The following is a 244,234-nucleotide window of genomic DNA, read 5'->3' on the forward strand; positions in this document are numbered from 1 at the left end:
TTAATTTAATTTACAAAATTACCTTATCTGCATTTCTTGTTACCAGACCAGGACCATTCTGAGTAGTTGAAATAGTTACATAACATTCTTGTGGTAACTGACTTCCATCATATGCAAGGGTTATATTATCATTCAGCCCGTTAAGTGAGTAACCCATGCCGCATGAAGAACTCCTTACAGTCACTTTACTATCTGAAATAATAAGATACAAGCAGTGCGAGAAATTGCTTGTTGTGTGCACGTTAACTTGAACAGTAGGCCTATAAGGTCAGTAACCACGGCAAAAAAATTAAATCGCTTACAAAACTACTGAAAATTTGAAAAAATATATTTCAATTTCAAATTCAATTCCTAATTTCTTTTATGGAAAATTATATACATGTATTATCTATTATTGTTTGTCTTAAAAAAATTGATAATAAAGATGTTTTCAATTTTTTGTTGTTATGGAAAATTATATATTATCTATAACTGTGTGTCTTTGTTCAATAAATGGAAACAGCAATAAGTTAAGATTATGCAGTGCTTACCAAAATTATAGGGAACGATCCTGGTATTCCTACCCAGTGCATGTACGTTGCACACTTCTTGTGTTGTTAATGTTTGACTAGAAATATTTTGTAATTAAATATATATTTTAAACAGGGATTTCAGACTCGCTTTGTAGAGCACTGGAATGCAAATCACTTGACTGACCACATAATGTGTGTGGTTATGAAAGGCCATATGTGGCCATTTCCCCCCAACCTGTTTTAAGAAGGGAAATGGTCAGTTACTGGCTTAAGTATGTGCACATAGTTTAGCACACCGGCTAACCCACTATTCATGAGTTGGTTAAATTACTGTTGTCATTTGACATAAATTCTGTTGAAAACGAGCAAAAATGGAACTAAAGAAACATACACACTGAATACTCAATTCCTAGATAAAACAATCCTATACATGTTTGCGAGAGATAAAAAGCAGAATGCAACATTTGCAACAAATGGCCTGAAGGTCTTAAGTCGCTCAACTTAATCATGAAAACACTAACCTTATATGTGTATATTTTGCGATGTGTCTATTAACTGTTGTTTATTAAAAGGTTTTTTGACGATGCTGGAACAGCATCGTCGAAGGTATGATAACCATAAAAAAATCTTCACAATGGCGACCTATGTCAAATACCGAGCCAGTCCGATTGAGATAACTCGATTTTTCTAATCGAAATACCTCGACCTCGTTGATTTTCATTGATAACATTCTCCTAGCAGTGTTGTGGTTCGTGTTTCAACATTCAACAATGGCCGCCCCCATGAGATTCTCGAGTCAAAACTTTCTTACTGCATAAATTGGCTTCTTTCGCTATTAAGAAGCTGTCATTTATGATATATGAATTATTTATTCGCTAAATCTCCGCTAATGACAACAATGAATGGAATTCGAAGGATATTCGATGTGAATGGATCACTTTTTACAACAATGGCTTAGCCCATGAGAGACTTGATAACACTCGTGTACAAAACTTTCTTACAGCTTAAATCGGCTTGTTTCGCTATTTAGTAATGCAACAATAATGGAATTTGAAGGATATATTCAATGTGAATGAAGCACTTTCTGGATCTCGATAGCTTGACAAGGCAAAACTGGCATACTGATGATACTGGTATTTTTAGTTATCAATTTAATACACATATTGCTTTATAAATTTTGTTCGAGCATTTTGCGACTTATTGAATGGCTATGATACCCTGATATCAACATGATCATACTGTAACTTCAGTGATGAATTTCAGTGAATTAAATTAAATCCAAATATAAGTAACTCGTATATTTCTCCCGCAGCGCGCAATCCTAAACATCCTAAACATCCTGCTGTGTACCTATCCAGATCCAGATAAAAAGATATGATACATAATTATGTATCATATTGTTCAGAGTGGATGATTTTACCTATGTTGTATCAATGTATTGTTTCACTTTAATCAGTGTGTTTGAAGATATATAAACATAGTTCCAGGGTCTTTACTTCAGGCAATGAATATTTCATATCCTCATCTCTTTTTCTAATGGATATTTTAACTTGTTCCTACATTCAATACAGTCAAATATATGTTAATTAGTATCTGTACACATTGGTAGATTAAATTTGTACATCAAATATTATTTTTAAATTGTTTTAAAAAGATATAGTTCAAATGTTCATATTAGATTAATTTAGAACCTTAGTCACGGAGATCTAGAGTCCGTGGTCATGTGGTAATTAAACATTTCTAAATATAACCACTTTTATATGGAGTCCTGACCAGATCTCAAATGCATATCCCTTTTCTCTGTCACCCTGGTCATCTCCTATCAAAATGGCAAATTATATGCAGAACCGTTCTTTATATACAATGGTTGAATGAAAAAAATGAATTGACATCCTTTTCACATGGAAATTTAACTTTGACAGTCATGGAAAAAGAGCCTGCACAACACAGATCAAAAATACTTTTTATTTGTGGATAATCCCATATCTTGAAACTCTATGTGCATAAATATCTCAAGTCTTCATGAAATCAGGAAAACACAAATGTTTTTGTAAGTCCTTAATTGACCTCGGCTATAGTAATCAGATTATTATAAGCTCAATTAGTCTATTTATGTCATATGCTTTGTGTATTGTAAACATACACACAATATTGCAGGTACATGTTAGCAATAAATAATAACAAAGCCATCCATACTATAAAGGTCAATGGCAAAGCCTGTGAGAAAAATTTGAACGCATTGAGTGTAATATCACAACGTGCTCATGGTGAGCTTTTGTGATCGCTTTATGGCCGTCATGAGCCGTCAACATTTGCCTTGTTAACTTTGTGGATGCCACGTTTATATTCCAATCTGCATTAAATTTGACCAGAATATAAGTCTCAATGATATCTTGGATCAGTTCGAAAATGGTTACAATTGGTTGAAAAACATGGCTGCCAGGGGTGGGGCATTTGTCCTTATATTGCTATAGTAAAACATTTATAACTCTCGAGAGGTCACAGTTTTTTCCGATCTTCATGAATTTTGGTCACAATATTTGTCCGAATAATATCTTGTTATCTCAGGTGAACGACTTTGGGCCTTTCAGGCCCTCTTGTTTGTTCATCTTACCATTTAAAGAAAAGATACCATTGCACAGATGTCTTTTAGAATGTGTTATGCTGCATTTCTTATGCGGCTTGTTCGGGGTATATTGTTTAGCACATGTCGGTCAGTCCGTCAGTCGGTCAGTCCACCAGATGGTTTTCGGATGATAACTCAAGAACGCTAAGGCCTATGATCATGAAACTTCATAGGTACATTGATCATGACTGGCAGATGAACCCTATTGATTTTCAGGTCACTAGATAAAAGGGTAAGGTCACAGTGACTAGAATGCTTAGGCCTATGATCATGAAACTACATAGGCACATTGATCATGACTGGCATATGACCCCTATTGATGTTCAGGTCATTAGGTCAAAGGTCAAGGTCACAGTGAGTCAAAACAGTTTAGCGATTTCCGGATGATAACTCAAGAATGCTTACGTCTAGGATCATGAAAAATGCATAGGTAAATAGATCATGACTTGCAGATTACCCCTATTGATGTTTAGGTCACTAGGTCAAAGGTCAAGGTCAAAGTTACTCAAAACAGTAAAATAGTATCCGGATGATAACTCAAAAATGCTTACGCCTAGGACCGATTAAACTTCATAGGTACATTGATCATGACTGGTATATAACCCTTATTGATTTTCAGGTCACTAGTCAAAGGTCAAGGTCACAATGACTCATAACAGTTAAAAGGTTTCCTGATTATAACTGAAGAATAGTAAGGCCTAGGATCATGAAACGTCATAGGTAAATTGATCATGACTGGCAGATGATCCCTATTGATTTTCAGATCACTAGGTCAAAGGTCAAGGTCACAGTGACAAAAAATGTTTTCACACAATGGCTACCACTACAACTGACAGCCCATATGGGGGGGGCATGCATGTTTTACAAACAGCCCTTGTTTGTCTTATGTTGGTATATGTTCATCTCGGTCAATTCTAGGTAATGTTTGAAAGTAGGTCATATGTAGGTCCAAACTAGGTCAACAAACCCAAATCACAGAAAAGGTTACTGAACACTCCAGAGGTCACATTTTCTTCCAGATCTGCATGAAAATTGGACAGAATGTTATCTCGATGAAATAAAGTTTCAGTTTGAAAGTTGGTAGTTTGTCAAAAACTAGGTCATTAGGTCAAAATATAGAAAACTTCCTTTACCTTTCTACAGGGCACATTATCTTCCTGATTTTCATTAAAATTGCCTACAATGTCCATCTTAATCAAATCAAAATCTGAATTTGCAAGTTGGTCATGTGCAGGCTAAAGCTAGGTTACAACTTAGTCAAATCATACACAAGTTTTTGACACTATAGAAGGAGTTTTGGGTGAGCGATACAGGGCTATCTTGTTTTAGAACAGCCTGTAGTAAGAAAGGGAAGGTATTGTATTTGTTTCAAAAGTAACATTTTATTGTTATTGGAAGTAACTGAGCAATTATATGATGTCATAGTTTTGGTTATTTTGCTCACTTGTTATGATGTGACAAGGTGAGCTTTTGTTATCACTCTTTGTCTTTTGTATATTATCCAAAGTTTATTGTGAACACATAAGATATCATTTTACAATGTTTAAATTTGGGTGTCACCTCTTTGCCAGATTCTTATGAAACTTGTCACCTCTATGTCATTTTGGGTTTCATATTCTATCAAAAATTAGGGCACTAGGTCAAATATAAGGAAAGTTCTGTAAATTCTTTAGTGGTCACATTCTCTCTCTGACCCACTTGTAAATTGGTTAGAACATTATTTTAAATGATTTCAAAGTCAAGCTTGAAAGTAGCATATTCAACATTTATGTCACAAGGTCTAGTCTCAGTGATTAACAGGTCAAGTTCCAAAGTGGATCATGTGCTTCCAAGCATTTGATCAATAACTAAAATCATTAAAATCTATGTTAAGACTTACATTTTTAACCTGATCTTATGGCAGTTGATCAGAATGTTAAAATAAATAAAAGTAGGAACTCGGTAACAAGGCTCAACTAGATCGGATAGACGCAAATAGTTTGTTCATACTCACAATGCCTTTTTCTCTAGATCTTCATGAAAAATTAGTTAACACCACTAGGAAACAATCAGTTTCAGCTGAGCCACATTGTGCTGTCAAAGCTATCTATGTATAGTATAGATTGTTACAAAACCTTGTTTATCAATAAAAATAAATTTAAAAAATGGCTTTCTAAAAGTTGTGGTCTTGGATGATATATTCCTCAACTTATAATCTACGACAATCTTTTTAGAAGAAAAACAAAATTTGACTATTATTATACCCCAACATACTGTGAGTTGGGGCTAGCACAGGAATTCTCAATTATGTTCCTCGAAAAATAATGGGTTAGCATATTTTTGCTGTTTATCCAGTTGTCTGGACCATTGCTCCAAAAAGAATTGTAAGTTCAAATATGAGATATTCTATCATAAATAAATCTCATTGAAGGGAGTGCAGTGTCCAAGAACGAAAACGATTGCACCACAACCATTAACTATTGACCTGCGGATAAATGACAAGCAATAAAAATTACACAATAGCGGTGATGTAGATAAACTTAAATGGATGCTTATTTATTTTATTTTATTTTATGCTTTCCGGTGATTTATACAGAAATATCAGTGAATTAAACTGGTATTTCACTGTTTTAAACAGTAAAAAATAACCGTGAAAATATCGATATTTTATTTTATGCTTTCCGGTGATTTATACAGAAATATCAGTGAAATAAACTGGTATTTCACTGTTTTAAACAGTGAAAAATAACAGTGAAAATATCGATATTTTTCGCTGTTTTTCTGGGAAAATCGATATTCCACCGAATCCAACAAATATCCGCTATATATCCATCCTCTTCAAAAGCATCGTCAAACCAGGACTTTCAGTACTTTAATTATTCGTATGACACAGACTTAATTTGGTCTGAAAAAGTCTTAGGTGTGGCCAGTTTTGGCGAATGAAATATGCCAATACCAAACCTATTTGCCTTAAAGTTTCGGAAAAGACTTTTTAAAAACATTTTACGCAGTACATATAAGGTTTACAGGCCACCCACACGGTAGGGCCAATTTAGACCTCAGGGGATTATTTGAACAATTTTGTAGAGGTCCACAACATTTTGGTACACACACAGATATGAAACTCTTGACCCTTGCCATTTAATTTTTTTATTGATCTTTTATATATGTTTGTATAAATAAGGTAATAAATAATGGACCAGTCTTGTCCCTTTGGTCATGATTTGAACAAACTCAGTAGAGGACCACAAGTCGATGTTACAAACCAATTTTAAAGCCAGTACCCGTCTGGTTTTAGAGACGAGTGACCGGAACAATCTGAACAGCTTTGAAAGAGGGTATATTGAATATCATTCATGTGAAGTGTCATTAAAAGTCTGTCCAGTGGTTCAGGAGGATGAGTTGTTCAAATGAAACAGTAAATAGACAGACACACACACTCACAGACGACTCGGTACTGCAAACGCTTCCAAAGAGCAATATGTGCTCGGCTGAGCAAAATTAAAATTGGGATGAGGAGGCCACTCTTTGCTGTGTTGATTTTTTTAAAGAGTCACAGTTATCTAAATTTCATTTCATGAAATAATATTTAATAAAAAAAAACAAACACAATTTATGTTTATCATATAAGAGTTATCATAGTACGATGTAAATCTAGTAAGCAAATGACATACGGAGATTATGTGTGGTTCAATAATGTCGTTTCACATCAACACGACTGTTTTCACTGCAGACTTCTCAAAGTGTTCAGGGCACAGTTGGGAGTATTTGTCTAAAATTGTGAAACCATGCAGTCAAATATAGTAAACTATAAATATCCCAAATTAAGGTTGAATAGCTTGTATCTTCTAGGGTGATTTACCTAGACAATATTTTTAAATTGGGCATCCTATCACTTTGCTAATACAATTTGCAACATTTTAGCCAGGTGTAAAGAAAAAAGGTGATAAAGACATCTTAAAACATTTGTTAATAATAATCAAAAATGCTTTATTAAAGCAAGATTTATAGACAAAAATATGCGACTTTTTATGATGTTCACTTTAACCTGAGAACAACGGTCAGTCAATGGAAAGCGTTAAAGTGGCCGTTGCAGACAGATCACCGCTGTTCTCAGATGACCAGTGTTTAGATGGTTGGTCAGTTGATAGTATTGTTAAGTCCCCAACCATTCAGTTTGAACACATGTAACATCAACAACGGCTTATTTCCGATAAAAAGTATGATAACTTAAATTATTTCTTTTGAAGTAATACATATTAATGTCTTAGAAATTGATTTCAATTCATATATATTGATAATCTAATCAAATTATGAACGATACCTTTGTCGATTACCCAAGGTATTCTGTTTATATAGTGATAAATAATAGTCTATTCGTGTTACGTTCATTGGAAGATATTTTTTAATAACAGTTGTCACGTGACATTGACGTCACATCCAAAAACACTTATAATAGCGTATTCACAAATTATTTGTCAGAAACAGATACGATTTATTTTGTTTTGATAAATTTTACATCAACAAATTCACTTGCTTTCATGCCGAACGTTTGTTATAAAAGTTGGATTTCAATTTCTGTTTTGCAAGAATAAATGATCAAAATTCCTTGTCATAAGAGTTTTCTATACTGAACCACTAAAACGAAAAAACAATTACAAAGACTGTTAACGACAATGAGAAAAATACAAGTTATAAGACTTTTTATGGCTTTACTAAATCCTGCAACAGATAACTTAAACAAGATTTATGAGCTTTTTTTTGTTTTTATGGCTTGGAAAATTTTAGCAAAGATAAACAGACAGTTTTTAGTTCTTGGATTACAATATAAAGAAACGAAACACAAGACTTACATTGGAAATTGCATATAATTAGAGCTTCCATTGATTGGTATAAACAAAAGGTTACCACAAATAGAAAATGATTTATGGAAAGATTCATTAGAAGTATGAGTTCATTTGTAGACAAAACAAATGGCAAATAGCAACATAATGTTCTACCCACTATTTTACAAAATAAATATGGGTTATAGCCAGCATACCTGTTCATGCAATAACCGATTTAAGAAAAGGTTTGTAAGCTATGTCTTTTCATGGATATGATGAGTTGTGTAACAATTAAATGTTCCCAAAATATCATTATGATCAAGGAGTGACTCTCTGTACAAATATATTTTAAAGGCAATCCAGGTAAGAGAGAACTGTACTTAACCATCAAGTCAACGAATTTATCCCTTATTGTTTATCTAAAGGAATCCATCTTTGTATTGAATTTTAAAAGAATGCAAAGGTCATTCGCCTGCTTTAAAACATTTACAAACGTACTGAAAAATTATCTTCTAAGTACATTATATGAGTATGATGGTTTACATTTGTGCAAATTTATTGGATACACAATCTAGATATTAAACTTACGGCTGTTCAAGAATTTATTTTATGGTCAAAGTTGACCATTAACATCATAAGAGTGGTCGTTGAGTAGACGGCGGATGTAAAGTCGTCCGATGATGGTTAATATTTGAGCAAATTTTAATTTTAATTGATTACGTTGTTCAATCATGTGTTGGTTTATTTCGATAATTATATAAGGGAAGCATTAGGATCACAAAAGATGCAGCTACTGATGATAAGGGGCAGCAAAGGAATGCCGACCTAGAAGAGTGATACGTATGCTTAAAACAAGACATGGTTTATTCTGTATCATGTAAAATAAATGTATACACATAAAAGTATTTATTCACCATTAAAAATGTGCCTTATAATGTATTATTTAAAGAAAAACACTTCTGATGTTCACTAGCTCAGACAAGCAGTATTGCAGCAAAACCTCATTAGGGCTTGAGAGTCAAACTAGTTTTAATACCAGTTGAATCTTGTCAGACATCTGGTAAATATCAGACATGCAGGCTTAATACTGGTGAACGTTTCAATAGTCTCACGAGCCATTGTGTCTGACACCGCTATATTATTTGTCCGACATTTATCGTTTTGGTCATGTGTCGGACAGATTTTACAGCGTCTTAGTTTCGTGGGGCTAAAAAGGGGCAGAAAGCTCTAGATCATCTTGTCCTAGTTCTATCAAATTTCTGGATTTAAGTATTTAAGTGTAAAACTCGAATGAAATATAAATTTCTGGATTTAAGTATTTAAGTGTAAAACTCGAATGAAATATTTTACATCTGGTATAAAAAAAACCCATTTTTTTTTTTGAAATTGGTAACACTAATTGTATTGCACACTTACCGACACGCACTTCTGCCAAACACAGACCCAACAAAAGAATTCGTCTCATGTCTGATGTTCTGAAATGGTTGATAACTATGGATAAGGTCAACAATTTATATTTTTCTAACTCAAAAAGGAATTACCCAGCAATGCTGCGTTCTAGACACCTGTTCTATAATGTATGTTGAATTACAACTCATAAACAGTGGCGATTCACGAAACACAATGCAATTTATATAACTCGTTGCGATTCAACAAAGTACAAATTATTGACAAATCGTTACTCACTTATGCCAATTTATAGATAATGGTCTCCGGTAGTGCATTTTATATAATGATATTCTACTGAAAAAGTGTTAACTGTATCCATGTTGTAGAACTTAAAAAGTCACATATTTTTGTGAAATGATTTGAAGTACATTTTTTGTATAAACTAGTCGAAGACAAATAGCCGAAGAAGACTTCCAAATAAATTTTTCGGATGTGTTACATTTAATCAATTTAACGGCAAGGAATCAATGTTAGCGTTTAAATGCCAATTATTCTAAATATATTCACTTACAAACAGTATGTTTGTGTATATTAATGTGTTATAATAATTATTTTATAATTAACATCAAAATTACTTACAAAATTTATGTTTTCCAAAACAAAATATCTCAGAACAGAATGGTTGGAAAGATTATGAACAAATCGGGGTTGTTAGGATGCCTTCCTAGAATCGGTTTTCCTAGAAAACACCTGGTATGTTAATTATTGTGCCACATTTTTGTTGCGATGCTATAAAATGTTTAATTTAATGTCTCACTTGTGCTGAAAACCTTTTCCGTCAGTAGAAAGTCAGTTTAACTCTTAAGTGACCGAATATACAGGACAGGCGGCTATCCGAAAACGGTAAACTTTTTTAAATAGCGCGATGAGAACATACGAAAATATTAAAGCAAGCTCGTTAATCGTGCTACTGATTGAGAATTCAAAAGATAAAAACCTGATTTTTATTAAGTCCAACACTCAGAAGAAAGATTTGTTCCTAAACAACCTGTTTTCGATTTTGCAATAGACCAGTTGTTAGTTCTTCTTGAATGCTTAGAGCTTTTGTGAGTAGTTTTTCCCCGATTGGGAAAGTGCCGTTTTCCGGTACTTAATAAAGAAGGAAAAAAAATCGCTGCAACATACATCATATATTTATTCAGACATTCTAAAATGTACGTCTTAACATAGCAAACGTTTTATCGATTTATATAACAATCATTCAAATGATCCTAATACTATTAAGTTATTTTGTCATAATTAGTTCTTCTTGAATGCTTTGAGCTTTTATTAGTGCATGTTACCTATAGCTAAAAATTCTTCCTGTTAAAAGGCGAAAGCCATAACAAAATAAGTCACGTGTATGTCGATAAAATCGGGTTCAATCAACCGAATGCATCGTAACAAACACAATATATGTAACATCGACATAAATTTGCGTGTCTTTTGTAGAGACATACTGAAAACAAACAGTTGAAAAAATACGTTCTCAACCCGAAAGCGGAAGTTTTGAATTGACGATATAGTTTATCATACGGAGGTTCCGGAGTCGGTTGTCTCGATTGGTTGATCAGACAGATGATCTATTTTGCGGAGGATTCTCGAGATAGTCGACGTATACGTCAATATTCGTAACAATCGGCTTTGTCCATTGCAAAAACTTACGCTTTCATGTACCGTTGATATGTTTGAAACTTGGATTTATATTACTGTTCTGCGAACACACAATACCACTTAAGTTGTTATATTGGGCGCATAAGGGATATATTTATGACCTGTTCGTGTTTATTTATTCCAGAAAATAGCAAATGATGTTGAATGTATCGTATGGTAAATCCCCACACAAGTTATGTACCGGAACTCGTGCAATGCAAGCTTTCTACCAAATGAGCTAGTCGAATAACCGGTATATGAGATGCAGTTTTTTGTTCTGCATTTTTTTCATGTAATTTATTCAAACCATAAGTGGTTCGTTAAGAGTCAACAATTTTAGCTTTTTGCGTAACCAGTCATGTTTCAACTTTTTTTGTAATTTGTCACTGTTATAATACGACTTTTGCATTTAAGGGACCTTTTCACAGATATTGGCATGTATAAGGTTTGTAATTTAATGCTCTACATTGATAAATGTAAACATTGGATCTGAAATGCTCCAGTAGAAAATCAAGAATAACATTAAAAAAAGAAAAAAGTAACCGTTTACAGGGCTCGAACCACTGAGTCCTGGAGTAAAAAGTATACCATTTACACCACTCGGCCATACGTGCACATACAATTCAGGCTGTATTTTATACTTTTTTATAAGCAATCCTCGTAGTTTCACAAAATATAACGACAACCACAGAAATCTAAAAATTATTCAATCGTTTCGCGTTGCAACGCTTTATAATTTTCAGGATTTAAATCATCAAAATATGCATATAATGGATATTTTAGAGCATGGTAAATGTTCAGTATTACTGTTTCCTCACAAATAATTGCATCAAATATTGCAACTGTATATCTAATATTAATTAATTTACTTACAAGACAAACGATTATAAGAATTTGCAGTTGAGGAAGGTACATATTGATACTGATTTTTCCAAATGAAATTTATTAACGAGAACTATTTTAAATTGATTATTTTAATTTAATTATTTATGCGGAAATTAATTAAAGATTGTATATGCAAGTTTATATTAGAGACTTACTGTACTTGGAGTTTGAAAATTCAAGAGTAATACACAGTTTCATCTTTATATTTTACGATTGCTTTATTTATTACCTGAATTATGATAAAAATGAATACACAAAATGAATAAATGTTCTATGGTTAAATGGGCGTAGCAACGAAAACCTTTACACATTTATAGCATACATATGTATCAATTTTTCAGTTATAAAACTAAATATTTCTAAGTTTTATCATCATAAAATGAACACACTATATATAAATGTTCTGTGGTAAAATCTGCGTTACATGTCATGTGCACAACATTTAAATTTATTACATCTAGAAATTGTTAGCTTTTCTCGAACCCAGTCATATTTAAGCATTTGGAAACACATGTTATTTTTTTTATTGTATCCCATGTACAAGACAATATTCAATTGTTGTCATACGTCTGGCCGTCTGCAGACACGAATAACTTCTCCGTCGAAGTACTGTGGCACGTTTCTCATATTACAAGATTGAAACTGCATTCATTGTCCCTTATTATATGATGTTGTGGATAAGATAATAATATTGTGATTTTATTATATTACTGTAACATATGCCAATTACATACATAAAATTATAATAACAATAGTATAACAACTTGCTACAAATTACTGCATGCGGCATCAATCCTGATCTAACAGCAACGTTGAAGTAGCAAGTGAGTTTATATTTATACTGGCATTAAATAAATGTTTATATATGGGACTGAACAAACAAGAAGTACACAAGGTTATGCGTACTTTATTCTTTGCATGCAACACCAAATATTATTCAAAAGACAAGCAAAGTAAACACGGCATACAGCTGTATTGTATTGCGCAATGAAAAAATAAACATCTTTACAAATGCAAGCACTTTGTCATAAACTTACAAATATCTGCTCCCAAAGGACTTAAATTGCAAATTTGACGAGATCTATGTCCTTGATTATGTTCAAAGTTCTCTTCATAATTTAAACATTTAAAGCGTAATGGCTGATGCAATTTTCTTAATTTCTTAATAATGTTTAGTGTACCAAATTATTTAAAACAGCATAATTCCAGCATAGAAAGGTCCACAACCCCACATGAATAATAAATTATTGTTAAACAAGATTACCATGGTGTTCAAATGTCCATTGTTTAAATAAAGCCTTTAGTGGACAAAAGTAATCTCAGTAATTCATTTAGATCATGTGGCCTTTTCAGAATGGATAGTTATTTCTAAAAAAGTATACAAACGCGAATCTATTACACTGACGTAATTTGTATGGCGGTTTAAATTGCCCGACGCACTGGTGGTGGCTGTCAATCGACGGAAAACTCTTAACACTTATTCGATCCATGTACGATGAAGTTAAATCACAGGTTAAACACATGGGTAGCTTATCAGACTTATTTAGTAGTAACGTCGGCCTATTTCAGGGGAAGATAATCTCGCCCGTATTGTTTTCTCTCTTTATTAACGCCATCGAATTCGATTTGCAAAATTGAATAAACGCCGGAATAACACTAGATCAAATATCGATATATTAATTATTATTCGCTGACGACGCGGCTTTATTTTCTGAAACACCAGAGGGTCTCCAAGAGTCATTAAATAATTTAGCAACCTACTGCGATAAGTGGAATTTAACAGTCAACATTGAAAAAACTAAGGTCATGGTATTCCGGAAAGGAGGCACAATTAGTAATACGTTAAAATGGACTTATAACGGTCAAGAAATAGAAATTGTTAACAATTTAAATTACCTTGGAATTGTCATGTCAAGCGGTGGCTCATTTGTGGCCGCAACAAATACACTGTATGGCAAAGCTTTAAAGGCAATGCATTCTTTGTTCTCTCTAACAAAAGTCATGAACGTACCTATAAATACCATGTTTAATTTATTCAATGCATATGTATAATCAATTTTAAACTATAACTTTGAGGTTTGGGGATTTATGAAAGCTGAAAACATTGAGCGCGTTCATCGTAAATTTTGTAAAAGAATATTAAATGTAAAGATGTCAACAAACTCATTATCGCTATTTGCCGAAGTTGGTCGATTTCCCTTGTATTTAGACAGATATGTCAGGATCGTGAAATAATTTTTGAAATTATATACGGTAAAACAGAGTAATTGTATTTTTTAACACATTTTACTATCACAGAGACTAGAAATTGAACGCAAAAATAACACAAACAATTGGTCATCGAGAGTACGGGACATTCTCAACCAAACCGGTTTTAATGATGTATGGCTATTTCCCGAATCCGTGAACTCTAATCAATTTATTCCGTTACTTAAAACAGATAACGAGATCAGTATATTACTAACTGGAATGTTAGTGTAACATCATCTAGTTCAATGATTTTATATAAGGAATTAAAACCAATATTCGAAAGATCTGCGTATCTGGATATTGTTGAAAATATCCGACATAAAGATAATAAATGAATAATTAAAACATTTTAATGATGCAAATTCTCCCTTCCCTTTCTAAACAACATGAGGGCCATAGGTCCAAGTTTCTCACTTTAAACTTCGGGGAACTGAACTGTGCTGAGCAACTTCGTGTGCCTGTTATCAAACCATTTATTTTTAAAGTTGGACGTGGCGCCTAACCAAGTGTTTCATTCGAGCCATTTACACATAAGAAAATTTGCACCATTTTGTGGCCGTGTTTGTTTATCGACCGATTATTTCGAGACATTTATAAAAAACAATTTTACCTCCTGATTGGAAGCAAATTTTGACCCAAGAGAAAAGGATTTAACCAATTTGGTAGAGAATCACCATATACCAAACCTTTTAATTTAATGACCATCATAGCGGGGCCTGTTTTGACACCCATGGACATTTATTGAATAAACTGTGTTGAGAACCACCATACGATGTTTAATGGTTCACTTGTTTAAAAACAACCTTTTGTGCCAATACATCTCTTAAAATCTTATTGGCTCAAAGTTAATTGTGTACATCAATATTATAATATAACAAACAATTTGTTAATTTGACAAAAATAAGAAATTCAATCGCAAACGTTTGCCCTAGATATAAGAATAGGGTCATACAATTCATTTAATAAACAAAAAATCACTATAACTTTAGTTTTTATGAAGCATGAGAAGTTTTCATCTCAATCTTAACCAACGTTGACAAAAGTGCTCGAATGACAACAATACAAAATTTACCACATATCAATATGTAGACTCCAGCATACCTTCCCATTTTGGGGGTTTTAACAAAAATGCATTATAAAACAATGAATAAGCAACTATCAGATTCATAGCACAAGCACATTAAAATGAGTACTGAGTAAACTGCATGCAATAAGATTTCTATATAAATACATTAACATAATTGGTTATAGATTTGTAAAATGACTTTACTTCATTATTTGACATCAACAAAACTTCTATATCTTACAAAAACGTATAAACGCGATTATAAGAAATAATGGTATTTAACTAACAAACTCTTTTACCTTTTGGACTTCATTATTTGTGTAAAAATAAACAATTATACGAATCACGATTAGACTGAAAATGCAAAAGTATTACAAAATATCAAAAACTCCATGGGTATGAGGGGTAAATAATAATGTGCGAAAAGATCGCGATTATACTTGGATAAATAAAAAGAACTGTGTACTACTTGAAACATGTTATCAAAGATATCAAACACGACAAAAATGAAGATTTATGTCCAAATGTGGGCTTCATAACTGATGACTTCATGACGTTTAAGGAGAATATGGTGGTGGCGGCACTGAGGGCTGTGGTGGCACCGAGGGTTCTGGCGGCACTGAGGGCTGTGGTGGCACCGAGGGTGCTGGCGGCACTGACAACACATATATATTTGTGTGAAGATTATTTGTTAAACATGTAACGTTATAGCTAGTACAATAGTTCACACATATTCTATCAGACATTCTTAAAGTACGCTGTTTCTTCAGACATATAACACATTTACCAGGTCTAAACTTCTTATTTAATACTTTTAATAGAAAGCAATATATCAATGTTGTTTAAAGCAATATAATTTTCTCATTTTAATTGCAAAACTTTCAAATTTACCAATATATTTTCAACCATACTGTATATCAAACGATTGCAATTGCATTGTCTTTCATAGCTAAACATAAACATCTTATGACCCAAATCATTGTCATCCGATCATGTTCCAGAATGTTCGTTGTACATCTTTTTTAAATTATATATTGGGTTTATAGGATTCATTATTCTTTTGTAGATAGATTGCAAAAGGACTCGAGATGTGTGGTCCGTCTTAAATGACAGCTCAAATCCCACTTGGACAAAGAAACGTTCCTCCCAACTGAGGTATGTTTTACTAGACCCCTTGGATATGAAGCGGTTGGGTGATTTTTATTCTTTACAATATTTGTGTTCATACATGCTGATGTAAACACACATGAAAAAGCATCTGACAGAGCATGCAAATGGATAAAACTGAGCTTCAAATTCTGCTTTAAGGGTAAACATCTCTGGAAATAAATTGCAATAAAATGTCGATCAATGTAGTAAATTGTTTAATACATTTTTATTAAACATGTTACAGGGACTTTTCCATAGATTTGTGTATGTCATTAAGATCCTTTATAATGGAACTACAACGCCGAAGTATAATAACAATGAAGATGAGGACCATAACGCCATAGGACCAGTTCCAAGCAGGTATGTTTCACAAGCTTTCCCGAAACGGCCACACATTCGACAGCCATGTTGTTTAGCAGCCTGCAATATGTTTCTAACTCCCCCGAGATAGCATAAGAACAATTGATCTTTTAAAACCCTCTAGAAATTGTGTTCAGGATGGCATATGCATGAAATCAACAGATAGGAGAACATTTACCTGTATTTTAATCAGTTAGAGTGGGAATTGTAATTTGGAAGTAAAATTCCATGATATTTTGCCGAATTTGACTTAAATTAACATGTGTTGCCAAAATAAGCTCTTCATTGTAACTAAGTACTGAAAGTGATAACAACCTACATGACAATTTGTTTTTCTGTTCGCACAGATGTTTATAATTGTAATATTTTACTATTCAAATATTGAGATTTAATTGTTTCATAGTAAAATTATTTTGAAAATTGTTATGACCTTGGCACAGTATGTAGTCATGTTGATATTGGGCGCTACATACAATAAAGTACGTGTTATAGCTTCCAACTACTTATTTAATCTTTAAATGCTTTGCAAAACAGACAAAATTCACAACAGAATGACAGATGTAAAAAGTGACTCCTATGTTATCAATATGACCATTCGTAGTGTGTTTTTTTTCGTTTGCGTTTAAATTGTCAATAAATTGGAAGAAACTATGTATAGAAATTATTAAAGGAAACGTAATAACAGGCTACACAGGCGTGATGTCTTTACAAAACAAATCATATTCTTTGATTCCGCATTTCAACTGTTGGAAGTAAAAAAACGCATCTGATATTTTTGACAATTACAACAGTTTTACAGTCAACAAGCGAAAAACATGCATATGGTAAATGGGGATATAGATTTTTATACTTGTGTTTTTCTGTCATACCTGATGGTGAGTAAGATGGTGAAGCAGACTGTTGTTTTCCGGCATAACCTCTCTGAGGTTCGTGTGGGTAACCAGTCTGATCTCGCGTGTACCCTGCCTTTGTAGCCGGTGGATAACTAGTCTGTTGTTGGTACCCACCAGGTTGGTATCCAGCCCGATAAGGCTGGTAACCAGCTGGTGAAGTTTGTGGAAAGCCTTGCTGTAGTTGGTATCCGGTCTGTGAAGGTGGATGATAGCCTTGTTGTGGTTGGTATCCGGTCTGTGAAGGTTGAGGATAGCCTTGGTACACAGCTGGAGTCGGAGCGCTCATGATCATTAACTGAACTGTTGTGTACAGATATTCAGTTATGGTATTACATCCATGTGGCGTGCGTAGACGAGAGCTCACTGTGTTTTAGTTAGGTTTGTTTGAAGTGACAAAGGCGTCGTTTTGATGATTTTCTCTGAGTGGTAACTTGCTTTTTAACTCGGAAAGACACTTTATACTTACATTTCATTAAAATGAATTCTCCCATCCGGCTCTACGGTGTTGGAGCTTCCTTTGAGTGTATGTTTTGTTTGTAAAGATCGCAGACGTCGGAATATAAAGTTATTGAATGAAAACCTGTCACAAATTTGTTGTTTACTTACGTCGAGTTATTTGATGCATTAATATCATGTTCGCTTATAAAACACGGTATGCAATTGCGCATTCTGGCAAGGAGCTACGATGTCCGCTATACAGTCAGACAAGGCTTCATGACTCATTAGGTATCTCCTGACCAGACTGTGATATGTGCACGCTGAGCTAAAGCAACGCTGGAATATGTCATGACACACATTTTCGCATAACGCGGTTAAAAAAAAACGGATTGCGTTTTGTCAATTAAACATCTGAGTACAATACTTGTCGATAGAAAATTGATGTCATACTTCTTTATTTATAACAAACTGGCAATTTCGGCAGCCCATTCAGACTTTCAGGAACGATTTTCCACACAGGCTAACCGAGTACGGCAAACATTTCTGGTTAGATAATTAAACGAGTTCCCTGATATCATGACATTATACTATTTTGGTAGAGTTTGTTTTCTCATCGTGAAAGCAATACTTTGTTATCAACATTATTGATCAAGTCTCCCTTGACGATTTAGTGACCGATTACTGACCCCGACATTCTGCGAGATGGATTTTACCGCGTAATTTTAAGTGGGCATTTTTTTTTCAATATGTCGTATGAACATACTATGAGTAGTCCGGAATTCCTGACACTGAACAGGGTAATGTCCTATACGCTGTACGTCGACGCAGTGATATGACCAAAGTTCTAAGGGATTTCATTCGAAACAATCATTTAAATAGTCCATATATTCATCCGGCGTTATACTAAGTGTATTTAAGTTGAAAAATTGGGGTAAACAGTTAAGTAAAAAAATCCCTTGGGTCGAAACTAATTCGTTTTTCCTTCATCATACTTACATTAAATAAGTTTAGAAGGCAAAGTGTATAAGGAACAAACGAATTAACATATTAAGGTGAACCAATACTATATTTCCTAAATACAACAGTCTTAAATAATATGCATTCAAAAGTATGCCAGAGAAATAAATACAGGTATATATTGATCACTTCTACTGAAATCATCTCGTGTATTACATTTGCACAACTCTTCCTATCCACTACAAATTCACTTTTGCGAGTATGATATATTCACCAACTACAGAACTTGTTTAAAACTAGGTCCTCCAAAATGTGTAACGCCAAGTATTATACACATATCAATATTGTTGAGGCAAAATGCGTTAAATGTAATTGTGTTGAATATAAAGAATTAATATTTAAGTTTGCAATTACAATACTATCTACTGATATGCATCTTCTAAGCTCGCGTCGGGTATTCCAAATCGCTTTAGGTATTCAGAATCGCAATAATGGTAGTTTTTTTTATCAAACTTGTAATAGTTACAAACCGGCTTAACCCTTTTTGTTTTTCATTACATAAGTTTATTTTGCACGTTTATGTTATCGTTTTGTGTGTTCAACTGTCGTGGTACGTAGACGTATTTTTTCCATGGGTGGGTTTTATGTACCTTTCGCTTTCTAGAGCGGTACACACTTAGTGCCGCTTTCTTTTTTAAATCTTGACATCCTCAATGTCTCTAGCTCTTGTCTTGCAATCTGATATACGTAAGCATAGTGTTCCGTTTAGTAGGCAAAGTATGTGAATTTGTGTTAAAAATAATATGTAAAAAGTCCACTGTGTAAATAGAACGATCAAATGCCTTATATTAGGCACACCAGATGTAGCGTGAAGTATGTGAGAAAACATTCTAATAAATGTTTTGTCACCTTTGAGCTAATGACATTAAAATATATAAAAAATCCGTATACAACACATACTGGGTCTTGTGCAAAAGAATTAAGACAAAAGTAAACTCTCTAATTAGAAAAAGGTTTTCAAAACGTTCGCACCAAAGCGGGATTCTTTCACAACAGTAACTTCGTGTAAAACCTTCAAAAAAAGGTTTTTGATGTGTGTATCGTTTAAGTCAGGTCCAAAATATGCCCTAAAGAAAGTCAGTTCGAAATAGGTCGTGTAAAACATTATATTTCGGAATTAAATGAATTAATAGAGCTCAAAACCCGTCGAAACAATAACGTAGTCCTGACGTACGTTATATGTTACTACATAAACGCGCAGATACTGTTTATTATGAGAGAAAATATTCGTACATCCAAAATCTCGAAGGTCACGTATTTATACAAGACATTTGTGCATTTCCTGCAATAACTTTTTTATTCCGACGTCTACGATCTTGCAACGAAAAATCGAGAGGAACACAAACACCGTAGAGGCGTAACGGCCTGTTCATTAAAAAGAAATGTAAATATAAAGTGGCTTACCGGGTGAAAACACTCGCTACTCCTTAGCTAAAATCACAAAACGACGCCATGTTTTATGTCAGTTCCAACTAACCTCATTTAATCACAGTAAGCATCCGTCTACGCATGCCCTTCACCCACCCCCTAACATCGTAATTTACATGTGTAACAGCACAAGCATTTATTGCGTCAAATTAATTTTGTTTAACACACACACACACACACAATTTTCATTGCTATAGGAATGAACCAATGTTTCGTATTTTCAAGAGTTATTTGTTAGCATTTAATTTAATGACGCTCTGCACTTCTACTGAAGGTTAGATGCTAGATATTTTTTTTTATAAACATTCTGACCAAATTACATCAAGATTAAGTCATAAAGGCGGCATTCTGAATTTAAGGTTTTAACGTGTGAGCTGTTACCTAGTTTTCGACAAATGACCTGGATTCTAACTCCGCCCAGAAAATACACATTATGGTTGAGTTTCATCAAATTTTTATTAAATATTCGTCCTCTCGAGTGGTAACAAGCGCAAATTTGACGACACATGACATACTACACACAACGATGGATGCGGGACATAGATTTACCCCAATAGCACACCATGAGCAATTCGTTAAAAATCGTAATAGTATCGGACTTGTATTCAAGCCTTTAACCAAGCTAGCTGATTGACAAAATTAGCTCATTACTAACCTGGCGTCGGGGCCGTTGTGGTAGGTGGGTGAGGAACTACTTGACCTCGCCAGCACACATGGCGTTTGACACCGATAATGACGCCACCAACACAGGCCACACCTACCACCACCCCGACCACCCCGACCACCCAGCCGACCGCCGATCCAATGACACTTGACAAACCTGATAGAGAAACAATGCTCTATTTCCACATTTCTCCTCAAGCATGACTATGCTTAAACAAGGATATACCTTTTCTTAATCTACTATTATGCCTTCTGGTTGGCAGAACATTTATTTATAAGTAAATCTTGGATTTAAATCATGCATGCGCATATTGATCTCAAAATAGATCTCAAAAACGATTTTTCCCAACCTCAGGAGAAAGCAGCATAATAAGTTACATGGTGTTAGGCAGCGTTCTTCCTCTTTGTCTTAAACTTTAATCTGCATATAACTGATCAGTTATTGTATGACGTATGGGGATCCAAGTTGACTGCCAGTCAAGTAAATGCTCTTCTTTTCGTTATGCGAGACGGTCATGTACAAAACAACTGTTTCAATGACACATTTTTATTCAAGATCGGCTTCCGAAGGCTATTAAGAACTACAACTTTTTTGAATTTGTATTGACAAGAAGTATTTTGAAGAACATGCATTGCTAATATACCAAAGAACCGACCTAATAACAAACAAAACAGTGCTCGCAGGAGATTAAAAACATATATAGTGGGTATGAAAAAGGCAGTATATATATTTACCGCTGTCTGTGACTTTAATCTTGATCTCAATGTTTGGTTGAAAAGATGATCCTCCCGCAGACACAAACACCACAAATACTTTTGATGACAAAACGCACCATTCTGATGTGTCCGAAATACTATCTATTGTCTAAAAATAAAAAACAAATGTGTCAAAACCATGAATTCATATTAAAGCAAACTTGAACGCCATGATGGCTCTTAAACGCTCAAGTTTTACTACAATTTTCGATTCAGACTAGTTGTTTACGTCGCTTAACCCAAATTCTAAAGTGGTTTGGATAGTTTCAATATTAACATCATATTAATGTTTAATTACAATGTTTTCATAATAGATACTTTCATAGTGGTAACAATTCTTTCATCGAAATTTAAACTTGGCCGTGATGTACTCACAATAAACATTTTGACAATTCTACCAGTTTTGAGTCATAAATGTGGCTTCCACCTTGGCAACACGTTTTATTATTTCACCTGAAATTCTAGTTTTTTTACCATATTGACCCACATTCAAACTTGGCATTGAAATTGTCAAGATGCTCAATATGGCTCAATTGTTCTCGAGATTGAATATAAATGTGGCTTCTGGAGTGGTAACAAGGTTTATATTCATAATCAGGTGCAGGTAAAATGGGCAATGAATTAAAGGCCTACATCTGTGACATCAAATGTCAATCGTGATGATCTCAAATACGTATCATTTCCACACTTTTAAACATGTAGTTGTTAAAGATATCAATAACATTTAGAGAGCGCAAGGAATAGAAGTTATGCTCCAGTTTTGCAATGGTCACGCTAAAACTGTCCAAAGTCCAAATATATGTTTGTAAACCCTCTAATTATCAAAAACATGTTTAAACAACAATAGACAACACAAATCAAACCAATATCAAACGTCAAAAACACAAAAAGAAGGTTAGAAAAAATTACACCAGAATTAGGTTCATTCACGCAATTACCTTATCTGCATATTCGGTTACCAGCCATTTATGGTACTCTACTTTGTATGACAGGGTCAAGTAAGTATTGTCGAACTTCACTTTAAAGCACAGATTGGCGCCCGGCTGAGAAGTAGAAATTGTTACAGAGCACCCTTGTGGTAACTGACGTCCGTTATATTGTAGGGTCATCTCATCATTCAGCCCGTTAAGTGGGTAACTGCTGTCGCATGAAGAGCTGCTTACAGTCACTGTACTCTCCGGAATAATAATTAAGTGTTAGACATTGCTTGATATGGGTATATTAGCTTATACAGTAGCTCCCATTAACTATTGCAGTAAGCCTTCTTGATTCTAATCAATGCTCTTTTATCATTATACAATACTGCCATGTAACCAAGAGGCGCCAATATTATATTTAAACAAAATATGTTTACATGTTATGACAGTAATGCGTTAACAACCCATGCACATTGTTTTCAATCTATCATGTTAAAACATAATATTCATGTTTTAAAATAGATGGGGGTCATTTATAGCATATTGCGTTGAAAATTAAGTAATAAAGTGGAAGGAGTAGTAGTTGGACTTTTGAAGACTAAACACACGTATGGGAATATTCAAAATGTCTCGCAAGCGACGGGATATTCGATTTACTTGGGCTCTATTGAGAACATGTGTGATATTATTGGAGATCAACGCCAAAAAATCAATGGTGCCACATCGGACGTCATCCAAGCCACAATCTTATAATCGCCATTTTTACAGTTCCTCAATGTTGTGCGCAAATTACCTAGTTATTGAAAACATAAAACCGACCTGCTGTTGTTGTTGTTATTGTTTGAATCGGCGTTGTTCTGCTGATGACTGAAACAATCGGAAAGCACGATGTATTTCAACACGCAATATTGCAAATGACATTAGTTTTGATATATTAACATGCAATAAGATAGTTGGTACATCAAAATTAATCAAAATCGTAATACAATATAAACACCCGTCGTAGATCGATGTTGGTACGGTTTGTTCGCTATTCTTTCAAACAATCTTAGTGTTGTTTCCTACGAATATGTTCAATACTAACATACACATGTTATTTTAATTATCACGATCAGGGATTGATCGTACGCAAGTAACTTGTGTGACGCAAGTGAGAAAAATAGTAACTAGTGTTCACAATGGCGCCAAACGCCTAATTGTTCAATGTTTCCGTACGAACTTTTGATAGGTTTATACATGTACCATACTTATTCGACATAATCCTTACGCACAGGATGGTTTACTAACAAATGTTTATTGAAGATCGGCTTCAAAAGGCTATTAAGAACTACAACTTTATGAATTTGTATTGACAAGAAGTATTTTGGGGGACATGCAATGTTAATATACCAAAGAACTGACCAAATAACAAATCAAACAGTGGTGGCAGGAAAGTTTAAACATTTTTGTGGGGGCGCAAAAGGCAGTTCATATATTTACCGTTGTCTTTGACTTTAATCTTGATCTCAATCTCTGATTGATAATCTGAGGATCCTCTTTCAGACACAAACACCACAAATACTTTTGATGACAAAACGCACCATTCTGATGTGTCCCAAATACTATTTATTGTCTAAAAAATAAAAATAAATGTGTCAAAACCATGAATTTATTTTAAAGCAAACTCTAACGCCATGATGGCTTTATAATGCCCAAGTTCTACTAAAAATGTCGATTTTGACTAGCTGTTTACATCGCTTAACCAAAATTCAAACGTGGTTTGGATAGTTTCAATATGAGCATTATGTTAATGTTTCATTGGCGATGCTATTAAAATAGATACTTTCATAGTGATACCAATTTTTTCATCAGAAGTTAAGCTTGGCATTGATGTACTCACAATGAACATTCTGACTATTTCACCAATTTTGAATCATAAATGTGGCTTCCCCGTGGCAACACGTTTGTATTATTTCACCTCAAAATCTAGTTGTTTTAACATTAATTTACACCATTCAAACTTCGCCTAGAGTTTGTCAAGATACTCAATATGATTCAATTTGCCTCGAGATTGAATATAAATATGGCTTCTGGAGTGGTAACAAGGTTTATCTTCATAATCAGATGCAGGTAAAAGAGACAATGTTCCGAGTAAAGGTAAATGCCTACACATGCCTACACCTGTGACATCACATGTCAATCATGATGATCCCAAATACCTGTCATGCCACACTTTAAACATGTAGAACTTAAAGATATCCATAACATTTGGAGAGCGCAAGAAATAAAACTCTACAATGGTCTAGTTAAATATGAAGTCTAAATATATGTTTGTTAATCCTATAATTAGCAAATAAATGTTTACATACAATAGACAACACACATGAAACCAATATCAATAGTCAAACAAGACAAAAAAAAGTTAATTTTTTTTTACACCAGAATGAGGTTCATTTACACAATTACCTTATCAGCCCGATAGTCGGTTACAAGCCTGTCATGGTACTCTACTGTGTATGAAAGTGTAGAGAAGAGTGCATAGTAAACATTTTCGAACTTCGCATCAAAGCACAGATTGGCCCCCGGCTGAGAAGTTAAAATAGCAACAGAGCACCTTTGTGGCAACTGACCGCCGTCATATTTTAGAGTCATCCCATCATTCAGCCCGTTAAGTGAGTAACTGCTGCCGCATGAAGAGTTGCTTACAATCACTGTACTCACCGAAATAAAAATAAAGTGTTAGACATTGCTTGATATGGGAATATTCGCTTATACAATATCCAAAATTTACTTTTACAGTAAGGCTTATAGATTCTTTTCAATGCTCTTTTTGTCTTTATACAATATTGTCATGTATACAACAGGCGGCCTGATTATATTTAAACAAAATATGTATACATGTTATGAAAGTAATGCGTTAACAACCCAGGCAAATTGCTGTTGCTCTTTTATGTAAAAACATAATCTTAATGTTTCAAAAAAGCTGGGGGAGGTCATTGAGTAAGTGATAAAGCGCAAGGAGTAGAAGTTGGACTTTTGAAGACTAAACATACGTATGGGAGTATTCAAAATGTCTTGCAAGCAACGGGATATTCGATTTACTTGGGCTCTATTGAGAAAATATGTGATATTTTTCGAGATCAACGCAAAAATATCAATGGTGCCACATCAAACGTCTTTAAAATATCAACCGTATAATCGCCAAAATTAATATTTCGACCATCGTGAAAAAAAGTCAATGGTGTCACCAAGATATTGGAAGCTAAACTAAGGGTAACAAGAACACTTTGTCAGCTTAACATTGCGACACTAATGATAAGGAAGGCTTGATATTGGCAGTTATACATGAAGGTGAGAGGTCGAATAAGTAAGTAAGTAAGTAAGTAAGTAAGTAAATATTTTATTAAAGTGACATGTGCAAACATATATAGAAATAACAACAGACAACTACAAAAAGGTATGCACCCGGCCCAAACGGGCCTATAAGTCACATAATACATGATTAAACATTAAGCATGAAAACAGTAAGCGATTCAATGGTCAGTAACATAGTCAGTATATCAAGAATTATCAATATGGTCATATCACAAATTCAGACGTCAATCAAAAAATATATTCATTCATTCTAATTAGGCAAAATATATGTGCTTAATATTTCATGTAGCGCCAATAATAGCGGCATGTAAGCGAATATGTAGTCTTACTCTTCCCTTTCTTTTACAGTTTCTCAATGTTGTGTGTAAATCAACTAGCAATTGAAAAGATGAAGCCGACCTGTTGGTGTTGTTTAATTGTTGTTTGAATCGGCGTTGCCGTTACAGTTGTTTTGCTAATGATTTAAACAATCGAGTGGCACGCTGTATTATATCACACAATTTTGCAAGTGACATTTGTTTAGGTAAATAAACATGCAATAAGCTAGTGGTCATCAAAATTAATCAAAATTGTAATAAAATATAAACACCCGTCGTATTTCGAAGTTGTTACGGTTTGTTCGCTATTCTTTCAGACAATCTTAGTGTTGTTTCCTACGAATATATTAAACACTAACATACACATGTTAATTAAAATATCACGATCAGGGAGTGGATCGTACGCTGGTGTGGTTTAAGTGAGAAAAATAATAACTGGTGTTCACAATAGCGGCAAACGGCTGATTTTTTCGATGATTCCGTACGAACTTTTTAAAGGTTGATACATTTACCATACTTATTTGACATAATCCTTACGCACAGGATGGTCTACTGACAAATATTTATTAAAGATCGGCTTCAAAAGGCTATTTAGAACTACAACTTTTTGAATTTGTATTGACAAGAAGTATTTGGAAGGACATGCAATGCTAATATACTAAAATACCGGCCTAATTACAAACCAAGCAGTGGTGGCAGGAGAGTATAAACATTTTTGTGGGAATGAAAAAGGCAGTACATGTACATATATTTACCGTTAAGATAACGTTTGACTTTAATCTTGATCTCAATCTCTGGTGGATAATCTGTGGATCCTCTTCCAGACACAAACACCACAAATACTTTTGATGACGAAACGCACCATTCTGATGTGTCAGAAACTCTATCTATTATCTAAAAAAAAAATATATATACATAAATTGTGTCAAAACCATGAATTCATTTTAAAGCAAACTAGAAGGCCATGATGACTCTTAAACACTCAAGTTCGACTTAAATTGTCGATTTTAACTAGCGGTTTACATCGCTTAACCAAAATTCAAACGTGGTTTGGATAGTTTCAATATGAACATTCGGTTTATGTTTCATTACGATTTTATTATAATAGATACTTTCATAGCGGTAACAATTCTTTATCAAAAGTTAAACTTGGCGTTGATATACTCACAATAAACATTCTGACTACATGTATTTCAACAGTTTTGAATCATAAATGTGGCTTCCCCGTGGCTACACGTTTTTATTATTTCACCTCAAAATCTAGTTGTTTTAACATAGATTTACACCATTCAAACTTCGCCTAGAGTTTGTCAAGATACTCAATATGATTCAATTTGCCTCGAGATTGAATATAAATATGGCTTCTGGAGTGGTAACAAGGTTTGTCTTCATAATAAGATGCAGGTAAAATAGACAATGTTCCGAGTAAAGTTAAATGCCTACACATGCCTACACCTGTGACATCACATGTCAATCATGATGATCCCAAATACATGTCATGCCACACTTTAAAACATGTAGAACTTGAAGATATCCATAACATTTGGAGAGCGCAAGAAATAGAACTCTTCAATGGTCTAGTTAAATATGAAGTCTAAATATATGTTTGTTAATCCTATAATTAGCAAATAAATGTTTACATACAATAGACAACACACATGAAACCAATATCAATAGTCAAACAAGACAAAAAAAGTTTTTTTTTTTATTTTACACCAGAATGAGGTTCATTCACACAATTACCTTATCAGCCCGATAGTCGGTTACAAGCCTGTCATGGTACTCTACTGTGTATGACAGTGTAGAGTAGAGTGCAGAGTAAACATTTTCGAACTTCGCATCAAAGCACATATTGGCCCCCGGCTGAGAAGTTGAAATAGCAACAGAGCACTTTTGTGGCAACTGACCGCCGTCATATTTTAGGGTCATCTCATCATTCAGCCCGTTAAGTGAGTAACTGCTGCCGCATGAAGAGTTGCTTACAGTCACTGTACTCACCGAAATAAAAATAAAGTATTAGACATTGCTTGATATGGGAATATTCGCTTATACAATATCCAAAATTTACTTTTACAGTAAGCCTTATAGATTCTTTTCAATGCTCTTTTTGTCATTATACAATAGTGTCATGTATGCAAGAGGCGGCCTGATTATATTTAAACAAAATATGTATACATGTTATGACAGTAATGCGTTAACAACCCATGCAAATTGCTGTTGCTCTTTTATGTATAAACATAATCTTAATGTTTAAAAAAAGCTGGGGGAGGTCATTGAGTAAGTGATTAAGCGGAAGGAGTAGTAGTTGGACTTTTGAAGACTAAACACACGTATGGGAGTATTCAAAATGTCTCGCAAGCGACGGGATATTCGATTTACTTGGGCTCTATTGAGAACATGTGTGATATTATTCGAGATCAACGCAAAAATATCAATGGTGCCACATGGAACGTCATCAAAAAATCAACCGTATAATCGCCAAAATTAATATTTCGACCATCGTGAGAAAACGTCAATGGTGTCACCAAGATATTGGAAGCTAAACTAAGGGTAACAAGAACACTTTGTCAGCTTAACATTGCGACAATAATGAAAAGGAAGGCTTGCAATTGGCAGTTATACATGAAGGTGAGAGGTCGAAGATGTAATCTTTCTCTTCCCTTTCTTTTACAGTTTCTCAATGTTGTGTGCAAATTAACTAGCAATTGAAAACATGAAGCCGACCTGTTGGTGTTGTTTAATTGTTGTTTGAATCGGCGTTGCCGTTACAGTTGTTTTGCTAATGATTGAAACAATCGAGTGGCACGCTGTATTTCAACAAACAATTTTGCAAGTGACATTTGTTTAGATAAATAAACATGCAATAAGCTAGTGGTCATTAAAATTAATCAAAATTGTAATAAAATATAAAAACCCGTCGTATTTCGAAGTTGTTACGGTTTGTTCGCTATTCTTTCAAACAATCTTAGTGTTGTTTCCTACGAATATGTTAAACACTAACATACACATGTGTATTTAAATATCACGATCAGGGAGTGGATCGTACGCTGGTGTGGTTTTAGTGAGAAAAATAATAACTGGTGTTCACAATAGCGGCAAACGGCTGATTTTTTCGATGATTCCGTACAAACTTTTGAAAGGTTAATACATTTACCATACTTATTTGACATAATCCTTACGCACAGGATGGTCTCTTGACAAATATTTATTAAAGATCGGCTTCAAAAGGCTATTTAGAACTACAACTTTTTGAATTTGTATTGACAAGAAGTATTTTGAAGGACATGCAATGCTAATATACTAAAATACCGGCCTAATTACAAACCAAACAGTGGTTGCAGGAGAGTATAAATATTTTTGTGGGAGTAAAAAAGGCAGTACATGTACATATATTTACCGTTAAGATAACGTTTGACTTTAATCTTGATCTCAATCTCTGGTGGATAATCTGTGGATCCTCTTCCAGACACAAACACCACAAATACTTTTGATGACGAAACGCACCATTCTGATGTGTCAGAAACTCTATCTATTATCTAAAATATATATATATATAAATTGTGTCAAAACCATGAATTCATTTTAAAGCAAACTAGAAGGCCATGATGGCTCTTAAACACTCAAGTTCGACTAAAATTGTCGATTTTAACTAGCGGTTTACATCGTTTAACCAAAATTCAAACGTGGTTTGGATAGTTTCAATATGAACATTCGGTTTATGTTTTATTACGATTTTATTATAATAGATACTTTCATAGCGGTAACAATTCTTCATCAAAAGTTAAACTTGGCGTTGATGTACTCACAATAAACCTTCTGACTACATGTATTTCAACAGTTTTGAATCATAAATGTGGCTTTCCCGTGGCTACACGTTTTTATTATTTCACCTCAAAATCTAGTTGTTTTAACATAGATTTACACCATTCAAACTTCGCCTAGAGTTTGTCAACATACTCAATATGATTCAATTTGCCTCGAGATTGAATATAAATATGGCTTCTGGAGTGGTAACAAGGTTTGTCTTCATAATCAGGTGCAGGTAAAAGAAACAATGTTCCGAGTAAAGTTAAATGCCTACACATGCCTACACCTGTGGCATCACATGTCAATCATGATGATCCAAAATACATGTCATGGCCACACTTTAAAACATGTAGAACTTAAAGATATCCATAACATTTGGAGAGCGCAAGAAATAGAACTCTTCAATGGTCTAGTTAAATATGAAGTCTAAATATATGTTTGTTAATCCTATAATTAGCAAATAAATGTTTACATACAATAGACAACACACATGAAACCAATATCAATAGTCAAACAAGACAAAAAAAAGTTTTAAAAAAATTACACCAGAATGAGGTTCATTCACACAATTACCTTATCAGCCCCATAGTCGGTTACAAGCCTGTCATGGTACTCTACTGTGTATGACAGTATCGAGTAGAGTGCATAGTAAACATTTTCGAACTTCGCATCAAAGCACAGATTGGCCCCCGGCTGAGAAGTTGAAATAGCAACAGAGCACCTTTGTGGCAACTGACCGCCGTCATATTTTAGGGTCATCTCATCATTCAGCCCGTTAAGTGAGTAACTGCTGCCGCATGAAGAGTTGCTTACAGTCACTGTACTCGCCGAAATAAAAATAAAGTGTTAGACATTGCTTTATATGGGAATATTCGCTTATACAATATCCAAAATTTACTTTTACAGTAAGCCTTATAGATTCTTTTCAATGCTCTTTTTGGCATTATACAATAGTGTCGTGTATACAAGAGGCGGCCTGATTATATTTAAACAAAATATGTATACATATTATGACAGTAATGCGTTAACAACCCATGCAAATTGCTGTTGCTTTTTTATGTAAAAACATAATCTTAATGTTTCAAAAAAGCTGGGGGAGGTCATTGAGTAAGTGATTCAGCGGAAGGAGTAGTAGTTGGACTTTTGAAGACTAAACACACGTATGGGAGTATTCAAAATGTCTTGCAAGCAACGGGATATTCGATTTACTTGGGCTCTATTGAGAACATGTGTGATATTATTCGAGATCAACGCAAAAATATCAATGGTGCCACATCGAACGTCATCAAAAAATCAACCGTATAATCGCCAAAATTAATATTTCGACCATCGTGAGAAAACGTCAATGGTGTCACCAAGATATTGGAAGCTAAACTAAGGGTAACAAGAACACTTTGTCAGCTTAACATTGCGACAATAATGAAAAGGAAGGCTTGCTATTGGCAGTTATACATGAAGGTGAGAGGTCGAAGATGTAGTCTTTCTCTTCCCTTTCTTTTACAGTTTCTCAATGTTGTGTGTAAATTAACTAGCAATTGAAAACATGAAGCCGACCTGTTGGTGTTGTTTAATTGTTGTTTGAATCGGCGTTGCCGTTACAGTTGTTTTGCTAATGATTGAAACAAGCGAGTGGCACGCTGTATTTCAACACACAATTTTGCAAGTGACATTTGTTTAGATAAATAAACATGCAATAAGCTAGTGGTCATTAAAATTAATCAAAATTGTAATAAAATATAAACACCCGTCGTATTTCGAAGTTGTTACGGTTTGTTCGCTATTCTTTCAAACAATCTTAGTGTTGTTTCCTACGAATATGTTAAACACTAACATACACATGTGTATTTAAATATCACGATCAGGGAGTGGATCGTACGCTGGTGTGGTTTTAGTGAGAAAAATAATAACTGGTGTTCACAATAGCGGCAAACGGCTGATTTTTTCGATGATTCCGTACGAACTTTTGAAATGTTAATACATTTACCATACTTATTTGACATAATCCTTACGCACAGGATGGTCTACTGACAAATATTTATTAAAGATCGGCTTCAAAAGGCTATTTAGAACTACAACTTTTTGAATTTGTATTGACAAGAAGTATTTTGAAGGACATGCAATGCTAATATACTAAATACCGGCCTAATTACAAACCAAACAGTGGTGGGTGGAGAGTATAAACATTTTTGTGGGAGTGAAAAAGGCAGTACATGTACATATATTTACCGTTAAGAAAACGTTTGACTTTAATCTTGATCTCAATCTCTGGTGGATAATCTGTGGATCCTCTTCCAGACACAAACACCACAAATACTTTTGATGACGAAACGCACCGTTCTGATGTGTCAGAAACTCTATCTATTATCTAAAATATATATATATATATAAATTGTGTCAAAACCATGAATTCATTTTAAAGCAAACTAGAAGGCCATGATGGCTCTTAAACACTCAAGTTCGACTAAAATTGTCGATTTTAACTAGCGGTTTACATCGATTAACCAAAATTCAAACGTGGTTTGGATAGTTTCAATATGAACATTCGGTTTATGTTTCATTACGATTTTATTATAATAGATACTTTCATAGCGGTAACAATTCTTTATCAAAAGTTAAACTTGGCGTTGATGTACTCACAATAAACATTCTGACTACATGTTTTTCAACAGTTTTGAATCATAAATGTGGCTTTCCCGTGGCTACACGTTTTTATTATTTCACCTAAAAATCTAGTTGTTTTAACATAGATTTACACCATTCAAACTTCGCCTAGAGTTTGTCAAGATACTCAATATGATTCAATTTGTCTCGAGATTGAATATAAATATGGCTTCTGGAGTGGTAACAAGGTTTGTCTTCATAATCAGGTGCAGGTAAAAGAAACAATGTTCCGAGTAAAGTTAAATGCCTACACATGCCTACACCTGTGACATCACATGTCAATCATGATGATCCAAAATACATGTCATGGCCACACTTTAAAACATGTAGAACTTAAAGATATCCATAACATTTGGAGAGCGCAAGAAATAGAACTCTTTAATGGTCTAGTTAAATATGAAGTCTAAATATATGTTTGTTAATCCTATAATAAGCAAATAAATGTTTACATACAATAGACAACACACATGAAACCAATATCAATAGTCAAACAAGACAAAAAAAAGTTTAAAAAAAATACACCAGAATGAGGTTCATTCACACAATTACCTTATCAGCCCCATAGTCGGTTACAAGCCTGTCATGGTACTCTACTGTGTATGACAGTGTCGAGTAGAGTGCATAGTAAACATTTTCGAACTTCGCATCAAAGCACAGATTGGTCCCCGGCTGAGAAGTTGAAATAGCAACAGAGCACCTTTGTGGCAACTGACCGCCGTCATATTTTAGGGTCATCTCATCATTCAGCTCGTTAAGTGAGTAACTGCTGCCGCATGAAGAGTTGCTTACAGTCACTGTACTCGCCGAAATAAAAATAAAGTGTTAGACATTGCTTTATATGGGAATATTCGCTTATTAAATATCCAAAAATTACTTTTACAGTAAGCCTTATAGATTCTTTTCAATGCTCTTTTTGTCATTATACAATAGTGTCGTGTATACAAGAGGCGGCCTGATTATATTTAAACAAAATATGTATACATATTATGACAGTAATGCGTTAACAACCCATGCAAATTGCTGTTGCTTTTTTATGTAAAAACATAATCTTAATGTTTCAAAAAAGCTGGGGGAGGTCATTGAGTAAGTGATTCAGCGGAAGGAGTAGTAGTTGGATTTTTGAAGACTAAACACACGTATGGGAGTATTCAAAATGTCTTGCAAGCAACGGGATATTCGATTTACTTGGGCTCTATTGAGAACATGTGTGATATTATTCGAGATCAACGCAAAAATATCAATGGTGCCACATCGAACGTCATCAAAAAATCAACCGTATAATCGCCAAAATTAATATTTCGACCATCGGGAGAAAAAGTCAATGGTGTCACCAAGATATCGGAAGCTAAACTAAGGGTAACAAGAACACTTTGTCAGCTTAACATTGCGACACTAATGAAAAGTAAGGCTTGATATAGGCAGTTATACATGAAGGTGAGAGGTCGAAGATGTAGTCTTTCTCTTCCCTTTCTTTTGCAGTTTCTCAATGTTGTGTGTAAATTAACTAGCAACTGAAAACATGAAGCCGACCTGTTGGTGTTGTTTAATTGTTGTTTGAATCGGCGTTGCCGTTACAGTTGTTTTGCTAATGATTGAAACAATCGAGTGGCACGCTGTATTTCAACACACAATTTTGCAAGTGACATTTGTTTAGATAAATAAACATGCAATAAGCTAGTGGTCATTAAAATTAATCAAAATTGTAATAAAATATAAACACCCGTCGTATTTCAAAGTTGTTACGGTTTGTTTGCTATTCTTTCAAACAATCTTAGTGTTGTTTCCTACGAATATGTTAAACACTAACATACACATGTTAATTTAAGTATCACGATCAGGGAGTGGATCGTACGCTGTTGTGGTTTAAGTGAGAAAAATAATAACTGGTGTTCATAATAGCGGCAAACGGCTGATTTTTTCGATGATTCCGTACGAACTTTTTAAAGGTTGATACATTTACCATACTTATTTGACATAATCCTTACGCACAGGATGGTCTACTGACAAATATTTATTAAAGATCGGCTTCAAAAGGCTATTTAGAACTACAACTTTTTGAATTTGTATTAAGAAGAAGTATTTTGAAGGACATGCAATGCTAATATACTAAAATACCGGCCTAATAACAAACCAAACAGTGGTGGCAGGAGAGTATAAACATTTTTGTGGGAGTGAAAAAGGCAGTACATGTACATATATTTACCGTTAAGATAACGTTTGACTTTAATCTTGATCTCAATCTCTGGTAGATAATCTGAGGATCCTCTTCCAGACACAAACACCACAAATACTTTTGTTGACGAAACGCACCATTCTGATGTGTCAGAAACTCTATCTATTATCTAAAAATATATATATATAAATTGTGTCAAAACCATGAATTCATTTTGAAGCAAACTAGAAGGCCATGATGGCTCTTAAACACTCAAGTTCGACTAAAATTGTTGATTTTAACTTGCGGTTTACATCGCTTAACCAAAATTCAAACGTGGTTTGGATAGTTTCAATATGAACATTCGATTTATGTTTCATTACGATTTTATTATAATAGATACTTTCATAGCGGTAACAATTCTTCATCAAAAGTTTAACTTGGCGTTGATGTACTCACAATAAACATTCTGACTACATGTATTTCAACAGTTTTAAGTCATAAATGTGGTTTCCACCGTGGCTACACGTTTTTATTATTTCACATGAAAATCTAGTTTTTACCATATTGACCCCCATTCAAACTTGGCATAGAGTTTGTCAAGATACTCAATATGATTTAATTTGCCTCGGGATTAGATATCAATATGGCTTCTGGAGTTGTAACAAGGTTTACCTTCAAAATCAGGTGCTGGTAAAAGAGACAATGTTCTGAGTTAAAGGGCTACATTAGTGCAATCACATGTCAATCATGATGATCTTAAATACATATCATGGCCACACTTTAAAACATGTAGTAGTTAAAGATATCCGACATTTGGTGAGCGCAGGAATTAGAAGTTATGCTCCAACTCTTCAATGGTTCAGTTAAATATGAAGTCTAAATATATATGTGTAAATCCTATAATTAGCAAATAAATGTTTACAAACAATAGACATCACACATCAAATCAATATCAATAGTCAACCAATACAAAAAGAAGGTTAGAAAACAATTACACCAGAATGAGGTTCATTCACACAAGAATGAGGTGCAATCACACAATTACCTTATCTGCCCCATAGTCGGTTTCAAGCCTTTCATGGTACTCTACTTTGTATGACAGTGTAGAGTTTTCGAAATGTTTTCGAAATTCTCATCAAAGCATAGATAGGCCCCCGGCTGAGAAGTTGAAATGGCAACAGAGCACCTTTGTGGTAACTGACCGCCGTCATATTTTAGGGCCATCTCATCATTCAGCCCATTTAGTAAGTAACTGCTGCCGCACGAAGAGTTGCTTACAGTCACTGTACTCACCGGAACAAAAATAAAGTGTTAGACATTGCTTGATATGGAAATGTTAGCTTATGCAGTCACCAACATTTACTTTTACAGTAAGACTTCTAGATTATATTCAATGCTTTTTTATAATTATACAACACTGTCCTTAATACCAGAGGCGCCCAGATTATATTTAAACAAAATATGTTTACATGTTATAAGTAAACAACCCTTGTAAATTTCTTTTACTCTCTGATGTAAAAACATTATCTTCATGTTTCAAAATAGCTGGGATTGTCATTTAAAGCATATTGCGTGGAATTCTGTGAACAAGTGGAAGGAGTAGCAGTTGGACTTTTGAAGACTATACACACGTACGGGAGTATTCAAAATGTCTTGCAAACAATGGGATATTCGATTTCCATGGGCTCCATTGAAAACATGTGTGATATGATTGGAGATCAACGCCAAAATAGTAACTGGTGTTCGCAATGGCGGATTTCGGCTGATTGTTCGATGATTCCTTACGAATTTTTTAAAGGTTTATACATTTACCATACTCAGGAATTTTGTTAGTAAGCGAGCCTTTGGCGAGCTTACTAACGAATTTCCTGAACGAGTTTAATAAAATATGGTATGATATGACAACGAGTGTCAGATCTTTTTTATCACATGCTTTTAAATGAGCATATTAAATAAATATTTACGCAAACATAATGATAAATCCCGAATGTGGTTAAGATTTCGTTACGTCATTTGACGCATTGCAGCAAAATAACAAAATGCGATTGGTCAATAAACGAAAACTTAGCCAACGAAAACGCTTAAAAATGTTACATTACACATGTGTAATATAAAAAAAATATGTAATTGTTGTATTACATGGGAAACAGGGTATAGCATGTGATAAAATAGATTCTGGTTGTCTGTGTCTTTGAACTTGGGTAACATTTTTTTGAAACGTATACAAATAGCATTAAATATTTGCTTTACATATATTAAATAAAAAACTTCAATATTAAAACTGTTGATGTCCACTAGCTCAGAAAAGCAGCCCTGCAGACACAGCAAAACCTCATAAGGGCTTGTGAGACAAACTATTTTTAATGCCAGTTGAATCTTGTCAGACATCTTTTTCATGTCAGACATGAAGGCTTAATATAAGTGAAAGTTACAATTGTTTCATTGTGACATTGTGTCTGACACCGCATGTATGTTTGTTAGACATTGTAGCGTGTTTGCTAAGTATCGGACAGATTTCACAGAGTCTGGGTATCAGGGGCTAAAAGGGGAAGAAAGCATCCATGCTACGTGCGTTATCACTGTATATCATCTAGTCCTATCAAATAACTGGATATACGTGTTAAAGTGTAAAACCAAAAACGAGATTTAACACCTGGCATAAAAAAGCAATTATTATTCGGAATTGATAACACTTATCTTATAGCATACTTACCACCACGCACAACTACCAAACACAGACCCAATAATAGAAATTGATAACACTTATTGTATAGCATACTTACCACCACGCACTACTGCCAAACACAAACCCAACAAAAGAATCTGTCTCATGTCTGATGTTCTGAAATAGTGGGTAACTGTAGATAAGTTCAGCTATTTAATTTTTTCAAACACAAAAAGAAGTAACCGGGCAATTTTGCATTTTGGACATCTTTCCGCTACTCTATATTGAATTACAACTCAAACAGTTACGATTCGTGAAATACGATGCAATTTTGTGATTCAAAATAGTTGCATGTTTATTCGTTTTATCGGCCCTCTAAATGAATTTTGGAAGTGAACAAATACAAAAACACCCATGAGTCAATATGAAGTTAAATGTGTATTCTTGGACATAACAACGAAAACTGCATTTAAATTGGCATTGTTTTGACAAAATACTGGCTTGACTAAACTTCATGTAGTAATCTGTATCATGAACACTGGTTTTCATAATAGAGGCCCTTCTGATTCGTTGCTAGCATTTGTTAAAACGCGCATGTGCTTGTTAAAAAAGGTATCTTTCTCAAAAAAAAAACAAACGAAACGCTTGCTAATGCTATTCTTAACATTTAAACATTTAATTAAAAAAATAAGCGGCATATAAGGCATTTGATAAGGCTACCATTATTACGTAAATAAGCTAGCACAATTATGTTACGTTATTTAAACATCATAGCATTACCGTAAAATTAACATGACGGAAGGGCCGATACTATGAGAAAAAGAAATAAACACTATTTACAAATCGTTACTCACTTATGCCAATTTATAGTTGATAGTCTACTGTTGTACATATTTATAAAATGATATTGTACTAACCCAAGTGTTGAACAAATCCAAGTCAGAAATTATGGCAAAATCTGAGACAGTTGCCAAGTCGCAGACCTATTTTGTAAATTCGTCTGTCCTTTTCATATATCTTTAAAGCAGTTTGCTGTTTGTCTTGTCCCCATTTTTAAGGTACCATGTTTATCCTTTTTATATCACGCTCAATGGACAGTACAATATGTGTTATTCAAACAGCAGTTTTACTCTGCTCTGCACAGAAGAGAGAATTATTGCCTTTGATGCATTCCGGGGTATGTCATTATATGTAGCAATTTCTAATGATAATGTTACAGGAATGATAAATAAGGTTGAAATTAGAATATATATTCATATATATATATATATATATATATATATATATATATATATATATATATATATATATATATATATATATATATATACAGACATCGAACTCGATGGTGAATTCAGTATATTGTATAATCCCGCATTTAAAACGCTGTAAAAATAGTATTTTGCTGCTGATAGCAAGAACAAATTGAGAAATATTCACTCGAACGTTTTATTGACAAATGGTCATTTTTATTATAGAAACCAGAAAGTTCGAATCTTGTGTAAATTTTGTTGACGTTGGGGGGGGGGGGGGGGGGGGGGCGAACATGTAAAACAACTTATTCCACAAAATAAATCCTCAAGTGTCTAACATACGCCCAAAGATTACCTATGACCTTGATTTTTAAGTTTCCACAAGTTGTACTAAGGACAATTTGACTATTTGAATCTATTTTTTCAGATTTAACAGAAATACTGAGACAATATCCTTGTACATAGTTAACAAAGCATTTAACTAGATACAATATTGCTTCTTGAATGTTTTTCGGTATATATGATTCTTTTAACGAAAACGGTGTACAACCCAGTTGGTTTCCATTCTCATACGCAATCTATACCAGTAACAACAAATTTAAATGGGAACCATTTGATAACAGTGCACTTGCTTTCCCTTGTGAGATACAGTAACTGATTTCCGAGTAGCACTTGACATAACGTAAAACATAAGCACATGTTCATTGTTCATTTAGGTCCTTCCAGAATATCATTTCTCTGAATTAGATCAGTTGTTTCTAACGTTCGGGAAAAAAGGTCAGGAAATCGGAATTGGAATGGTACCTTTGTCCGCTACCAACTTTATAATAAGGAAATACGATTTTGCTCTAATCGTTTTCTGATGACCAATTGAAATGACATATTTCCTCTAATACTCACTTTGTGAGTTTTCCAATAGAGAATTAAATGGAGAATCGGTTTTAAATACAAACAGAAATATTTGTTGGTTTAATTTGTTGATGAATCCAAAATAGAATTGTTATGATAAATTACCATTGAAATATTAAGTGATGTGTTGTATAACCCTGTCGAGAACCAATAGCCGAAGAAGAATTCAAAATAAATCTTTCTTATGTGTTAAACAAATAAAAAAACTGCAAAGAATCAAGGATAGCGTTTAAATGACAATATTTCTAAATATATTCACTTACAAACAGTATGTTGGTGTATATAGTATATTTTTTATTTTATGCTTTACTTAAAAATAACTTAAAAAGTTTAATGTTTTCCAAAAAACAGTTATCACTGAACAAAATGATAGGAAAAATAAAGAACACATCTGGGTTGTAAGGGTTCCTTACTAGAATTGGCCTTTTCCTAAGAAAATACCTGATATGTTAATTAATTTGTCATATTTGTGTTGCTATAATATAAAATGTTTAATAAAATGTCTTACTTGTGTTGAAAATCTTTTCATTCAATAGAAACAGTCGGCTTAACTTCTAAGTGAGCGAATATACATGAAAAGCGGCTATCCGAAAACGGCGAACTTTTTAAATGGCGCGATTTGAACATACAGAAATATTAAAGCAAGCTCTTTAATCATGCTTCTGATTGAGAATTCTAAAGATGAAAACCTGATTTTAATTACGTCCAACACTCTGAAAACATATTTATACCAAAACAACCTGCTTTCGATTTTAAAATAAACCAGTTTTTAGTTCTTCTTGAATGCTTCGAGCTTTTATGAGTAGTTTTAAGTGCCGTTTTCCGGTACTTTATAAAGAAGGGAAAAAATCACTTAAGCATATGTCTTACCAATTAATTCAGACTATGCTACAATCTACGTAATACATGGCAAACGTTGTATTATTCATATAACACTCATTCAAATTATCCAAATAATATTTGGTCATAATAATTCGTATTGAATGCTTTTAGCTTTAATTAGTACATGTTTATCTACAACTCATAAGTTCCATCTGGTAAAGGCGAACGCCATTTAAAAAATAAGTACCGCGTATGTCTATACAGTCCAGTTCAATAAACCTAATACATCGTAGCAAACGCAATATATGTACCATCGATATATATTTGCGTGTCTTTGTGAAGAAATTCTGAAAACAAAAACTTGAAAAAAAAAGTTATCAAACCGAAAGCGGAAGTTTTGAATTGACGGTATAGTTTATCTTACGGAAGATCCGGAGTCGGTGTGTCGGTTGATCAGACAGATGATATATCTTGCGGAGGATTCTGGAGATAGCCGATATACATTTTGCTCATTTTTATATTCGGAATTCTCGTCGTTGTCTATTGAAAAAAACTTACATTTTCGTATACCGTTCACGTGTTTGAAACTTGGATATATATTATTATTCTGCTAGTACACCATATAACTTACGTTGTTATATTGTGCGCATAATGGATATATTTATTATCTGTTTGTGTTTATTTTGCTCAGAAAAAAGTAAATGTCGTCATATGTGTCCTCACATGATTTGAGATAAATGTATTTCTTCGTCTTCTAAACATATGGTATGATGTACAGTCTGGTCAGGGGCTACGCTTTTCGCTTCAAAAAAAGCACGCAAGGTTTCGTGATATCTCCAAAGTAGCCTTTTCGGTATGCTTGTCCTTACAATACTGCGCAGATGCGCAGTCTGAACTGGAGTTACGCTGGCAGCACATTGTATAAAATTCATTTTCGCATTACTCTGATCTTTCAAAATCTCGTTGCGTCTTGTAAATGGAGCATCAAACCATGATACTTTCCGATAATATTTGTAAGTCACACTGTTTTGAATAACAAACTGGAAAATGTGTTTAGCCAGTTCTGGCTTGCATAGGTCGCACATGTGTGGCTAGATAATAATTTAACGATTTCATTTCAATCGTGGACACTAGACTATTTCGGTAGTTTTGTCTCATAATACAAGAGGAAAGACATTCACCGATAGTTTTTAATTCAGTTCCCCTAAACTTCTTTGTGTTTGATATATTGAAAGCTGTTGTAAACCAAAAGCGTTTATTGAAAGTACATTCCGCCTTTCCCCTGACGATTTATTGACCTTGCAATCGCCATCTTGGATAATTTGCTGACAATGCTTATTTGTAACTGGGCCAAAATGTGCGTCAAAGGGGGATAATGCTCAAATCAGCATATGAAATAAATGAAGATAATTCATTTGATCTGCTGGCGTTACGTTAAAGGTCATTCAAGGTGAAAAGTTCAGTTAAACAGCTACGCCGAAAATCCTATTATACTTAGAAGTATAGTAATGTCCTTACATAAGAACAAGTGTTGAATGAACACACACACAGGTTCCTGACAAACGTAAATCCAAATAATTGTATCTACGTCAATTTTATTTAGCCTACAAATGACAGAATCGCGTAATGTTTGGACTTTGGACTAAGTCAAAATTCTCTACAGAAATATCCATTGAGACAGAAACGCAACGTTCGTTAAACCATTTATTTGATTATTCACATCGAACAAAATCATAGACGCAATCTGGTAAACAACAATTCTTAATTGTAATCATTGTACGATACTTCGCTGTATTATGCTGATTGTTTTATGAATTTATGGAAATTCAGCCATTTGCTCGATATCTAAACAATTTATTAACCGTTTGCGCCTTTTTGTTCTACCGATTACTATTTCCTAACATGATTATTTACGAAAACAAAGTGCAGTTATTAATAGAATTGAAACGAAAACAACAGTTGGTATGCTTATTTTGTTTCATAACCTCAGTTACTGCGATAAAAAAACTTGTTTCGTATAACGTACATTAATTCCAGATACCTATAATTTTTAAACCGTCTGGAATGATAACAAAATTGCCTCTTATTTCCCAGGCATTGTTTGCCTAAGTGTTGCGCGCCTGACAAAGGGCAAAGTTATATATCAGTGCCACAGATCAAATACAAAAAATCAACTTAGATTTTGAACTTAAACTAAAATGACTTTATTTATGGGTTATTGTTTCTTTCCTTAAATCAGTATGTTCCACATGTTATCATTCAACCAAAGTATTTGAAATGTGAACGTTAATGACCGTGTGCAGGAGGGTATTTCTCTCGAAAAGCATTTGCTACAACTTACGGTCCACTGGTCTGTAATGTTATTTCAGGAATCTAAGACATTAGAAATTTTGATTCGTTACTTCAATTTAGTGTAAGTTTGTTTGTTACATTTCTATCAAGTTTAACACTATATCAGTTATGTAACTATGGTCAGTTATTCAGCTCAAACTTTTTCTGGTGAATAGAAACCGATCTTAAGGGTATACTTGCACTAAGTAAACATACTAAGTAACACCTGCCCTACTTTCATCAGAGAAAGACAAGAATGGCCGTTGAATGTATTGTATGGTAAATCCCCACACAAGTTATGTACCGGATCTGAACTCGTGCAATGCAAGCTCTCTACACAAGTTATGCACCGGATCTGAACTCGTGCAATGCAAGCTCTCTACCAAATGAACTAGTCGAATGACCGGTAAGTTAGATGCAGTTTTTGTTGTGCATTTGTGCATATAATTTATTCAAACCATAAGTTGTTCGTCATGTTTCAACTTTCTTGTAATTTGTCACTGTTATAACACGACTTTTGCATTAAAAACAGGCACGTTTTAAACTTTAGTCATTATAAAGCACATGTTTAAGTCTTATCATATTCCCTGGTGCAAGATAATATTGTTATCATAACGTCCGTCCATCTGCAAACGAATTGTTCGACAAAGTACGGTGGCATGTTTTTCCGAGTACGACATTCAAACTGTATTTATTGTTGCTTATGCAATGGTGATGTGCATCTGATATTTTGCTGTAGAATATGCCAATTACAACTCAAAAGTGAAATAACAATTTTATCATACTTGCTACATATAACTACCTTCGGCATCAACACTGATGTTGTGTAGTTCAAATATATTACACATGGTCTTTGAATTGTTTTTGTCACATGCTTACGTATTGTTTTCTTGGACGTATTGGTTTTGCAGGACATCAACGTTGAGGTAATGGGTGTCCATTATTGTATACCGAATCTGATATTATTAAATGTGTAATTATGGGGCTAAATAAGACAAATAAGTACATAACGAACTTTATTCCGTGTTTGCTTATATAATACAAACTAAAATAGTATGCAATGGATAGCCAAGCAAGTAAGCAGTTAGACGCAGCATAAACGTGATTACAACATATTTAAACTAAACTGAAATCGTTTTGTGCAAATTACAAAAATATAAATCGTAACAAATGGCGCGCAAATATATACGCCAAAACGACTAGAAAGCCCAACCCGATTCGAGGTTAAAGCTTAAAATACTTTAATAGAAACTGCTGACGTAATCAAATCATGTTTGAATCATTTTAAGGTGATAAAAACGTATAACATGATAAAAACTAGCATAGTTCCAGTTAAGAAAGATTCACAATCCCAAATAGTACATAAATTCTTGTTAAACAAAATTACAACAACCACTGTTGTTACAATGTCCTTCAGTTAAAACAAGAGATTGCCAAGCAATATGGTCCCCTACCGGCTCCACCATTGTCAGAAATACCACCATTGTCAGATTATTTTTTTATTAGTTGCCATAGCAACCAGAATTTTTGACGAAGGAACAAAATGAAATGACATGCATAATCTCCATATTGCCATCTATCCATTTTTCAAGTTTCATGAAAAAAATATGAAGAACTTTTAAAGTTATCGCAGGATCCAGAAAACCACCATTTAAACAGTATTTCTAGTCTATTTGTTGCCATAGCAACCAGAATTTTTTTCGTAGGAACAAAATTAAATGACGTGCATAATGTCCTAATTGCCATCTATCCATGTTTAAAGTTTTATGAAAAAATATTAAGAACTTTTAATACTATCACAGGATCCAAAAAAGTGTGACAGACAGACAGACTGACAGACAGACTGACTGACAGAGATCAAACCATAAGTCCCCTCCGGTGAAACTTGTAGGGGACAATAAAGCCATCAGAGGACCCTGTTCATCTCAGTCATTCATCTTAAGCCTGTGACCTTTAACCTTATTTCTAATACTCAACAAGAACGATCATTTACACAGACTGAATTTGGTTGGCCAAATGTAATTTTTTTACACGACCCATTGGTGAAGGCTGACAAGAGAGCAGTACTAAAACTTAATGGCTCAGTTTTTTTCTAGCTATTGGAAAAACGTATGTGGATATTGTAATTTTTAAAGCTTGAATTGGAAGTTTTAATGAAATGTTTAAGTCTTAAAGGATATTTTTTATACAAAACAATCTGTATAATTTGATCAACTTTTTAGAAAAAAACTTTACTAGCAATTGTTAGCCCTTCTTAATATTGAAATCATTGAATAAAGCCTCTACCTTCTGTATTTTCTGTATTTTTCTGTACTTTCAATTTTTACCCACAACCATTATCACAACGTGTAACTAATGCCAGCAATAAATGACAAGCAAACAAATATACACACTTATTATCATAAGAAGTAAATCAGCAATTGATAATAATGCACAGCACAAATATATCATTATTTGAAATATAAACTGGTTAATAAAGTGATATTTTAACCAAGGATTAGTAAAAAATATAAATAAATAAAATACAACAACAATAAATCCAGTATTTGAATTAATATGTAAATGCTCCCTGCCCTTTTTAAACAGAAAGAGCGCAAAAGGTCCAAGTTCTTCACCTGAAACTTTGGGGAACTTTACTGTTAAGAAACTTTGTGATGTTATCAAAACCATGTTCAAAAAGATTAGACAATATATATTCATTCTGGAGTGCTCACAATGTTTTACTCTAGTGATTGTCATACGAGTACACTTGCACCCCGTGTGGCAATGTTTTCAATAGACTGATACCATGTTCAAACTGGGCAGAGACATGATATTAAAAAGGTAACCCCTAGGGTGGAATGATTTTCTACCCAAGAGACATGATTGAAAAATTAAGATTTAGTAGATAACCACCATGCACTGTTACATGCAAAATACCAAACCTTGCCTTGTAGTCTCTGAGATTTTCACTATTTACATATAATAGAAACTAGTAACCCTCAGTGCAGTGCCAGATGTGTTATTTTAACAAACTTGGTTTAGAACCACCATATGATGTTACAAATTTAAAAACAAACTTCTGTACCTTGCAGTTTCTGAGAAGACTTTCAACATTTTCATTACAAACATACATTAACTAAATGAGGCTGAAAATCTTAAACATCAGCACTCCCTATTACAATCATGTTTTTCATGTTAATTTAACAAAATTCAGAAGTTCAACTGGCAACTTTTATCATATATATATAGTAAGTGTGTCAATTAAATTATTTAAGAAAAATCACTATTTCTCCTTATAAATATAAAGCGAGAGAAGTTTTCATCAAAATCCAACTTAAGTTGAAGAGAAGCTCAAATAACAAGTATTGCTTACAGACCAACATAACGACAAATCATTATGTTGAGTCCTGTATACCTTCCCCCTTCCAACTAAGTGAGGATATTAAAAACAAGAGATGTGTTTGTCAGAAACACCATGCCCCATATTGCGCCGCTTTGAGGCCATACATTTTACTTTGGACCTTGAAGGATGACGTTGACTTTTCACCACTCAAAATGTGCATCTCCATGCGATACACATGCATGCCAAGTATTAAGTTGCTATCACAATATTGCAAAAGTTATGACCAAGGTTAAAGTTTTGACGCCCCTTTGAAGCCATTTATTTGACCTTTGACCTTGAAAGTGTACCTTGACCTTTCACCATTCAAAATGTGCATCTCCATGAGATACACATGCATTCCAAATATCAAGTTGCTATCTTCACTATTGCACAAATTATTAAATATTGCAAAACTTTAACCAACGTTAAAGTTTTCCACAATATGACAGACAGACGGGCCAAAAACAATACACCCCCGATCATTCGATCCAGGGGCATAAAAAGAATAATAAAACCATGAAAAAGCAACTATCAATTATTCCACACACAAATTACATGAGTACTATTGAGTGAACTGCATGCAACAATATTGATATTAAAATACATGAACATTATTTTTAAAATTAAACAACATTTTTTTACTTTCAAGACTTCTATATTTTACAAATAAAACATACAGTTGAACTGTTATTTAAAAAAAATGGTATTCTACAAACAAAATCTGGTGTGCTTTTTACCCTTTAAATGTCATCTTTCTTTAAAGGGATCTTTTCACGGTTTGGTTAATTGACAAAATTGAAAAAAGTTGTTTCAGATTCGCAAATTTTCGTTTTAATTATGATATTTGTGAGGAAACAGTATTACTGAACATTTACCATAGTCCAATATAGCCATTATATATATATATATTTTGACGATTTGAAAACCTAAAAATTATCACGCGTTGCAACGCGAAACGATTGAATAATTTGGAGAGTTCTGTTGTTGTCGTTTAAATTTACGAAACTACGAAGATTGCTTATATAAGGTATAAAATACTTAAACTGTGTATACCCGGCAGAATAGCCGAGAGGGCTAGTTCGTTTTTACTTCAGACTAATTCCAGGACTCTGGGGGTCACAGGTTCGAGCCCTGGTACCGGCTACTTTTTTTTCCTTTTATAATTTTATTATTGATTTTTTACTGGAACTTTAAAGATCCAATATTTACATTTATCAATATAAAGCATTTAATGACAAACTTCAAAATATGCCAAAAATCTGTGAAAAGGTCCCTTTAATGTAAAAGATGAAATTATATGATTGAATCCTGATTATATGGAAAAAGCAAATATATTAACAGTTATCATGACAAAAAAACATACCCAATGGGAACTTTTTAATAATGTGTGAACAGGATGTGATTATAGGAACAAGTTAACTTGTGGTTATTTCCACGCCTTTTTCAGTGACAGTTATTGTCTTTGGCTTTGAACAATAACGCTTTTCAAAACTAAATATAACAAAAAGTTCTCAGTAACAAACATGGCAACTTTGCACGATCAACTTGTAAAATTAAATGTTAACTAAAACATCAAACACATAATTAAATTATGTTACATCAATCAAGATAAGGTAAAAAGCAGTGTACTCCATAAAACATGTTATTATTAAAAGTGTCTTATGATCAAAGACAAAACATGTTGTTTCCTGTCCGATTGTGGGCTTCATAGCTACCATGTACGCTTAGGAAGTATAGGGCGGTGTTGGCGCTGAAACACAGATTATTGTAAAGATTATATGTTAATATATTCTTACTTATACAGAAGTATAAACATATTCTATAAGATATTCTCAAATCATAATCAATACTCAACAGTCAACCCGCAAAAAACCTATGCATAGTGTTGCTGGGGATGTATATTTGTGTGTTCTGTAATACCTGATGGTGTAGCAGATTGTTGGTTCCCGTCATAACCTTTTTGTGGTTCCTGTTGTTAACCAGTCGGACCTGGTGGGTACCCTGCCTGTGTAGCCGGTGGATAACCAGACTGTTGTGATGTTGGAGGGTCACCAGACTGTTGTTGGTACTCAGCAGGTGGGTAACCAGTCGGACCAGGCTGGTATCCAGCTGGTGGGGCTTGTGGATAGCCTTGTGGTGGTTGGTACCCAGCCTGTGAAGGTGGAGGATAGCCTTGGTACCCAGTTGGAGCTGGATCATTGCTGGGCACCATCTGGTACCCACCCTGGTTACAGGGCTGACCTGTTGTGTATACTATAAACATGCAGTTGTAGTATTACATGTATAACAACACTAGCATCGTTTATGTCGCCAAAGCAAAGCAAAAGCAAAATCTTATTATTAAATCTACATGTACCTCAAACTGGTAAATTTCATACAGATACATGTATTGATATTGTTTGGGGAAAAAATGTAACCAACAATTTTTATTTCAACATAAGGCAACACAAATTTCAATAAACTTATAATAGCCACTTGTTAGAATTTAATTCAATGACACATACACTTTGATTAGTTGTTTTTATCAATAAAATATGCCACAACAAGAGATGTGTTTGTCAGAAACACAATGCCCCCTATTGCTCCACTTTGAAATAAAATTTCATTTGGCAGGTTTAGAAATTATATCCCTTTAAAAGCTTATAACTTCCCTTGGATTGTATTTTTTACTTTTAACCTTGAAGGATGACATTGACCTTGACCATTCACCACTCAAAATGTGCAGCTTCATGATATACACATGCATGCCAAATATCAAGTTTCTATCTTCAATATTAAAAAAGTTATGGCCAATGTTAAAGTTTTCGGACGGACGGACAGAGAGACGGACAGCCTGATGGACAGTCCAACTGCTATATGCCACCCTACCGGGGGCATAGAAACAAGTCCATTAATCAAGTTATGAATTTATAGAAAATAACCGTTAAGCTAAATTCAAACAATTGGTTTAGCATGTCGATCTCTAGACAAAGGAAGCCATTTTTATCGACAAGTACTTTGATGACGTCAAACTGGGAATTCCCAAAAACATCTTATATACCAAAGAATTTCATTCTTTTGACTCTTTGTATACAATTTTACCATTTAAAACATACAATGTAACTGCTAACATAAAACTTAGTTTATCAAAATAAAAAAATAAAAAGTACCAAGCTCCGGTTAATCGGTAAGTATCAATTTAAAGATGATCTTTTATGTTATAAATCTATCTGCATTTATAAATCATTTTTGTATGGTACATTGATGTGTATTTCAGTAACTGACAACTGCTCTACTTGAGTCAGAAGTAGGGGGGAGAAAGACTGTAGAAATCATTTCATGACCTATCTCGAAACATGATAAGTGGGGTCGGAAATAGATGCCTTGATCTTCGGATTTGTAATCAGTGCTCTATCAACAGCGCCCTATGACCTTCAATCATCATCGTTGTATTCAAGCCTTTGACCAAGTAAGCTGACCCATAAATTCAAACTTATGCATATTTCCTACCTGCCGTTGCAGCCATTGTGGTCTGTGGCTGACGAACGACTTGGCCCCGCCTGTTCCGCTGGCGTTTGAGACAGCAACAGACGACAACAACACAGGCCACAATAACCAACACCACAACACCCACAATAATGCCAATGACAGCGACGCCAATCGTTTTAGCTACCTCAAATACATTACTTGACAAAACTGAAAGAGAAACAATGCTCTATTTGCACATGTCTAATGCAAAAAAGGCACAATTCTGTAAAGATTTGCTTGTAAAATATATCATAATGCTTCCTGTCTAGCAGCTGTTTGATTGTTATGTAAAACAGTGATTAAAATATTGCATGCCCACATTGATCCAAAATTGAAAACCTTGCTCAAGGGAAACAATCATTCCGATTTCTATGGTCATAGTAAGCGTTTTCTCCTCTTTGACTAAAAATTAAATATGCATCTACTTGATCAGTTTTTTTATGCTGTATGGAAATCCAAGATTGGTGCCAGTAAGCTTTCTTGAATCTAATCCATGCTCTTGTTTTTGTTATATGGGACTCTCAAGGCTTTTTCCTGGTGACGTTAAACGGACCCATTCCCAAAGAGAAAAGGTAACAAAATCCCAATGTAAAAATAAATGTAATTTGATTTAAAAAATAAATAAATGTCTCATAATTATTATATCTCAATTTTATTTCAATAACAAAGTATATGATTTTAATTGATATGATTTTGTTCCAAAAGTTGATTGCTTAGTAAGAGTTTTATTAAATAAGTTTTCCCGAATCAGTCTACTTTTAGCCTGAAAATATACCCAATCCCAAAATTGCATTTTTTTCAAAATGGCCAGGAAAATACCTGCTGTCATGTATATCAGAACGTTTTCAAGGGAAAATCTTTTATTCAAGACGGTCATCAGAAGGCCATTTAGAACTACAATTGTAAGCTCATCTATTTTTTGAAAAAAAATTATGAGCTATTGTCATCACCTTGGCGTCGGCGTCTGCGTCGGCGTTGGCGTCCGCTTAAGTTTTGCGTTTAGGTCCACTTTTCTCAGAAAGTATCAATGCTATGGCATTCAAACTTGGTATACTTACTTACTATCATGAGGGGACTGGGCAGGCAAAGTTAGATAACTCTGGTGTGCATTTTGACAGAATTATGTGCCCTTTTTATGCTTAGAAAATTGAAAATTTTGGTTAAGTTTTTTTTGTTTAGGTCCATTTTATTCCTTTAGTATCAAAGCTATTGCTTTCATACTTGCAACACTTACTAACTATTATAAGGGGACTGTGCAGGCAAAGTAATGTAACTCTGACTGGCATTTTGACAGAATTATGTGCCCTTTTTATACTTAGAAAATTGAAAATTTGGTTAAGTTTTGTGTTTAGATCCACTTAATTCCTACAGTATCAAAGCTATTGCTTTCATACTTGCAACTTTTATTAACTATCATAAGGAGACTGTGCAGGCAAAGTTATGTAACTCTGACTGGCATTTGGACGGAATTATGGGCCCTTTATACTTAGAAAATTGAAAATTTGGTTAAGTTTTGTGCTTTGTTCCTCTTTACCCCTAAAGTATAATAGATATTGCTTTCATACTTGGAACACTCGCAAACTATCATCAGGGTACAGTAAAAGGACAAGTTGCATAACTCTGGCTATCATTTTTACGGAATTATGGCCCTTTTTTGACTTAGTAACTTAGTAACTGAATATATGGTTAAATTTTGTGTTTCGATCCACTTTACTTCTAAAGTATCAAGGCTATTGCTTTCAAACTTCAAATACTTTCATGCTATCATGAGGTTACTGTACCTGGCAAGTTGCATTTTACCTTGACCTTTGAATGACCTTGACTCTCAAGGTCAAATTATTAAATTTTGCTAAAATTGACAAAACTTCTTTATTTATGATAAGATTTGATTGATACTTTGACAAAACTACTCTTACCTGACATACCACAATAGACTCCACCCAAACTATCTCCCGTTCCCTCCCCCCCTCCCCCCCCCACCGAATCTTTTTTTTTAAGATCATCTCACAAATGACCACCACACCTTCACACTAACCCCCCCCCCACCCACCCCCCCCATTTTTTTTGAAACGGTTAAAAAACATAAATATTTATTTTTATTATTTTATGTTTGAAATACCGTCCAACCATCGCACCCAAGAATCCCCCCACCCCCCCTCCCCCCGAAATTTTTGTTTGCATTTTTTTTCCGCATTTTTGGAAGATAATGTAATAAATGTCCACACCCCCACACTATACACCCCTCCCTCCTTTGTGATTGAAAATGAGAGTCCCTTCACCTTTAAAAAGAAAACAGATAAGCGGTCTGCACCCGCAAGGCGGTGCTCTTGTTTGAATTTGTATTGACAATAATTATTTTGAAGGAAATGTTATACTAACATACCAAAGAATCAACCTCACCATAAACCAAACAGTGCTCGCAGGTGATTAAAAACATATCTAGTGGGGATAAAAGAGGCAGTACATATATTTACCGCTGTCGTCTTGGATTTTAATCTTGATCTCAATTTCTGGTTGAACAGATGATCCTCTTCCAGACACAAACAACACGAATACTTTCGATGACAATGCGCACCATTCTATTGTGTCCGAAATACTGTCTATTGTCTGCAAAATGAAACACAATTATGTAAAAAAAAACATTACTTCATTCAAACAGTAATACATGATGGCCCTAACACGCACAACTGGGCACAAGGACTACAATAATTGTACATTTAACCTATCTCTTCAAGTTTTGTTCACATCACGGAAATTTGTATTTGGCCTACCGGTAGTCAGTGTCAATATGAACATTTTTTTTTTAAGTTTCATCAAGATTTATCATCAATGAGACTCCAGAGTAATTTATGAAACATAAATATTTTATTTCTAGGCACATTTTTATGTAAAGTCTGCTAAGATATTTAAAAAAAAATCTGATCAAGATTCAGAAAGTAAACACACTTTCTTCAATTCACCAAGGCGCCTAGTTTTTTGCCAACTATAATGTGGCCAATAGCGCGTGAACAAGGTTTCACTTTAGCCATATATTCGGACCAAGTTTAATGAAGCTTGAACATGTAATCAAGTGTCAACAAGATTTTACTAAAGCCATAAAAGAAAAACAGCCCCGTCCCCTGTCAGCCATGTTTATCAACAAACCAGAGCCATTTTCTCACTAAGCCGAGACATCATTAGAACAAGATGTCTAACCATGTTTCACGAAGATGCGACAATTAAATTTATTTACTGAGTGTTAACAGCCTTTTTTAATATGATCTAGTTTTACAAGATAATGGTTCTAAAAGCAAAACAAACATGGTTTGAGTTAAATATTAGTAGATCTATGAATAATCAGATTTATCTCATGCATTATTATGTTTTTTGCTCTGCACTGTCTTCTTGTAATAGCATTTCAGTGAAATAGAAGACATTGAAAGGTAAACATTTAAAATATTGTCATGCCCTAGATTGTTTATGAAAACATGTGTTTATGTACATGTACATTGTTCATTTTCAGCGTTTATGTTTTGCATCTAAATGACTATGTCACTGTTATTTAATGCTTTTATTGGATGCTGTGTGGAAATTAGAGCTGATATTAGCCGATGCCTACCTTTTGCGATTCCTTATTATTTGTAATATTCTTTTTAATTGTCTCATTGTAATAGCGTCTGTTAATATGGCAGCCATTTGCGTAAACAGGAAGTTGATTTCCTGATGCTGAGTGCACTGTGGGTAGTTTACAGTGACTACAGTATTTTTGACAGTTTCGTCATACAATATCATTTGTTAAATATACATATTCCTTCTTAAAAATTGTTTAAAAAGGTAATAGTCATCTTTATAAATCATTTATTGATTTAATTAATATGTATTTGACTACTGTTTCATTGATATATCGTCAGAAATATCATTTTAATATGAGTGACATTTACCGTGTCAAGAACGCTCAAATTCTATTGTGCGCTCTTGCGCGCTTTACTGCGCGTTGTTTGTGCGCTTTTTGTGCACAATTCATATGTGCGCTTTTATGTTATTATTGCACAATTTTATGTGTGCGCTTTTGGAGAGTATAAAAGGCACTGAAAATTCTCATTCGAGGACTCTGAACTTTGTTTTCCTAGGTGTGAGACCTATTTTATTTTTCTTATATAAGCATTTAAAATACAGTTTTCAATAAGACTTAGCTATTAAAATTAAGACTGAATTTTATAAATAATTTAAATTGCATTTGTCATCTTTTTAGGACATTATAAAATAGAGAGTGCAAATACTTAACATGACACATGTATATTGCTGTATTGTTATGTAAATGTCTGAGAATTAATCTGTCTGTTAAGAAATATATATATTGAAAGTTGTTATTTATTTATTCGTTATGAAAGAATAAAATTAAGAAAGGTTATAAATCTTGAGTTTGTATTTTTTTGACAATTTTAAAACAACTGAATAGGCAAAATGTTATTCTTCGTTTACTGCTTATCAATGTCCATTTTAGTTCTATGTTAAACTTGAACAAAAGCTTCAAGTTTGGAAAAGTTAAATAAATTGAAATAAAATCACAACTACCGCTCTGCTCGTGACAATATGTTAATTAAACTTAGTAAGAAACGTCAATAACACAACAGTTGTCATTAAAAATGTTAAGTGAATGTTTATACATGTAGGTATTGTTTTTTTCCCAAACTACCACTAAGGCATTCATAATTAATGATGTTTGTTTTGCTTTTTTATAGTTTCTATAACTAAAGTGTTAGAAGGTCGTTTAAAAAAAAAACATGCTCCTATGACCTCTTGGTTCAACGCTATAATAGGTTTATGTTGAGGTCAAAATGAGCCTTGTGGTATTCGTGTTACAAAAAAACTGTGTTTGTGGGTTAAAATCATACAGACGGAAAAACAAACCAACGATAAACATATCTTCAAACTTACAAAAATAAAGATAAAAAAATACAGGCCAATCACTATTTGCCTCCCCGATATTATACATGTTGATGCTGGGGGCATAACAATTGTCTCATTTGTTGACAATAGCAATAGGCAGCAATAGTGCATTGGATAGTAGTTTCTTAATTCTCTTACATTTTAATTAATGGTCAAGCTATTAATGAGGGCCAAATAGTCTTCAATGTTTGTAAGACCTATGATTAGAAAATAAAAGTATAAGAACAATGGACAACACACAAATAACCAATATCAAAAGTTAACCAAGAAGCAAAGAATGTGAGAATATTAATACATTTTTTACAACTGAATCAGGTAAATCCACACAGACATACCTTATCTGCATAAGTCGATACACGCACTTGATAGTACTCTACTTTGTAAGACATTGTTGTTAGTAACGTATTTTCGAACTTCTGCTCAAAGCACAGATTTTCGCCAATCTGAGAAGTTGAAACAGCTATAGAACACCATTGTGGTAACTGACGTCCATCATATTGTAGGGTTATATCATCATTCAACATGTTGAGTGAGTATTCCTTGCCACATGAAAAGCTGCTTACATTCACTTTTAACCCTTGAATAATAAGAATAATAAGAATAATAAGATACATGTAGTGTGAGAAATTGCTTGTTGCTGCAATGTGGGTATGTTAGCTTTACCAGTAGCCAACATTTACTATGGCTTAAAATAGATAGTAGAACTATTGAAAATTCAAAACGGAATTATGAAAAATGATTTAAAACTGTCTTTCTTTCAACAATAAAATACAACAGCAATAAATTAAGATTTTGCAGTGCTAACCTAAAATATCTTGTTTTGAGATTGGTTATAAAATTTCAAAATGTTAAATATCTTGATAGTGCTGCAAACAGGCACACATAAGTCGCTTATTTAGGAGAGTAACTGGCCACTGATCATAAACAAAGAGTTTTATATAGAGAAATGTTCGTCTGGGTCTGTAGATTATGGTATGAGATTTCATTTGTTCGAAAAGTGCTGGAGGGCTTCAAAATCAAAGATTGCATCCAAGATGGCCGCCAAAAGTGTCCTACTCACTGTATACATTACAACTTTTATTTTATGTGGGGGAAATTGCTATCCTCCTTCTAAATCAACATTAAATAAAAGGGGTGTGTATCTTAAATGCTTTATTTACCTATTACCATGTAATGGAATGCATTTTTGTGCATATTTTACTGAAAAATAGCAAAAAATGCTCCAATTTTGGGGGCAAAGTCTAATATCTTTATGTATAACTATCAAGTATTTGATTAAAATGTACATAAAATCAGGTAAAATTAATAAGTGTATTAATATCCTTTAAAGCAAATGAAAAAGAAAACTTTATGGTCAAGAATACGATCCAGATATCATTAAATAATATTTTAATTGATGAAGTGATTTGTAACTGTACTTTCATTTGATACATTGTGTTAATTCAAAGCTTAAAACTTTAATTATGATTTTATAGCAGTAATATGTTATCCATTTAAATGAAATTATATACCATTTTTATGAACTGAGTCAACTTTAAACTCTGAAAGCTATGACAACTATACTAATATAAAGAATTATTTGATTTTAGATACTTAACATTTGTTGAGTTACTACCCTTTGATATGACTTACCATAAACATAAAAGTAAGCAGACACCAATGTCACACTTGTTTTGTCATTTTCACAGTTTTCATTTCCATGTACATCTAATATGGTAAGTATTTAACATGTTTATTCATTGTTCGTTTCATAACTACATGCTATGTTTATAGATTTTAATTGATAAAACATTTTCTCAAACATCATCACAAGAAAATTTGTCTGCAATGTCATTGATGTTATTTATCACATATATTTACTAAAATTCGTTTGAATACATGCAAGAGTAGTGTGCGTGAAAATTTGACACCCTAACATGAAATCTACACTGTCTTTTGTTTTTAATAAGAGGTGCTAATATTTGTTTTTCCAAAACTTGAGTAGAACTCGGATAGGTACTAGTAAGCGGACATTGTTTTAACTCATTTTATTATCTTGTAAATTAACTTATTTGAATGTTGTTGTTTTTTTCTGTTGATGAATTATTGTGTATTCCTAATATATGTTAATTTCTGCCTATTCTAAATTATTGTTTGGAATATATTAATAGGTTCAACAAAAGAACTTCATCAGCCAAGGGAATGCCACAGTCTTCGGGGAAGAAAACATGGCTACATCTGGAGAGAGCTTAAAGATCTACTATGACTGCAAAGTAAGAAAGTATGTATTGTTAATTGTAATATGTTGATCCATTATTACAGTCATTTATTAAAGAGGTTTGTGTATACTAAATAGTTAGATATAAATGTACTTACAATGAGAACACAGGCAAGTTATAATTATTATTAAATCAAAGATGATTTTAGTTTGCTTCAAAAAAATGAAGCAGAGGAGTGTACTGAAGACATATATGAAAACCATGTGGTGATCCTGGTCTGGTATGACAATGATAATGATATTCATAAATATCATAGTTTGATTTCTCTCAAACATGATCATTGAGAGTAGAACATTAATGTCATTTCAAATTCTCTATTTTTCTGCAAAGGATTTCATATGTATTTCTGTTTTTCAGGCCAAGATGGTCCTATGATGACTCAACAATGGATGACAAGGAAAAAACAAGAACACCTTTTTTAAGACGAGGTCCACTTTTGAGAACTTTGACTGGAAATTATAGTGCTTTATTTGTGGCGAAAAAAATGAGCCGTCATAGAGACAATACATCAAGAGGTTTTAGCAGAAGTTGGTCCATAGGGCCAAACAAAATTTTTTGTGTGTTTCGGGAAACGGCTGAATTTTTTTTTAGGTAGGGTAGGTATTTTTTCTGGTCTTTGCGATGGCTCACATGCTTTTGCAAAGGGAATATCCGGAGAAAAAAAACATCGTACCGAAGTATGCGCGTCCTAGAATTTGGACCATATTCCATTTCTTGTTGAATTCTCAAATGCGCATAATTAAATTTGTAATCTGAAACACTCTTCCCTATTTAATTTTTACTCGACGTTAGCACATTCTTCAAACAAACTGTAAATGTACAATGTGTTTTAATATTTTATCTCGAGATAAGCGCGCGCAAATTATTCCCTACATGAACCACGTCACGTCAAACGCATGAAAAGCGTGCGTGAATTAAAATTCCGTTCAATTTTCCGTGGTAAATTTTAACAGAATGATATAGCGAATGATTTGGAATTTGACATTTCCTCAAAATTTATTGCAAATCAAACACACTGTATATTTATCGTTACGGACGTTTACATAAGTCACTATTGAAACAGTTATTGAACTGTATACTGGTGCAACAGAAAATCCAGACGAAACTGGATTAAGTGTTGGGTGTTGTCAAAACGAATCCTGGAATAAACCCCCTTCGGAAGAAACACCCTTCCCTAAAAACAGCATAGCGGAAGAAACCCCCTTTCACATTTTGCATAAACGGAAGAAATACCCTTCAATAGCGGAACAAACCCCCTTCCAGTTTTCAGACAGGCGGAATAAAACCCCTCCATAACTGTTATTCAAACTGTTCGAAAAACATTGACACGTAATTTGATTCATAATTTTCCTGTTTGAAGCAATAATAAACATTTTGTATATAGAGACAAAATATAAACTGTGCAGTGACACTCTTTTGTCAAGCTCGTATGTACCAATAGGGGTCGTCGTCAACCGGATTTCATGTTTTAGTTGTAAACGTATTCCAGGCTACTTTTATGTACTGAAAAGCTATTAGAAAAACAAAATTATGAAAAAAATAGTGGTTGATGTATAACAACAAAAACACAAATAACACAAAGTCTTATAAGCGGTACGTTAACCATATCTTATGTCAATTTCATAGATCTATATGCGGGCTTTTAATTGCTAATTATTTTTTTTTAACAACAACAACAGATTGACATAATTATACACCGAAGTTTGACAGGGTGTTATGTAAGAGTCACGCTGTTGGGCGGTCGGTCGATTGGTTGATCGGTTAATTGGTTTGTTTGTTTGTCCAAATCAAATCTTTAAAGTTTGTTGAGCGACTTCATTTGTCAAGCTATTGAATCGAAACTTGGAATATGTAATCCCCTTTAAAGTGAAGATGTGCAAGACACTTTTTCATGAGTAGTGATCCACACGTTCTTGAGTTATTTAGCCTTCATAGTAAACCTATTATGGCAAACGTATACAATTTTCTCCGTTTGTGAAGTGATCTTTTTCCATATTTCTAAAGCGATAGAATTGAAACATGAAATATGGCAATAACATGAAGTGTATGATGTTCAAGACACAATTGTGTTTGCTGTTTCAAAGTGGTGAGAGGGTATGTTAAGTCATGTCTGTGACAAAGCTGTAGTTTATGTACGTAAAATGCATCGCCTATAACGATCATGAAGTTTAAACTTCCTTAGTTTTAACCCAATTCCAAATCAAGAGTTTAATGGGCAGATATATTGACTTTAATTTAACATAAATGAAATAATGCATATTGCCACTTTTAACCTGAACGTGTTTTTAAATAAACCTTGTAAAATTATACTTGCAAATTATTTGATAACCTAAGTACGTATTATATTATGCTTGCAAAAACTGTGCATATTTGTTTTAAATGAGACACTCCATTCATATATATCAGCACATGTAATTTAATAATGAATAATGCACAATTCTAATATTGGGAGATTAATCTCCAAGTATAAACATGCTTGACATTGATGTCAATAGATGCTACAAAGTGGTTCATTTCTGCAATATTCTACACATCCTTGTTCTCAACAAGATATTGTTCCCAAACAGTCGATACTTACAGATAATTCTTACTCACTTTAAGATCAAAAGCGTCGGTGAATATCGTAATCCTGACAAATAAACAAAAGATGAGAAGCTATTTATCATACGTGACATGGAGAGTCCTCAGTTAATCTGCACTAATCGGAGCAAATTATCAGCTACATTTGTTCGAGTGGACAGAAACCAACGCGTTTATCTTGTTATCTAGAAGTGCTCAGTTTAAACATTATTATAGGGCGGTTAACTGCATTGCTTGTAAAACTTGGATGACAAATTAAATTGTTGCAAAAGTTTGCCCAGATCTTCGACGTCAATCTGAAAAACCCATATATACATGAATATTATAATCTGCAATTCTGTCGTGTGTGTTTCTTTCCCCATAGTAGTACTGTATTCGAATATTAAAGCTTAATGCGAGTGAACTCGTTTATATTCGAGGTTGAAGATAGCTTACTTATAGCCCTCTACTGCTTGGTAACCCAAGCTAAAATAAGTCGTAGCTTGCTGATTCAAGCCCAAATAGGTCACAGTTTGCAACTTCGATGATACGCGTGTCACAGTACATAATGCATGCATAAATATACGTAGTACGTTTGAAAAAAGAGTCTTGCTAAACTATAATTAGTACTTATAAAAAAAGTGGCTTTTATTTCATTGAAACGAATTTTGTTTGAAGAAAAAAAATGTGTCTGTTCAAAAGCGCTGGGTGCGATATATATGTGTTCTTATTTTTGCGTGTGTACTTAATCGATTAACTCTTAAGGCTTCTAGCGCAATCGCTTGTTTAATTCTATCTATGCAATTAATTAAAGCAAATTGTTCGTTATTCTACCGATTACAATGCGTTTTTTTTCAGTAACGTGTTCATCTAAATCATTTTAATCCAAGTGTGTTTGGAATTGGATTAATGGTAGATCCAAAAGCGTGCTTCTGCTCGTTGGCGCTATTCGGCAAATGTTGCTGTAAATTCACCCGACTTATATTTTAAGTTGTGTCAGAATACATCCATGCTTGAAATTAATTCCTGAGTCAGACAAAAAAAATGTGATAAAAGTCATAAAACTTATCCTCGGCGGTAAAACAATTTGGCCGCCTGTGAGAAGTTTGTTTGAAAAGCTCTCCAAAAACAAGGATATTATCATTAAGTGTGGGAAATCTTAACTCTGCACAAATGTAAAGACAATTATCCCCATCAAGTGATTTCTACTGATAGCATGTTCTGATTTCTGCGCCAAGCTGTTTTTTTTTTCACTGCTGATGTGTGCACATTGCTCACGAAGACCTTTTGTGACAATATTGTGTGCGTCGTCTGTTCGTTATCATGTACCATAATAACACTTCAGAGCACACATGAATTGCTCAATTTTCACGAAACTTTTTCAGCACATTTGTCGCAATGATATTTCGGACAACGTCACTAGGTCAGATTAAAAAAAGGGCTTGTGAAAACTCTAGAAGAAACATGTGTTACACAATCTTCATGAAGCGTACCCAGAACATGTGTTTTTATGATATATCAGCAGAGTGTTTGGAAACGATTTTTGTTCGTTAAAAACATCGCTGTCTGCGGGAGGGGGGTAGCAGCTGTTATAACATGGGTATAGTCAAACCTTGTGACACTCTAGAAGTCTGATGTTTTGCACAATCATTTTGAGACTTGCATAGAACCTTTTTTACAAATGATATATCAGCATAGTTTGAAAATGGCCCTTGTTCTTTTAAAAACATGGCCGCCGTTGGATAGGGCAGTTTTCTTATGTGGCTATAGTGAAACAAGGAGGTGAGGCAGTTGTTCGAGGCTATAGTGATATATTGTGGACGCGCTAAAAGACAATCATCATTAATTTCAATCAGATCATTTTTTAATGATATCTCGACTGAGTTTGTAAATGATTCCGGTCTGGTTTTTATTTTTTGCGTCTGGGAAACCATTTAAACACTTAAAACACATATCATTTTGTCCAATGATCATTAAACTTGCTCAGAAAATTAATTCTAATGATTTCGAGGTCGAGTATGAAATAAGTTCCAATCCATTAAAAACACGCTTAGCGGTTTTACTGACCTATTGTGTAGACAGCGATGTTTCAACAAAAGGGATTAAAATGTGCGAAAGCGACTCTTTGCGGATAATGGAGCGTTTCTGTCAAAATCGTCAATACGATGCGTATCCTTGGAAATTTATGAAATTCTACGCTGGATTACAGTGTGCAATCGATAATTGCCGGGCGTAAAATCGGATGATTGATAACGATAGCGGAAGTGGCAAATGCGCGGTTATTTCGGGCACTATTTTTTCAGAGATCTTTTTTTACAAGACGAAAAAAAGTAGGGTCGGGGCCAAAATCGTAGGTAGGGTCGGGTTACCCGAAACACACCTTTTTTGTTTGGCCTAGTTGAAACTTCTATATATTCAGACCGCAAAGTGTAAGATATTGCTACTGCAATAAATGATGTAGCCATTATTGACAGATTGGCAAGTGTTCCAAATGGTGATCTTGTAGCCATTGAGGCTCGATATCATAGAAAAAAGGTTGTTTGACTAAATACTAACAGTGTAATACTTATGCATTTTCCGGGCTGACACCCAATAAGGCCACTTCTGAAAACCAAACAATTTTATGCACAATAATTGATGAGATAATTAAAAATGAATTTGAGCATTCTATTGTTGTTGATAAAAAGGTGTTCTTCTTTCCTATATTAAAAAAATGTTTTGTTGAAATTGCTGAATCAGAAGGATGTTCAAATGATGCAAACTCTTATAAAAGTTCCAATTTGAAAAGGTTGTTTGAAAAATTATGGCCAGAGGTATCCTTTATTCATCAGCATGAAAAGCCTGACCTAGTTTGTTCGTCTAGTTTGACTATTAATGATGCTGTCAGAAAGTCAAAGGAGATGGAACAGGTCATTCAAGATGACAATGATTGTTCATACGATTAACTACCAGAGTCAGAGGACGACAAAGATGAAGCTGTATTTCATAAGGCGATGGGTATTTTGAGAAGACGAATTATAGAGAAGAATCCTAAATTTGATGACTGCTTTTACACTCCAGAAGAAATCGAATTGTCAGATCAGAAGCAGTTTGTGGGGCCTCTTCTTTGCAAGGCAGCGTGTTGGTTACATGACAAAAATGCTACAAGGAAGCTTCTGAGAGGACCATTACAAGATGTCTAGCTATTGCTTGTGACCTAACTACACTTGTCACGTAAAACCCATCCCCTAAACACCTGGGCTTAGGGAAACATCTCAACAATGAGTTTGGCAGCCGCCATCTGATTGAAGATATGTACACTCTTGGTTATTCCATCTTATATCCAGATCTTCGGTTATTCTTGACATCAGCAGCCCAACAGAACATTGCATCACACAAAATAACAGACTCTGGTGGTAATGTACCAGACAATATACTACCTAGAGACCAAAGGGGGAAGCTTGTAGTGGCAGTTGCTGATAACTGGAATCTGAATGAGCGAACAGTTGATGGTAAAAGGACGACTCATGCGATGACAAGCATGTTGGTCAGCAGTGCGCCAGCCGAGTCAACGAGGATTATACGACTTCCTAAAGCAACAAGTAGGACGTTTGACAGTCAGTCACTTCCTGGTTTACAGGAGTTGTTTTTCAGTGTTTGTAACTTCAAAACATAATTTGTTATTTGCATCATTTGTATTAGTAAATACAATGTAAAACCTCATAATTTACAACATTTGTATATAACGTTTATGAGTTTGTATCAAGCACGTAATACCTGGTTAGATTTGATTGTTGAATAAATATGATACATGGAGCACTGCATAGCTGTTCTTTACATTTTCCTTGATAAGTCTTAAAGTATTTATTTAAGATTAAAAGCAAACTTATTAAACTTGATGGTCATAATGCCAAATGACTTTCCACGAACAAGGAAAATGGCCACATAGCGTATGTAGTCTTGGTTACCATGTTACCAACACAATTTTAGGCATTTACTTTTGTTTAAAATGAAGCTTGTAAATGTGGCTATAGAATAAAGAGGTTAGTTATCACAGCAAATGTAAAGCATTTGAATTTAAAAAGAAAATGATATGTCAATACTCAAATTTTCGTTTATTTTTCCATTTTGACCATGAAATGACCTTGACCTTTGGTGACCTTGGTGATCTGTTTGGTAGAAGCCCTATATCAATGGATTACTTCTATCAGATATTAAAGTCAGTACATATAGGTGTTCAATAGACGTATTCAATACATCTTTATAAGTTATTGAATCATTAAACGTCGGCCATCTTGGACGCCATCTTGGATTTCTAAGCACTCCAGCACTTTCCAGAAAAACGACATCTTGTTCTGAAATCTACAGACCCTGACGAACATTTTTGTATATTAAACCCTCTGTTTATGAGTTGTGGCCAGTTAGATGTTATAAAGCTTAACTATTTTGCAGCAATATGATGACAATTAGCTTAGACAGGCAGAGCTACAGACACAAGAAAACCCTATGAGGGCTTGTCAGACACACATCTTAATATTTTTAATACAAGTTCTTCTCAGACATCTGGTCCATCTGTAAGACATGCATGCTTGTTACAAATACCTTTTCAAATGTCTAGCAAGAATGTGCATCTGACAGACAATGTTTGTACGATCATGCAGCTTTTTTCACATGTCCGACAAGTTTCCAAAAGTCTATTTAGCAGGAGGAATCAACACAAGCTGTCAGAAGACAGCGCGCTCGACTATTCGAGTGCTTTACAGTATAATGTAAGCCATCATGGGGAAATCGTTCATATTCAAAAAGGTTAAGGTAATATAGTCATATTCTAAGTGGAAGAGGACCATAATTGAAATATGTTTATCGGTTATGTTTTAAAGAAGCTGTACTTTATAGACGATTCTGATTCAGGTATATTTTCCACAATCTATTGAACATTTGTAAAGACATATAACAAACTATGAAGATTATATTTCAAGTTTTATAGCAATAGCTTGGGTGGGTTTTTAACCATGTTTCAACAAGATGTGTTTGTGAAACACAATGTCCCTCTATATGACGTTTGACCTTGAAGGATGACCTTGACCCTTCACCACTCAAAATGTGCAGCTCCTTGAGATACACACGCATTTCAAATATAAAATTGCTAGCTTCAATATTGCAGAAGTGACATTACATGAGCAATTTTGACCCATATATTTGACCTTGAAGGATGACCTTGACCTTTCACCACTCAAAATGTGCAGCTCCATGAGATACACATGCATGCCAAATATCAAGTTGCTATCTTCAATATTGCAAAAGTATTCATAAAATAAGCGATTTGGGCCACATATATTTGACCTCTGACCTTGAAGGATGGCCTTGATCTTTCACCACTCAAAATGTGCAGCTCCATGTGATACACATGCATGCCAAATATCAAGTTGCTATCTTCAATATTGCAAAAGTATTCATAAAATAAGCGATTTGGGCCACATATATTTGACCTCTAACCTTAAAGGATGACCATGACCTTGACCTTTCACCACTCAAAATGTGCAGCTCCATGAGATACACATGCAGGCCTAATATGAAGTTGCTATCTTCAATATTGCAAAAGTATTCATAAAATGAGCGATTTTGGCCACATATATTTGGCCTCTGACCTTGAAGGATGACCTTGACCTTGACTTTTTACCACTCAAAATGTGCAACTTCATGAGATACACATGCATGCCAAATATGAAGTTGCTATCTTCAATATAGCAAAAGTTATTGCAAAATGTTAAAATTGGCGCAAACAAACCAACAGACCAACCAACCAACAGACCAACCAACAGACAGGGCAAAAACAATATGTCCCCCACTACTATAGTGGGGGAAATAAAAAAGGTTTTGGGTGGGGAGGGTGGGGTGGGGTGGGGAGGATGGGGTGGAGGTGTAGAGGGGGGTATAATGTGGGGGTATGGTCATTTATTAGATGATGCTTCGAAAATAAGAAAAAACAAGAGATGTTTTTGTCAGAAACACAATGCCCACTATTGCGCCGCTTTGAAATAAAATTCAACAAGGGCTGTTTGTAAAAACATGCATGCCCCCCATATGGGCTGTCAGTTGTAGTGGCAGCCATTGTGTGAATACGTTTTTGTCAGTGACCTTGACCTTTGATTTCGTGACCTGAAAATCAATAGGGGTCATCTGCCAGTCATGACCAATGTATCCATGAAGTTTCATGATACTAGGCCTAAGTGTTCTTGAGTTATCATCCGGAAACCATCTGGTGGACGCACCGACGGACCGACCGACATGTGCAAAACAAAATACCCCCTCTTCTTTGAAGGGGGGGGGCATAAATACATCATTTGGCAGGCTTAATAATTATCTCCCTTTTAAAGTTTATTTCTTCTCTACTACCCTTTGATTGTATTTTTTTACTTTTGACCTTGAAGGATGACCTTGACCTTTCACCACTCAAAATGTGCAGCTTCATGATAACACATGCATGCCAAATATCAAGTTGCTATCTTCAATATTGCAAAAGTTATGGCCAATGTTAAAGTTTTCGGACAGACGCACAGACTGACGGACAGTTCAATTGCTATATGCCACCCTACCGGGAACATGAAAAGGAAAACAATTTTTTTTTGGGGGGGGGGGGCGGGAATTCTGGGGGGGGGGGGCGTGGGGGATGTTTGCGTGAAGTCCATTGTGGTGTAACAGGTAAGTGTTGTTTTCTCAAAGTATAAATCAAATCTGATCCTAAATTAAGCAGTTATGGCAATTTAAGCAACATTTATTAATTTGACCTTGAGAGTCAAGGTCATTCAAAGGTCAAGGTCAAATTCAAAATTGTCAGGTGCATGTACAGTACCCTCATGATAATAAGAAAGTATTTGAAGTTTGAAAGCAATAGCCTTGATGAAGAAGTAAAGTGGATCTAAACACAAAATTTAATAAAATATTCAAAGTGACTTAGTCAAAAATGGGTAATAATTTTGTTAAAATGCCAACAAGAGTTACACTTTTCCTGTACAGTCCCCTTATGATAGTTAGCGAGTGTTCCAAGTCGGAAAGCAATTATAGCTTTGATACATGTACTTTAGGAGTATAATGGACCAACACACAAAACTTAACCAAATGTTCAATTATCTACATGTAAGTATAAAAGGGGCCATAATTCTGTCAAAATGCCATTCAAGAGTTACATAACTTTGCCTGCACAGTCCCCTCATTATAGTTAGACTGTGTTTTAAGTATGAGAGCAATTGCTTTGATACTTTAGGAATAAAGTGGAGCTAAACACAAAACTTAATTTAATTTTCCAATTTCTTAGTGAAAAAGGGCCATTATCCTTACAAAATACTTATACAGTTGTCTGCACTTGTTTATAGATTGAGGTCGTGCTGGTAAAGAAGTATGCAAAATATGAAAACAATATGTCAAGGGACATAGAAAATATTTGAGGTGGTATGCACACTTTAACATAGACTTATCAATAATATGCGTATTCTAAGTGGAACAAGAGATGTGTTTGTCAGAAACACAATGCCCTCTAATGCAGCGCTTTTTTTTACCTTTTACCTTGAAGGATGACCTTGACCTTTACCTTTCACCAATCAAAATGTGCAGCTCCATGAGATACACATGCAAGCCAAATATCAAGTTGCTATGTTCAAAACTTCAAAAGTTATTGCAAAACTTTACTATATTACATTTTTAAATGTTTGACCTCTGACCTTGAAGGATGACCTTGACCTTTCACCACTCAAAATGCACAGCTCCACGAGATACACATGCATGCCAAATATCACGTTGCTAAGTTCAATATTTAAAAAGTTATTGCAAAACTTTACTATATTAAATTTTTGACCTTTGACCTTGAATGATGACCTTGACCTTTCACCACTCAAAATGCACAGCTCCATGAGATACACATACATGCCAATTATCAAGTTGCTATGTTCAATATTTCAAAAGTTATTGCATATCTTTACTATATTAAAGTTTTAAATTTGTGACCTTTGACCTTGAAGGATGACTTTGACCTTTCACCACTCAAAATGTGCAGCTCCATGAGATACACATGCATGCAAAATATCAAGTTGCTATGTTCAATATTTCAAAATGTATTGTAAAACTTTACTTTATTAAAGTTTTAAATTGTTGACCTTTAACCTTGAAGGATGACCTTGACCTTTCACCACTCAAAATGTGCAGCTCCATGAGATGCACATGCATGCCAAATATCAAGTTGCTATGTTAAATATTTCAAAGTTATTGAAAAACTTTACTATATTAAAGTTTTTGATTTTTGACCTTTGACCTTGAAGGATGATCTTGACCTTGACCTTTCACCACTCAAAATGTGCAACTCCATGAGATATATATGCATGCCAAATATCAAGTTGCTATGTTCAATATTTCAAACGTTATTGCAAAACTTTATTGTACGGTTAAAGTTTTGGGACAGAATGACAGACAGAAAGACAGACAGGCCAAAAACAATATGCCCCCGATCATTCGATCCGGGGGCATAAAAAGGGCCATAATTCTTACATAATGATTGATACAGTTGTCTGTTCTTGTTTTTAGATTGGGGCCATGTTGGTTAAGAAGTATGCAAAATATAAAAGTAATACATGTATGTCAAGGTATATTGAAAATATTTGAGGTGGTACGCAAACTTTAACATTGTCCAACGTTAACGCTGACGCCGGGGTGAGTAGGATAGCACCACTTTATATATGCAAACTTAAACAGTTTTATAAATAATATGCATATTCTAAGTGGAAAAAGAGACATTATTCTTACAAAATACTTGTTACAGTTGTCTGCTCCTTATAAATTGGGGTCATGTTGGTAAAGAAGTATGCAAAATATATAAATGCAATATCTCAAGGGACATAGGAAATATTTGAGGTGGTACAAAAACTTTAACATAGATTTATAAATAATATGCATATTCTGAAGTGAAAAAAGGGCCATGATTCTTACAAAATGCTTGATACAGTTTTCTGCTCTTGTTTTTAGATTGGGGTCATGCTGGTAAAGAAGTATGCAAAAAGCAATATGTAAAGGAGAAGGGACATAGGAATCCAAAATATTTGAGGTGATACGAAAACTTTGACATGGATTTATAAATAATATGCATATTCGAAGTGAAACAAGAGATGTGTTTGTCAGAAACACAATGCCCCCTATTGCGCCACTTTGAAGCCATATATTTGACCTTTTACCTTGAAGGATGACCTTGACCTTTCAACACTCAAATGTGCAGCTCCATGAGATACACATGCATGCCAAATATCAAGTTGCTATTTTCAATATTGCAAAAGTTATCGCAAAACTTTAACCAAGGTTAAAGTTTTGGGACAGAATGACAGAGTGACATAAAGACAGACAGACAGGCCAAAAATCATACGCCCCAATATCAGTTGATACGGGGGCATAAAAAGGGCAATGATTCTATCAAAATGATTGATGCAGTTGTCTGCTCATGCTTATAGGTTGGGGTCATGTTGGTAAAGAAGCATGCAGCATATAAACGCAATATGTCAAGGGACATAAGAAATATTTGAGATGGTACGCAAACTTTACCATTCCAACGCTCACTGGAACGCCGACTTCGGGGTGAGTAGGGTAGCTCCACTATATATATTTCCTATATAATAGTGGAGATAAAAAGGACAGGAAGCATCCCTGCTTCATACAGTTTACTCTAAATCATCTTTCTGTAATTCTACCAACTGATTGCAAATTAAGTTTTTTTAAGTGTAAAACAAAACAAAAAGAGTTAAGATCTGGGATCGAAACATTTTTTTATTGATTCAATATTCTTAAAATTTAATGTAAAGTATACTTACCATTACCATTCACAACTGCCACAAACAGACTCAACAAAAGAATGTGTTTCATTCTGACCAGCTGCTCACTGATGTTCTGAAATGGTTGATACTTAGTGATAAGGTTGTTTTTATATTTTTTAAACGAACGAGTACCAATAAATTCTGGAAACCCTTACAGTAAACACTTTACATGTATGTTGAGTATTAACTCATAACATATATACAACATAACAAATGCTGTTTGTCATAATATGTAGCAATTTATAATCATCACATTACATACACAGTATATACTATATATTGTTAATTAATATTTAACATATGTAACAAAAAATGCACATTCACAAACGAAATATGCAAGCCAGTTGGAAAAGTTGTGCATAATTGTATTTAGGCAAATTTCTGAACATACACAAACATCAACATCGAATTATGTATAATGCCACAACCCAACACTTTTAAATAATTATTGTACTTTGCTCCTATTCGCCACAGAATTGCACATTAACTATTCATGAGCTTGTATACATGTAGTTTCTTCATTTTACTTTTTGTTCAAACTGTACTTAACTTAAATGTACTAATAAACTTTAATGGTAATTGTTGTAAAAAATAAATTTGTATAAATAGTCCAATGAAGAACAAGAGCTGTCTCCATAGAATTACATATGCCCCCCGAAAAACTCTTTGATAGAAGTTATTAGCATTTTTCAAAACCTAAACAAAGATTTCGAAACCTAAACGCGGACCCTTAGTTCAAGGTCAAGGTCAAAGGGGTCAAAATTTGTGTGCGTATGGAAATGGCCTTGTCCACATACACATGCATACAAAATATGAAGGTTACATCTGAAGTGACATAGAAATTATAAGCATTTTTCGAAACCTAAACGCAAAGTGTGACGAACAGACAGACAATGCGATCACTATATGCCCTCCTTCCGGGGCATAAAAATCATTACACAAATCCAAAGCCACCTTGACGCAGACGCCATCAACCCCTAACAGCCAGCTGTGCTCCAGCTAGGATTTGAAGAGAGCATAGCTGGAAAAGGGGAAAGCCCTCAATCACAATAGGCATTCAGGTTTTTTGGCCCGATTTCATAGCCGAAATTCGGCTATGTTCCCAATCCCAAAAAGTATACTTTTTTCCAAAATGTGGTAAAAAATTCCCAATTTCCAAAAAAAAAAATCAAAAAAAAAATTATTTTTTTTTTTAGAAAGAAGTGTCTTTTGCATATTTTATCTCAATTTTAATTCAATTACATCTAACAAAGTATTTTATGATTTTGTTCTTTTAATTTTAATGATTATAAAGTGTTATATCAAATTTAGTATTTCCCTAATTAGTGGACTTTTCGTGTGGAAAAAAAGGCTAATGAATTTATTTTCCCAATTTCATGAAAATGCCGATAAAATTCCCAATTCCAAAGCCATGGGCTATCTTCCCAAAAAAGGGAAAAAAACGCTGGCATTATGCCAATTAAACTTAAAAATTTGATTCACTGAACTATTTTGACACATATCGCCTGTGGTGATGTGCGAGCGCTGCTCTTATGCTAGAATCAACAATGATTTCATGCAACTTTTTCAGAAAATCGAGAGGAAGTGAAAGGTTTATTAAGTATGGTTTTACGGTAGTGCAGTTGTCAGCTTCACTTTACAAATTAATGCAGAAATTTTATGAAAAGGACCAATAGAATGTCTGGGATATGAATACATTTGGATAATTTTAGTTGAAGATTTTGAAATGCAATTATACCTGTTTCCCCTTATTTTGGTTGTGTTTGTATACTATTTATTTTCAAGCGAAGTAATGTTAGAGAAATTAAATACTCGCAGCGCTTGATTATCAGTTAGAAGGGACTTCTGTTAAACAGAAAATCCTTTAAAGCCGAAATTGTTGTCCCTCCTAGAGCTAGTTGCAATAATTCAACTCTCAGCTTTATAACCCAATGGGTTGCTAAGAGTTGCAATGCGCTCTCTCTTGTCCATGGGTGCAAAATGTTATCAACAATGCAAGGTTAAAGGAACACTGAAACTGCAAGACCTTATTAAAGTTTACCTGTCTAAACCACAAACTCATCCAAATGGTACGCAGCTTATCTGGGGCACTGCTGGCGTTTGGAAACGATCTTCATATATCAGATAAATGATTTGAAGGAAAACCATATTTAACTTAACTTAATTGGACAACTGCCTCTTATTACCAAAATCCTTCAATATAAACTGCCGTAGAAACAAATCCAACACCACTATTCGCCATTGTTGTTTATTTTTTCTCCCGATAGATTCGCTGTAAAAAGGTTAAACAACAGTCAACACCAAGTTTAAAATAAACATGAATAATCGAAGCTCTGACAAACCATTTAAAGTAACAATCAATAAAGTATATAACAATTTAAATATATGGAATTTAAGACATTTAATAAAATAAATAGCACAGTTATTTTCAAGCAATGTCGTATTGTTTCGTTACCACAATTAACTGAACTATACAAATTCAAATATTATGAAAGTCCGATTTTTACGACATTTATCCTCGAGTGATTTTTAGATAATTACCTAAAATCCATTCCAATCTGTAGCGAGAGATGTTTCCTGTCAGATTTGATAAGAATGTCAAGCAGGTTTGTTTATAAACAAAATCTAGAGGGCACTAATGAAATACCGCGATTCAACCCGACCCACGAGTTAACCGGGTTTGTAGTTGCAATAATTAAACTCTCAGCTTAGGCTGAGAGTTGCAATGCGCTCTCTCTTGTCCATGGGTGCAAAATGTTATCAACAATTCAAAGGTTAATGCACACTGATACTGCAAGAGCTTATTAAAATGTACCTGTCTAAACCACAAACTCATCCAAATGGTACCATTGAAGCAAGAAATAATTGTTTTGTTTTGTACGCTGTATCCGCCATATTGGAAAATTGACCCAATATAGGTCAGGTCGCATTACACCAATATTTTGCACGTCGCGTTATGTGTTGGAGCCAAAAAGTCGATAACGATGTGGTATTCAATACAGAATACATTGTTTCAAATTTAAACATAACAATGCCAGCGAGAAAAGTGTGTTGAAACATCGTCGTGTTTTTATCGGATTCATGCAAAGGATAACATCCATAGGTTTCCATTCAGGTTAATTTAACATGGTTATGAAGTTAATTAATTATTTTCCTCAATTTGTCTCGAACGACGTCTGTAACTCTGTTAAGTGAAGCTCCCAGAGACGCCATAGCAAAAATTATCAAAGGTTCTGGGAGTCCGTTTATATGGACTACCGGGTTTGAGTATGTTTATGAAGTTTATTCATTATTTTCCTCAATTTGCCTCAAACGACGTCTGTTTAGTGAAGCTCACGGATTCCGTGCGCTGAACTGCACCCACGTTTATGAAATGGTGCATATGGACTCCTAGATCCGCCATAGCAAAAATTATCAAAGGCTCTGGGAGTCCGTTTATATAAACTACTGAGAAGCTGTGCGCATAGATTAAGCACAGCTTTTTCAGAACGCGATTTCTTGTTAACCTACCTACCCTTACCCTAAAACTAACATTAACTCTAACCATTGGTTACTAAACACTGGTTTGTTTAAAAATAAATTATAAAATGAGGACGCCTAACAACAGGATTACCTATATTTTAGTATAACTACGACTCAAAAATAAGAACCCATGACCATGATAACTCAACAAGAACCTACCATTAGCATGAACCAACAAGGGAGGCAACTTGTTATGTCACAATTTGGCAGTGTATAAAAAGTGGTACTTAATTATCTCACTACACATGGGCCTAAATTACGTTTAAAAGATATTTTCTGATTGGATGAAACAGTCCGAAATCATTCAATAAATAAAGTCGAGATATTTATCTTGCAGAACATGCAATGCCATGCCGCATACAAGCTATTTATAAAGTAAATATCGTAAATCAAAAAGTTTGTTATGTTTTTTTTCACGGTCATAGACAGTGTTCCTTGCTGAAAACAATGCAATATTACTTTTAAATCATTCATGCATTAGTTTTTAGCAAGAAAGAGGTAGAATATTAGTGTAAAACATATTTTTTTTAACTTGTGTCTGCTACAATTTAACGAGTGGTTACGGAAATTACCGATTGTACAGATGTATCGACAGACATATGCAAAACGAAAGAATAGCTTGCATATTTCAAATTTATCAGCCTTGAAATTACCTATTAATCAAACGAGAATCGAAATTATTAAAATATAAACTAGTAATGTTCGTTAACACCAAAATCTTTGTGCAGAACCATCATATTTTTGGAAATTGTGATGTATTGTTTTTCGGAAACCGACGATCGGTAATTTTCATAACCATATGGAAAATTTCATCACTGGCAAGTTTCGTTTCTAATGTTTTTCTCAAATATTCTGCCACAAAATTATTGTATACCATAAGACAAATGAATGACAAGTAATAATTCCTTGATTTTGGGGAGGGACACTGTCTATAAATGCTTATAAAAACGCATTAAGGCTAAACTTAAGTGCATAAAATATTGAAAAATAAATCATAATTCAAGTGTAGACAAGTGTTCGTTGTATCCGATATATTCATTCATCCACATTGCTCAGACACTCAATTATATTGGAAATGATTACGAATATCTGATAAAACTTGCATTATTTATTTTTATCTTTAAACTTCCTATCATAAATGTTTTTTTTGATAAACGTCGTCAATTATTAATTGTATATAGATTTCTCTATAGTTTGAAAAACATTTAGGCAAATATTTCTTATGTAAGATAAAATGCAAATAATTAATAAAATATTCCCTTTTGATCAGTATGTTGGTTTATCGGTCAATAACAATATCACTTTGAACATTGAATTATTTAAAAGTTATAACAAACATTAAATGTTCTTCCAACAAATGATTCGTAACACATATAACAGATTGATAGGAAGATATGAACAAATTAAGGTTGCTAGGTTGCCCGCCTAGAATGGTCCTGTTAGTATGGAAGTACTTGATATATAAATTTATTAGCCTGTCGGTGTTGTAAAGAATAAAATATTTTATGAATGTCTCAAAGTGTAGAATTATTTTGCATTTAGTAAAAGAAAGGCAACATATAACCCTTCAGTGGCTGACAAAAACTTGTGGCTGAATTAATACAACTAAAAAGAGGCATTATGCTTCTTGAAAATAAAAGTATACATCATTATATGTGAATTTTCTGATCAAAAGTGTTATTTTTAGTGAATAGGGGCAATACATTTTCAAGAATAAACAATATAATTATAAATGCTTTGGCGAAGTGCATCATAGTATTATCATAGTACCAGTTTTGGTCTAAAAATCCAGTAACATTTTTTAAATTTCATAACCTTGTTGCAAAAAAAAAAAAAATCATGAAAAATATAATTTTCAGAGTAACCTATTAAAATAAAAAAAGGCTTATTAGACCCTAGATATTATTTTTGCAATCATTTTCATCAATTACAAATGTTTAAAAAAATTATTGTTTCATGCTACTCATGGTACCAGTTTTTTGTCAGAAAATTAATTACATTTTTTTTAAATGTGTTATCCCTTGTTGCCAAAAAATTCATAAAAAATATAATTTTCAAAGATATCCTTTTAAACAAAAAGAAAATGCCTTCTTAAACCTTAAATATTATTCCTTCAAGCAATTTACATCAATTATTTATGTTTGAAAAAATCATTGGTTCATGCTTCTACCATACCCGATAACGGAGAACTTGTTCATTTTTTGTAATGGCGAAATGAAAGAAGACAGCACTATTAAAGCAAGTATTCTATATTTATAGCGGTTGATATGTATAAGTAATGAAAACCTTTTTTTATTAAGTCCAACGCTCTAAAGAAAGAGTTATACGTCCAATCTCTTGCACGACGGGTACATTACATTCACCTCTGTGTTGGGCTCAGAACGGACTATTGTTATGAAAGCGGCTCATTTATGTCATGATCATTCCAAGCGTTCATCATTGAGGTTACAGAATACTAAACAATCTCTTGCACGACGGTTACATTGCATTCACTGCATTAAAGAAAACCATCTCATACCATGATATCTTATATCAGTCTTAATTCATTATTATAAACTTGATATGGTTTTTTTTATGTTAAGAAACCAACATACATACACACGTAGAAGCAATTCCTAACGTCACTAAAAAAAAATATGTTCAATTGTGTGAAGTGCATGGAATGATTCCATCTGCGTAAATGGGCAATCAATTAGTTCCAAAGAGTTGAATTAAAACTCGCAAGTTTTTGCACGATTTATCGTACATTTAAAAGTCATATTTCTTAATTCAATGCATGCGATCTTAAATATCCAATCAAATATACGTTGAATGCGTTTGTTCTGTTTTATCTATTTTATAGACAAAATGGAGGGCTGAGCCTTTCGCAGAGTTGTATGTGAGAGCATGGAACGACAACTCTGCGTGGAGATTGTTAAACGTCCTGTTTTCGATTTTGCAATGTTGTTTACAGTCTTAACTGGTTCCCCGTTGAATATAACTGTTGACTCCGTTGACTATAATACAACAGGTACAGGCTAATGTATCGGCGATTTTAATTGGACAACGCGAAGGCCAATCGGTAGCGCTGTTCGTGATATATAGAGAGTAGCGATAGAAAAGGGGAGGTAACCAATCTATTTACAGGTTACGCATGCGCAATTAATTTCCTTCTATATTACATATAAAATAGTTGTAGTTCGATATCAATTTTTACCATGATCAAGCAATGACCCACTTTATCATCATACATCATTGGAAAGATAAATGCATAATCTTTTGAAAAAATGGATGTCATTAAATTCTATACATTGTAACTCAAAATATTCACCTTAGAATAGGCAAACCGGTTTTGACAGCTGTGAAGGCGACCATTTTGGGCTCAAATAGTATGACCTACTTTCAAAGCCGGGAACCATCAACAGAAAAAGTAGAGCACAAAAATGGCTTTTTTTCTTATTGCTTACAAATATACCTTCAAATTGATACCAAAACATTCCATTTGCAATGTTTTTTACAAATCCTATGCAGCATGCACTGAACAATGTGTGCTAAGTATCAAACTGACTGCATGTAACCCTAAAAACAGGAGTTCCGGTTTGGGGTTATGTGACCTACAGTCAGGATTACCGCGCATGCGCACTGACTGGGATGGGTAATGGACGTTTCGTGCCACTACCAGTTCGTGCCACACATAATGGCATTGTGTTCCAGATAGATACGACACAAATAATAGGTACCAGTAGATATTACACATCAATCAAATGAGGATTGGTACAGTAAATACTGTTTACAAAGATATTCTATACGGATGAAGGATTCTTATTAGAAATAAGATATTTTCATAAAATCAGTTACCAAATATGTATGCGTTTAAAAATTTAAATCTAAAGTGTCAAATATATTATGGGAACTATTTTGCGTTTGCTTTAAACACGAGTCGAGAAGGCCACATGTGCAAACGGTCTATGTGCGGATAATTACCGGTAAACTTTAGCAATAGAATATGATTTCCATTAGCGGATTTGTAAAAATATAAAATATATGTGTATAAATTATACTCAGACGTTCAACGTTTTTTTCCGCTAACTAGTATCATCCGTTGTCAATTCTAAGGCGTGTGAATGAGGTCAACGATACACTACGGAGCATTAATCAAATAGGCAGTGGCTAGTCGTACGGCCTGACAAGAATCGGCTCGGGTACTACTTACATGTACCCCGCGTACTCTTAAGTATACTTACATGTACCCCGGGTACGGTAAATATACTTAAACGTAACCGGTCGATATTAGGCTGTACCCGAGATGTATTCCCGCCCAAAATCCGATGTCGTAAAACGCGTGTCGTAAAACGCGCTGCCGATTACCGTAAAACGATATTGTTTATCTTAAACAAACTTCTCTTTTAAAAAACTGCATCAACATGATTTTTAGTACGAGTTTCGATAATATAGAGGCCATTTAGCAGAAAATAAAAAATTCCCGGGTACGTTTTAGTATATTTACCATACTCGGGGTACATGTAAGTATACTTAAGAGTACCCGGGGTACATGTAAGTAGTACCCGAGCCGACAATGACCAATCGAGCCTTACTTAGGAACGTCGACTAATAAAAGAACCAAATTAACAACCGTATTACATGAAAGAAAGCCGTAACAGATTAAAACAGTTGTTCACACTTTACTTAGGAACGTGGACAAATTAAAGAATCAAATAAGCAACGTATTACATGAAAGGAAGCCGTAATTAAAAGATGAAGAATTTTTTTTAACTTGTATGAGCTTAAACAAACTTATAACTGATTACCAACACTGAATTACAATTCTATACTTTATAAGCCGTACTGCTAGACAATCTCCAAAGGAAAGGCTATACGTATGTCATAGAGTAAATTTACGAAGTCCTATGTCTTAACAAAATCTCAACTTACGCAATCAATACCTATATATCGTTCTATTAACATTAATTCTTTCCAAACAGTTACTATAGTTCATCTAACAAATCTAACCGGTTTTTGTCACCTAACCTATTTTACGCATGACTAGTTCGCGGCGTTTGGTCATTGTGACAAATGCAAGTAACCACGCATTTGTCACTTGACCGCCAAAGCGTCAATACATATATCTCCGATATATTGTTTTGTGTGATAATTCCAGGTTAGTTATAATTCAATTAAGAAACTTTAACCTTTGTATTGTTTTAATCTATTTTCTTATTTAATGTAACGTAAGATATTTACTGTAATTGTTGTATACATGTAATGTTGTCATGCTTTTGTAAATGTAATTAATGCAATTGTTGTTTAATTATGGCGATTATTATTTGGCATTTGCCACTTTACCGCCAAAGCGTCAATACATATATCTCCGATATATTGTAATGTGTGATAATTCCAGCCCTTTACACGAACCCTTTACACAAATTTGCCGAGAGCTATGTCGACAATGGCGCCCAACGTTCGGGACCGAAGGCCGCTGTTACACACAGACGACGACATCTTGTCGCCATTTACACAGCTTTGTTAAAAAAAACAGTTTACACATATGCCAGCTGGACGGAATCCTCGGAATACCCTAGCTTCATCGTATAACTACGTCATCACAGACAGACGCGTCTGTTTGGATATTATATCCACACATGCACGGGAAACCGTGTTGTTGATAAAGATTGTCACGTGCACACATCGTTTACCAAGGCCCAAACTGAACTTTCCACTCGCGAGTGTATTAAACGTTTTCATCAAAAGGATCCTTAGCAGCATCGTTGATCGCCGTTGGATGTGACAGTGACTTTGATGTGCTTCCACTGGAAGTGTGAACACTAATTGTTTCCGGTCGTGAGTTTTAACATTGTTTTATTGTTTTGTTTTATCATGTGTTAAGATATGTGGACGGATAATTGGATGAACTGGTAAGAATTGTGTTTATTTTATTTGCACACAGCTTTAAAGTAACTCCATTTTTTAATAAATTGTATTGGATTTAATTTAGTATATAAGCAAACAAAATTCTCACTAGATCTATAAATGAATTATACATTTTAGTTTTATCAGGTATTGAATGCAATTAATAATTTAAATTGCAAAACTGTGAGAGAGGGAGAGAGAGAGAAGTGTATTATTCATTTCAAGTGCTATATATTTTTACTATATATAGACCTAGTATAATCACAACTAATTAAGTCGTGTTGCACGATAATAACTACTCATAAACTAATTATTAACTCCTTTAAAATTTCTAGTTTTTTGTAGCATTCGCTATTTTGACGGCGGGAACCAGGCTCTACGAGGTGGGAATCAGACTGGACGAGTTTCTTGTGGGTAGTAAATTCTACTTGTGGCTACGGCGCGTTTTCCCGGGGTTTCTCGAGAAAGAGAGTATTCGAGCTGTGTTAGCGAGGTAAGGAGGACGCCATTGTTGCTCCAGAGTTTTCCAGCTCTTTCCAGCCTTTATAACAGTTCGTAAGTCCCCTATACGGTGGTAAAAGGTGGCCCAATACCTTACTATTCGACCATAATGGCAGTGCGAGCACTTTCTTTTTAATTGTTGCGGAATTCTCGGTGGAAAATTGGGGATGTTGCTCCAGGTGGATTGAATTGAATTTCTGCACAAATAAGAAAGGTGGTACTTGCCTGAGCGGAGGGTAGTTGGTGTAATGATTTAAGTTGGAGGTATATTCTGTGAATACCACTGGTGTATTTCATCAGTTAAGGCGACTTGACAGCTGTTTTAGAGCCAAGGTTGAGTAAATTTGAAGGTGGAAAACTTGGAATAGTTTTTCAAGTTGTTTTTACAAACAGAAACGGCATCGATAGCAGTAACAGCAGCTGCATCAGCAGTAACAGTAGCAGCAATTACAGCATCAGCAGCAGCACTAACAGAAGCAGCACTAACAGCAGCAACAGTAACAGCAGCAGCAGTTACAGCATCAGCAGCTATTACAACAACATCAGCAGTAATAACAGCAACAGCAGCAGTAATAGCAGCAACAGCCGCAGTAACAGTATCAACATTAACAGTGGTGAAAAAACAACAACAGATGATCTTTTTTTTCTGAAAAATCCAAGTATTTCTTGGAATATAGCCTGCAAAACACATAGAAAGCTGAAATAACAATCAATGATGGCAAATATTAGAAAAATACAGTGATACTTTCTCTGTATTCTACACAGATAGGCAAATTACCAGAAATAGAGTGAAATATTTCTTGATGAGTAGAATTTGAGATAAAATTTTAGAATTATTTTGTGGCAAAAATAGGCAGTGCTTGCATGCAGTAAGTAAATAGGCAATACATTTAAGTGATTTTCCATCACATTTAAAGAAATTGTTGGGAATATAAAAAATTTGATTTTTTTGTTTTGTTGTAAAAGTAGTAAAGCTGACACCTTAGATTTACCTGATAGTTATTGAAATTAAAAGTGTAAATATTGGTGTTGTGGGTCCATTAATAATGATGTTAATTGTTTGAAGCTGTATTGTCATTGCTTGTACATTTTTGAAATATTTTGTATTTGTCTTTCATGCGTGTTGAGTTTAATATGCTCATTGTTTAGTGAAAAAGTGAATATTGGTGAATAACATTTACACTTATGAACAGCAATTGTGTGATTTGTGAATAACAATTACACTTATGAACAGCAATTGTGTTATTTGTGAATAGCATTGACACTTATTTTAGTGCAACAGCAATGGTGTGATTTTATTTCAATTAAGAGACACTTATTAAGTGCAAATTTAGTGCAAATCCAAATAGAGACACTTATAAAAAGTGCAGTTTGAATATTTTTAGTGTGACACTTTATTGAAGTGTTATTTCCCTATTGTGACAATTATAAGTGAAGTGGGTTGAATTAAATCATGATGAGTGAAACAACACCAGAACCTAGACTGACAAATTTGATGATGAAGTTGAAGGAGTCAGCAGTTAAAGGAGCATCAGGTGGTGCGATGGCTACCTCTACTGCAGGTGATGCGACGTCGACATCTGGCAAAGGTGGCAGTACTTCTGCTTCTGCAACAGGTGGCATTTCAGATGGCGACAAACTGAAAGTAATTTTTGTCCCGATATACCAACTGAAGGAGATTGTAGGAGTGGGTGATAAAATCTCAAAGCGCATGCACATGTTGCGTTTGTCCCAGGGAAATTTGACCGCAAAGAAGTTAAAGGAGGAATTTGGCGGAAAAATGACAGCAGCCATGCTTAGTCACATGGATTTTGAAATAAATGACATGTTAATGGATAAAAGTCCAGATCTTGGGTTCTCAAAGCTTAAGCCAAAGAAGCTGGAAGATGACTTCAGTTCAGGGTCAGATACTGAAGAGGAGCTTAAAGCTGGTAAAAAGTCTGGAAGTAAAGCCCATATGACGAAAATAGAGGAAAAGCCAGAAGAATAAATTGAGTTGTCAGAGTCAGATGAGGGTAGGGCACCTGCAGCTGTAGCTAGAAAAAGGGTTTCGCACAGGGGAAGGAATAAACATCACACAACAGAAGAGTCAGAAGATGAAATTATAAAGACAAAGAACAAATCTGGAGGTAAGAAATCCGTGAGCACCAAGGGGAGGGAAGGTCCAGAGAATAAGGTGAAAAGAAGGTCCAAGAACGGGTCAGTGCCTGTGGACACTACTGATACATCTTGAACTGAGACTTCGCACTCTTCGGATGAGGATGTGTCTTTGCGGAGGATTCCGAGAGGCTTTGATAGGCATTTGCGTTTTGCTGGGTCCATGGATGGAAAAAGAGATGATTTTGACTCTTTTAAAATGAAATTTAAAAGTTATGCAAGAGCATTCAAGTGGACTGAAGATGCATGTAGGTATTGTGTGTTGGAGCCTACAAGGAGACGCCGCGAAGAATCCTACTTTGATATCTTCCGGTACTGGTCCTCTTACTAACAAGCAGCTCATGAAGAAGTTGGAGACAAGGTTTGGAGGAAAGGAGTTCGTGGAGACAGCGCAAGCCCGATTCAACCAAGCATGTCAAGAGCCAAACGAATCCCTTGAGGTGTGGGCCGATGGGGTGCAGATGCTATCTCTATAAGCATTCAGGAAGATATCTGAAAAATATGCTGCTTCGCAGGCAGTCAACCGTTTCTGCTTAGGACTAGAAAACATAGAAGCATCAAAAGACGCTTGTCTTAAACGTTTCAAAACCATGGACGAAGCTAAGGATTACGTACATTACTATTTGCACATCAGTAGTACAAATGTACAGCCAAAGAGCTCGAGGCGTACTTCCCAGCGAGATGATTCAGAGGAGGTTGTTAATGTTTTTGAAACAAGCATAAACAGGCTGCAAGAACAGCTTGATGAGAGATTGAAGCAGAATCAAAGCCTGTTTGACAAACAAATGGCATACAACAGGAGTGAAGGTGCTGGTGGTAGAGCCAATAGTGGTTATGGGCGTGGTACCAGTGGGTTCAACCAGATGGACAATACGCCAAATAATGGTGGATGTGGTCGTAGTGGAGGCTTTCAACCATGGAATAATAACCGAAATCAAGCCGGTTATAGCGGAGGTGGTGGTTATAGAGGTCGAGGTGGTCCAGGTCATCCAACAGAAAGAGGTGAAAGAAATAATGGCTGGGGAGGTCAACAAGAAACTGGTGAGAGACAGCCAGGCATCAATGATTGTTTCTTTTGTGGAGAGACTGGTCATATGAGATCAGATTGAGAGAAGTGGAAAGCGACACAAAAATGCTACGCATGCCATGAAATGGGGCATCGCAGAGAAGAATGTCCTAATCGACAACCGTTAGGGCGTGGACAAAGAGGTTTAAACGAGTGGGGGTCGGGCAATGGGGCCACTCTCGACTTATAGATGATGGCCCACAAACTATCAGAAAAGAGGGGGGAAGTATTTCTTCCTCCAGGCGTGAGGATTCAAAGATAGGGTATGAGGAGAATGTCGATAGTTATGGAAAAGAGAGGCATACTTTGTCTTTGAAAACTGTGGATAGAGGTGGAGGGCAAAATATATCTGTAGGACAGACGGGATCAGGATCTCGTGGGAGTAGATTGGTTTGGCCTGTGCAATCGGGAGGAAGAGACGTGCGTTTCGTGAATGTGGAAACACAAACAGATGACAGGTCATCAGAGAGCTGGAGTAACGCAAAGAGGATTGTTATGTCCCAAGTTGCTGAGTTGGAAGAGAAAAATATTGAAGTTAACCAACTGTCATCGGTATCCAAGTACAAAATGCCAATTGAAATAAATGATAAACCAGTGGAGACCGTGGTGGACACAGCCGCCGATGTGACAATCATCTCAGAAGAGCCAGGGAGGAAACATGTAAATGCAGATACCTTATCGCGGCCGCCTATGCCGGATAGGGTATGCAGCCATTACGTGACGGGAAAAAAACTTGAAGATTTGCCATGCTTCAAAGTCAATTGCCATTATTGTGTGAAGGCCCACGAAAATTGGGCAAGATTCACGGAGGAGGTGGATGAAGCAGTACCGTTGGGAGTTGGTATGCAAAGGTGGAGGATCGCGGGAGGAGGTAGCACCAAAATTAATTGGGATATGGAGGATAGCACCAGGTAGGATATAAATAGGTGTTCGTCTGAGGACGTATCCCGGGTGGTCTTAAAGGGTGTTCCGGAAGGATCCACATGTGGATCGGAAACATCCAATATGAGTTCAACTTCTAATCAAGAAGGCGCTATAAACTTAATTAGAGACTCACCGGTGCAGATATCTGATGTCGGTGGTATTTCAGGGTCTGGAGAAAGTGGACCAGAAATTTTAAATAATGGAGTCACTGCGCGTGACTCCGGGTGGTACAAAATTAACAAAATAAATCCATCAGGCGATCCAGAATTGCAGGAGGTTGCTAAAGATGTACTGTTGGAGGAGGAGGAGGCAATGGAAGCACATATTGAACCAGTAATGGCAGGGGAGGAGTATGATATTTTAGGCGTTGATGCGAATGATACAGGTGGTCCAAGTTGTTGGGGGTTATCAATTGAAGATCTGGTGGAAGCTCAAGACAAAGATCCTGATCTGGAAACTCTTCCGAAATGGAGGAGGAGGAGGATGTTGATGTGGAGGAGGTTTAGCCAATTGAAGAAGAGGAGCAGAATGTTGATGCGGAGGAGATATAGCCAATTGAAGTAGAGGAGGAGGAGGATGTTGATGGGGAGGAGGTACAGCCAATGGAAGAGGAGGAGGAAGAGGGTGGAACATTGTTTGATATGAGAAAGGTCGCAGGAGGTATACCGGCCACATGTATTTCATGTGTTGATTGAGGAGGCATTGAAGTGGTAATGGTGGACATGATACCGCACGCATGTATTTCTTGACATTGGATGCCGGTCAATTACATTTACGGAAGTAAGACATGTAATTCATATTGATGAGATAAACCGGAGGAGGTCCACCATATTTTGTATATATGTTTGTTTATTTTTAATCATTTTTTGTTTGAGAGTATGTCACCGCCTTACAAGATAAAGTAGGCGGAGTGTAGCATTCGCTGTTTTGACGGCGGGAACCAGGCTCTGCGAGGTGGGAACCAGACTGGACGAGTTTCTTGTGGGTAGTAAATTCTACTTGTGGCTACGGCGCGTTTTCCCGGGGTTTCTCGAGAAAGAGAGTATTCGAGCTGTATTAGCGAGGTAAGGAGGACGCCATTGTTGCTCCAGAGTTTTCCAGCCCTTTCCAGCCTTTATAACAGTTCGTAAGTCCCCTATACGGTGGTAAAAGGTGGCCCAATACCTTACTATTCGACCATATTTTATTGATCCGTGTTTGTATGTCTATTGTTCATTGAATATTGAACAAAAACTATGCTCAAGAAATCCTTGCAAGGTTACGCGCGATTTTTATCGGAAAGTGTTCGCAACCAAATTGAAATACTGAGCAGTATTTCAAAAGTAAACAAACGGGGCGTGCGGCATTTAAATAATGTAAACGTTTAGTTTACAATCGTCGTTCGTATCGAGTATAGAGCGGATTATCGAGTGCGGTACACACATGCATATATTGATGAGTAGTTGTTATAGCATAGTCGGTGTAGTTTAGAATTAGAAGTATAGCGGTAATTAGTAAATTCTAGTAGTAAGGAGGATTAGTCCTCGGGAAAGTGAAAGTCGCTAAGTTTTGTCACAAATTTGTATTACTTAAGAGGACGAGTAGGTGAGATAATTATAGTTGTTTATTATCGGGACTGGTTAAAAGAAAATCAATGGGTATTATAGGAGTAGGTCGCATTGAGCGATTGTGCATTTGAACGTCTTGCGGCAGTTGTTTCCCATGACTCAATTGATTAATTGTGGTTATGCCCCTTACATATTATCCCATATAAATATTGTGTATTTAATTGAGCACAGAATTAAAATAAAGTGTTATATTGAAAGTGATTGTTTATTGTGTGTTTATTTATTTGCTTGTTTATTATAATCATTTAATTATATTTTGTTTTACCGTTATAAATATAACAAATATTTGCTTCTTACACATATTTTGTATTAAGAATGGCACGAGCAATAAGTAAAAGAGAGTTACGCTGCATCAGGAGAGAGCGTATACGGGAAGAAATTTTGAAAGAGAAGCAAGAATTAAAGGAAAGAAGAATAAAAGAGAGGATTGAGAGAGAATTACGGAGTGAATTATCAGACAAACATATTTTCTAAACCGTGCATTCCGTAGCCGTTTTGATGCACACAGCGTTATGTTATTATGAATGTATTATTATTATAAATTAAAAAATATTTTAGCGTTGAAGTATATAAATGCGTTGCGTTAAAGTATAAGTCAGGAGACTTATTTTATGGGCAGGGGAAGTATGTCATAAAGTAAATTTACGAAGTCCTATGTCTTAACAAAATCTAAACTTACGCAATCAATATCTATCTATCGTTCTATTAACATTAATTCTTTCCAAACAGTTACTATAGTTCATCTAACAAATCTAACCGGTTTTGTCACCTAACCTATTTCACGCATGACTAGTTCGCGGCGTTTGGTCATTGTGACAAGTGCAAGTAACCGCGCATTTGCCACTTGACCGCCAAAGCGTCAATACATATATCTCCGATATATTGTTATGTGTGATAATTCCAGGTTAGGTATAATTCAATTAAGAAACTTTAACCTTTGTATTGTTTTAATCTATTTTCTTATTTAATGTAACGTAAGATATTTACTGTAATTGTTGTATAATGTTGTCATGCTTTTGTAAATGTAATTAATGCAATTGTTGTTTAATTATGGCGATTATTATTTGGCATTTGCCACTTGACCGCCAAAGCGTCAATACATATATCTCCGATATATTGTTATGTGTGATAATTCCAGCCCTTCACACGAACCCTTTACACAAATTTGCCGAGAGCTACGTCGACACGTACAGAGCCGTACGGCTAGCCTCTTGTCTAGCCGTACGGGGCCGTATGGCTAGCCTCTCGTCTAGCCGTACGGGGCCTTACGACAAGCCACTGCCAATCAAATATGTTGTGTTATATTTTTCGATAGCGCACAATATATATGTGAATAAATGAATATATATGTGAATAAATGCTACTGAGATATGCAAGGATGTCTTTCTTTGAGCGAGAATCAACATTTAACAAGTAGAAGGTGAGTGAAGGAGCTAAACAATGCACTTCAAAGCAGAAACAACGCATGTGCCATGTCTATTTGAAGATATATGTGCCGAAACCATGAATCGTGCACTATCTTGTTGGAAATAAATGACCAGGGTTTATGGCAATATATAAATTATACTCAAACGCGCAACGTTGTCAGTCCCCGAGCGGGTATAATCCATTATCAAGTCTGAGGCATGTAAATAAGTGCAACAATACACTACGGGGCATTAAAAGAATATGTGCAACATCTTTTTGATGTTATATTTTTCGATAGCGCGCAATGTGCAATATCTAGTTGGAATTACATGACCATGGTGTAAAGACTATACATGTGTACACAATTTGCTTAGATGTGCACCGATGTCCTCTCTTTGCGATTATTTTACCATCGTAAAGTTAAAGGCGTGTTAATAAATCATACAACACACCTCGGAGCAAAAACAACGCACGTGTAGCATGTATTTGGAGTTATATTTTTCAATAGCACTGAATGTGCAAAATCTATTTGGAATTACATGACCAGCGTGTATTGGACATATAAACCGTGTGAGTGAGTAAATTGTTATTCATTTTTGATCAAGAACTTGAAAGTTATGCACTCGTTATTTACAACTTGATGAACGAGAATAAACTGAAAATGAACGCATCAAAAACGGAATTCATCTTGTTCGGTAGTAGACCGCAATAAAATAAATGTCAATCTAAAGAAATAAATATTGCTGGTGACACTGTTAAAGCAGAAAAATGCATACGATAGTTGGGTGCATATTTAGATGAAACACTAAATTTTAAAGAACTCATCAAAATTTAGTGCCGCACAGCCATGTACAACTACCGTAAAATCAAAAACATAAAGAAATACTTAACAAAAGAAGCAACAGAAATACTCGTTTTGTCTTTGGTAATATCCCATCTGGATAAGTGTAATCTCATATTGTATGGAACAGCTCAATGCGAAATAAACAAAATGCAACGTATCCAAAACATGTGTGCCAAATTGGTACTATCGTAGCCTGTATTGTTTCATTGATTAAGTTTCTTAGAGCATTTTTATTTATATCACACATTTTTAGATTATTAATCCTTTAAATAATGCTGCATAAAAGTATCAATCACTCTTGTTTTTATCAATTGTATGTATATTTATATGTTTTGTACAACGCCATTGAATATAATTATATAAATAGGCGTTTCATCAAATTAGCAAGTTTCAAGTTTCATAAACAACATAATAGATTTATATGTATATAATATATATATACACGCTCCTAATATATGTCCTATACACGCTGGTCATGTAATTCCAAATAGATTTTGCACACCCCGTGCTATCGAAACAAAATAACTAGATCTTTTACACTTGCGTTCAGTGCGTTGTTTTGCTCCGAGGCGTGCTGTATGAGTTACACGCACGCCTTAAACAACGTATAGTAAACGCAAAGAAAAAGACACCGTTGCACATCTAAGCAAAATGTGTACACATATATAGTCTATACATCCTGGTCATGTAATTCCAAATGGATATTGCACATTGCGCACTATCTAAAAATATAAAAAAATATAACTCGAAATAGATTTTGCACGTATATGCTATGTGTTAAGGTGTCTATCCTCTACCGGTTTCACCGGAGGGGACTTATGGCTTGCGCTCTGTGTGTCCGTGTGTCTGTGAGTTCGTCAGTCTGTCACACTTTTCTGGATCCTTCGATAACTTTATTAGTTATTCATATTTTTTTCATGAAACTTGAAACAGATGGCAATATGGAGATTATGCACGTCATTTAATTTTGTTCCTACGTCAAAAATTCAGCTTGGTATGGCAACAAATATAAAAAAAATCTGACAATGGTGGAGCCGGTAGGGGACATATATTGCTTGGCAATAGTCCTGTTTATTTTTGGTGTTTTCACTTTATATACACTCATTTTTGCTAATAAAGCATCAACTGACTAAAACAATATCCCGGAAAGAGAAAAATAATGCATTTGAATATCAACCGTAGTTTCGTTTTGACAACTGACGACAGAAATGATTCGCTGTACGATGTGAATCTAAATTTAGTTTCAGTGCATATTCGTTCATACGACACATGAACACTTACCCCGATCCTAATAAAAAGACAGTTCTGCTCGGCTTAGAGGACTGGGTCAATCGTGTAAAATATCGAATATAATATATATTTTTGTAAACAGCTGGTAGAAATATGAGTTGCAGCTAATTGGTCAGTTTCCACAGTTTAACTAACTCTTTTGACCTTTTAATTCTTTTCAGCTCAATTCAACAGTGCAAAATGCCTATAGTGGGATTTCAATAGACGCAGAATCCTGCGTTTTGACGCGAGCAAATTAAAAATGACTCGTTTTTGACGCAACCCTTTTTTCTGCTGTGCGTCATTTTGACGCATAGAAAATTTGACCCGTGCGTCAGTCAGTTAACATCTCGAGTTCCATGGTAATAAATTCCGCTGTGCTCCTAATTGAAATTAATGTTTCAGAATTTGAAACTCGGTCTATAATCGAGGGAATACCCCGGGCGTTTTTTATCTCATCTCTTCCAATACACATGTCAACGTCTAAATAGTGCGTGCGCACTAACTGGGTAATAAGGCTCGATTGGCCATTGTCGGCTCGGGTACTACTTTCATTTACCCCGGGTACCGTTAAGTATACTTTCATGTACCCCGGGTACTGTAAATATACTTAAACGTACCCGGTCGATATTAGACTGTACCCGAGTTATATTCCCGCCAAAATCCGAAGTTGTAAAACGCGCAACCAATTACCGTAAAACGATATTGTATATCTTGAACAAACTTCTCTTTTTAAAAAAAACTGCATCAACATGAAATTTTAGTAAGAATTCCGATAATATAGAGTCCATTTAACAGAAAATTGCAATAAATGTGAACTTAATTATTTTCAAAAAAATAGCCGACAGCGACCGATTTAGCGTTAAAATTCCCGGGTACGTTTGAGTATATTTACCGTACCCGGGGTACATATAAGTATACTTAAGAGTACCCGGTTGATTTTACAAACATTTGATTAGGTTTGTTAAACCAGATAACAACAAGGAAAATTTGGATTATTAAAGTTAAACTACTACAGGTAAGGCTTTCTTAAGTGTACATATTTCGGACATGTATAGTATTCGGATAAACAGTTATAGATATACTAGATGTTCCATGCATTTAGATTGTGTTTTGTTACAAAAGCTTTAATAGGGATGATGATAATATAATGACGATAAATATGTGATGAAAAGGTGCTACCGGTACATATCTTTAATTACTTAAATGTGTTAAAAGACTTAAATGTGTTATGATGTAGATTTTAATGAGCATTTATTGTTTTTACAAATAAACAGCATAGTGATAGAAATAATAAAAGTTGTGAAAGGAACATGTTTTGTTTTTGAAAATCTTAGTCGATATTGTTCGCACGAATTATTTATATTTTGTCATTATCTGTGTGTACCAATTCATTAAAATATGTTGTGTTATGTATCATAGTATTGTTATTTCATAATTAAAGCAGTATAACTTTTAAAGATATTGTGTTACTCTTAGAGCATCTTTTTTATCTAAAAAAATGAATAATACAGACAAAAACACAATTAACGCGCTTTAAAATTTACCCCAGCATTTTTCAAATGACTCCTCAAAATTTCAGTCCAAAAATCTATTGAAATCCCAGCAGTGACACTATCACTTTAATGCTCCGTATTGTATATCGTTGCACTCATTCACACGCCTAAGACTTGACAACGGATGATACTCGCTCGGAAAAATACAACGTTGCACGTCTGAGTATAATTGACACACATGCATTGCCATAAACCCTGGTCAATTATTTTCAAATAGATATTGCACAATCCGTGGTTTCTGCAAATATATTACAAATAGACATGGCACATGCGTTGATTTTGCCCCGAAGTGCATTGTATAACTCCTTCAGATGCCTTAAACACGGCAAGACGACGGTGCACATCTTACAAGAATTCATACACACATATAGGAGAAACATCCATGTCATGTTATTCCAAATACACATTGCACATTCAGTACTATCGCAAAATGCAAGTTCAAATAGATATCACATACGACCTATAAATGTTAAGAAATGCATTCTATCACTCAGTCGCACGTCTTTTTAATTGTCTACACGCCATGGCCATGTAATTCCAAAAAGATATTGAACATTACGCGGTATCGAAAAATAAATCCTTATAGATATTGCGCATTACGCGCTATCGAAAAAATACTCCAATAAGGTATTTCACATATTTGGTTAATGCTCCGTAGTGTATCGTCGCACTAATTCGCACGCCTTAGAATTGACAACGGATACTTGCACATTCACATTATTGCGCTTGGAAAAAGACAACATTGTACGTCTGAGTATTATTTATTCACATATATTGCCATACACCCTTGTCAATTATTTCCAAATAGATCTTACACAATCCGTAGTTTCTGCAAATATATCTCCATACAGACATTGTACACGTGTTGTTTTTACTCCGATGTGCATTTTATAACTCCTTCTTAAAGTTGACAGGACAACGTTGCACATCTTAGAATAATTAATACACACATATAGGCCGTACATCCTTGTCATGTAATTACAAATAGATACTGCAAATTCCGTACTATCGCAAAATAAAAGTTCAAATAGATATCGCACATGCGATTTTAATGTTATGAAATGCATTTATCACGCATTCACACGTCTAACAAATAGCCTACACTCACTGGCCATGTAATTCAAAATAAATATTGCAAAACATTACGCGCTATCGAAAAATAACTCCAAATAGATATTGCACATATTCTGTTTAAGGGTCCTTTTCACAGATTTTGGCATGTATTAAAGTTTGTCAATCAATGCTTTATATTGATAAATTTAAACATTGGACGAAGAAATCTCCAGTAAAAAACAAGAATGCAATAATAAAAAAAAGAGTAACCCTCAATTGACCTTTCGACAGCGAGAGTGAAGCCACGCCCACCGATTTCAAGGGGGGTCACTCCGCCGAAGTCCGTCATAAAAATGGCTACGCGAATCGGCCGCATAAGTGAACCAAAAAGGCCTCATGGTATACCAGAAAGGCCATGCAATAGTTTTTATTATCATTGAATAGTGATGCTGAATATAATTATCATACCTATTAAATAGTCATAACTTTTTTATTAGTCTACTTAAAAGCCGTTAAATCTATCATCAAAGTCGGCAAAATTATCGCCAATTATCGCATACAGTATGAATTGTTCGTTAGTCACACTATTTTTCCTTGAGTAATAGATGTTTCAGTTTTTTAATTAAAAGCCGTTAATTTTTGCAACCGATTGCAACATCGCAAATGTGGCACAGGTAAGTAAATTTATTATATCAGAAGACGAAGAACGCTTTTATTGAAATCCGATATAACACATATCTACAATGCGTTTGGTCAAAATAACCCATGAGCATTGTTATCATCGTATAACAGTCAAAGTCGTCAAAAAGTAACATACACAATATATTATTATATATTATTATTTCCTCGTAAACTATCTTCTGCAATGTTTAAAATATAAGAAGTTTAAAGAATTTTCATGTACAAAAAACTCGCTAATCAGACCGGATTTTCAAAGGGTCATTCACAGTTTGCGGCATCTGTTTTGATAACGGATTAGTAGAAAGCCCACATATGGTGTAAAATGACACTTATTGGCCCCTATTGATAATTGCTTGCGCATTTTAAAATAGTTTCTTATCTTACATTAAATTCGGAAGACTTAAACCGAAAGAAATAAAAAATGCTTTATTCTATGTGATATTATTAAAAATAATAACTGATTGTCTTTATTATTACGCATTTCATTAGCATTAAAAAAATCTAGCAAAGTTTATAATGTCTTATTTATTTGCCGACTGCATTAGAATGTCAAATTTATTTAACGTTGGCCACCTTTGAAAAATGGTTTTAAATGTTCCTTTCTAATTTGTCTATATAGAGGATAAACAAGTACAAAGTTATACTCTTTTTTATAACGTGTCCGTTGCAAAACTTACATTTTCTATTTTCGCGTAGTATCTTATTATAACGACTGTGTTTTGCTTTCGGGCGATCGCTTAATATGTTGAGATTAAGCTGTTCGTGTGGACGACCACAAAGACGAATCCAACGTTTGAATTTTTCAAGATTAGTACCCGGTTGAGGGAACGGAAAAAATGTACTTCCATCTTTTAACCGTTCTGGATACCTTGTGTCTGAATAACAAGTGCCATAACAGCACCTTTTAACCATTTTCTTTGTTTAAAACACAGAATTACGTATAAGCTTATGTGTCGGACAACGGCGAGTTTGACGGACAAAATGGCGGATAGTAACAGGCCTAATCTATGCTGTAATCTGATTGGTTAATAAGCCTGTCAATCAATCGGCTGTCGAAAGGTCAATTGGGCTTGAACTACTGACCCATGGAGTCTCAGAATAAAAAGTCTTCCGCATAGACCACTCGGCCATACGTGCTCTTGCTATGAGAAGATGTATTTTTTACTTTATATAGGCAATCCCTCGTAGTTTCACACAATATAACGACAACAACAGAACTTGCCAAATTATTAAATCGTTTCGCGTTGCAACGCTTGATAATTTTCAGGTTTTCAAATTGTCAAAAGATAATGGGTATTTTAGAGCATGGATAATTTGCAAAATTGCGGTTTCCTTACACATATCCTAACTGAAACGAAAATGTGCGAATCTGAAACAACTTTTTTTAATTTTGTCAATTTACCAAAACGTGACAAGGCCCCTTTAATGCTCCGTAGTGTATCTTTCACACACCTTCCACTTGACAAAGGATCATACTCGCCCGGGGAAAGACAATGTTTCACATCTAAGTATAATTAAGACACATATATTGCCAAAACATCATTGCCAATCATTTACACATATATATTGCACAATCCGTGGATAAGGCTTATATATCTCCAAATGTCATAAATGTTGCTTCTGCTCCGAAGTGCATTGTATAACTCTTTCATACGCCTTAAACTTAGCAAGACAACGTTGCACAATTTAGAAGAATTTATACACATACTAAGCCCGTTTACGTCATTGTCATGTAATTCCAAATATATATTGCACATTTCGTACAATCGCAAAATGCATAGATATCGCAAATGTGTTATTAATGTTGTTTATGATCAGAAATGAATTATTTTAATCGATCACACGCCTAATGTAGGTCCTATACATGCTGGTCATGTAATTCCAAATAGATTTTGCACATTCAGTGCTATTGAAAAATATAACTCCAAATACATACTACTGCGGCAGGCCCGTACCCAGGCACTGGGCCCAGGGGCCCGGGCCCCCCAGCTGGCTGTCGAGTTATGATTTTTAGCTCATCTATTTTTTGAAAAAAAATTATGAGCTATTGTCATCACCTTGGCGTCGGCGTCGGCGTTGGCGTTGGCGTTGGCGTTGGCGTTGGCGTCGGCGTCCGGTTAAGTTTTGCGTTTAGGTCCACTTTTCTCAGAAAGTATCAATGCTATTGCATTCAAACTTGGTACACTTACTTACTATCATGAGGGGACTAGGCAGGCAAAGTTAGATAACTCTGGCGTGCATTTTGACAGAATTATGTGCCCTTTTTATACTTAAAAAATTGCAAATTTTGGTTAAGTTTTGCGTTTAGTTCCACTTTTCTCAGTAAGTATCAATGCTATTGCATTCAAACTTGGTACACTTACTTACTATCATGAGGGGACTGGGCAGGCAAAGTTAGATAACTCTGGCATGCATTTTGACAGAATTATGTGCCCTTTTTATACTTAGAAAATTGACAATTTTGGTTAAGTTTTGTGTTTAGGTCCATTTTATTCCTTAAGCATCAAAGCTATTGCTTTCATACTTGCAACACTTACTAACTATCATAAGGGGACTGTGCAGGCAAAGTAATGTAACTCTGACTGGCATTTTGACAGAATTATGTGCCCTTTTTATACTTAGAAAATTGAAAATTTGATTAAGTTTTGTGTTTAGGTCCACTTTATTCCTACAGTATCAAAGCTATTGCTTTCATACTTGCAAGATTTATGAACTATCATAAGGGGACGGTGCAGGCAAAGTTATGTAACTCTGACTGGCATTTGGACGGAATTATGGGCCCTTTATACTTAGAAAATTGAAAATTTGGTTAAGATTTATGTTTTGGTCACTTTACCCCTAAAGTATCATAGATATTGCTTTCATACTTGGAACACTCACAAACTATCATAAGGGTACAGTAAAAGGACAAGTTGCATAACTCTGGTTGTCATTGTTACGGAATTATGGCCCTTTTTTGACTTAGTAACTTTTAATATATGGTTAAATTTTGTGTTTCGATCCACTCGAAGTATCAAGGCTATTGCTTTCAAACTTCAAATACTTACATGCTATCATGAGGTTACTGTACCTGGCAACTTGAATTTTACTTTGACCTTTGAATGACCTTGACTCTCAAGGTCAAATTATTAAATTTTGCTAAAATTGCCATAACTTCTTTATTTATGATTAGATTTGATTGATACTTTGATGAAACTACTCTTACCTGACATACCACAATAGACTTCACCCAAACCATCCCCCGTGCCCTCCCCCCCCCTCCCCCCCCTCCCCCCCCCCCTAATTTTTTTTTTTTTTTTTTTTTTTTTTTTATAAGATCATCTCACAAATGACCACCACACCCTCACACTATACCCCCACCCCACCCCCCCCCACCCCCCCCCCCCCAAATTTTTTTTTTGATTTTTTTTTTTTTTTTTTTTTTTTTTTTAAGATCATCTCACAAATTATCACCACAACCCTCACACTATACCCCCCCCCCCCCCCCCCCCCCCCCCGATTTTTTTTTTTTTTTTTTTTTTTTTCGCTTTTTTGGAAGATAATGTAATAAATGTCCACAACCCCACACTATACACCCCTCTTCACTCCACTCCTCCCTCCTTTGTGATTGAAAATGAGAGTCCCTTCACCTTTAAAAAGAAAATAGATGAGCGGTCTGCACCCGCAAGGCGGTGCTCTTGTTTAGTTATGGGCCTACTGCTAATTTTCTCACATGAAAGGGCTCACAGAACACTTCCCTGCAATACAAATGTGCAGATGTATTTAATTGCCCCTGATACACAAGAGGATTAGCGCTAATTTACTCGCCAGTGGAGATAAGCCCCTAGGCATTGTTTTCTTAACACCTTGTAAACACATCCCCGATCTGCCAATTACCCATTGTGCTCAATGCTTCATCTTTTGATGGTGGGTGTAACACCTCTTTTGATTGGACAAGGAAAGAGAAACAGCGAATGGATTGAACTATACCATACCATACCATATTCTTTATTGCATAAAACATATACAATGTTTATAGCAAACAGTATATAGAACACATATACAGTGGGTAAGACATACAATCAACAACAATGGTTAACAAGAGCATAGTTAGTACATATGCACACAATTGTAATACTTATTTTTTAATCACTATGCAGTGCTCTGGACTTATTTGCAAAAAATATGAATTTTGCTAAATTATTCAGTACAATTTTTGATTCTGAGTTTATAAGTGCGGTAAATTTATTTACATTAGGCCATCGGCAAAAATAAGGTTTGAAGAATTTTTTTCTGAGATCCTTGTATTTTGGGCAAACTAACAAAAAGTGATATTCCGTTTCTATCGCGTTCAAATTGCAAAAAATGCAAAGCCGTTCATTTTGCGGAGTATTTGAATATCGCCCAGTTTCTATAGCAAGCTGATGTGATGACGTTCGCAATTGAGCCAGTGATCGCTATAGGTAATTTTCTTTGATTACATCTAAGTATTTTACACGGGTAAATGTATGTTTAAATTTTGAGTAAGTTGTTAGTTTGGATGAATTATTTATGTCAGAGTACCATTTTTGAAAGTATTGATCATATATCCTTTGTCTTACAAGAGTTAAACAGTTGTCATCGATTACCTCAGAAATCCATATTGAACTCAGACCATGTTCATTTAATATTGTTTTAATTTGTGTAGCCCAATTTTTATTTTTGTATGTTTTATTATTTAAATCATCTGTTTTAAGTAGATAATATAACTTTTTTACAGGACTGCTGTCTGGCAAAGTTATAATTTTTTTCCAATATTTTATCATAATATATTTACGGTGGACTGATAATGGCACTCTTCTCAATTCTCCGTAGAGCGCTGCTGTAGTAGTCGATTTCTTTACTCCTAAAATATATCTTAAAAATTTGGTATGTTTAAATTCAACGTCAGTGCCCGGATTTGAGCCCCATATTTCAGCGCAGTAATGTAGTATAGGTCCAACTAATATGTCGAATAATTTAACTTTTTGGGATACTGGAAATTCAAATTGTTCTAATATTTGGGACAGTTTATGTAACGAGAACGAGGCGTGTTGTGCAAGTATTTTTTGTGTTCTGAAGAAATTCTCGTTCTTGAATAAAACTGCGCCGAGATATTTAAAGGAATCAACGAATTCTATCTTTGTGCTATAAATAGATAGATCAATACTACGTGACCTTCCGTTTTCGAATATCATTGCTTTTGTCTTGGAGACATTTATTTTTAAGCCCCATAAGTTACAATAATTCTCGACTTCTTTTAACATACGTTGTAGACATTCTGGTGATTTGGCAAACAAAATCATGTCATCAGCGTATAATATTAGAAATAGCCTAATATTTTCAAAGGTTATAATTCCGGGTGTATCTGAAGTTATATTGTCAATCAAATCATTGAGAAAAAACATTGCTAATAGAGGAGAGCTCGGGTCCATCGGGAACTGATACAGAAGGTCGTAGGTCTGAACGATAATAGTGTTTTCTTTTTTGAATTCAAACCTCCTCTAGAGTCATAGCTTATTAAACATTCCTGTGAAAACTGTCTTGTAGATGATAAACATTTTATAATGAATTTACTTTGAAATTTTATATAGAGGAGGTTTGATTTCAAAGAGAAAATACTAGTAGGTTATATGTCAGTTACTGACATATATTAACCAAAGTAGTATTTTCTCTTTGAAATCAACCCTCCTCTACAGTCATACTTTATGTAACATTTCATAATAAAGGTTTTTTAGTTTCAAAGGATGCTTTTACTTCTTTATGAAGTGTGATACATTTCTGAAATCTAAATCTTTAAACATGTGTGTGAATTTCACACCAAGGGGTCGTTGATAAAGCATGTCAAGCTTTTTTTACCATTTTTACCCCGGCATGTCACAAACTGTTACAAAATCTTGGACCCCCTTCTCTAAAGTACGTCACAAACTCACACTTTCGAACATTTTTTTTTAATTAATACTTAATTTAAATTTAATCTAAAACTCAATTCACTATTTAACCGTAGAGAGTTTCAAAGTTTATTGTCTAGTCCATGACATGTACAATATAATAATACATACAATAACACAATTTACAAACATGCATGGCCAATCTTATAGATTTGTAAAAGACATTTAAGTGTGTAATATTACACTTAAAACTATTGCTTTTTTCTTTTCTTTTTTACAAATACATGTTTCATAAACATACATCATAAAAAGAACAAAAAAAAACAAAAAAAACAACAACATATTGCCCCTGTTAACCTTATGTTAAACACCCGTAATAAAATATTGAAGTTGGTAAAACACTGGTGATTGTAAAACTGGGTACTAATGCGCATAGTTAAAATGATGTAAAAAAGCGACTACCTAAGTGAACTGGTTTACAGCGGCATTCTGTATTTTAATAAAACAGTTATTTAAGATGGTTAAAAAATAAGAAACATTTGTGTTATAAACCACTAGTTACATTAAAACCTAAAGAACTATAATTGAGCGTTAAAGAGAATTTATCATCTTTAATCCTATATAATAGATTTTATACACAAAGACGCTCAATATACCATCAACTTATGACTAGAATTTCTTACTATACACAAGTACATTATATGACAAAGATAATAAATATACTATCGCTGCTATTTACATAAAATAAGCAACACTACTACTTATTTACACATGTAGAACTGTCTTCTTTGTAAAATTAAAAAGCAGGTTTTGGCTAAAATTCTTGTTAATCATTCATTGATAATAAGGGATTTCAGCCTATCGCTATTCGACATGTTCATAAAATTTGGAGTAGAAACAACAGCTTTTTCCACAAGATTATATCTGATATCATTATACATACTACATTCTAATAATACATGACATTCATTTTCAATTGTATTATCTCTACAAAATGGGCAGAAGCGTCTGTCAGCCGGCAGTCCTTCATACCTGCCTGTCTCGAGGCGAATCGGAGCAACACCACATCTAAATTTACACAGGGCCGATCTATGACTCTTAGGGATTATTAACTTGCAATATTTCTCAACATCAAAGTTCTGCTTAAATGTACAGTAGCTTCTAAGCTTATTTCCACCTCCACCTGATACACCATTACTAGAGTTAATTCTCTGTAGCCAATCTACTTTATATTCATTTAACATAAACTGTTCAATGTCCTTAACAAGAACACCTTTGGATATAGGTCTAGAAACATCATAATGATGTCTAAGATTGCAATGAGATAGATGCTTTCGCACATAGAAAAACCAATTTTTACATCTTTCTGATTTGGTGCTAGCCCAGAGTGCTATGCGCTTGTTTAATCTAGAGGAATTGGTAGTGGAAAGACGGGCCCAGTAATTTGCCACCACTTTCCATTGGCGGATAGGGACTGGAGTCCAACCCATTTCCCCAGAAACACCAAGATTTGGAGTGTATTTACCCACTCCTAGATAAAACCGCATTGCCCTGTTCTGGACAGCTGTTACACATGAAAAGGATTTATGCCCCCATACAGCCGCCCCGTAAGCAATGACAGGCCAAACAACTGAGTCGTAAAGCTTCGTGTAGACATCGTATGGTACACCACCAATTGTTTTAACTTTGGCAATAAGTAGACCTAAAGCTCTACTAGCACTCTGAGCTACCATCTTAGCAGTAACATCAAGATCCAAAAACTCATTCAAAACTAAGCCCAGATATTTATACTGATTTACATATTCTATCACTTGGTCACCACACGTGAACACAACATTAGATCTCGGCATAGATTTTGTACGAAAGTGAACAATATTGCTTTTTCCTACATTAATATCCATGCTATTTCTAATACACCATTCATGTAATACATTTAATAGTGTTTGTAGGTTTTGTTCATTATCAGCCAGAAGTACAATATCATCAGCATATAATAAAACACATACAGTCTCATCATCAATTTTAACACCAATATCTAACGATTTCAAAAGCAATGCTAAATCATTTATAAATATATTAAACAGAATAGGGGACAAAATACACCCCTGTCTTAAACCACATTTTACTTCAAACCAATCTGTCTTATGCGAATTAACTCTAACACAGGAAGATACAGAATTATATATAGATTTGATTGCTTGTAGCATTTTTCCTGACACACCATTACTAAGTAATCTATTCCAAAGTTTTGTTCTATCTATTGAATCATACGCCTTTCTAAAGTCAATACAGGCAGTAAATGTTGCTAATTTATGCTGTTTACGGGTTTCTATAATACTTGTTAGAGAAGATAAGTGATCAACAGTACTACGTTTTTTCCTGAAGCCATTCTGTTCATCTAAAATACTATTTCTTTCAATATAAGAGCTTAACCTATCATTAAGAATCCTACAGTAGACCTTGTAGATTGCAGACGCAAGGGCAATTCCTCGATATGACACCGGGTCTCTAGGATCTAGCGTAGGAGACTTGGGGATAGGATTGATGATACATTTACTCCAAACTGATGGTACAATTCCATTATCAAAACATACATTGAACAACACATGTAAAAAATAAATGGATGTATCATTAAAAAGTACTTCAGATGATATCTCATCCACCCCATAAGCTTTCCCACGTTTAGCTTTCCATATTGCTTTCTTAACTTCTGCAATACTTATATCATTATTAAAAGGATTATTACTTTCATTACCAAAATTAATATTATCGCTATCAACATCAGATAAGTCCTGTACATTTCTATTATTAAAGAGTGAGCTAAAATCATGTTTCCATTTATTCAACACATCTGAAATTGATGAAGAGACTGTTCCATTGTCCAAAACAACTTGCTCTGGGATTAGTTTTTTCTTGGAGTTATTTACACCAATTTTTCCGATAGACTTCCAAAAGTTATTTTGATCCATTTCACAGTCCTCCAGCAATTTATTCTGTAAATTAAACCAATATGTACGCTTAGCTTTTTGTACCTCACGGTCAAAGTGCTTGCGTAACTTAACATAATCAGCTTTAAAAATATGTTTAAGACTACGAACAGTACAACTTAACCATTTCTTTTCAGCAGTACATAATTTAGACCACAGATCTGTAAGTAAAACACTCCACCAAGGTTTGCCTTGTTTATGTTTTGCCTAAACTTGCTAGACACATTATTTACAATAATTTTATGAGGAACACTCTTATACATATTATTTTTAACAATATCACACCAATCTTGGTAAACATTATCAATGTTATTGCTATTTACCTCGTTACTTTCCAATCTATTTATTAAAATATTTATATCTTCTAAAATAGACTCATCATTGAGAAAATCATTTGGTACATTCTGCAAATCAAATTTAACATGACTAGAAACAATATTAGCATCAAGGCTACCTTGGTACTCTAAGTTAGAAACAATATTCCAAGACAGCAGCGAGTGGTCTGGTATGCCCACAGGAGTAATGTTTGCAATACTATCAAGTGCTATAATCAGATCTGATGTGAGGGTGACTTTAAAGTCTGTAAAAATACCCAGATGCTCATGGGAAGTAATACAATAATCCACTACAGATGCTCCATTTACAGAAACTGATGTATAATTATTATTCCCATTACTACGGCCATTTAGCATACACATATTTGTATTAATTAAAAAATCTACAAATAGCTCTCCATATTTGTTTATGGCATAATCAACAATATTACGCTGTGGTATATCATCCACACCTGAAATAAAATCATCTAGTTCTCCGCATCGACTATTGAAATCCCCGAAAATATATATTGAGCCCATATTTTGGTACTTATATACCCCAGTCAGCAATTGATCCTAAAAAGAATTTACATCAAAGGGACGAGATGAGTTTTCAGGTGGTAAATAACAAACGCACGGTATTAATGTATACTCTGAATATTTATGTTGTAATTTAATCCATAACATCCCCTCATGACTATCATCTAAAACAGATACATTGTAACAATCTAATAAATCCTTTTTAATTAAAAACCCTACTCCACCAGAGCCTTTTCTGGCATTTTTATGAACATGTTTTCTATTTAAACCATACCAAATAAAACCATCAACATTTAAAACATCATTGTTGCATAGATGCGTTTCTGCTAAACCTAAAATGTCAAAATCTTCCTTAATAATACATGAATAGCGTAAGTTAAAATTGTCAGTATTTGGGTCGTTATTCCATCCACGGACGTTCCAAAACCCGGCTTTTAACTAATGATTGTTTCTGTTTTGACCTCTGTGCCAACGACCACGGCTTCTTCCACGTCCTGTTCCTCCCCTCTGCCATCCTCCCCTATTCTGAGAGGAGTCATTATTCCTGACCAGCCTGTCACTATATCTGTTGTTCCGTATTAAAATTTCACTTACCGGTAAAAGAGCTTTTACAATACAAGCTTTTATAACCGTAGGGTTGTTACGACGAGCAGTATGAATATTTATCCACGGGTTAACCTCTAATAAAAACGAAATTATAAATTAGATTTTCTTTCAAACCTTTGCTAACTAAAAATGGAACAGTCCAATTATTTCGTTATTGAAATCTGTGGAGGTTGTGCCTATTGAATAAGCCGGCCCAGCCAAGTTGCCTATTAAACATTCGAACAACAGAATCAGGAGATACGCAATTCGTCTTATTTTGACATAAAACTAATTTAAATATTTCACAAATTTTTGAAAATTATTTTTAAATTCTACTAAAGAAATAATAAATAAATTATACAATTTTTTTAAATAAATGTGTGACATCACACATGGCCTGACTCCCCTCCCCCATGTCACAAACTGTCACTTTCTTACTCACCCTCCCCCCACCTTGAGCGTGACATACTTTATGGACGGCCCGTAATGATTAAAGCTTTAGACTTCAGAAAGGTGCTGATTTACTTGTTATATATCCATAAATTTATAACACAACATATGTTTCTATATGCATTAAAATTCACCTTGAACAGTGCCTAATAAAAAAATCTATTCCAGAGGGGCAACCCCTCCCGCACCCTCCCCGTTTGGGCCCCCCAGTCAACATTTCCTGGGTACGGCCCTGATCCCAGTGTGACCCAAATTCGACGAAGTAACGGTTACATGAAGCAATATTTAGCAAATAATGAAAGAAATAATGAAATGTTTAATAGCACAAAATAATATTTTTAAACTCGGCTGTATTACTTTGAAATGATTCCAAGACAATATAATCATCCATTAAATCAATACAAATAGAACATCGTCGAATTTAGATGTCGTCGAATTTGGGTTGCGGTTAGTCCAAATTTTTGACGCTCTTAAATATTAAGCTTCTTTTTGTATGGATAATATTTCCAAAGAATTTAGCCCATATAAAAAGTATCTCTAAATTCTTTGCGCGTCTTATAAATAAGACTAGGTTGCGGTAGGATACAGAATTAAATTGTGACTCGGCAAACATGGCAAATAACGTCGTAAACGATCGAATTAACGATGGAGATTATACATTCAGAAGGAATAATGAAATGTATGTGATAATCAACGATGCATAAACATGTTTTTGACAGCAACAACATACTTATTTGTAATCTACTCAGTGGGTGTATCACGATATTTCACGGATACGAGTGCTTGCATATTGTTTGCGATCAGTTTACTCGCCATATCAAACATCTGACAAGATTATCGTTAGAAATGGGATAAGACAAGCATGGTTTCATTTATATGTTAGTGTATCTGTGTATAATCAGATTCATATGCATATATTGCTTTATTATGTTTGTCGTTCTGTACAGAATATCGAAACAGCATGGAACTAAAATGTACATTGCAAGGTAAATATATTAATATAAATCAATGTAGGTTAAATACATCAATTACTATATACCATTAAATGTGCCTGTTTATATGTTATGTTTTTCCACAACTGCCTCTGATGTTATTACATGTTTCTCCCTCATTCAGGTATTCACGGAACGTTATTGCCCTTTTTTGCCTAAACTGCGCGCTAAAATGCCCTTTTTGAAAGTAATGCGCCATGCCCCTTTGCCCTCCTCGGAAAAACACTACAAATAGACATGGCACATGTGTTGTTTCTGCTCTGAATTGCATTGTATAGCTGCTTCGCACACCTTAAACTTGGCAAATGTTGGTTCTCGCTCAAAGAAAGACAACGTTGCATACCTCAGTAGAATTTATTCACATATATATATAGCCCATGCATCCTTGTCATGTAATTCAAAATAGATATAGCACATTCTGAACTATAAAAAAAAAGTCCAAACAGATATAGCACATGTGATGTTTATGATCAGACATGAACTATTTTACTTAATCACACGCCTAATGTATGTCTTATACACCCTGGTCATGAAATTCCAACTAGATTTTGCAAATTCTGTGGAATTGCAAAATATGACTCCAAATAGCTCGATACTACACGTGCGTTGTTTTTGCTCCGATGTGTGTTGTAGGAGTTATAAAGCTTTTAACTTTGTGTAATTTAATTCGCACCTCTCGCTGAACTGTTCAATGGCACGCGCACTTAACAAAATTATTGCAACTAATGCAAGCTATAATTTATATGTGGCTACTTGCTATACAACCATGCAGTATCGTGCGAAAACTGATCTTATTTAATTGCGGTTCCCTAATTAAACTTATGTTGTCTGTCGACTTTTAGAATAAGGTGTCAGTAATAAATGTATTGCTTCAGATTCACATGCTTTTTTAAGAAAAGAAGGATGCAAATGTGTCTTATTTATATTTTATCCATGTCTTAAATTTGTCTTATTTATATAAGACTACATGCTATACTGCCAGTGTCATGCGAAAATGGATCTTATTTCTGAATATCCACCTTCACACTTTATTCTTTATTAGCGCCGTCTTTAATTAGGCTATCTCTATTTAAAGAACAGATTACTGTGAACTTATTAAACATGTGCAACGGTGATGTTGATCCATTCTCGTTGTTAATTTTAAATGTTCACAACAATTTAGCAATAAATGAAATAATTTATTTTGGCAGTTAATCCATTTTTTCCAGTACAGTAGCCAGGTGCCTGTGTATTGAGCTCATAAGATAGGGATCACCACAGCAGGTTGCTAATACACAGTGTATACTTCCTCTGTTTTATTATTATATTTGTTCTTTACCTGATTGGAATAAATGAAGTGTATTCATTCGGGTCTGCTGGCGTTAAGTTAAAGGTCATTTATTGTGAAAAGCTGGGTTTCTGACATAATTTCAATCGTTTTGCTTTTATACTCAATTTCATGAAACAATGAGTATATTGGCGCGATGGAACATGATTTATAAATTAAGCTAAAAGAATATCAGTTTTTAATTATGTATAATTTAATTCGCATCTCTCGCTTAACGCGACGCCCGAAATCCCTGCTATAAGTATTTTTTCCAACATAAGTAACCATATTGGAGATTGTACGTATCCCTGATTTCTACTATAAAAAAACATTCTTATGATTTTTTTTACAATTGAAGGTTTGTACAGCGGGGATTTCGATACCGGCGTGCGTTTATGTTCTTGTGTAGAATTACCGATAACCCCACTAAGAGGCAACTTATGCTGTCAAGAGTGCTAAATAATTAATATTAATATTATTATTTGCACATTAAGATTTACGCGATGCCAAAAAAAACAATCATACGGATGACATGTTAACCCTTAAAGGTGTAATTATGGGGGATTTCGGTACTCGGCGGGCGAATGTAAAACTACCGAAATCCCCAGTATAAGTCATTATTTTTTCAACAGAAGTTACCAAAGGGGAGATTGTTGTTACGTCATTTTCTGTATCACTGATTTCTAATATAAGAAAGCACTATAATGATTTTTGTTTACACTTGAAGGTTTGTACAGCGGGGATTTTGATACCGGATCGCGTTTAAGTTCTTGTGTAGAACTACCGATAACCCCACTTAGAGGCAACTTATGTTGCCAAGAGTGCTAAATAATTAACATTATTATTATTTTTTGCACGTTAACATTCAAGCGAAGCCAAACAATCATAAAAATGACATTGACCATTTCAGATTTTTCTAGAATAAGGGGGACCACTGCATAGGAGATTGCCTTTTTATAAGAAACTAAGTTATCTCCCTTGTTGGCGGAGTTAAAACCGCACTACTTATGAGCAATTTCTCTTTGGGTGATGAATCTATTTGGAAAACAACGTTCTCGCACATTATGGGACATTTTCGCACCTTTGATTGTAACATCAGTTCAATGTAAAAACAACATTGTTTTATTTCAAGATTATTTATTCAGATTAAAAGTATTCTGCGATTTCAAGTTTTATTTTTTAATATAATACATGAAAATAAAATGCATGTCATTTTAAGATTCAATTTAAATAATTTATATAATGCAATAACAATATCGAGAACGAGAATGATTACATAAATATATTCAAACATTTTCAATAAATTGACATTATATTCATTACAAGAAAGACAAAAATCGAAATCAGATTTATTTCATTACAAAATTAACTTTACCTTTAAGTTCACCTGAGCACAATGTGCTCATGGTGAGCTTTTGTGATCGCCTTTTGTCCGTCGTCCGTTGTGCGTAGTAAACATTTTGCCGTGTGAACTCTCCTGAGGCCACATTTATTGTCCGATCTTCATGAAACTTGGTCAGAACATTTGTCCCATTGATACCTCGACTGAGTTCGAAACTTGGTCATGCTGGGTCAAAAACTAGGTCACTAGGTCAAAAAAAGAAAAACCTTGTGAACACAGTAGCAGTCACATTTGATGCCTATACATATGTCTATTGGATCCTTAATGGTTTTGTTCCTTGTCATCTGCAACATATGTAAATTCTTTCGTTTGATACGGGTTGGTTCTGGTTCGAAAAGTGCTGGTATATCTAAATGTACTTCAATTAAAGCTGGAGTTATTTGACCTTTGAACTTGAAAGATGACCTTGACCTTTCACCACTCAAAATGTGCAGCTCCATGAGATACGCATGCATGCCAAATATCGAGTTGCTATCTTCAATATCGCAAAATTTGACCTTTGACCTTGACCTGGAAGGATGACCTTGACCTTTCGTCACTCAAAATGTGCAGCTTCATGAGATACGCATGCATGCCAAATATCGATTTAATATCTTCATTATTGCAAAAATTTGCATTTTGACATTGAAGGATACTTTTTACCTACCACTCAAAATGTGCAACTCCATGAGATACGCATGCATGCTATCTTCAATATTGCAAAGTTTGACCTTTGACCTTGACCTTTGATCTTAAAGGATGACCTTGACCTTTCACCACTCAAAATGTGTAGCTCCATGAGATACGCATGCATGTCAAATATCGAGTCGCTATATTCAATATTGCAAAATTTTACATTTGACCTTGACATTTGACCCTAAAGGATGACCAAGACCTTAACCTGTCACCATTCAAATGAGATACACATGCATGCCAAATATCAAGATGCTATCTTCAATATTGCAAAAGTTATGCCAAATGTTAAAGTTTTTGGAAGGACGGACAGATGCCATTTATTTGACCTTTGATCTTGAAGGACGACCTTGACCTTAACCTTCCACCACTCAAAATGTGCAGCTCCATACATATCTATGCCAAATATCAAGTTGCTATCTACACTATTGCAAAAGTTATTGCCAATGTTAAAGTTTTAGGAAGGTCGTACAGACTGACCGACAGTTCAACTGCTACAGGGGCATAAAAAAGGGGAAAAACATATAAAAATTTGGTGGGAGGATACTGGGGTGGGGCCTGTGGAATGGTTTGGGTGGAGTCCATTGTGGTATGTCAGGTTTGCGTTGATTTTTCGAGGTATGAATCAAATCTGATCCTAAATAAAGAAGTTATGGCAATTTAAGCAAATTTGATTTATTTGACCTTGAGAGTCAAGGTCATTCAAAGGTCAATGTAAAATTCAACTTGTCAGGTACAGTATCCTCATGACAGTAAGAAAGTATTTGAAGTTTGAAAGCAATAGCCTTGAGAAGTAAAGTGCATCTAAACACACAATAAAAAAATATTCAAAGTTACTAAGTCAAAAAAGGGCGATAATTCCATCAAAATGCCCACCAGAGTTATGCAACTTGTCCCGTACAGTCCCCTTATGATAGTTAGCGAGTGTTCCAAGTCTAAAAGCAATAGCTATGATACTTTAGGAGTTAAATGGACCAAAACAAAAAACTTAACCAAATGTTCAATTATCTAAGTATATAAGGGGCAATAATTGTGTCAAAATGCCAGTCAGAGTTACATAACTTTGCCTGCACAGTCCCCTTATGATAGTTGTAAGTGTTGCAAGTATGAAAGCAATAGCTTTGATACTTTAGGAATAAAGTGGACCTTAACACAAAACTTAACCAAATGTTCAATTTTTTAAGTATAAAAATGGGCATAACTCTAAAAATAATGCTGACAGAGTTATGCAACTTGACATACACAATTGTCTTATTGCCATAAAGAAGTATCCAAGTTTGAGTTAATTATCTTTGATAGTGTTAAAGTTATTGACTTTAATTTAAAAAAACTTTATCCAACGGCGACGGCTGCGCCGACGCCGGGGCGAGTAGAATAGCTCTCATTTTTCTTCGAAAAGTCGAGCTAAAAAAGTAAAACAAAAGCGCATTGTTGATTATTAGGGTCCCTTCAGGATATCATTTCTCTGAATTAGATCACTTGCATTTGAGGGAAAATGGTCAGGAAATCGGATTGTTAATGGTATCACTTCCGGTACCAACTTAATAATAAGGAAACACGCTTTTTCTCTCATCTTTTTTTTCTGACCAATTGAAATGATATACTTCCTCAAATGCTCATTGTGTGAGTTTTCAGAAAGAGGTTTAAATATAGAGTCAATAGAAAATCGGTTTTAAATACAATCAGAACTTTGTGTCTGTTTAAGTTGTTGATGAATCCGAAATAGAATTGTTATGATAAATTAGCATTGAAATATTAAGTGATATGATATGTAGTATAAACTAGTCGAGGACCAATAGCCGAAGAAGAATTCAAAATAAAATAAACTTTGATGTGTTTAAACAAATAAATAAAACTGCAAAGAATTTAAGTTAGCTTTTAAATGTCAATTATTCTAAATATATTCACTTACAAACAGTATTTTGGTGTACAGTAATGTATTATAATATTTACTTTATGATTTATCTAAAAAATAACTGTAAAAAATTAATGTTTTCCAAAATCAATTATCACTTAACAGAATGATTATGAACAAATCTGGATTGTTAGGGTTCCTTCCTAGAATTTGCCTTTTACTAAGAAAATACATGTAAATTATTTTGCCATATTTTTGTTGCGATGATATAAAATGATTAATTAAATGTCTTACTTGTGTTGAAAATCTTTAAATTCGGTAGAAAAAGTCAGTTTAACTCTTAAGTGAGCGAAATACAGGAATAGTGGCTGTCGGAAAACGGTGAAGTTTTTTAATGGCGCGATGAGAACATACATAAATATTAAAGCAAGCTCTCTAATCATGCTACTGATTGAGAATTCAAAAGATGAAAACCTGATTTTTATTTCGTCCAACACTCTGACAAAATATTTATTCCAAAACAACCTGATTTCGATTTTGCAATAAACAAGTTTTTAGTTCTTCTTGAATGCTTTGAGCTTTTATGAGTAGTTTTAAGTGCCGTTTTCCGGTACTTTAAAAAGAAGGGAAAAAAATCGCTTAAGCATATGCCTAAACGATTAATTCAGACTATGCTACAGTCTACGTAAAACATGGAGAACGTTTTATGATTTATATAACACTCATTCAAATTATCCCAATAATATTAAAGGGGCCTTTTCACGTTTTGGTAAATCGACAAAATTTTAAAAAGTTGTTTCAGATTCGCAAATTTTGGTTTTAGTTATGATGTTTGTGAGGAAACAGTAACAAAGAAAATTTACCATACTCTAAAATATCCATTATTATTCATCTTTTGGCCATTTAAAAACCTGAAAATTATCAAGCGTTGCAACACGAAACAATTGAATAATTAGGAGAGTTCTGTTGTTGTCGTTATAAAGTTTGTGAAAATCCGAGGATTGCTTATATAAAGTCAAAAAGACATCAATGTTTACATGAGCACAGATGGCCGAGTGGCCTAAGTGGTAGAGTTCTACTGCAGGACTCCAGGGGTCAGTGGTTCGAGCCCAGTTGAGGGTTACTTTTTCTGTTGTTTTTTTTAAATTGTATTCTTTTTTATACTGGAGCTTTTTTTAGATACATTGTTTACATTAATCAATATAAAGCATTTAATGTCAAACTTCAATACATGCCAAATTCTGTGAAAAAATCCCCTTTAAGTTATTTGGTCATAATTAGTTCGTATTGAATGCTTTGAGCTTTAATTAGTACAAATGTCATGTTTATCTACAACTCAAAGTTTTTCCTGGTTAAGACCACCGCATTTAAAACAAAAAACCGTCGGAGACGGGTGATGCTCCCCAAAGTTTTTTTGGTCACAATATTGCACTATATATTCAGATGAAACGTCTTGAGGGGCATACCTATGGACAAAATATTTTAAAATTTTAAAAATATATACATACGCGATCTATTACACTGACGTCATTTGCGTGGCCTCTGCGCTTTAAATTGCCCGACCCAATTGTGATGGCTGTCAATAGAGCAGTACTATAACATTTAATGGCTCAGTTTTTTTCTAGCTATGTTGATATTACTGTTTCCAAAGCTAGTTGTGAAAGTTTTTTAAGAAAATAATTAAGTCTTAATAAAACATCTTTTCATTTCAATGGTACAAAACTATTTACGATGGATCAACTTTGACGCTAAAGATCTAAGAATATGTAAATTAGCACTTAAACATCCTTTCTAGAATTGAAATTATTTGCATAAAGTCCAATTGCCAAATTTGGAAAAAAAAACTGACAGTGATAATAACCATTTTATTAACCATAAACCTGGAATGAAATCAGTAAACAAAAAAGAATAAAATAATAAGAATTTGGTAGTATTTTTTTATATATTTTTAAGTCACATGATAGTTGGTGATTCCTCTAGAGAATGTCCAGTGAATTTACTACTACCCTGTTCGTACCAAGAATCGATCGTACATATTCATTAATCAAAACGCACTTTGGTGCTTAAACTTCAACCAAATATATTGTTGAAATTTGATTTAATTATTTTAAGGGGGATGAGGGTTTAAGTTTAAAGAAATTGCTTTCAAATTATGAAGAGTATGAATCTGAATAAGCACTGATTTTTCAAATATTTCTTTGAGTTTTTGTCCTAGGAACTGGATTTATCTATGCACAATGTCTGGGGTTCCTTTTTATAAAAGAAATTCACTACTAAGCTTTTACAATAATTGCAATATACAATAAATGTTCATATTTATCATAAACATGCAGTGTGTGTACATTGCAACATGCATAAATAGTTCTCTATATAATTTGTTTAAGACAACAATTATATTTAATAAATGTATTGAAAGTACATGGAATACGTATTATTACTATGAAAAAATACATGAAAATACATGAAGAAAACATGAGCTTTGACAAATGTATCTTTATAAATCAGTGATTCTCTTTACCATTAAAACATCTTATCTAAAACATATATGTACAAAATCAATGTTTACCCTCTACATTTATCACAACGTGTATAATAAAAACACACCAGCAATAAATGAAAAAAATGTGCACTGAATTTCATTTAAAAAAATGATCGAGTTTAATTCAAAATTCAAATATATCATTATTTGAAATTGAAAACTGGCTTTATGCATCCAATTCTCTATAAAAAAAAAATTAATGAAACATAAAGATAATAAATACAGTTTTTTATTAATTAGTAAATTCTCCCTTCCCTTTTTAAACAACATGAGGGCCATAGGTCCAAGTTTCTCACTTTAAACTTTGGGGAACTGAACTGGCTGAGCAACTTCGTGTGCCGTTATCAAACCATTTTAAAAATTGGACGTGAGGCCTTACCAAGTGCTTCATTAGAGTCTTTTATACATAATGGAATTTGCACCATTTCGTGGCCGTGTTTTTCTATCGACCGATTATTTCGAGACATTATAAAAACAATTTACCTCCTGATTGGAACAAATTTTGACACAAGAAAAATGATTTAACCAATTTGGTAGAGAATCACCATACACTGTTCCTTCCCAAATACCAAACCTTTTAATTTAGTGACCATCATAGCGGGGCCTGTTTTGACACCCATGGACATTAATTGAATAAACTGTGTTGAGAACCACCATACGATGTTTAATGGTTATCATGTTTAAAAACAAACTTGTGTGCCTTACAGCTCTTATAAATCTTATTGGCTCAAAGTTAATTTTGTACATCAATATTTTAATATAACAAACAATTTGTTAATTTGACAAAAATAAGAAATTCAATCGCAAACGTCTGCCCTAGATAAAAGAATTGGGTAATACAATTCATTTTATAAACAAAAAATCACTATTGCTTTTGTTCTTTAAGAAGCATGAGAAGTTTTCATCTAAATCTTAACCAACGTTGACGAAATGCTCGAAGGACAACAATACAAAACTTACCACATATCAATATGTAGACTCCAGCATACCTTCTCCTTTTGGGGGTTTTAACAAAAATGCATTATAAAAGAATGAATAAACAACATCAGATTCATAGCACAAGCACATTAAAATGAGTACAGAGTAAACTGCATGCAATAAGATTTTTATTTATACATTAACATAACTGGTTATAGATTTGTAAAATGACTTTACTTCATTATTTGACTTCAAAAAAATTCCATATCTTACAAAAAAGTATACAGAATAAACGCGATTATAAAAAATAATGGTATTTTACTAACGAACTCTTTTACCTTTTTGACTTCTTTATTAATAAAAAAAAATAAGCAATTATACGAATCACGATTATACTGAAAATGCAAATGTATTTAAACTATCAAAAACTCCATGGTTATAAGTGGGTAAATAATAATGTGTAAAAAGGTCGCGATTATACTAAGATAATTAAAACAAAACTGTGTACTACTTAAAACATGTAATTATAAAAGATATCAAATACGACAAAAATGAAGATTCATGTCCAAATTTGGGCTTCATAACTGATAACTTTATGACGTTCAAGGAGAATATGGTGGTGGCGGCACGCAGGGCTGAGGTGGCACCGAGGGTGGTGGCGGCACTGAGGGCTGTGGTGGCACCGAAGGTGGTGGCGGCACTGACAACACATATATATTTGCGTGAAGATTATTTGTTAACATGTAACGTTATTGCCATTACAATAAAACACACATATTCTCTCAGATATTCTTAAAATATATTTAACGCTGTTTCTGTAGACATATAACACATTTGCCAGGTCTAAACTACTTATTGAATACTTTCAATAGAAAGCAGTATATTAATGTTGTTAGAAGCAATATAATTTTCTCATTTTAATTTTAAAACTTTCAAAAGCCAATATATTTACAACCAAACTGTATATCAAACGATTTCCATTGCATTGTATTTTCATAGCTAATAGACATCATATGACCCAGATCATGATCATCTGACCATGTTCCAGGTTGTTCGTTGTACATCTTTTTTAAATTCTACATTCGGTTTATAGGATTTATTATTCTTCTGCAGAGCGATTGCAAGAGGACTCGAGATGTGTGGTCCGTCTTAAATGACAGCTCAACTCCCACTTGGACAAAGAAACGGTCCGCCCAACTGAGGTGTGTTTTACTAGACCCCTTGGGTATGAAGTGGTTGGGTGATTTTTATTCTTTACAATATTTGTTTTCATATATGCTGATGTAAACACACATGGAAAAGCAACTGACAGAACATGCAAAAATGAATGAATCTGAGCTTCAAATTATGGTTAAAAGGAAAACATCTCTGTTAGGGTGGCATGTGCCCTAGAAGTTTGGAAATAAATTTGAATAAAATGTCGATCAATGTATTAAATAGTTTAATATATTTTAATTAAACATGTTACAGGGAATTTTCCACAGATTCGTGTATGCATGTAAGTATGTCACTAAGATCCCTAATCATGGAACTACAAAGCCCACGTATAATAACAATGAAGATGAGGACCATAACGCCATAGGACCAGTTCTAACCAGGTATTTTTCACAAGCTTTCCCGAAACGGCCACACATCAGACAGCCCGGTTGTTTATCAGCCTGCAAATGTTTGTAACTGTCCCGAGATATCATTAGAACAAGTGATCCTTTTAAACCCTCTAGAAATTTTGTTCAGGATGGCATTAGCATGAAATCAACAGATCGGAGTACATGTACCTGTATTTTTATCAGTGAGAGTGGGAATTGTAATTTGGAAGTAAAATTTTATGATATTTCGCCGAATTTGACTTAAATTAACATGTGTTGCCAAAATAAGCTCTTCATTATAACTAAGTACTAAAAGTGATAACAGCCTACATGACAATTTGTTTTTCTGTTCGCACAGATGTTTATAATTGTAACATTTTACAATACAAATATTGACATGTATTTGTTTTATTGTTAAACAATTTTGAAAATTGTTATGACATTGGCCCAGTATTTAGTCATGTTGATCTTGAGCGCTACATACAATAAAATACGTGTAATAGCTTCCAACTATTTTTTTTAATTTTGAAATGCTTTGCAAAAAAGACAATATTCACAACAGAAAAACAGATGTAAAAAGTGACTCCTATGTTGTCAATATAACCATTCGTATTGTTGTTTTTTTTCATTTGCGTTTACATTGTCAATAAATTGGAAAATACTACGTATAGAAATTATTAAATAAATATTAATAACAGGCTACACAGGAGATATGTCTTTACAAAAGAAATCATATTCTTCGATTCTGCATTTCAATTGTTGGCTGTCAAAAAATTTCATCTAACATTGTTTTGACAATTACAACAGTTTTACAGTCAACAAACGAAAAAACATGCATATGGTAACTGGGGATATATATTTTTATACTTGTGTTATTCTGTCATACCTGATGGTGAGTAAGATGGTGAGGCAGATTGTTGTTTCCCGGCATAACCTTTTTTCGGTTCGTGTGGGTAACCAGTCTGATCTCGCGGGTACCCTGCCTTTGTTGCCTGTGAAAAACTAGTCTGTTGTTGGTACCCACCAGGTTGATATCCAGTCTGATTAGGCTGGTAACCAGCTGCTGCAGTTTGTGGATAGCCTTGTTGTGATTGGTATCCGGTCTGTAAAGGTGGAGGATAGCCTTGTTGTGGTTGGTTTACGGTCTGTGAAGGTGGGGGATAGCCTTGGTACACAGCTGGAGTCGGAGCGCTCATGACCATTACCTGAACTGTTGTGTACAGACATTCCGTTATGGTATTACATCCATGCGTATAAGGGAGCTCACTGTGTTTTAGTGAGGTTTGTTGGAGCTGACTTACAAAATGGCGTCATTTTGATGATTTTCGCTGAGGTTTTTGACTCGGAAAGACACTTATACTTACATTTCATCAAAATGAATTCTCCCTTCTGGCTCTACGGTGTTGGAGCGTCCCTCGTGTTTTTGTTTGATTGTAAAGATCGTAGACGTCGGTATAAAATGTTATTGAATGAAAACCTTTCACAAATGTGTTGTTCACTTACGTGACTTTCGTCGAGTTATTTGATGTATTAATATCATGTTCTCTTATAAAACACGGTATGCAATTGCGCATTCTGGCAAGGAGCTTCGATGTCCCCTATAAAATCAGGCTTCATGGTCCCATAAGGTATCTCCTGACGAGGCTGTGATTTGTGCATGCTGAGCTAAAGCAACTCTGGAATATGTCATGACACTAATTTTCGCATAACGCGGTTTGAAAAAAAAACTGATTGCATTTTGCTAATTGAACATCTGAGTACAATACTTGTAGATAGAAAATTGATGTCATGCTTCGTTATTTATAGCAAACTGGCAAATTTCGGCAGCCCATTCAGACTTTCAGGTACGATTTTCCACACAGGCTAACCGAGTACGGCAAACATTTATGGTTAGATAATTAAACGAGTTCCCTGTTATCATGACATTATACTATTTTGGTGGAATTTGTTTTCTAATCGTGAAAGCATTACGTTGTTATCAACATCGTTGTTTATGTCTCCCCTGGTGTTTTATTGACCGATTACTGACCCCGAAATTTTGCCATATGGATTTTAACGCGTCATTGTAACTGGGCCAAATTTGTGTCTATATGTCGTATGAACATACAGTGAGCACTCCGGAATTTCTGACACTGAACAAGGTAATGTCCTATACGCTGTACAACGAAGATGAGATATGACCAAATCGATAATGTCTCCCCTGACGATTTAATGACCGATCACTGAGAATGAAATTCTGCGAGATGGATTTTAACGCGTAATTTTAAGTGTTTTTTTTTGTCGATATGTCGTATAAACATCAGTGAGTTGTCCTGAATTCCTGACACTGAACATTGTTATTTCTTATACGTTGCACGCCGACGCAGTGATATGACCAAAGTTGAAAGGGAATTCATTCAAAACAACCATTAAAAAACATTCCAAACATTAATCCGGCGTTATACTAAGTGCTTTTAAGTTGAATTAAGTACAAAAATGCAATTGGGTCGGAACTAATTCGTTTTGCCTTGAACATACTAACATTAAATAAGGTTAGCAGGCGAAGTGTTTTAGGAACAAACGAAATAACATATTTAGATGAACCAATACTATATTTCCTCAATAAAACAGTTTTAAATAATATGCATTCAAATAAGTATGAAAGAGCAATAAAATACATGTATATATTGATCACTTCTACTGAAATCATGTCGTATATTCCTATCAATAACAAATTCACTTTTGCGAGTTTGAATATATTCACCAACTACAGAACTTGTTTAAAACTAGGTCCTCCAAAATGTGTAATATCAAAGTAACATAAATATATCAGTATCGTTGAGGCAAAATGCGTTAAATGTTATTGTGTTGAGTATAAAGAATTAATATTTAAGTTTGCAATACTATCTACTGATATGCATGTTAGAACTAAGCTCGCGTCAGGTATTCCAAATCGCTTTAGGTATTCAGAATCGCAATAATGGTAGTTTTTTATCAACATTGTAATAGTTACGAACCGGCTTAAGCTGAAAGTCAGGTCCAAAATATGCTTAAAAGAAAGTCAGTTCGAAAAAAGTTGTGTAAAACATTATATTTCAGATTTAATGAATTAAATGAATTAATAGAGCTAAAACGCGTCGAGATAATACAAAAGTCGTGATGTACGTTATATGTTACTACACAAACTCGCAGATACTGTTTATCATGAGAGAAAATAATATTCCTACATCCATTATCTCGAACTTTACGTAATTAAACAAGACATGTGTGCATTTCCTGCAATAACTGTTTTATTCCGACGTCTACGATCTTGAAAACAAAACTCGAGAGAGCACAAACACCGTAGAGGCGAAACGGCCTGTTTACTAAAAAGAAATGTAAATATAAAGTGACTTACCGGGTGAAAACATTCGCTACCTCTTGGCGAAAATCACTAAAACTACATGTGTGTATGTTAGTTCCAACTAACCTCATTTAATCACAATAAGCACCCGTCTACGCATGCCCTTCATCCACCCCCTGCAACGTAATTTACATGTGTAACAACACAAGCATTGATTGCGTCATTCAAGTAGGAAATAATCTTATAAAATCTACCTTAAACCAGAATATATCTTATTTTCGTTGCAACAGGAATGAACCAATGTCTCATCTTTTCAAGAGCTTTTTGTTAGCATTCAATTTAATGACGCTCTGCACTTTTACTGAACGTTAGATGCTAGATATTTTTTCCAGATAAACATTCTGACCAAATTTCATCAAGATTAAGTCATAACGGTGGCATTCCGAATTTAAGGTTTCAAAGTTTGAGCTGATTACGTAGTTTTTGAACAAATGACCTGGATTCTAACTCCGCCCAGAAAATAAACATTCTGGTTGAGTTTCATCAACATTTTATTAAATATTCTGCCGTTCGAGTGGTAACAAGCGAAAAGTTGACGACAAATGACAGACTACACACAACGAAGGATGCGGGACATAGACTTACCACAATAGCTCACCTTGAGCAATTCGTTAAAAATCGTAATAGTATCGGACTTTTGTTAAAGCCTTTAACCAAGCTAGCTGACTGACGAAATCAAACGTATGCTTATTTCTAACCTGACGTTGGGACCGTTGTGGTCTGATGAACTACTTGACCTCGCATGCCCCTCTTGCGTTTTTGATGATACAGTAAATGACGCCACCAACACAGACCAACGCAAGTATCAGCCCCCTGACATCTCCGCCGATCGCCGGTCCACTGACACTTGACGAACTTGAAAGAGAAGCAATGCTCTATTTCCACCTGTATCCTCAAGCATGACCCAATACTTAAACAATTATTATGTTTTTAGATAAACTACTATGCCATCTGGCTGGCAGAAAATTTATTTATAAGTAAATCATTGATGTAAATATTGCATGCGCATATTGATCTCAAAATCGATTAATGTTTTTCCCTCCCTGAAGAGAAAGCAGTATAATAAATTACATGGTGTTAGGCAGCGTGTTTCCTCTTTGTCTTAAGCTTAAATCTGCATCTAGTTGATCAGTTGTTAGATGTCGTATGGAAATCCAAGTTGGCTGCCAGTCAAAGTAATGATCTCCTTTTCATGAGATTGTCATGTATAAAAGAACTTGTTCAAGGGACTAATTGTTTGTTCAAGATCGGCTTCAGAAGAATTTTTTTTACAGTTTCTCAATGTTGTGCGTAAATTACCTAGCGATTGAAGACATAAAACCGACCTGTTGTTGTTGTTTTTATTGTTGTTTGAATCGGCATTGCCGTTGCAGTTGTTCTGCTGATGACTGAAACAATCGAGTAGCACGCTGTATTTTAACACACAATATTGCAAGTGACATTGGTTTTGATAAATAAACATGCAATTAGATAGTGTACATCAAATTAATAAAATATAAACACCCGTCGTATTTCGATTTTGTTACGGTTTGTTCGCTATTCTTTTAAACAATCTTAGTCTTGTTACATGCGAATATGTTAAACATTAACATGCACATGTTATTTTAAATATCACGATCAGGGGTGGATCGTACGCGAGTAACTGGTGTGGCGTAAGTGAGAAAAAAATAGTAACTGGCGTTCACAATGGCGGAAAACGGCTGATTTTTCGATGTTTACGTACGAACTTTGGAAAGGCTTATACATATACTATCTTATTCGACATAATCCCTACGCGAAGGATGATCTACTGTTATCCTTTTATCCTTGGTGTAAATCATGTAGATGCATTATCAGTATTAAACAAGTTATTGAAGACTTTATACGCAAGTGCGTGATTGTTTACGATTGACACGGTTCGTTGTATATGCATGTTTAGGTCTTATATAAGGTTTTCTCAGCAATTTTCGTGGAAATGTGAACTCAAGAACCATCATAGTTTACCTTGCATGATTACCAGGATACTTCCATCAGGCAATCGCAATATATGCATCAAAATTCGAACAATAACCCCTTTTTCATAACTGGTGAGCACAGTAACCCCGCTTTCCATAAGTGCAAACGTCAGTGTACAAAAAAGACCGAATAAAATACGCATGTTTAGGTTTACTTTGTTAATTGGGGATATGTTTCTATAATTTGTGGAGTCACACTTTATTTACGGTGACATACAGGGTCCATGGGACATTTTTGTTCAATACACGTGCGGACGTTTTGCTTGCATGTGCGCACGAGTTGCTTTGACACTCGTGCGAGCGCACGTAATATGCTTACCTGTATATGTTAATAAACAATAACCCGAATAAACAAAGTGTCTTGTGGGTGGGGAAAAGTATATTGATGTTCATTTATTGAAGAGCTGTGTGTATTATTCAACAACTTTAGCAAAACGGTTGTTAAACCAATAAATTAATAAGTATTTGATGATGTTTAACTTGTTATTGTAAATGGTGATTTATATTGTAAGGTAAACAACACTGGACGTAAAATGTAATTATTGTCACTGTGACTATGAACTTGTTACAGCAGAGGCATAGGAAAAGACCCATGCACACAGCGACAATGTGAACAAGGCATTATTTATAATTGTAATATCAATTAAATATGTTTTAAGATTTCGATCTTTGTTTCTGCTAGAAAACGTTCGATATACTGGTTGTCTGAACTAAAGACGATGCAAACCTATAAATCATGTATTTTCTTTTCAATTAATACCTTAAGCAACCGTTGTTTTAAATTGTTGTAATTATTTATGATTACAAGAGCACCGCATAACGGGTGTCAACGCTCGGCTGCTGGTACAGTTTTGAATAAATGAAAGCTTGACAGAATTTGTATTTTTTTAGAGGTCACGGTGACCATGACCTTTGAACGGGTGACCCAAAAATGGGTAAGGCGTGTAGAACCCATCAAGGTGCATTTACATATGAAGTTTCAAAGTTGTAGGTAGAAGCACTTTGATTTTAGAGCCAATGTTAAGGTTTTAGCACTGCGGACGCCGGACGGCGGAAAGACACGACACGACACGACGAGCTGGCAATGGCAATACCTCGGGTTTTCTCAGAAAACAGCCGAGCTAAAAACCAATCACTTTTAAGACTATTTGCCATAAAAAAATGATTTACTCACCTGTTTCACAGTACATTCCAGTGAAACCAGTCGGACAAATGCAGAAGAATGTGGGATTGTTTTTGATGCCTTTATTACTATAACAAGATCCACGGTCACAGGGGCTCGGGGAACACTGGTCTGCAGGAGTTGTCGGAATAGAAACACACTATTTCCCATTAGATAGTGCATTGTGCATGTTTGTTGTTTGTTTAACAGCCATCCTGATTATTATTTTGTTTTGTTAGTTTTATATTTGTTTTGCATTATAAAACATATTTATTAATTTAGGACAGACCACTGATCACTCCGTAATTGGTTAGAAATATTATTAACAAGAGATGTGTTTGTCAAAACACAATGCTCCTCCCGCGCCGCTTTGATAAATTGATTTTTTTATCATTTGGCAGGTACAGCTAATTATCTCCCTTTAAAGCTTATTACTTCCATTGGATTTGTTTTTTTATCTTTGACCTTGAAGGATGATATTGACCTTGACCTTTCACCACCCAAAATGTGCAGCTCCATGAGATACACATACATGCAAAATATCAAGTTGCTATCTTCAATATTGCAAAAATTATGGCCAATGTTAATGTTTTCGGATGGGGTGACGGACGGACTGACAGACAGTTCAAATGCTATATGCCACCCTACCGGGGGCATAAAAATACTGATAACTACAATTGAAACAGTTCCTATTCTGTGTTGCGAATAAGTTAGCAACAAACAAAAACCTAATACACACCCGTCGTTGTTGGTGTTGCAGTTCGCGTTGTCTTAGCAGTGGTTGTAGAAATGACTGAAACAATACTGTTCTTGGTAGCGTGTTGCATAAAAACACGCGGAATTTAGATCTACATTTGTTTTTATTAATACATATGCAATACGCTGGCTCATGTCAAATACATGCTTCTACTAAGCTAATTGTTTGCACATTAGTATACAAATACGAAGTCCGTGGTATGTCAAGAATGTATAATGCTCGTTCGCTATTTTTGAAAATGTCTAACTTATGTGTTCTACGAATATATTAAACTTTAAGACACATTTTCAGCTTCAACTATGTTTATGGATTATATTGAGAACACAAACATTTGTTTAACCAAATAAACATTTCATTCATTTTTCATTTTATAAATATTCTTCTGTTGTTTCATCGCATCGGAAGATTTTAACTACCATGGACTGTTTCATAATACGCACCCGTTTTACAATTAATGCGAGTAAATCCATTCGGACGATGGCAGAAGAATGTGTTTTGCGTATTGATGCTTACATTATTTTTGCTATAATATGTTTTTTGTCAGCCCAATAATTACTAAATAAATTTTCAGAAAAAAAAGATTAACTTTCAATAAATTAAATGTTAAACAGAAAATTGTACATTACCGCTATGTTATGACTAAATCCAAAATCTCAAAGGAATCAGGCACGCTATAACTAATTTATCTCGATGAGGCATTGTGCTATTAAGCGGGTCGTATGGGCGACGCAAAGTACGCTACATGAGAAAAACCGGAACAGTAAGCGACACATTTAAGTTCATTTAGCAGGACTCTTTTGCCACTGATTTCATGGCTTGGGCTTGTGTCTCTTAAAGCGAAAAAAAAAAACGAGATTATCTTTATTTTTTTGTGAAGGAACTCAAGTTAACATCTGAACAGACCCTCCAGTTTCTTAAGAAGGAGAAAGTGCAGTTTATTGACCATCACTAATGGAAGCTGAAGTCTCCGGATGCTGCTATAATGGACTTACTTATGTTTAACATAGTATACATATTGTTATTTTAAATATCACGATCAGGGGTGGATCGTACGCAAGTAACTGGTGTGGCGTAAGTGAGGAAAATAGTAACTGATGTTCACAATGGCGACTGATTTTTCTATTTTTCCGTACGAGCTTTTGAAAGGTTTATACATGAAACATATTTATTCGACATAATCTTTACGCGCAGGATGATCTAATGTTATCCTTTTAACCTTGGTGTAAATCATGTAGATGCATTATCAATATTAACAAAGTTATTGAATAATTTAATGCGCAAGTGCGTGATTGTTTACGATAGGCTTTATTCATTTTATGTGCATGTTTAGGTCATACATAGGTTTTCTCAGCAATTTTCGTGGAAATGTGAACTCAAGAACCATCATAGTTTACCTTGCATGAGTAGCAGAATGCTTTAATAAGGCAAATGCAATATATACATCAACATTAGAACATAAACCCCTCTTTTTATGCTCCCAAAAAATGGAAAATATAGTCGCCGCTTCGTCTGTCCGTGTGTCATTCCGTCCGTGCACAATTTTTTGTCCTTGCTATTTCTCAGCAACTAATGACCGGAATTCAATGAAACTTTATGGGAAGCTTCACTACCAAGAGGAGATGTGCATATTATCATCGGGTTCTGGTCGGATGATTTTTTCACAGAGTTATGGCCCTTTGAAATTTTCCATTAACTGTACATATAGTGCAATTCTTGTCCCTCCAACTACTGTACTGACTGGAATTCAATGAAGCTTTATGGGAAGCTTAACTACCTTGAGGAGATGCGCATGTTATTTGTGGGTTCTGGTTAGATGATTTATTTAGAGAGTTATGGCCCTTTGAAATGTTTAAGTTGCTAAACCATCCATCGTATTATTTTGTACAAAGTTATGCCCCTCAAGACGTTTCCTTTTATCTGAATACATAGTGCAATATTGTGACAAAAAACCCTTTGGGGAGCATCACCCGTCTCCGACGGTTTCTTGTCATAACTGGTGAGCACAGTAACCACACTTTCTGTAACTGGTTTTTATGCAAAAGTAAGTGTATATATTAATAACAATAAACCGAATAAACACAGTTTATTGTGGATGGTGAAAAGGATATTGTTGTTTATTTATCAAAAAACTGGGTGGATAATTCAACCTCTATATAGCAATACGGCTGTAAAAACAATACATTAATAAGGATTTGATGATGTTTGAGGAATTTATTATATTTTAAATGCTGTTTGATATTGTATGGTAAACTACACTGTACGTTAAATGTAATTATATTCACTGTGTATGTGAACTTTTTATAGCAGAGACATAGGACAACCCCCACGCACATAGGGACCGTGGTAACAAGGGATAATTTCTAATTTTAATATATGTTTAATTTGTTTTAAGATTTCTTTGTTTCTGCTAGAAAAAGTTCTATATATTCTGATTGTCTGTGCCCATGAACTTGGGACGATGCAAATATATAAATCATGTATTTTCTTTTCAATGAATACCTTAAGCATCCGATGTGTTATCTTGCTGTAATTATTTATGTTAATAACCAATCATCTTTAAGACAATTGCCATAAAAAATGTAAAGCCAGTCGGACAAAAGCAGACGAATGTGGGATTGTCTTTATAACCTGCCTTTATAAAATGACAAGATCCACGGACACAGAGGCTCGTGTAACAGTCTGCAGGAGATGTAGGAACTGAAACGAACTATTTCCTAGCAGATAGTGGCTTGTACGTGTTGGTTAGTTGTTTTAACATCCATCCTGTTTATTATTTTGTTTTGTTAGTATTATATTTGTTCTGCTTAATAAAACATATTTATTTATTTTTGACAGCCCACTATTTACTCCGTTGATGGTTATAAATATTAATAAACAAGAGCCATGTTTGTAAAAAACAATGCCCCTACTGCGCCCCTTTTAGCCATATATTTGACCTTTGACCTTGAAGGATGACCTTGACCTTTTATCACTCAAAATGTGCAGTTTCTCGAGATGCACATGCATGCCAAATATCAAGTTGCTATCTTCAATATTGAAAAAGTTATGGCCAAGGTTAAGGTTTTGGGACAGACAAACAGACACACACAGACGGGGGCATAAACAGGCAATTTTAAGTCAGTCATGTCAATTAATTTTTTACATCTTCAAAGATATTTTAAAGGCAACTCATTTAATAAGTGAATATTCATATAATCTGGAAAAAAAAATCATAATTGTGTTATCACATTAAATTTTAACAAAGGATCGGTAGTAACTCCTGTATTTGTTCAATTACTAAATGCCATTTGTATAATTTGTTTATTAAAGGCCACAGCAAAATGATGTTAGTTTGGTTTGCAGCACCTAAAGTTTTTTAAATAAAATAAATTATTGTCTTATCCACGCATGGTTTATATCCCCCGGTAAAAAAAAACAACAAAAAAGTGTTATTTTCATATTCATTTTGGTTAAGCATGCATATTTGACAATATAATGTGCACAGCATAGAAAACCTCTCTAATCTAAGGGTACAAACACAGTTCACAGATTTTTATCCTTTCAAAAACTTATAAAATATCAGCCTTTATTAATCTAGAGTGGAACAATTATGCCTGCATTGTTTGTACCACGAATTCTAATAGCTTTTTCCAAAAAAGAGGAGATGCGGATTACAGCTATTGTATGGGTGTTTCAGAGCATTAATAGACAAGTTAAAAATTTTGCTATAAATATTGCTATATAAATACAGTACCAACAAGTTACAAATAGCTTTCTCAAAAATGTTAATGTTAAGGCAATTTGAGATTTCACCAGCCCTGCATGCTCTGCATGCTGCTGTTGACTCATACCTTCCAGCCCGCCTTTCAGAGGCCTTTCAGAGGTCGCCCAAACTCATCGGTGGGGAAAAGTTCTCGCACGATCTTCCCGTCATCCTCACTGCGTGCAAACCAACGGTTTACAAAGAAGAAGTTGTCTTCGGTCTTAGTGCCATCCCTGGGTCGACGTTGGATCAGCAACTGGAATGTAGGGATAGTATTATTATTTGACATAAATATAACATCAAGTTATGGTTTTAGAAAAATGATTTTAGGGTCTTGTCCATTCCTCAATATTTGTGTCATTTATGTCAATAAGGCTTTCATTCTGAGAGGAAATGTTTAGTTGTAGACATTAGGGAACAAGGTCTTGTACAGAAACATAAGCCTGTCATAAAAACAGATTTCATGTCTTGGAAGTTTTTGTAGATTGTGATAAGAGAATGAGTTGAGAGAGCTGAAACAACAAATTTCACACGTTTTGCATAAACTAAAAAGGATAAAATCTCTGAATTGCCAGGTGCGATTTGTTTTGTTTAAAACCATGGCCTCCATTTTATGTCAACAGAAAGTTTGGCGAAGATTAAGTGTGGGAGTTAATGAGCAGATTTTGCATTTTTTTTGTATACATTAAGGTAACAATTGAATTAAGGCTGGTTATCAAACTTGCCATCAATTTTCTGGATGTTTGTAGAAGATGCAATTAAAACAACAAGTAAGGATTGGAAAGTACTTGGCGAAGTACCTGGTGCAAATTGGCTGTTTATCAAACTTGGCACACATTTTATGTTTGACACATTTCCAGAGTGTTTAATGGAGATTTGAATAAATCTGCTCGAGTTAAAGAGTTGAAACAATTAATGTGCTGCCCGCCAAACTGCCCATCTTATCGCCTATCCTGCAAGCCCATCTGTCTAGGGTGTTCACATAACATGTCACTTCAAGAGATAGATATACACAAAATAGACTCATTTTAATAAGAAGACGACAATGTCTACACCCAAACACAGCCCTACCTTTTCAAGGAACCATCCTGACATCGTTCCTTCATCATCATGCCCTATTCTGACCTTCCGGATCCTCCCAATGCCTTGTACCTCGATCTAAAAATAGAAACATTCAATGCTTGTAAAAGCTGGATTGTATTTGGATCTGAATGTATTAACATTGGGTTGTGAAACAACATAGTTATATTGCAATGTGTTATCACTGTTATGCAAGAATAGCTTTTGAATTAGAAGCAGTAATATATTTAGAATTATTGTAAAACGCGACACTAACAGCAGCATAGCAATCAGCATTAAATACTTTACCAACACTCTGTTCGAACTGCACTGTATAATTCCACATAAATTTCATGGATATAAAGAAATTTGTATTTGTATTAACTGTTTAATTGTTTTAAATCTTCAACCAAATGTTTATCATCATAAGAAAATAAGAATAATAACCGTAAATTTGTCACACATTCCTTCATCAAAATAGTCTGCGTTGTTTTCTAGTGCATTGTTTCCTAGTGAAATTTCTTCCGATGTTCCATCAGGCCCATACATCTGCAGAAAGACCACACAGTGACCTCATAGGGGATAGCTGGAAACACATTGAATGGGTCAATGTCACTAAAAAGGGCTTTCAGAGGGAGGAGTTATGTTTGCACCTGTGATCCATAGAGTGACCATAAACAGAATAGCTGTTAAAACACTCATTGGTATATGAAGAGCCATAATGGTGGTGAGGGTATTCCACATTAACAGGTTAAGGACTTTTTAAACATATTCTACATAGTTGTCAAATTTCTCAAAATAGTGTTTTTTCATTGATTCTTATTTTAATGAACATGTACCAAAATGACCAATTTGAATCATTTAGGTTGCAGTATGAAATTTTCTTTCAAACTTTTACATGTTTACAGACAGACAAACGGACAGTGCGATCACTATTTGCACTCCTTCGGGGGCATAAAAATACTGATAATGAAGACAATTATGTATTCAGTATGGGCTAAAGTATTTCGCTTATCATAAAACAGACATATTTATATTGCCTTACTTGAAACATTGCCTATTCTTTGTGGAGAATAAGTAAGTCTTATTTACAAGACGCGCACATTATTTAGAGATACTTTTTATATTCGATAGTGAAAAAAACGAATTTGTGACATAATTCTGGCAAAACTTGTCGCAACCTTTTTTTCTATAAAATCATTTTAATTATAAAGGTCATTGAATTGTGTAAGTTTGAGCGAGATACACCGAGTAGTTAAAGAGGAATTGAAAACACAACATTTTAGTACTATATATTATACAGTTGGATAAAAGACAAAGTAATAACAAAGGGAAATGATTTTGCCAAAACTCGGTACAGACAAATTCCTTTCATAATGACCATTTACACATTAATGTCATTCAACTGTGAAAGTTTGAGCGAGAACCAACCAGTAGATAAGTTGTTAAAACACAAGCTTTGGGACATGAAAAACAGACAAAGGGCCATCATTCTGCAAAAACTCGTCCAAGTCGAAATTCTTTAGTTTACGACATTCTACACATTAGGGCATTCAACTGTGAAACTTTGAGCGAGATCCATGCTGTAATTAAAGAGGATTTGAAAACACAAGCTTCGGGACGTACAAACAGAGGCACTGACACGTGTAACGCTTAATGCCTCCCAAAACATCTGAACCAAAATATGGAGGTGCGTAAGTTCACTTGCAGGCACACATGTTTTTAAAGTGTCAATCCTTTCGCAGCAATACTGTAAGAGTTACGCGCGACAAGAAAATCCCTCGTACGGGCAGCAAGACAGACAAGGGCATATGCCCCAACCCAAACTTTTGAAAGTGGGGGCATAAAATACATAATTCGCATTGCCCACTTTCTATATTTAATAAAGTACTATAATTAGGATTTTTCCCGGAAACATGGTCAGAGGGTTTTATAGTTCCGCTTCATAAAAAAGGGAGTATTAATAATTGCAATAATTATCGCGGCATTACTTTATTAAGCTCAATGGGTAAACTGTTCACTAGAATTATTAGCAATCGAATAGATTCATGGGCCGAAAAGTATTTTGTCTATGTTGAAGCGCAAGCTGGTTTTAGAAAGGGTATGAGTACTACAGCTAATATTTTTGTTTTGCATGGCCTTATAACACATATGATTAATAATAATAAACAATTATACTGTGGTTTTGTCGATTTTAGCAAAGCATTTGATTATGTGGTCAGACCAAACCTGTGGTGTAAGCTTATTCGTCTTGGTGTAAGAGGTAAAATGCTAAATGTTATACAAAGTATGTATTATTCAATTAAATCCAAAATTAAAATTCATAACACAGTTGGAAAAGACTTTAACTGCCTTTTGGGTGCAAAACAAGGTGAGTGTCTATCTCCATTACTTTCTTCTCTATTTTTAAACGATTTAGAAGAAACATTCATCTTAAATGGGTACGAAGGGGTCGACCTTTTGATGTTTCAAATATTTATTCTCTTATACGCTGATGACATTGTACTATTTGCGGTTACACCTCAAGCCTTACAATGTGGATTTGAAAATTTTAGCAGCTACTGTCAACAATGGCAATTAAAAGTTAATGTTAACAAAACGAAGGTAATTGTGTTCCGAAAAGCGGGACCACTTGCAAGGAACATACAATTTACATATAATAATGAAAATATTGAAATTGTTAGTAATATGTCTTATCTTGGAGTCGTTTTTACAAGTGGTGGATCTTTTAACCAGACGCAAATAACCTTAGCAGGGCAAGCAAGAAATGCCATTTTTAAAATGAAAAAATACTTATATACCTTTACAAATATAACAGTAAGCTATCAATTAGAATTGTTTGATAAACTCGTTAAACCAATTTTGAACTACGGTTGCGAAGTATGGGGCTTTCATAAAGCACAAAATATTGAACGTCTTCATACTCAATTTTGTAAAAATATCTTAGGTGTTAAAAGGGCAACCCAAAATGATTTCGTTTACTGTGAGTTAGGGCAACATTCGCTTATTGTAAGTAGATATTTTAAAATAGTCAAATACTGGTTTAAAATAATAGAAAGCAAAGAAAATAAGTATATTAAACTTAAATAACATAATGAAACATGACTTTGAATTGACACCGTCTAAAAAAAATTGGGTTTGTTCGTTGCATCAACTGTTGTCAAGTTTAGGGTTTTTAGAAGTATGGATACACCAAGGGGTAGGACAAAAATAAGTTTTCTTGTCATTATTCAAACAAAGAAATAACGATTGTTTTTATCAATTATATGAATTCACGATTAACGGAATCTAGTCGAGCCTTGTTTTACAGGCATCTTAACATAAACAATGATTTAAAAATGTACCTCACAAGCATCTCAAATGAAAACCATCGCAGTGCTCTTTCTAAACTTAGAGTATCATCTCATCGTTAAATAATTGAATCTGGCCGCTGGCATAAACCCATTGCTACTCCTTATAATGAAAGAAAATGTACACATTGTCAAAAAATTGATGACGAATATCATTTTATGTTAGAATGTTCTTTATTAAATGACTTAAGAAAGAAATATATCGATAAAAAGTATTGGTTACGACTTAACATGCAAAAATGTATTGCACTTATAAATCCAAAAAATGCACTAACATTAAGAAAACTAGCTTCTTTTACATTTCTTGGATATAAAGTTAAGAATTAACACCATAATCCTTTATATAAGTAATGTCATTCATTAAATTAAAGCTCCTATACATGTATAGCTTGACATATTTCATTACGAATTGTTTAACTTAACAATAAACTAAAGCTCCTATACATGTATAGCTTGACATATTTCATTACGAATTGTTTAACTTAACATTAAATTAAAGCTTCTATACATGTATAGCTTGACATATTTCATTACGAATTGTTAACTTAAGTTGCTTACCCTGTTTACCGGTAATGAAAATATTCATATGAAAAGTAACTTATCTATGTTTTGCTGGTGTTCATAATACTGTTCTTTCTTACGTTTTCATGTATCCAACGTACACAGAAAATTATGATGCGTTAATATACTCATACTGAGTGATCGGCAATTATATCTTGATCGCCTCTATTAAAGGCTCCTCCGTTTGTTTTGATGATTATTGTGTTGTTCATGTACTTTTTATGTATGTTTTGTTTACTTGTGATCTGCAATTATTTCTTGATCGCCTCTTTTTAAGCTCATTTAAGAAATTATTGGATTATTATTATTTTGTAATGCATTTTTCGATTATAATTATTATTTATCACTCATAATGGGCTTCTCCGCTTGTTTTCATGATTATTGTGTTGTCCAGGTACGTTTTATGTATGTTTAGTTTACTTGTGAGTGTGGGCATGTGTGTATGGGAGTGGGTGTATTCGTGTGCGCGTGTGTGAGTGTGGGTGTATGCGTGCGTGTGTATTTTTTTGCATTTTGCTATGCCTACGTTGTTGTTAATTTTATTGTGAATTTATGTTGTCCTCATGTGACTACTATGAAGTATTGGATAGAAATAAACACCTATATATATCAAAACCTCACTCGGTAAGAGAAAAACTGATACATGCAATGCCAATGCACGCAACACATGCTTAAAACAAACACTTTTTGAGAAGGGTATATACAAATAAATGTATTGTCTGAATCAATTTTCTAATGGAGGTAATTTGAATATGTTCACAGGATATTTTTTGCAATGGGTTGTATAGGAGAATGTTATTGAAAGCAAACAAGGGAGACCCGTTGCTGATTGTTATGCATATGAGGATTTTAAGAAAGGTAAATAACCATTATTGCTGTAAGTTACTATGTATACAAATCATTTATCTTATTGACATAATATTTTTATAATAATTACACAATGCAATTATGAGTGTTCTTCTGTTAGTTAGAACTACCAAATTAATGAATGCACACACTTTTATTTGTATACTTTTTCTGTCTTAAAACGGCACCAAAACATAAACAATCATATCAGAAGATATAATCTGATTAACTTTAAATTTAGCTCGGGCATCCCTTTTTGTGCACTTAAAATAAAAATTCCTTTGGGTGATTAAAAAAAAAAAGTGTCATTAATTTGAATATATCAGTGTCTTTTTTAACTTCATTTACTCTATTTTTAATTATCCAGACCTTATAAACCAACGTGAAATTCATTTTTCAAACCTGTTTTTAATTTCATGTCGCAACCTATATTCTTTGTAAAATATTAATATGTCATACATGTCATAACATGAAATATTTTTACTGACTTGTTCCACAACATTTCTTAGAAAAAAAAACTTACAAAAAACACCTCAATATTGCAATTACATAATCGCACGCGCTACCTATTCTAATCAGAAACCTTTTCTGATTGGTCAGCAATGACGTGCGCACGTCATACCTATCGCGTGCGCACGTCATAGCTATGAGGTTCGTACATCATAGAGACCATTTAATAAAATATTTACTTTGTCCCCTTTACTAATTGATCAAACAGACACCAATTTTTTAATACAGAAGTTAAAAAAATCAATTTGCATTCATGACGAAAGTTTGTTATAAAAGTTGCCATGCACATTTTTTGAAAACATTAACGAAAATGAGAAGCAAATCATCTTCTAAATGCATTTAAGGAAAATGATGGTTTTCATTTGTGTAAATTTATTTTGAAATCCAACTATGTATTACGGTGGCATAAAGGGGATATAGGCAATATTTTATTTAACAGTCTCTATGACGTGCGCACGTCATAGCTATGACGTGTGCACGTCATAGAGTGGCATAAAAGGCGCACGTCATAACTGAATTTCCCAGTTGTTAAAACCCTTTTCTACGGCGGCATAAAGGGGACATTTCTAGTTAGCCTTGACGTGTGCACGTCATAGAAATAGTTAAATAAAATATGTCCTATGTCCCCTTTATGCCGCCGTAATATATGAAACTTATGGCAGAAACTAAAATTTATTTTTTAGTCAAATTGCACCATTGACCTGATACAAGTGAACTTTTAAGTTGAATCGTTAGCACGTGACACGTCGTCTGCTGATGGTAAGTGTTTAAGCCGATATTAATTATTTATTGATTTCTCATTTTTCATCGTTTTCGGGTTTTGTTTGGGTTCTACAATGATAGTATAAGGATAACAAAAGGTACAGATGATAATGATTAGTTGCAGAAAAGGAAAGCCGGCCCAGAATACTGATAAGCATGCTTAAAGCAAGACTATACGATTTTGTCAAATATTTATGAATTTATATAAAATGTGTAAATAAAACTTATTATACATTTATTTTAATATAAATTAAAATAAAGTTAAGAAAATCATGTGTCGAAAAATGCGAAATAAGCCTGATATTTAATTATGAAATCGAAAATGTCTGTACAGTTGAATTCTCCAGCATGTATATCATAAATGTACGATGTGAATCTAAATTAAGTTTAACGGTCCATTTTAAATTCCTGCAACGATATCTATTCAAACGACACACGAACAATAACTCCGATCCTAATACAAATACGAATGCTTCGGTTATTGAAGGGAAATATGTACGAAATATCTTCGTCACAATCGGCTCGGGACGCTAATTTGTCTTTGCTGCATTTTACGAAATTCGTCTTCAATGCATATTATTTTTCTTGCCTGTTTTGTGCTGTTGTAACATATTTTTATTAATATATTACAATTTAACATATATAAAAATCGTATAATCTCGCTTTAAAACGATAAATTTTTCCTTTTTCATGTAACACAAATATTTTAAACATGCAAAATATTAATTAAGCATTAAATTTGCTTACATATATGAAATAAAAACATATTAATTTTAAAACTGTTGATGCCCACTAGCTCAGACAAGCAGCACTGCAGACACAGCAAAACCCCAATAGGTCTTGTGAGACAAATTGTTTTTAATACCAGTTGAATCTTGTCAGGCATCTGGTAAATGTCAGGCATGCAGGATTAATACAAGCGAAATTTTCAATTGTCTCACAAGACATAGTGTCTGACACCGCTATAATATTTGTTGGATATTGTAGCGTTTGGTCATGTTTCGGAGAGGTTTCACAGAGTTTGGGTATCAGGGGCTACAAGGGGGAAAAAGGATCCATGCTATGTGCGTTTTCACTCTAGATCATCTTGTCCTAATCCTACCAAATAACTGGATATAAGTGTTATAGTGTAAAACAAAAAATAGATTTTACATCTGGTATAAACATTAATATTCGACATTGATAACACTTATTGTATACAATACTTACAACCACACCCTACTGCCAAACACAGACCCAACAAAAGAATCTGTTTCGTGTCTGATGTTCTGAAATGGTGGGTTACTGTGGATAAGTTCAACTATTTACATTTTTCAAACACAAAAAGAAGTTACCGAGCAATTCTTCCTTCTGCACACCTTTAAAGTCCTGTATGTTGAATAACAATTCAAACAAAGTTACGATTAACGAAACACAATGCAATTTTGTGATTCGAAATAGTAGCATGTCTATCCGTATTATCGGCCCTCGTAATGCATTTTGGAACTGTACAAATACAAAAACACGCATGTGTCAATCTGTAGTTAAATGTGTATTTTTTGTTAGAACAACGAATTCTGCATTTAAATCGACATTGTTTTTACAAAATACTGACTAGGCTCAACTGCCTGTAGTAATATGTATTATGAACAATGGTTCTCATTGTAGCGGCCCTTCTGATTGGTTGCTAAAATGTGTTACTTTGCGCATTTGCTTGTTCTAAAAATAATATCTTTATTATAGAAAAACGAAACTCTTGCTCATGTTGTTCTTAAAATAGTTTACATTTAATTAAAAAATAAGCGGCATATAAAACATTTTATAAGGCTACTATTAATCCATAAATAAACTAACACAATTGTAATTACGTAATTTCAAAATCATAGCATCACCCTGGAATAAACATGACCTACTTTCCAATGAACATCGAAATCATGGGAATTATCGTCGAAATAGTCATAGATAACCATAAAAAAATAATACAATTTCTAAAACTTGTAAAAAAAACAACATTAACTTGCCAGCATTTCTCGAAGGGTCTTCGTTAAAGTCACGATACTATGAGAAGGGCCGATACCATGAGAAAAAGAAATACACACTACATTTTGTATTTACAAATCGTAACTCACTTATGCCAAATTATGTTAATGGTCTACTGTAGTACATTTTTATATAATGATATTCAACTGACCCAAATGTTAAGCAAATCCTAGTCAGGAATTACGACAAAATGTGAGACAGTTGCCAATTCTCAGACCTATTTTGTCTATACGTCTGCCCTTTAAATATATCTTAAAGCAGTTTGCTGTTTGACTTGCCCCCATTTTTATCCTTTTATATCACGCTCAATGGGCAGTATAATATGCATTATTCAAACAGCAGTTTTTACTCTGCTGTGCACAGAAGAGATAAGTATTGCCCTTTATGCAGCCCCGAACTTATTTAGTTTTGATACACTGTATCCATGTTGTACAACAACAAAAAAGTCACATATGTTGTATGACTTTTGCCATTAAGTGTTCATTGTTTACCCGGGGTATGCTTTTTAATGAGACGTAAAAAGCAAAGTGAGAAATATTCCATCGGACGTTACGTTTTATTGACAAAAGGCATTTATTTTACAAAAACAGGAATGTTCGAATGTATTGTTAAGTTGGCGGACGAAAATGTAAAACAACGTATTTCACAAAATAAATCCTTAAGTGTCTAACATGCGCCCTAAAATAAACTAGGACATCGATTTTAAAGTTTTCACAAGTTGAACTAGGGACAATTGGACTTTTTGAATATAAATTTATTTCAGATTTGACAGAACTACTGACAATGTCCTCGTAAATAGTTAACAAATCATTTAACTAGATACAATATTGCATATTGAATGTTTTTCGGTATATATGATTGCCATGTCTATTCACACAAACTTTGTACAATCATGTTGGTTCCCATTCTCATAATCAATCTATACCAGTAACAACAAATTTTAATGGGAACCATTTGATAACGGTGCACTTGCTTTCCCTTGTGATATACAGCAACTGATCTGAATTGCAGTAGCACTATGACAAAAAGTATTACATAAGCACATTGTTGATTATTAAGGTACTTTTAGGATTTCCTCTCTCTGAATTAGATCAAATGTATCTTATATTTGGGAAAAATGGTCAGGAAATCGGATTTTGAATTGTATCATTTCTGGCACCAACTTAATAATAAGGAAACACGCGTTTGCTCTTATCTTTTTTATCTGACCAATTGAACTGACATACTTCCTTAAATACTCACTGTGTGAGTTTTCAAATAGAGGTTTAAATGGAGAGTCAATAGATTTAATTTGGAACTCGCGCGCTGCGGGTTTTTCCGGATTCTGAGCACGCATGGGAGGTACAAACATTGTCAATAATACAGTAATGACCAGTAATGTCGATATCCGATTTGCTTCCCATTTAGTAGTTGATAATAGGAAATTTTTAAACGACATAAGTGTTTCGTTTAGGAAATGGCAAATTCAATTTTTTTTTGTTATTACTATTATCATCAATAATTACACATAACAAATCTAACACTGATATACATGACATGTATGTCAGACGTTTAATACAGGATTAAAGTCTAAATACACCGTTCAGATGTACAGCCGCCTATACGAATGGGTCCAGTAGCTAACATCCTTAAATGACATGAAAAACATACTTTGTCAGCTGTATGGTAATGAGAGAACCTACACAAACGGCTTGATATATGCAATATTTCTTCTGAAAACCTTTTTCATGTTCTTGTTTTTTGACGGCATGGTTTATAGATATAGCAAATAAAAGTAGTGTATGGTAAAGCACGTTAGTGATGTGCCTTATTATCTTAAGGTCTTAGTCTTTAGCGAATAATTTTCTTTACTTTTCAGATGAGATTTAAGAAAAGCATCACAATAGAGCTATATCAATAGACATATACATATCCAACTGATATTGAACGATATATTGGTTCTAGTACTACGAATGGACTGAAAATAGTAAGGTTTTCGTTGTTTGGTACTTGTCTGTATGATTTTCAACATATTTGAATAGTATAATATATATACGATGGAGTCAATGTCTTGGTAGTTTCGTTGACAAACTTCCATTAAAACTGTAAGCCCAGGCCTACACACAGTATATGCAATGACATACTAGTAGTTACGTGACCGAAGCTGTTTACATGTACATGCAGCATTATATCGTGTAACATAGTATTCTTACACATTAAACAAGATCGACATTAGTTCATCTTAAGAAAAATGATTAAAATCATGGCATTTTTATCAACTATAACGAACGTTTGAGCAGAAACAAGGTGTTTACTATTCAGCGATAAGACAAATTATTGATTCACTCTCTTTTAAAATACCGCATGCGAGTCAGCTTTTGTTTGTACCTACCACGCGCGCTCAAATATCGGAAATCCCCAGACTGGAGGGTTCCGAATAACAACTATAGAGTATCGGTTTTAGATACAAACAGACATCTGTTTTGTTGATGAATCCAAAACAGAATTGTTATGATAAATTAGCATTGAAATATTAAGTGATATGATATGCAGTATAAACTAGTTGAGGACCAATAGCCGAAGAAGAATTCAAACGAAATCTTTCTGATGTGTTTAAAGAATCAAAGTTAGCTTTTAAATGTCAATTATTCTAAAAATATTCACTTACAAACAGTATATTGGTGTACAGTAATGTATTATAATATTTCTTATATCTTAAAAATGACTGTACAAGTTTAATGTTTTCCAAAAGCAATTATCACTGAGCAGAACAATAGAACATATAATTAACAAATCTGGGTCGTTAGGGTTCCTTCCTAGAATTTGCCTTGGACTAAGAAAATATCTATGTAAATTATGTTGCCATATTTTTGTTGCGATGATATAAACTGATTAATTAAATGTCCCACTTGTGTTGAAAATCTTTTCATTCAGTAGAAAAAGTCAGTTTAACTATAATTAAGTGAGCGAATATACAGGAATAGTGGCAATCCGAAAACGGTGAACTTTTTTAATGGCGCGATGAGAACATACATAAATATTAAAGCAAGCTCTTTAATCTTGCTACTTATTGAGAATTCAAAAGATTAAAACCTGATTTTTATTACTTCCAACACTCTGCAAAAAGATTTATTCCAAAGCTTTCGATTTTGCAATAAACCAGTTTTTAGTTCTTCTAGAATGCTTCGAACTTTTATGAGTAGTTTTAAGTGCCGTTTTCCTGTACTTTATAAAGAAGGAAAAAAAACATAAGCATATGTCGAAACGATTAATTCAGACTATGCTACAATCTACTTAATACATGGCAAACGTTTTATTATTTATATATTAAACACTCATTCAAATTATCCCAATAATATTAAAGGGGCCTTTTCGCGTTTTGGTAAATTAACAAAATTTTAAGAAGTTGTTTCAGATTCGCAAATTTTCGTTTTAGTTATGATGATTGTGAGAAAACAGTAACACTAAACATTTACCATGCTCTAAAATATCCATTATTATTCATCGTTTGACGATTTAAAAACCCGAAAATTATAAAGCGTTGCAACGCGAAACGATTGAAAAATTTGGAGAGTTCTGTTGTTGTCGTTATAGTTTGTGAAAATACGAGGATTGCTTATATAAAGTAAAAAATACATCATTGTTGACATGGGCACGGATTGCCGTGTGTATTGCAAGCGGTTCGACGCATTATCCCAAGAAACTAGGTTTTTCATGGGAATCTAGGTTCTCATTCTGAAATCCTAGGCTCTTACCAGAACTTTTGATCCCAAATGAAATCTTGTGTTCTCTCGAAAACTGAGGATATCCGAGAGAACGACGCGAAAAGCTGTCGAGAACTAGGTTCTTGTGAAAACCTTGGATATCAAACGAGAACTTTGGTTCTCAAAATGAGAACGTAAGTTCTCATGAAAAACCTAGTTTCTTGGGATAATGCATCGAACCGCGGAGAAAACCGGGGTTCTGTAATGATAACTTAGGTTTTCATGAGAACCTAAGTTCTATGTGTCTATGTGCGTCGTCTCGCCGAGAACATAGGGGCTCGAGCGTAAACTAAGGTTTTCAAATGAGAACCTAGGTTCTCATGAAAAACCTAGTTTCTTGGAACTATGCGTCGATCCGCTTGCCATATTGTCCGACGCGTAATTCTGGGAACCTAGGTTCTCTTGAGAACTATGGTTCCCAAATGAAAACCACGGATTAAGTATTAAAGATGAGAACGTTAAGTTCTCGTCATGAGAACTATGGTTTTCACAGTGTAATTCTAGGAACCAAGGTTCTCATGATAACTATGGTTCCCAAATGAAAACCACGGATTATGGCAAGCGTTTCGACGCATAATCCCAAGAAACTAGATTTTCTTGAGAACCTTGGTTCTCATTCTGAGAATCTAGGTTCTTACCAGAACCTTGGTTTTCAAATAACAACCTAGGCTATTGCCGTTTGATGCATATACTAGTATTATGATAACTTGTGTTCTGGTGAAAACCTAGGATATCGAATAAAAACTTCGGTTCTGGAAGACATGTGCAAATTTCAAGCGAGAACCTAGGTTCTCATGAAAAATCTAGTTTCTTGGGATTATGCGTCGAACCGCTTGCCATACGAGTAGTCTTAGTAGTAGAGTTTACTCCAGAACTCCATGTGTCAGTGGTTTGAGCCCAGATGAGGGTTACTCTTTTTTTTATTGCATTCTTGTTTTTAATGGAGCTTTTTTTAGATACAATGTTTACATTTATCAATATAAAGCATATAATGACAAACTTCAATGCATGCCAAAATCTGTGAAAAGGCCCCTTTAAGTTATGTGGTCATAATAAGTTCGTATTGAATGCTTTGAGCTTAAATTAGTACATGTTTATCTACAACTCAAAGTTCTTCCTGTTAAAGGCGAACGCGTATGTCTATACAATCAAGTTCAATAAACTTTATACATCGTAACAAACGCAATATATAAACCATCGACATAAATTTGGGTGTCTTTGTGAAGAAATACTGAAAACAAAAAATTGAAAAAAAAGTTATCAAACCGAAAGCGGAATTTTTGAATTAACGATATAACTTATCTTACGGAGGTTCCGGAGTCGGTGTGCCTCGATTGGTTGATGAGACAAATGATCTATCTTGCGGATGATTCTGCACATTTTCATATTTAATTAGGAAAAGTCGGCGTTGTCCATTGAAAAAACTTACATTTTCATGTACCGTTCACGTGTTTGAAACTCGGATTATAATTATTATTCTGCTAGCAAACCATCTCACTTACGTTGTGTTATTGTGCGCACAATGGATATATTTATGATATGTTTATTTACCCCAGAAAATAGCTAATGACATCATATGTGTACTCACATGGTTTATGATAAATTTATTTCTTCGTCTTCAATACATATGGTATATTGATATTTTATTAAGACGCTGTCGCGTAATTACTTATTGTTCGTGGAGAACACACAGTAACAAACAAAGTTCATCCATGTTTTCATCGAGATTTATTCCTGTTGAATATTTTCTAACACAACGCTTGCTAATGTTCATGAAATACAATTGTACAGCGCGGCGGCCGCCACGTCAAGAAGACGTGTCAAATCTCCAAGTTCTTTTCAAATCTAACCGCAGACTTCTCACTACCAACTAAAATCATGCATTTTGTCTCCAAGTTAATTTACATAAAATTTACTTATAATTTCTATTGGTCACTAAGGTCCGAGCTTATTATCGATTGGTTACATTGCACCTTGGGAATTGATACACTAAAATGTTCGAGTTCTTACATGCTCATAGAATGTTCTACAATCTCATAATTCGTTGTTGCATAAAGTTTTAGGTTATGTTTATTGGTGCAATATTTATATGGCCTATACAAATAAGACTATCCGTTGACCCCTTTCACGTGGTCTGTTACCATGATAATATGAGGTAATCGCAATCCTAAATGTCAATAAGTTGAACGTTTCGTTAATCAAATGTCTGATAGTTATATGGTCTCTTGATTTTCTAATCTCAACATATTGTATTCAACTTTTCAATTAATTTACTCCATTATATCATGTTTACTCGCTTGTTGACAAACCCTCTCACATTTTAACTATTCTTTACATGCACGGAACGAACTCTCAAATAGTTTGAACACTTTAAACTTTTAGCATCTTCTTACATATTAGATATAAATATTGATGTAAATAACTTTTAACGTTTTCTTACATATCAGTATTTATAACAATTATCAATCAATTACTCAAACATATTATTAAAATATTTCCTTATTATTAAATCTATCTTTACTTAAATTTCAATCATAAGAATAATCAATATGCTATTAGAATAAATGATATGATTATGCTGTTACATTACAACGCATTTTTCAAATATTCAAATAACACTGTCACATCCTGGCCACACGAATATTAGCCTCATGCCATATACGTCCAGCGTTGCACACACTCAGCCTGCGCACTTGCGCAGTGTGGTCAGGAGCTACGCTTTCCGCTTTAAAAAAGCACACAAGGTTTCGTGGTATCTCCAAAGAAGCCTTTTCAGTATGCGTGTGCTGACAAGACTGTGCGGATGCGAAGACTGGACAGGAGCCACGCTGGCAGCATATTGCATAAGATTCGTTTCGCATGACGCTGGTCTTTCAAAATCTCGTTGCGTCTTATAAATTGAACATCAAACCACAATACTTTCCGAAAAACAAATTCAAGTAACACTGTGTTTTAATAGCAAACTGGCAAATGTGTGTAGCGTATTCTGGCTTGCATATGTCACACATGTGTGGCTAGATATTTAAACGATTATATTTCTATCGTGGACACTTTACTATTTCGGTAGTTTTGTCTCACAATACAGCGCAAATAACATTCACCAATAGGTTTTAATTAATTTTTTACGGAATCCGGAAAGTGCAATCTATAATCTCGCCCTTTTTTCGTCAAGGGCGACACATGACACACGAAGCGATACACGATATTTTGCGTGACACACGATATTTTGCGCGATACACGAAGCGACACACGATATTTTGCGCGATAAACGATGTTTACCATGATAAAAATACCTTTTGGGCTACCTACACATTGACGATATTTCGTGGTACATCCTCGCGCGTCGTTTTGCGTATCGCGCAAAATATCGTGTGTCGCTTCGTGTGTCGCGCAAAATATAGTGTATCGCTTCGTGTGTCGTGTGTCGCCCTTGATGAAAGAAGGGCGAGATTATAGATGACACTATCCGGATTCCGTAATTTTCCCTAAAATTCGTGTTGTTTGATATATTGATATCAATACTGTGTTATCAACATAAAGCGTTTGTTCAAAGGACATTCAGCTTTCTCCTGACCATTTACTGACCTAGCACTGGCCGTCTTCGGGATAGAATTTGCCGAAATGCTAATTTGTAACTGGGCCAAAATGTGCGTCTATTTTCGTATGAACATGCAGAGAGTTGTCCGCTTCTCCCTTCACTGATCAGTGTTACATCCTATACTACACAGACGCTATTATATTCAAGGGGATAATACTCAAATCAGCCCATTGAAAAAAATGAATTGTATTCATTCGGGTCTGCTGGCGTTATGTTAAAGGTCATTATTTTGCGGTGAAAAGTTCGGTTTAACAGCTGTGACGAAAAATCCAATTATACTTAAAAGTATATTAATGGGTTTATATAGGAACACGTTTTGAATGAAAACGGGGTTTCATATACACACACAGGTTCCTGACAAACATAAATCCAAATTATTGTATCTACGCCAATTTTATTTAGCATACAAATGACAGGATCGCGTAATGTTTGGACTCTAAGTCAAAATTCTGTACAGAAATATCCATTGAGACAGAAATGCAACGTTTGTGAAACCATTTCGTTGATCGGTCACATCGAACGAAATCATAGAGACGCAATCAGGTAAACAACAAATAAAACGGTTCTTTATTGTTATCAGTGTACGATGCTTCGCTATATTCTGCTGATTGTTTTATGAATTAATGGAAATTCAGCCATTTCCTCGATGTCTAAACAATTTATTAACCGTTTGCGCATTTTCGTTCTACCGAATACTATTTCTTAACATAATTATTTACGCAAACAAAGTGCAGTTATTTATAGAATTAAAACAAAACCAACAGTTGGTATGATTATTTTGTTTCATAACCTCAGTTACTGCGATAAAAACTTGTTCGTATAACGTACATAAAATTGTGATAACTCAATTTTTGAAGCGTTTCGAATGATAACAAAAATGCCTCTTATTTCCCAGGCATTGTTTGCCAAAGTGTTGCGCGCCTGAAAAAGTCAAAGTTACATTTCAGTGTCACAGATCATTTGAGAAAGACGCCAATGGCCGTTGAATGTATTTTATGGTCAATCCCCACACAAGTTATGTAACGGATCTGAACTCGTACACGCTCTCTACCAACTAAAATAGTCGAAAAACCGTTTTTTGTTGCATATTTTTTCATTAAAAATCGATAGAACCATCATTCCACATATAACAGACTCACAGCAACAGAACATGAAACATTTGTGAAACAAATTGAATCAGTGTAATTGCAGTGATGGTCATGTATATATAGCGTTTGCATTTAAAAATGATGAATGAAAATAGAGTTCCTTATTATTCAAACCATTAGTGGTTCGTAATGACGGCATCAATTTGAACTTTTTGTGCAACAACAGGCCACAACAAATTGATTAAATGGTCGATGGATTCGCCGCACCTCAAAATCTTAAAACTAAATAAAAATATTTTTATTTTTATTTTGCGCCCGCAGCAAACAAAATTGCTGCGCACCTATTTATTAAATAATTTAGTTTTATTTAGCCTACGTATTTTACGACATAGAGTGTTATAACGCTTTGTGTTATTAGATTGGTTAATGGTAAAAACAAATGGCAGCGTTCGTATGTCTTGTCATGTCTGCAAAAGACACAAATGGCAATGTTAATTTTCACCAAGGAAATTAGTCATTGCATCACAGATGATTTGAGTTATTTCATAATTTTGACCGCATCTACATGAGAATGTGAAATGTCGCCGGTATGCGTTCGATTGGTAAAAATCTGCAATAAACTTGTTGGTATTGATTAAGTTAAAGTATAAAAAAATAACATGCCAAGGAGTGTCGCCGTTGAACTGGACAAAAAATGTCGAGTAAAATATAAATTGTACGAGCCACCTATCTTCTAGTTCAAACTGTTGATGGCTTAGTGCAAGGTGTACATTATATATAATTCCCCTTGAACATGAATTTAACATAAGTAAGAAAGTGAAGAAACTTTCTGGACCTAAACAACTTTACTGGCATTTAATTGACTTTTTTATATTAAAATACAATACTTTAACTGCCAATTTCTTATTTTTCTTTCATTAGGAAGTTATGGTGGTTTTTTTTTACAAACCTTAAGCATCTCATTTCTAATTTTAACAGTGCTAAAATAACAAACATAATGCATCGAGCATAACCTATGATATATAGAACTAAAACAAATTCGAGATATCTTGTATCAGTGTTTTTTGCCCCAAATTACAGACTCTTATAGGCTGTGTTCAAATTGAAAATTGTAAAAAAGATGTTTCCCAAAAAGAAACTTTTTTCTTTTTAAAAGTCTCGCTAAAATTTCCAAAAAATAAGTCAATTGTTTTTAATATACTCAATTGGTTTATTGAGTTTATCATACAGCAGTTTAAAGCCCTAACACTTTATAATATACTTTTTAGAAAGCAGTTAAACATGCACTTATTAACAATTGGTATACTGTTAATATCTATAATCATAATAATAATGATTAACTATTCCCAATTTCATGGTTTATCGCACATCCCCAATCAAAAATATGACGCGAAGGAAAATCACTGCTTATGCTTGATATTTATTGTATTATTTATTGTGTCATGTTATCATCATTGACAGAAAACTAAGCTTCCTATATAACTTTGATAATGAAAACTACATGTACTATGTTAAATTTAAGTAATCACTACCTGGTGTGAGAAAGCAGAACAGCTATTAGAGACATTTGTATTTATTTTTACAAACATTTGATAAGGGCTTAAACTCAATTATTACTTCTTAATGATCTTGTACTGGTATTTTGCATATTTCATGCATTTATTTGGCAAAATATATCAATTTACATAGACAATATATGCATTTTTTATTTTTCGCTTTTTGCTCGCCTGTGATTTAACAAAAAATAGAATTAAAAAAAATAATTTTTATTTCGCTCGCTCGCTCCATTTTTGGGAAGCAAAAATCCGTAGAACAAATCATCAATTTGTTGTAGCCTCATATTTAAACTTTCTTGTTGTTTGTCATCGTTATAATACGACTTTTCTATTAAATACATCTTGAGATTTTGAGCTCTTCTAGGATCGAGTCATGTTTAAGCATACTAAAGCTTACGATGAAATCTTATCGTATTACATGGTGCAAGGTTATATTGTGATCACACGTCCATACGTTTGCAGACAAATAACTTGTCCGACGATGAACTGTGGCTGTTTTTCTTAGTACAATAGTCAATGTATTAATTGTCCCTTATTATATGGCTTATTATTATTAGACGTGGATCTGTTTTTTCGCTGTAGACTATTCAAATTACAACTTAAAAGTGTAAAACCAATTTTATAATATTTGCTGCATATTACTACCTTTGTCATCAAAACTGTGATTTTGTGTAGTTCAAACAAATTTCATCGTCTCTGAATTGTGTTTTTGTTACATGCTTACGTATTGTTTTCTTGGCTGCTTTGGTTTTGTAGGTGTGTCTCATACCAATGTTGAGGTAGTGGGTACCCATCAGTTTGTACTGGTTTTATAAAATATTTATTTATAGGGCTCCACAAACAATGAGACAATAAGTACGAAACTAACATTATTCCGTGAATGCTTATATAATACAACGTAAACTAGTATACATTGGATAGCCAAGGAAACAAGCAGATAACAGTTAAGTTACAACTTAATTAAAATGAACTGTATTATTGTGTGCAATAACACAAACATAAATCGTAACAACTCGAAATTTGGAATAAAATCGCAAATATTTGCGCCAACACGACTAGAATGCCCAACCGGTTGCGATCCTTGGCTAGGTTAAACTTTATCTAAATGCTTAAAATATTTTAATAGATATTTCTGACGTAATCTAATCATGTCTGAATAATTTTAAGGTGATCCAAACGTATAACATGAAACAAACTAGCATAGTTCCAGTATAGAAAGATCCAAAATTCCAAATATTTAATAAATTATTGTGAAACAAAATTACAACAACCACTGTTGTTACAATATCATTCGGTTTTAATAAAGCCATAAGATGACTCTGTTCATCTCAGTCATTCATTTTAAGCCTGTGACCTTTAACAAATGTAACCTTATTTCTATTACTCAACAAGAACGATCATTTACACAGACTGAATTTGGTTGGCCAAATGTAATTTTTAATTCCCCGACCCATTGGTGAAGGCTGACAATAGAGCAGTACTATACAAATATAATGGCTCACTTTTTTCCTAGCTATGTGGATATTTTGATTTGTCAAGCTTGAATTGGAAGTTTTAAGGAAATGTTTTAATCTTAACTAAAAAACTAAAACTTAATTAGAAATTGTTCACCTTTCTTAATATTGAAATCATTGCATAAAGCCTCTATCCAAAATATGAAATATATTTCTAATGCAAATCTTACCGACCAAAAACCTGGTTTGAAATCAGTAAAATAATGTTAAGTAAAATAACAAGTATTTGGCAGTTATTATTTCTTATATAGTTTATGTTTACATGATACATGATATGTGATGCTTTCTCTAGAATAATTCCAGTAAATACACGTCTTCTCTGTTTGCAATTAGCATTGATGATACATATTCCATTAGCACAGAGCACTTTGGTGTAACGTAAACAAACATCATTTTATTACCAAAAAATTGTGTTCGGTCAGATGAATGTCATTTATTTTCTTTTGAACTCATATCGTTTTCAAATCCAAAAAACAATATTTTGTCTGGGCAGCGGTTCTAAGCTTATAAAAGCTGCATCCACATTATAAACAGTGCAAACAAGCACTATGTTGGCATATTTCTTTGATTTTAAGTCCTCCAAACTGGTATCATTTTTGCCAGAGATTCAGTCTTTTTACCAACATTCACTTCTAAGTATTTACAACATTTGCAATAAACAACTAAATGACTACATCTATCATGAGCATACAGTGTAGTAACATAACAACATGCATAAACAGTCCTGTACACGAATTATAAAAGGCACAAACTACATTACATACTGATATGAAACTTCATTAAATAATAATAATTATTATTACAAGAAATGAACTGCATTTGAATATTTTTATTATCAATGTCATGCAATACTGACACAATGCATAATAATAAATGAAGATAAAAAGGTGCTGAAATATAAAATATGAAATATGGATCCTCATGACAGGGATTGTTTTCACCATTAAAAAACCTAAATCTAAGCCATAAATATACACTATAAATGTTAACCTACTGCCATAAAAATGATCACAACGTGTAACAAACACCAGCAATAAATGCAAAGCAAAAAAATATGCCCACTGATTTTCATAAAAAGTAAAAACAGCAATTGATAATAATGCACAACACAAGTATATAATTATTTGAAGTATTAAGTTGCTAAGTGATTTTTTAAAAGCTTGTAAATAAATAAATAAATAAATAAAACATAAAAAAACAAGTATTAAAATTATTATGTAAATGCTCCCTGTCCTTTTAAAACAACAAGAGGGCGAAAAGTCCTTGTTCTTCAACCAAAACTTTAAGGAAATTAACTGTTCTGAGCAACTTGTTCTTATGTTATTAAAACCATGTAAGAAATTGGCTGTGGTATCATTAAAAAATGTAGTTTCAAAAAGATTAAACAATAAAAACGACTTCTAGAGTGTTCACAATGTTTTACTATAGCATTCCCATTTAAGGAAACTTGCATTCCCTGGTGACCATGTTTTTTAATCGACCGATACCATTTCAATCTGGGAAGCGACATCACTTTAAAAGGTAACCCCGTAAGGTGTAAGGAATTTTAACCCAAGAGACATGATTTAAACATTAAAGTTTGATAGATTAGAATAAATCACTATTTCTCCTTTTTAATATAAAGCGAGAGAAGTTTTTACCAGCGTGAGGTCGTATGCCTAAATATTGATGACGTTAATCATTTGTGAAAAATAAATAATATTTAAAGCAATTAGAGAGGTGCTATGGAAAATTATTCATTACTTTGAACCGGTAAGTCTTTTTGTCAAAGTCCAAGGCCCACAACTTCGCCAAAAATCAATGGATCGGAACAAAAGTCATACTTGATCCGTAGGTCTTGTAGGTAGACTCACACACAAAATATCAGGTCAATTTCTTAAAGAGTTTTGAAAAAGTCTGGATAATAAAATGCCGGACAGACGGACGGACAGTCCAACTGCTATATGCCACCCTACCGGCCGCATAATAATCAGCTTAATATCTTAAAGAGTTGCGAAAAAACCCTCAGGAAAATGGTTATTGTATTAAATTTTTTAGTCCAAGGCCAATACATTCGCCAAATATCAATGGGTCGGAACGAATTTCACTCTTTATCTTTCAGTTATGTGGGTAGACTCGCATACCAAAAATCAGCTAAATATCTGATATAGTTCGGTAAAAAAAACCTAAAGAAAACAGTTATTATAGAAAAAAGTTTCAAGGTCCAATCTAATGTCACAGCTGTTGGCAAGGTTGATGGTTTATCTGTGTTGATGGTGGTGAAAGTAAAACTGTGAAGTAGATGATAAACATTTTATTAGGAATTTACTTTGAAACTTTAGAGGATGCTTGAATTCAAAGAGAAAATAGTATTATGGTTATATGTCAGTCATACTTTATCATACATTTCTTAATAAATGTTTTTTGATTTTTGAAGTTTGCTTTCCTTCTTCATCAAATATCATACATTTCTGAAAATGCTGTTCACACCAATTTTAAAAGCTTTAGACTTCAGAAAGGTGCTGATTTACTTGTTATATTCCATAAGTTTATATTACAAAATAAGTTTTGTTAAGCATTAAAATTGTTAAAAGTTGAAATTATTGTAAATTTACCTTGTTATGTTAATGATGTTTGTCGTCCACAGTTAAAAAAATTGTGTTAGATACTTACAATTAATTATAAAAAATAAATTCTATGGCGTCTAAAAACAGCCGTTTTATTACAATAGAAACTTCCAATTGGACGGGAAAGCATTCAAACGGCTATCGTTCGGACAGATTAGACTTTGTCCGGAGCATGGACTTTTCCAATTTGAAGAGCATGGAGATTCAGAATGTTGCGCGCAAGAACCAGGTCCATTGGTCAAATGTTAAGGTGGAAATTAAAGGTCCAACATGAAATTTAAGAAATCGAACCCGGCATCATGACTTTGTCTAGCATGGAATTTGAAAATACTCGATAGAAGCGATGAGAAATGAGAACAAGAGTGTCGGACGCAATACTCAGGACCCGAGGCACAAGGTCGATGTAAAATATTTATTAATTAATAAAATAATTCTAAGGCACTTTCCCGTAGCATAACTTTTTCAATCATGTATGGATTTATTTTTCGAAAATATTGTCCGAAGTCATAGGGCTATTTTGACGATGTGTCGCACATGTGCACACGACGCAGAATTTAGGTAAAGGAATTATTATTTGCATCTTGTCCAGCTTGTAACTTTACCGGTATAAATGTGTTTGTAAGAAGAAAAATCATCCTGGTCCAAAGAATGGACCCAGTCACTGGTCATCGAATTACCGAAAATGGGCAACCTAAAGTTGATCGAGAATTACACTTTCATCTGCCACATCAGTCTTCCCAGCCAAGTCATAATTCGCATAATCCTTTGGTGATTGAATAGTTAGGCAGAGGAACTGCTAGCCGAAGAGATGGCTGGATTCAGAGCTTTGCATAGCACAATGGAACAGATCCTCAACTGAACATCCATCGTTTAGAAGCACCCGAATCTCCAACGTGAGCTCTCCCACAGATTTATCGACTTTACGAAAGCTTTCGATGGCGTGCGACGTGGTGGCCTATTACATGTTATGAGAAGTTTCAACATTGACGAAGGGCTGGTGCAAGTAATCAAAGAACGCAACGGAAACGCCAGCAGCGCAGTATTTCTCAGTGAACATCAGAGGGACCTCTTCAGGACATCAGTGGTTGCCAGTCAGAGATGTCTGCTCTTTCCCGTTCTGTTTAACCTTTTCCTTAAGAAGATAATGAAGGCATTCCTTTACCACCACACCTTTATCTCCGACGGGGGAAGCACCAGCTACAACTTTAGATTCGCTGATGGCATTTACCTCATGTGTGACATCAGCAGTAAACTTCAAGAGCTCAACAATAGATTCTATGAAAATGCAGAAGCATTAGGGAAAGATGTCAACACGGAGAAGTCAAAGCTCAGTGTTAACAGCACACTCAACACCAGTGCAGACATCACCATGACCGGCGAAAAGCTGGAAGAAGTGACCCGATTCAGGTACTAAGGAGCAACACTGTTAGGTTGTAGACAAGCAGTTGTATCAGCTCCCCCCCCCAAGAGCAGGCTGTACAAGTCTCCCGTTGTCGCAATCCTACTGTACGGATGCGAGACATGGACGCTTCACGCGCAAACAGAACGGAGGATACAGGCATTAAAACACAAATATATTCGATGATTGATCGGCATCTACTACACGGCGGAGCACAAAACCAACGAGTGCGTCCGAAACACGTGTTGGTCCATAAAAGCCCCTTCTGGTAACCGACGAAAGCTGACTTGGTTGGACAGGTCACCAGGCACGACTTTCTGTGCAAGACTGCTCTAGTACACGCTAGAGGAAAGTCACCATCGAGGCCTTAAGAAGAAAAGCTGGATGGACAATGTGAAAAAATGGTCATCCCTTACAATTGATGAACTACTCTCAGCAGCACACAACAGAACTGACTTGAGGACGTGAATCGTCGTCCTTCATTTCCCCCAACGGCCAGACTGTTAAAGAGAATGATGATGATGATGATGATGATGATGATGATGATGATGATGAAATCATTGGGAGACGCTGTGTCATGATCAAGTAATACGTATTGATGGTCGAGATCATTGAAACAGTTTGAGGTTAAATGTTAATGTGACCAAAATCATCATCATCAACAACAACAACATTTATTCAGCAGTATTAAAAGCTTATACTAGTTTCAAAAATTCAACTCTCAGCTTATAACCCAAAGGGTTGCTGTGAGTTGCAATGCGCCGTCTTTTGTTTAAAGGTGCAAAATTTGATCACCACTGACAATGCTAAGGAACACTAATACTGCATACATGATACTTTATCAACGTTTACATGTCTTAAGCACAAACTCATTCAAATGGTAAAGAAAGAAATAATTGCTTTTTATTAACTTTGTTATTCTTTCGTACGCTCTGTACAACAAATCGGGGAACTGTCGTAATATTGCCGACTGAATGTGTCGCTATCGGTTAGGCCGCAGTACACCAATATTTTGCATGTCGTGATATTTGATGTAAACTAAGTCGATAACGATGTCGAATATTTACGCTGTTCGAAATTTCAAAATGAAAATGTCAGCAAGAATAGTGTTGACACATCGTCGTGTTTTTAGGTTGCATGCAAAGGATAACGTCCGTAGGCTGCTATTTAGGTAAACTGTCTTCATTGTCTCTTGTGATTTGCATTGTAATTTTTTATATATCTGTAGAATATGCAAATTACTTATATATCTGTAGAATATGCAAATTACATACTTAAAATTATTAGAACAATAGTATAACAATTTGCTTCAAATTACTGCATGCGGCATCAATCCTGTGACTATTTGCATCGTCTGTCAATTATTATTTTTGTCAATGCTTACATACTGATTTGTCGGCCGATCTAACAGCCACGTCGAAGTAGCAGGTTAGCATATGTTTATACTGGTATTAAATAAATGTTTATATATGGTACTGAAAAAACAAGAAGTACACGCGGTTATGAGTACTTTATTGTGTGCATGCAAAGACAAAAATATTATACAATAGACAAGCAGAGTAAACGTATCATACAACGGTATTATATTGCGCAATTAATAGGCTGGTGATTCCTCTACAGAAATTCCAGTAAATATACTACTACCCTGTTCGTACCTAGAATTGTTCGTACATATGCATTAACAAAAAAAAAAGTTTTCTGTCAGAAACATGTCTTTTACTTTCTTTTGAAATGATATCTTGTTGAAATTTGATTTATTATTTTAAGTGGGATGAGGGTTTAAATTTTAAGAAACTGCCTTAATATTATGATGAGTATGAATCTGAATTAGCACTGATTTTTGACATATTTCTTTGATTTTTTTGTCCTTGAAATGTCTGGGATTTTTTTAAAAGAAATTCACTACTAAGCTTTTACAATATTTGCAATATACAATAAATGAACATATTTATCATAAACATGCAATGTTTGTACATTGCAAAATGCATAAACAGTCCTCTACATAAATTGTTTAAGACACCAATTATATTTCATAAATGTAGTGAAAGTATATGGAATCATTATTATTATAGTTTGACAAGACATACATTTAATATCAATCTCAATTTTATGCAATACTGAAAATTACATGAGCTTTGAAATATGTATCTTTATAAAATCAGTGATTCTCTTTACCATTAAAACATATGATTCTAAAACATAAATGTACAAAATCAATGTTAACTCTCTACATTTATCACAACGTGTATGAAAATACACCAGCAATAAATGAACAAATGTGCACTGAATTTCATTAACAAAAAACGATCGATTTTAATTCACAATGCAAATATCTCATTATTTGTAATTAAAACTGGCTTTATGTATTCAATACTCTAAGAAAATCAATGAATGAGACACAAAAAATAATAAATTCAGTTTTTTGTGAATGAGTAAATGCTCCCTGCCCTTTTAAACCAAGATGAGGGCCATAGGTCCAAGTTTCTCACTTTTAACTTCGGGAAACTGAACTGGCTGAGCAACTTCGTGTGCTGTTATCAAACCATTTCAAAAGTTGGACGTGGCGCCTTACCAAGTGTTTCATTAGAGCCATTTATACAAAAGGAAATTTGCACCATTTCGTGGCTGTGTTTTTCTATCGACCGAAAACATTTCAACTTTACAGAGACACCATGAAAACAAGTTAACATCTGTTTGGAACAAATTTTTACCCAAGAGAAATGATTTGAACCACTTTAGTAGAGAATCATCAAACGCTGTTCCTTCTCAAATACCAAACCTTTTAATTTTGCAATTTCATTTTATTTTCCAAGTTTTCAATATAATACAAATTAGGGCAACAAGTGACCATCACAGCGGGGCCTGTTTTGACACCCATGGGCTTTAATTGAACAAACTGTGTTTAGAACCACCATACGATGTTTCATGTTTCACATGTTCAAAAACAAACATCTGTGCCTTACAGCTCTTAAACCTTTTTGGTTCAAAATTAATTTTGTACATTAAGACGTTTTTAAATTGACAAAAAAAAAAAATAGAAGTTCAAACGCAAACGTTTGCACTTGATATAAGCACTGGGTCATACAATTTATTTAATAAATAAAAAATCAATATTTCTCTTGTCTTTAATGAAGAATGAGAAGTTTTCATCTAAATCCTAACCAACTTTGACGAAATGCTCGAATGACAAAAATTGCTCACAGACCAATCAAGCAAACACAAATCAATATGTAGACTCCAGCATACCTCCCCTTCTTGTGGTTTTAACAAACCTGAATAATAAAACCTTTAATATGCAACTATCAGATACATTACACACGCACATTTAAATGAGTACTATTGAGTAAACTGCATGCAATAAGATTGATATATAAATACTTTAACATTATTGGTTATAGATTTGTAAAATGACTTTACTTCATTATTTGACCTACACAAACGTCCATATCTTACAATAACGAATGCAGTATAAACGCGATTATAAGAATTAAACGGTATTTTACTTACACACTCTTTTACCTTTTTGACTTCTTTATTTATGTAAAAAATAAGTAGTTATACGAACCACGATTATACTGAAAATGGAATAGTATTAAGCATATCAAAACCACCATGGGTATAAGCGGGTAAATAATAATGTGTGAAAAGGTCGCGATTATACTAAGCTAAATAAAAAGAACTGTGTACTATTTGAAACATGTTATTATAAAAGATATCAAACAAGACAAAAGTGAAGATTCCTGTCCAAATGTGGGCTTCATAACTGATAACTTCATGACGTTTAAGGAGAATATGGTGGTGGTGGCACTGAGGGCTGTGGTGGTACCGAGGGTGGCGGCGGCACTGAGGGCTGTGGTGGCACCGAGGGTGGTGGCGGCGCTGACAACACATAGATATTTGTGTGAAGATTATTTGTTAACATGTAGCGTTATTGCTATTACAATAATACACACATATTCTATCAGATATTATTAAAGTATATTTAACGCTGTTTCTGTAGACATATAACACATTTAACATGCTTAAACTACTTATTTAATACTTTTAATAGAAAGCAATATATCAATGTTTTCAGAAGCAAAATAATTTTCTAATTTAAATTGCAAAACTTTCAAATTTGCCAATATATTTACAACCATACTGTATATCAAACTATTTCAATTGCATTGTATTTTCATAGCTAAACATAGACATCTTATTACCAAGATCATGGTCATCTGATCATGTTCCAGGTTGTTCGTTGTACATCTTTTTTATATTATATATTGGGTTTATAGAATTCATTATTCTTCTGTAGATAGATTGCAAGAGGACTAGAGATGTGTGGTCCGTCTTAAATGACAGCTCAAATCCCACTTGGACAAAGAAACGTTCCTCCCAACTACGGTGTGTTTTACTACACCCCTTGAGTATGAAGTGGTTGTGTGATTTTTATGATTTACAATATTTGCTTTCATATATGCTGATGTAAACACACATGGAAAAGTAAATGCACATGGATAAAACTGAGCTTCAAATTCTGCTTAAAAGGAAAACAACTCTGTGGCGGTGACATGTTCTCTAGAACTTTGGAAATAAATTGCAATAAAATGTCGATCAATGTAGTAAACTGATTAATACTTTTACATGAAACATGTTACAGGAACTTTTCCACAGATTCGAGTATGCTTGTAAGTATGTCACTAAGATCTTTTATAATGGAACTACAAAGCCCAAGTATAATAGCAGTGAAGATGACGACCATACGCCATAGGACCAGTTCTAAGCAGGTATTCTTCACAAGCTTTCCCAAAACGGCCACACATCCGACAGCCATGCTGTTTATCAGCCTGCAATATGTTTCTAACTCTCCCGAGATATCATTCGAACAAGTGATCCTTTGTAACCCTCTAGAAATTGTGTTAAGGATGGCAAAAGCATGAAATCAACAGATGGGAGTACATGTACCTTATTTTTATCAGTTAGAGTGGGAATTGTAATTTGGAAGTAAAATTCCATGATATTTTACCATATTTGACTTAAATTAAAATGTGTTGCCAAAAAAAAGCTCTTCATATTGTAACTAAGTACTTAAAGGGATAACAACCTACATGACAATTCGTTTTTCTGTTCGCTCACATATTTATAATTGTACTATTTTACTATTCAAATATTGAGATTTAATTGTTTTATAGTAAAATAATTTTGAAAATAGTTATGACCTTGGCCCAGTATGAAGTCATGTTGATGTTAAGCGCTTAATACAATTAAATACGTGTTTTAGCTTCCAACTATTTATTTAATATGGAAATGTTTTGCAAAACAGACACGATTCACAACAGAAAAACAGATGTAAAAAGTGACTCCTATGTTGTTAATATGACCATTCGTAGTGGGTTTTTTATTTTCATTTGCGTTTACATTGTCAATAAATTGGAAGATACTATGTATATAAATTATTAAAGGAATATTAATAACAGGCTATACAGGAGAGATATGTCTTTACAAAACAAATCATAATCTTCGATTCTTCATTTCAATTGTTGGATGTCAAACAATTGCATCTGACATTTTTTTTGACAAATACAGCAGTTTTACAGTCAACAAACGAAAAAACATGCATATGGTAAATGGGGATATATATTTGTATAATTGTGTTTTTTCTGTCATACCTGATGGTGAATAAGATGGTGGAGCAGATCGTTGTTTTCCGGCATAACCTTTTTGCGGTTCGTGTGGGTAACCAGTCTGATCTGGCGGGTACCCTGCCTTTGCAGCCTGTGAATAACTTGTTTGTTGTGTGTACCCACCAGGTTGGTATCCAGTCTGATTAGGCTGGTAACCAGCTGGTGCAGTTTGTGGATAGCCTTGTTGTGGTTGGTATCCGGTCTGTAAAGGTGGAATATAGCCTTGTTGTGGTTGGTATCCGGTCTGTGAAGGTGGAGGATAGCCTTGTTGTGGTTGGTATCCGGTCTGTAAAGGTGGAGGATAGCCTTGTTGTGGTTGGTATCCGGTCTGTGAAGGTGGAGGATAGCCTTGGTACACAGCTTGAGTCGGAGGGCTCGTGACCATTACCTGAACTGTAGTGAATAGACATTCAGTTTTGCTATAACATCCATGTGGCATGCGTATACTGGAGCTCACTGTGTTTGAGTGATGTTTGTTGGAACTGACTTACAAAATGGCGACGTTTTGATAATTTTCGCTGAGTGGTAACTTGCTTTTTGACTCGGAAAGACACTTTATACTTACATTTCATCAAAATGAAATCTCCCTTCCGGCTCTACGGTGTTGGAGCGTCCCTCGTGTTTTTTGTTTGTTTGTAAAGATCGTAGACGTCGGATTATAAAGTTATTGAATGAAAACCTTTCACAAATGTGCTGTTTACTTACGTGACTTTTGTCGAGTTATTTGATGTTTTAATATTATGTTCTGTTATAAAACACGGTATACAATTGCGCATTCTGGCAAGGAGCTACGATGTCCGCTATAAAATCAGGCTTCATGCTCTCATTAGGTATCTCCTGACCATACTGTGATTTGTGCATGCTGAGCTAAAGCAATGATGGAATTGGTCATGACACTCATTTTCGCATAAAGCGGTTTAAAAAAAAACTGATTGCGTTTTGTTAATTGAACATCTGAGTACAATACTTGTCGATTGATATCATACTTTGTTATTAATAGCAAACTGGCAAATTTCGGCAGCCCATTCAGACTTTCATGAACGATTTTCCACACAGGCTTACCGAGTACGGCAAACATTTATGGTTAGATAATTAAGCGAGTTCTCTGGTATAATGAAATTATACTATTTTGGTAAAGTTTGCTTTTTCATCGTGAAAGCAATTCTTTGTTATCAACATTATTGATTATGTCTCTCCTGACGATTTAGTGACCGATTACTGACCCCGAAACTCTGCCAGATGTATTTTAACGTGCAATTGTAACTGGGCCAAAATGTGTGTCTATATGTCGTATGAACATACAGTGAACAGTCCGGAATTCCTGACACTGAACAGAGTAATGTCATATACGCTGTACAACGAATATGAGATATGACAAAATCGATTATGTCTCCTCTGACGATTAAATGACCGATCACTGAGCCTGAAATTCTGCGAGATTGATTTTAACGCGTAATTTCAAGTGGGCAATTTTTTTTTGTCGCTATGTCGCATAAACTTTCAGTGAGTAGTCCGGAATTCTTGACACTGAACATTGTTATATCCTATACGTTGTTCGCCGACGCAGTGATATGACCAAAGTTCGAAGGAAATTTATTCGAAACAACCATTAAAATAGCCCATACATTCATCCGGCATTATAATAAGTGCATAAAAGTTGAAAAATTGTGTAAAACAGTTAAGTAAAAAAATGTCTTTGGGTCGGAACTATTTCGTTTTGCCTAGATCCTCAACGTCTCTAGCTCTCGTCTTGCAACCCGATATAAGTAAGCATAGTATTCCGTTTTAAGCATGTTCAAATATTAGTATGTGAATATGTGTAAAAATTAATATGTAAAAATTCCACAGTGCAAATAAAACCATCGAATGCCTTATATTATGCACATTTATTACGCACACCATATGTAGCGTGACGTTTGTGAGAAAACATTCCAATAAATGTTTTTTGTCACATTTGAGCTAACGACATTAAAATAACAAAAATCCTTATACATTACATAATGGGTCTATTGCAAAAAAATTAAGACAAAAGGAAACTCTCTAATGATGAAAAGTATTTTAAAACGTTCGCATCAAAGCGGAATTCTTTCACTACAGTAACTTCGTGTAAAACCGTCTAACATAGGTTTTAGTTGTGTGTATCGTTTTAAGGTCAGGTCCAAAATATGTTTTAAAGAAATCGGTTCGAAAAAGGTTGTGTAAAACATTATATTTCGGAAATAAATGAATAAATAGAGCTAAAAACGCGACGAAATAATAAAATAGTCGTGATGTACGTTATATGTTACTACAAAAAAGCGCAGATACTGTTTATTATGAGAGAAAATAATATTCGTACATCCATAACCTCGTAGGTCACGTAATTAAACAAGCCATTTGTGCATTTCCCGCAATTACTTTTTTATTTAGACGTCTACGATCATGAAACGAAAAATCGAGAGAAACAAAAACAACGTAGAGGCGAAGCGGCCTGTTTATTAAAAAGAAATGTAAATATGAAGTGGCATACCGGGTGAAAACACTCGCTTCTCCTAGGCGAAAATCACTAAAACGACGCCATGTTGTATGTCAGTTCCAACTAACCTCATTTAATCACAGTAGGCAACGGTCTACGCATGTCCTTCACCCACCCCCTGACATCGTAATTTACATGTGTAACAACACAAGCATTGATTGCGTCATCCAAGTATAAAACATAATCTTATAATAAAATCTACCTTAAACCAGAATTAATCATACAGCTATTTAAATTATTTTGTTTAAAAACAAAAAACAAAACAATTTTCATTGCAGTAGGAATGAACCAATATTTCATATTTTCAAAAGCTATTTGTTAGCATTTAATATAATGACGCTCTGCCGTTATACTGAACGTTAGATGCTATATATTGTCCTTATAAACATTTTGACCAAATTTCATGAAGATTAAGTCATAAAGGTTCCAAATTTAAGGTTTTAAAGTGTGAGCTGATTACCTAGTTTTCGGACAAATTACCTGGATTCTAACTCCGCCCAGATAATACACGTTATAGTTGAGTTTCATCAAAATTTGATTTAAATATTCTTCCTCTCGAGTGGTAACAAGCGAAAAAATGACGACACATAAACAGACTTCACAAAAAGATGGATGCGGGACATAGACTTACCACTATAGCTCACCATGAGCAATCCGTTAAAAATCGTAATATTATCGGACTTTTGTTAAAGCCTTTCACCAAGCTAGCTGATTGACGAAATCAAACTTATGCTTATTTCAAACCTGACGTTTGGGCCGTTGTGTTCGGTGGCCAATCAACTACTTGACCCCGCCTTCCCCTCTGACGTTTGTGACAATAGTAAAAAATGCCGAAACAAACACAGGCTACAAGTACAAGCGACCCAATACTTCCGCCGATCGAAGATCCACTGTCACTTGACGAACCTGAAAGAGAAACGATGCTATATTTTCACATGTCACCTTAAATATGACCCAATATAAACAAAGATATGTTTTAAATAAGCTACTATGCCTTCTAGCTTGCAGAACATTTATTTATAGGTAAATCTTTGATTTTAATCTTGCATGCGCATATTGATCTCAAAATCGATTTTTTTTTTCCTTCCTGAAGATAAACTTTTTTATTCCTACGTCTACGATACTGAAACAAAAAAACCAAGAGAAACACAAACACGATGAGCCAAAACGGCCTATTTATTAAAAAGAAATGTACATACATAAAGTGGCTTATCGGGTGAAAACACTCGCTACTCCTTGGCAAAAATCACAAAAACGGTGCCATGTTGTGTCAGTTCCAACTTAATTTAATCACAGTAAGCACTCGTCGTACCCACCCCCTTGACATCGTACTTTACATGTGTAAAAACACAAGCATTGATTGCGTCATTGAAGTAGGACATATTCGTATAATAAAATCTACCTTAAACCAGTAAATATCTTGCATATATTTAAATTAATTTTATTCAAACAAAAAAATAAACAACAATTTTCAATTCAAAAGGAATGAACCAATATTTCATATTTTCAAGAGCTATTTGTTAGCATTAAATTTAATGACGCTCTGCACTTTTACTGAACGTTAGATGCTAGATATGTTTCCAGATAAACATTCTGACAAAATTTCATCAAGATTAAGTGATAAATACAGCATTCCAAATTTAAGGGTTTAAAGTTTTAGCTGCCCTAGTTTTTGGACAAATGACTTGGATTCTAACTCCGCCCAGAAAATAAACATTATGGTGCAGTTTCATCAAAATTTTATTAAATATTCTTCCTCTCGAGTGGTTACAAGCGAAAATTTGACGACATATGACATACTACACACAACGAGAAAGCAGCATACTAAATTACAAGGAGTTAGGCGGCGTTTTCCTCTTTGTCTTAAGCTTAAATCTGCATCTAAGTGATCAGTTGTTTTATGTCGTATGGAAATCCAAGTTGACTGCCAGTCTAAGTAATGATCTCCTTTTCGTGAGATTGCCATGTATAAAAGAACTTGTTAATGTCACAAATTATTTGTTAAAGATCGGCTTCAGAAGGATATTTAGAACTCCAACTTTTTAAAAATTGTATTGACTAGACGTTTTTTCAAGGAAATGTATACGCTAATTCAACACATAACCAGTCTAACAATCATTCAAATATTGCCTACAGGGCCCATATCCACAAAGCTCTTTAGGCTAATCTTAACTTAAGTTAGATTTTAGTAAAACTTTGGAATTCCATTTCTACAGTGAACTCTGATGAAGCGCCCTCAAATCTTGTAAAAGCAGAAGGGTATTTTGAATCTTAAACATCATAAAAGCATTAAAAACAAAATTGAAGTTCAATTTAATCAAGTATAGACTTAAGGAATTTTTCAATTTTAAGGAATTAACTTAAGTTTTCACCAAGGAGCTTTGTGGATACGACCCCAGGAGACTTAAAACATTTCTTGTTTGAGTAAAAAGGCACTACATATATTTACCGTCGAATGTGACTTTAACCTTGATCTCAATGTCTGGTTCCAAAAAGGATACTCTTCCAGGCACAAACACCACAGCCACTTTTGATGACGAAGGGCACCATTTTGATGTGTGAGAAATCCTATCTATTGTCTTACAAATAAAAATAAAATTGTCTCAAAACCATGAATTCATTTTAAAACAAACTCGAAAACCATGATGGCTCTTAAACACTTAAGTTCCTATAAAATTGTTGATTTTCAATAGCTGTTAACATCGCTTAACGAAAATGCAAACGTGGTTTGGATAGTTTCAAAATGAACATTATGTTAATGTTTCATTACAATGTTATCATAATAGATATTACCATAGTGGAAACAACGTTTTTATAAAAAAAGAAACTTGGCCTTGATGTACTCACAATTAACATTCTGCCTATTTCACCAGTTTTGAGTTATAAATGTGGCTTCCACCGTTGCTACACGTTTTTTTATTTCACCCGGAAATATAGTTTTTAACAATATTGACCCCCATTCAAACTTGGCCTAGAGATTGTCAAGATACTCAATATGACTGAATTTTTCTCGAGATTGAATATAAATATGGCTTCTGGAGTGGTGACAAGGTACGTCATAACCAGGTGCAGGTAAAAGAGGCAATGGTCTTAGTTAAATCAGTGACATCACATGTCAATCATGATGATCTCAAATAAATGTCATGGCCACACTTGAAAACATGTAGTTGTTAAAGATATCCATAACATTTTGAGAGCGCAAGAAATAGCAGCTATGCTTCAACTTTGAAAGGGTCAAGCTAAAAATGAAGTCAAAATGTTCGTTAGTGTTTGTTAACCTTATCATTAGCAAATAAATGTTTAAACAAATATAGACAACAAACATCAAACCAATATCAAAAGTCAACCAACACAAAAAGGTTTGACCAAAATTACACCAGATTGAGGTTCATTAACACAATTACCTTATCTGCGTAGTTGGTTACATAGTTGGCATGGTACTCTACTTTGTATGACAGTGTAGAGTAGAGTGTAGAGTAAACATTTTCGAACTTCGCAGCAAAGCACAAATTAGCGCGCGACTGAGAAGTTGAAATTTCTACAGAGCACCTTTGTGGTAACTGACCGCCGTCATATTTTAGGGTCATCTCATCATTCAGCCCATTAAGTGAGTAACTGCTGCCGCATGAAGAGTTGCTTACAGTCACAGTACTCACCGGAATACAAATAAAGTGTTAGACATTGCTTGATATGGAAATTAATACAGTAGCCAACATTTACTTTTACAGTAAGCCTTATAGATTTTATTCAATGCTCTTTTATAGTTATTCAATACTGTCATTAATACCAGAGGCACCCAGGTTATATTTAAACAAAATTTGTTAACATGTAATGAGTAAACAACCATGCAAATTTCGTTCACTCTCTCATGTAAAAACATAATCGTCATGTTTCAAAATAGCTGGGAGAGGTCATTTATATCATATTGCGTGGTAAATTATGTGATAAAGTGGACGGAGTAGTAGTTGGACTTTTGAAGACTAAACACACGTATGGGAGTATTCAAAATGTCTTGCAATCAATGGGATATTCGATTGCCATGGGCTCTATTGAGAACATTAGTGATATTATTGGAGAATAACGCAAAAATATCAATGGTGCCACATCGGACGTCATCAAAAAATCTACCTTATAATCGCCAAAATTAATATTTCGACCATCTTGAGAAAAAGTATATGATATCATCAAGATACTGGAAGCTAAACTAAGGGTAACAAGCACACTTTGTGAGCTTAACATTTCGACAGTAATGCAAAGGGGGGCTGGATCTTGGCGGTTATACATGAAGGTGAGAGGTCGAAGATGTAGTATTTCTCTTCCCTTTCTTTTACAGTTTCTCAATGTTGTGCGTAAATTAACTAGCGATTGAAAACATAAAGCCGACATGTTGGTGTTGTTTTTATTCTTGTTTCAATCGGTGTTGCCGTTGCAGTTGTTTTGCATATGATTGAAACAATCGGGAAGCACGCTGTATTTCAACACACAATATTGCAAGTGACATTGGTTTTGATAAATAAACATGCGATAAGCTAGTGGACATCAAAATTAATCAAAATTGTTATAACATATAAACACCCGTCGTATTTCGATGTTGTTACGGTTTGTTCGTAATTCTTTCAAACAATCTTAGTATTGTTTCCTACAAATATGTTAAACATTAACAAACACGTGTTATTTTAAATATCACGATCAGGGGATGGATCGTACACAAGAAACTGGTGTGGCTTAAGTGAGAAAAATAGTTACTGGTGTTCACAATGACGGAAAACGGCTGATTGTTCGATGATTTCATTTTTAACCTTTTTAAAGGTTTATACATTTACCATACTTATTTGACATAATCCTTACGCACGGGATGGTCTACTGTCAAACGTTTATTAAAGATCGGCTTCCAAAGGGTATTAAGAACTACAACTTTTTGAATATGTATTTGCAAGCAGTATTTTGAAGGACATGCAATTCTAATATACGAAAGAACCAACCTAATAACAAACCAAACAGTGGTGGCAGGAGAGTATAAACATTTTTGTGGGAGTGAAAAAAGCACTACATATATTTACCGTTAAGAAAACGATTGACTTTAATCTTGATCTCAATCTCTGGTGGATAATATGAGGATCCTCTTCCAGACACAAACACCACAAATACGTTTGATGACGAAACGCACCATTCTGATGTTTCAGAAACTCTGTCTATTACCTAAAAAATAAAAAAAATGGGTCAAAACCATGAATTCATTTTAAAGCAAACTAGAAGGCCATGATGGCTCTTAAACGCTCAAGTTCTACTAAAATTGTTGATTTTAACTATCAGTTTACATCGCTTAACCAAAATTCAAACGTGGTTTGTATAGTTTCAATATGAACATTCGGTTTATGTTTCATTACGATGTTATTATAATAGATACATTCATAGTGGTAACATTTCTTCATCAAAAGTTAAACTTGGCCTTGATGTCCCACAATAAACATTCTGACTATTTCACCAGTTTTGAGTCATAAATGTGGCTTCCACCGTGGCTACACGTTTTTTTATTACAACTGAAAATGTAGATTTTTTACCATATAGACCCTCATTCAAACTTGGCATAGAGTTTGTCAAGATACACAATATGACTCAATTTGCCTCTAGATTGAATATAAATATGGCTTCTGGAGTGGTATCAAGGTTTATCTTCATAATCAGGTTCGGGTAAAAGGGGAAATGTTCAGCGTTAAAGGCCTTCATCAGTTACATAACATGCCAATCATGATGATCTCAAATACAGATGATGGTCACACTTTAAAACATCTAGTTGTTAAAGATATCCATAACATTCGGTGAGCGCAAGAAAAAGAAGTTATGCTCCAACTCTTCAATGGTCCAGTTAAATATGAAGTCTGAATAGATATTTGTAAATCCTATAATAAGAAAATAAATGTTAACATACAATAGGCAACACACATCAAACCAATATCAATAGTCAACCAAGACAAAAAGAATGTTAGAAACAAATTACACCAGAATGAGGTTCACTCACACATTTACCTTATCTGCCCCATAGTTGGTTACACGCAATTCATGGTACTCTACTTTGTATGACAGTGTAGAGTTAATGTTTTTGAACTTCGCAGCAAAGCACAGATAGGCGCGCGGCTGAGAAGTTGAAATTGCAACAGAACACCTTTGTTGTAACTGACCGCCGTTATATTCTAGGGTCATCTCATCATTCAGCCCGTTAAGTGAGTAACTGCTGCCGCATGAAGAGTTGCTTACAGTCACTGTATTCTCCGAAATAAATATTAAGTGTTAGACATTGCTTGATATGGGAATATTAGTTTATACAGTAGCCAACATTTACTTTTACAGTAGGCCTTATAGATTCTATACAATGCTCGTGTTTTCATTATGCACTACTGTCATGTATACACGAGGCGCCCAGATTATATTTAAACAAAGTATGTATACATATTATGACATTAATGCGTTAACAACCCATGCAAATTTCTTTCACTCTATCCTGTAAAAACATAATCTTCATAAAAGCTGGAGAGTTATTTGTAGCATATAGCAAAATTAAGTGATAAAGTTTAAGGAGTAGTGATTGAACTTTTGAAGACTAAACACACGTATGGGAGTATTCAAAATGGCTCGCAAACAATGGGATATTTGATTTTCTTGGGCTCAATTGAGAACATGTGTGATATTATTGGAGATCAACGCCAGAACATCAACGATGCCACATCGGACTTCATCAAAAAATCTACCGTATAATCGCCAAAATTAATATTTCTACCAACGTGAGAAATAGTCTATGGTATCACCAAGATATTGCATGGAAGCTAAACTAAGGGAAACAGGTAAAGTTTATCATCTTAACATGGCGACAATAATGAAGAGGAGGGCTTGATCTTGGCAGTTATACATGAAATTGGTAGGTCGAAGATGTAGTCTTTCTCTTCCCTTTTTTTTACAGTTGCTCAATGTTGTGCATAAATTAACTAGCGATCGAAAACATAAAACCGACCTGTTGTTGTTGTTGTTTTTATTGTTGTTTGAATCGGCGTTGCCGATGCAGTTGTTCTGTTGATGACTGAAACAATCGGGATGCACGCTGTATTTCAACACACAATATTGCAAGTGACATCAGTATTCATAAATAAACATGCAATAAGATAGTGGACATCAAAATAAATGAAAATTATAATAAAACATAAACACCCGTCGTATTTCGATATTGTTTCGGTTTGTTCGCTATTCTCTTAAACAATCTTAGTCTTGTTTCCTACGAATAAGTTAAACATGAGGATACATACTTTATTTTAAATATCATCATCAGGGGGTGGATCGAACGCAAGTAACTGGTGTGTTGCAAGTGAGAAAAATAGGAAATGGTGTTCACAATGGCGGCAAACATTCGATATTTCCGTACTAACTTTTGAAAGGTTATACATTTACCATACTTATTCGACATAATCCTTACGCGCAAGATGATCTACTGTTATCCTTTTTACCTTGGTGTAAGTCATGTAGATGCATTATCAATATTTAAATAGTTATTGAAGACTGTATAGGCAAGTGCGTGATTGTTTACGATTGACACGTTTTTTTGTATGTGCATGTATAGGTTATTCATAAGTTTTTTTTTAGTAATTTTCGTGGAAATGTGAACCCAATAACCATCTTAGTTTTCTTTGCATGAACACCAGGATGCTTCCATCAGTCAATCGCAATATATGCATCGCATCAAAATACGAACATTAACCCCCTTTTCATTACTGGTAAGCACAGTAAACCCACTTTCTGTAACTAGTATTTGTGCAAAAATCAGTGTACTAAAGAAAATTTGGATGGATGGAAAGATGGAAGACAGAATAAAATACGCATGTTTAGGTTTACTTTGTTACTTGGGGATGTTTTTCTATAATTTGTGGAGTAACACTATATTCACGGTGACATAAAGGGCCCACTGGGAGTATTTGTTTGGACGTTTTGCTTGCATGTACGCACGAGTTGCTTTCACATGTTCACGAATTGATTTCACGTGCGCATATGATGCGCTTTTCACTTTTCACAATTGCGAGCGCATGTAATATGTGGGGTACTTGTATATTTTAAAGAACAATAAACCGAATAAACAAAGTTAATTGTTGGTGGGGAAAAGTATATTGATGTTGATTTATTAAAGAACTGGGTGGATAATTCAACCACTATAGCAACACGGCTGTAAAAACAATACATTAATAAGTATTTGATGATGTTTGAGGAATTTATTATATTTTAAATGCTGATTGATATTGTGTGGTAAAGAACACTGGACGTATAATGTAATTACTGTCACTGTGAATGTGAACTTGTTATAGCAGAGACATAGGACAACCCCACGCACACAGTGACCATGGTAACAAGGAATGATTTCTAATTGTAATATATATTAAATCTGTTTTAAGATATTGATTTTTCCTTCTGCTGGAAAACGTCCAATAGATTATGGTTGTCTGTGTCGTTGAACTTGGTAATAATCTAAACCTATACAAATATAATTAAATATTTGATTTACATATATTAAATCAAAAACATTAATATTAAAATGTTTGATGTCCAACTAGCTCAGAAAAGCAGCCATGAAGACACAGCAAAACCTCATAAGGGCTTGTGAGACAAACTATTTTTTAATGTCAGTTGAATCTTGTCAGACATCTTGTAAATGTCAATAATGAAGGCTTAAGTGAAAGTTTCAATTGTTTCATTGTGACAATGTGTCTGACACCGTTATAATGTTTGTTAGACATTGTAGAGTTTTTGCCATGTGTCGGACAGGTTTCACGGAGTCTGCGTATCAGGGTCTAATAGGGAAAGAAAGCATCCATTCTACGGGCGTTTTTACTCTAGATCATCTAGTCCTCGTCCTATCAAATAACTGGATATAAGTGTTAAAGTGTAAAACCAAAAAAAAAGATTTTACATCTGGTATAAAAAAACACAATTTTTATTCGAAATTGATAACACTTATTGTATAGCATACTTACTACCACACACTACTGCCAAACACAGACCCAACAAAAGAAATTGATAACACTTATTGTATAGCATACTTACCACCACGCACTACTGCCAAACACAGACCCAGCAAAAGAATCTGTCTCATGTCTGATGTACTGAAATGGTGGGTAACTGTGGATAAGTTCAACTATTTAAATTTTTCAAACACAAAAAGAAGTAACCGGGCAATTTTGCAGTCAGGACACCTTTCCACTACTGTATGTTGAATTACAACTCATAAACATTTGCGATTCTTGAAACACGATGCAATTATATGATTCAAAATAGTTGCATGTCTATCCGTATTATCGGCCCTCTAAATGAATTTTTGAACTGAACAAATACAAAAACACGCATGTGTCAATATGCAGTTAAATGTGTATTCTTTGACATAACAACGAAAACTGCATTTAAATCAGCATTGTTTTTACAAAATACTGGCTAGACTTAACTCCATGTAGTATCATGAACAATAGTTCTCATAATAGAGGCCCTTTTGATTGGTTACTAAAATTTGTTACTACGCGCATGTGCTTGTTAAAAAAGGTATCTTTCTCGAAAAACGAAACGCTCGCTAATGTTGTTCTTAAAATATTTGTACATTTAAACAAAAAATAAGACGCACATAAAACATTTGATAAAGCTACCATTATTCCATCATAGCGTTACCCTAAAATAAACATTGCGGAAGGGCCGATACTATGAGGATAAGAAATACACAATATTTACAAATCGTTACTCACCTATGCCAATTTATAGTTTATAGTCTACTGTTGTACATTTTTATATAATGATATTCTACTAACCCAAGTGTTAAGGAAATCCAAGTCAGAAATTACGGCAAAATCTGAGACAGTTGCCAAGCCTATTTTGTCAATTCGTCTGTCCATTGCATATATCTTTAAAGCAGTTTGCTGTTTGTCTTGTCCCCATTTTAAGGTAACATTTTTATCCTTTTTATATCACGCTCAATGGGCAGTACAATATGTGTTATTCAAACAACAGTTTTACTCTGCTCTGCACAGAAGAGAGCATTATTGCCCTTGATGCATTCCGGGGTATGTCATTATATGTAGCAATGTCTAATGATCATGTTACAGGAATGATAAATATACCGGTAATAATGGTCATTACTTTTTAACGTACTTACCAACAAGTGATCATGCACATAAGGAAATAAGGTTGAAATATATATATTTATATACAGACATCGAACTCGATGCTGAATTCAGTATATTGTATAACCCCGCAATTCAAACGCTGTAAAAATAGCATTTTGTTTTGCTGCTGATAGCAAGAACAAATTGAGAAATATTCACTCGAACGTTTTATTGACAAAAGGTCATTTTTATTATAGAAACCAGAAAGTTCGAACATTGTGTAAATTTTGTTGACGTTGGGGGACGAATATGTAAACAACGTATTTCACAAAATAAATGCTTATGTGTCTTACATACGCCCAAACATTACCAAGGACCTTGATTTTAAAGTTTCCACAAGTTGTACTAAAGACATTTGGACTATTTGTATATATTTTTTCAGATTTAACAGAAATACTGACAATGTCCTTGTGCATAGTGAACAAAGTCTTTAACTAGATACAATTTTGCATCTTGAATGTTTTTTGTATATATGATTCGGCAAGGCTTTTAACAAAAACGGTGTACAATCCAGTTGGTTCCCATTCTCATACGCAATCTACATGTATACCAGTAACAACAGATTTTTATGGGAACCATTTGATAACAGTACTCTTGCTTGCTACACTTGTGATATACACTAACTGATTTGAATTGCAGTGGCACTTGACATAAAGTAAAACATAATCACATTCTTGTTCATTTAGGTCCTTCCAGAAATAATTTCTCAGAAGTAGATCAGTTGTATCAGACGTTCGGGAACAATGGTAAGGAAAGCCGAATTGGAATGGTATCATTGCTCGGTACCAACTTAATAATAAGGAAAGACGATTTCGCTCTTATCTTTAATATATAACCGATTGAAATGACATATTTTCTCTAATACTCACTTTGTGAGTTTTCCAATAGAGGTTTAAATGGAGAGTCTATGGAGAATCGGTTTTAAATACAAACAGAAATATGTGTTGGTTTAAGTTGAAAATGAATCCAAAATAGAATTGTTATAATTAATTAGCATTGAAATATTAACTGATATGATATGTAGTATTCACTTGTCGAGAACCAATAGCCGGAGAAGAATTCAAAATAAATCTTTCTGATGTGTTAAAACAAATAAATAATCTGCAAAGAATCAAGGTTAGCGTTTAAATGACAACTATTCTAAATATATTCACTTACAAACAGTATGTTGGTGCATATTAATGTATTATAGTTTTGTTTTATGCTTTATATAAAAATAACTTTAAAAGTTTAATGTTTTCCAAATAAGTATCACTGAACAGAATGATCGGAAAGATAATGGACACATCTGGGTTGTAAGGGTTCCTTCCTAAAATTGGCCTTTTCCTAAGAAAATACCTGATCTGTTAATTATTATGCCATATTTGTGATGCTATAATATAAAATGTTTAATTAAATGTTTCAATTGTGGTGAAAATCTTTTCATTCAGAAGAAAAGTCGTTTAAACTCCTAAGTGAGCGAATACACAGGAAAAGCGGCTATCCGAAAACGGTGAACTTTTTTAATGGACATACAGAAATATAAAAGCAAGCTCTTTAATCATGCTATTGATTGAGAATTCAAAAGATGAAAACCTGATTTTTATTATGTCCAACACTCTGAACATAGATTCAATCCTAAACAACCTGCTTTCGATTTTGAAATAAACAAGTTTTTAGTTCTTCTTGAATGCTTCGAGCTTTTATGAGTAGTTTTAAGTGCCAAGTGGCGTTTTCCGGTACTTTATAAAGAAGGGAAACAAATCGCTTAAGCATATGTCTAAACAATTAATTCAGACTTCTAGTATGCTACAATCTACGTTATACATGGCAAACGTTGTATTATTTATATAACACTCATTCAAATGATCTAAATTAGTTAATTGAGTGCTTTAAGTTTTAATTAGTACATGTTTATCTACAACTCAAAATTCCATCTGGTAAAGGCGAACGCCATTTAAAGAATAAGTACCGCGTATGTCTATACAGTCCAGTTCAATAAACCTAATACATCGTAGCAAACGCAATATATGAACCATCGATATATATTTGCGTGTCTTTGTGAAGAAATTCTGAAAACAAAAACTCGAAAAAAAAGTTATCAAACCGAAAGCGGAAGTTTTGAATTGACGATATAGTGTATCTTACGGAGGTTCCGGAGTCGGTGTGTCGGTTGATCAGACAGATGATATATCTTGCGGAGGATTCTGGAGATAGCCGATATACATTTTGCTCATTTTTATATTCGGAATTCTCGTCGTTGTCTATTGAAAAAAACTTATATTTTCATATACCGTTCACGTGTTTTAAACTTGGATATATATTATTATTCTGCGAGTACACCATATATCTTACGTTGTTATATTGTGCGCATAAGGGATATATTTATTATCTGTTTGTGTTTATTTTCCTCAGAAAATAGTAAATGTCATCATATGTGTCCTCACATGATTTGTGATAAATGTATTTCTTCGTCTTCTAAACATATGGTATGTTGATATTTAATTAAGACGCACTTTTTTCCAAACATTTTAATAACACTGTAACATCCTCGTCACACAAATATTGGTCTCATGGCATATGCGTCCAGCGCAGCAAACGCTCAAACTGCGCACTTGTGCAGTCTGGTCAGGAGCTACGCTTTCCGCTTCAAAAAAGCACGCAAGGTTTCGTGGTATCTCCAAAGTAGCCTTTTCGGTATGCTTGTCCTGACAAGACTGCGCGGATGCGCAATCTGAACTTGAGTTACGCTGGCAGCACATTGTATAAAATTCATTTTCGCATTACTCTGATCTTTCAAAATTTCGTTGCGTCTTGTAAATGGAGCATCAAACCATGATAATTTCCGATAATATTTGTCAGTCACACTGTTTTGTATAGCAACTGGAAAATGTGTTAAGCCTGTTCTGGCTTGCATAGGTCGCACATGTGTGGCTAGATAATACTTTAACGATTTCATTTCAACCGTGGACACTATACTATTTCGGTAGTTTTGTCTCATAATACAAGAGAAAAGACATTCCCCGATAGGTTTTAATTCATTTTCCCTACACTTCGTTGTGTTTGATATATTGAAAGCTGTTGTCAACCGAAAGCGTTTATTGAAAGTACATTCCGACTTTTCCCTGACGATTTATTGACCTTGCAATGGCCATCTTGGATAATTTGCTGACAATGTTTATTTGTAACTGGGCCAAAATGTGCGTCTTTTTTTCTATGAACATGCAGAAAGTAGTCCGCATCTCCCTCCACTGATCAGTATAACATCATACACTACAAAGACGCGGTGATGAAAAGGGGGATAATGCTCAAATCCGCATATGGAATAAATGAATATTATTCATTCGGATCTGCTGGCGTTACGTTAAAGGTCATTTAAGGTGAAAAGTTCAGTTAAACAGCAACGCCGAAAAATCCTATTATACTTAAAAGTATATTAATGTCCTTACAAAGAAACAAGTGCTTAAATTAATGAACGAATGAACACGGTGTTTCATGTACTCACACAGGTTCCTGATAAATGTAAATCCAAATAATTGTAACAACGTCAATTTTATTTAGCATACAAATGACAGAATCGCGTAATGTTTGGACTTTGGACTAAGTCCAAATTGTATACAGAAATATCCATTGAGACAGAAACGCAACGTTCGTTAAACCATTTATTTGATTGGTCACATCGAACAAAATCATAGACTCAATCAGGTAAACAACAATTCTTAATTGTAATCATTGTACGATACTTCGCTGTATTATGCTGATTGTTTTATAAATTTATTGAAATTCAGCCATTTCCTCGATATCTAAACAATTTATTAACCGTTTGCGCCTTTTCGTTCTACCGATTACTATTTCCTAACATAATTATTTATGAAAACAAAGTGCAGTTATTTATAAAATTGAAACGAAACCAACAGTTGGTATGATGATTTTGTTTCATAACCCCAGTTACTGCGTACATTAATTTCAGATACCTATAATTTTTAAACAGTCTGGAATGATAACAAAATTGCCTCTTATTTCCCAGGCATTTTTTGCCCAAGTGTTTCGCGCCTGACAAAAGTCAAAGTTATATTTCAGTGCCACAGATCAAATACAAAAAATCAACTTAGATTTTGAACTTAAACTAAAATGACTTTATTTATGGGTTATTGTTTCTTTCCTTAAATCAGTATGTTCCACATGCTATCATTCAAGCAAAGTATTTGAACTGTGAACGTTAATGACCGTGTGCCGGAGGATCTTTCTCTCGAAAAGGCATTTCCCAATACTTACGGTCTACTGGTTTGTATTGTTAATTCCGGAATATTCAAGACATTAGAAAATTTGATTCGTGATTTCAATTGAGTGTTAGTTTGTCTGTTACATTTCTAACAAGTTTAACCGATCTAAAGGGTATACTTGCACTAAGTTATCATACTAACACCTGCCCTACTTTCATCAGAGAAAGACGAGAATGGCCGTTGAATGTATTGTATGGTTACCACACAAGTTATGTACCGGATCTGAACTCGTGAAATGCAAGCTTTCTACCAATTGAGCTAGTCGAATTACCGGTAAGTTAGATGCAGTGTTTTGTTGTGCATTTTTGCATGTAATTTATTCAAACCATAAGTTGTTCGTAATGACGGCATCAATTTGAGCTTTTTGCGTAACCAGTCATGTTTCAACTTTCTTGTAATTTGTCACTGTTATAACACGACTTACTCATAGTTATATATCTCAAATAAAGAGTTACTGTTTGAATAAACTGATCCCCGCCGATGCCCAAAGTGCACACAGGACGCCCCCAATGCCCATCAATCACGCCAACTTGCTTAAATATTATAAATTAACAAATGTGAAACATTAATTTTTTCAAAAAAGCTGCTAATATCTGCAAGATTCATCCACCACCACCAATCAAGAGAAGTGTACATGACTTCACGTACACCCCATACAATAATCAGTAGTAATAAACGATTCAGGTAAAACCGCGAGCGGAATACATTTTTGTTTTCTTAATTTTTCTTTTAATGGCAGGGGGACGTATGAGGACCCATGGCTCGAGACCGGTGTCTAGGTGCCTTCATCACCTCCCTAAACCTCTAATTTAAGAGAAATCTACAAATAAGCAGCTATTATTATACTGTAAACATTAAGTATTCTTTAGTAAAAAATGTAATTAAAACATTATCAATTTCGTTGCGCAAATTAACATAACAAACAAACATCAAAAGCATCCAGCACACACCCCAGACATCAACAAGAAACAAACAAATCACTCAAACCATAAAATCCATAAAGCACCTAAAAAGAATCTTGATAAATCATAAGTATTCCGAGAAATATATAAATGCATATGAGGATTTTTTTATTATTATTTTTTAAACAGCTATATTATACCGACTTCAACATCTAACCAGTCACACCAAAATGAAAATGAAAATATTAAGTAATCGTACAATAAGAATGTCTTTAAATTAAACGTTCATTACGAAAGACAACACAAAATAATAACACTGACATTTAAACATACCAATATTTCAATAAATATGCTGGAGGTACTATCTCCAGGAAGTGAGAGACTCGAAAAACATGACACCCATTCCTTAAAAACGTCATTAAAACACAATATTAAGTAAAAAATGAGTCAAAATAATCAAGAAAACTTAGCTGCTTCAGACTTAAATGAAAATACACCCATCGTCTTTCCAAGTAAAGGAATCGGTTCGTGTTAAGATCCCATCTCACATGGACTAAAAACCGAACTGAAAATATACTAAATATAGACTTTATAATTGCAAAATTATAAACATAAAAGCAATGTAACCAATTATTTAACCATACATATGTTCATTAAGGGCAGGCGGGCGGGGTTATCACCCTTTCGTTTTCTTGTTCCATAACGTTTGCCTGTCAAATACACCCTCGAATGGCGACTCAATATATGTGCAAATCATATACATGTATACCCCAAAACGAAAAACTCGTGCGCTTTCGCGCTAAAACATGCACACAAAACCCGTGCATTATTCGCGCTAAACCATTACCATAATCTCTCTTCTAAATAACACGTATTAAACCATACTATACCGTATTTATCAAACCGAGAATAATTTCATTTTTGCATTAAAAACAGGCACGTTTTAAACTTTAGTCATTATGAAGCACATGTTTAAGTCTTATCATATTCCCTGGTACAAGATAATATTGTTATCATAACGTCCGTCCATCTGCAAACGAATTGTCCGACAAAGTACGGTGGCATGTTTTTCTGAGTACGACATTCAAACTGTATTTATTGTTGCTTATGCAATGGTGATGCGCATCTGATATTTTGCTGTAGAATATGCCAATTACAACTCAAAAGTGAAATAACAAATTTATCATACTTGCTACATATTACTACCTTCGGCATCAACACTGATGTTGTGTAGTTCAAATATATAACACATCGTCTTTGAATTGTTTTTTGTCACATGCTTACGTATTGTTTTCTTGGACGTTTTGGTTTGCAGGACATCAACGTTGAGGTAATGGTTGTCCATTATTTTATATCGAATCTGATATTATTAAATGTGTAATTATGGGGCTAAAAACAATAAGACCAAAAAGTTCAAAACGAACTTTATTCGTGTTTCATTATATAAAACAAACTAAAATAGTATGCAACGGATAGCCAAGTAAGTAAGCAGATAGACGCAGCATAAACGTGATTACAACATACTTAAACTAAACCGAATCGTTTTGTGCAAATTATACAAATATAAATCGTAACAAATGGCGCGCAAATATATACGCCAAAACGACTAGAATGCCCAACCTGATGCGAGGTTAAAGCTGAAAATACTTTAATAGAAACTGCTGACGTAATCTAATCATGTCTGAATCATTTTAAGGTGATAAAAACGCATAACATGATAAAAACTAGCATATTTCCAGTTTAGAAAGATCCACAATCCCAAATAGTACATACATTCTTGTTAAACAAAATTACAACAACCACTGTTGTTACAATGTCCTTCAGTAAAAACAAGAGATTGCCAAGCAATATGGTGCCCCACCGGCTCCACCATTGTCAGAAATTCCACTATTGTCAGATTATTTTTTTATTTGTTGCCATAGCAACCAGAAAAGTTGACGTACGGACAAAATGAAATGACGTGCATAATGTCCATATTGCCATCTATCCATGTTTCAAGTTTCATGAAAAAATATGAAGAACTTTTTAAGTTATCGCAGGATCCAGAAAACCACCATTTTTAGAAGTATTTCTAGTCTATTTGTTGCCATAGCAACCATAATTTTTAACGTAGAAACAAAATTAAATGACGTGCATAATGTTTGAATTGCCATCTATACATGTTTCAAGTTTCCTGAAAAAATATTAAGAGCTTTTAATGTTCTCACAGGATCCAGAAAAGTGTGACAGACAGACTGACAGACAGACTGACTGACAGAGCGCAAACCATAAGTCCCCTCCGGTGAAACTTGTAGGGGACAATAAAGCCATTAGAGGACCCTGTTCATCTCAGTCATTCCTTTTAAGCCTGTGACCTTTAACCTTATTTCTATTACTCAACAAGAACGATCATTTACACAGACTGAATTTGGTTAGCCAAATGTATTTTTTTTACCCGACCCATTGGTGAAGGCTGACAATAGAGCAGTACTAAAACTTAATGGCTCAGTTTTTTTCTAGCTACTGGAAAAACGTATGTGGATATTGTGATTTTTAAAGCTTGAATTGGAAGTTTTAATGAAATGTTTAAGTCTTAAAGGATATTTTTTATGGAAATGCTACAAAACAATCTGTATAATTTGATCAACTTTTTAGAAAAATACTTTACTAGCCATTGTTAGCCCTTCTTAATATTGAAATCATTGCATAAAGCCTCTATCCAAAATGTAAACGAATTTTACAGTGCATATATTTCTAATGGAAATCTTACCGACCAAAAATAGGGTTTGAAATCAGAAAAATAATGTTTAGTAAAAATAAAAACTATTTGGGAGTTATAATTTCTTGTATAGTTAATGTTAACATGATATATGATGATTTCTTAAGAGTAATTCCAATAAATACACGTCCTCTCCGTTTGTAAATAGCATTGATAATACATACTCCATTAGCACAGAGCACTTTGGTATAACATAAATAACAAGAAATGTGTCCACAGGACACGGATGCCCTCAACTGTAACTTTGTCACTACATAAAAGTATAACTGTGTAAATGCTTGGTAGAAGTTATTAGCTTTTTTCAAATCCTAAACGCAGATTTAGAACCTAAACGCGGACCCTAATTTAAAGTTGAAGGTCACAGGGGTCAAAATTTGTGTGCGTATGGAAAGGCCTTGTCCATAAACACATGCATGCCAAATATGAAATTGCTATCTGAAGCAACATAGAAGTTATGAGCATTTTTCGAAATCTAAACGCAAAGTGTGACGGACAGACGGACGGACAGACGAACGGACAGTCCGATCACTATATGCCCTTCTTCAGGGGCATAAAAATGTCTTAGAATATCAAAATAAATCAGAAAGCCACATAAACTAGAGAGCCGACAACATGCTTTATCCTTGAAATGCACTAAGTGAACCCGTGACCTAGTTTTTGACCCGGCATGACCCATATTCGAACTTGACCTAGATATTGTCTTAATACAACTTCTGAACAAGTTTAGTAAAGATCAGATGAAAACTACTTGAATTAGAGAGCGGACACCATGCTAAATCCTTGAAATGCACTAAGTGACCCAGTGACCTAGTTTTTGACCCGACATGACCCATATTCTAACTTGACCTAGATATTGTCTTGATACAACTTCTGACCAAGTTTAGTAAAGATCAGATGAAAACTACTTGAATTAAAGAGCGGACACCATGCTAAATCCTTGAAATGCACTAAGTGACCCCGTGTCCTAGTTTTTGACCCGGCATGACCCATATTCGAACTTGACCTAGATATTGTCTGGATACAACTTCTGACCAAGTTTGGTAAAGATCGGATTAAAACTATTTGAATTAGAGAGCGGACACGAAGTGTGACCGACCGACCGACAGACAGTGCAAAAACTATATACCCCCTTTTCTTCCAAATGGGGACATAATAATAATTTTATTACCAAACAAGATGTGTTTGTGAAACACAATGTCCCCCTATATGACGTTTGACCTTGAAGGATGACCTTGACCTTGTGAAGGATGACCTTGACCTTTCACCACTCAAAATGTGCAGCTCCATGAGATACACATGCATGTCAAATATCAAGTTGCTATCTTCAATATTGCAAAAGTATTCATAAAATAAGCGATTTGGGCCACATATATTTGACCTCTAACCTTGAAGGATGACCTTGACCTTGACCTTTTACCACTCAAAATGTGCAGCTCCATGAGATGCACATGCAGGCCAAATATCAAGTTGCTATCTTCAATATTGCAAAAGTATTTATAAAATAAGCGATTTGGGCCACATATATTTGACCTCTGACCTTGAAGGATGACCTTGACCTTGACCTTTCACCACTCAAAATGTGCAGCTCCATAAAATACACATGCATGCCAAATATCAAGTTGCTATCTTTAATATTGCAAGAGTATTCATAAAATGAGCGATTTTGGACACATATATTTGACCTCTGACCTTGAAGGATGACCTTGACCTTTCACCACTCAAAATGTGCAGCTTCATGAGATACACATGCATGCCAAATATGAAGTTGCTATCTTCAATATAGCAAAAAGTAATTGCAAAATGTTAAAGTTGGCGCAAACAGACCAACAGACCAACAGACAGGGCAAAAACAATATGTCCCCCACTACTGTAGTGGGGGACATAAAAAAGTTTTATTTTACTTGCTTCTGAACTGATATCGTTTTCAAATCCCTAAAAATATTTTTTCTGAGCAGCGGTTCTAAGTTTTTAGAAACTGCATTTACATTATAAACAGTGCAAACAAGAACTATGTTTGCATATTTCTTAGATTTTCAGTCCTTAAAAGTGGAATCATTTTTTGTCAGAGATTCAATATTTTGTCCCAAATTAACTTCTGAGCATTTACAACATTTGCAACGAACCTCTAAATGATTACATCTATCATGAGCATACAGTGTAGTAAAATAACAACATGCATAAACAGTCCTGTATACGAATTATAAAAGACAAAAACTACATTACATAATGATATGAAACTACACATAATTTTCTCACTTTACAAGAAATGAACTGCATTTTATGATTATTATTATCAATCTTATGCAATACTGACAAAATAAATAATAAAAATTAAAGGAAAAAAATGTGCTGGAATATAAAATATGAAATATTTATCCTTATAATGCCAGAGATTCTCTTCACCATTACAAAACTCTGAATCTTTGCAACAAATGTACACTTTCAATTTTTACCCACTACCATTATCACAACATGTAATTAATGCCAGCAATAAATGAAAAGCAAAAAAATATGCACACTTATTATCATAAAAAGTAACAACAGCAATAATAATAATGCACAAAATAAATATATCGTTATTTGAAATATAAACTGGTTATTAAAGTGATTTTTTAAGGAAGGCTTGTAAAAAAGTATAAATAAATAAAATACAAAAACAATAAATCCAGTATTAGAATTAATATGTAAATGCTCCCTGCCCTTTTTAAACAGCAAGAGCGCAAAAGGTCCAAGTTCTTCACCTGAAACTTTGGGGAACTTAACTGTTCTAAGAAACTTTGTGATGCTATCAAAACCATGTTCAAAATGTTTCAAAAAGATTAGACAATATATATTCATTCTAGAGTGCTCACAATGTTTTACTCTTGTGATTGTCATACGAGTACACTTGCAACCCGTTTGGAAATGTTTTCAATAGACTGATACCATTTTCAAACTGGGCAGAGACATGATATTAAAAAGGTAACCCCTAGGGTGGAATGAATTTCTACCCAAGAGTCATGATTGAAAAATTAAAATTTATTAGATAACCACCATGCACTGTTACATGCGAAATACCAAACCTTGCCTTGTAGTCTCTGAGATTTTCACTATTTACATATAAGAGAAACTAGTAACCCTCAGTGCAGAGCCAGATGTGTTATTTTAACAAACTTGGTTTAGAACCACCATATGATGTTACAAATTTAACAACAAACTTCTGAACCTTGCAGTTTCTGAGAAGACTATCAAACTTTTCATTACAAACATACATTTACTAAATGAGGCTGAAAATCTTAAACATCAGCACTCCCTATTACAAACATGTTTTCCATGTTTATTTAACAAAATTCAGAAGTTCAACTGGCAACTTTTATCATATATATAGTGAGTTTGTCATTTAAATTATTTTAGAAAAATGACTATTTCTCCTTATAAATATAAAGCGAGATAAGTTTTCATAAAAATCCAACTTAAGTTGAAGAAAAGCTAAAAGAACAAGTATTGCTTACAGACCAACATAACGACAAATCGTTATGTTGTGTCCTGTATACCTTCCCCCTTCCAACTTAGTAAGGATATTGAAAACAAGAGATGTGTTTGTCAGAAACACAATGCCCCCTATTGCGCCGCTTTGAGGCCATAAATTTGACTTGTGACCTTGAAGGATGACGTTGACTTTTCACCACTCAAAATGTGCAGCTCCATGAGATACACATGCATGCCAAATATTAAGTTGCTATCTCAATATTGCAAAAGTTATGACCAAGATTAAAGTTTTGACGCCCCTTTGAAGCCATATATTTGACCTTTGACCTTGAAAGTGGACCTTGACCTTTCACCATTCAAAATGTGCAGCTCCATGAGATACACATGCATGCCAAATATCAAGTTGCTATCTTCAATATTGCAAAAATTATTCAATATTTCAAAACTTTAACCAAGGTTAAAGTTTTCCACAGAATGACAGACAGACAGGTCAAAAACAATATACCCCCGATCATTCGATCCGGGGGCATAAAAAGAATAATAAAACCATGAAGAAGCAACTATCAAATATTCCACACACAAATTACATGAGTATTATTGAGAGAACTGCATGCAATAATATTGATATTAAAATACATGAACATTATTTTAAAATTAAACAATGGCTTTACAACATTTTTTAGCTTTCAAGACTTCTATATTTTACAAATAAAACATACAGTTGATCTGTTATTAAAAAAAAAAAGGTATTATACAAACAAAAGCTGGTGTGCTTTTTACCCTTTAAATGTCATCTTTCTTTAATGTAAAAGATGAAATTATATGATTGAATCATGATTATAATGAAAATGCAAATATATTAACAATTATAATGACCAAAAAACATACCCAATGGGAACTTTTTAATAATGTGTGATAAGGATGTTATTATAGGAACAAGTTAACTTGTGGTTATTTCCACGTCTTTTTCAGTGACAGTTTTTGTCTTTGGCTTTGAACAATAACGCTTTTCAAAACTAAATGTAACAAAAAGTTCTCAGTAACAAACATGGCTTCTTTGCACGATCAACTTGTAAAATTAAACTTAAACTGAAACATAAAACACAATTAAATTTGTTACATCAATCAAGATAAGGTAAAAAACTGTGTACTACTTAAAACATGTTATTATTAAAAGTGTCCTTTAATCCAAGACAAAACATGTCGTTTCCTGTCCGATTGTGGGCTTCATGCTCCCGTGTACGCTTAAGAAGTATAGGGTGGTGGCGGCGCTGAAACACAGATTATTGTAAAGATTATATGTTAATATATTCTTGCTTTAACAGAAGTATAAACATATTCTATAAGATATTCTCAAATCATAATCAATACTCAACAGTCAACCGGCAAAAAAACCTATGCATACGGTTAATTGGGATATATATATTTGTGTGTTCTGTAATACCTGATGGTGTAGCAGATTGTTGGTTCCCCTCATAACCTTTCTGTGGTTCCTGTGGGTAACCAGTCGGACCTGGTGGGTACCCTGCCTGTGTAGTCTGTGGATAACCAGACTGTTGTGAAGTTGGAGGGTAACCAGACTGTTGTTGGTACCCAGCAGGTGGGTAACCAGTCGGACCAGGTGGGTAACCAGTCGGACCAGGCTGGTACCCAGCTGATGGGGCTTGTGGATAGCCTTGTGGTGGTTGGTACCCAGCCTGTGAAGGTGGAGGATAGCCTTGGTACCCAGCTGGAGGTGGAGCATTGCTGGGCAGCATCTGGTACCCACCCTGGTTATAGGGCTGACCTGTTGTGTATACTATAAACATGCAGTTGTAGTATTACATGTATAACAACACTAGCATGGTTCATGTCGCCAAAGCAGGGCAAAATCTTATTATTAAATCTACATGTTCCTAAAACTGGTAAATTTCAAACAGATACATGTATTGATATTGTTTGGGAAAAAAATGAAAACAACAATGTTTATTTCAACATGAGGCAACCCATATTTCAAGAAACTTATTATACCACTTGTTAGAATTTAATTCAATGACACTTACACTTTGATAAGTTGTTTTGATCAATAAAATATGCCAAAACAAGAGACGTGTTTGTCAGAAACGCAATGCCCTCTATTGCGCCACTTTGAAATAAAATTTCAATATATCATTTGGCAGGTTAAGAAATTATCTCCCTTTAAAAGCTTATGACTTCTCTTAGATTGTATTTTTTACTTTGTACCTTGAAGGATGACCTTGACCATTCACCACTCAAAATGTGCAGCTTCATGAGATACGCAGGCATGCCAAATATCAAGTTGCTATCTTCAATATAGCAAAAGTAATGGCCAATGTTAAAGTTTTCGGACGGACGGACATAGAGACGGACAGACTGGTGGACAGTTCAACTGCTATATGCCACCCTACCGGGGGCATAAAAACAAGTCCATGAATCAAGTTATGAATTTATAGAAAATAACCTTTAGCTTAATTCAAACAATTTGTTTAGCATATTGATCTCTAGACAAAGGAAGCCATATTCCAAATATCAAGTTGCTATCTTCAATATAGCAAAAGTAATGGCCAATGTTAAAGTTTTCGGACGGACGGACATAGAGACGGACAGACTGGTGGACAGTTCAACTGCTATATGCCACCCTACCGGGGGCATAAAAACAAGTCCATGAATCAAGTTATGAATTTATAGAAAATAACCTTTAGCTTAATTCAAACAATTTGTTTAGCATATTGATCTCTAGACAAAGGAAGCCATATTTATCGACAAGTACTTTGATGACGTCAAACTGGGAATTCCCAAAAACATCTTATATACCAAAGATTTTCATTCTTTTGACTCTTTGTATACAATTTTACCATTTAAAACATACAATGTAACTGCTAACATATAACTTAGTTTATCAAAATAAAAAAAGAGAAAAGTTCCAACCTCCGGTTAATCGGTAAGTATCAATTTAAAGATGATCTTTTGTGTTTTAAATCTATCGCAATTTATAAATCATTTTTGTATGGTACATTGATGTGTATGCCAAAACTGACACCTGCTCTACTTGAGTCAGAAGTAGGGGGAGAAAGACTGTAGAAATCATTTCATGACCTATCTCCAAACATGATAAGTGGGGTCGAAAATAGATGCCTTGATCTTCGGATTTGTAGTCAGTGCTCTATCAACAGAGCCCTATGACCTTCAATCATCATCGTTGTATTCAAGCCTTTGACCAAGTAAGCAGACCCATAAATTCAAACTTATGCATATTTCCTACCTGCCGTTGCGGCCATTGTGGTCTGTGGCTGACGAACGACTTGGCCCCGCCTGTTCCGCTGGCGTTTGAGACAGCAACAGACGACAACAACACAGGCCACAATTACCAACACCACAACACCCACAATAATGCCAATGACAGCGACGCCAATCGTTTTAGCTGCCTCAAATACATTATTTGACAAAACTGAAAGAGAAACAATGCTCTATTTGCACATGTCTAATGCAAAAAAGGCACAATTCTTTAAAGATTTGCTTGTAAAATATATTATAATGCTTCCTGTCTAGCAGCTGTTTGATTGTTATGTAAAACGGTGATTAAAATCTTGCATGTCCACATTGATCCAAAATTGAATACCTTGCTCAAGGGAAACAAGCATTCCAATTTCTATGGTCATAGGAAGCGTTTTCTCCTCTTTGACTAAAAATTAAATCTGCATCTACTTGATCAGTTGTTTCATGCTGTATGGAAATCCAAGATTGGTGCCAGTAAGCTTTCTTGAATCTAATCTATGCTCTTGTTTTTGTTATGTGGGACTCTCCAGGCTTTTTCCTGGTGACGTTAAACGGACCCATTCCCAAAGCGAAAAGGTAACAAAATCCCAATGTAAAAAAAATGTAATTTAATTTAAAAAATAAATAAATGTCTCATAATTATTATATCTCAATTTTATTTCAATAACATCAAACAAAGTATATGATTTTAATTGATATGATTTTGTTCCAAAATGTGATTGCTTAGTAAGAGTTTTATTAAATTAGTTTTCCAGAATCAGTCTACTTTTAGCCTGAAAATTTACCCAATCCCAAAATTGCATTTTTTTCAAAAATGGCCAGGAAAATACCTGCTGTCATGTATATCGGAACGTTTTCAAGGGAAAATCTTTTTTCAAGACAGTCATCAGAAGGCCATTTAGAACTACAATTGTTTGAATTTGTATTGACAAGAAGTATTTTGAAGGAAATGTAATACTAACATACCAAAGAATCAACCTCACCATAAACCAAACAGTGCTCGCAGGTGATTAAAAACATATCTAGTGGGGATAAAAAAGGCAGTACATATATTTACCGCTGTCTTTGATTTTAATCTTTATCTCAATTTTTGGTTGAATAGATGATCCTCTTCCAGACACAAACACCACAAATACTATTGATGACAATGCGCACCATTCACTTGTGTCCCAAATACTGTCTATTGTCTGCAAAATGAAACACAATTATGTAAAAAAAAAACATTACTTCATTCAAACAGTAATACATGATGGCCCTAACACGCACAACTGGGCACAAGGACTACAATAATTGTACATTTAACCTATCTCTTCAAGTTTTGTTCACATCACGGAAATTTTTATTTGGCCTACCGATAGTCAGTGTCAATATGAACATTTTTTTTAAGTTTCATAAAGATTTATCATCAATGAGACTCTAGAGTAATTTATGAAACATAAATATTATATTTCTAGGCACATTTTTATGTAAAGTCTGCTAAAATATTTTATAAAATAATCTGATCAAGTTTCAGGAAGTAAACAAACTTTCTTCAATTTCACCAAGGCGCCTAGTTTTTTGCCAACTATGTGGCCAATAGCGCGTGAACAAGGTTTCACTTTAGCCATATATTCTGACCAAGTGTAATGAAGCTTGGAATGAAATCAAATGTCAACAAGATTTCACTAAAGCCATAAAAGAAAAACAGCCCTGTCCCCTGTCAGCCATATTTATCAACAAACCAGAACCATTTTCTCACTAAGCCGAGACATTATTAGAACAAAATGTCTGACCATGCTTCATGAAGATGCGACAATAAAATTTATTTACTGAGTGTTAACAGCCTTTTTCTTTAATATTATTTAGTTTACAAGATAATGGTTCTTAAAGCAAAACAAACATGGTTTGAGTTAAATATTAGTAGATCTATGAATAATGAGATTTATATCATTCATTATTATGTTTGTTGCTCTGCACTGTCTACTTGTTAATGTAATAGCATTTCAGTGAAATAGAAGACATTGAAAGGTAAACATTTAAAATGTGTTAATTAAACTTAGTAATAAAACGCCGATTACACAACATTTGTCATTAAAAATGTTAAGTGAATGTTTATACATGTAGGTATTGTTTTTCCCCAAACTACCACTGCGGCATTCATAAGTATTTGAAGGCCGTTTAAAAAAAACAACATGCCCCTATGACCTCTTGGTTCAACGCTATAATAGGTTTATGTTAAGGTCAAAATGAGCCTTGTGGTATTCGTGTTACAAAAAAAACTGTCTTTGTGGGTTCAAATCATACAGACGGAAAAACAAACCAACGATAAACATATCTTCAAACTTACAAAAATACAGGCCAATCACTATTTGCCTCCCCGATATTATACATGTTGATGCTGGGGGCATAGCAATTGTCTCATTTGGTGACAATAGCAATAGGCAGCAAGAGTGCATTGGATAGTAGTTTCTTAATTCTCTTACATTTCAATTATTGGTCAAGCTATTAATGAGGGCCAAATAATCTTCAATGTTTGTAAGACCTATGATTAGAAAATAGATGTATAAGAACAATGGACAACACACAAATAACCAATATCAATAGTTAACCAAGAAGCAAAGAAGGTGAGAACAAGGGCTATTTGTAAAACATGCATGCCCCCCATATGGGCTCTAAGTTGTAGTGACAGCCATTTTGTAGATATGTTTTTTGTCACTGTGACCTTGACCTTTGACCTAGTGACCTGAAAATCAATAGGGGTCATCTGCGAGTCATGATCAATGTACCTATGAAGTTTCATGATCCTAGCCATAAGCTTTCCTGAGTTATCATCAGGAAACCATTTTACTATTTCGGGTCACTGTGACCTTGACCTTTGACCACGTGACCTGAAAATCAATAGGGGTCATCTGCTAGTCATGATCAATCTACCTATCAAGTTTCATGATCCTAGGCATAAGGGTTCTTGAATTATCATCCGGAAACCATTTTACTATTTCGGGTCACCGTGACCTTGACCTTTGACCTAGTGACCTGGAAATCAATAGGGGTCATCTGCTAGTCATGATCAATCTACCTATGAAGTTTCATGATCCTAGGCATAAGCGTTCTTGAATTATCATCCGGAAACCATTTTACTATTTCGGGTCACAGTGACCTTGACCTTTGACCTAGTGACCTCAAAATCAATAGGGGTCATCTGTGAGTCATGATCAATGTACCTATGAAGTTTCATGATCCTAGGCCTAAGCGTTCTTGAGTTATCGTCTGACAACCACCTGGTGGACGGACCGACCGACAGACCGACATGAGCAAAGCAATATATCCCCTCTTTTTCGAAGGGGGGCATAAAAATAATACATTTTTTACAACTAAATCAGATAAATCCACACAGACATACCTTATCTGCAAAATTCGATACAAGCCCTTTATGGTACTCTACTTTGTAAGACATTGTTGTTAGTAACGTATTTTCGAACTTCTGATCAAAGCACAGATTTTCGCCAATCTGAGAAGTTGAAACGGCTATAGAACACCCTTGTGGTAACTGACGTCCATCATATTTTAGGGTTATGTCATCATTCAACCAGTTGAATGAGTATACGCTGCCACATTCAGAGCTGCTTACACTCACTTTTAACCCTTGAATAATAAGAATAATAAGATACATGTATGTGAGAAATTGCTTGTTGCTGCAATGTGGGTATGTTAGCATTACCAGTAGCCTAGCCAACATTTACTATGGCTTTAAACAGATAATAGAATTATTAAAAAATTCAAAAGGCAATTATGAAAAATGATTAAAAACTGTTGTTTTTTTTTCAACAATAAAATAAAACAGCAATAAATTAATATTGTGCAGTGCTAATCTAAAATAACTTGTGATGAGTTTGGTTATGAAATTTCAAATTATTAAATATTTTGATGACTACTAGCTTAGACTGGCAGAGCTGCAGATACAAGAAAACCACATTAGGGCTTGTCAGACACACATCTTTCTAATACCAGTTCAATCTGGTATCCGGACAATCGCTCCTACGCTAAATTTGACAGGGCGGAAAGTCGCTCCTACGATGTTTTGACAGGGCGGACAGTCGCTCCTACGATGTTTTTACTTATTATTTTGCCAACCCGGACAATCACTCCTACATTCTTTTGTCAACCCGGACAGTCGCTCCTACATAATTTCGACTCCACAGCAAAATGTAGAATACGCCGATCAAAAGCTAACACCTTTAATAAACCGACAATTAAAATTACCGACTTGTTTAAAGTTTGATTCAACATGAGCCGATCAATGTGATCAAAGGCTAACACCTTTAGTTAACCGACAATTAAAATTACTGACTTGTTTAAAGTTTGATTCAACATGAGCCGATCAATGTGATTTTAATTAATTAATATACTTATTAGAAACTAGGTTACAGTTTGTCGATTCTTTTAATGTAATTTAGCAAACTGTGAAAACAATATGTATATATTGTAATGTCCCACACCTTCAAATTCACTTCCAACATGGAACTTCTAAAGAACAAATGCGGTCAGTCTGTGCATTGCTTAGATGATCACTCGTATTCAAAGAAACACACGTCAAAGTCTACAATACGATGGGTATGCAGTAATAGTCGATTCGATTCCTGCAAGGGTTCGCTCATAACAGATCTCAGTGTAAGTCAACATATAAAAATAATTTTAATGTTATTATGCCCATTCATGCTCACGAAACATTCGTTGTGCAAATAATATACTAAAAAATTGTCATATATCAATGGGTTAAATGTGATAACAATGACCTAACCAATTGTTCATTTACCTTAATTAACTTTAATGTGAAGCCAGTCTGTAATCTTTATGCACGGTTCGCACATCATAGGTGTCAAAGTGGTCATTATCGATTGATACTACCATTGTTGATATATCAATTATTGATTAAATGATATTTATTGAAAGATTGTACTTGAAAAGGATGTTTGCGTATTATTAAGACTTTTTAATTGTTGCTACCTGTTTTGCCAGAAACAAATGTTTTAAATTAAATTTTATTATTATATAAATACTATTTCTTTGCTATTATATAAATATAACTTCTGATTTCAGGTAACACAAGTGAACGGTGCGAATCCTCATTCGCAGGAAGCAGATCATCACATGATTGAGGCGAACAAATTACGATTTGAAATCATGAACGCTGCACACGCGAAAAGGGTCAGCCAGGAATGATACTAGCCGACAAGCTGGTCCAATTCCCAGTACAGGTATAGTTGTTAGTATAATCACATATTAGTGTATATAAGTATAGTAATATATTAGTATGTCTACGCACTAAACATGACTGTGATTACATCTTGAGCTTTTAAATTATAAATAATATCATTTAAGTTTTAGATATATTAAAAAATATACTATAAATATTGTATAATATCTTTAATATATTTTATATATCCTTTAATATAATATTTTTATAATATCTTTAATATAATATATTTTATATATCCTGTAATATAATACTTTTTTTATCTTTTTTTAAGTCATTGTCAATTGATTTTTAGTAATAATGATCTATTGGAAAAGATTATTTGTTCGAGTCATATCAGTTGAACGTTGATTTAATTATCCTGACGATCTTTCATTTTTCATTGCCAGTTGTTGAAAGAAGTTTTATTAGTGTTAGTATTGTTATTAAGTGCTGTATTGTATCATATGTCATTGTACAACATCACTGAATATTTTTATAGAAATAGGCATTCAATCAAATACAAAGTATGCAGTAATAAGTCAATTGTACAGCATGAAAGTGTCAGGTTAAAATGCTGATAGAAAGAAAACGAAATTTCCTATGAAACATTATAAAATGTATGCTTATATGCCTTGTAAATACAAATTCCATGAGGCCTTTATATTTTTATCTTAATTTAGAATAGCATATAATACATAGCATATGATTTGGTGTTCATCTGATATGCTCATTCGTATTTTCAGTTTTTAAATGTAAATATGTGATATAAATCGAGCTGTGTGTATAAATGTACATATGTGTTTCCTTTCGTTTATATGCTTTTATTTGCGTATTTTGTGTGTATATATGTTTATAAACGTTGTGTAAATGCCATCATAAATACAAATAAAGAACAACATTTCATCTATGCGGTTTTTATGTTTATTCCATTCGCAAAAAGACACTTATTCCAATAAATGTAATGTAGGAAGGAATTTCCCATGTTGAATCGGCTTACTGTTAACAAGTTGGCAAATTTAATTGTCAGTAAAATTACTATACTACGTTTTGCCGTGGAGTCAAAATTATGTAGGAGTGACTGTCAGGGTTGACAAAAGAATGTAGGAGTGATTGTCCGGGTTGGCAAAATAATGTTGGAGCGACTGTACGCCCTGTCAAAACATCGTAGGAGCGTCTGTCCGCCCTGACAAAACATCGTAGGGGCGACTGTCTGCCCTGTCAAATTTAGCGTAGGAGCGATTGTCCGGGATTCGTTCAATCTTGTCAGACATCTGGTCAATCTGTCAGAAATGCATGCTTGTTACAAGAAACTTTTTCAAATGTCTAGCAAGAAAATGCATCTGACAGCCCTTTAATGTTTGTACGGTGTTGTAGCGGTTTTTCACATGTGCGACAGGTTTCAAAAAGTCTATGTAGCAGGAGGAATCAAAAAGGGACAGGAAGCATCCTTGCTTCATGTAGTTTTACTCTACGTCATCAGAGACGTAGTAGTTATCTACGTCTCTGCTGACATGTAGATCATCTTTCCCTAGTTCTACCAACTGATTGCAAATTAAGTTTTTAGGTGTAAAACAAAACAAAAAGATTTAAGATCTGAGATCATAACATTTTTTTATTGATTCCATATTGATCAAATTTAATGTAAAGTATACTTACCATGCACAACTGCCACAAACAGACCCAACAAAACAATGTGTTTCATTCTGACCAGCTGCTCACTGAGGATCTGAAATGGTTGATACTTAGTGATTAAGTTGCTTTTATATTTTTTAAACTAACAGAAAGTACCAATCAATTCTGGAAACTCTTGCGCTAAACGCTTAACATGTATGTTGTGTATAAACTCATAACATATACAACATAACAAATGCTGTTTGTAATAATGGGTAGCAATTTATGATCATCACATTACAGTATATACTGTATATTGTTAATTAATATTTAACATATGTAACAAACAAGAAATGTGTTTGTCAGAAACACTGTGTCCCCTTCTGCACAAATAAATGAACAAAGCAACAAACCAACAGACAGGGCAAAAACAATATGTCCCCCACTATAGTGGCAGGGTTGGCACAAAAAACCCGGTTTTTCCCGCCCCGGGCAATACTCTGAAAGTGGGCAATACTATTTTTTCTTCATTAAACATGCAGTTGTAATTGTTTTTTAACATCCTTACTATAAACAGTTAGAGGGCCTTTGTCTGGCCCTAATAGGACCCCTATGTGGCCCAAATAGGTCAAATGTTTATCATAAAATCCCCAAATAGGATCTCTAGGTTTCATGTTTGTGCAGATTACAAAAGAATTACAATAACAGTCATTAAACTTTAAAGTCAGAATTGATAATGAGGGATCATTGAAGAAATACATTTTTATATTAAAACACAATTAACAGGAATCTGTCACTTACTTTAGCAATCAAAGCATGTTTTCACAGTTAATGGGAGGGCCCTAATTGGCAATAGTCTGTGTATCTTTTATGGCCCATAATAAACAGTTAGAGGGCCTTTGTCTGGCCCTAATATGGCCCTTATGTGGCCCAAATAGGTCCAATGTTTATTTAAGTGGCCCAGTGTTATTGTTAGTTGTACAAACTGTGTGAGTGTCATAAATGACAGGGGTTTTTCTGCCTATTTTGGGAAAAGGAGTCTGACTAAATTGGGAATTTTTATCGACAAAATTGTCCATTTTGGGAATTTTCGAGTCGATGAAACGGTCAATTTGGGAATTTTATCATGCTTTATTAAGTAAGTGGTTTTTACAAAAAAACATGTTTTTAATTGTTATTTTGTCTTCAAAAACAAACACTGGTAACAGGTAAGTAAGTCACACAAGCCCTCCCTTGGCAGAGCTATAGTACAGCCATGGGTACTTTCATACTTGAAAGCATTTGATGAACTTGAACTTGGAGACTGAACAACAACTTTCTTACTAGGCTCCGAAGAAGAATTATCGACCGAGTCGGACAATGGAACAGCCATGGGTATTTCACTTGCTTGCACTGCTTGTTCGGGGTTACTAGAGGGAGTAGAAGATTCAGCGATTTTCGCAAACATCGACGTTATCGTCGAACATCCTTTTGCATCTCTTTTTCTTGGTTTTTTGCTGTAGTACTTATAGTTATGGGAAGCCATACTTGAAAATAAGCGTCTACAGATTTGGACTAGAATGTGCATTGTGCGGCTCTATATACTTGTTATAATGCGGAACAGTTCGAACCTTATCGCTGTCAATGTTGGCAGATGCATCTGGCAAATACACCTGCTAAAATCTGAGTTGCTAAAGGCTTAATTACGTCACGGATGAAGGGAAGTCACTCTTTTGATATAAATTATGTTTACTTTTTACGATTTTGAAAGAATATTTTTTTTTAGAATTGGGAAATATGTAATCAAAATTCGATTGGGAACGGGTCCGTTTGCTTTGGGAATGCCTCCGTTGTCCGGAGGCGCAGACAGTGCAGAAAAACCCCTGAATGATGACACAAAACTGTGTCAATAATTTAAAACACTAAATTGAGGCATGAGTCTTAATGCAACATGAGATCAACTAAATTATTTAAATGATAAAAAAAGATATATTACATGTAAAATTCCTCATGTCTCCACCCATTTCCCTTTTCCTTCATAAATACCATTCTGTTACATATCATATCATATTTTTAGAAAAATAATGTGAGTTAATAAAATGTAAATCAGATAAACGCAGATACCAAGTTATACCCAGTATTTTTCCATGTAAAAATAAGAAAGTATTATTAGGATTCCAAACTTTCCACATGATGTAGTTGGTTAAAATTTAACAAATAGTTTCTAATTGTAAATAATTAATGGATATGTTTTTATTTTTTTTATAGAGACTAATAATTATATAAGTTTTATAATTGTGTAATATCTTACATGCACAAACATCAACATCAAATTATGTATAATGCCGCAACCAAACACTGTTAAATTGTACTTCGCTCCTATTTGCCAAAGAACCGCACATTAACTATTAATGCGCTTGTATATAGTTTCTTGATTTTATTTTTTGTTCAAACTATACTTTAGTAACTTATTGTACTAATAAACCTTACTAAGTTAGTTATTGTTGTAAAAAAATAAATTTGCATAAATTGTCCAATGAAGAACAAGAGCTGTCTCCATAGAATGACATATGCCCCCAAAAACGCTTTGATAGAAGTTATGAGCATTTTTCGAAACCTAAATGAAGATTTCGAAACCTAAACCCGGACCCTAAGTTCAAGGTCAAGGTCAAAGGGGTCAAAATTTGTGTGGAAAAAGGCCTTGTCCATATACACGACATAGAAGTTATGAGCATTTTTCGAAACCTAAAAGCAAAGTGTGACTGACGGACAGACGGACAGTGCGATCACTATATGCCCTCCTTGGGGGGTATAAAAATCAGTACACAAATCCCAAGTCACCTTGACCCAGACCCCACCAACCCCTAACAGCTAGCTGTACTCCAGCTAGGATTTGAAGAGGGCATACACATGTAGCTGGAAAAGGGAAAGCACTCAATTACAATAGGCATTAGGCCAATTAAACTTAAACATTTGATTGACTGAACTATTTTAACACATATCGCCTGAGGCGATGTGCGAGCGATGCTCTTATGCTGGAATCTACCATGATTTCATGCAACTTTTTAAGAAAATCAAGTAGAAGTGAAAGGTTTTTTTAGTATGGTTTTACGGTAGTGCAGTTGTCAGCTTCACTTTACAATTGAATGCAGAAATTTTATGAAGAGGACCAATAAAATGTTTGGGATATGAATACATTTATATTATTTTAGTTGAAGATTCTGAAATGCAATTATACCTGTTTCCCCTCATTTTGGTTGTGTTTGTATTTATTATCAAGTGAAGTAATGTTAGAGAAATTAAATACTCGGAGCGCTTATATGTGACTTCATCATGAGAGCCCTGTTCTTAATCTAAACAAGGTAATCCTTTAGTTAAGCATTGCTAATTATTTGCTTGTTTTTTAATACAGCTAGAAATGTGTTTAGTACTAGGATTATGGTGAAGGTGATTGTTAATTGGAGCCTTGTTCTAGGAAAAGTGGGCATAATGCATTCGCTCAAAGTACCGTCAAAGATGAGTCTTATTTATAAGACGCTCAAAGAATTTAGAGATACTTTTTATATGGGCTAAATTCTTTAGAACGTCTTATCAGGGAAGAGTCAATTATGTGTTGGACACCAGAAAGTTGAAATTTTCATCAATTTGAGTAAAATTGCAAAATTACATTACCAACTCATAATGTTTAAGTTCAGAAGTGTATTTTTATCTCAAATATCTTCAAATTGAAGTTAGAAAAGCATAAATTCTTCAGTTAAACTTCTGCTTAAATCGCAAAACAATCACTGAACTGTCGCCATGTCATGAAACTGATTTAAATATAAACCAATCAGAAGAAGGCAATACGGTGTAACTTGTTCGCGTAATTTTATTTAACATGAGCTTTTAACACCGACTTTTACCTTTAAGTAGATCTAGTATGCTCATCTTTGTCGATTTAATAAGCATATGTTCAAAACAGATATGGTGCAGTTTCTATTCACTCTTCTAAGTTTCAGCAACTTTTTATGCATGTCTTTTTCGCACCTCTGTCTGTGTTGTTTTATGTACTTACATGCTACATTACATAGGACGGTATACTGTACGATCTGTATCACTATTATTTAGGAACCGTATAAAAATAAAAGATGTTAATTTTTTCAGAACTTTTTAATTGTCACTTTAGAAAAAAAACAATGCTTAATTAATCCAGAAAAGTAAAATAACATCGGTTCACTATATAACGCTCTGCACCACAACTGACGAACGCAAACTGTATTTTACGCCATTTATTCTTCCACATGCTTTACAACGAGGCTGTGTTATCGATTTATATCTACACAGCGAGCGAATCGAGAGATATTGAAAATTTGAATAGTGGTTGGATTTAAATTGTTCAGGCGTGCAAAATTCAAAGAGTCATTACATAATTTTTACAGAACATTATCGAAAAATGAATTATTTACACAGGTATGTAAATATTATTGCAATCCGCTGATATTAAGTGTCTGATCGGGGCTTGAATGTTGCGCACAAAATCCTTGCGCAACAATAAAGACCAAGAAGGAAAACTTTCCACCATTGTTTGAATGCTTCCCGGGTTGATCACTCCAAATATTACCAATATAAAAAGTAGCTTAATATTTGAGAGCGTCAACAAGTTGGACTACATCACAGATTAGTCTGTGCAGTTCGCTATGGCTAATAAGGGAAAACACCTTCCGTTTCAACTTGATTATCAGTAAGAAGAGACTTCCGTTAAACAAAAAATCCTTTAAAGCCGAAATTGTTGTCCCTGAGTGATTAGCTGTGCAGACTGCACAGGCTAATCTGGGACGACACTTTTGGGGCATAGATTAAGCATAGCTTTTTCAGAACGCGATTCCTTGTTAATCTACCTACCCTATTAAACCCTAAAAATAACATTAACTCTAACCCTAGGTTACTAGTTTGTTTAAAAATAAATTATAAAATAAGGACGCTTAACAACAGGATTACCTAAATTTTAGTATAACCACGACTCATAAATAGGAACCCACGACTCAACTAGAACCTACCAATGTTGTTTACAGTCACGATTATACGCGCATGCGCACTGACTGGGATGGGTGATGGACGTTTTGTGCCACTACCAGTTCGTGCCACACATAATGGGACACTTTCGCACCTTTGACTGAAACATCAGTTCAGTGTAAAAACAACACTGTTTTGTTTCAAGATTATTTATTCAGATTAAAAGTATTCTGCGATTTCAAGTTTTATTTTTTAAGATTATACATGAAAATAAAATGCATGTCAGTTTAAGATTCAATTTACATGATTCATATAATACATTAACAATACCGAGAATGATTATAAAATATATTCAAACATTTTCAATAAATTGACATTATATTCATTACAAGAAAGACAAAAATCGAAGTAAGATTTATTTCATTACAAGATTTATTTTACCTTTTTTATATTAAACATTAACAATATCAAAAGTGAATACATATACATATATTTTTAAATGTTTCAATAAAAATATACACAATTAGACAAATATATACAAAAAATACAGCAGTAATACAAATATACACAATACACTATACATACACAAATCAGATATATTACATTTCAGAATTTATACAAAACAATAGATGTGTTTGTCAAAAACACAATGCCCCCTGTTGCACCGCTTTGAAGCCATATATTTGACCTTTGACCTTGAATGATGACCTTGACCTTTCACCACTCAAAATGTGCAGCTCTATGAGATGCACATGCATGCCAAATATCAAGTTGCTATCTTCCATATTGCAAAAGTTATGACCAAGGTTTAAGTTATGTGACACATACAATGAATGAGGGTGAATATTTGATTAGGTTCCATTCTTAATAAAAAAATATTCAAAAACACAATAAGGAAAGCAGTGTCGACAGACCGTTTATCAGTTAGGTACATGTCAGACGGAGGTCAACCTAAGCTGGGCACGACCTAATGTGACCCAGATCCCGATTATGAAGGCTTATTTGACGCACGTCAAAAGCTGTGAAGAGAACACCGTTACGGACATAAATACTTGTTTGATAATATTTTTTTTTTCAACTTAATTTAAATGAATTCTTTGGCGTTGTTTCATTGTATAAAGTGATCATGAGTGGCTATTACATCAATTCCAAGAATGAATAAATTAATTAATTAATGAATGGCAGACAGGCCAAAAACAATATACACCCGATCATTCGAACCGGGGGCATAAAAAATACAACAGCATACTAAACTATACATACACAAATCAGATAAATTACATTTCAGAATTCTTCATCGTGAATGTTGTCATGGGTACGTTGTGTCCGGTCCCAGCCGGTATGTGACTATATGCTCTAAGCAGTTGAGTCTCAGTCATTTCGTCATCTTCATATTTCTCCCAGATATCGAAGAGTCGCCCGTGCACTTCTTTGCATTTTTTTCCGGTGCGCTCGAGTCAGGGCGTGTTCCGACACTAGGCGGATGGTCAGGTCCACTGTATCTGCCTTACGGCGCAACAGGGGGACGAGCATTTAAGACCTTAGGTCGGGACGCGCATCACCCACCCGCACGTCGTCAACCAAGAAAGGCATACCATACGCATTTGTATCGAATTTGCAATATAAAAATTAACACATCCTGTGGCGATGCTCACCGTGCAACTCGTTTTGAAATAGATTTCAGTTCACAGCTTATATCAACTGCATCAATATCGTTCGTATCCGTGTTGCAAAGCTTTCTCAATATTCAAGCAATATTCCATAACTTAAATGGCTTGTTTTATTCTGAAAAAAAAGTGAACATCATAGATGAAACCAAACACCGAACTTATTTGTTGCATCAGAATTAATCTTCTTAAACCAGTTGTATTGCTGTGTCAAGAATAGCGAAGTAAAAGTTTACTTTACATATGTCTGTTGGATCTACAATAGTTTGGTTCCTTATCATCTGCATCATATGTAAATTCTTTCTTTTGATACGGATTGGTTCAGGTTCGAAAAGTGCTGGTATATCTAAATTTACTTAAATATTAGCTGGAGTTATCCGTGTCAGCAGCGGTTCACGAGAAACTTGTTTGTTTCGTCAATATGATTGGTGGCGAGATATATATTTTATTGCCTCAAGTTGTTTACTAGATATGTTCCAGTCATGTTGATCTCAAACAACACATCATACAATACAACCAGAGAAACGACAAACTTAAAACTAGAAATGGCTTTTGCAATACCCCGTGTATCTGTTCGTGATGTATTGCAAAAAGCTCCTATTAAATTGATGTCATCAGCAATCTCTGCCAGAGCATCGCAGATATATGTAAGCGTTTAACGAAGGAGTTTGAAAGAATTAATTCGACTTCTCCATCTTGTTTCATCCAATGGTTAAACAGTGATGATAAAAGCATGTCGAATTTAAACTCTCAACGACGTGTTGGTACAAACAAGAATACATAAATACGCTGCACTAGATCAAAGAAGGCTGTTGCTTAAAATTAACACTTTGCAGCATCATTAACAACCAAATGTAAAGTATGTGCAGAAAAACAATACTTGGGGATTGACATCTAAAATATTTCGTTTGACGCCATTGTCGTTTCCCTTCATATTACCTCAATTGTCATTTCCTTGACCGTGTCAATTTTTGATAGATACAGTAATCTCTTCTAACTGCCGAAGAATAGTTTAATTCATACAAGTACCAGTTGTCTGCTTTAGAGGCAAAAACACAAGAGTGTTCCTTTATTGATGCTGCTTCTGCTGCAATCTCATTTTCTGGATTTGAAATTACATCCACAAACCGAATGATCATTGTTGATCATTGTTGATCTGTTCAACATTTTCAGCATCTAGTGTGAAATCTTAAATTATTGACAGTACTTAGCATCACGAGCAGATGCTTTTTTTGATTGCATTGGAAAATAGGTGAATGAGTTCATTCTATTTGTCATGGCCTAGATCATGAACATGTGTCTCACGGTCTCTTATCTTTCGAAGATGCTCATCCATAAAAGGGAAAAACAAAGCTAGAAATTCCTAACGTTTCATTGAGTTTCCGTTATCAGAAGTGTTTAGTTTATCATAGTAGCTCCGAAGTAGTGTAGATGTTGATTTAGCACATGTACAAATTATCAAATCACAAAAAGGGGACTGTCCCTTTCGCCCGCACCGACCCACCTCAGGGGTTTTCCTCGCTTCATTGGAAAAAGGTCCTAGCCTATGGATATGAAAAAGCTGGTGTAAGTTATGATTTTTTTGGAAAACTGCATGATTTTAAAGAAATTTTTAATTGGGAAGCGGCCTTAAATAGGCATCTGTTATATAAAGCTGAAAACCCCTGCACCTTCTGCGCTGTCTTCCCGCTGTGCTTGATCAAAATCCTGGGTTCATGCCATATATATGTGGTGCCTTACCGGCGCCCTATGCGGCCGCCTAGTTCGACTAGTGATAAATTAAACCGGGCCTGGTTATGACGTCTGGTTAAAACGTTCACACACGTGGGATAACTGGATTATTCTAACCTTCTGGAACTTCTAAGTTATATCTTGAGCCGTTTTTGAGAAACTAAACTTATGATGTAAGTGTTTACAAATGCCTTTGACTGTACGCGACAAATCTTATAAATGTACATGGTATTCGTTTAGTCGACGCACAGTAGAACATGGCATTAGTTAAACGTAACACAATTATAAGTAAACAAGAATTTACAACAAGAGCTGTCAGAAGGCAGCGCGCTCGACTTTTCGAGTGCTTGACAGTATAACGGGGAAATTGTTCATATTCAATAAGGTCAAGGTAATAGAGTCATATTCTAACTGGAAGAGGAACAGAATTAAAACATATTGATCGCTTACGTTTTAAAGTGGTACATTATAGACGATTCTGAGTTCAGGTATATTTTCCACGATCTTATGAACATTTGTAAAGACATAAAACAAACTAATAAAATTATATTTCAAGTTTGATAGCAATAACTTGGGTGTGATAGTTGGGCGGTCTTTCAAAAATAAAATAATAAATATAAATATTTGTGTTTTTTACCATGTTTTAAAAAATAATCTTTTTGTGTGGGATGTAGGAGAGGGGGAATATTGTGGGTGTGTGGTTATTTATTACATGATATTTCAAAAATAAGAAGAAAAAAAATTCGGGGGGGGGGATTCTGGGGTCGGGCCTGGTCGATGGTTTAGGGCGGAGTTCATTGTGGTATGTCAGGTAAGTGTTGTGCAACACAATGCCTCCTACTGCGCCGCTTTGAAGCCATATATTTGACCTTTGACCTTGAAGGATGACCTTTACCTTTCACCGCTCAAAATGTGAAGCTCCATGAGATATGCATGCATGCCAAATATCGAGTTGCTATCTTCAATATCGCAAAATTTGACCTTTGACCTTGACCTTGAAGGATGACCTTGACCTTTCACCACTCAAAATGTGCAGCTACATGAGATATGCATGCATGCCAAATATCGAGTTGCTATCTTCAATATTGCAAACTTTGATCTTTGACCTTGAAGGATGACCTTGACCTTTCATCACTCAAATGTGCAGCTCCATGAGATACGCATGTATGCCAAATATTGAGTTGCTGTCTTCAATATTGCAAAAATTGACCTTTGACATTGACCTTTGTTCTTGAAGGATGACGTTGACCTTTCACCACTTAAAATGTGCAGCTCCATGAGATACGCATGAATGCCAAATATCGAGTTACTATCTTCAATATTGCAAAATTTTACCTTTGACCTTGACCTTTGATCTTGAAGGATGACCTTGACCTTTCACCACTCAAAATGTGCAGCTCAACGAGATACACATGCATGCCAAATATCAAGTTGCTATCTTCAATATTGCAAAAGTTATGATCAATGTTAAAGTGTTCAGACGGACGGACAGACGCCATATATTTGACCTTTGGCCTTGAAGGACGACCTTAAACTTTCACCACTCAAAATGTGCAGCTCCATGAGATACACATGCATGCCAAATATCAAGTTGCTATCTTTAATATTTCAAAATTTCAATTTGATCTCGACCTTTGACCTTGAAGGATGACCTTGACCTTAACCTTTCACCTTTCAAAATGTGAAGCACCAAGACATACACATGCATGCCAAATATCAAGATGCTATCTTCAATGTTGCAAAAGTTATGACCAATGTTAAAGTTTTCGGACGGACGGAAAGACGCCATATATTTGACATTTGATCTTCAAAGACGACCTTGACCTTCCACTACTCAAAATGTGCAGCTCCATGAGATACACATGCATGCCAAATATCAAGCTGCTATCTTCAATATTGCAAAAGTTGTGGCCAATGTTAAAGTTTTCGGAAGGACGTACAGACTGACCGACAGTTCAACTGCTACGGGGGCATAAAAAACGGAAATAAATAAAAAAAATGGGGGGGGGGGATTCTAGGGTGGGGCCTAGGGGGATGGTTTGGGTGGAGTCCATTGTGGTATGTCAGGTAAGCATTGATTTGTCAAAGTATGAAGCAAATCTGATTCTAAATTAAGAAGTTATGGCAATTTATGCAAAATTTATTTATTTGGCCTTAAAATTCAAGGTCATTCAAAGGTCAAGGTCAAATTCAATTTGCCAGGTACAGTACCCTCATCATGCAAGTAAGAAAGTATTTGAAGTTTGAAAGCAATAGCCTAGATACTTTAGAAGTAAAGTGCATCTAAACACAAAATTCAACAAAATATTGAAAGTTGGTAAGTCAAAAAGAGCCATAATTCCGTCAAAATGCTAACCAGAGTTATGCAACTTGTCCCGTACAGGTCCCCTTATTAAAGTTAGCGAGTGTTCCAAGTCTGAAAGCAATAGCTATGATACTTCAGGAGAAAAATGGACCAAAACACAAAACTTAACCAAATTTTCAATTTTCTAAGTATAAAAGGGGCCATAATTATGTCAAAATGCCAGTCAGAGTTACATAACTTTGCCTGCACGGTCCCCTTATGATAGTTAGTAAGTGTTGCAAGTATGAAAGCAATAGCTTTGCTACTTTAGGAATAAAGTGGACCTAAACACAACATTTAACCAAATTTTCATTTTTCAAAGTCTAAAAATAATGCTGACAGAGTTATGCAACTTGACATACATAATTGTCTTATTGCCATAAAGAATTATTCCATGTTTGAGTTAATTATTTTTGATTGTGTTAAAGTTATTTGACTTAAATAAAAAAAATAACCACCGTCGACGCCGACGCCGGGGCGAGTAGTATAGCTCTCATTTTTCTTCGAAAAGTCGAGCTAAAAAAGTAAAACATTAGCACATTGTTGATTATTTGGGTCCTTTCATGATAACATTTCACTATTGAGATCAGTTTTATCTTATATTTGGAAAAATGGTCAGGAATCGGATTTTAAATGGTATCATTCCTGGTACCAACTTAAAAATAAGGAAATACGCTTTTGTTCTAATCTTTTTATCTGACCAATTGAAATGGCACATTTCCTCTAATACTCACTGTGTGAGTTTTCAAATAGAGGTTTTAATGGAGAGTCAATAGAAAATCGGGTTTAAATACAAACAGAAATTTGTGTTGGTTTAAGTTGTTGATGGATCCAAAATAGAATTGCTATGATAAATTAGCTTTAAAATATTAAAATATATGATATGTAGTATAAACTAGTCGAGGACCAATAGCCAAAGAAGAATTCAAAATAAATCTTTCTGATTTGTTAAAACAAATAAATAAAACTGCAAAGAATCAAAGTTAGCTTTTAAATGTCAATTATTCTAAATATATTCACTTACAAGCAGTATTTTGGTGTACAGTTATGTATTATAATATTTATTTTATGATTAATCTATAAAAAATAACTGTAAAAGTGTAATGTTTTCCAAAAACAATTATCACTGAAGAGAATGATAGAACAGATTATGAACATAATTGGGTTGTTTGGGTTCCTTCCTAGAATTGGCCTTTTACTAAGAAAATTCCTATGTAAATTATTTTGCCATATTGTTGTTGCGATGATATAAAATGATTAATTAAATGTCTCACTTGTGTTGAAAATCTTTTCTTCAGTAGAAAAAGTCAGTTTAACTCTTAAGTGAGCGAATATACAGGAATGGTGGCTATCCGTAAACGGTGAACTTTTTGAATGGCGCGATGAGAACGTACATAAATATTAAAGCAAGCTCTTGAATCTCCCTACTGATTGAGAATTCAAAAGATGAAAACCTGATTTTTTTACGTCCATCACTCTGAAAAAAATATTTATTCCAAAACAACTTGATTTCGATTTTGCAATAATACAGGTTTTAGTTCTTCTTGAATGCTTCGAGCTTTTATGAGTAGTTTTAAGTGCCGTTTCCGGTACTTTAAAAAGAAAGAAAAACAAATCACTTAAGCATATGTCTAAACGTTTAATTCAGACTATGCTAACAATCTACGTAATACATGGCAAACGTTTTATTATTCATATAACACTCATTCAAATTTTCCCAATAATATTAAAGGGGCCTTTTTGGTAAATTGACAAAATTTAAAAAAAGTTGTTTCAGATTCGCAAATTTCCGTTATAGTTATGATGTTTGTGGGGAAACAGTAACACTGAACATTTACCATACTCTAAAATATCCATTATTATTCATCTTTTGACGATTTAAAAACCTGAAAATTATGAAGCGTTGCAACGCGAAACGATTGAATTATTTGGAGAGTTCTGTTGTTTTCGTTATAGTTTGTGATACTACGAGGATTGCTTATATAAAGTCAAAAAGACATCAATGTTTACATGAGCACCGATGACCGAGTGGTTTAATTGGTAGAGCTGTACTCCAGGACTCCAGGGGTCAGTGGTAATAGCCCAGTTGAGGGTTACTTTTTCTGTTTTTTTTAAATTGTATTCTTGTTTTTTACTGGAGCTTTTTAGATACAATGGTCACGGCCGTTAATCACGCGCGCCTCCGTTTTTTGAGATGCATTAATAAATGAGCCAATGCAATTTCCGATGTGGCGCTCAGGCCCGGATGTTTTGAAATATAAAGGATAATTTAACAGGGTGATTAGGTGTGATATGTTTTTCAACACAGTTCGCAATATTTAAAAAAATCAACCAATGTAGTGCGATTTAGCGATTATAAATTCATCTAAAAATGTACAGAAACATACAATCACAACCCATTTGGAAATGTGAGGATCTTTATAAGTTGTGGCATGGTAGAATTTGTTGAAGCAAATCGATGTCTTTTGCCTGTGTGACGAGCAAATTCCCTGCCAGTTAAACCGCTCATTATAAAACGATTGCTTTGAACCTGAACAAGTTAATGCGTGCAGAAAAACATCGGCTTCCAGCCGATCTAATACATAAATTTGAATTTTTCAAAAAGAGATGGTGCCAATGCCAAGGAGGTGGCGCTCAGATTAGGAGGTGGCGCCAATGCACATTTATAGCTACATGTATTTTAAAGTGGAATAGTTTATGTTATGGTTTCTATTATGTTTACAGGACTTACATTTTTTTTGTAAGTTGACTTCTTCAGCACATTTGAGTCGCGTGTGTTTTTAATAAGAAAAAGTAGTTTTTTAATAATGTATTGATGGATTTAAACGTTCTTCTTTGAAATATAACATCATTTAACATGTATTATACACAACTTTTAACGGAAAAAGACCGAGATATCTTCATTTTTTTGGAGTTGATAGTGGGAAAAACAACATTAATAAGCCTATTAAGTTTCGTTGACCTTGGCCTTTTAGTAAATTAAGCATTTGGTTTAACGGCCACAAATCATAGTTTTAAGAAGAAGTGTTATCTTATACTTATTTCGTGAATTTGTCATACTGTATACAAATGTTGATGTCGATGAATTATTTTGATAATGTTGAACATTAAGTTATTGGTTTGATTGAGTATTACAAATTTTTGGTATACATCGTACTATATGTTTACTTCATGTTGGTGACTTTTTAATTGAGTTGATCACTTATATATTTAAAAAACTACATCTGATTTATCATAGATTGTGTTAATTTTCTGTAAAGATTTGGGCTTTCGTGTGTATGTCGAAAAATAAATTTAATATAACAAATAACATTATATCTATCAAATCTACGCCATGTGATAAAGTCCTTACGACTGTTAATTGATACATCCTGCATTGGCGACCCATCCTATCATAAGCGCCACGTCCTAAGCATTGGCTCCATCTCTTTTGTAAAATTGCAAAATTATCTACTACGTCGGCAAGAAGCCAATATTTGTATGCATGCAGCATCTAATGTATGTTGTACGCAATCGTTTGATGCCGTTAGCGATTTAATTGGGTGGACATTTTCTCGTCACACAGGAAAAACTCATCGAAATGCTTTTAAAACTCCACCATGCCACAACTTATAAAGGTTCACACGTTTTTAAATGGTTCGAGAATGTACGTGTCTGAACATTTTTGGACGAATCAATCTTCGCTGAATCGCACTACATTGCCCGATTTTAACAATAATGCAAATTATGTTGAAAAACATATAAAACCTAATCACCCTGTAAAATTGTCCATGAAATTTCAAAACATCCGGGCCTGAGCGCCACCTCGGAAGTTGGATTGGCTCATTTAATAATGCATCGCAAAAAAGAGGTGGCGCGCGTGATTGACGGCCGTGAATGTTTACATTAATCAATATAAAGCATTTAATGACAAACTTCAATACATGTCAAAATCTGTGAAAAGACCCCTTTAAGTTATTGGGTCATAATTAGTTCGTATTGAATGCTTTGAGCTTTAATTACTGCATGTTTATTTACAACTCAAAGTTCTTCCTGGTAAAGGCGAACGCCTTTAAAAAAATAAGTACCGCATATGTTTATACAGTCCAGTTGAAAAACCTTATTCATCGTAACAAACGCAATATATGAACCATCGACATATATTTGCCTGTCTTTTGGGAAGAAATTCTGAAAACAAACACTTGAAAAAATAAGTTATCAAACTGAAAGCGGAAGTTTTGAATTGATGATATAATATTTATAACGGAAATTTCGGAGTCGGTGTGTCGGTTGATCAGACAGAATGCGTGATGATCTATCTTGCGGAGGATTCTGTAGTTAGCCAATGTATACTTTCTGCTCATTTTCATATTCGGAATACTCGGCGTTGTCCACTGAAAAAAAACTTACATTTACATGTACCGTTCACGTGTTTGAAACTTGGATTTATATTTTTATTCTGCGCGCAAACCATATCATGCACTTCCGTTGTTTTATTGTGCGCATAAGGGATATATGTATGATCTGTTTTTTACCCCAGAAAATAGCAAATGTCATCATATGTGTACTCACATGGTTAATGAAACATTAATTTCTTCGTCTTCAAAGCATATGGTATGTTGATATTTTAATAAGACGCAGTTTTTTTCTCTCCAAAACGTCAAATAACACTGTCACATCCTCGTCACACGAATATTAGCCTCTGGCATATACGTCCAGCGTTGTACACACTCAGCCTGCGTAATTGCGCAGTGTGGTCAGGGGCTACGCTTTCCGCTTCAAAAAAAAGCACGCAAGGTTTCGTGGTATCTCCAAAGTAGCCTTTTCAGTATGCGTGTCCTGACAAGACTGTGCGGATGTGAAGGCTGGACAGGCGCCACGCTGGCAGCATATTGCATAAGATTCGTTTTCGCATGATGCTGGTCTTTCAAAGCCACGATACTTTCCGATAAAAAAAAATCAAGTCACACTGATAGGTTTGTAATTCATTTTCTACGGAATCCGGATAGTGCAATCTATAATCTCGCCCTTCTTTCATGAAGGGCGACAACGCGACACACGAAGCGATGCACGATATTTTGCGCGATACAGTAAGCGACACGCGATATTTGTACTGTTCAAATATCGCTGTAATAATATCGCCTGTCGACTCTCGTGTTTTTTCGGCGTAGCTGTTTAACGTCACTTTTGACCTTACCTGACCTGTGTCAGTGTCCAATAGAATTCAAATAAAATTTCCCGCGGCTAGACACGAATGAATACGCTTAATTTATTCCATTGGCTGATTTGAGTATACAACCAGAACATTGGCATTTCCAAAAACTAACGGGCCACTGGTTAATATTGTTATTTCTGGAATCTACAAGACATTAGAACATTTTATTAGTGACTTCAATTAAGTGTTAGTTTGTTTGCATGATTTCTATCAAGTTTAACACTATATTATCAGTTATATAACTGCGGTCAGTTATTCTGCTCAAACTTTTCCTGGGAAAAAAGAGACCTATCTTAATGATAAGAATGGTATACTTACACTAACTAATCATACTAAGTCCAGTAACACATACCCTACTTTCATCAGAGAAAGACGAGAATGGCCGTCGAATGTATTTTATGGAAAAAACCCACACAAGTTATGTACCAGATCTGAACTCGTGATATGCAAGCTCTTTACCAAATGAGCTAGTCAAATTACCGGTAGGTTAGATGCAGTTTTTTGTTGTACATTTTTCATGTAATTTATTCAAACCATGGATGACGGCATCAATTTGAGCTTTTTGCGTAACCAGTCATGTTTTTACTTTTGCATTAAATACATGCACGTTTAGGCATTATAAAGCGCATGTTTAAGTCTTATCATATTCCCTGGTGCAAGATAATATTATAATCATAACGTCCGTCCATCTGCAAACAAATTGTCCGACAAAGTACGGTGGCATGTTTTTTTCTGAGTACGACATTCAAACTGTATACATTGTCCCTTGTGCTATGGTGATGTGCATCTGATATTTTGCTTTCGAATATGCCAATTACAACTTAAAAGTGTAATAACAATTCTATCATACTTGATTCATATTACTAACTCCTGCATCAACACAGTGATGTTTTGTAGTGCAAATATATAACATAGTCTTTGAATTGTGTTTTTTATCACATGATCACGTATTGTGTTCTTGGATGTTTTGGTTTTGCAGGATATAACCGTTGAGGTAATGGGTGCCCATAATTTTATACCGAATCTGATATTATTAAATGTGTAATTATGGGGCTAAAAACCAATAAAACAAATAAGTACAAAACTATTTTTTCCGTTTATGCTTATACATGTATAATACAAAATAAAAAAAGTATACAATAGATAGCCAAGGAAACAAGCAGATAGACGCAGCATACAGCAGTTGTTATTTTGTCTAAGTTATCTCTATACCATAAATATGAGGATAAACAGTCACACACATCTCGACCTGTGCTTTAAGACACAGTCTTTAAAATTTGAAAGGGTTGCTTTATTTCAAACTTGCGATATAAAAAGCTATATTATAAGTTTGAAAACTGAGTTGCTTCTAAGATTATGCAATAGCGAACAAATTCAGTGCCTTCAGCGCTTTGATTGTTTACTTGCTTTTGAACTGAAACCGTTTTAAAATGCAACGAAATATTTTTTCAGGGCAGAGGTTCTAAGCTTTTAGACACTGCATCCACATTATAAACAGTGCAAACACGAACTATGTTTGCATATTTCTTAAATTTTCAGTCCTCCAAAGTGTCAGAGGTTCAATCTTTTGTCCCAAATTCACTTCTGAGCATTCACAATACTTGCAATACAACTAAAATGACTACATCTATCATGAGCATACTGTGTAGGAACATAACAACATGCATAAACAGTCCTGTATACGAATTATAAAAGACAAAAACTATATTACATAATGATATGAAACTACATTAAATAATAATTATTATTACTTTACAAGAAATGAACGGCATTTAAGCTTATTATTATCAATATCATGCAAAACTGACAGACATAATAATAAATGAAGGAAAACAGGTGCTGAAATATAAAACATGTATCCTAATAATGAAAGTGATTCTCATCACCATAAAAAAAATCTGAATCTAAGCCATAAATGTAGACTTTCAATGTTTACCCACTACCATGTTCACAACCTGTAACAAACACCAGCAAAAAATTCAAAGCAAAAATTATGCACACTGATTTTCACAAAAAGTAAAAAAACAGCGATAATTATAATGCCAAACACAACTATATCATTATTTGAAATATAAACTGGCTAAGCGTTTTTTCTAACCTAGGCTTGTAAAGAAATCAAAAATAAATAACATACAAAACTAATAAATCAAGTATTAAAATTAATATGTAAATACTCCCTGCCCATTTTAAACAACAAGAGGTAGAAAGCTCATAGTTCTCCAACTGAAACTTTCGGGAAATTTACTGTTCTAAGCAACTTTTTGCGATGTTATCAAAACCGTTTTGGAAATTGGCTGTGGTATCATTTTTTTAACAAGAGCACCGCCTTGCAGGTGCAGACCGCTCATCTATTTTTCTTTTTAAAGGTGAAGGGACCTATCTCAATACTTCAATCCAACAAGAAGCGTTTGTGAAACACAATGTCCCCCTATATGACGTTTGACCTTGAAGGATGACCTTGACCTTGACCCTTCACCACTCAAAATGTGCAGCTCCATGAGATACACATGCATTTCAAATATAAAATTGCTAGCTTCAATATTGCAGAAGTGACATTACGTGAGCAATTTTGACCCTAAAATTTGACCTTGAAGGATGACCTTGACCTTTCACCACTCAAAATGTGCAGCTCCATGAGATACACATGCATGCCAAATATCAAGTTGCTATCTTCAATATTGCAAAAGTATTCATAAAATAAGCGGTTTGGGCCACATATATTTGACCTCTGACCTTGAAGGATGACCTTGACCTTGACCTTTCACCACTCAAAATGTGCAGCTCCATGAGATACACATGCATGCCAAATATTAAGTTGCTATCTTCAATATTGTAAAAGTACTCATAAAATAAGCGATTTGGGCCACATATATTTGACCTCTGACCTTGAAGGATGACCTTGACCTTGACCTTTCACCACTCAAAATGTGCAGCTCCATGAGATACACATGCATGCCAAATATCAAGTTGCTATCTTTAATATTGCAAAAGTATTCATAAAATGAGCGATTTTGGCCACATATATTTGACCTCTGACCTTGAAGGATGACCTTGACCTTTCACCACTCAAAATGTGCAGCTCCATGAGAAACACATGCATGCCAAATATCAGATTGCTATCTTCAATATAGCAAAAGTTATTGCAAAATATTAAAGTTGGCGCAAACCAACCAACCAACAGACCAACAGACAGGGCAAAAACAATATGTCCCCCACTACTATAGTGGGGGACATAAAAAGATGGAAGGTGGGGTGGAGAGGGGTGTATAGTGTGGGGGAGTGGTCTTTTATTACATTTTCTTCCAAAAATAAGAAATAAAAATAAAAATAAAATTGGGGGGGGGATTCTTGGGTGGGATAGTTAGACGGTCTTTCAAAAATAAAATAATACAAGAGGGCCATGATGGCCCTGTATCGCTCCACTGTTTTTTTATGCGAAAAAAACGTGCAATGCGCATGGGTTGAAATGTACTCAAGCATGTGACTTTCTCTGTCTATCCCTCGTCCCACTGGGCGCTTAAAGTTGGAAGGGTGAGCATTTTTATATATGGAAAAAGTTACTACCGTGTTAACTAAACAGACTTAAAAGCCCGGGCATTGTTCCTTTGAAGCACAGTCCCATTGCTTATAATGTAGGTACATTTATCTCTCCAAAAGATATTGTCGTTCTTTCTATTTCGCATATTTTTAGACGCTAAAGATCAAATATACGCATTTGATTTGAAACAGATTCACAAGACCCGTAAGAATCAAAATGCCTTATACCTTTACCAAACGACACATTTTGGACTTTCCCAATTTGGAAAAGGTTGCAGACGACAATTAAATTGTAATGGAATATTAAGGAAATAATCAGGTAGGGTAGAAATAATTGTGATAAAAGGAGAAATTGCTCATCTTGAGCAATTTCTCATTTTATCATAATTATTTATAAAGTCTTCAGCTATAAACCTGTAAAATCCTGTTGGTGTTTGGTAAAGGGTTAATAATCTCTGGTTCCTTCTTAGAGCCTTTCACACATTTATAACAAATACAATAATAGCATCTTTCTTTGTAAAGAATCATCTCAAACAAGGGCTGTTTGTAAAACATGCATGCCCCCCATATGGGCTGTCAGTTGTAGTGGCAGCCAATGAGTGAATACGTTTTTTGGCACTGTGACCTTGACCTTTGACCTAGTGACCTGAAAATCAATAGGGGTCCATCTGTGAGTCATGATTAATGTACCTATGAAGTTTCATGATCCTAGGCGTAAGCTTTCTTAAGTTATCATCCGGAAACCATTTTACAGTGTGAAGTCACCGTGACCTTGACCTTTGACCTAGTGACCTGAAAGTCAATAGGGGTCATCTGCGAGTCATAATAAATGTACCTATGAAGTTTCATGATCCTAGGCGTAAGTGTTCTTGAGTTATAATCCGGAAACCATTTTTCTAAGTTGAGTCACCGTGACCTTTGACCAAGTGACCTGAAAATCAATAGGGGTAATCAGCGAGTCAAGATCCATGTACCTTTGAAGTTTCATGATCCTAGGAATAAGCGTTCTTGAGTTATCATCTAGAAAACATTTTACTATTTCGGGTCACAGTGACCTTGACCTTTCACCTGAGAATCAATAGGGGTCATCTGCGAATCATGATCAATGCACCTATGAAGTTTCATGATCCTAGGCATAAAACGTTCTTGAGTTATCATCCGGAAACCATTTTACTATTTCCGGTCACCGTGACCTTGACCTTTGACCTAGTGACCTGAAAATCAATAGGGGTCATCTGCGAGTCATGATCAATGTACCTATGAAGTTTCATGATCATAGGCATAAGCGTTCTTGAGTTATCATCCAGAAAACATTGTACTATTTCGGTTCACCGTGACCTTGACCTTTGACCTAGTGACCTCAAAATCAACAGGGGTCATCTACGAGTCATGATCAATGAACCTTTGAAGTGTCATGATCCTAGGCCTAAGCGTTCTTAAGTTATCATCCAGAAACCATCTGGTGGACGGACATACGGACGACGGACGGACCGACATGTGCAAAACAATAAACACCATCTTCTTCGAAAATATAATTAACAACCCACACATCCCTTAGACCAACAGGCCTGAGAATATTATGATAATCTTAAGATTATTTCTTATATTTATAAATGTATTTAATTAAGTAATACATTTGACTTCTAAGATCAATTCATAACTTATATTTAAAAAAAATATAAAATGATCAGAAATTTATATGGATCGTTGAGCAATTGACAATCATATCTCCACAATTCATGAGTCACAATTCACAAATGGAACAATTAATCATTAGTTATTAAAAAGCAGCATATACGATAGTTAAGAACATTGCACTTCATTAATTCCAACACCTTCTCTTGGATACAAAGTTTGAGTTTACAATGCAGTATCACAAATTGACTTTTCTGGAAATAATAATGTTCATGGAAGTTGTGTTTTAAAATCAATAAGATATTATTAAACTGGTTTAAACACTACAAAAAAGACATTAAATAAGCATGTCATCCGAAAAAAATTCTCCGGATATATGGTCACTTTCGACATATTTAAATAAATCCCGACTTTTTTCAGTTTATAAGAAAAACATTCAGAACACATGATCTTACTTCAATTCCTTTGTAAGCAGTCACCATCTGATCTAAAATGGCACTAAATGACAGGGTTTTATCTCATTTTAACAAGATGTTGTTGTTGTTGTTGGCCACAGTCACACGGCCGCACTAATCTCCCCTGGTAAACGTCATATGTTCAGTTTTGTGACCTCCCGGGACAGGGTCAAATTTGAGCCCTGGGGAATAATTTTGAACTAATTTGGTACAGAACTATTAGATATCACAACATACCAAATTTAGTAGCCCTAGGCTCTATAATTAAGAACAAGAAGATTTTTGAAGTTTGCACAAAATAGGCCTTATTTAAGCATATGTTCATTTTTGTGACCCCTGGGGCAAGGTCAAATTTGTTCCCAGGGGCATACTTTGAAAAATCTAAGTAGAGAACTATTAGATGTCACTACCTACCAAATTTGATAGAAATAGGCCCAATGGTTATGGACAAGAAGATTTTTATAGCTTGCACAAAATGGGCCCAATATAAGCATATGTTCAATTTTGTGACCCCTGGGGTATGGTCAAATTTGATCCCAGGGGCTTAATTTGAACACACTTGGTAGAGGACTATAAGATGTCAATATATACCAAATTTGGTAGCCCTATGCCATACGGTTATGGACTAGAAGATTTTTAAAGTTTGCACAAAATAGGACTTATATAAGCAAATTTTCGATTTTTTGACCCCCCATGGCGGGGTCAAATTTGACCCCAGGGGCATAATTTGAACAAACTTGGTAGAGGACTATTAGATGTCACTACATACCAAATTTGGTAGCCCTAGGTCCAATGGTTACGGACAAGATTTTTAAAGTTTTCACAAAATAGGCCTTATATAAGCACATTTTCAAATTTTTGACCCCCCGGGGCAGGGTCAAACTTGACCCCAGGGGCTTAATTTGAAAAAAATTGGTAGAGGACAATAAGATGTCACTACATACCAAATTTGGTAGCCCTTGGCCCAATGGTTATGGACGAGAAGATTTTTAAAGTTTTCACAAAATAGGCCTTATATAAGCAAATGTTCAATTTTTTGACCACCGGGGCAGGGTCAAACTTGGTAGAAGACTATAAGATGTCACTACATACCAAATTTGGTAGCCCTAGGCCCAATGGTTATGGTTAAAAAGATTTTTAAAGTTTGCACAAAGTAGGCCTTATATAAGCACATTTTCAATTTATAACCCCCCCGGGGCAGGGTCAAATTTGACCCCAGAGGCATAATTTGAACAAACTTGGTAGAGGACTATAAGATGTCACTTCATAGAAAATAAGGTAGCCCTAGGCCCAATGGTTATGGACAAGAAGATTTTTAAAGTTTGCACAAAATAGGCCTTATAAAAGCAAATTTTCAATTTTTTAACCCCCGGGGCAGGTTCAAATTTGACCCCAGGGGCATAGTTTGAACAAACTTGGTAGAAAACTATAAGATGTCACTACTTAGCAAATTTGGTAGCCCTAGGCCCAATGGTCATGGACAAGAAGATTTTTAAAGTTTGCACAAAATAGGCCTTATATAGCAAATTTTCAATTTTTTAACCCCCCGGGGCAGGGTCAAATTTGACCCCAGGGGCATAATTTGAACAAACTTGGTAGAGGACTATAAGATGTCACTACATACCAAATTTGGTAGCCCTACGCCATGCGGTTATTGACAAGAAGATTTTTAAAGTTTGCACAAAATAGGCCTTATATAAGCAAATTTTTAATTTTTTGACCCCCCGGGGCAGGGTAAAATTTGACCCCAGGGGCATAATTTTATCAAACTTGGTAGAGGACTATAAGATGTCACTACATACCAAGTTTGGTACACCTAGGCCCAATGGTTCTTGACAAGAAGATTTATAAAGTTTGCACAAAATAGGCCTTATATAATTTTCAATTTTTTGACCACCAGGGGCAAAGTCAATTTTAACCCCAGGGGCATAATTTGAACAAAGTGGTTCACCACAGAAGCATTCCTGAGAAATTTCATCAGAATTGGACCAGTAGTTTAGGAGAAGAAGTTGTTTAAAGAAAAAGTTAACGCACGCACGCACGCTTGGACGCACGCACGCACTCACGACGGACACAGGGCCATGACATAAGCCCCGCTGGCCTTTGGCCAGTGGAGCTCAAAAATAAATATTTTTGTTTTTTAACAATTTTTCAATTTTTTTTTTATTTTTTTTGGGTGGTGGTCATTAATAAGATGATATTTAAAAAAGAAAAGAAAAAAATAACTTTTTTTTCGGGGGGGGGGGGGGGATTCTGGGGGGCCGGGGGCATGGGGATGGTTTTGGTGGAGTCTATTGTAGTATGTCAGGTAAGAGTTGTTTTGTCAAAGTATCAAATCTGATCATTAATAACGAAGTCATGGCAATTTTAGCAAAATTTCATTATTTGACCTTCAGAGTCAAGGTCACTCAAAGGTCAAGGTAAAATTCAACTTGCCAGGTATAAAAGTATATGAAGTTTGAAAGCAATAGCCTTGATACTTTATAAGTTAAGTGGATGTAAACACAAAATTTAACCATATATTCAAAGTTACTAAGTCAAAAAAGGGCCATAATTCCGTCAAAATGACAACCAGAGTTATGCAACTTGTCCTGTACAGTCCCCTTATGATAGTTTGAGAGTGTTCCAAGTCTGAAAGCAATAGCTATGATACTTTAGGAGGAAAGTGGACCAAAACACAAAACTTAAAGAAATTTTAAATTTTCTAAGTATAAAGGGGCCATAATTCTGTCAAAATGCCAGTCAGAGTTACATAACTTTGCCTGCACAGTCCCCTTATGATAGTTAGTAAGTGACGCAAGTATGAAAGCAATATAGCTTTTATACTTTAGGAATAAAGTGGACCTAAACACAAAACTTAACCAAATTTTAAAAAGGGCACATAATTCTGTCAAAATGCACGCCAGAGTTATCTAACTTTGCCTGATAGTAACTTAGTGTACCAAGTTTGAATGCCATAGCTTTCATACTTTATGAAAAAAGTGGACCTAAACACAAAACTTAACCGGACGCCGACGCCAACGCCAAGGTGATGACAATAGCTTTTTTTTTTCAAAAAATAGATGAGCTAAAAAAGATAAAGTTTCAAAAAGATTAGACAATAAACGTGACTTCTACAGTTTTCAAAATGTTTTACTGTAGAATTCCCATACAAGGAAAAGTGCACCACTTGGTGGCCATGTTTTCAATAGACCGATAACATTTTCAATCTGAGAAGAGAAATAATTTTAAAAGGTATCCCCTAGGGTAGAATGCATTTTTACCCAAGAGACATTATTTAAATATTAAAGTTTGGTAGTTAACCACCATGCAGTTTTGCATGCATAATAACAAACCTTGCCTTTTAGTCTCTGAGTTTGTCACTATTTACATAGAAGAAAAACTAATAACCCTCAGTGCAGGGCCAGTTTTGACCCCCAGATGCGTTATTTTAACATTCTTTGTTTAAAACCTCCTTATGATGTTACATATTTTACAACAAACGTATATGCCTTGCAGTTTCTAGAAGACTTTCAATATTTTCATTACAAACATACATTTACTAAATGAGGCTAAAAATTGGCCTTCGAACTCGAGTCTGATTGAAAAATCAAGAGGTCTTGAAAGGCACAAAGTCGCTCACCTGAGATAACAAGATATTATTGGCACAAATCTTCTGACCAAGTTTCATGAAAATCGGAAAAAAAATGTGGCCTCTAGAGTGTTAACAAGGTTTTAGTATAGCCATATAAGGAAAATGCCCCGCCCCCTGGCAGCCATGTTTTTCAACCAACCGGCATCATTTTTGAACTCGTCCAAGATATTTTTGGGATGAATCTTCTGACCAAGTTTCATGAAGATCGGACAGTAAATGTGACCTCTAGAGTGTTAACAAGATTTGATCATAGCCATATAAGGAAAAATGTCCCGCCCCTTGGAAGCCATGTTTTTTAAGCAAACATAATTATTTTCGAACTCATCCAAAAAATCATTAAGACCAATCTTATGACCAAATTTCATGAAGATTGGACAATAAATGTGGCCTCTAGAGTGTTAACAAGGTTTTACTATAGCCATATATAGCCATATAAGGAAAAATGTTCCGCCCCTGGTGGCCAAGTTTTTAAAGCAACCAAAACCATTTTCGGTTTCATCCAAGATATAAGTTGGACAAATCTTCTGACCAAGTTTCATGATGATCGGAAAATAAATGTGACCTCTAGAGTGTTAACAAGGTTTAACTATAGCCATATAAGGAAAACTGCCCCGCCCCCATGGTGGCCATGTTTTTCAATCAACCGGCATCATTTTCGAACTCTTCCAAGATGTTATGGGGATGAATCTTCTGACCGAGTTTCATGAAGATCGGACTATAAATGGGGCCTCTAGATTGTTAACAAGATTTTACTATAGCCATACATGTATATAGCCATATAAGGAAAAATGCCCTGCCCCTTGGCACCCATGTTTTTTTTAAGCAAATATTACCATTTTCAAACTCGTCCAAAATATCATTGGGATGAATCTTCTGACCAAGTTTCATGAAGATCGGACAATAAAAATCTGGCTTCTAGAGTGTTTACAAGGTTTTACTATATAGCTATATAGAGCCATATAAGGAAAAATGCCCCGCCCCTTGGCAGCCATATTTTTCAAGCAAAGGTTACCATTTTTTTAAATCATCCAAGATATCATTGGGACAAATCATCTGAGCAAGTTTCATAAAGATCGGAAAATAAATAAGGCCTCTAGTGTGTTAACAAAGTTTTACCATAGCCATATAAGGAAAAATGCCCTGCCCCTTGGCGGCCATGTTTTTCAACCAACCGGTATCATTTTCGAACTCGTCCAAGATATTATTAGGATGAATCTTATGACCAAGTTTCATGAAGATTTGACAATAAATGTGGTCTCTAGAGTGTTAACAAGATTTTACTATAGCTATATATAGCTATATAAGGAAAAATGCCCCGCCCCTTGGCAGCCATGTTTTTAAGCAAACGTAGCCATTTTCGAACTCATCCAAGATATCATTGAGACCAATCTTCTGACCAAATTTCATGAAGATTGGAAAATAAATGTGGCCTCTAGAGAGTTAACAAGGCAAATGTTGACGGCGCACGACGGACTACGCACGGCGGACAAAAGGCGATCACAAAAGCTCACCATGAGCATGTTGTGCTCAGGTGAGCTAAAATCTTAAACATCAGCACTCCCTTTTACAAAACATGTTTGTCATGTTTATTTAACAAAATTAAGAAGTTCAAATGGCAACTTTTATCATAAATATAGTAAGTGCGTCATTAAAATTATTTAAGAAAAAATCACTATTTCTCCTGTTTAATATAAAGCGAGAGAAGTTTTCATCAAAATCGAACTAAAACTGAGGAGAAGCTCAAAAAACAAGTTTTTCTTACAGACCAACCTAACGAAAAATCAATATGTAACTTCCGCCTCCCAACTTGGTGAGGATATTAAAAAAACAATAACAAGAGCACCGCATAACGGGTGCCACGCTCGGCAGTGACCTCGACCTTTGACCTAGTGACCCAAAAATGGGTGTGGTATGTAGAACTTATCAAGGTGCAACTACATGTGAAGTTTCAAACTTGTAGGTTGAAGCACTTTGATTTTAGAGCCTATGTCAAAGTTTTATATTAGAGGTCACACTGACCTTGACCTGTGACCTAGTGACCCAAAAATGGGCGTGGTGTGTATAACTCATCAAGGTACAGCTACATATAAAGTTTCAAACTTGTAGGTGGAAGCACTTTGATTTTAGAGCCTATGTAAAAAAATTATTTTAAAGGTCACAGTGACCTTGACTTTTGACCTAGTGACCCAAACATGGGTGTGGCGAGTGGAAGTCATCTAGGTGCAGCTTCATATGAAATTTCAAAGTTGTAGGATGAACCGCTTTGAATATAGAGCTACATGTAATGTTCAAAACGTTAAGGTTTTATTAGAGGTCACAGTGACCTTGACCTTTGACCTAGTTACCCAAAAATGGGTGTGGCGAGTGGAAGTCATCAAGGTGCAGCTCCATATGAAGTTTCAAAGTTGTAGGATGAAGCACTCAGAATATAGAGCCAATGTTCGAAACCTTAAAAAAATGTAAAGGTTTTATTAGAGGTCACAGTGATCACGACTTCTGACCTAGTTACCCAAAAATGGGTGTGGCGAGTGAAACTCATCAAGTAGCAGCTTCATATAAAGTTTCAAAATTGTAGGATGAAGGACTTTGATTTTTGAGCCAATGTTCAAAACTTAACAAAATGTTAAGGTTTTATTAGAGGTCACAGTGACCTTGACCTTTGACCTAGTGACCCAAAAATGGTTAGCGAGTGGAACTCATCAAGGTGCAGCTTCATATGCAGTTTCAAAGTTGTAGGATGAAACACTTTGATTTTGGAGCGAATGTTCAAAACCTTAACAAAATGTTAAGGTTTCAGCATCGCGGACGACACGACGGTGGAAACGGACATGCTGGATACTCCGAAAACAGCCGAGCTAATTAAACCATAAAGAAGCAACTATCAAATAGTCCACACATGAATTACATGAGTATTATTGAGTAAACTGCATGCAAAATATTGATATTAAAATACATGGACATTATTTTTTAAAAAAAAAGCAATGACTTTAAAACATTTTTGTACTTTCAAGATTTCTATATTTTACAAATAAAAAAATACAGCTGAGTTGTTATTAGAAAAAAAAATGGTATTTTACAAATAAAAGCTGATGTACCTTTTACCTTTCTTTTGTCATCTTTCTTTAATGTAAAAAAATGTAATTATATGATTAAATCATGATTATTTGTAAAATGCAAGTACATTAACATTTATCATGATCCAACAAGAGCTGTCTCCATAGAATGAAATATGCCCCCCCCCCAAAAAAAAAAAACCGCTTTGTTAGAAGTTCTGAACAGTTTTTCAAACCTAAATGCAGATTTCGAAACCAAAACGGGGACCCTAAGTTCAAGGTCAAGGGGGGTCAAAATTTGTGTGCATATAGAAAGGCCTTGTCCATATACACATGCATACCAAATATGAAGGTTACATCTGAAGCGACATAGAAGTTATGAGCATTTTTCGAAACCTAAACGCAGATTTCGAAACCTAAACGCGAACCCTAAGTTCAAGGTTAAGGTCAAAGGGGTCAAAATTTGTGAGCGTATGGAAAGGCTTTGTCCATGTACACATGCATACCAAATATGAAGGTAACATCTAAAGTGACATAGAAGTAATGAGCCTTTTTTGAAAACCCAAACGCAGATCTCGAAACCTCAACGCGGACCCTAAGTTCAAGGTCAAGGTCAAAGGGGTCATCATTTGGTGCGTACGAAAAAGCCTTGCCCATATACACATGCATACCAAATATGAAAGTTACATCTGAAGCGACATAGAAGTTATGAACATTTTTCAAAAAAAATTGACGGACAGACTGACGGACAGTGCGATCACTATATGCCCTCCTTCAAGGGCATAAACGCATACCCAAGGGGAACTTATTAATAATGTGTGAAAAGGATGTGATTATAGGAACAACTTAACTTGTGGTTATTTCCACACCTTTTCCAGTGAAAATTGTTGACTTTGGTTTTGAACAATAAAGGTTTTCAAAATTAAATATAACAAAAAGTTATCAGTAACAAACATATCAACTTTTCACGATCAACTTGTAAAATTAAACTTGAAATGAAATATAAAACACATAATGGAACAATTTTACATCAATCAAGATAAGTTAAAAAGCTGTGTACTACTTAAAACATTATTAAAAGTGTCCTTTAATCCAAGACAAATTATGTTGTTTCCTGTCCAAATGTGTGCTTCATGCTCCCATGTACGCTTAGGAAGTAAAGGGTGGTGTAGGCGCCGAAACATAGATTATTATAAAGATTATATATTAATATATTGTTGCTTTTACATAAGTATAACATATTCTATAAGATATTCTTAAATCATAATCAATACTCAACACACACAAAAACATATGCATAGGGTTAATTGGGATGTATATTTGTGTTTTCTGTAATACCTGATGGTGTAGCAGATTGTTGGTTCCTGTCATAACCTTTCTGTGGTTTCTGTGGGTAACCAGTCCCTGCCTGTGTAGCCGGTGTATAACCAGACTGTTTTGAAGCTGGAGGGTAACCAGACTGTTGTTAGTACCCAGCAGGGGCTTGCGGGTAACCTTGTTGTGGTGGTTACCCGACCTGTGAAGATGGAGGATAGCCTTGGTACCCAGCTTGAGGTTGAGCATTGCCGGGCACCATCTGGTACCCACCTTGGTTACAGGGCTGACCTGATGTGTATAAACATGCAGTTGTAGTATTAAATGTATAACAACACAAATATTTTTATGTTGCCAAAGCAGGATATAATCTTATTATTTAAAATTTACATGTACCTCAAACTGGTAAATGTCATACAGAAACAAGTATTGATATTGATATTGTTTGGGAACAAATTTTATCTAACAATTTTTATTTCAACATGAGGGAATCCATATTTCAAGAAACTTATAATAGCCAGTTGTTAGAATTTAGTTTAATGACAAACAAGAGATGTGTTTGTCAGAAACACAATGCCCCCTTATGCGCCGCTTTTTTGTTGACCTTTGACCTTGAAAGATGACCTTGACATTTCACCACTCCATGAGATACACATGCATGCCAAATATCAAGTTGTTATGTTCAATATTTCAAAAGTTATTGCAAAACGTTACTGTAAGGTTAAAGTTTTGGGACAGAATGACAGAATGACGGAATGACAGACAGACAGGCCAAAAACAATATGCCCCCGATCATTCGACCCGGGGGGCATAAAAAGTTATGAAAATTTATGTATTTTTACTCTTTGACCTTTGACCTTGAAGATTGACATTGACCTTGAGCTTTTACCACTCAAATGTGCAGCTCCACGAGAAGTAAGTAAGAGATTGAATGGAGAGAAATTATTTTTTTGACCTTTGACCTTGAAGAATGACCTTGACCTTTCATTAAATATAAATAAATATGCCACACAAACAAGTTTATGAATCAAGTTATGAATTTATAGAACAGCTAAATTAAAAAAAAGAGCACCGCCTTGCGGGTGCAGACCGCTCATCTATTTTTTATTTTTAAAGGTTAAGGGGCCTATCTCAATACTTCAATCAAAAAAGATAAAGGGGTGGGGTGGAGAGGGGTGTATAGTGTGTGGTCATTTATAATATTATCTTCCAAAAATAAGAAATAAAAATGCAAAAACTAAGTAATTTTTTAAGAAGGGGGGGATTCTTGGGTGGGATATTTGGACGGTCTTTCAAAAATAAAATAATAAAAATAAATATTTTGGCGGGGGAGTATAGTGTGAGGGAGTGGTCATTTATAAGATGATCTTTCAAAAAATAAAAAGATGAAAAATAAAAATTACTTTTTTTTGGTGTGGGGATTCTGGGGGAGGCATGGGGGATGGTTTGGGTGGAGTCTATTGTAGTATGTCAGGTAAGAGTTGTTTTGTCAAAGTATCAATCAAATCTGATCATCAATAACAAAGTCATAGCAATTTTAGCAAAATTTAATTATTTGACCTTGAGAGTCAAGGTCATTCAAAGGTCAAAGTAAAATTCAACTTGCCAGGTACGGTCCCCACATGAAAGTATGAAAGTATTTGAAGTTTGAGAGCAATAGCCTTGATACTTTAGAAGAAAAAAGGATGTAAACACAAAATTTAACCATATATTTAAAGTAACTTAGTAAAAAAATGGCCATAATTCCGTCAAAATGGCAACCAGAGTTATGCAACTTGTCCTGTACAGTCCCCTCATGATAGTTTGCAAGTGTTCCAAGTCTGAAAGCAATAGCCATGATACTTTAGGAGGAAAGTGGACCAAAACACAAAACTTAAAGAAATTTTCAATTTTCTAAGTATTAAGGGGCCATAATTCTGTAAAAATGCCAGTCAGATTTACAGAACTTTGCCTGCACAGTCCCCTTATGATAGTTAGTTAGTGTCCTAATAATGAAAGCAATAGTTTTGATAATTTAGGATAAAGGTGGACCTAAACACAAAACTTAACCAAATTTTCAAATTTCTAAGTATAAAAAGGGCACATAATTCTGTCAAAATGCACGCCAGAGTGATCTAACTTTGCCTGCCCAGTCCCCTCATGATAGTTAGTAAGTGTACCAAGTTTGAATGCAATAGCTTTCATACTTTATGAGAAAAATGGACCTAAACACAAAACTTTACCTGACGCCGACGCAGACGCCGACGCAGTCGCCGACGCCAAGGTGATAGCAATTTTATAGCAAACCATGTGTTATTTAATGGCTTCTTGACAAGCATCTGCACAACTTTGATGACAGGCATCTGCAAAACTTTGATGACGTCAAACTGGGAATTAACAAAGATATATAATATTCTTGAGACTTTCCCTTGACTCTTTGTATACAAGTTTACATTTAAAACGTAACTGTCAACATAAAACTTAAATTCTATTATCGAAATAAAAAACAAGAGGGCCTGAAAGGCCCAAAGTCGCTCACCTGAGATAAAAAGAAATGACCTGTTCTTTGCAGCCCAGGATATCAATAGAACAAAATGTTCTAACCAAGTTTTTGAACTCGTCCAAGATATTATTGGGACAAATCTTCTGAAAAAGTTTCATGAAGATACAACAATAAATGTGGACTTTACAGCGTTAAAAAGGCAAATATTCATGACGCACAACGGAAGACAGACAATTGACAAAAGGTGATCACAAAAGTTCACCATGAGTAAAAAATATTATGCTCATAAAGATTGTCACCATGTGTGAAGATCAGCAAGTGTGATTCAGATTGAACTAAAAACGAGACTAAAAGTATTCACAATGTTTTACTATAAACAACTGTGTTAGTGCGGTCACGTTCGCTTACGCAAGTGAACCGGTCACGGGACGGTTACGAGTTATGTAACTGTGTGAGCACTTATGTAATACGGTAATATTTATCGAGTCTAATTAAAGAACGCTTATTTCTAACACACTTACTGGTTGTAATTCAATTAACTAAAGGCGTCCAGTCAGATACACCTGAATACACTCAAAGAACTAATATATAAGTGAAAACCAAAGCAGCTTTAATGAAAATAACTAACTTTAGTCTAAAGAATCTATGCATCGTTAAAAATGAACAAATACAGCAAATACCTTAATGAATGTAAAAAGAAGTTCACAATCAGTCAAAAAACTGATATAAATATTGGTTACTTTTAGTCTAGAAGTTGCTTCAAAAAATTTGTTTATAAAATAAGTCTATCTTAACCTAAAGAACACAATTTATGGAGAGTGGAAAACTCCAGTGACTCAAATGTAAAAAATAAGAAGAATTTACAAAAGTTATTTCAATCAAAAGAGTCTTTCTAATTTAGAAAATGCAAAATAACAAGGTTTCCATGGAAACCGTTTCATAGCAAAGTAGTCTGCTAAATACACCAAAACACAACAGGTAAACTTGGCTTATCAGTAAAGATCAAAGATAAGGCTCTTCAGTGTATTAGTACATGTACAGTTATTTTATGACATAGGTTTATTAAATTGCATGCAAACTACTGTCTTTATGTACACCACATTTTATGAAAGATGTCCCAGGTTTATACAAGGGAGTTAACTATTAGTTAACTATTAGAAAGTATGTACAGGTTATCTTTCTTTAACATTATGACTTATCACAACTAGACTGTTCAAATGCTTTCACTATAAACATAAAGAGAAAACTGCCCCACACCCTGGCGGCCATGTTTTTCCACCGATCTGGACCATTTTCAAACTTAACCGTAATATCCAGAAAACACATGTTCTGACCAAATTTCATGATGATTGGACAAAAATGTGACTTCTAGAGTGTTCACATGTTTTCACTATACACATATAGAGAAAAGTGCCCCGCCCCTGGATGCCATGTTTTTTTCACCGATCTGGACCATTTTCGAACTCGTCCGAGATATCAATGAAACCAATGTTTTGACCAAGTTTCATGATGATTGGCAAAACATTGTGACTTCTAGAGTGTTAACAAGGTTTCTCTAAAGCCATATAAGGAATACTGCCCCGCCCCCTGGCAGCCAGGTTTTTCAACGGACCGGAACCATTTTGGAACTCAACCAACATATCATTAAGACAAACATTTTGACAAAGTTTCATGAAGATTGGGCATCAAATGTGACTTATACAATGTTCACAAGGTTTTTCTTTTTTTTTTTACCTAGTGACCTAGTTTTTGACCCAGCATGACCCAGTTTCGAACTCAATCGAGGTATCAATGGGACAAATGTTCTGAACAAGTTTCATGAAGATCGGACAATAAATGTGGCCCCTGGAGTGTTCACAAGGCAATTGTTGACGGCGCACGACGCACGACGGACGCGATCACAAAAGCTCACCATGAGCACAGCTCAGGTGAGCTAAAAAGAGAAAAGTTCAAACCTGTGATCATATCCATCGGTTAAATAGTGTCAATTAAAAGATTATTTGTGTTATAAATCTTTTTTTGAAGGATTTTTTTTAAACTTAAAATTATTTTTCTTACTAAACATACATGTGTATGCCAGGAACTGACAACTGCTCTACATGAATTCGAAGTAGTTGGAGAAAGACTGTGGAAAATAGTTCATAACCTACTAGTATCTCAAAACATGATAAGTGGTGGGGTTGGAAAGGGATCCCTTGATCTACGGATTTGTGGTCAGTGCTCTACCAAAAGAGCTAGTTGGCCCTATGACCTTCAATCATTGATGTATTCAGGCCTTGGACCAAGTAAGCTAACCCACAAATTCAAACTTATGCATATTTCTTATCTGCGGCCATGGTGGTCTGTGGCTGACAAATGACCTGGCCCTGCCTGTTCCGCTGGCGTTTGAGGCAGAAACAGAAAACAACAACACAGGCCACAATTACCAGCACCAACACCCACAATTATGCCAATGACAGGATCTTCAACGACCTCAATTTTACCTGCCTCAAATACATTATTTGGCGTAACTGAAAGAGAAACAAGGTTCTATTTTGACACGTCAAACGCAAGCAAGGCACAATTCTTTAATGAAGATTTGTTTTTAAAATATTTTCTTATCATATTGTCTAGCAGCTGTGTCATTGTTATGTAAAAGAGACATTAAAATCTTGCATGGCCACATTGATCTTAAACTTGATATAGGCTTTACCCTTCTTCAAGGGAAACCTGCATATTAATTTACTAGTATATGGTCAAAGAGAGCGTTTTTTTCTCTTTGATTAAAACTTAAATCTGCATCTACTTGATCAGTTATTTTATGCTGTATGGAAAGCAAAGATTGGTGCAAGTGAGCTTTATTGAATGTACTTGTAATCAATGCTTTTGTTTTTGTAATGCAAGACTCTCCAGGCTTTTTCCTGGCATATCTACAGGTCTGTTTAACGGACCCATTACCAAAACGAAATGGAAAAAATCAATGTGAAAACAAATTGTCATTTGATTTTTTGTTTAATTAAGTGTCTTATAATTATTATATATCAATTTTATTTCAATAACATCATATATATCATACATCAGTATATAACTTTAATTGATATGATTTTGTTCCAAAATGTGATTGCTTAGTAAGAGATGTATTAAATTAGTTTTCCCGAATCATTCTACTTTGAGCCTGAAAATATACCCATTCCCAAAACTGCATTTTTTTCAAAAATGGCTAGGAAAATACCTGCTGTCATGTATATCAGAACGTTTTCAACGTAAAAACTTTTATTCAAGATGGGCATCAGAAGGCCATTTAGAACTACAACTGTTTGAATTTGTATTGACAAGAAGTATTTTGAAGGACATGTAATACTAATTTACCAAAGAACCAACCTAACAACAAACCAAACAGTGCTTGCAGGAGATTAACAACATATCAAGTGGGGATGAAAAAGTCAGTACATATATTTACCGCTGTCTGTTTTGTCTTCGCTGGTTTTTTTTGTCTTTAACTTTAATCTTGATCTCAATTTCTGGTTGAGGAGATGATCCTCCTCCAGACACATACACCACAAATACTTTTGATGAATTCACACACCATTCTGAGGTGTCATCAACACTATCTATTATCTGCGGAATGAAACACATTTATGTAAATAAATATTACTTATAGTACTTCATTGAAACAGAAAAACATGATGGCCCTAAACATGCTATAGAACTTCAATAATTGTACATTTAACCTAGCTCTTTACTTCATATGACCGAAATTAAAATTTGGCCTACCGGTAGTCAGTGTCAATATGAACATGTTTTTAAGTTTCATCAAGATTTATCATAAATGAGACTCCAGAGTACTTTATGAAACATTCATAGGCACATTTTTTCGTGATGTCGGCGAAGATATTAAAAAACAAGAGGGCCAAGATGGCCCTAGTTCGCTCACCTTTTTGAACTCAACCAACATATCATTAAGACAAACATTTTGATAAAGTTACATGAAGATTGGGCATGAAATGTGACTTCTGTGTTCTATGTGACAGTGTTTACAAGTATATCCTTTTTTTTTTACCTAGTGACATAGTTTTTGATCCAGCATGACCACTTTTCAAACTCAATCGAGGTATCATTGGGACAAATCTTTTGCCCAAGTTTCATGAAGATCGGACAAGAAATGTTGCCTGTAGAGTGTATACAAGGTTTGTCTATAGCCAAATAAGGTAAACTGCCCCGCCCACTGGCGGCCATGTTTTTCAATGGACCAAAACCACTTTTGAACTTAACAAACATATTATAAGACCAACATTTTGACAAAGTAACATGAAGATTGTGTATGAAATGTGACTTCTACAGTGTTTACAAGGTTTTTCTTTTTTGACCTTGTGACCTAGTTTTTGACCCAGCATGACCCAGTTTTGAACTGGGTCGAGGTATAATTGGGACAAATCTTCTGACCAAGTTTCATGAAGATCGGATAAGAAATGTGGCCTTTAGAGTGTTTACAAGGTTTCTCTAAAGCCAAATAAGGAAAACTGCCCCGCCCATTGGCGGCCATGTTTTTCAACGGACCGGATTCACTTTTGAACTCAACCAACATATCATTAAGACAAACATTTTGACAAAGTGACATGAAGATTGGGCATGAAATGTGAATTCTATAGTGTTTACAAGGTTTTTCTTTTTTTGACCTAGTGACCTAGTTTTTGACCCAGCATGACCCAGTTTCGAACTCATGGCATGATTGGGCACGAAATGTGAATTCTACAGTGTTTACAAGGTGTTTTTTTTTACCTAGTGACCTTGTTTTTGACCCAGCATGACCCAGTTTCGAACTCATGGCATGATTGGGCATGAAATGTGAATTCTACAGTGTTTACAAGGTTTTTCTTTTATTTGACCTAGTGACCTAGTTTTTTGACCCAGCATGACCCAGTTTGAACTCGATCGAGGTATCATTGGGACAAATCTTCTGACCAAGCTTCATGAAGATCGGACAAGAAATGTGGCCTCTAGAGTGTTTACAAGGATTCTCTATAGCCAAATAAGGAAAACTGCCCTGCCCACTGGCGGCCATGTTTTTCAACGGACCGGATCCACTTTTGAACTCAACCAACATATCATTCAGACAAACATTTTGACAAAGTAACAAAGTTACATGAAGATTGGGCATGAAATGTGACTTCTACAGTGTTCACAAGGTTTAACCTTTTTTTTACCTAGTGACCTAGTTTTTGACCCAGCATGACCCAGTATCGAACTGGATCAAGATATCATTGGGACAAATCTTCTGACCAAGTTTCATGAAGATCAGACAAGAAATGTTTCCTCGAGAGTGTTTACAAACCAAATGTGTGACAGTAACCTTGACCTATGACCCCAATTTCAATAGGGGCCATCTACTGTCCAAGCCCAATGAACATGGGAAGTATCAAGTGCATTGGTCAATTTAATGATGAGTAATTGATCAGAAATGATTTTCACACTTATTGTGACAGTGACCTTTGACCAAGTTACAGCAATTTTTCAATAGGGTCCTATACTCACAAGGTTAATGCAGATGTGAAGTATCAAGCTGATCCATCAATTCGTTGACGAGTTATCAATCGGAAACAAACTGGTCTACCAACAGACAGACAGACAGACCAACATCCAGCAAAAAAATATACCCCCTCTTCTTCGAAGGGGGCCATCAAAATTTTAAGTGAATTTTTAAAGGTATGTTTTTTCCCAAAACTACCTCCTAAGCATTTTAATTGTCACCTCAAATGCTGGTTTTCTTGCTTTTTTTACCCTTTATGGAACTCAAAGTGTTTGAAAGCCGTTTAAAAAAAATGACATGCCCCTATGACCTCTTTGTTCAACATTATAATATAATAGGTTTATGTCAAGGTCAAAATGAGCCTTGTGGTATTCATGTTACAAAAAAGCCTGTCTTTGTGTGTGTAATTCATAGAGACGGAAAAACAAACCAACAAAAACATATCTACATGTCTAGAAACTAACAAAAAGACAGGCCAATCACTATTTGCCTCCCGGAACTTGTACATGTAGATGCCGGGGGCATAACAATTGTCTCATTTGATGACAATAGCAATAGGCAGCAATAGTGCAATGGATAGTTGTTCTCTTACATTTCAATTAATGGTCAAGCTACAAATGAAGTCTGAATAGTCTTAAATGCTTGTAAAACCTATCATTAGAAAATAAATGTATAAGAACAATGGACAACACACAACAAACCAATATCAATAGTTTACCAAGACACAAAGGAGGTGGGAAAATAATACATTTTTTACAACTGAATTATCCACACAGATTTACCTCATCTGCAGTTTTCTTTACCAGCGCTATATGGTACTTTACTTTGTAAGACATTGTTGTTAGTGACGTATTTTCGAACTTCTGATCAAAGCACAGAGTCAGATTATCGCTCATCTGAGAAGTTGAAACGGCTATAAAACACCCTTGTGGCATCTGACGTCCATCATATTTTACGGTTAAATCATCATACCCATTGAATGAGTATACCAAATTGCCAAATGAACGGTTGTCTACAGAGAAGCTCTGCGACCCTGGAATAATAAGATACATGTAGTGTGAAAAATTGCTTGTTGTGGCAATGTGGGTATGTTAGCTTCACCAGTAACCAACATTTACTAATGCTTTAAATAGATAATAGAATTATTGAAAATTCAAAAAGGAATTATGGAAAATAATTAAAAATTGTTTTTCTTTCAATAGTAAAGTAAAACAGTAATGAATTAAGATACGCAGTGCTAACCAAAAATAATTTGTTTTGAGATTGGTTATGAAATTTCAAAATATTAAATATTTTGATGACTACTCGCTTAGATAGGCAGAGCTGCAGATACAAAAAAAAACATTAAGGCTTGTCAGACACACATCTTTCTAATACCAGTTCAATCTTGTAAGACATCGGGTAAATCTGTCAGACATGCATGTTTGTTAAACAAAACCTTTTCAAATCTCTAGCAAGAAATTGCATCTGACAGCCCTTTAATGTTTGAACGATGTGGTAGCCTTTTTTCACATGTCCGACAGGTTTCAAAAAGTCTACAATATGTAGCGGGAGGAATCAAAAAGGGACAGTAAGCATCCCTGCTACATGAAGTTTTACTCTAGATCATCTTTCCCTAGTTCTATCAACTGATTGCAAATTAAGTTTTTAAGTGTAAAACCAAACAAAAAGATTTAAGATCTGGGATCATAACATTGTTCTATTGATTTGCAATTGATCAAATTTAATGTAAAGTATACTTACCATGCACAACTGCCACAAACAAACTCAACAAAAGAATGTGTTTCATTCTGACCAGCTGCTCACTGATGTTATATGGTTGATAACTAGTGATAAGATTAAGTTTTTTATATTTTTTAAACGAACAGAAATTACCAGACACTTCTGGAGACCCTTGTGATAAATGCTTTACATGTATGTTGAGTAACAACTCATAACATATATACATCATAACAATAGTGCCCGAAATGCTGTATGTCATAATATGTAGCATTTTATAATTATCACATTACAGAAAGAGTATATACTGCATATTGGTAATAATAGGATATACTATTTAACATAATTATGTAACAAAAAATGCTAATGCACGTAAGGAAATATGCAAGCCAGTTAGAAAGTTGTGCATGATTGTGTTTACGCAAATGTCTGACCATGCACAAACATCAACATCTAATTATGTATAATGCCACAACCCAACACTGTATAATTGTACTTCGCTCCTATTTTCCAAAGAACTGCAAAATTAACTATTCATATGCTTCTATGGTTTCTGGATTTTATTTTCTGTTCAATCTCTACTTACATGTACTAACAAACCTTAGTTATTGCTGTTAACAAATATATTTGTATAAATTGTCCAATGAAAGAAAAATCATTACACAAACCCCAAGCCACCTTGACCAAGACCCTACCAACCCTTTACAGTGCTGCATCTAGGATTTGAAGAGGGCAGGGGGCTTTTTTGTCAAAAGGTTACTTGCGAGCACATGGAATTTTGTCAAAAGTCAAAAAAGGCACTTTCTAGCGAGCGGTTGTATCCACTATCCAGAATGCTCTCTGTTGAATATCATTTTTTATATTATTAATTATTTTATAAATAACTGTTAGCATATGTTATTTCCATTATTAAACAATCTAAATATAATGTCTCGCGTAACAATTAGGGACAGTGATTTTTTTCCTTCTTTGGAAGGGTCTGGAAAACGGACCTGTTCCCAATGACCTACGGACTCGTTCCCAAAATTAACCGGACCCAACCTAATTTTCCAAAACAAGAGGGCCAAGATGGTCCTAGTTCGCTCACCTGAGAGGAGTCGGTTCATTCAATCTTTACCAAACGTCAACCTTGACCTAGATATTGTCCAGACAAACATCCTGGTCAAGTTTCATCATTATTGAACCAAAACTCTTGCATATGGAGGGATTTTGTTTTTGTAAGATTTGACCTGGTGACCTATATTTTGAGTTGACCCCCCCTTACCAAACATCAAACTTTGCTTACAATATTATGACCAAGATTCATACAATCTGGAACAAAATTATGACCTCTAGAGTGTTTACAATGATTTTGTATAATATAATGAAAATTTGGAAAATTAAAAGGCATTAATTATGGCATTAATTATGTGATATATATAAAGCTAATCTTTTCACCAAGTTGTTTCATGATTATTGGGCAAAAAATGTGACTTCTAGAGTGTTCACAAGCTTTTTTTACTATATAAATATATATATATATATATATATATATAAATATGAGAAAACTGCCCCCCCGGCAGCCATGTTATTCAACTGACCGGGACCATTTTCAAACTCAACTCTCATATCAAGAAAACAAATGTTCTGACCAAATTTCATGAAAATTGGGCCAAAAATGTGACCTCTTGAGTGTTCACATGTTTTCACTTTATACATATAGAGAAAAATTCCCCGCCCACTGGCGGCCATGTTTTTTCACCGATCTGGACCATTTTCAGACTCGTCCGAGATATCAATAAAACCAATTATTTGACCAACTATCATGATGATTGAGCAAAAATTGTGACTTCTATAAGTGTTTACAAGGTTTCTCTAGTCTATAGCCAAATAAGGAAAACTGCACCCCCCCCCTGGCAGCCATGTTATTCAACTGACCAGAATCATTTTCGAACTCAACTCTCATATCAAGAAAACAGATGTTTTGACCAAATTTCATGAAAATTGGGCCAAAAATGTGACTTCTAGAGTGTTCACATGTTTTCACTATATACATATAGAGAAAATGCCCCGCCCACTGGCGGCCATGTTTTTTCACCGATCTGGACCATTTTCAAACTCGGCCGAGATATCAATAAAACCAATGTTTAACCCAACTTTCATGATGATTGGGCAAAAATTGTGACTTCTAGAGTGTTTACAAGGTCTCTATAGCCAAATAAGGAAAACTGACCCCCCTCCAATCTGTTTTTCGACCCCATGACCTAATTTCTGACCCGGCATGACCCATATTCGAACTTGACCTAGATATTGTCTAGATACAACTTCTGACCAAGTTTCGTAAAATCGGATGAAAACTATTTGAATTAGAGAGCGGACAACATGCTCAATGTTTAAAACGCACTAAGTGACCCCGTGACCTAGTTTTTAATCCGGCATGACCCATATTCTTACTTGACCTAGATATTGTCTAGATACGACTTCTAACCAAGTTTCGTAAAGATCGGATGAAAAATTTTTGAATAAGAGAGCGGACAATATGCTCAATGTTTAAAACGCACTAAGTGACCCCGTGACCTAGTTTTTAACCCGGCATGACCGATATTCGAACTTGACCTAGATATTGTCTAGATACAACTTCTGACCAAGTTTCGTAAAGATCGGATGAAAACTATTTGAATTAGAGAGCGGACAAGCTTGTTCCGCCCGCCTGCCAGCCAGCCCGCCAGCCCACCCGCATTTGCCAATCTAATAACCAGTTTTTTCCTCCGGAAAACCTGGTTAAAAATACCATTCTTCAATTAATACAATTCACAGCTGATTGTTCCCAATTGGAAGATTTCGCGACTCGTTTTTTCCCACTTTGGTTATTTCACAACGCGAAAAATCCCCAATGGCATGGGTACCGGACCCGTTCCCAAATGGGTGAAAAAAATCACTGAGGAATAAATAACAATGTTACAAGAGATGCATAAATTATAATATGTAAAAATTATTTTGTCTTGTATGGATTTTTTTTTAAATTACTTTCATTTGCAACAGTGCTCCAGCTAGGCCTAAATGGAAGTGCTCCGCGCCCTGCCCTTCCGAGGCCCTGTCCTGTACTTTTATTTCTAAAAAAACTAGAGCTTTGTCACAGACGTGACGAATACCCCCGCATGCCGCATTGACACAGAATATTTTGCATGTCGTCTTCACAAAAAACAGCTGACACCATGCTCAATGTTTAAAACGCACTAAGTGATCCCTTGACCTAGTTCTTGACCCAAAGGCCCATTTCCTTACTTGGCCTTAAGATCATCTCGATAAAACTTTTGCCTAAGTTTGTTGAAGATCGGATGTAAACTACTTAAATTAGAGAGCGGACACCATGCTGAATGTTAAAAAACGCACTAAGTGACCCCATGACCTAGTTTTTGGCCCGGCATGACCCATATTCAAACTTGTCCTAGAGATCATGTAGATAAAACTTGTGACCAAGTTTTGTGAAGATTGGATGAAAACTACTTGAATTAGAGAGCGGACAACATGGTTAGGTTTAAAACGCGTTCGGTGACCATGTGACCTAGTTTTTGACCCGGCATGACCCATATTCAAGCTTGACCTAGACATTATCTAGATACAACTTCTGACCAAGTTTGGTGAAGATTGGATGAAAACTACTTGAATTAGAGAGCGGACAACATTGTGATGTTTAAAACGCACTAAGTGACCCCGTGACCTTGTTTTTGACCCGGCATGACCCATATTCAAACTTGACCTAGACATCATCAAGATACAACTTCAGACCAATTTTGGTGAAGATTGGATGAAAACTATGTGAATTAGAGAGCCGACAACATGCTGATGTTTAAAACGCACTAAGTGACCCCATGACCTTGTCTTTTACAGGGCATGACCCATATTCTTACTTGACATAGACTAGACATCATCTAGATACAACTTCTGACCAAGTTTGGTGAAGATTGGATGAAAACTACTTTAATTAGAGAGCTGACAACATGCTTAATGTTTAAAATGCACTAAGTGACTCCATGACCTAGTTTTTGACCCAGCATAACCCATATTCGAACTTGACCTAGACATCATCTAGTTACAACATCTGACCAAGATTGGTGAAGATCGGATGAAAACAACTTGAATTAGAGAGCGGACACTTAATACGGACCGACAGACAGACCGACCGACAGTCAAGCTCACTCCTAAAACTTCGTTTGTGGGGGTATAAATATAATAAATATACAAAAAAACTTTTTTTTCAGACATATAATAAATTACTCTCGTATTACATTGATATTTCTTTCTCATTGTAGACATTTTTAACATGGTTTAATAATAATGAAATAAATATATTCGATCAGTTATTCATAATACCCGTCTGTAGATCTGCCATAGTTATTAGCACTTTTCTATGGAATTCTATAGAAAATGATATGGAATTCTATGGAAATCGATGGAAATCTATGGAATTTGATGGAATTCCATCCATTGGCCAATTTTCCATCTAAAGCTGTTATGGAATTCCATGGAATCTCTCCTAAAATTCCATGCTTTTCTACGGAATACATGGAAAACACTATGGAAAGTTGGAACTGTTCCATATTTGTGTTCTAAAACGTATGTTCTGGAATTGTTCCAAAACAGTTTTTTAGAATAAATCCAGAACATTTGTGGAAAATGGCTTAGGACTGAAACTGTTCCAATAATATTCAAGAACCCTTTTAGAACATTTCAAGGAAAGGTCAAGAAATTTCTAAAAATGTTTTAAAATGTAGTTCTAGAACACATCTAAAACGCTTAAAGAACCAGTGAGTTCTACAAAAGTTCTAATGGGGAATAAGAACACATATAGAACACCTTACAATTACAACTAGCCAAATAGACTTCATAGTAGCGACAGCAGCAGCAGCAGAAGTAGTAGTAGTTGTAGAAGTAGTAGCTGTATTAGTAGTAGTAGTTGTTGTTGTTGTATTAGGTGTTGTTGTTGTAGTAATTGATGTAGTAGCAGTAGCAGTTGCGTTTTTTATATCAGTAGAGGTGGTGGTGGGAGTAGTAGTAGTAGAAGTAGAAGTAGTAGCATTAACAGTTGCTGTAGCAATAGTAGTAGCAATAGTAGTAGCAGTAGTAGCAGTTGTTGCTGCTGTTGCTGCTGCTGTAAGTGCTGTTGTTGTTGCTGCTGTTGTTGTTGCTGCTGTTGCTGCTGTTGTTGCTGCTGTTATTGTTGCTGTTGTTGGTGGTGGTGGTGTTGTTGTTGCTGTAGTAATTAAAGTAGTAGTTCTGCAGAAGTAGTAGTAGTAGTAGTAGTATTAGTTACTTTCAACAAGTCAAAATTCCTTAACCCTGTCCAAGTGGTATACACATTGTTTTTTCTCAATATCAAACTCAGCCAGTCCAGGTTGTCAAATAACAATCTATCTGATAAGCCCAGCGTGTGCTGTGCATCAGATTTTGGGTATGTTTGCTGCAAATCTATTGGTTATAAGATATAACAGCCTTTTCTAATTGGCTGATTTCAAATACAGAAAGTTTACCTGTTAGATTGAAACACTGGAGTTAAGACATGGTAGACAATGTACTGGTTTTACTTGTTAAAATAAAGTTAAAGAAATTTAACAAACAGCAGAGTTAATTAGTTTTTCCATTAAAAACACTTTCTTAAAATACTTATGTATTTATATCCTTTGGAAAGTGACATGAAATATGATGCATACAGTGTTTGAGCAGTCTGACTAGGAATAGTGTCTGGACAATAAAACATTTAGAGGGTGAGGAACTGTGTAGCGAAATAAGGTCACTAGCTCTTTAGGCACACATTTAGTGTCTGGTAACATTATTTATTTTAGGGTACCGGTATACTATATTCGGCTTAAGTCATGGGAAGATTTCATAAAGATGTTACATCACAAATATTGTAGAAATATATGACTATCAATCATTATAATTCATAATTATTAACCTTTGGTCTTTATAATTGTTCCTTTCTTTATTGTAAATGTTTATTGTCTGTAAACACCAAAATATTTGATTGTGTTGATAGTATCAAACAACCATCTTAAAAAGGTTCTTCTTGAGCCTTGGGTTCTGATTGCCTATTTCAAAATCAAGATGTGCATGCTATAAATAGCCTGTAAACAGACATTGCAGGGCCTGGGGAGGTTAATTTCTTGTGAAACAAGGGCTGTTGGTAAAACATGCATGCCCCCCATATGGGCTATCAGTTGTAGTGGCAGCCATTGTGTGAATACGTTTTTTGTCACTGTGACCTTGACCTTTGACCTAGTGACCTGAAAATCAATAGGAGTCATCTGCGAGTCATTATCAATGTACCTATGAAGTTTCATGATCCTAGGCCTAATTATTCTTGAGTAATCATCAGGAAACCATTTTACTGTTTCGACTCACTGTGACCTTGACCTTTGACCTAGTGACCTGAGAATTAATAGGGGTCACCTGCCAGTCATGATCAATGCACCTATGAAGTTTGATGATCCTAGGCGTAAGCTTTCTTGAGTTATCATCCGGAAACCATTTTACTGTGTTGAGTAACTGTGTAACTGTAGTAGTAGTAGTAGTAGTAGTAGTAGTAGTAGTAGTAGTAGTAGTAGTAGTAGTAGTAGTAGTAGTAGTAGTAGTAGTAGTAGTAGTAGTAGTAGTAGTAGTAGGAGTAGTAGTAGGAGTAGTAGTAACAGCAGCAACAACAACAACAGCAGCAGTAGTAGAAGCATTACTAGTAGTACTTATAGTAGTATGTTATGTTATATCAGAGCCTTGCCTGCTTTGACCAGCTATATATATGCGTACAGAATATTTACACATGTTACGCAAAATTTGATTGGCTGACTAACTCGGGATCTCGAAATAGCGAAAATTCTCTCCTCTTTTGTTTAATGCAATCTGCCTTTATTTACTGCAACATGATTTTTAATTGCACACCGCTTTTATTTAGTTTTGCACTCCTCTTTTTTCTATCTCGTGGCAACGACATAGCTAACTCGTGGCCACGAGATAGAAAAAAGAGGAGAGCAATTTAAAAAAAAGAGAAGTGAATGTCACCTCTAAGCCACCGTAGTCTTCCGCAAATCATTATTTCTGTGCTGTTTCGTTTACTTCGGCGAAATGGAATTTTATTTTGACCAGAAACATCTTAAATGAAGATATTCGGAGTAAAGCATTATTAATCCATAATGTACTAGTAGTCTAAATGTGCTTCAATTAGTACACAACGACAGAGACGTTATCTACGTCTCTGACAACAACTATTGTTTTTAATTTATTTAATAAGAATTATTCCATCAACGTGATCAATATATTTATCATGATTGGTATGATTCCCGAATTATCAAATCAAATAGCAATTTGCTGATTGCTGAGTTGTTCAAGAAAAGGAAATAAAACTCAGAGGGTTTATATATATATATATATATATATATATATATATATATATATATATATATATATATATATATATATTGGAATGGGACCCGTCATAGTGAACAATTTTGCTGTAAAAGCATACTTTTGCTCGATTGGTCGTTGTCGGCTCGGGTACTTCTTACATGTACCCCGGGTACATTTAAGTATACTTACATGTACCCCGGGAACGGTAAATATACTTAAACGTACCCGGCTTATATTAGACTGTACCCGAGTTTAATTCCCGCAAAAAATACAATGTCGTAAAACGCGCTACCGATTATTGTCATTACGAAACAAACTTCAATTTAAAAAAAAAACTTCATTAACGTGCTGTTTGAATATGAGTTTCGATCATATAGAGGCCATCACGGAGTGTATATTGATAGGAGATGAATCGAGTATTTGACCCTTACTGTAGTAAATTCAATCTTATGCAAAATCTATTCATCCGATTTTATTGGTTTATACGTTATCTTGTTGCTTATTAATTCCTCTTTCAAAAAAATATAACGTTTAGTATATTCCCGTTGTTATTAATGGGTTTATAGCGAGTTAAACACAAGAAATACACATTTTATGTTTTACCACCGCGCGTTTTAACGTGTTGTGGCTATCGATCTTTTACAATTAGCGTACAGCGAAGCGCCGAGGTTATACATCTTGATGTACCCACTCACGTCTTTTGTTAAATTATAGTTTCATTTCTCGGCCGATTTTGACAAATTATATATCATTAGAAAGCTTACGTTACGTAGTAAACAGATATATAAATATATATTAAGTTTTTCTTCTGATTTCGACAGCCCGGCGAGTTATAACTTTAACTTTTGCAAATATCATACCGTTTTGGAGTATTAGAATCTAGATTTACGGTTGACATGTTCGTACTTAATACCAATTTGTAGCGTTTATATTTGGAGTTCAGTTTTAAAAATAACATCTTGTTTAGGAGAATAGAATTATGTATACGATAGAAAAAAAAATGTTTAAAAACGAAAGTAATTAAGGAATGAAGGCGGGAAAAAGTAGCGCGCGTTCCTAACGCACTGAACTGATGCTACGGTCTTGGCGATTATGCTTTTGTTTAGAAACCGGCCATTGAATTTCCTTTGCCATATTATTATATTTTTATGGAATATATTGTAGTATTTTGTTCACGAAACATATCAATAAAGCTTATTATAAATGAATCTTAATAAATTAACAATTTCAGCTCTTGTTTATAACACAGAAAGGGTGTTAAATTTATGATGAAACAGCGTATATAGCGGACCCTCTCGATATTATTCGGCTTTGCATGCATACTTGAAATAAAATGGGTGTCAAAAACATTCATCGTTTGCTGTTTTTTATCAACGAGGTAATTATGTATCATTATTAAAAATGTTATTTACCTTAAATTATCAATTTATTAAAGATTCTTGAAAATCGGTGTTACGCGGGTCATTTCGTATTTTAACATCAGGGCATCATGTCCAACTATTCAAAATCAGATTTTTTTTCACCGGGACGATGACGGCTTGGATTTAGACAGGCAGACAGATAGTTTATTCAGACTTATACAACAGTACATCGTCTTCAACTCAAATATATAAATTATTTTTAGATGAATTGTTAGGTGATTACACATATAGCAGTGATGATTCTGAGAATGTTGCCATGTTTCTTATCCGTGTAATCTAGAGTCCGTGGTTTGAGCATTTTTATCGTGGTGTTCAATAAAAGATATCTCAATAATCTTGTTTATTGATAGATCTGTGGTTTTATTGCCCCTGTGTTCAGCACAAACCAATTATCTCGTTATGATCAGATACTGTGCCGACCGATACTAAATAACACTATGGTGTCATACGCCACAGCAGGGACCTATACTTGTATATTGGTCCCTAACCACAGGTGGCAATGTCTGGTCAGTTTACACTTTTTGTGATACCTCCATGTCTTCTCGTGGTATTAGTGGTCATTTCTTGGAGTAATGTAAGGCCAAATACTCAATTTTGCGTTTATAAGATATGTAGCGTATTGAAAACATTTATAGTCATCTGCCCATACAGATTGCCATAAACTAAATATTGTATAGATGTCAGCCAGCTTAATCATAATAATTATAAGTGCTTAATACCTATACATGTACATTTTAAACATTTAAAAAATCTAATACTTAACATTTAACGTATTTAGCGGGTACCGGTAAAAAACTCCGTCATTTCGTAGTCCTATAAAGAGTGTATGGTAGTGTACGGAACAACATGATTAAAAACAGCATTCTCATTTTACCACAACGGGGTTAAATAATCTTTCCGAAAAATACAAATAATACAGAGTTTTAATTTAGAATTCTATATATTTATAACTCTGATAACTTATAAAGATATTTCAATATACATGCATAGACAGTTGACCGTGATTTTCAAGAATCTTTAAATAATTTTAATTAATTAATAATTTATGGTTAATAACCTTTCATATAATTTTACATAATTACCTTTTTGATAATAAACAACAAACGATGAATGTTTTGACACCCATTATATTTGAAGTATGCAAAGCCGAAAAATATCAAGAGGGTCCTCTATATACGCTGTTTCATCATAAAATTAACACCCTTTCTTTGTTATAATCAAGAGCTGAAATCGTTAATTTATTAAGCTTCATTAATACTTAGCTTTATTGATATGTCTCTAGAACAAAATATTTCAATACATTTCATATAAAATATAATAATCATGGCAAAGGAAATTCAATGACCGGTATCTAAACAAAAGCATAATCGCCAAGACCTTAGCATCAGTTCGGTTCGTTATGAAAGCGCGCTACTTTCTTCCGCCTTAATTCCTTACTTGCTTTCATTTTTAAACCATTTTTTTTCTCTATCATATACAGAATTCTATTCTCCTAAGGAAGATGTTATTTTTAAAACTGAACTCCAAATATAAACGCTACAAATCGGTATAAAGTACGAACATGTCAACCGTAAATCTAGATTCTAAAACTCCAAAACGGTATGATATTTGCAAAAGTTAAAGTTATAACTCGCCGGGCTGCCAAAATCAAAAGAAAAACTTAATATATATTTATATATCTGAAAACTACGTTACGTAAGCTTTCTAATGATATATAATTTGTCAAAATCAGCCTAGAAATGAAACTATAATTTAACAAAATACGTGAGTGGGTACATCAAATGTATAACCTCGGCGCTTTGATAAAAGATCGATAGTTACGACACGGTCAAGTGACTTAGACACAACAAGATATTTGGAGTAACGGTCCCGTTTCTTATCCGTGTAATCTAGAGTCCGTGAGGCCATTAAATAGAAAATTGACATTAATTTGACAATGAACAATCGAGCCATACTTTTAGTTTTTTTTAATTAATATCTGAAAAGAGATCGGTTTTAGAATGTAATGGTGTTTATAAAACTGCGCACTTCAAACAATTATTTTAAATCGCTATACAGTAGTACCGGTATCAATACATGTATAGCACATATGCGTATGTTATTGTGTAGATTTGGTTCATAACTATTTTACAATTACAACTTCTTTCCCATCCAAAAGCGTAATGGAGACTACCTTTAATTATTACGAGCATTAGGTGTTTTACTGAGCATTCTTATTTAACAAAATATCAGATATGCGAGCATTATTTAATGTGAGAGCCGTGCCAAGATGTACCATTTTTTGAAGTTGGAAATGACTTCATTACTTGCTCGAAACCGCCTACCTTTGCATAATGTAACCTAAATTGCACGGTTGCAATTCACTCTGGATCAGCAGACGATTTTTTGAATGAATCAATGTTATGGAGGATTCTGGATATAATCGATGTATCACGATTGGAGTGCGATGTTTACTAAAAATTGTTGGTAACATCAGGTAATTTATTTATTGTTGCTCACTGTAAAGTGTTTACAGAAATTAAGAGATCTGCCATTCCTTACGTCAACGCAATTAACCAAGGTGAGGATACATCCTTAAAGATGCACATAAGAAGATGTACCAGACATCTGCACACTGCTTCGGATAGCCTAGATATGTTGGACATCATTTCGCTAATATGATTATAGGTGCTACCTAATTTACGGGCAAAAGCTTTTTAATTTTTTTTGGTAACCATGTATTTTTAATAAATATGGACATGATTGTGTTCAAAATATTATAATTGTTGCAATAATTAAGTAACGCATCCAAAAAAATCAATCTTAAAACGAGTTACATGTTCATAGACTAAAGATCTAGCATCTTATAATTATTTTTTTTTCTAGCCACAGGAATTTAAAGCTGGTTCGGTGGCTTTGGTATAGTGGATGGGGTGTCTGCTAACTGGCTTTGTCACTGGAAGGTCTCTGTATTGATCCCTTAAGTGGAAGCATTCTTAAGATAACCCTAAAAACATACTATGGCGTACCATTTGGGTTAAAAGTCAAAAAGTCCTACAAGGTAAAAAGAGAAATGTACGTCAAAGTACAATAACTGTACATCAACATACAAATATAAAATACACTTCGAAGTATATATTTGTACGTCAAAGTACAATTTGTACTTGGACATACATGTTTGTACTTCGACGTACACATTTTCTGAACAGCCAATCAAAACATTTGTCTCTTGAGCTGCTTTTCCTTCAGATATATTCATAATAAATATTTAAAATCTCTTAATTGACGACAAAAATGAAGAAAAATATCAGAATGGCAAAATAAAAAACATAAAAGTTTCAAGTATTTAATGCATTGAAATAGATTATACAAATTTGAAGAAGATTCAATTGTTACCTTTTTTTAAATTAAAATGATTCAGCATATTGTGAGTATTTATTGATCATGCGGGCGGAGTATAACGACCGTCCAGCGCATTACTGTGTGGGAAATTCCCAACGGCAGAGCTCCAGATAAGGGCCGTACAGCCGTAAATATGGCTTTTTCATGAAGGTTTACGCATTTATTTTTATAAACTGGACGTTCAATTACGTTTTTAATATCCCTTTTACGCATTCACGAAAAAGATCTGGCAGTACCGATATGTCGGCGTCAGCGCGGCATAATTTGTTGATCTCTAACCTAACGGCGCTTTTCATTAATTTAAATTGCCGAAAAGTTGTAGACTGGGTTCCGGTATTATAATCTATTCTGTGGCGTGATTTCTGGTAACTCGTAAGCTCGTCAAAAACAATATGTCTGCGCGCAATGGAAGGCTGGCTAAACTGAAAGCGGTTCAAATAAACACTTTGTTGTCATTTAATGGCTACATACGGTCGTCTAACCATTCTGATATTCAATCTGTAAGCCCATTCATGGTTCAAACAGAAATCTCAAACCTAAATTCGAGCACGTTTCATGGACTTTTCAAGGCCAAATTTTCATTTTCAAGGCCTAGAACCGTTCGTTAGTTTCCTTGAAAAAATGCATTTTCAAGCAAGTTTAACACTGTAAACATCATTTATTTGCTCAAACAAATTAAACTTATTCCACAATAACTCAAACATGTTATGTCTAGTTATTGCATATATGTTTTCCATCCTTAACTCAATGAGTCTCACATACAGTTTGTCAACCTGTTCCGGATAATCAGCAGTTCCGATTAATTTGTATTTAATTTTCCATATTGCCCCAATAAAAACAAAATGATAAGTGTCTAGGTATACATTTACATTTGGTAAAGGAATAAATTAACAAAGTTATAGCACGAAATCTTTTGTAAATAGCTTACAGGCTGGAAAAATGCAGCAAAAAGTTAACCGGAACTGATTGAATGAGTTATGTTTTGAAATGTGCATATGGATTTCGAAGGCTTTATTATTTTCAAATAAACTTTTTGCTGATTGAAAACAAAAATTAATGCTATGACTATGTTTTGAAATACTAATTCTGTAAGTTGAATGATTTTTAATAATTTTCCAAAGGGTGAACTTTACTTGGCTATTTTTGACAAAAAACTGCATATGCCGTCTGGCCTAACCTGTTATCATACAAAATAAATGTTACCCTTTATTTTTACATCTTCTAACATTGACACTAAATCACGAAAGAAATTATTGTGGTCAAAAGAATAAACGTTTTTGCCGGATGATTCTAAACTGGTTGAATTACTGCATGTATTTACTTTTTGAAGTTATTAAAGCAAACACATTGCTTCTCAATTTCATGTTTTCTTTGTGGGTTTCCTCTTTCTCGTTGCTTTTCAAAGCGAATTCCCCCATCCCCTGACACCAATAGTCTTCATACAGACCCGACAATGTGCTTTTCGAATGTCCTTTGTTTTCTGTAACCAATAATATTCAGTTAACCACCCTGGTTTAAAACGACACTTCCCCATCGCTGCTTTTTCACTCGCGAAAATTGATCACAATGGAGAACCTCTGAAATAGTACACATAATTTGTGACGTGTACACATAACGGTACACATAACGTTTCGTACTCAATAGTGTACGAAACTTATATTTCGTACTCAACTTTTTGCGCGAAGGAATTTATGATAAAATTTCGTAATATTTCCCTTAAGAACGATTTAAGTTTATAATTAAAGCGATGATAAAAATAATTTTGAGCAGAAATAAACATTTTCAATGCTTTTTTACATGAAATAAGCACTTTTCAAGCACTTTTTCAAGGCAAACCTTTGTTCAAGGGCTTTTCAAGCCTAGGACTCGTTTTCAAGCACTTTTCAGCCCCTGTGCGAACCCTGCCATTTGAAGTGTTTGCTTAAGCTTTTAAATGTCATAGTTGGCATAGTCAATGCCAAGTTTGACAGTTGACTGCTAAAGCAATGATTCTTTTGAGATGAGACAGTGACATTGGTGTTTATTTACTTAGCTTACAAGTTGGCTTGTGTTTTCTTGTCAAGCAAAATGAAGAAATAGTATTTAGTCATGAGTTTTAATGTGTTGTTGTATTTGCATCAAAATTCAGAATGGAAAACCTAATAAAGCAACTGTTTAAGAAGCTAAATATATTTATTATAATTGCTGCAAATGTTTCTGTAAAGTCAGGTATACACCCATCAATATCCAAGAACATGGGTAGTACAGTACTACCTGTATTTTTGGGTATGGTAGTACAGATACTAATTAATTTTCAGCATTACTCCTTTTCTTTCTGTCAGTGGCAGTACCGTTTCTCATTTCACAAATCCTTATCTGGAGCTCTGCAACGGTAACCAAACAGTTACCCAACATTGATGGGATAAATAATGTATACATGTAATAACCAGTTACCTCCCGGTTGGTCGTATTTTGTGATAACCATAACTTGCCTAAGTCAGAGGTTAATTCCGCCATGCCAGGTCAATAAATACGCACAATATCAATGAGTTAGCAGTCGATAGTCACATAATTTGGTATAAATTATAATAATAATAATAATGTTTAATAAATACGCACAATATCTATGAGTAAGCGGTCGATAGTCGCATAATTTGGTATAAATAATAATAATAATAATGTTCAATGTCAAATATCTCTAAAAGCAACAGATGTAAGGTGTCTTCTGATTGGTTAACACTCAAGGCAGGGGTGGCGAAATCTCAAACAATTAAACTTGTCCACGGACAACCATTTAGGAAATTTAACTTGCCCGTTGCTGAACTACACTTGTCCGTTAATGTTTATATAAATTATAAACGCATTTATTGATTAATGTTAAATAATGTGGAATATATCAAAATGAGTATGATTTGCTTGTTTTGTTTATAATTGTATTTCAATGGTATATTCATTATAGCAGTTTATTATAAACAATATAAAGACTTTCTCAAACTTTAAATCTTGCAAAGCTAGTGTTATTAAAACATGTGCTGAACATAAGTACATTGTAATCTTAACAAATTAAACTAGTCCAATATGTGGACCTCATCAGACTGAGGCTCCGCTACTGGTAGCAATTTGATTACATAAACTGGTAACCATTGAAAATCAGTAAGCCATGTTTCTTGAAAAGTTCTGGTGCGTTTACTTAAATCAAATTTTTTATCATAATCTTTCTTAGTTTTTTGGGAGGTGTGCTGCTCAAAGCTTCGGATTTCC

At 34.6% G+C, this 244,234-nt stretch overlaps 4 protein-coding genes and 2 long non-coding RNA genes across 32 annotated transcripts; 1 reads left to right on the top strand and 5 right to left on the bottom strand.

The window, feature by feature from the left end:
- Nucleotides 1-14,993: 14,993 nt before the first annotated feature.
- Nucleotides 14,994-170,167, bottom strand: LOC127877631 (uncharacterized). 11 transcript variants are annotated; one of them, XM_052423714.1, is made up of 19 exons: nucleotides 170,033-170,167; nucleotides 166,979-167,037; nucleotides 164,907-164,972; nucleotides 163,928-164,160; nucleotides 162,961-163,099; nucleotides 33,535-33,779; nucleotides 32,551-32,689; nucleotides 30,898-31,142; nucleotides 29,915-30,053; nucleotides 28,261-28,505; nucleotides 27,273-27,411; nucleotides 25,292-25,536; nucleotides 24,326-24,458; nucleotides 23,666-23,713; nucleotides 22,868-23,097; nucleotides 21,909-22,038; nucleotides 21,166-21,330; nucleotides 17,604-17,927; nucleotides 14,994-15,880 (listed from the first exon to the last, which is right to left on the bottom strand). In XM_052423714.1, the coding sequence occupies exons 2-19, from the start codon at nucleotides 167,025-167,027 to the stop codon at nucleotides 15,783-15,785; spliced, it is 3,012 nt and encodes a 1,003-aa protein (XP_052279674.1). In that variant the 5' UTR covers nucleotides 167,028-167,037; nucleotides 170,033-170,167; the 3' UTR covers nucleotides 14,994-15,782. The 11 variants fall into 11 exon arrangements, with proteins under 11 accessions (XP_052279674.1, XP_052279665.1, XP_052279734.1 ...); XM_052423705.1 differs by lacking the exon at nucleotides 170,033-170,167 and adding an exon at nucleotides 169,657-169,798; XM_052423774.1 differs by lacking the exons at nucleotides 162,961-163,099; nucleotides 163,928-164,160; nucleotides 164,907-164,972; nucleotides 166,979-167,037; nucleotides 170,033-170,167 and adding exons at nucleotides 35,189-35,327; nucleotides 36,186-36,423; nucleotides 37,924-37,982; nucleotides 40,476-40,712.
- On the bottom strand, nucleotides 44,124-228,933 carry LOC127877775 (uncharacterized). Of its 17 annotated transcripts, XM_052424119.1 has the most exons (9): nucleotides 75,373-75,492; nucleotides 72,106-72,141; nucleotides 71,606-71,836; nucleotides 69,562-69,637; nucleotides 55,256-55,497; nucleotides 52,466-52,598; nucleotides 49,974-50,159; nucleotides 48,405-48,737; nucleotides 44,124-48,234 (listed from the first exon to the last, which is right to left on the bottom strand). In XM_052424119.1, exons 3-8 carry the CDS (start codon nucleotides 71,624-71,626, stop codon nucleotides 48,460-48,462), a joined length of 936 nt encoding a protein of 311 aa, XP_052280079.1. In that variant the 5' UTR covers nucleotides 71,627-71,836; nucleotides 72,106-72,141; nucleotides 75,373-75,492; the 3' UTR covers nucleotides 44,124-48,234; nucleotides 48,405-48,459. The 17 variants fall into 17 exon arrangements, with proteins under 17 accessions (XP_052280079.1, XP_052279997.1, XP_052279987.1 ...); XM_052424037.1 differs by lacking the exons at nucleotides 48,405-48,737; nucleotides 49,974-50,159; nucleotides 52,466-52,598; ... (3 more) ...; nucleotides 72,106-72,141; nucleotides 75,373-75,492 and adding exons at nucleotides 175,600-177,381; nucleotides 177,686-180,742; nucleotides 180,916-181,269; ... (2 more) ...; nucleotides 186,127-186,368; nucleotides 228,840-228,933 and having other exon boundaries at nucleotides 44,124-45,071; XM_052424027.1 differs by lacking the exons at nucleotides 48,405-48,737; nucleotides 49,974-50,159; nucleotides 52,466-52,598; ... (3 more) ...; nucleotides 72,106-72,141; nucleotides 75,373-75,492 and adding exons at nucleotides 175,600-177,381; nucleotides 177,534-180,742; nucleotides 180,916-181,269; ... (2 more) ...; nucleotides 186,127-186,368; nucleotides 228,840-228,933 and having other exon boundaries at nucleotides 44,124-45,071.
- Nucleotides 56,571-58,669, top strand: LOC127877956 (uncharacterized). Its single transcript, XR_008048682.1, has 3 exons — nucleotides 56,571-56,635; nucleotides 57,071-57,180; nucleotides 57,536-58,669. It is a non-coding gene; the product is annotated as an uncharacterized LOC127877956 (long non-coding RNA).
- Nucleotides 112,927-115,268, bottom strand: LOC127877910 (annexin A7-like). Its single transcript, XM_052424234.1, has 2 exons — nucleotides 114,958-115,268; nucleotides 112,927-113,185 (listed from the first exon to the last, which is right to left on the bottom strand). Exons 1-2 carry the CDS (start codon nucleotides 115,265-115,267, stop codon nucleotides 113,088-113,090), a joined length of 408 nt encoding a protein of 135 aa, XP_052280194.1. The 5' UTR covers nucleotide 115,268; the 3' UTR covers nucleotides 112,927-113,087.
- On the bottom strand, nucleotides 151,215-161,679 carry LOC127877885 (calcium-binding protein P-like). The gene is made up of 5 exons (XM_052424206.1): nucleotides 161,305-161,679; nucleotides 160,350-160,479; nucleotides 158,645-158,806; nucleotides 155,371-155,778; nucleotides 151,215-153,598 (listed from the first exon to the last, which is right to left on the bottom strand). The coding sequence occupies exons 1-5, from the start codon at nucleotides 161,485-161,487 to the stop codon at nucleotides 153,501-153,503; spliced, it is 981 nt and encodes a 326-aa protein (XP_052280166.1). The 5' UTR covers nucleotides 161,488-161,679; the 3' UTR covers nucleotides 151,215-153,500.
- LOC127877976 (uncharacterized) lies at nucleotides 223,923-228,261 on the bottom strand. The gene is made up of 3 exons (XR_008048690.1): nucleotides 227,879-228,261; nucleotides 225,030-225,187; nucleotides 223,923-224,100 (listed from the first exon to the last, which is right to left on the bottom strand). It is a non-coding gene; the product is annotated as an uncharacterized LOC127877976 (long non-coding RNA).
- Nucleotides 228,934-244,234: the final 15,301 nt, after the last annotated feature.

The sequence above is a fragment of the Dreissena polymorpha genome, chromosome 1, assembly GCF_020536995.1.
Source record: "Dreissena polymorpha isolate Duluth1 chromosome 1, UMN_Dpol_1.0, whole genome shotgun sequence".
NCBI classification, from domain to species: Eukaryota; Metazoa; Mollusca; class Bivalvia; order Myida; family Dreissenidae; genus Dreissena; species Dreissena polymorpha.

Bases quoted from the DNA above. Each gene is read 5' to 3' on its own strand.
- LOC127877910 (XM_052424234.1), bottom strand. From the start codon at position 115,267: ATGAGCGCTCCGACTCCAGCTGTGTACCAAGGCTATCCCCCACCTTCA. The intron at 113,186-114,957 runs GTATGACAGAAT...ATGTGTTGTCAG, and splicing joins ACCATCTTACTCACCATCAG to TGCCGCCACCACCTTCGGTG.
- LOC127877885 (XM_052424206.1), bottom strand. From the start codon at position 161,487: ATGACCCTAAAATATGACGGCGGTCAGTTACCACAAAGGTGCTCTGTA. The intron at 158,807-160,349 runs GTAAATATATGT...TTTCTCTTTCAG, and splicing joins GGTTAAAGTCACATTCGACG to GTTCGTCAAGTGACAGTGGA. The intron at 153,599-155,370 runs GTATGACAGAAA...ATGTGTTGTCAG, and splicing joins ACCATCTTATTCACCATCAG to CGCCGCCACCACCCTCGGTG.
- LOC127877631 (XM_052423705.1), bottom strand. From the start codon at position 169,688: ATGTTCAGAGTGTTGGACATAATAAAAATCAG. The intron at 163,100-163,927 runs GTAAATGTGTGA...TTTATTTTTTAG, and splicing joins CCAACTATGGGGCAGATAAG to GTAATAGACAGAGTTTCTGA. The intron at 30,054-30,897 runs GTAATTGTGTGA...TATATATTTTAG, and splicing joins CCGACTATGGGGCTGATAAG to ATAATAGATAGAGTTTCTGA.
- LOC127877775 (XM_052424018.1), bottom strand. From the start codon at position 228,885: ATGAAACACATTCTTTTGTTGAGTTTGTTTGTGGCAGTTGTGCATG. The intron at 182,920-183,804 runs GTAAATATATGT...TTTCTCTTTCAG, and splicing joins GATTAAAATCAAAGACAGCG to TTTTGTCAAATAATGTATTT. The intron at 181,270-182,733 runs GTAGGAAATATG...GCATGTTTATAG, and splicing joins CACAATGGCCGCAACGGCAG to TATACACAACAGGTCAGCCC.